We start from the raw sequence: 210707 nt of genomic DNA, 5'->3' as shown, positions 1-210707 counted from the left end.
TTTCCCCACCACAGTTTTATTCCTGGTAGTGTGAAGGAGGCCGAAACAGTCTGAGTAGTCCATATAGCCTGTAAAACATCGTCCCAGTCTGGATTGTCTTTATTACCTTCGCCAAGGATTACCTTTATTATGTTTTTGCCCGTGTCTGTTTGTTGTTGTTTTGTTGGTTTGTCAGCAAGATTAAACTAAAATTATTGAACTGATTTACACAAAACTTGAATAGGAGGATGGGTCTTAGCCCAGATTAGACCCCATTTACTTTTTGTGCGTATCCTTATGAAGGGACAGATCTAGGAATTTTCCCTCCCTTTTTTTAACATTGTGTGATAGTGTTTTTTTCAACATTTTTGTTAATTCAAGGCAGCTCTCAAATACACCCACAACCTCACAGCTTTCCATGCCAACTTGTGCTCCAATCTCTAAAAATACCACAGCAGTCCTTACATCCACTCAATACAGTGCCACTAAGAGCTCTAAAACTATTTCAGGCTTGACCAAAGATCGTCCCCCTATCGGTGCAGTCAGTGCATCGGATGACAAAAAAACCTGCTTTGGTGTTACTTTTCTAACTCTGGTGAATACTGGCTAATCATCTGGCAACAGCCTTTCGTAAATAATTATTGATAAATACTTCTACTTGTGTAACCTCATCATCATTTTGCTTTCTTATCTTCTCCAGTACTGATGGATCTATTTCAGGATTTGCTAACAGCCATGTTGTTATACCAAGCCAGCGCATCCTGAAGCTGTCTTTGTCTTGTTTTCTTCCTTTTTCTCTAGGGGAACATCAGGCTTATTTTGTACCTTTTGACACCTTATACAGATCCTTTATGTACCTTGATGTTATTGCAAAAACTCTTATCATGCTTACAGTCTGGTGAATAGCAGCACAGAATTCACATGTGGGTGTTTTACACTCTCGTATCTGTCCTCTTACAGCTTTTACTGTCTCCCCATTTAAACAGAAACTCTTAGGGAATTCAAACCATAAATATTAACTCTGAACCTTGCTTGTAAACATGTAAAACCCTCTATTCACTTTTCACTGGCCTGTATACAGTCATGGTTTAATAATGGAAAAACTGCATGTTTTACCTTGACATTGAACACTACATCAACTAGTCTCTAAAGCACCCCGTTGCTAAGGTAATTCATTCTGTCTGCTTCACACTGACCCATACAGTTTGTCCAGCAAAGAGTTTTCCTAATTTATCACACATCGGGTTCCCTTAATAATGTATTCCTCCTCCTCCGATCTGTAATATTTATCAACTGCCGTAGTTGTCTCTGTTTTACATGTGGTAATAGTCTTCTCATCTTCTAACACTTGTATTCTAGCAACTGTCTTTGACTAACCATGCTTTCACCACTGATGTTTCACACCCTCCAAAACTTAACATCTTATTCCATCATTATTGTACTTGATATTTTCTCACAGCTCTCTTTTGTATAACCACAAGCCTCATTCCTTCATATCATGGTGCTGCAATCTGTAAAATAGTTTATCCTCAAACGTATCAATAAATGTTTGAATTTCTTGCTGATTAGCAGAAAAAGCACACAGCATGCCTTCACTATTTTCTTGTCTTGAACTCATTTGCATCCTGACTGACATCCCAATTAGACCTCCCTTGACTCCTCCAGGAGCGTCTCTGCTGCTTCAACAAATGCTCCAGTCACCTCAGGTCTTTTACCGACTTGTTTGTTTTTTTTGCTCACAGGCAGCCACCACACATGCAGAGAAAAGGCAGTTTTTTTAATCAAATGTGAATAAATAAATAATACATTTCTACTTGAGTTGGTCTTGAGGATGGTATTTTCCTGCACGCTCGCAGACCCCTGCTGTCACCCTCACTTCCTTTAAAAAAGCTTCCTGCGTATGATCCATACCACATTTCCCACATCATCTTGCATCCCCGCAGACTTCAGAAACCTCCAACATTTGAAAGAGGACAAGGGTGGGTGTATAAATTCTTGATGTAACTCGTGAAGCGTAGCATTATTTCACGCAGAATACTGAAGTCATGACTGCAGTTGTTAGTTGGCATCAGTTGTTTGATTCATGCTTTGCAATCACCAGCTCATTCTCTAGCTGGTTGGCTGCCAGTCAGTTTATATAGGCCATGCTGGCCATTATAACCTTCTCACTATTGCTCTGCTGATAAGCTCATTCCAACACTGTCAGCTCCCTCCACCACCATAACTTCCTCATTATGTGCTTTATTTTTTGTATTATTCTTCACTAAAATCTAATGTTCGTATATGTGTCTATTAATGGGAGATTTGTTCTTCTATGAGAATCCCTTTAGAAGGTTCTCTGCCAAATCTGCCTGCATAATAGTCATGTCTTTGAGATTCCCTAAACTTGACACTTGTTGGATTGAATTTTTCTCCTTTGTACCCATGTTGGGGTCTTACAATGGTGCATAGATAGTCTTGTCTCATTGTAAAATCCAAATTCTATATCCAAGGGAGATTTTCTGTCAACACCATAAAACATATATTTTTTGCCTTTACTACAGTCTGGCATGTAGCTGTCAGCTATCTCTTCATTTAAGAAAGCAATAGTATTTTCATTGTTTTTGCATGTAAAACGTAAACAGAACCAAAGCTACAAATTGTCAGATGGTAAGACAATGTTAAGACCGAGGGTGTACTGTAATAGTGCGGGTCCCAGGGCTGTGGCTACCGTATTGACAGCTGTGTACATCTTAGGTTAAGGGGTATCCAGTTTTAAGGACTTTGAAATTGTCTCTCTGCTCTTTGCAGATGATGTGTTTCTGTTGGCTTCATCAGACTGTTGCCTTCAGCATCGATGGGGCCATTTGTAGTCGAACGTGAAGTGGATGCGAGTCAGCACCTCCAAGTCTGAGGCCATGGATCTCAGCTGGAAAATGTTGGATTGCTCTCTGAAATGAGGGAGAAGTGAAGCACGAGATGGTTGGGCGGATTGATGCAGTGTCAACAATAACTCAGCCATTGCACAGGACCATTGTAGGGAGGAGGGTTTTTCGATTTACCAGTCGATCCATGTTTGAACCCTCACATATGGACATGAGGATTGGGTAATGACCGAAAGAAGGAGACTTCGGACGCAAGAGCCCAAAATGAGTTCCCTCCTAGGGTGCTGGGCTCACCCTTTAGGTTTTTTTTGAGCATCTGATCACAATATTGTCTTTCCATGAAGGTTTTTGGGGGAAGTCCAACTGGGAATAGACTTGGATGTAGAACCAGAACACACTGGACAGGTTGTACATCTCATCTGGCCTTGGAAAGCTGGCGGAGAAGGCGGAGCTGTGAAACTTTGCTGCGGAGAGGGACATTTGGACTACATGTCTAGCTTGCTGCCACTGCGACTGTATAAGTGGCAGAAAATGGATGGATGGGACTAGCAATACCATAAAGCAGAGACTATACATAGTGTATATGTGCTGGTCTCATTATGATACTATTAAATGCTGTATTATTAGGCAGTGATATAGAGCATTGATGTTAAAATTCTCCATGCATTTCCCTCTGTGCACATTACCAACGACTGCACTCAAACAAGAATGGGAAAAGATACAGAGCCCTGGTCAGTGGCTAATAGCAGGTAATTTGTTGCATTGATTAGAGCTGTCTCGCTGCTGTTCTGAGGTCGAAACCACATTTGAGTATGCTATCGATACTCTTTACACTGAGAAAGTGAATTGAGTTACTGACCCACACCTCTTTACTCGAGAATGCTCTATGAAATGGAAGATTACACCTCTTTAAAGTGTTTTGAAAAGTGCCCACTGCCGGTGATTTAAATGTACCTGCAGAAGCCTGAAACCTGGGAATCACATATAAAGTCAGTCTATTTTCTCTAAAATATCAAAGGCCTGATGAGAAAAAGATCAAGTGGCAGATTGTGACTGGCTCTGAGAAATGAAATTATTTATTTATGTTTGTGTCTGCCTCATTGGAGATAGATCTTGTCAGAACTAGGGCCAACTTAACAATAAAAGAAATTTACCACTAGCTCAGAGAAACAGCTGATTTCCAGACGTTTTGGTCAAGCGTATGCAACCTGAGTCAGACTGGCACTAAACACAACCTTTAAAGAGATTGTCTGATGCTCATGGAGTGTTTGGCTCTATGAACTCAGCGGGTAACACTGAATCTTTGAATGAAAAGGAGTTAAAGCAAACACCAGTCTGAGCCTTGGGCACTGCTGTTTATAGAAACTAGAGCAGCTTGAAAGGCACTTGCTGATTCAAGTGCTATTCAACACAGATAGCTCTATCATTCATGAAAACATGATCAAAGCTAAGTTTCATTCCCAAGGTCAAGCACAAATGGCGTGGAAAGATACAGACTCCCCACTGTGACTTTGACACCCTGTACTGTTACTTGTAAGAAGTCTCATTTGACGTAATGCACAAACCCTGTCCACATGTGCCTGATGGCTTGTTTCTCTCAATTTGCATAAAGCCTATCGTCTGTGACAGTCATACTTACTATGATAGCTCATACTATTCAGTACTACTCTGTCGTTCACCACAGAGTTTGCTATATTGCTGTTGTACAGCAGAGTCATTTGGTCCAAGTTCCATGCAAGTCCCAAGTTATTTTTTCTTTGGCAAGCCAAGTAAGGTCGAGTACTTAGTTAAGGAACCCCCGCCCAAGATATTGCAGACTTAAATGGAAGTATCCAGTCTTTATAAAGAGAAAAGGCAACCCACTGAGCAATACACATCCAAAAGACGTCAAATCAGCATCTTTCAACATTCAACATCTGACAGCCGCATGTCAGCCTGGGGCAGACGCTCTGCCGGATGAGGATGTAAAACCTTTATTTTGGAAGGATGTCACTTGGACGTCAATTGTGAATATTAAAGAGACATCACAAAAACTTTCATTCTGGATCCTCAGTGGACGTGTTTTCAACATCTGACAAAAAGGGTTGATTTGATGTCTTTTGGATAAGTTTTGCTCAGTGGGAAGGTATTAGCACTTGTACTGTATACTGATGGTATTATTCGCATATCTATCGTGAGTCCTCATCTGCAATTTGCAATTGTGACCAAGTCTAAGTTTTCCCTAATTTACTGATGATTCAGCCACTGGTGGATTGATTGTATTGATGGAGCATTTACGGAGCTTCTGGGACTGAAAAGCAAAGCCGATGCATTCTTTCTAATGGCCAGCAGGAGGCGGCTTCCCTGGTTTCAAAATGAAGTCTGATTGTATGTAATCGTGCAACAAAATGACCCAACTTCTCACTTGATTCATTTCCTTATAAATATTTACTTCTCAGTCACTTGATATGGTATATGGTCACCACTGGCTCTGGAAAACCCAGATGGTGACGGCCGCAATGCCAAACTTGGTAGTCCACAAACCAATGGGTGACATTACGATGGGTTTACACTTGGATTCAGCTCACATTGATGGATAAAAGCTAGAAAGAAATATACTTTACTATTACACTTGAAACTGCAAAATGCCGAGATAAAGCCACAGTCTTTGTGCGAAAGCAATTAGCACAAAGGTTGTAACTACTACTGCACCGAGAGCTGGTGGGATTACTGCCTCTCCTGGGATTATGATAGTTGTAAAAAAGGTCACAATGATTTGCTGCCTAGAACCAACGGTGTTCTTTTTTTTTAAGACCAAAGATCCATAGATTTTGAACTTTGTACACCCCGTTCTCGAGGAAACCATGTGAAGTAATTAATAGATTCAAACCTCAGGGGCGCAGAGATTACGTGCTCATCTCCATCTGTTTGTTTTGCCAGTCTTTGACACAGATATTCCAAAACTACTGCCATGAAACTTACAGCACACATTCAAGCACCAGCAGGAAGAGGACTATTGATTTTAGTGACCCTGTGACCTTTCCTCCAGCGGTGTTTGTTAACTCAACTACACGTACTGCAGTTTCTTGAATCAGGATCAGGAGTGCCAATTACTGGCTCGACTATTGCTGGCCAGCCCGCAAGAACGAAATTTAAGTACTCTCCAATGGATGTCCATAAAACTAAATTTCTTGGCTGAAAAGGGTGATCTATTTGAAATAATTCCTCACCATTATTCAGAAAATTCACTTTAATCTATGGATAATTACTGAACCAATGACTTCTGTTTAGGAGGTAAATGTTGTAAATTTGAACTTTAACTACTTTAATGTCGTTAATTTCTTATTTACTTACTAATTTACTACACAGAATCCTGGTTGAATTTTATCTTTGCTTTGGATCATTGAATCTTTTCAATGCGTGTGTTTTAATCACTGTGTGGGTTTTAACATTGATTTCTGGGGTGATGCAGAATTGATTATTTACAATGGGGCACTGTGGTTCGTGGTCAAAAGCAAGAAAGGTCTAAAATATAACTTTTTTAAACTGTTAAAAAAAAGAATAACAACCGCAAAAACCCATAAAATGGCTCCATGCATCTCAGCTGGTGTAATCTAAATCTCCAGAAGCCCAGAAGACTTTATATTTCTGCTCGATACGAAGCCCGGTCGAGCTCATGCAACCATGGGGGTGGGTAGATAACGACTGAATTTTTTTATTTTTTAGTACTTGGTGAATTTAGCCTTTAATGTCAGTTCATCCCTTGCTTTGTTTTTCTTTACAGGGGGTTTGAAGTGCTCGCCCATTTTCCTTAAGGTTGACTTCTTTTATGTAAAGTTTTCATCACTACGCGGCTTATTGAAGGGAAGACGTCAGTTTGGGTGTTTCAGCACCATGGAGAGAGACATAGTGGGAAACAGCTTTAACTGAACTAACTCCTGTCACTTCTCTCTGCTTAATATACAGTCAATACAAAATGCCTATGAATTGCCTTCATTTTGCTTCATAGCTGTCAGGCGTAGTGTTGAACAGCAGTAATTTTCATGTCTGTTCGAGGGAAAGCATTATGTGATTCTTAGAAGTAGAAGTCGTGTAAATGCTATTGACAAAAAGTCAGTATTTCTTCTTGATTCTCATATTTTCATTGTCATATTTTTTTTGAAAGCAGCCATTGACGCAGAATTTTCTTTGTATAGATAAGGACTGAAGAAGATGAAGAGCAGAAAGACAAAGACAGCCTTAGTTCTGCAGATGTACTGCAGGTTGACGTTACCTTTCAATAGATGGCAGTGTGACCCACACTTTATATGGACAGCTTCTGTGTCTGCAAATGCGGATGAGCTAAAGATTACATTCTGCAACTTCTGTGATTCGAATTGTTTGACAGTTTACTTATTTATCTGTTTTCTCCTACGAGGTTGCTGTGCGTGCAATTTTCTGTGCAATCTTGTTCGACAAACACACCAGAGAGCAGCCTATACTGCAGGCACTAGTGATTCCTGTGAAGTAAATGTGTGATAAGAACATCACTTTCACTGTCGAACATCCTTCCTGATCATCTGGGGAACTGCAACTGCAATCTTGCAGACGTACAGCGGCTTTCCCCACTTCCCAGGACACAGACTCTGCTGTTATTCTGTAAATGTATCCTCTGATAGACAGTATTGATTTGCAACTCTAATGGGAACAATGCAATTTTATGTGACACAGTCAGTTTTACACTGGTTTTGTGCTTTCCAAAAACAAAGCGAGAATAAATTAAAAAATAAACAACTAGAAACGTATCTGCCATACAGTGATATCCCAAATTTGGGGATTTTAGCCTGATGTTTGACATTTGTGTGTAACTCTTGCCAGCGTGTGTTTTATTTTCGTGCTGATACGGCCTGGTTTAAATAATGGAGTATTAAATCCCCCAGGGACAGCTCAACGCCCTGCATGGCTGATTACATCCTGCTTTGATTTAAATGCACTCATCCCTCACAAACATCACCGGAGTCCCCCCTGTTCTGCCCGGAAATTAGTAGGCCAGTCAAAACGATTAATAAATGGCTGGTAAATAAATCTAATTGTATCACTGTCAGCCAACACTTCACACTAGGGGTTCCAATATCACCCTGCCTGTCCAAATTAGGGCAGAATTAAAAAAGATGGGTTTTTCTTTCAGTATTCACAGAAATCTCCAAAGAAACCCAGCCGGCTTTCTATTAGTCAGCTGTGAATTACAAAGGGATAAGAAAGAAAAGGGACTTATGTTACACAAAATGTGTCATTTTTTCCCTCAAAAGCATCAAGTGTCAGGTCATATTACATGTTTATGACCTGACTTTCATACCTGGAGGTGGAGAGGGCGGTGGTGGACTTAGAGGCGAGGAGGCTGCCAAGCAGAGCTAACTTGTAGCCACAGTAGGCAGCTGTTACAGGTTGCCTTCAGGAAACTCCAGGGTTGGGGAAAACCAGAGGACATCTTTTTCTATAAAACATGATCCAGTGTCACAAAATCAGTGATAGTTGGGGCTGTGTGTGATGAAGTGTCATAAAGCGCTATGCACTGTGATCCTATCCGCTCACCAAAGTTACATGGTGCAGAAATATGCAATAGGGGGCCGGACTGGCTGAGACAGGGGCACTATTCATTCTATGACAAATCACTAATATGAAAATTATTTTGAAGGTGTTATTTAAGGGTAAACATAATGTTGCTTTATGCCAAAACATGACTTTTTTTTTAACCCTAACCCTAAACAAGTGGTTTTAATGCCTAAACCTAACCACACCATTAGCACAACTTGTCGCAGCATACCTATTGTTTGAAGAAACGTGCATTGCCAACATCTATTCTGGCGATTGGGTCGAACAAAATCACTCTTCTGTTACATTGTTCACAACTCATGTCCACAATAAAGCCATAGCCTGTGGTGAAGGCTCACAAGCAGACTGTTTCATAAGGCAGTGTTGAACCAGTGTACAATTAGTCACGAGTCTAGCTTGTAATTCAAGATAAATTATAGATTACAGGCGAATATGACACATATCACCCCTTGAAAACAAATGAGAATGCTTGTATGCAAAATAGTCCTCTGATGTATTTTTCATTGCTTGTTGACATTTCAGTGCAGGACCTTTAAAACTGCTACCGACACACTGCTTGCTGCTTTGTCTGCTTATAAAAACCAATTGCCCTATCGCTGATCATTGTCTAGTAAAGTAATAGGCAGAGGGCCCCCTCAGGCTTATGACCAGGAATAGCTGTCCTGATTGTCCTCTCAGTTGGTGGCCGTGAATTAGAGGCTTCATGTTGTTCAATTTTCATCAATGTTCCTATTTATTCACTTATACGGATAAGCTATGGTACAGAGGAAACTGATTGATTAACAAGATTACAGGATGAAAACAAGATTGGCCTGGATAAAGGAACATCTAACAGAGATCACTCATGCACGCAAACGGGTTGGAGGAGAGGCAGAGTGTGCAGAATGAGTTTAATATTCCCCTGAAAGAGTATTACACTTTGAAATATTAATCTACTTTTGAGAAGTATGATTATGTGGTATCACATCTAGTTTTGAGGAGAAAAGCCCTTGAATCAGAGTGCACAAGTACCATCGATTTTAAATGGAAGACTTCTCTTTTACAATTTTGTCCTGCTTCAAGTGTTTTAGATCAAATCCCTGTTAATGGAGAAGATGAGATGAGATATTCCTACACTTGCAGCAGTTTTCAGTCGACATTTCTTTGATGGGTAACAACTGTTCCGAAGCATTTCACTCTTTATTTTTCTTTTCTTTAAAGCCAATTTTTGTATGTGCTTAAGAGTTATTTGCTCCAAACTAGGCTCACAAACAGATTCTTGAAATGTATTTACCATTGATGTTTTTAGAGTGCACACATGGGAAATTCTCACGTACTATGAGACTCGGGAGGCAGAAACGAGGTTACTGATAATCTCTGTCTGAGAAGCGGAATTTTGATGTATTACTCTGTAACATGACTTTAATGAACACAGGTGGTGCAGTCACAATAATAGTTGGGGTAATTGCGTTTTGTCCCACGCTTCAATATGTCTCAACGTGTTCTCGAGATTTGCTCAAATCAGATGAAACACAGACATTTTTTATATCCTATTTCAGAAAAGTATACGAAAAAATTCTATTTTCATTAAACACTTCTCCTGTTTTTGACACTTCACACATGCCTAATATCTCCCTGTAGCCTTTCATCAATCAATGTTGTCACTGAAATGGAGTAAAATTTGGAATGACCTACCACGTGCCCTCCGTATCTCACTCTTAAAACTCATCTCTGTGCTGTGATCACTTTTAAAAAGACATGTTGTTCAATGTGTTCTGTTCGCTTCTGTATTGTGTATTGTATATTTGTCTTATTGGTAATGTTACTCTTTTTGGTACGTTTTATACTGATGTTCATTACCGTGCTCTGTCCCAATCACATAAACAAATTTAAAAAAAGTTCACAAAGGTCGTTCACACATATTCAAAATATTTGCCTTTTTTTATGATATTGACCCAATCAGCGCATTTGGCTCTTTTAATGTGGTTACTCCCAAATCATGAACAGAGTGATTCACCAGCTTTAACTTTTCTTTTAGAGTAGTTCAGCCAATTTGATGAAAAAATACGATTAGATGAAAAAATTATACATTGAGTCACTTTTAGCACCTGAACACATCATGACTCCGAGTGTGTGCTTGCGAGAAAGCAAACAAGCAGAGAAGAGGAATCAGTTAAACAGCTACAAGTGTCAAATGGATCAAACTATTATAATGTACGATAAACAGTTGACATAAATGCCAGGAGGCACTGGATAAACAGCAGAAATATCAAGCTTACAGTATAGATACATGTCTGACAAAGCTAAACTAATTTAAACACATTGCTAAAAATGAATAAATAAGCATTTCAAGTAGTTAGCTTAAACAATTGGATGAGAAACAGCCAACCTCTGCCCCTCCAAGTAGTATTAGTATGAATGCTGGCAGTTCAATTGTATGAAAAAAAATGTGCTGCCATCTGCTATTATGTCCACTTATATATAATACATTATTAATGTTATGTCTGCTGGAGGATGAGAATCAATATTATATGGTAACCTCAACTCACTAACCTGTAGGTCACACTAAAAACAATCATAACATGTCAACTGGAAAGTCTCCAGTTTCCTTTAGATTTACTTGTAACTCCTGGTGATCAAGAACTTTGTGTGCTTTTTTCCCTGACATGAACCCTGTCACCCACATCAAGCGCGTACTCTACCTCACTTGTCAAAACTTTGCATCCTCAAGAGCAAGATGATCGCAGGCTCCCAATATATGATTTACATATTTAAATGTGGTGTAGGCGGCGTGGAAACATCCCAGAATAATCTCAAAAGGTGAGAAAAAGTAACTTCAGGCCAGTTTTAAGTATTTGGGCCTCACACTGGTGTGCTATTTATTCTTTTCCTTGTCTTAGAGTACCAGGCATACTCGCATGAAACTCGACATTAAGGTGTCCCAGACTTCTTTGTCCTCAATTCTGCCGGTTAAAGCACATATGGTCCTAATTACTATGGAGACGTTCTGGGACTGAAAAACGAAGAGAGCAGTGCTCCCGAAGGCTTTTGGCAATTTTGGGTGCTTGACTTTTTCGAAATTGAAAAGAAACATATGCAGCCGCCTCTAGACTATACATTTCTCCAGAGGTTTCAGCCAGTAAGATGGTGCTTTTAGTCACTTCATCCTCATCACACAAACGACCATATAGGTCGACTGGGAAAGAGGCCTACAATGACCCATATTTACATTTCTTGTTAGGCTGCAAACTCTACTGGTCCTAGTGATTATCATGGCAGCTAAGAAGGAAGTCAGGTGGGACGGTATAAAGAACGACAAGGAAGACGGGGTGGATGATTGGGTAAACACAGGAGGCTGCTGTGTGAAACCAAAAGTCAGCACTGGGCTATTTTAATTTACTTACGTGGTTAACTTATGTCACAAACGTACCCATCCCTGATAAATAATGTATCTATTTTAAACCACAGTGTTTTCCTAAACCTGACCAAGTAGATTAAAGTGCCTAAACCATACCGAGAACTTTTCTTGTCTAAACCTAACCACATTTTTTTTTGCCTCAACCTTACCAACCTTCAGCAGGACTCCAGCGGTAATGGCAGGCAAGTTGTGTCCATCCTGAAGAGCACGATTAGAATTAGAAACAGGCATCCAATCAGTAGATTTCTGATTGGCAGCCTGAGTTTGACGCTTCTCCCCACTTGTCATTAAGAGTTATCCAGTGTGAGCATCCGTCTTGGGGGATGATTGACGGGCAGCTGAAGTCTTATTTTACTTCAGCTGAATTGGGGCCTATCGATTGGGATAGTTAATATTCCTTGTATACTGCTAGTCCTTACCCAAAGCCATTTTTATTTTATTTTCTGACATGTTAAAGTCTGACTGCTGCTGTTTAAGGAAACTGGATGTGTGCTCATGATCAAAGACAGCCTCACTCGTCTGCCACAAGTGAAAAGAGCTCTGTTTTCACTGTGCCTACTTTGCATTACGTAGCTCTTTCCCTCAAGCCTTGTTTTGCTGTGGATTGAGGAGAGGACAAAATAAAGGCGACTGCTGCAATTTCATCCCTATTGGCCCCGTGGCAAATTGGCCCTTTATCAAACAAGGGCCTCATCTATCAAGCCAAAGACGGGTATTGAAATTGCCCCACTGGCCACAAATCAGACCAATGGATCGGCCTTTATCTCAGACAAGGCCGTCATCACTCTGTAGTGGCTGGAAGGGGAGGAACTGGGCCATTTAAGAGACTATCCTGCGCATCTTTGCTGATGGATGTGGCCTGCTTGACCTCTCCGTGACCAGGAGCTAGCTGGACGAGGGCCAAACCTGTGCTTAACCTGGATCATTATCTGGCTGCATGTATGTGTTTGATTCTCTTTCGCTGCAAGTCTCTGGCTTTGTCTTACCCTTTTGTTTTTTGGTTTTCCTTGACGCGCCGTTGCTATTGGTTTTTCCACCTCTATTACTGTTAGCTGTAGTTTTTCTAACCTCCTAATCTTGTCTGTCTTTGTCTCTTCCCACATCTCTTCTTCGATCCCTCACACACACTCTCTTTCTTTTTACCATTTTTTCTTCTAAATCTCCACTCTCGCGGCTCACATTCATTTTCTGCAGCCAATCAATGCAAATAGAGAAAGACCATAATGAAGGACAAGACAGATGGATGCCGTATTGTCAGCTGTGCCTCCCTGGTTTTAAACATTAGTCTGCCTGCTATGATTGATGGAATGCCGTATTCAGGTAATACCTCACTCTTGCCATATTCCCCACGAGCAGCTATCTGTAATGGTAAGATATCAAGACTGTCTGGCTGGCATAATCCTACTGCGTGTTTCTGTCGATGTGAGCAACATAAATTGTATTGTAAATATTGCTACTTCGAGATTAAAACTGATGTAAACCGATGGTTCCCCCCCTCCACTGCTGATTCACATTGACACAAAGATCCATTTACAAACAGGTCAAAGTTATGACAAATTTTCCAGTCAACAAGTTTTGATCTCAGAAGTGCCAATGACAGCGACGCAGAGCGATCAGTCTGACCTGTGATCTATCATTCACTGGCGCTCCTCCCTGGCAGCCGGCGTCTTTGCTCATCCTCCCTGATCAATTTTGTGACTTATGGGTTTAACTAAAAGCCCATCCACAATCTAATCCTCTTCTTAATTATGTTTTAACTGCTCTGCCTTTATTTGATTACATTCAATCACAGTGCAATGAACCCAATCACAGACAGGGATATTATCTGTACGTGTAGACTCATTAACATAAAGCTGCTTTGTGTCGTCGGGGCTGATTGGAAAGCATCAGGGACATTACGGGAACATGCATTTATGAGTTTCACAGGAGTGTTTGCGTTATTACAACTTGGGTCTAGTTTTTGGAGTTTTGGCCATAGTTTCTAGTGGTTGTGATAACATCATGCTCAAGTGATTTGTGAGGTCTGGGAATACGGATACATCACAACAGCCTGATGGGTTCAAGAACAGCCAAGACGCCGGGATAAAATGTTGACAGGTAATGTTTCTGCAAACCACTTTAAACTTGTCATAGGCCCATGTACCATAATGACAATTCTACATAACATGTCATATCACGTTAACATGACCTGTTAAGATCTGATCTGTCATATCAGAAGCTGGAGGAGATGGTGGTGGAGTTACAGTCAGTAAGGCTGTCAAGCCAGGGACAAGACTACATTTTAACATTTGTGAGATTCAAACCACTGAATATAATTGATGAAGGACCAAAGTGTTTCAGCATTTATAAACATGACACCACTGGATATTTTAAAGCAGGACGCGGGACAATTTTCAGACATGTTTGTGAAGACAGAAACAGGTATTTTGAGCCAATACATGATCTTTTCCTAACCCTAACCATGTGGTTATTGTGCCTAAACCTAACCAGAGCATAAACACAATGTTGACACAACATGAAATGTAAAGTATGCAAATATCCATGGTTTTCAGAAACGTACATTGCCAACATTTACCCTGGAGATTGTCTGGGGTAAGAAACATGAGAAGTAATCCAGTAATACTGTAATAGCGAGCACTATGCAAATGTTGGTATTAATAGTTCACTGCACAGGTAAACTCTATGCTTGCACAACAACAGCTAGTACAGTGTGTCAGATAGAACCAGAAATGAATGAACTGGACTTCTTTCTTTCACTGTTTTAGCATTCGAAGAATAGTGCTGACCCAAAGAATCATACTCTCATCATCATTGTGGTGTGAACTTAGCAGTAAACAGGTTGCAAAAGACTGCCTGAGATAGAAGAATCATTATTGTATTCACACGCACCATGAATTCAGGATAGAGCAAATATGGGCAGAGATAGGAAAAGAGATGGTTGCTTTATGTAATACAATGTAGATAAAAATTGTGTCAGGTACTTGGGAAAAAGCGTACTTCAAAAGCTACAGGCAATCCAGAAAAACTCCAGACTTGGAGCCCTGGTGAGGACCTAGAGGGTAGTACATGTTGGTGTTTTTAATTATTTAACTTTTAATGATTTAGCCACTACAATGAAGGCTTTTAATTATCTCCTTCCTCTCCTTTAGAACATTTTCTTATATTTGGAGTGCCTGGATTGCCTCTGGTTGTCTCTCATTTTTGACTCAGCACCTGCCCTTTTTAGCTTGGATGTGAGTGTACACTTCTATTTTTACAATGTTTTATAGCCATTGCAAAAGATGACCAAACTGCAAAATTGACACCCAAATTGTAATAATCTAGAATTTCAGAAAGTCAAGCAGCCTGATGCTCTTTGTATGGTCCAGTGTGGATAACACCACCTGGCTGGTGCCTCCAAGCAGTTTAAAATAAATGCAAAGTATTTTTTTGCGAACGCTATTTTTACGCACAACTGGCACATGTGAGGTAGACTGCATAATCCCACAGCTTGCCCTTGGTGCAGGGCGAGAAAATGGAGCACCATGAAATGCTAATCAAATTTAGGGGAAACCAATTCTGAATTCTGAATGCCTTATCCCAACCCATCCCCTTGACTCAGTATGTGCGAGGTGTTATCAGTCCCCCGGGGGAAGCAAGGGAACCTTGGCCTGCACAGTGTTAAGGAAGGGAACGGCGGAAGTCTTCAGGGGGAAGAACACCCACACACACAATGGATGACTGCAGAAAGTAAAACAGGTCAGGACTCCAGTGGTCTGATAAGGCAGAGCACTCATGAATTAAAGAGTGGTGGAGGAAATATGACATTTTTTCTTTCCATTCAGTCTATCGGGACTACTTGCTTGCCAGTGAAATTACCTGGAGAGAAGCCGGTCCGATAATGGACTGCCAGCGACCAGATTCACTCTAGTCATTTCTCTCTGCTCGTAAGGGTGGATTGGCATTGAAAATTCAAAACACTTTCGCTGCCTTTTGGGAAATTTGAGAGACAGGGGAGTTACATTATCATAATAGATCATTTGTATCAGCTTAAATACCTATTTTTCTACCGTGTAATGGAAGCCATTCTTCCGCAAATCATTCCCTATTGGATGAATATTGGATTTACAAGGCTCATTGCGCTTAATTAAAGCAGCCACTGGGAGCCGTCATCATTCCCAAAAGTTATGTATGTTCACTTACATTAAGGTTTCACAGTAGGGTATTATATCAGGGTTTTTTTCCCCGGCGCTTTTCAACTCCGCAGCTCCAACCAACTTACACATGCAGATTATTGAATTGTTGTTTCGGGGGTAAATGAGGACCTTTGTTCTTCTTTACTCCTTCTGTAGAGAAGCGGATGATTAATATGGAAGTGGTAATGGCGGAGGAGGGCAGGGTTGCAATGGGTCTTCTTTCTCTAATGATTGGTTTAAGTGAGTGCTGTAATGGGCTGGGGTGCCAGAGCCGGTGATTTACGGGACCTCCTCCTGTCGTCGTGCCGCTGAGGCAGCCTAGATGGGTGAATCAGAGAGTTCAGCCATTCCTTCCCAATAATACCTAAAAATAAATAAATGAATTAAAAAAAATGCATTCACTCAAGAAGATGTATATGTATGCATATTAGTCTTTTTCATTCCTGCAAAGCCACGTGTGGCTCTGAATATTTATCACCGAGGGGGAGAGAGAGGAGTGGCCTTGTTCCAAGCTAACCTTTAACTGAGAGTGTGGGTGATGTCATGGAGGTGTGCGCGAGCCAAATGATGAATGGTGCTTGCAGAGAGAAAAGCTGGACGCAATTTCTTCCCATAAGCCCCAAAGTTGAAGCTTTAAGAAGCTCCTCGCTGCAGCGGTACCTCGAAAACAAGAACTCCAGTCCAGTTTTGTCAGATGCCTCTGGAGCAATATACATGAAGCAGTTATTTCTCACTTTGAAAAAGGTTATAATGTCCTCCATGGGGTCTTTTGGTGGGCAAACAAAGTGAAGGGGAGCCTGAGGGGGGGAAAGGTGGGTAAATAGCTTCTCTAATGGAGTCCTAATCTGTGGAGGCAATCTGCAGAGAGCTGCCCCTGGCTGTGCCAGTCGGGATGATGAGACAGAGGTGACAGCGTGGCAGTTATTATTAGTGGTATCATTGATCAGACAGCCGCAGCAGCAGAGTTGGAGGAGGATGATGGATTCGGTGGCTCCAGCCCAGCTGAGACATGAAGGCTGTCAGGAGCGGGTCAGGGAGGGGCTCAATGTGTCCGTGTGGAAAAGAGAGCGAGGATGAGGAGTAGGTGGTGTTGTTCTGTACTCTCATGTAAATCAGGTGGGGTCTTGGCCATAGTTCAGAGATGGGTTGGCTCTGTTTGACAGAAGTCATCCATCTCAGGCAGTGTCATGTTCCAGATGAAAGAGTTTATGTTTTAAGTTGGAGTACAGACAACTTGTACCCTGTGAGGACACGGATAAAAACAGGACTGATCATCAGCTTTTCACTTACCTCTCTGAAGGTTTGCCTGCTTTGATACAAAGTTTTTTTTCCAGCCCCATCTTTCCCCTCTGTTACTGTTGGTCATGAACTGATCAGAATGAACTTTGTAAGTCTAACTTCTCCTCAGAGAATCTATCCCTTTTGGCTTCCGGAGGCCTAGAATTAAATGATTGTCTGTCAGTAGTTATTTTATAGTTTCAGTCCTCATCTCATCCACCCAGGATTACAGAGGGCAAAATGGTATGAAAGAGTCAAACAGGAAAACAAGACGGCGACAAGTGTCACTTGCAAGGGACTCTGCTAGGTTGTAGTTCAGCAGAAGTAAATGCTAAACACAAGTGATTTGAGAGATCGGGTGATCAGGTGATCCTGCAGGTAATCATGCAGGTCATCTTGCAAGGCTTCAAGCGCTTGTGAATGAACATGGGTTGAATAGATTAGCATCATATGAGTGAGAGCGTACAGGCGTGGTTTAGATGTGACCACCAACGAGTGACTGTTCGTTTGAAAAAAAAGACTGAAACATTGTTCAAAGCTCTGATGGTTGAAAGGCTTGAAAACAACAAGTTGTTCAAACAAGTGGTTGAAAAGATGAAGGAAGCTGGAATCCACTGAACTACTGACAAAATCAAGCCCGCTGAAAAAGTTTGAATGTAGCCTACTAACGTTATAAGGCTAAAAGTCAAAACGATCACAACATTAACTAATGTTAGCTCAACAAACATGAACATGAAAAGTGACAGAACGCGCAAATTAATGAATAAACTGAATGTTCTCAGTACAGTTGCAAAAAAAAAAAAAAAAGGACTATGACCTGATGGTGGCACTAGATAAAAAGTATGGAGATCAACACAGTCATTTGGATTCATCATCTGGGAACCATGAATTTCAGAGCAATCCATCCGAGATTTGTTGAGATATTTCAGTTTGGAGAGGACTTCAAACAAAAATAGGACAAATCTGTTAGAAAGCTTTCTCCAATCAGTCCAGGCAGAGAGGAGCTGTTTTCCAAATTACCTGTGCTACCTACCCGTGACACATTTTCTCTCTGATATCTTAAAGCATAATTCATGATGTTTTTATTGGTGTTTTTCTACCTGAAAGTCTTGTAATGCCCTCAGGTATGGCAGCAGGTGTTTCTCTTTGAAAGTCTCAATCACAAGCTTCCCCCACTGAGACTAAAGACACGGGACTAGACGTAAAACAGACAAGACTGAATTAATTGAAAGACAAGTATTCTTCCTTAAATGAGTGCTTTTCAAGGTCAAATTCAGCAGAGAATCATTTGCTCTAAAGGAACTTGATCTTGGTGAGAGGTTTAATGAGTTTCACCAGAGCATGGCGCTGGCAGTTGTTGAAGATCTGAAAGGGTTGATCTTTTCAATAGACACCATTTCCGTCCTATTCATCTTTTTTTTTTTTTTTTTTTTTTTACCTTTGTATTATAGTGAAGGACTTTACACATTGTTCCATAGCAGCACAATATCTTTTTATATTTAGCGTACAGTATGAAAGACACAATTTTCTGCTGACAGCTGTGGCATATATGAATAATGTAGCAAAAAGACCATCATATCCAAGTGCCTACGAGTCAGACCAGAGTGCCATGTTATCAACTCGACTTTCATAAACGTATAGCTTCATGAAGCCTCGTTATAGATTTACATCTCAAGTTTCTTTGAACACGTCCCCAAATCTGGTTTTCTTATATTTTTCTATGACTGATATTTCAGGATAATACTTGCTACCTGGGTGAGATCTAATGTCAGTGCTGTGTCAAGGAGCCAGCAGCATTTGTTAACCTATGTTGCGAAAAATTCAGTATAATCAAGGGTTTGATGAATCATATATCCTGTGTGAAGATAATCATGAGAAATGTATGTAAAAGGACAATATTAACAATCATATGTATGTTCCCTGGTTTAGAAATGTGCCATTAAAAACACATCTCAGAGGAGGGTTTTAAAGAAAATAGGTGGAATCTCCAACAATATAAAAACAAGGAGCCCTGAGAGCTCCAGTTCAGTCTGATCCCTGGATTGGCTCGAGTTTGTTGTCATTGCTGTCTGGGAGAACTCAATAAACTCTTTCGAACTGACTCTGCACGTCTCTAGCGGATTTCTTTGAGCACCTTTCCTGACTCGAACAGGCCGGACACACTGGATGCCTGTATGCTGCGTTGCTGAGCTGCTGCTGCTCACTCGCGTGTTTGTATTCACATAGGCAGCGTTGCTTCTGCGTGCCCTGTCTGTTTACATGGAGTTTGCCTTTGATAGTTATAAATAAATATGATGACGCGATTTTCCTTTAGCCGCGTTGGCAGAGCGAGAAAGTGGGAGGGGGAAAGAGAGGGATGTAGGGAGGGAGAGAAAGGAAAAGACAGCACACAAGAAAAAAACTACACTTCACCTGTTGTGTGTATTGTTTGTCTGTGTTCAGCAGATACAGTAAAATGCCGGTATGATGTCCACATGACTGTCTACAGGTTGTTTTCAGGTCTATTTTTGCTGAGAAGTGTTGCAAGTAGCACTGAAGCAAGTTTTGGTCAAGTGTTGGAGCAGAATCCAGACTCTTCTGGCCCATTCTCTGGACTCTTGTGACCTATAACCTTCTTGACAACTAACAGAATCCAATTTATTATTTATTATGTAATTTATCTTAACTGATTGCATTGTTCTTAATGAGGCTGCACTTGCTCTTGGATGTGTTTCATCTTCAACATTCTGCCTAAGGTCCGGCTGTTTAGCAGTCTGTCTCATCTCGCGCTCTCAGACACACAAACATTTACGATTGATCTTCAATCAAACCTTGAAGTTCTGAAGAAAACTATATTCATGATGTCAATATCCAAGTCCGTACACAACTTTTAATATCCTCATCTCAATCGACATAAACTGACCTGGTGAAGAAGAATTTGAGATTCAGGAAATAAACATTTTTTCTCTTTGTTTTTCTTTTGTAGTGGAGAGACAAAGGATCACTTACTTTGCCGGTGCCAATCCAACCCAGACTGTTACTGTGAGTAACACCTACTTTTCAAACATTTTTATTTTACTGTCAGTGCAAACTCATGCTGAGCAGTTGAACATTGTTCAAACGCAGAAAAACTTTATCCGAGTGAAAAACCTAAAAGTTTCCAAAGATACCAACTATGTCAGGCTGAATTTTGGGGAAATGTTTGAAATGATGCACAAAACGTTGAGAATATTTGGAACTTTGTGAAAACTAGTGTTGGGTTGGAATATTTCACTCAGTGTAAACTTTATATCAAACACTGTCCAACGGATAATTGCACTTCATTTTTTATTTCATTACAGCATTTTTCCAGGTAATATAAATCACTTCCAAAAGAAATAAAGTAACTCAAGTACTTAGGTACAGTTTTGAGGTTCTTATACTTGAGTATTTTCATTTTCTACTACTGTTTAATTAATTCCACTACAATTCAGAGGGCGAGTTGAGTGCTATTTTCTTCGGCATAGTTACTTATTTCCTATTTTTTTGTCCTGCCACGGAGCTGGTGGTCCTCCGTCCATTGTTCGCCCACACTGGCAGCTCCCATCAAACACAGCCAGACCGGGAAGGAACAACACAGCTTCCAAGAAGATGTCTGAAGACAGGGAATATAGTACAGAGGGTTTTTTTTCTTGCCGGGTTTGGCTTCTGGCAGTTTGGGGCTGAGTCAGCAAATAGGACCACTAACTAGCTAATGGCAGCTATAAGTCCATCACGAAACTCCATAATTGGCCTCGGAACTGGCCTACATTGTTCCCAGAGGCAGTTAAACATTATTTAGCACTTTAGTTTAGCAACATGTAAAGCTATCAGTCCAGAGGGTTATGAGTTAATATGAAGCATAAAATTAACAGAGCGTTTGTTGGATGCAGAATTAGTATTTGCCCCAAGTGCAGGATCAGTCATCCAAATGTTTAATGTTTTACAGGAAGTTGCAAACTTTAAAATACCATTACAAATACCTACAAAATGTTTTTTTTTTTATTTTTTATTTTGATGCTACAAAATTTGGATTTTTACTATCAACAGCTTTTCTACACTGTGGTAATGATAATGGTACTTCTTCCACCACCATCTACCTCCAGGCTTCACCAGCTAGAGGGCAGAGTTGCTCTGGAGCCAAGACTGGGCCTATGCCAACTCTGCAGAGCTCACCACTCAGTCATGGCCTATCAGCCTCTGCTCCATCCATTCTGCTGGCACAGGACCAAACACATCTGGGCCACTTTGATGTGCACACTGTAACATGTATTTTGTTGCCACGGATGGCAGAGGTGAAGAGAAATCGGCACCACGGATGGGTTAGATCATTGTTTTCTCTTTTCCTGCTGACCTGCCCAATAATGTTGACTGAACCCATCGATAAAAGCTGCTGAATCCGGCCTTGTTTACACACCGGACTACAGTCGTGACAGTGAGGTTTTTAAATTGTCTCTACTTCATGTTCAATCTTGCTGTTGCTGTCAAATCGTTTCCTATAATTCGATCACCTTTAATACCTCTAATATTTGCTGTTTTTGATGGTAAGCACCAGAGTTTTGAATAACTTGTCTGATCGTCTGTCCACGTGTCCCCTGCTCTGTTTGACTTTGATCGGGCAACGTCTGACAGTTAGCAAAATGTCACACACCAATCCTATATAGCAATGATGCACACGACTCCTGATTATATGACCCACGTTGTAAAAAAGAGAATGAATTTTTCTTTAACTTGCCAGGTGGCTTTGACGCCTCCGTGCCCTCAATTATCCCTTTGTACCTCTAACTGTCTCCCGCCTGATCTCCCGAAGCCGCTCCTTGTCACTTAAGCTTCACGCTGTCTTTTCTAAGACAGCTGGATTATTTTCTCCTCTATGTAGAGCTTTTACGTGACAGTTTTCTGCCAACAAGAGGTAGTGAAATAAAGATTCTCTTCATTATACTTAACTTAGCGTTTGGGAGAGGCTTAGGCTTGCATCCAATTTCTAGGTCCAATTTACATCCTGTGTTCGTTCAGTTTGTTGAATAACCTTTTGTCCAAGATCCTGCACATGATATAATTTCATCACACACACACTGCTGGGTGGAAGGTGCCACCCTCGCCATTGCCTTTTCCACTATGGTGCCCTAACGATTGCTGGAGGGGAAACTGTTCTGCCATGACGCCTATCTGCAGATGCTGCCCTTCTGTACTGGACTCTGCTATTATGATGCACATTTGAATACTCCTGCAATATGCTCTGCCTTTCCTTGTTTTACTGCAAAGTCCAAACCTCCCACAAGAACTCGTGATACTGAGCTGAAGGCGCTGGCATGTTCTGCAAGTGCACAATGTGGAGATCTCGTTCCTCCACTTTGGCTGATTGATTTTGAAGCCAAACCAAGAACCAAATTCTATACTGAAGTGCCTCTGCAATACAACACATCAGCTTATATTATCATCAAAATTCCCCCTGCTCTTCAATATGAGCTAAACCCAATAAACCACTTCCTTTATGATAAACTCACAGGCTTCCATAAATTTCTTTCTTTTTTTTTCTTTATCTACTTCACATAACTGGCACAGGCCTACAGGGATGATGGCTGATGGCACATTTTTCAACTTTTCTCCACTTGAATGGGTATAATGCAAGCTGCCTCCTCAAAGGCTGAACAATGAAGCCAATGCAGAAATATCAAAAACTGCAGTTGCATGAATGACCACTTTAGGCTGGCTTCAAAAGCGAATCAATCCCCATAAGAGCCCGTGTTAAAATGCCCAACTTTACAGCAGAAATAAACATGTTTACAGCCTGACAGCTAGCCTAGCCACCGCTAGGCTGCACTTCAGCTAATCCCAGTCACTGATGTTGACCTCTCGGCTGTGTTTATGGTGTTGGTGCCTTTTGGAGAAATTTTAATGCAAATATCAGATAAATAGTATAGCTTGCTGTGAGGTTAACTGTACTATCAGACCGGAGCAAAGGGTCAGACGTCAGCATTTTGGATGAACTTATCGAGCAACCCTGTTAGCGTTAACCTGCAGACAGCTGCTAGAGCTGGCGAGCTCTAGGGAAGACAAACCTGGAGCTTCTGCAGGAATAAACACCCACAGTTGAAGAGAGAGTCAGAGTGTATTTTTTAAAAACTTGTTTGTTGTTAAATGAAAATGAAATGAAATGCCAGTACCATCCACTTTGAGCGTCTGGCTCTTCATAAACGCATAGGTGACGTCATGGTGGCTCTGTCCACTATTTTTACAGTTGGTGGTACCATGTATTTGGTGACCTTCCATTAGTGGGATATTTGTAGGAGAGGCATCCTTTTGCACACACAATGTTGAGTCATAATTGAGTTTTGGTGCAATTTAATGGGGGGTAAATGAGCTTTGCAAACATATGTCAATAAAGCCTGAGTCTGTTAAACATCCATTCAACAGTGTTTTCTATTCTGTCTAAACATCTCTTTACCTGTAGTTTGCCTTGATGTCCTTGAGCCAAACTGTGGACAAGAATATGTATTGTTTGAATTTGCCTTGCAACAGATCACAGCAATTCAAAAATCCTGATGAAAAAAACATTGTGTTACGGTCCTGTAGTGTCCTAGAACTGAAGTATGCAGACATCAACATTTCCACATTGCAGTTTTTCTTCAAAAGCCAATTTCAAGCCCGTCACCCAAGGACAATGTACAAATCACAATTAAAGGTCGAAAATGTACACAAGCAGCAGAAAACAACGCAAAAGAAAAGAGAAACATGAAAAACAAGACAAGTGGATGTGTCAATGATGCATTTTATATATGCAGATTAAAAAGCTGGGGGAAAGGCTTATTTAAAAAGATGAGTTTGCAGTAATGGTTAGGACACTGAGAGCCTTGTCCCCCATAGAGGGGAGGCTGCATGGGGGGGATGAAGAACAAACAGGCGACAGAGGAGCAATGACAAGACGAGTAGAGACGGAGCAAAGTGAAGAGGAAAGCAAGTGCCAGTCCACAGATCAGCTGAGACAGATGGGAATGGCCTTGGCTTTGTAGGTATTTGGTCACATTGAAACGTTGACAATAGGTGGCGTGAGATCAAAAGGAGGAGGATCACCAAAGGAATTCAAATTAATTCTGAGGGAAATATGAATGTCTGTTATAAATCCCTTGGCAACGTATTCAATAAATATTTCACTTAATTCCAAAAATGTTGGTGTGGCATCTGGAACTCCAGAGATCTTGCACAAAGTCCATTCGTGCTTCTTGAGACCTTTTTGAGACCTCAATAGATATAATTTAAAACCCAAAGCATGTTGAAACAATTTCTTTGATAGAAAGGAGACCTTTTATGGAGTGCAAACGGATGTCATCATTTGACTTGAATGTGTGGTGCCTTATTTAGTGTGTGAAAAACCAACAGCACATCAGGCCTTTTCGGAGGAAGCTTTGTGGACAGTACAGTAAGTGCAAACATTGCAAGGATTAGCGTAGCCATTTGGTTCACCCCTAGCTTGTTAAGCCATGTCGAAAATGAAAAGATGACACAAAGCCAGACGCCTAACTTCTCTAGATAACATGAACCATGGACCATGAATGTCTGTACACAACTTCATGGCAATGCATCCATGTCAGTCTGCACCAAACTGCACCGGGAGAAAGGCCTGACCACATGTTTACGTGCATGTTTTTAAAGAATGTGAACAAGACAGTTTCTTGTAGGATGCAAAGCTCTGTCACATTCTATAATAACTTTTGTTTTGAAGACTACAGACGGTACATGGTGAATTATGTCAATGAAATCAAAAAGCATCTAATTACTATTGCACAACATATTACTATTTAAGAAGGAAGCCAGGGGTGGATAATGTAGTCTATTAATCATACTTATACAGCGATGTGCTGACTGCAGTTATATCTACAGAATAGTCTGCGTGGCCTGATCATAAAAATGATCATTGTGATTAATAGCGGTTGGGTTGCGGGTGAAATAATACATCTTTAATGAGAAAAATATTAATTACATTACCTGCAGCGGTCTCCCAGGAGCAGAAATGATGTGCATCCCCTGTGCGCAATTACGCAAGAGACACATAAAATAGCCATCCTTCTGATGAATTTGGAGCTCCACCAAAGTCTAAAAAATATTTGTTGTAGTTATAAACCTGACAAGACGGAGGAAACTCTTCGCACAGGAAATACAATCAAACTTTTAGCTTCTGAAATATTCAGTTTTGCTGCTTAAATGTGCCACGATATTTGCTGCAGTGACATTACTACAAGTATGGAAATGTTTAAAGTACTAAAAGCAACCTCTCTAATCATAAAAGTATATTGTTAAAGGAAACAGTCTGTATGAAAGGGATTACTTTGTGCCAGATCCTGCCTTCCTATTAAAGTTATTCTTTTCTGAAGTCGCTTACTCGCCTATTGTGGATGCATTCAAAAAGGATTTTATTGAAAAAGAGAAAGCCATCAAGTCACTTGGTGACGCCTGAAGTGTGTTTTGCGTGCATCACATGAGCTTTGCTGGTATGTGGTTTAATACTCTCTGGTGTCTTAGTATTTTGGCAAACCATTAACGCGTCTCCCCTTTTGATTTTGAATGGTTATTGTGAATGATCCAATTAATGAGCGTTCACAAAAATGTCTTTTTAAATCAAGTACGATTGTTGGTGAAATATTTGCCTTCCCTATAGCCTCACCCACTGCCTATGACGGAAGCTGAGAAATTGTGGTATCTTATATCAGATACAAGGCACCAAACTAACTACATTTAATGCGATTCGTACCGACATAATTGAATGTTTTATCAAGAATGTATAATCACGTTTTAGAAAATCAAATCAGGCTTGTGAGGAGATAAATCCTTAAGTTAGTACACACCCTGAAATAACAGAAAAGAGGCAGTGAAAAGCAAAGTGTTACCAGAGATGGTAATTGCACGGGATGCTGAATAAACTGTCTGATTAAATCTTGCTCTTGTGTTTGTGTCAGTCTAAAGCAGGAAACCTGTTTCATCTCGCTCCCCCAAGAGCCTCTGTTTGCTATTCAGCAGGATGCTCCATGTAATGAATGAGAGTCTTAATTGCCCCGAGTCCTCCAGGGCCAAATGAATCATAAAATACATCCATATGTGATTGTGTCACAGCCGTGCTGACTAAACAATAGGCTGGGTGGGCTGCTTTTATGTCAGGGTGACATGGTGAGTGGTTGCATAGTAACTTGTTAGCTAATGAGCTGGCAGTACCTTTCTTCTCAGCACAGCTCTCTTCGTCTGTTTTGGATATTTATCCAGGTTGAAGTAGATGCAGGACGTTTACGATGAGTATCAGATGATATTTAGGTTGCAAAAGCTTTCATCGGAGAGCTCATATGTACCGGGTGCTACTATCTTTTACTCTGAAAAAGCCGAGAAACATACCTGGTATTAACTTACATCCAATATGAGCCTTTATCGCTGACACTTAAAACACAACTGCATTACTTCCTATTCCAAACTGTGACGAAACTAGTCTCCGAAAGCAACAGCCATTGCATCTTTTTTGCAGATCAAGCATGACTGTATCAAAGTAATTTACATTTGTATCTGGCGAGATGAGAAACAAGTTCAAAATCTATTACCGCAACGTCAAATCCCCTTTCACCCTCTCTTTCTTCACGCCAGAAAAAGAAGAAAGATATATACTGTTTATGAAGGTAAACCGTGATGATTGTACATGGTCATTCGCTGAAGGATAGTGCACTCCTGGCGAATGTGATTAGCCCGGGGCTTTATTACCCTCTGTAAAGCATTCCAGACTTTAATGTGCAATAGAGCTCTTCTTACTTTATGCTGCTGCAGTGAGCCCTGTTCTCTTCTCATTACAAACATGCTGCTCCTGCAGTCGAACACCTCTCCAACCTCCACTTCAACGGCCCCACCTCCTCCTCGAGTTTAAGCACTTTCATATGTCACTATGACATATGCGGGGACTGGAGGGTAAACACTTTGGCAGGCCATTGCTTCCACGCTTAGACATTTCGACTGATGCTGTTTGATGTCGTGATTAGTGTGGCGGACGTCGGGCCTTTAATCAGCCTGTCTAGACAAACTGACAGAAACATGGCAACACTATTCTTCCCGATAATACCTCTTTTTAAGAGTTTTTGTGAGTTCGGACACATTTTGTATCTTAAAGGCGGATGCGACCGCTCTGTTGTTGCAGAACTTTGACACATTTTTAGACGTGGTTGTTCCCGTCTTCCGAAGCATCTGTTATGAGTGCTGAAACCATTACCATGCATCGTGGGTGACTGGATTGAAATCAGCATGTGACCACATAATAATAACAAAAGAACTGTTCGTATAAGGCACTGATTGTGATCTGGCTGCACGAACTAGCAGATGGTCAGGAACACACTGCGACAACATTGATCACATGTTTATGTTCAGCGGCAATATTAAACACTTCACTGACCTTCGCTGTTGTTGTCTTCAACAACACTTCAACTTGTGTCATTTGTCTACGAGAGCTTTCTAAAAGTAAGAAAAAAGTGGAATGCCCACTCAGAGACACATCCATGAAGAAAGAAAAGAATGTATAGGAGCAATTACAGTGTTTGTTTACAATAACTTCATGGTAGTAAACCCCTGAGTCGTGCACTAGCCTACTTTGTCCTTTCTCTTGATGTCATTTCAAAGTGTATACATGTCATTCATCTGAAATGCCGAACTCTAACCCTCATGAAAAACAACTTTCACTCACGTAAGGTTGGGAACCGTTGGTCAGGTTTAGTTTAGCCCAATAGTTGATCAGAGATATCGCTGTTGGATTGATAGGCAAAGCAACGCTGTAGCCTGCATGAAACAAGCACTGCAGAGACATGTGTCATGGTCATGTGTCGCAACAATGGTAGTTGTTTTTATGAGTGAAATTTATCAAAATTAACGAAGAAGAGGTAATTGTGGAAAGACAAACCAAGACTATTAAGGTGAGTTTCATTTCGTTTGTCGCATTTGATTGAATTGTGCCTTAGGATGAGTGAACAAGGTCATTAAACTCATCTTAGTTCGGTAAAAGACAGAACATTTAATTCAGAAGGTGTATGGTTTGGTGAGGAAAATAGATGAAAGAGTATTACCTTTTTCGTTTGTTCATTTAGCAAAATAAAAGCTAAGAGAGCTTCCTGACATTCTGTTGATAATGTTAGTTCACTTTTTTGAATGTTTTCAACTAAAATTCAGGCCATATCTCACAAATTGCTCCTTTAAGGGGGCTTAAATGACCACACGAGTCTGAGGCTTCACCATGATGAAGAAAAAGTGAAATCTTTTAACATTAAGTAGTTTTCAGAGAAAATTCTAATCTGATCTAATCGATCTAATTGTCCTCACACATTCATCTTTGATGTTATTGTTATAATTAATATTCATTCCCTCCATGGATGCATGCATTTTCATCATGCCGGGCTCAGGAATCAACGTGCCCCTTGTAATATCAGAGATAATGTTTACCAATTACCGCTGGAGCTGAAAAGTAATTGAAAAAGTAACTGATTCAATTTTGTACAAAGTGCATCCCTGATTTGCGCTGGAGGTTACAGGCAAAGTGTGATGCGCTTAGCCTTCTAAATAGCTGTGAGTGGATCACAGAGGCCTTCAGTACTGCAGGTAAATGGGCTGCAAGGCAATCTGTTGCTGTCTATCCCACTTAGCTGGGGACTGCAATGGGGAGCTGATGTTTGGCAGTGCTGCAAAGGGTGGGATTACAGAGACACTAAAGCGATTTTTGCCACCTGGGTGAAAACAGCGATATTCTCCATGTCACAAGGCTGAGAAAGGAAATCTCTCTGGCTCTGGGAAAAGTCTCTCACCAGGTTTCTTGTTGATCTATTACCTGATACTATGTCGGCTGTTTTTTTTCTCCCATTTTCACATGCTGTGTGATCAGAAAACAATCAGTTTTGCTTCCTGTGCAGGGACAAGCACTTCTTTGATACTGTCATGATGCACAAACATTATTAACATACATTCCAGGTAGCTGTCCAACTCTTGTAGTTGCAGTAACATTGTGAGTGTGTCTGATTCGCCTTGCATGCAAATCAAACACAGATGATTATCTCCCCCTGTCTGACGTTATAAAATGTTAAGTTCCTTTTATGACTCTGTAAATGACCTCATGACAATGATTCATCAAGCAATTTATAATTGAAGCCGACTGTTAGACTCCGTCTCAAGGTGTATGGAATCAGTCTGGAGACGTTATTTAATGGCTGGAAGATTATACATTAATTTAAAAGGTGATGGGTACTTTGTGCCTAAAAATGATACCCCTGCTAGTCTGGTTAATTAATGCAGTTTCCTTTAATTTCTTTGGACAAGGGTAGGTGAATCTCGGGTGACTATACATTAATTAAACTCCAATGCTGAGATTTGATTGTGGAGAAAGTTTTTATGTTGTTCCTTTTTATCACTTCACTGTAAACCAGAGTTCTGCATGAGTTTTCGGGAGCCTGTGGGAAAAACAGTGACAAGAAGTGTCGAAGGTCTATCTGATCTCGCTCACCGTTTTTATTCAAATATAACCATAGATTTCTAAAAGTAATCACTAAATGCTAGGCCTCCATCCTGAAGGCTGCTCCTTTATACTCACAATAATACTTCAATTCAGATATCAGCCCAGTCGGATAACATGCTGGCTGTAAGGGTTACTGATACAGCCCATCCTCAGACAATCCACTATATAGGTCCACTATGGAAGCCGCTTGTTACGAACAATATTTACTTTTATTGTCAGGTGGCCACCTCTAGTGGCTGTAGCAATTATTATAGTCGCATACGAGGAAGTGAGGATTAGCTAAAAGGTTGGGATAAAGAAGCTCAGGACTTCAGGAGGCCGTTGTTCATGTCCAGTGCGAAACTAGAAGTCAACAATGAGTTATTTTAACTTGCTAACATAGATATGTTTGTGATTGAAGTTACAGAAGTGACGTGGTGACCATGATGTTTTTCTAAACCTAACCAAGTAGTTTTCTTGCCTGGACCTATCCTAACTGAGAGTGCAGGTGAAGATCCGGTACGCCTGTTGCTCGTGCACTGCAACCGTCATGTCTTTTTGAGAGTTGCTGGCAATCGACCTATCAAGTCGTTTTGGTATGAGGTTACATTCACATTTGTACATCTCATAGGCTACATACCAGATTGACATTTCTACAAAACTTTAAATATCACGTTGACATTACATGTTCATGATTTGTCATGTCATGTGGAGGTGGATGGTGGTAGAGTTTGAGGTGAGAAGTCTGCCAAACCAGTGACCATTACCATTTACCATTTGATTTCTTTGTCTAAACCTGACCAGAGCACTAGTGCATTGTGAAAATCGAATATAAAGGAGCATCTAGATTCATTCGGGTTCAACCAGCAGCTACTTTCTATTTCTGTTGTGCTAATCAATGTGACAAAGAGAGAGTTGAACTGACCTTTTGATGCTCATTAACCAACAACAGAAATCACATGTCTGCACCTTCACTTCTAGTCTGTAAATACACACTCAGCCTCGTGAAAAACGGTTTCAACAACTGCAGTGCAAGCTTCACAGCATGCAGTCCAATTTGAAGATTGTTATATGTTGCATGATCACGTCGTGGACATTGGGATTCCATGTACGGAGTTGTAACATAATTGCTCTTTTCAATATGTATGGTCAATCAGAGGAGGGAGGGCTGTGTTTTCCCTGTGGTACATCGTATCTGATTGCTTAACAAGCAATGGCATGCCAGTGGGGCAGTCATTATACACTCATGCTATGCAGCCAAACAGTCTTTAAACCCACAGCACTTATCTAAAATCCTAGCTGAAATCCCAGATTTTCCAAAGATACCAAGTATGTCGGGCTGACTTCAGGGAGAGACGGCTGGATCTAGAATATTTCCATTTGATGGGATGGTGCAGCTATTAAAAAAACATGAAGTGTAGGTATTAATTTTTCATGCAATTTAAATATCATGACATACAAACAGTTATTCAATTAGGAGTTGGAATCAAACTGCATATGGTGCTGTCAGAGAGTGTGATTTAAGACGATTTAACCAACATTAAAGACCCTGAAAACCTAGTTAGACCGTTGAACTATTACTGAAAAATAAGTAGAAATTTGTCTTTGCTGTTTATTAAGTCTATAATAGTTTATGTTACAGAACAGTAGCCTACTTCAAAGGTGTAATTTGTAGAATATGCCCAGAATTGAAAGGTTGCTCAAAAACATTGGGGGCAGCATATTATCAGAGTACCTGAGAACTGCTGCTCTTTGCCAGCTATTCTTGACTGTAGTTAGCTACTGTTAGCTAATTGGCTCAGTTAGCAGTGGAGCCAGTGGCCCTTGAAATTGGCTGGACTGAGACCCTGAATCACAGTAGGAGCCTCCACTGGCAATGGGGCCCTCCTCAATTGGAGAGTGACAACAGGTGGACACCACACTGAAGATTGCCTCCGAGACCGCCAGGGGATACGATACAGAGGCGATTTACAGAATGCAGCAGAAAGGAGAGAAAGAGAGTTGGGCATTGAATCAGGTGAAAACAGCACGTGGAGGTAGGATATTTTCACATCTTCCCAATTATCCCAATTATTGGAACGAAGGCAAATTTGTACATTGTGTAATGCAACTTCAAATTGCACAACTCTTCTCATAGACTGTATGGTTCTTCTTTTCGAATCAAAACATCAAAACAAGAGGTTATAGCTGCCTACAACTCCCCAACAGGCAAAGTCCCATCAACTACACTGAAATGTGAGCATAAAAAAAGGTATTTACTCTTTATTTAGGTATGGTAATGATTACCCAATACTATTTTGCATGATATCATTACTTACTCTGGTGCACATTAGATCTAATGGCTGTATCACTGGTCATGAACTTTGCAAGTGGAGCCTGCCATATCAAATTGGCTGGTCACTGCGTATTACCATGCTCTACAGCGTATAATGACAGCTGATGACAGCTCGGCCTTGATCCGAGCTCTTTTCCTGACTGCCTGTTGTTGGTAATGGCTGAGAGAGCCGTGCGGTGGGCAAGTAAAGACCGTGGCAGGCTACACATCATTCTCCCCTCGTGGAGGAAAGGTCTCTCTTGGAGACTGATAAATGTTAATTACTCTGCCTTGACATCAGCAGGAGAACGCGGCGAGTGCTACAAGAAGAGGGTCTTGTGAAGGAGAAAGAGACTTTAATAACGAGTATCTTCTTGTTTTTGCACTTGTGACTTGTATACTGTCTAGTATGTATATTAATGTGTATGTTTGTGATTATAAGTATCTTATTTCTGTCAATTTTTTCCCCATTAATTTATCTCCCCTACTAATAAGTTTTTCGTATCCTTAATGTGTCTCTTGAAAGAACTGTTAATGAAACATCTGCAGCAGGAGTGTCTCTGCAAGGTGATATTCACCCGCAAACAACACAAAGCACTAATGAAGGAAATGTGAACAGGATGACAAAAGAAGTATTTATAAGGTGTAGCAGCATATCCTCCATACATTTGTCCTCATTAATCAATATAGATCAGCTAACAGTCTCGCTCCAAGTCTGCCCAATGGCAGCGGCAAAGGATGTAATACAGCTAATCAATACTTCAGTGATTTTGCCTGGAAGAGAACACATGCTCTGTGTGTGAACCAGCTGATGTATCCCCAAGAAATACTAATAAGAGGCAAGCTGGAATCACAAGAGAAGGAATCTTTTCTTCAGATGATCACACAATCTGATGTGTGCATCTGTTTGTGTGAGAGCGAGAAAGAGTGACAAAAACACAAGACATTATTTTAGACATTATGAGTTGATGTTAGTGAGATCCATTTTGGTAAAATGTGTTTACGGTGCAAATCAAGTTGTCACCAGCACATTGCAATGTCCTTATTTTCTGTAACAATACAAGCCATCCACAACAAAGTGGCCTAATATATGGAAATAATGGAAGCGGCGGAGATGAGAAACACAACAATGCAAAGTGAGACATTTACTCGAAGGACGAGCCCCTTGAGATGGACCTTCCTGGGATCCATATCACAGATAAATATAAAGTACATAAAACAAGCACAAATACAGAACACAGAATAAACCACTTCCAAACCCATATACTGTAGGTGGAAAATGAAAGCAACGTATTACGACCCATATTTACTTTTGTAAACTTAATAACATAGTGAAATATTTAATGTGTTACAAAAGTAGTTAGGATGGTTCAGTACGTGTGTCCCTGGTACGCTGCCACGGCCATTTTGTTTTGGATACAGTGATGTATGTTGTTTTACGAGATGCTGACACATATCTAACATATCACCTATTCACTTGTTCAGTTATGAGGAAGTGTTGCAATTAATTTGTTCGGAATACTATTATAAATATTAATTTTAATAAGCATTTTATAAGGACTTAGAAGGGTTTTACCTATTAGCTAACGCTTATTACAAAGACTTTAATATAAAGTATTACCTTGAAGGCCCTGTATTAATGAAAACCTGACAGCCAGTCAGAAATGAGCATTTCCCATGTTCAAGATTAAAGCAGGTTAAAACTTTGGCTTCCTTGCATCTCAGTTATCTCACCATCCATGCTGGCAAGAAGCTTATGACATCTGACAAACTGCTTGATTGCTTGACGCTTGATGTTTGCCAGTTTATCAGTGTGTTGCAGGATTGTTCCCTGCACAGTTTCACATATCTGTCTTATAAATAAATTGCATGTACTGTACTAATGGAAAACTTTGCGATGATATAAATCTGCATGCTTGACAACGTGTTTACTTCACCAACTGTTCTCGTTTCTCAGTGAATTTCTGTGACACACAGTCCCTGACCTCTTTGGTCCTTCATGGTGCTTTGAGGAATTTCTAAAAAGTGCCTCACATTGCGAAAGACGACGTGTTTCACAGCAGCATCTGATCTTTTATTCATAACATATCGCTGTCACTGCGCGTCTGCCTTCTTACTCTCATTCATCAGCACATTATGATATTGTTTTGTTTGTGCTGCTCCTGCTGCGAGGAGGGCATAAAACAATTTTCCTTAAGATTGCTATTCAGGTCAGCTCCTGGTAATGAAGCTTAATTAACATGTGTGTTTATGAGGGAGTCATGGGGAAGAAAAGAGAAGATTTAATAGTATAACTGGTGAATCTACTGACTCATTCCTCTGCTCTCTCTGTTACTCTTTACGGAGCTCAATATCTACTGCATTATGAGCAAAACACTTAAACTGTGAATCTTTTGTTGTAAAAACTTAACGGTGCAGCTGGGCCTCCAGCTAACCTGCTCAATTTAACGTTTATAGAGAAAGACCACTGTGATTAATACTTCACTCAGCATTTACACTCAGCCCGTTAAGATTCCTTCCACGTTACCACTTGTGCTGCTATTATATGATGTATGGGTCGCTGGTGGAGGAGATGCTTCTCCCACAGCTGCACAAGTGACCAAACAAGCTGCCAACACTACCCAAGGAAATCGGATCTCTGTGTACAGGCTCTTCAGTGGTGATGCTAGCAGTATAAGCAAAACAGATCCAAAACGGAGTCTTATCCAAGGCTGTCTGAGTGCTGTCAAACAGAGGGCTGCAACCAAGCGCTCATATTCTCACTGTGACTCGAGCTTTGTTCGTTTAACAATGTCCATGCCAGATGGAGGAGCTTGTTGGGAGCAGACGGAAGAGTCACACTTAACACTTAACCAGGCTTGACTTGCAAGCTCTTCAAAACAAAATCTAAAGCAGGGACAGGCATGCATTTTATTTTTCTACCATGTGATGAAACCTAGCTGCAGGTGATGGTGTTTAAAGGGTAACCCAATTACCTGATTAAATGTTGACATCGTTTGTTTCTGCAAACCACAGATGTGTGGAAACTTTACATTTCTTTATGCAACTTTACATTTCTTGAGATTAAATTTTCTATTTTATGTTGTGACAGCAATGTGCTCAAGATCTGGTTATGTTTAGGCTCATTAAACCACTTGGTTAGGTTTAGGAAAAGATCTTGTTTTGACTTAAAATTCCTGTTTTGGTTACCACAAACACGGCTGGAGATGTCCCAACTTCTTGTCAGACATATGCCACAAACATAACTGGAAATCGTCTCCTTAAAAATATCCAGTGGTGTCACGCCTACAAATGTTGAGACACAGTCTTGAACTCTTGTCACTGGCTTGGCAGCCTTCTTGCCTGTAACTCCACAACCATCCCCTCCTCCTCCAGATTTGACAGGTCAGGACACGTTTCGTAGAAATGTCATATATATATATGACATGCACAAATGTGAAGTTATCTGTGGACTGCAGAGATTGCATATTATTCTCGCGGGTGGGTTGCTACAGGGTCTGAACAGAATTGAGCAAAGATTTACACAAGTTTGACTGGTCAGTCTGTGCACACTGCAGATTAAAGCCAATTTTCTTTTGGTCGCAAACCTGTGTGAACATGCCAAATTTGATTTCATCTGCAGTTTCCTAATGAGGGAGCAGGGATCAACACTAGCCACATAGACCCCAGAGACTGTCTGTCCTTTGATGTCATGAGTCATGGTGGGTTTTTGGATCTTATCCACTGTAAACAGCTGCCAGCTGCAGCCAAAAACTACACTGAACCAAATCAGAAAAAATCCAGGCCAGAAAACCAAAAATTGACTTAAAATGCTACATAGAGCTGAGAAGAGCAGCAGAGTTTGGTAGTATTTCTCTGTGGGTTTGTCAGGATGTGGAAACCTCTTAAACACACAGTCATCTTGTGTTACAGCCACAACAAAGGACACACACTGAGCCTTGTTACTTTGAGAGTGAATGCCATGAAGATTAGCTACTAAAGCTAAATTATTTTAATTACAAATCATACCAGATCATATCATATAGCCAAAACCATGGAAACAAACAGATGGGGAAGGCCTGGGCCGCCATGCAATTACCCACCTAAACTATCAGAACAGTGCATAAACTAACAACCAAAGCTGGTGAAACTAGACTACCAGACCTCCATCCTCAACATAAACAAACATACTAAGAAGCAAAAGAAAAAAAGATTCCAAGACTTCATCCACATGTAACAACTTAAACCATTGTAGCTGCTTCATATCAAATACCTCTTTAACATTGGACAAAGAATCCACTCACACCCGCTAACATCTGGCTCTTGTCTTCAGTGGGAAAGGGTACAATCAGCATTCATTCGCGTGACAAATGACTCTGCAGTAGTCATGGTGAGTATCGGCTGGTAGTGAGGAAACATGTCACCTTGATGGACACGCTAATTTAGCCTATTTTCTAGTGCAATGCTATCATGTGCACTGACGTTCTGGACCTTCGCACCTAAACAGTTTTCCATCCGTCTTCCTTCAAGCAGTGTACGAACATTGTTCAGTCGCTGTTGAGTTTGAAAGAAAGACTCAAGCAAATATGCCACTGGCCTCCCTGCTGCTTTCTGCTGTTCACTGCACATTTATGACGTTGAACGGGAAACACCAGAAAAAAACACAGCAAGGAACTCATCTGCTGGCAATGGGAAAGGAGTCAGGTTCATAATTTTTATTTTGGGTTACTACTAGAATAGGTTTACATGCTTTAATGCTCAAAAAACACATCAGTTTTCTCATACTGTCCAGTGCTTCAGCACTTTCTTTCCCCCTCTGTCTGAAACGCTCTGTTTTAGCTCCTGTCTCTTTAAGGCCCCGCCCTCCTGAATATCAAGCCTACTCTGATTGGTCAGCTCACACACACCTGACCCAGCGCCGCTAACAACAACAGAGCAGCTGTGCTAAATCAATTCTTAATTGCCAAACTAGCCACTCTGCATAAATTATGTAAATGTTTGACAAAGTCACAGAATTAAAGGCGGGACTACTGACGAGGTGTTCCAGGAGCAGTGTTTTCTGTGGGAGAAAGGAGCTTTTGTTGGTGCGGACTTTGAACTTTTTAACTTTCAAGATCTTTTACATGCACAGGAACATATCTAAAACACTGATGAAAAATCATAATAGGTCTCCTTTAAATGACAAGACAGTGGATAAGAGAAGGGATCTGCACACGATGTAACAGCTTTGTCTCACTGCCACACTTCTGAGCTCCTACGTTAGTCATGACTTGACCCTCGTCTCCAACCGTGACTTTACTGTCGGACAGTCACTTATGGTATTCTGTGGGCAATTTAGCTGTCCGTGACAAAAGCTCAGGCCTCTTGCGTGACTCTGAACACAACCCAAAGGGCTGCACCTTATGTAATTTAGCAAAAGGAAGACTGAGTGATTTCTTTTATGTGAGAGAATTCTACAAAGTCAGCTCCATCTCTAAACTTCTCACTTTATTTTGCATGCCAAGCGGCTGCCAAGAAGCACACAGCTGAAACAACCTGTCCCAGAGCGAAAAAGCAGGCGCGATCAGAGCCAACGAGCGACATCCCATGAGACTGGGCTCACCAGGAGGCACACGCCACTTAAGATTTCACAGCCAGGATGTTTGCCTGCGCGGGGGTCGCACCGAGTCTTTCCACTCGTCTAACGCTGCCATCAGATAATCTGTTTTAAGTCTATTTTTTGCCTCTTTCATCAGTAGCTTATTAAACACTCACTGTGGGGACAATTAGGTGAAACAGGCCGGAGAATGACTTCAGCGTGGTGATATTATGCTCCATCACTGCTGCTCACGACAGACATTTAACATTTTGCATTTTCAGCACGCAGCTAATGTTCTCATCCCTGGAATTTATACTGACTGCAATAAACTTCAATTCTGAGATCACCAACATTACAAGGAGGCAGAGAGGATTGTAAAGGTCAGAGGCGCAGAGTCCTCGGAGTATTTCTGTGACTGTAAAATGAACAAGTAAGAGAAAAGCTTTGAGAAAGGAAATAGAAATAAAAGGGGAGAAAGTTTTTTTTAAATCTAATTAAAGTGGGCAGAGACAGAGGTCCTGAAGAGAGAAACCATTTAAAGGTGCACTTTGTAGTTTAAGGGACTAACTTTTAATCAGAAGAGGAAGATTTTTTTTATGCCTAAACAAACTAAATAAACAAACTCTCTTTGTTTTCAAACAAACTCTCTTTGTTTTCAAACAAACTCTCTTTGTTGACCTTGAAGGACAACACAATTTCGTACTGTTTTGTTTTGTTTATATGTGGCGGACCCTGCCACCTTTCTAGCTTCAAACAGTGTTCTGGGGACCTTATTTCCCACTGAGAACAGCTTGTTTATTCAGTTATTGAAAACACAAAAAAAATGTCTTGGTTGTATTTTTTACCTCATTAATATTGTAAATAGTAAAAGCCTGTGTTTGAATTTCTTCTCCAAAACTACATAGTGCCCCTTTAAAGAAATGTGTTTTTGAACTGGTGACACTGTTTTGATTGCTGCTGCTTTCACATGATTATTATTAAAGCATTCATTTAGCACGATTTAGACATCAACTTTTATGTAATTACACGTTCCACGACACAGCTTCTTTAAATATCATGCCGGAAATGTAATAATTATATGTTTGCATTTTCAGCTTAAGTGGAATGTGACAGGATGAGATCCAGAAAAGCAGCCGAGGTCAGAGCCGCAACAATTAAATGCGCAATCAATACTGTTTCGGACTGTCCATCTGAGGAGGACAGTCAGAAAAATTTGTTTCGACGGCAGGAAGAAGACAAGGTGGAGAAGGAGGGAGCTCCTCTCTTTCAAACCCTCAGGGTCCCTCAGCCTCGGTGCTGATGGCCTGTAATTGGTGTTTAGCACCGTTGCGGAGAGGCCTCAGCTGCAGGGTGGCTCCTCTGGCTGCCTTTCAACGTGTCACCGGTTTGTGTGACCCATTATGGCTTGTTCACTCTTCTCTTGAGGAATAGACAGCATGTAACGCCGGCAGCCTGGGTCTGTCACTCCTGCTCGGGGTGCAGAGGATGCAAAACCACCAACAGCTGTGTGCCATTGTTTTTTAAAGGGAAGGGGGGTGGATGGAGAGAATCAATTACAAACAGGAGGTTTATGGGTTGAAACTTCTGTCCAGGCCAAACTACACACTCACTCCATTCACAGCGGAGCATGTACACTGTAAGTGTTTAGCTGAATGATTTTTTTATGTTCACTGTTCATGCCTGTTCTCAGAGGTCTGACTCGACTCATATTTATCACCTTGAAGCTCCGGTGTCTCTGAGTAAATGGAGTACACAGGTCTTTATTTTGCAGATTATTCTAATGCGTATGCATCTTTTGCTTTCCTATATTTTAAGTTATATCAAACAGAATCAGCTCAGGGAAGGGAAACTTACTGATGGCGGCCCTGCGAGTATGTTTTTCTTTTTTTTAAACACCAACTACATCCCCTGCTTGTGATATCTGCAATTTTACAGCATGTAGGAGAGGCACTTTCCTCCCGGGCTTTTCTCCTTTTGATGCACTCCCTCTCAGCTCTAACTTTTCTCTTTCTCCTGTGCTGTCTTCGCAGAAGCACACTGTCAGGAGAGGCAAACCAGGCAACCCAAAGAAAGTTTAGAAAACGGGCCCCTGATGGCCATTCATATTGGAACATTTTGCAATGACAACTAGAAACCAACTTAAACCTCCCATAAAGGCATTGTACGGTGCACCGCTGCTGCATCAGAATCAGTGATTTATGTGTTGGTGATCACCGGCTAAAAGTTCTGCTTTACTTCACTTTGAAAAAGTCAGGAAATGGATTACCTCAGAGTTACCAAATACAGTAGAATATTAAATTTAAGTTGTGCAAGCTTAAAAGTCACTTTTTGAGATTTAACGGCTCTGCTTTTATTTATATTTGAAAATTATACTAATGTGAACATTGGAAATAACAAAAAAGCTATTCCATACATTTTCTGTTGGTGTCAGATCATTTATGAACACTGGCCTCGGTCCCAACAGACTCTGGAATCCCCGCCGCTTCTTCACCACACCGCTCACACTCTGCACCCTACTTGAAAGTTGTGTTGATGCGTTTGTGTGTGCGATGACAGACAGAGAACGTACCATCAGATTAAAAGCGAGTCTGACTTACACATTTCATTAAGCACAATCAGCTTGCCAGGCTCTTGATGGCAGGTCTGGGCCTGGCGGTGGGTATTTATGCTGCGTTCAACACTGGTCGGAATTTTCTTGTCGAATCTTCCAACTTCCGACCTCCGACCTGTATTCCAGGTGCATGACACCAAAGGTTAACTAAAAACTTGGCTGACCGTAACAAAATAATATTTCTTTGGCATGCACACACTCAACTGCACCCTCGGCAGTGTAGCCTCATGCATATAGATTATGCATTAACAAAATAGAAGAGGAAAAAATTACAAATGAGGTAACAGGCGCTGTTGTGCGTTTAGTTTCACAGCACTTTTACACGAATCTAAACATTTCATTCACTTATACAAATACTGTAGTCTACTGATACACGCTATCCCCTCCTCATGGGTACATCCATTGTTTTGTGACATCAGGGGGATGCAGCATTAGCAGGCAGGCAGGGTATGATCAAAGATGCTATTGAGTGGCATCATAGGATCTGCTGTTTTTGGCACTTGACCCACATAAGGGATAAAATTCAGGATATCTCTGCATCTGTTGCATCAATTTGGACCACCACTCATTTAATCTGTCTCCTGTAAGCCACCTAACTTTACTGAAGTGCAATACTCAATTATCCGAGCGCCCCTTTAATATTGCAATTCTGCCATTGCCTCACGTCGCGCCTGTTGAGATTTTCTCGACCTTTTGCTCGAGTTTCCTCTCGATTCCTGTGCACCTTTTGAACTATATAAAGAAGTGACAGAGATGATGTGACCTACTTTATTTTACTTCATATCTGAGATGTTGACTTTATGTCTCTACCCCTGCATATACAGTATCACACAGTCCCATGCAGTGACTGCTGTGGGCTTCAGCTGTGCGTCTTGGTGCCACTCAAGGAGCGACTGCTGCTTTGGTGCATATCACCGTGCTCAGCCCGCAGTTGTGCTGAGGAAAATATTTATGCAGCACCTCGTCATGTCTGAGTCATGAGTCATGAAGCTCGCTGAGGGCAGCAGCTCGCAGTCAGAGCGATGTGGCCCGTTAGGGGGCACTGTTGGTTCTCATGAGCGACCCGCGGCACAACAGGTTGCACCACTCCTCTCCTCTCTCCTCTCTCCTCCTCTCCTCTCCTCTCCTCTCCTCTCCTCACTGAATGGACACTAATGATCCACCCAGGTTATAGCAGTGGTAAAATAAAAGTATATTGCGTGCTGTTTTTGTGTCATTGTTAACCACTTGTTTGAGTTCGGAGCAGTTTAAACATGGAGATCTCAGTGGACTTCTGTATATGACAGGGATTGGCTTTTAAAATAGTGTTCAGAATATGCTGTATACGCGCCTGGAGATCTGCACAGTTCGTTTGCTCCTCTTTAAATTATCTCCCTGCAGAGTCCCCGCTCATTTTTTTTTTACCATCCAACCGCAAAGAAAATGTAATTAAACAAATTCCGTCGCGAGGTGCGGAGCCCCCCTTTCTAATTTACCGTCAACTTTCCTTTTTTCCCCCATCGGTTCGGGGACAAAAAGAAAAAAAGCCACATCCCCATGTGATATGAGCCGGGAATTGGATGGCACAGTACTTGCTGACGTGACGCCCGCAAACCCCTTTAATTTGCCAATCCAGCCCGGAGTGCGCTCCCACCCCACTCCACTCCACTCCCCCCCACCTCGGTTTGCGCACCAGCACTCCCCGGTCCACAGCCACAGGGTGCAGGCCGGCAACAGCTCAAAGGATCCAGTCCACCACCACCTGAATCTCTACACGCGTCTACATCGGAAAGTTGGAGGACTATTTGGCAAGGCATCGCTCGTCACTCGCCGCATCCAGGTGATCCGGAGCGCAGTGAAGGCAGCGCTCTATGAGAAAGAAGAGGAGGAAATAAAAAAAACAGCTGCGCGTGTCATGAGATTGTTGAGGACTTTTTTTCCCGCTCTTGTCGTGGATGAGAATATTTGCAAGGCTGTGAAGAAGATTCTCGGGTGCATTTTTTACGCCACATGTCAGCGGAGAGTGGATGAGACCGCGGCGCCCTATCCTGCGCATTAAGGGGAATGGTAAGAGGCAGAAAAAAAGAAAAAAGCAATCACTGCATCAGTTTCACACACTTGTTTCAGTTTAACGAGGTTGATGCTGCTTCTTTGTAGCCCGGCGGTTGTTTGCCAAGTGTTTCTTTTTCAAAGCACAGAGAGAGACAGAGAGGAATCAGAAAAATCATGCGCGCGTTTAGCGAAGATTTGTCTAATAGGAAACATCCTGTGTGCTGTGGGGTGTGATTGCTTTAACACCTGTTTATTCCTCCAAAATTAGCAGTTGATCTGCGTGAAGAATCAGCAACACGCAGCCGAGAGAGATTCATTCACACGTGCTTTATGAATTCGCCATTTTTACGCGTAAAATAAAATTTAAAAAAACCCAAAAACGACAAAAGTGGACGTCTCTCTCCGGATCAGAAGACAGCCTGTAACTGTTTGTGTGGGCTGACACTGACCGTGCATTCATGTCTGTGCTGGCAGGTGGTGTCGCACGGAATACAACTGTTCTGCTTCAAATGGAGAACCGCTCAGAGGGGATAAATTGCGTGCAAAGTTGCGCGGCTCTCTGCTGAGGGGACTTTATCCATCCAGCCGCCCCGAATGAACACGAGTCCACAGCGAGACATGGGGCCTCTCCGGTGCGTGGGACTCGCCGCGTTCCTCCTGCTGTGCACAGGTAAGACCCAAAACCCCTCGGCTGTGATGCCCAGTGTGCACTTTTTGTTCATCAGGAATTACAGGAACGAAAGGTCACATAATCGAAGGGGCCGTAAATGCATCCGCTGTTATACAGTAGAGTGATTTTATTTTATTCAGTGTGGAGCATTTAATGAAATGCTAATTATTTCCTTTCAGCCAAGGGGACATATATGATTTATGAGACGGATAATTAGCTGTAAGCTGCTGTGGCAGAATACAAAATGACTTGTGATATTAACATGAATGGAGTGTGACAGTTGCCTCCAGTGTGTGTGTGGTGTGTGTGTGTGTGTGTGAGAGAGAGAGAGAGAGAGAGAGAGGTTTTGCGTGATGTAGCAGCAACTTAAATGGGATGCAGTGTGTGAGCGTGGCACTGCAGAGAGAGGGCCAGGAATAACAACAGGCTGCAGACCACCTCTCCAAAAAAAAAAAAAAAAAGAAAGAAAACAGAGAAAAACATCTTTTCATGAAGTCTGAGCAGTTCACTTGGATCAACGTGTGTGTGTGTGTGAGTGGGTGAAGGGTGTGCGTTATGTTTTTGGCATATTTGCATGTGAGATTGTGGATTTTTTTTCTGGAGGGGGGGTGTTATGTGTCTGTGCAAGATGTGTGGGCTTGTGCTGACCTGTGATATGTGGTTACACTCAGTCATGTGTTTTCATTTCTGGCTGTTTACCTGCCAATCAAAGGCGTATGTAAAACACCTTCTCTCACTCGGCCGTGACCACTAGATGACAGAGACGGTGGAGAAATACATGGTGTGCCGTGTTATTACATATTTCATCCCTGTAGCTTCTTTCATTCTTCCAGTCGGTAACATTTCATTGCGGCACTTTGTCTAATGTGATTCCCAGTGCACCAATCAGGTACCAATGAAGAAGCCTAATGGAACAAAGAAGTAACAATCTAAAGAAAAGGAGATATGAATAATCCTTTAAGAATGACTGTAATGACCGCTCACTTTCAAAATTTGAGAGACATTCTGAGAAATGTACAGTTTTGATATACAACCAAAACTCTGTGAGTGTGTGTGTTTATTTACATGACAATGTCCTTGCCAACCCCGAAGGTAGGCAGTTTTTACAAAAATGAACATATAACAGTTAATAGAGTCTAATTTATTTCTCCCTCGCTCTAAAATGGTCAATTGTTTCTCCCTTGTTCCCCATAATCTTGTTTTCTCCCTCTGTAAGAACTTTTAAGCAGCAGTATAGGAACTGGTATCTCATTGTTACCTAATCTATAACAAAATTAACACTGTAAATTTACTAGCGTGCAGGATTTAGTGGCATCTACTGGTGAGGTTGCAACGAACAAATACCCTCCGTCTCACCCTGGCTGCTAAAAACCCTCCGTCAGTAGATCAAGTGTTTGGTCTGTCAGTTCAGGGCTGCTGTGAACATGGCGGTGCGACATGGCAGACAAAGTGGAAGAGGACCTACTTGTGGACACAAAAGGCTCAGTCTAAGTTAACGAAAACTAGTTTTAGGTTATCATACATTGATAAAAAAACGAATTATGAATATTATATTCAATTTCTTCCAAAAGATGGTTCCTAAATGTCCCTAAATTCTGCACAATGCACCTTTGAACCTGCTAATCACAGGCTGTGTCATCAAGGCTTAGCCAATTTCTTTCAAAAATCGCTTCACGTGTAATGTGGCAATTTTGCTAAACCTGAATCAATCAGCAAAAACATCGGTCGGATTAACAAACAGCCAGTTTAACAGCCATTATCTCAAGAACAGTTACTTTATGATAACCAGTCAACCAGCAGCGTACAAGATTCTTCACCATTAGCCTGACAACTTCACGGGGATGACAAGAGACAAGGAGATCACTGCACCCAGCCAAGAAATAGTCCCTCACACAACCCCCCGTAAAACGGTCGCTCAGATTCAGCAGAGCTTCTTCCTGGGTTGTCTTTGGCTTGCTACTTTCTAAAGTTGTGCGTGCAACACAGCTGACAGTTGTCATTTTGGGTAGATCCACCTTTGTTTTAACCTTCAAGTATCTGATTTTGGTGAATCAGGAAATTTGTCACAACCGACCAACCTAATTAACTCCACAGAGGAGGTTATGTTTTCACCCGTGTCCGTTTGTTTGTCGGTTGGTTGGTTGGTTGGTTTGTCAACAGGATTACACAAAAATTATTGAACGGATTTCCATGAAACTTGGATGAACGATGAGTCTCAGCCCAGAATAGACCTCAATAACTTTTGGTGTGGATCTGGATAAAGGGACGGAGCCAGGAATTTCTTCTCACTTTCAGTAACATTGAGGTGACATTTCTGTTAAATGTCCTCTTGATACAGAGCTATCAAGTTTAAAATGAGATTAGGCTTGATTGAATTAAAAGGGACCATTGGCAGAGGTATGCACTCTACTGAGTGCCATTCTAGTTGTCTGATTGCTCATCTTAGTTGCTGTAGTGGATATTGCGAGGGAATTTCAGCTATCAGGTTGATGAGAAAGTAAGGTCACTAAATATGACCAATTGCAGGAAAATCTGAGTGTTGCCTAGAATTTGTACCAACATGATTCAGACCAGTGACTCTTCACCGACCAAAAGCCACTCCACAAATAAAAAACTTGGCCAAAGATTGGTTCACATCTCTCTGGTCACGGCCAGACTCGTATAATCTTTGTGGGTGAAAGTGGCGAGGAGGAGAAAAGACAGATTCCATCCTGTCAGTCAGCCCTCCCCCCCGGTGTGCAGCATCTCAGAGGATATTATAACTCTCCAGCCACCTGATTGCTTTCACCAGGAGGCTCCAGGTTGTCTCCATGAGACACACGCTGACAGGCTCATACTGTACAGGATACCTACACACACGCTTACATGCCGTCAGACTGGCCATCAGGACATTTTGGAAATACTCCATATAGCCTGGCTTGCTATATGATGTGATGCAGGCAGCTTTTTGAGCAAGACAGATGGGAGGATTGTCATCTCTTAGTCAGATGGAAAAAGTTTCAGGGGTGAAAAAGTGCTGTTACCGCTTCACATTCAGACTAACTTATAAAGGTTGCACCACTTGTTGTCAACGACTTTATGACTTACCAAAAAGACCCACTGTACGTCTCTCTATGGAATCGTTTTAACAGCATATTGTATAGTTTTCATCACTTTTTTTTTTTTTTTAAAAAGTACTTCAATGCCTGGTATAAAGGCCACTGTGCTAAACAAGAGTGGGAGGACTCCCACTCGGAGTTTGCCTGCTCTTTTGTATGTGTGTGGGCCCGGCCAGAGTGGATTGGGATAGAAGGTTGAGAAGTTACAAAACCAAAAAATGCATTTAGCCTTAATTTAATAATAACTCTCTCTCTCTTTCTCTCTCACACTTAAACTCACACCCAAACATACACAGGACCCGATCTGAAGCCACAGCCGCCACAGGCATTCAGGCTATCTGACGGAGAATTTGAGAAGTGGTTGGTTCAGATGTCCTATCGCTGCTCACTGTTTATCGTACATCTATCTAAAGGGCAGACTACTTCCTGCATTACAACTACATGTGAGAACTAAATTGCGTGGTCTAGCGTGGACGTAATTCTTAGGATACTGGGCAGAAAGAAGGAAACAGGCAGAGGAGCTGGAACAGCGTCACACTCCTGAAGAGACAGACTTCAGCTATTTTACATAAAATAAGAAGAACATTTCCTACAATATGGTCATTTGGCTGCAGGTTTGTATCCTTGTGAGGCCACCTGTCTGGAAAGGGGTTCCTGGGCCAAACCTAAATGCTATTCACCAGTAATATAAACCCTGCAAAACTTATATGCGGTAGGTGATTTTTTGTAATTAAAAGGAGTTAATGAGCCCGATTAGCAAGTTCCACGAGAGCCCCCAGAGGGCCAATATCCTGCATACGGTAGCACAGTAAGCTTTGATGTTATTTCAACAATATCTTCCATCAGGAACTTTTATACCATTTTTATACCAGAATAAGTGCTTACCTGCAGGTTTTTTAAACGTGGGTAGACCTGCTTGATCTAAGTGAATGACTCCTTTCCCATTGACATTAGAAAAGTTTGCCTTTCTGTCTTTTTTTCTCGTGTATCACGTTCGTCAGAAAACAGGGAATCAGTAAAAAGCAGCATGCAGGCCAGCGATAATATAACGGTGGTTACTTTTTTAATACACCGACTGCAGAGGTGGGTAGTAACGAGTTACATTCACTCTGTTCACCTTCCCAACTTTTTCGGGTAAATTGTACGTTTTGGAGTAGTTTTGATGCAGTGTACTTTTACTCTTACTTGAGTAGATTTTTTTGAGAAAAGTCTTCTGGCCCTACTTTTTCATTTGTTATTTTATGCGTTCATGTACATTACGTTAGGAGGCAGATGGTCAACTGATCCCAGGTCTGCTGCCCTGTCATCCTACCACAGCCACGCCTCCACATGTCTCTGTTCAGAGCAGCAGGAGTATGGCTTTCAAATCGCACTGTCTGCTAATATACAGACTGGGAATATTGTCCTGATGTAAATGCAGCAGATTTTCTAAACAGAAGATGATGATTTGTTATTGTGTCACAAATAGATACAGGTGTCTGTTCAGATCCACAATAAATAAGACTTGGGGAAAAGACAAGAAGTGTGTCACCAGAGATGGAGCAGATAAATACCCTTGACTACTGCAGAGTCATTTGACTGGATATGTAGACGTTATTAACACCCTTTTTAAGTCAGAATCTTCACTGTAGTGTGCTAAAAGCACTAGCGTGAGGTAAACTGCAGGTCGAGCGTGTAAATAAAGTCTTCTGAAATCAGTTTGTGATCTTGATGGTTCTGGCACTGAATGGCTGTATGGAGCAATCACACAGGGTTTTTTGTTTGATAGTTTTTTTTACATTTTAAAACAAGACCCCAGCTACTTCAGTTGTTAAGGAGAATGATGCAACGCTGTTTTGCTGTGAAGCTCCAGAATTGTTTTGTGGACTAAGCTGTGCACTGTTGGTTATTCTGATGAATTTTCTGTCACCTGACGTGTAATGCTTTCACGATGCTCGCACCAAACTTGTAAAGGCATTTGTTCCCCTGCATCAGTTTGATTTTGTCTGTAGAAGGTTTTCGTCATTTTTTAAATTGACCTCTAATAGGCTCAAAATAAGTTGAACTAAAAAAACAAAAGTCAAACTGGGAACAAGTCGTCATTTTTATTACCAGTGCTGCTGCAACCGGCATCTGTACCCTTTTAGAGGCTGCAGTGGATTTCGCAGGCCTCCTTCTTTGGGCTGTTTTTCCCGTGAGTGTTTAACAATTCTACTGACAGAACAGGCGAAAAAAACCTTAGACTTAAAACACATTACCCCATGCCAATGTTAGGAGAGAGGGGGTGCCCGAAGTGACCCTGCACACACATTAAGGCTGTGAAATCCAAACTGGCGTCTGCCTCCTAGAGAGCAAAGTCTCATGGGATATTACTTGCTGGCTCTGAGCATCCTTCGGTTTTAATGCTGGGAGGAGGTTGGCAGGGCTGTGTGCTTCTGGGTAGCGGAGAAGCCTATAGAATAAGCTGACTTTGGAGAAAACCTCCCCACTTTCCTCCGATTTTTAATTCTTGTTTTCTCCCTAAATGGTTCAAAAGGCATTTCCATTGGCTGTAATGTTCATTAGCATAAAGCAAGCACCGGGCTACTTGTTACCGAAGGCACCGACCAAGAAGTTAAAATAAAACGTTGCAGAACAAAGTGCTTAACTTTCCAGAGGCAAAGTCAAAGTTTATCACAATGAAAAGAAACAACATTTAGTCTGTAAAGCAATAGCCCTCGAAGCAAACACGCATTTAACAACAATTTGCCAAATCCCGTGCAGAAATGTACTATCACTGAATTAAATGCTGTGCTATAATGTGATATATGGAGGCTGCCTCGCCCTGTGTGACACTGCAGTTTACACAAGGCTCCAGAGAGCAGCAGAAGTAAATGCTGCACTGGGGAGCCATATGTCACTTATTATAGGTCATAACACAGAGACACAAGTCAGGTTGTGAAAGGCCTGTGTTGAATAAAGTTTGATAGTATAAACCCCAGATTCTTGTATGCTTCCAAAAGCTGCTGTGTACTGTTGTGCTGATCGAATTAGATCGAATTAGATCTAATTAGATACTGAACTAAGCCACTGGTAGTTCTAACAGATGTATATGTCAACCTTGTTAACATAAAGCATGCTTGCACTGGCTGCTTTAATAATATAATTATAAGATATTGTTGTTTCTTTGATGTATTACCTTCTGAGTCAATCCATTAAACAGTTTGACAAATAACAGAGTTGAGGATCATGTAAAATGTCCCTCTGGGAACCCAATGAAGCTTAATATCATTACTGGTGAACCAAAGTAGTGTTATGACATGCTCTGCTTTATTTAAGATTGTCCCTGATTTAACATCGAAAGCCTTTCTTTCTTGAGAAACTCTACACACATTGCAACTCAGACTTGCAGTATATTAATCTTTTGGCTTTATAAGCTGTTAAAACAACATTGAGATATTATAAACATACAAAGTTGTCACAACTGTCAAACAGTTGCCTAATTACAGCAGAAACAGAGCAGAGATATGTGACTGAACGTAGTTATTTTAACACAATGTATGATATTTTCCTAAACCTAACCAAGCAGTTGTGTGCCTAAACCATACAGCAATGTTTTCACAACATTAACAACAGTCCAAAAGTCATAATATATGTCATGGTGCATGAACTTTTTGGTCGCTAGCTTTATTTTGGAAGTCTAAGCGGACATTACATATTACCCATTATTGATAACTTGACTTTGGAGCCATTCACGTCCATAAATGATGCTTGGAGGTAGGCCACTGACCAAGCTGCCGCATTTGACGAGTTGGGAGTGAGAACGTGTTATACAGACATTAACATTTTTTAGCTCAATTTTGGTCTCCACCACATTCTGAGATAAATATCTACATTTACAGTTGGCCATATGATCAACTTTTTTCACCAGCTAGTTGCTAACATTTTCTGTCTGCCATGTGTCATGTAGCTAATGGAATACAGATGGTTATATCTTTCTGAAAACACACACCTGCTACTACTGCACAATTTGAGATTGGATGATCATAGAAAGTCTGGACCAGAAAACCAAAACAATTAGATACAGAGGCTAAAAAGCTCCCTAGAACTGAGTTGGTACCGCACTTTGGGTGAATCACACCTTTATTATGACACGCAGTCATTTGATCCATTGTTGATATACAAAATATTGAGTGGTGCAGCTCTAAAATCGCTTGAAGTACTTTTAACAAGTCGCTGAACTACAATTTGGAAGAATGCTGAATTTTATGAAGGAACACAAAAATATATGAAGAGGAGAGAACTCTCAAGACACCCTTACTAATCAGCAGCTACTATAATTAAAGAACGCCATTTTCCACTGCGAGCTGTAAAACAGCTATTAACCCGCTGAACTGGTATCTATAGTCAGACAATGAGAGTGGATTTTTTTCTTATGAGTTCCACTAGTCTAGACTACTTTCGCTCTGGCTTGTTGTCCCTGCAGACTTTTTGGAGTCTCCACAACCCTAAACACTGCAAATTAGTGTGAGTATTGCTGAATAAAACATGCTGCAGCAGATGGATCCGATGGTGAGAGATGATTGGTTACAGTCATTCCCTCTTTGTTAAAATTTAGTTTTAGTGCATTTGTTCAGCAGCAACAGCTAAAGTAATTATCCGTGCTTCAATTGTTATTGGAAACTTATTTCGTATTTCACTTTTGTAGATTTTTTATTTTTATTTTGTCAGTTCCTGATCTGTATCAGAAACCTGATTTGTGCTATTAGTGGAACAATGGGGCCCTACGTTGTAAGTAGTTGAGGAGACAGGAGACATAAGGGTTAGGGTAACCCATCAGCCAGGCCTAGGGTCAGGGTCAGGGTCAGGGTCAGGGGAGTTGGGGTTACGTCTACACATGTGCCGAACAAATCGAGGCTATGGACTGTGTACTGACAGCAACAATTTTTTCCAGTACAGGTAGTGATGCATTTTACCACACAAGTCGTGGGGCCAATGTTCATACATACAAGTGCAGGACTTTGACTTTTGTTAAGCTCAGGGAAAAATTCTGTTTTGGGTTAAATGTTAAAGTAAATACTACTGTGTGACAGTTCAAGTTTCTGAACATTCAGACGCGTTAATTAAATATCGATTCAAAACATAATCCAGGCAGCTTTATTTTTTGTCAAGGCAATTTTACTTCAAATTACTAAATATCATTTTCAGGGAAAATGGTTCGGTTGAAATGTTCTCTCCCTTGTCAGCTGTGGGTTCATGTGAAAAGCTTACCATGGCAACTGTTGCAGCTGGTGAAGCAGAAAAACCTCAGTTGTTGATGTAAAATAAGCAATAACTTCAGTTCTTTTTGCATCATCCTTAAATGTTTATGTAAGGAAAAAAAGTGAAATATTAATAAGGTCAGTTCTAACTCAGGCATAAATTGTATTTCGGCAATGAACAATTTTTGAAAGAGTCAGTGCATGTGAGGCAGTTCCTGCCCCCTGCTGATACACCCTTTACATCCACCAGGCAAGCCGTATGTTTTTGGGAGAAACGCTCTGAGCATCCAAAGTTCAAATATGAGCAGAAACAGAGCTCATACCTCCAAGGCTGTTTCATTCCCATCTAATTTGAGACAAACACGAGTGGGCCTTTGTTGCCTTTGTCTGCGGTAAATAACAGAACTTTTTGTGAAATGTGGCTTTTTCATCAGCAGAGAATGTCATAAACAGCAGCAGGCCTGCACAGATGAAACTGAAATGGATGGTGTGTTTTTTTGTTTTTTTTTTCCCTTAGTCAGCTAATGGCATTAGCTAATGACATTAGCTGTGCAGGCTAAGTGATTGACGGGAACAGGCTTTGAATTTCCTGCACAGGGAAGAGCTGGGGGGCACCAGTGTGCAGAAAGTCGTTACATATTCATAGTGAAGAGAGGGCCCCCACTGGAGGGGCAACCTACAGTAGAGGGCACTTGTGCTTGTTTTTCCTAACATTATTACCGATGGGCACAATCATAGTGCAATATCAAACTGTAAGAATAAATGTGCGCCCTATTTTGTCCAGTGTGTTCCCTCCCACAGTGTGCTTCCCAATTCCTAATAACTAATAATAGCAATTGTTGATGACGTCTGAAAGAAGCGGCGCCGATCTCTGGCTGCTCAACTCAAATGAAAATCCTGGGGCATACATTGAGTTAAACCTGAGAATTCAGAAAGGCGTAGGCTTTAGACAGCATGACAAATGAGGGGATTTTACTCCTTTAACTATTTCTTCAGTCATAAGACATGGTCATTTGCTTTCCCCGAAATCCATAGGATATAATCCACCAGGGGAAAGAAACGCGAAAAGTGTCTTTCTTTTTTCCCCCCACAGGTTTTGCTTTACTAATAGGATCAAAGACAGAAAGGATGAAAAGAAGGATAATCAATATAGGACGGCATTAAGATGAAACATCGCCCTGCTTTCCTTCTTCGCAGCGAGTGTTTGGAGGATTGGGAATACAGCGTGCCTAACTGCGGCTGGCGCATGAAGATCCGTGCTGATGCACCCCGACACACATAATCACACACAAACCCACGTGCGCAGCATAACTAAAGCTTTTGTGACACATTGTAGCTCCGCACTGTAAACACACACACACGCACAGAGGCACACACACGGACTCATCTGCTTGGGCAAACAACTTCACAGCCACCCAACTGGGAAAGGATCACACTCCGCGGGAGGTCTGGAGACAATTAGCATAACTAACAGAACACTCAGCGCGCACACAGCGAATCAGAAAGCAATGAAAAAGAACCTGCAGCAGAAAAAGACTGTTAACAGCCTTTTTTTTGTCGCTTCCCGTGCGAGAGATTGACAGAGAGAGACCACATATTTCTCTCGCATCACAAGCTTCGGTCCCACAAGACAGCAGAGGTACGGTATGTGTTCCCCTCTATCGCTTCGGGCTTCAACACAGTGCTGAGGTGGCCTCGCGCTGCATCGCTTTACGGAAGAGTAGAGCTGAGAAGTTTTGCAACAAGAGAGAGAGCCAATAACAGTTTGCTTTTCTTGTGTTTCTGAAGGGAGTCGTATCATTTTGTGTCAGTTTTTGTGTGCGAGCGCTGCGGGTACCGGGGTAAAGATTATGACGGTGGTGATGGGAGAGTTATCTGGGATTGCCTGCTCAGGTCAGAGCAGGGCAGTATTGCCTCAGTTTTTCCGAACATGATTGATAACAGTGGAAATGTTCCCAATGGGGTGGCACCGTCCTGAAGTCTTTTGCTGTTTCTGTAGGTGTCCACGGCCACAACTTTTCTTCCCGTCTTTCTATATTTCTGTCTGTCTCGTTATCGCCAGGTTCTTCTGAGCGCCTGACCCCGGTTGAGAGCTGTTCCTCGTTGATTGATTCACCATCAAATGAGAGATGAGAAAATAGCCACTCGGAAAAGTTCTAGCCCAGCACAACAACAGGAAAAAAAAGAGCTCCACATACACAGACGGGCGAATTTTAATTTTGAACTTGATAGACACTTTTGGAATTGAAACCTGAGGGGAAACTATTCCACACCTTTAGGAATGTGGTTCCCAAACCAAGACTCAATTCCCATACCAATTTTCAGCAACACTGCCTCAAGAGAGGTAAATATTGCTGAGAGCTCCAGCCAATAAAAAAAATGTATTAGCAACAACAGGACTTCCATCTTCCGAAAAACCTATATCCATATAGGTGTTAATACTTTCATGCGGCGAGCCAAGTGGAGCTGGGAACTCTTCAACCATGGTGATAAATAGATTAGGATAGCTTCAGGGCTGCTTTCTTTTTTGAAGTAATTGTATAGTATGTTTTAGATTGTCAGAAATCTGCAGTTGTGCATGTAACCTCTGATGCCAACTGCCATGCCTGTACAGCTCTGACAGTTTGTATTCTATATGTTAATGTGCTAACTATGCCCACAGTTGCTTCAAGACATTTTTAACTTCGTGAAGGAAGAGGCTATAGGGCCGGACAGGCTCTGTGGATTGCTTTTCAGCAGCTGTATGTATGTATGGTTTTCTTAGCCAGGAGACACAGATATTGATCGATCCGCAGGCTTCAGGCCGGACCTGAGCCCAAAATTGCGAGCAGCCTTGATAAACTGTTATTGGTCAATTTCTAGTTAACATTAAATGTCCTGATGGCCAGTCGGTCGGCCCTATTAGGTCAGAAAATTGTAATCTGTGCAGCAGTGGAACAGATGTCATCACTGAATGAGACCGGAATGAGAAAAACCTGTTTTGGAGCATCAACTGATGATCTGTGTGGGGATTTGTGTGTGCATGTGTGCGTGTGTGTGTGTCTGTGTGTGTGTGTGTGTGTGTATGTGTGTGTGTGTGTGTGTATTAGCAGTGGTGATAAATTAAAAAAAAAAAGTCAGCTTCTCAATTTTGGAGTGACCTGCCAAAAATAAAGAGAAAAAAAAAGGATCAGATTCACAATAATCAGAAATGCGGATTCCAGACATATGGTCCATATTCTCCTCGTCTTTCCCCTGCTTCTTCCCCCTCCCCCCACCTACATCTCCCCCCTCACCTTCACATCTCCATCATCTCCCTTCGCCCCCACACATCTCCCGACAGTAAATGAAGAGGGAAGGAGTCCCCGTTTCATCTCTTTTTCCCACACGTTCCAGTTTCTCCCATCAAAGAGCAATGCTGACTACACCAATCGAAAAATATCATCAAATTTTAAGAGAAAGATTAACAGCGAAGATGTTGCTGGCAGTTTTTTTTTTTCTCTCGAAACGGAATAACATCAAGATATGCTTGAATTTTACAAGCAAAAATTGTTCACATCCTTCCAATAAGCATTACTTCAGACTGTAAAAAGGAGCAGGATGAATATGCCTATCCACTGTCTTACTGGAGTTGGATGAGATCAATACCACTCTCATGCCTTTACAATAAACACACAGCTACCATCTGCAGCAGTTGGCTTAGCTTAGCATCAGGGAAACAAGGGTAAGAGTTTTACAAGTCTGCCAGTGGTAACCAAACATGACTACCAGCACTTCGAACTGGTTTCAACCAAAGTGTAAAATTGTCACACTGGTTGTGTATTTATTTCAATCATGCCGCCGTTATTTGTGCAGTTGTTTTATTAGCGTAGCTTCCTCTGTATAGCTAGCCAGCTACCTTTGTTTGTAGCTGTACAATAAATTCTCTTCCTCCCTACAGTATTAGGTTATTCTAACAAAACTCAGCTGATTCCATTTGAATTCCTATAAATCCTTCAAAATAATAGTCCCCCGTTATTTTGTTATGTAAAAGCTGCTCTTTTATGAAGCAGCAAAATGATTAATTATTTGGTTTCCACGAGCTGCAACTTCACACAACTCCTAAGGCAGCTGAGGGGGAACATGATGAAACGGTAAAATAAATCAGATAAAAAAGTGAAAGTACAAACAGGGAAGCAGGAGACTCAGTTAGAGGCTGTTAGAGCAGGGGCGGACTCAGTTTGTTTTAGGGGCAGGGGCGAAAAAAATAAAAAGGGCACCGGCTGTATGCAGTGGGGCACCCTCGAGGGCACTTTATCATGTTGTATCTATCATAGATACATTCATTTTATTTCAAACTTTGTACATAATCATATGCCAGGCTAGCAGTTTCCCCCTTACTTCCAGTCTCTATGCAAAGCTAAGCTAAATGGCCGCTGGCTGCAGCTACATATTTAGCACATAGACATGAGAGTGGTATCTATCTTCTCATCCAACTTTCGGCAAGAAGTATTTCACAAACATTAATTCCCTTGAAGATATAGATAAGAAATTACGTTTACTCGTGCCCTTGTCTTTTAAATTCACTGCCCCCTGTTTTATGTGTTCTGTATTTTTATGGATTTGCTGAGTGACAAATAAATAATAAAACTTATATCAGTAGAAAATGCTCCAAGTTCAACACAATACTCTTCCAACCCCTGGTAACTCTTTTGAAATCTATCAGTTTAAATTAGATGTCAATGCTGCATCCATCAACAGCCCTCTGCCTCTGCCACCAGTGACCTAATGATTCATATTCTTTGCCCACCACTGTAATAATTTGTCCAAACCGTGCTGTGAATAGTTTCTCGCATTTTATCACCCTACATCGCATTTCACTTGACCTCTTCTGGCAGCATCTGCTGACCCCTATGTCATGGTGTATTTCTGTAATCCATGTGAAGATCTTTGATCCTCATTTCCAATTTGTCCATCGCGTCTACAGCTCTGTCTGCACTCTATAGTTTAGCCATCCATGGCTTCTGTTTAGAAATCAATTATCGCAGGTAACCGGACCGCACAGCATACATTCTGACTAGAATCAATCTAAATAGAGGAGCAATGCTCAATCCAAGGACTCAACAAGCAGAAAAAAGTTGAGAGAGCTCGTATTTTTTCATTTCCTTCCCAATGCGTCTCCATTGACAGGCTACCAAGATATATGTGAAGAGAGCAAGACATCTGCCTTAATTTTTTGAGGCTTTTGACTCTTTTGACTGGATGCTGTTCCAACATTTGTCAACACGCAGGAGATTTGAGGGCTTTGGCAAGCGGGTTGATCAGCTTACCCTAAATATCTGATCACTTATGGGTCATAATGTGTGTTTTCAGTGCTTTAATCTATGCTTATCACGCTCCTGCACCCCATCCAAAGCAATAGTGATTTTACGATGTCTCTTATTTAGTCGTCCTGTCCTCGTTTCCCACATGAGCAATATACTGTGCTGCTCTGAGCATGCCCAGGGCTCAGATCTGGGCCCAGTGCCTCAGTAATGGGGGATAAATCAGTTCTTAAAAGGTCCATATAGGGGGGAGCCGAAATGTATCCAAAGCTGAAGGATTTAAACAGAGACATGAAATCCCCTTTGTTTCGCTGTGGGCATGAAGCTGAGTGAGTGAGCCTTGTGTGGGCTCTCGGTACCGATCGGGGGCCTCATGGGTGCCAGCATTTTCCAGCAGGTAATTGGGCCTCTCTGAGCCACTGTGTGTGTGTGCGTGTGTGTAATCTCCATGGATACAGTAAGGATACAGGGCCCTCACTTACCAAAGCAGGCCTGGAAGGACACATGCCACTTTTAGTTAAGGTAACTGATGAGGTCGACAGCTGGACTGACGCGGTCCTCTCACGTCTTAACACTCACAGCCTGAGGTGCGCTTTCTATCAGCACTTTCTTTTTCTGTAGTTTCTCGTTCCTCTGCTTGACGGATTCCCAGGAGATGCAAAGGCCGCTGTTGATTTTTGCTTTAAATAATTTCACCTAACAATAGGTTGGGGATGTATCATCATCTAATCTCTGTGGAGCTCCCCCCATGTTTTATAGAGGAGAATAAAAAGTTAGTTTGACAACATGCCATCTCTCTAATTGCTCAGGGCGAGAGACTTTTTTTGCCTCAGGGGACTGGAGAAATCGAGAAATCCTGCAATATATTGACGTGCAGTTAACAAGAGCCGGCAGTACAGTATGCTGCATGTTTGTCCTTGTATTGCTTTACAATCTTTGTTCCACATCTCGCATGCAGGGTGCAGGATCAGATAGCTTTTCTCTATGCAGTGTCTGCCTGTCCTACACAGTTATCTGCAACTACAGATGCACTTTTGTTTAAACCACAGTCTGTTTGAAGAGACAGATATCGCTGGCTCCATGTCTGATACTACACATACAGAGCGGGGCACTTTGTTGAGGTTGTGAAAAGCGGAAGGATTGTCAAAGCATATTAAGTAGGGCGGCAGTGATTATTTTCGTAATTGATTTTTTTTTATTTTTTACTTAGCCTTTAAGATGTCAGATCACCACAGAGCCCAAGGTTTTGTCCGTCCAACAGACTAAATCCTAAAAGCATTTCATTCATAATGATGCCAAACATAAAATCAGCAAAACCTGAAATGAAATCATAAAATGTTTTGGCATTTTCCTTTGACTTGCAAATTATAGTCTGACAGCAGCATGGCTCTAGGGACAGCAAAGTCGATGTCTGTCTGTTGGTCTTTCATCCAGACTTAAATATTCCAACAACTATGTGATTGATCATTATGAAATTTTGTAGAGTCATGCCTGGTACCCAGAGCAGGAATCTTACTCACTTTGGTGATTTATTGACTTTATCTAAGTGCCAGCTGAAGGTTTTTTTTTTTTACATTTCTAGGAAAAATCTGGTAACACTTTATAACAGTCATTAATAAGGCTTTTTAAAAATGTATAACATAACATTTATAAGCCACTCTAATGGCTATTCAAGGGTTTTTACTGTAGATGAACTACATCTATAAACATTATTAACCATTTACAAACATCAAGGGCAACTTTGCAATAAACAGCTGCTAAATAATTGGTATATAAAGCGTTTCATTGTTTGTCAACAGTGAAATAAATATATAATATATAAATATAATAATAATAATATATATTAATAACTAAAGTTACAACACAACAATACATTTAATATGTATTATTGATGGTTATCTGAACATCTACCAAAGCATGGACAGGGAACACATATTAAACTTTGAAGCAACATTATGTAGAAATTGGCATTTGGTGCGATTTGGCGCCCCCCACAGTTTCTGAGAGCAACACCACTGGCGTAAATAAAAAATCCCAGGTCTGTAACAGTTTGTCAGATGTAATGTAGGTGCTAAAACTCATGCCATCAGAACCATGTTTTGTGTTGAAATCTTGATTTTGAAGCTGTTATTTTAAGGTAAAGACACTATATGTTGTTGCTTTAATCAAACTTGTAAAAGTCAACTGATGTTTATAAAGCATTTCATTGTTAACAGTGAAATAAATATAAACTGAAGTTACTTCACTACAAATTTACCATTTATTAATCGTAATTTGTATTCAGAGCTGCCCAAATAACCACCAAATTACTACTTATTTATAGAAATAAAGTAATTATTTGATATATTTGATTCATAATGACTTCAGTGATCCCCTTAATGGTGACATTAACATTTGCTCACACCACAGCTGCCTCACAGCCTCGCAGAGCTGCTAGACTCGTAGTCTACTTTCGCTGATTTTCTGACTTTTTGCTGATTGTGCCTGATGGAAAGTTCAAGCACTAGCATAAAGGGCATTTTAAAAAAGCTCTGCATGTGTATGAGAATTATAAATCACTGGTGAAGAGCGTTTAAATAACCCTGGAGAATAGCGAGGAGGCAAACATTTCCAAATACCTAAAAGATGAAGTCTGTATTGAGACTGATGAAGCCTGGCACTTGAAGCTCTTCTCTTGCGTAAAAAAAGTCTGAACCTTTTGGAGTATTGTTTGTATTAGGTAGGTTGGATTTCCTCATAAACCGGGATACACCTCCAATCTGTTAAACTAATTACTCCCACTTCCATCCCGATGTCGTACAGGGCAGGGGGTTCTTTCATATGTAGATCTGATTAAATTATGCCATGGTGAGCTCATTAGATTGGATTTACATTTAGAGATGTTTTTGTGCTCCGTCCCCCCTGAACCCTCTTAACGCGAGCACCGCAATCACAGGATTCTGATGACCTGACATTTCCTGGCCAGCTTTTCCACTGCCGCAGCACTGCTCGCTCCCACAGTCGTGTCTGCTCATCAAAGCTAGGAAATGGCACCATGCTGCTTTTAAAATACGGTTCACTTTGCTGTATTAAACACTCTCATGGTTCTGTAATGGGTCGGGCTGGTTAATTAAGTGGGCCAGGAAGTGGATCAAAGGCATCTGGTAGATCATTTTGGACCGTATTGGGCGTCACGGCACCAAATTTGTGTCAGTCCGTCAGGGAAGGGGCCGCTTCAATCATTATTGTTTTTAATCGATGATTAACCAGTTGATTAATCTGTGATTCCAACATGTCAACATTCACCAGAAATCTTGAGCAGTTGAACCAAATATTTGTTTATTTGTTGCTTAAGCCGGTCTGTCGATGAATAAATCTCCAGGATGACTGACTGTTTTAGGTTAGCTTGTTTGAAGCAAGCAGTGGATCTAATCGTGAGGAAAAAAAAATTAGAGAGGTAGCCATCAATCATAAACCCACGTTTTTCCTGCTGTCAAATTACCTCCGCGCCATCACACCCACCCCCGACTGCAATTTTATGGGGGAAAGAACACTTTATCTTTCCAGCTGTCAGAGGAATGATCGGCTAGTTGATTATGACGTTATAGCGTCGCGGCACGCCAGCTAAGTTCCACTGTTCAACATTTAGGGATGACTAAGTCGAGCTGCACGCCCTGCGCCGCATGCAGCATGCAGAACACTCGGGGTAAGGTATGTGTATGAATATTAACACCGTAAATTGTCGCCATATTTCCATTTGCTCGCAGCTCTTTCTTTCATAATGATTTTTTTCATTTTTTTTTTTACATTTCTTTTGCTGATGTGATATTACACAGGAGAATAATGGTGGTAGAATAAAAAGGGAGGATTGAAGGCTTATCTGGCTCTGCAGGTGTGGTATTACAGGCCTCTCAATGGGAATCAGACTTGTGGTGTGAAGTATAAGCTCCTGCACTGCGCAGAGTATTCTGTACATAATCCCAGTGCACTTTCCCATAACTGGGAGCTGGGACACAGTGAAGGGCGCACAGTCTGTTGGCAGCATGACACTGACAAGCGGCCACTGAGACGGGGGCACGAGTGCTTGTTGTGCTTTTTGTGCAGATGCGACGCTGCTCCGGCTCAGCGCTGCCAGGGAAGTTTTCCAGTCCGATGAAAAAGCCATTTCTTTCTTCCCTTTCGCACACACAGGAGAAACAGTCACAACTGATGGTTCGATAACGTTATCAGAGGAGAAAAGGCCTAAGAACACTCTTTTCACTGGACAGAAAAACAAGTTAAATGTGGCCGAAACCATTATCCCACTGAATACAACATTATCTCCAAACAGCCTCATTATATATTATTAGTGATGTAATACGTTTTGATGGAACGTCCTTCACAGCGGCGCAGGAAAATAAATCTATTTTCATTATTTATACTAATTTATTTTCGTCCCCCACAGTGTTCGGCTCAGCTAATCAAAAATCAGTCCCAAACTTGTGTTATGTACTCATCTATTTTCATTCCACATTATGGTAAAACGAGACAGTGGATCTGGACCACTGAATATTCAGCGAGTCTTTGTAGACTAATTATAATGTGTGTCTTCATAAACTTGGGGACTGCATGCCGTGACTGAATAAGGCAGAGCAGAAAATAAATTGATTTTTTTGCTTTGATGCAGCTGTGTGGTGCGAGCACGGGTGTCTGATGAGGATGAAATAAAGAAATCTTATTTCTTTTGTATGATAATTTAGGGCAGCTACAGTACGCCGCATTGTGCCGAATCCCTGCCTCAGCACAAGGATCGTGTGGAATCTATTCTGGGTTGTGATGAAGTTAATGAAACATTTTATTGGTGCAGGTCATGTTTGTGGTGTTGCGGCATTGTAATGAAGAAGAATGTTGAGGAATGTTGAGGAGGTGGAACATTAAAATGCCCGCGGCAGGTTCCCGCTCGCTGCTGAATGGGAAATAAGTCCATCATGGTGAAAGCTCGATCAAAACAAGTCATGATTAATGGGAGTTTGGATGTGTGTGCATGTGTGTTTGCTGATTGAGTATGTGCAGCATGTGAGCGCACACGTCAGGATATATGCATACAAATGCACTCATATGAGCATATGAACATATGCAAAGGGTTACGCTGTTACACAAGCATTCAGGCACATTTATGGAAACATGTAAAGAGATAAAGGCCAGCCACAATAACAGGCACCATGATGAATAAAAAAGGGTCTGTGCACAATTTGCTCTCGCCTTGAATTGGTTTGTTAAACACTTCACTTCTTTTAGTATATTTCTTCCTTTCACAGGCGAAAGTTTTAAATTGGAACTTGGAAGTTTATTTCTGCTCACCCTTGAGACAAAAAGAATGCCCTAATGGATAAAGAGACGGCAGGAACTGCTCATGTGTGTCCATCGACATCGGCGAGCGCAAATTAAAACTTTAAATAGAACTAAAAAACGTTCAAACGGCCGCGTTTAGCAATTTCACATCAGTAAAAAACATTGGCACATAATTAATTTTGAGACATCAGCGTAATTAATGCAAACAAATGAGACCATTAGATCTCAGCCACGATTCGCTTCTGTTTTGCATTTCACAAACATGTTAGTGAGATATTCAGAAGTGGCAAATAAAAACGTACTTACCTCAACATAAATCTCAATCTGGAAAGATCGGCGAGCTGGAAGGGAATCGATTGATTGGCCTCAGTAATTTGTTAACAAAAACAGTCAAATTCTCTTATTCCAGCCTCTTGAATGTAAATGAAAGACATTTCAGGATGTCATCTTGGGCTTTTGGAGTCACTGATCGACTTTTTCAACCATTTTTTTTATGACTTTATAGACCAAACAACCAATCGATGAATCGAGAAAATAATATGCAGATTAATTGACAACAAAAACAAGTGTTAGTTGCAGCCCTAATAGGATCATAGATAAGATGTTTAAAGGTGCACTACGTAGTTTTGGGGAAGGAATTTGAATCACTACATAAACAAACTCTTTGTTTTCATGACTGAATAAACAAACTGACCTTAAAGGACAGCACAGTTTCATACTGGTTTACTTTGTGTATATTTGGCGGACCCTGCCACCTCTCTAGTGCTCTGGGGACCTTATTTTCCTCTGAAAACAGCTTGTTTATTCAGTTATGGAAAAGATAAGAATTTAGCAGTATGTATTATCCCCTCATTAATATTGTAAATGTAAATATTGCAAAACTACATAGCGGCCCTTTTAACATCTCATGGAAATGTGATCCTGGAATAAAACACATGCAGGGCCACCAAAAAGCAAACAAAAAGCTATCAGTATCATGTTTGGCTTCACTGTAGCAAAACAGAGCTGGAAACCAGCGACACAGCCAGCTGCATTCAAGCAACTATTCCTGAGTGAGCCCTGACGCAGTTTTAGTCACAGTGCCTGCACAAAGTAACCACACTGGCTGTGTCGCTAACACATATTGCTCCAGAAATACTCTGTGATGAGGCTTCTGGGAAAACTGATGCAAAGTTGGAGCTACAGGACCACTCACACACAGCTGCTCCGCACATATGTGATGTGGCCCAGGATGTGTTGTTTTGACTCGTAAAGCTTCGATCGATCGCGTCTAGTTTTTATTTAGCTCCAGCATTCCACTACAGAGGGTATGCACACACACAGACATGGCTCTCTCTGCCGTTCTTTGATTCAGACAGTGTTTTTTTTTGTAATGAGTAACACACACTATTTGAATAGAGTAACTGACTACAGCACACACAGTGTATGGAGATATTGTTATTGCTAGCTGCAACAGCATCAGCTGGTAATGTTTTCCCCTTCTGAGTCTGTGTGTGCATCATTATGACAAAATCCAAATGTGGACCTGGAGACACCGAGCAGGAACTGTCACAGACGTTGTGACTTTAACAGGTATTTCTATGTCTGTTTGTTTGTCTGTCTGTCTGTCTTTGGACAGATTATGTCAACACATGCAACTGTGCAAGAAGCAGTCATTACTTTATTATTTGAAAATATAAAAATACATTCCATACAAACATTGTAGGCATTTAGTATCCTCTCAACCCCCTCTACATTGAAAAGATGAGCTCTGCTAGTTCACCACATTATAAATTTGAAGTGGCCAATCGTGCATACTGTGTAGCTCCTTAATCTTGAACGTTGAACCTTGAAATGAAACTGTATTTTCAGTTTTTGCACTGTGCATTCTGTAGTGTTTACTTTTCTGGCCAGTGGGGGTTAATTTAACTGCAAAGAAGCAAAACGTTACCCAAAAATGTAAAAAAAAAAAAAAAAATGACACATCATTCTTGTGCAATTCGAGGCACAATTGAAGAAGTGGAAACTTTAGCAAAGTTCTTCTGCAAACAACTGCTTTATCAAGATTTGGAAAAGAAGACTGTGTAAGAAAAGTTATCAGTTCATGAATAAATCAATTGAGTTCTCAAAATGAATTCTGCCTCATAAAAAACACAAAATACTCTTAAATGATAAGAGTTATGAGAGTACAGCTGATTGAAATACTGTCAATCTCTGTAAAAACATGAATCTTTAAAGGTGAACCTTGAAATGAAACCTTTTTTTTTTCTTTCAGTTTTTGCCCTGTGCTTTCCGCTGCATTGCTTTGTTTGTGAACTCCTGAGACAGAGGCTATGGTTCCGGCCAGAGTTAAAGTGAAGTCATAATCGATTTTAAATCCGGCCAGTGAAGTTTGCAGGCCTCCCCTGGATCTCTGCCCTACCCTTACTGCCCAGCTGAAGTGTATCGGCAAAAGAAAAAAGGCACAAAGAATACATGTCAAAGTGCCACATGTAGCACATTTAAGTCTATGAAGAGAAATGTACTTATTATCTCTAGAAACCATAACTTAGTTACATCACTATTTTAATTATTAATCTACCATCAGCTCTTGGGAATAAAGAGCAGTGACTTCTCTACAGGAGCTGGAGCCAGAGTGATGGGGCACACAGGGCTCAGTTGTTGCTGAGTCAGGTCAGTCTGGATCGCCAGAGGGCATCCAGTGAAAATATGGGGGATGTTCTTGTGTTAATGACGGGATTGTCCACAGCTTCTCGTTAGAGAACTTTCTCTCACTTTGTTGAGTTTGCATCGATGGCAACACGATCAAGCTATGACTCAGCACATTGCAACTACTGCAACTTCTGGAACAGTTGCTTTGTACAGCATTTTAGGGTAAAAGTGGATATCGGCTGTTAACCGAAGAATTTGCTTTTGACTTTCTTAGTTAGATGAGGATTTAGGTTCCTAAGGGTCACTTAAATGTACGATATGTAACGTCTGCTGCTAGGGGGCTCTCTATCAAAACAAAATAAAGGATTCTTGTCGAGTGTTGTGTGGAGGGCTGGACTGCTCAGCTGCTTAGAGCCAGCTGGAGAGTCTGGATTAGAGCCAGAACATTTGAGGAATAAACACCTGCATCGAATCCCGCTCTGATCCAGAACCTTTTGCCGTTTCGGAAAGTGCAGAAATATCTTTTAAACTTTTGGGAATAAAAAGTGGATTTATCTTTACTCCTGTTTATCAGCCTGACTGCAAAACCTCAGTTTCTGGGTGTTTATGTTCTGTAATGTTGACTTTCAACTGGAGCTGGAGGGGAAATGTAATAATGCCAGCTTACGTCTAGTTTATAGTGAAGTAAAAAGGTCGTCGTTTTCAGACATTTTAATGCAGAATTCCTACCTATTATATCTTCTAGATACAGCTGGCTGACAAATTAAAGGAACAACCTAAATAATGAAGTTTAGAAACACGTTCTGGTATAATTTGGGTCCACTTGTCCCCTTAAGATGGAGGGGTCACTGCAAATCAACACAAGTTCTTCTGAGTAATCCCCTTTATTGTGTGATGAAACATTTCTCCACTACCAGCATCAAAACACCACATGAGGGAATACCTTTTTGAAAAAAATGGTGTTCCATCCCTCCAGTAGAGCTCCAGAGACTTGTCTAATCAATGCCAAGGCACACTGAAGCTGTTCTGGCCTCGCTAAGACACTTTTTATGTTGTTTTTTTCCTTTAATTTGTCATCCATATGTGTGTCATTAGACTAGAGCACCTGCTTACCCGGGCGCAAGCCAAAAGGTTCTCATTCCCTGCAGAGCACTGACTGTCACAGAAGTGTGTTGTAGCCCATTTGGATGCTGCATGCACAGTTTTGTGCCATTGGATGAGCATGAACATATGTTGGTGGTCAGTGCTTTTAATACTGTCAGGAATAAAACAGGCAGTGGTTTGGGGACAAATGAATCTCAGCAAATGGTTGAGAGGTGGGAGTTAAGGAGCGCAATCCGCAGCTTGTTATGGACTGTTTAAGGGCACTGAGAGGAGGAACGATATCTTTTTTTTAATGCTGTTGGCGACAGTGAACTTTAGAGTGATGGTTTGAATTTTATAGGTGGTGTGAGTTACGCACACCTCTTTGATGCATGGACAGAAAATCTGAGGCCAAGATCACCTTCGGCTTGCCAGACAAAAACAAACGGCGGTAAACAAGGCCGTGGTGAGGAAAAGACATTTCAATCCACAATGCAGCATGAAAAAATCAAATTGAAACCATCCAAAACAGACGAGACGTCTTCTGTGTCCTTCCCAAAAAATGTATTCTTCTCTCAGACCTCACTCCAGGCTGTTGGGGAGATTGTCCCGGAGCCTATCTATTTCACATGCGGCTCTTCACGTAGTTACTGTATATGCTCTAGGCTAACGCTGCTGCTGCTAATCACTTTTATCACAGGTCACCGCTGTCACCAGCTGGGGAGTAAATAAGCATTTGGCTGCTAGTTTTACTCAATCAGTGCGAAAATGACTGTCCTAACCTTTAACGTAAGACAACGAAAACAAGAGCTGACCCTACCTGTTCACACACACACACACTAAAACTCATAATGGAGCATCCACTTGCTGACTGATCGTGGAGGTGGTGGTCCCAGCTGCTGATAATTGAGAGGATGCGTAAATACCATCTGTGTTGCAGGAGAGGAAACTTCACCTTTGCAGGAGTGTGTGTTGCAGGTAAAAAAGACCAGCATGCTGCTAACAGACAACAGACTAATGCCCAGGAGCTGCTCAGTGACCCATGAAAACATATAATAGTGTCATAACAGCCATCTGTGCTGCCTCTGTTGGCTCTATTAATAAATCTCCTGACTAAGCAGAGGAGAAGACGAGCGGGGCATGCAGAACAGTTACATGTCAAGAGCTTCTGTTTCGTACATCTTCCCCCTCTATCCCCCTTTTTCTCTGTCATACACACACACACACTTTCTCTTCCACCAGCTGTCATGTGTGTATTCTGAGGCGATGCAAAATTGTCCACAGAGGCTCTGATGACTCAGGGCCCCAAGCTGAGGGTGGCTCCCCAAAAATAAAATGCCGTCTGTGTTCCTCAAGTGTGTTCTCTTGAATATTTCAGACCTTTGTCTCACACCACTTTGATTTTGTGGTCTTGTTTAACTGCACAGAAGCAGAACTTTCCTGAAAATCTTGAAAATGACACATCACGGCTGTGTTATTTGAGGCACAGGGAAACAAGTAGAAACTTTAGCAAAGTTCTTGTGCAAACAAATACAAGATAGATTTGGGGAAAGGAGACTGTAAGGAAAGTTATCGTCGTGAATAAATCTGTAGAGTTGTTAAAAAGGAATTCAGCTACTTTTAAACCTTGGCACTATGTTCGCAAATTTTGCTGTGTAAATGATTCATACTTACCAAATGTTGGAGTCTGTCCAGTAGATTGCAGCAACACGGCTGCACTGTAATCCTTTGGCGCAACTCCAGCCATCAAAGTTACGTCCACCACAAGTGCTTGTTTTTGCCACTGACAGGCCGAGATAGCTCTTCTGACAACATTATAGACACGGTTCCTACAGCGATAGACATTTTGAGTTAAAACCTTTTTGTAATAAAAAAAAGAAGTCTTGCTCTGAAATCTCAGTGGTGGGAATGTGAGCCAGAGTTAGAGAGAGAAGTTTGGAGTTTACAAAAAAGGACTGCCGGCAAGAATTTATTTCCAAAGTCATGGCTTAATATTTAGCTTCTCCTTGAGCACTTGATGTGTTTCTGGTTACAAAGAGGATCTTACTCTTGGCAGTGGTAAACTTTTTGCTTTATCACTCTGAATACTGATTGCACAGTATGATGGCTGTGGAAAATGGCGAAAGGCCAAATTACGGCATAGCGCAGCTATAACAGGAAGAAACATTGTTTTCCCGGTCGCTATCCCCCCAGGTAACGGTGGAACAATTGGAATCACTGTGGAAACACTGCAAAAGTAAGAACCCGCTGATGGAGAAGGCAAAGAAGTGGAAGAGGGAGAGTGATAGAAACCGAGGTAAAACGAGTGAACAGATTGGCATTCACTCAATGGAGAGCGCTCCAATGTTGTGTCCAAGTCTCTTCCCCTGTTGAATTGTGTTGTCCATTAAAACCGACATTCTTTCTATTAGATCAGTCAGTAATACAAATCTGCCAACTTATTAACTGAGATTGGGGTTTTTAGTTCAAATTAGGATTCCTACGGTTGTTTTTCGCTTTGGACAGTAGCCGGGCCGCTAGTTGTAGCCATGATGCTAAATGCCGCTAACAGTTATACCACAGGGAATTACTGCACTGTTTCCCCTAGTCGTTATGCCCAGGTAACAGTGAAACAACTGGAACAACTGTGGAAACACTGCAAAAGAAAGAGAAATAAAACACAAGTTAGAGGATTGGCATTCACTCAATGGAGAACACTCCAAAAGCTGTGTGGAAGTCTCTTCCCCCATTGATATGATGATCTGCTTACTGATGGTCGGGGTTTCCAAGTCCGATTTGGATTCCTACGGTCGTTTTTTGCTTTGGTTAGTAGCCAGGCTGCTGGCTGCAGCCATGTTGGTAAGTCGCACTAACAGTAACACCACAGGGAAACACTAGAGGGGTAGGAAAGTTGAAAAGTTGTCTATTTCCGCTTTAACAAAACGGCCAATGGAATCGGACACTTAATAATATCAGCAAGTGGCAACTACAAGCCCTTATAGTGGAAATTACATTGGTGCTTAGAGTTTGCCCCAAAGGATTATGTTGCAGGCACTGTAGCCGTGTTGCTGCTGCCAGCTGTGGCGATCTTCTGGACCAATAACAAAACCTTTTGGTAACTATAAATCATGTACACACCAAAATGTATAAACATTAGGCCCAGGTGTAAATACTGTATACCAGAATTCCCCCTTGTGTTTTTGTTGAGGAGGAGAAAAAGGAGAAAATATTGTAGTCACCTCAGGAGAGTCAGTTAGAACAGGTCCTGTTCATGCTCTTTACTCAAACTAACACAAACAGGGGCTCAATAGTTTCATCATCTTCCTTACAGTAAAACTTTTATCTTCATGCATTTGCTCATATGCCCTGTCACCGGAGAATGATTTCAGGGAGAAAAACAGAAGGGGGTGAAAAGGATTGCAACAGGAACCAAAACAGAACTGTGTTTTTGGCACACCATAATTATATTTCAATCATGCAAATGAGCTTGGTTTTGGTAGTTAGAGGGCTGTTGAAGTGTGTAATTGAAAATGCAAAAGATTGTCTCGCATCAAAATGTCGAGGAATGCTCTGGCTGGCTGCTAATCAGAATGGCCCCCACGTGCGGCGCACATTGAATCGCTGCCTCGATCTCTCTAGAATTGAATCGTTTTATCTTAATTAACTGTGCAGAATCCATCCAGGTTTGTGAGAGTGCCAGTTTTCTCGCACCAGCCCCTCTCACTTTTTCCAGTGTGCACACAGCAAGGGAAAAAAAAAACCTCTTTTTCCCCCACACTAATAAATATTTCTGGGTCTGACTGTGATATCGACAAGGAGCAGTGATCGAAGGAAGGGATGCTGTCAGTTTACTGTAGCTGCACAGACTGCTTCTCACACAGATTGCCGGCTCGCTGCTGTCGGAGGAGCTGCAGTAATTTTGCTTGGGAGCATGTTGTGCCACACCTCCTCTCCCTTCATCATTCATTCACTATAGCGTATGTTTTTGTGAGTGTATTTTATGTTCTCCACAGGAAATACCCAATATTTAATGTGGAGTAGGGAAAGCATTAGTCGAGCTTAGAAGCAGAACAAACAAAAAAGAAAACTTTACCCAAATCACATACATGGGAAATAAACTACTACATGGACGCATCATTAGTTTTTTGGCTGTCCATTTTACGAGAACACTTTGTATCCTCTGTATTCTCTCTTGCTAGCAACAGCTTTTCATGAACATCGCCCCCATCAGTGTGATTTTAGAGCTGTGGGAGTGTGTGAGATTTGTGTTTTCATTAGCGTGGTCACATCCCTTTGCGAGCGCCGATCTCCCGCCGTGAACTCGACTTTTACAGCAAGGCAGGCAATTAGAATGAAATAATATGAGAGGAGATTTGAGGGAAAGAAGCATACGTTTAAAAAGCAAAAATATAGTTTGCTCTGTAGAGCTGATTCTTCCTTACCTCCACATCTTTACTGATTGATAACCCCCGAGACGCCGCAGACAATCTGCTCAATAACGAGCAATTAAATTAAATCATGTTTCCAGTCCGATCCCATTGCCCGGCACCGTTTGAACACGTCATTTCACAGCTTTGATTGCTCGCAGCAATTAAGTAGCCAGTGCTAATTGCTCCATTATGGACACATTGAACTTGGATAACGAGAACTTTCATTTAAATTCTGTTTTTGCCTCGCCCATAAGATAATTTCAGAGCGGTCATTCTGTTCCGACCAAATTGGTCCTAAAGGCGAGCCTCCCCCTCAAGCGTCTACGCAGCTCTTGCCTCAATTAGAGAAATCTGAATTTGAAATGTGTATGTAAAAACATTTGGGCTTTGGCTTGGATGAAAAGAGATAACAGAGATGGAGGGAAAATAGAGAAAAGAGACTGCAGCCCCTGCAATCTCAGCATGATTATTACACAGCAGAGCCCTCCCATTTGTGCTCAGATCCAAGGTCACACCAGACGATTTTAACAGTAATTCTACACCTGACTTGACCATCACCGGCATCCCGGGTAGATTATCCTGTTGTGTGAACGGGCTCAGGACTGCAGAGTGAGGCACTGCAGGCTGACAAGATGTTTTCAAACATGTCTGATTTTATCTGGTTCACGTAGTGTGAAGTGGTACAAGACTCACCGAGGCTGAAATCTGAGAGCGACATCAACAACAGATAATCAGAGTTTAGACACAGGCACACGAGATGAAAAAAAGAGAATGAAAGGGAGGTTCGGCAAAAACAACAACAACGCTCACTCAAGCAGACGATTTACATCGCCAAGACTGCCGCTCTGCGGTGCGTTCTACGCATGATAAGTTGCAACTTTATTGAAAAGAACATGAAAATGGTGGAGTGGCTCTCGCGGCCCACTCAGTAATGTTGTGCGCAGCAAATAAAGGCAAATTATGTGTCACAGAAGGTTCCCCATCAATGCAAGCCATAGTTTCTGTGTACAGTAAACAGCAGCGTCAGGTTTGGGGATCAGATTAGGACTGACATCTTTAAATTCATCGGGCTGATGTTTTTTTTCCGTCACAGAGACAGGAGACAGATATAAAACCACCAACCTTGCAATTAAAGGTCCCGTATTATGCAAATTTTCAATTTTATGATTTTATTTTGGCCGTCTATTACAAAACAATGTTCAAAATACACATTATTTTTCTCATAATCTCCGTTCTTGCATCACCTCTATTAAACTTCTGTCTGAAAGCTCCATTTTAGTGCTTCACTCTATGAAACCCCCGTCTGAAAAAGCCCAGTCTGCCCTGATTGGTCAGCGGCCACGTCAGCTCTGCCAGTGTTTTTGCAACCACAGCACTGCTCGGGGCAGTGACTGTATAGTTGTGACATCACCACGTTACAGAAGTCCTGACGTGCATTTCTCTGTAGAATGAGTGTTTTAATACTTTCACAGTATTTATTCAGGATCTAAACCTTTTTATTAAAAAAGAAACATGGAAAACTCACTGCCTACATTATAGGACCTATAATGGATTATCGATGATAACTCCTGAGCTACAGCTGACACAACATTGTTGTACGTTTTTAGATTAATCACCTCACTCCCGTGGCATTTCAGTTTAATCCAAAATCAATTTGCAGAGAATTGATGCCACAGGTGTCAATATTTTCATTTTCACAACACATCAAATGACTGATGTCATTTCCACAGAATTATTAGCCAACTATATGTGGTCCTGTTTTATCACCGGTATCAACCTGTATAAGTCTGATAAACCCTACTGTATGTAAGTTCTCTACCTGCCCAGCACCAAACAGAACATGATGTGCCTTTAGCAGCTAAACCGCCAGCTATTTCTAACAGGAATTGTTAAAAACGATGGACTTTATTAAATAATGCCAATATGTGCTGGATATGTAAATAGACCATTGTTGAGCCTTACCAACTATGATAATGATTACTGAACCTCTGGGGAGTTCTAATATGCTTTAGTAGAGCTTTAAAAATCTCGCTTGTCAGAGGTAAATCTTTTCTTTTCATTCAACATATAGGGTAATCATTAGGAAAGGTAATGGAATCTGATGTCCAGGACAAGAAAGTAGACTGTTAAAGAACTTTGACAAGCTATGCTGTCCATCCCCCATAACGCAAAAAAAAAAAGATAAACCAGTACATTGTGTCGAGGATCATTTAGATTTGAAAGCTTACTTATTGTAGCATTAAAACAGACAGTGAAACAGCAGGAAACAGCAGACTGGCAACCCATTTACCAACTTTTCTTCACAGCAGATATGGTAAAAAAAAACAAACAACAAAAACAAAAACAGTTTTCTTGTTTTTTGGCACAAGCCTCGACTGAGAGCGAAAATGAAGGATGCTGCCTGCTTTCCTTTGATGCCGTTCCCACACTTGAAGCTTGGCTAAATGAAAGACAAATGTCTCTAATTAGCCAGGCAGCAGGTGCAGTAAAATGGTTGGTTTTGGCGGCGGGGAGCGTCTCCTCTGGCGGCCTGTAAATATTGACTGTTGTAGATTGGATGAAGTGAACGGAGCGCAGCAGGAAAGGCAGTTGACCGTGACAGTAGCTGTGACAGCCGCTGTACACCTCTTCTCAGCCCACCATACGAAGACTGTGTCGCCTGTGTTTGGGGACGGATATGCTGTTCCTCGGCGTTTGTTTATGCCTGTGTGTTCGTTTGAATTCGATCTGTCTCTCTTTGTGGTTGTATGAGTTGTTTCATGATAAAGCCAGTGGTGTTTCGTTTGAAGTGCAGCTTTGTTTAAATGTTCTTGTTCGCTTTATGAATGTGTTTCCACGGTACATGCATGTACATGAATGAGACTACATGCATTTTTGTGTGTATACGTGTGTGTGTGTGATTGACAGGATGTCAGGTTGTACTATGAGGGTGTCGCTGCAGAGTCTGTGTGATGTGGTTGCGATGGGGACCTGAGGGAGTCGAGTTGCTGTGTCTCCAGGGTTTAGCCGCAGGCTGACGCACAGAGGGAGGAGGAGGAGGAGGAGAAGAAGAAGATGAAGAAGAAGTGGATAAATCAAATTCACAGGGAGGGAGGAGAAGAGACATAAAACAAAAAGGCTGTTTTGATCAAAAGTGCTAATATTTTCTCTGCATGAACTCCCCAAATGAACTTTACTTCAAGATGAATAAAAAAAATCACGCGCTTTTTAAAATGAATTGAAATGAATTTAATTATGTGTCAACTGTAAAACCGACAGAGTGCAAAGATTTATTCATTCGTTTAAAAGAGCAGTGCTTCTCAAGACCATGCCCAGCTGTAAATGCCATATCGCAGGCCTATCTGGATTTGTCTGCGAAATTGAATTTTTTTAATTATTTTTTTTAACAAAACACCCACATTAAGGTTGTCCGTGTTTTATTTATGTGTCAAAACTCCATTTGAATATTAGCTCTTTCAATTCAATGAAAGGCTGAGGAAAAAAAATTTGAGCGTGACTCACTGGCTGCCATTCGCTCTCAGCTGCCAGTGTGCTGCCATAGTCAATCACTGTAAAGACTTGAATAGGCTTAATCTGACCTCCTGTTATATCTCCATTAAGCCTTTGTATTTGATGTTGAATAGTGAAGGCTCTCTTCAAGCTCTCCTTGATGTCAGCAAACTCTGTGGTTTTAAAAAGTTTGCCATCTCACATCTAAAACAAGTTTATCCAACAATTATTTGAAAGAGACACACTGGTGTTAAAAGAATGTATTACTCAAACAGCCACATCAAAGCAGTCAGCATTTTGGTGATTAGATAATGATTTAAAGGCCACATTGATACATTTTTTTATTTTTAAAAATAATACAAATACAGAGCATGTAGAAAGGTGCAGAATCAAAGTAACTCTTTTCCTTAAAAACATTATTATGATTGTGAATTAATCATTTAAAAAATTTTGCCAGTTCCAAAACAATTTTTTCCGTGTCTCGTCAGCGATCAAAACCCTGGGTAGTTGCCAGTTTGTGGAAAAAAACAACGTAAAAATAAGTAAGTAAGTTAGCTAGTGTTAGCAACATTAACATTAGCTAGTGTTAGCAATGTCAAGGTTACCGAGTTGTAGCAACGTTAATGTTACCTATCTTATATTAGCAACATTAACATTTGCTGGTTTGAGTTAGTGATGTTAATGTTTGCTAGCTAGCATTAGCATTTTTAGCTAGTGCAACAAACTGGCAACCACTTGATGGGGAAGACGACTCTAACAACAGCAGTGTTGTAATGAATGCAATGGACGGGGGGAGATGGAAAGCCACATTTATTAGCTGAATGTTATTAATAAAGCCTTTAAATAGTTTTCAGTCGATTTTTTTTTTTTGTTGTTTTTTTTTAAATATAAAGCATAGAAAGTACAGTAGTGGTATGATTAAAATATATGCATATCTGTAATCTGATATTTCAATGACTAAGAATCCCTAATGCAGCACGACATCAACAACACAATAATGAGTGTCTGTGCTCGGGTTGGGCCGATTAAAACATTTTCAAACCAGTTTGATATGATGAATGACACTGAATTTCACCACTAGATGTGGCATGAGACTCAGCACCTCCCAAGAGGAACATAAAGAGAGCCCATAAATGAGAGTGTAGCAGCACTGCAGTCCATCGGGGAGACTGTAACTCATCGTGTTTTCCTTTCGCACAGCAATCCATCTTCACTTGTTTTAAAGTTTAACATCAAAATGGTAAATAAAATAAGACTTCTGCTGACAGAAACTGGAGAAAAGATGGCAGAACTGACGTTTCAAGTCCTCCCTGTGAACCTTGCAAGTCAATGAGTTTTCCACCACATTTTCATGAAAACATTTCACAATAAAAGCCTTGTTAAGTAATGAATAGCTTCTGTACACTGATACCCTGTTCCATGTCAGTGTTATTGTAAATGTTAAGGCATGTGGTCCATGCAATACAACATGCAATGTGCTGTAATGGTGTTAATATCCCTGAAACTATTCCTCCTCTCATCAGTCTCCTCCACCTTTCTATTAATTCTATTATGACATCAGTTGATCAAAGTTACCCCACACCTGCTCAGGGGGGATGAACGCTGAAGTTATAGCATAGCTCCTTTGTTCAAAAGCCTAAAAGACTCACGTTTGTTGCTGAGGGAAGTATGGTTGTCTCTCAGAAGCGAAGAAGAAAGTCGCTTGGTGTTACAGGGTTTGACATGTTCCCATACCCTTTCTTACTTTCAGCGCTGCTTCTTTTAATCATGTCCGTCTTCTTTCCCTAACCTTAACCGAGAGGAACGACTCTGATATCACACATCAAAGTCTGTTTACAGGTCTTCGGGGCTATGTGGAAAACGAATGTTGTTTAAAGTTTTTTGGCTCCAGAGGGCAGTGGCAGACTCGGGTTGTTTGAGGGGTAGGGGCGAAAAAAAAAAAAAAAGGCACCAGCTGTATCTGGTGAGGCACCAGTGCGCAGTCGTGATACATTTATAGTGAGGAGAGGGCAGTTCATCACATTTTGTCCACTGGAAGGGCACCCTATAGGCACTTTATCATGTTTTATCTCCCACTGGGCCATATAAGAGGCCACTTTCGCTGCGTTTTATTGTTAAATTGCCCCGTATGATTTTGTTTGAGGCTGAAAGCAACAAGTCTAAAAAACTACCTCAATGAAGTGAGTTTACCAGACCTCTTTGGACCACTCCTCATCTCTGCTTGAGGCTGGAGGTTGGAGGCTACGTTCACCGTCCTATAAGTAGGTATCTGAAACAATCTTATGCATTAGGGAAGGTACTCAGACAATTTGGAAGGCTCCAGATCAGGAAAAGCAAAACCAACCCAATACTGTACTGTTGAGTACATAAGGAAATGTTTAATAATTTAAGACATGATAATTAAATCAACGCTGCACCAGAAAAAGCTGGGGTCACAAGGGTTTCTTTTATTGTTTTTTGCACATGCACTAGCTGAAAAGTTCCTGAGCAGGAGGCAGTAAATGATGCATGAAAGGGATAGAGAGACAATTTGAAGTTGAACTGGAGATAAAGTGAATAATAGAGGAGTGGAGACAGTTCCGGGTATCTTTTGGGCTAGATCTTTGAATCGCCACGTGGAGGCTGCGTGTGAGTGAATGCGGAAACCCCAGAGATGTCCACTGTTAATTTTGTCTCGGCATTAAATCAAGAGAGACACTGCAGCCACTGGGACTGTGTGTGTGTGTGTGTGTGTGTGTGTGTGTGTGACCCCCCTTGAGCTGCCCATTTTCTTTTTCATATCCAAGCCACTGAACAGTATGTGCTGTCAGCTCAGCAGCACTATGTACTGGTAGGAACAGGCACTCCTCTACATGGCCCACTGATCGCTACAGGGGGCTGTGCACTGATCTGAAATACACACACGTGCGCGCGCGCGCACAAAATCTTACAAGCTGAAACATGTTCTGTTTTGTGGTATTCATCCATGCCCACATTTATACCAAACACTGCCAAAATGTTCTTACCTGTGTCTGCTCACACATACACAGGTAACCCCAAACACACACACACACACACACACACACACACACACACACACACACACACATACAATCTCCATTCCCAAGCCCAGCAGACCCATCATACAGAAAACAGCGTGACCTTTGAAGCCATCTCATCCCCGACTGCATGAGAAGCGTGACACATCCTGTGTGGCTGAGAAATGAGTTCACAGTGATGCCGCGTTGAGAATGAGAGCCCAGGAGGAGAGATTGCCCGGCTATGAACGGCATCCTTGTGGAGATATCGGGGGCCAGGAGTCCTGTAGCCACCGTCAACCTGTTATATGTTGTCATAGATGGGTGGTTCGGATGGTTTGAAGCCAAAATCTTTCTTGTGAAAAACCTTAAAAATCTTGTTTTGTTCCTTGTTTCTTCTTTCTATCTCTTCTTTGCATCTCGTTGATAACAAATTAGTTTGGTGAATTGATTGTTCATTTAGGTGATTGGCAGACCATGAACCAAACATAATTAATATAACAGATTTTCTAATTAATTTATCAAGCGCAAGGCCAAACATTTGCTGGTCTTTAGTACGCAAAGCTGTTTTGAACTGTTTTATTGTAAATTGAATGTTGAACAACAAAGGCAACTTAAAGGCATCACCTTGGTTTTGGGCAAATCACTTAATTGGAGAAAATAGATGATTAAAGAAATGAGATTTATGGATAATACGACTCAATTTTACAATGAAGGGTAGAGTGTAATCTTTTAAACCTTTTTATAATCTTTTAAACATTATTCTATTCCCTAGTCCCGTTGAGTCGAGCCATACAGTGGATTTGCGTCTTTATTGGTCAAAGAGCTGTAACAGTAAGCATGATTTAGTATGCGTGTGTAGAAACAGCATGCATATTTTATATGTTCTTGACAATGGTCATTCAAATTGTTTATGCATTGCAAATTTATCAGATCTCATTAAGAGACACAATAACAAGCCCAATCATCCCATTAACAGGCTGACACTTTATTCGCCTGAATCTGTGTCACTGAATTTGAGTTCTGCTCAGGGACCGGTGTTGTCTCCACTGCAAGATCAGTCCTCCTCGATGTTAAAATTTCATGACTGTTGTCTCTGTGTGACAAAGAGCAACTGTGCTTTTATCTTTGATGGCTCTTGCTGCTGAAGTGAGAATATAAAAACAACAAGAGCTTGCTGGTGGCCAAGGGGAGCAATGCCAAGCTGCCAAGAGTTGCGAGGCATGATGCCCAATATAATGCTCCTGAACCGCTCAGCTGGGTTGTTAAAAGACAACTAGCCATTGAATGTGAGCGTTAAGTAAAGACATTGCTAGTAAATCAGCTGCAGCTACTGATTAAAAAATAATACCTGCTTTGTTTTTTGTCCCTCAGAGGACCTGCTGTCTTGCTTGGCTGGCCATCTGCTCTGGTTTATATTCCATCCTGGGAGTCATGATCAAACTCGGGGAGAGTCTTTGTTTTAACAGGGCCTGTGTGAATACAATGAATATGTCCGGGGCCACACACTCTGTGTCAGATCGATGCAAACTAACATAAACAAGCGAGTTCTCTCGTGCTGGTATTTAGGAAAGGTCATTAACTTTGAATGGAGAATCATTGTGGGTTCCCAGTTTGGTGGGAGATGATAATAGGCGGCTTAGATATTGATCTGCTCTCATCAACGGAGTGCTTTTCTCTAAGAGCCTGCGCTGCTTTCTGGACACCCACATATGTGATATGAATACAAATGCATGTAAGCACAAATGCGCTCATGCACATGGTAATTGAGAAAATCAAGAGAGGATGTAAGTGCACTCATTAGAGTTCTTTCCGAGCCACACAGGAACCACAGGCCATTATACCTCTCTGATGCTCTTCTTACTGCGCACATTTCTGCTCATTTTCAGCCCAACAGTGTTCTTAACAGAAGAGCTAACCTCTCTGACCCCCCTGATAACTGTGTTAATGGTAATACTGAGAACTGAGGAGAGGGCAAGCCACTCCAGATTGTGAGCTTGATGTCATCTGGATGATCAATATGATGAAAACAAGCTGAAGGCAACACAAAAGGTAGTCTGTACTTGCTTTTGACTGATTCCCAAGGACAGCAATCGATGTAGAAGTGCCAGACTCTGACATAAATGTCATTGTGGCTACATGTTGCTATATGTCATGAAAGTGTGCATACAAGGGTGGATGTATGGCAGTAGAGCTCAAAGGAGAGTTGAAAGAAAAGAAACACAAAAACTTCCATTAGTTTTGTTAGCTTTACCTGAGAGTGTGCATGCCAGTTACTCAGAAAAATCAGCGTATTAGAGGTTGCTAGCCAGGTTTATCGCTCAAGCAACCAAACTAAAACCATTAAAGGTCCAGGGTATAGGTGACCAACTGAACACCCCTCGCCTCATCGTCTCCAACGGTGACCACTAAAACCATGAAAGTCCTTTTGTATAAACACAAACAAATTAATAATTTCTTTAATAGAGGCAAAACACACACAAACACATAATTAAATGATGACAGTTTAGCCTCACAAAAGACACAGAGTTGGACACGCTTTATAAAATTTTGTCGGCAGTAGATCATATGATTAAGTCTGCAATGGATCACATCTGCAGTCAAGTTGTAAACATGAGTGAAGATAAATCCATGTTTAATCAACTGCAGTTCACAATGGCAGTGTTTACATTCTCATGTTGACCATCTTCACAATCTCAGCATCACAAACCAAATTACAAACCTCACTGGAAAAAGTTTAACTTTGACCTGATGATGATGCTAAATGAAAAGTTCTTACAGTTCACTCTGAATGGGACACATGGGAAAAAATGCTGCGCCAATCCATGTAGCAGATGTAGAGGTAGTTCACTGGATGAGTCAAATCTTTGACCTGTTTTGGTGGCAGATGAAAATTCATCTACCAATTCATCAATCCTGCAGTCGTTGAGATATTTCAGTCTGGCTAGCAAAGGTGGACTGACATTTGGCATCCTTAGACTCGCATCGCTTCAGTGGGACAAAGAAGTTGGTATCTTTTGACCGGGACGGGAGATTCGAGATCAGCAGCCATTTGTTGGACTTCTGGCTGAAAGCACTTTCAAATTGGACTCAGCTTTCAGCCGTGATGGCTGTACTGACCTTTACAAAGCGGTCTTGTTGTTGCTGATGCCATCGTAGTGTAGTTCAAATGCTGGATATGCGCTTGGTTGCAATCTTATTGTGAGAGAAAAAGAAGTTATAAACTTTAACTATGTTTCACTTCTGTAAACACTGTCACAGCTTATAGCCCACATCCGTTAATAATGAGTCGATGAATGGAGACATCTTGGAAGATGACTCACAGACAGCAAGGGATGGGAAATGAAAAAAACCTTTGCTTTATGGCTTAATTTCGGGCATCCACAGGGATACTTAACCACTTTATATTGCTTTTTCCTGGTTACTGTTATGTGGCTTGTTAAATTAGTCTGCAGTTCTGATTTGTTGGCAAAGTGATTTCAAAGACAGTTACTTTTTTATTGAAAGAACTACCTGTGAAACATAAGTGAAGTATGAGTAAGTCCAAGTAATACGTTTTGTGAAAGACCTTTCCTTTCCTTATTGAATGACGCAAGATGAGGCTGACAAATAAAACTAGGTCTGTGCATTGAGTGAAAATGATAGACAGCCTTTCTCTTGGCATCTTTATTTCCATTTCCCGCTCATTCCCCTAACCACTGAGCATTCAAAACAATTTTTTATTTTAAGTTTGAGTGCATCTTGTCGATGCCATTACAATTCTGAATCAACACGTAAGCACCAGTTTTAGATCGAAGCAACCTCAATGACACAAAATCAGCCCCATTAGAGGAAAAAAGCAACCATCCAGTCGATACTTGTAAACTCCACAAGAACAAGACCACAAGAAACGACGCTGTAAAGCCTGCTATGTCGTTAGCACCTTATAAAGTATATGAACGTGTTATTTCTGGCTCTAAAAGCTTCAGTGGTCATATAAGATCTGCTTTAGTTTAGCGCTTTAATATCCTGAGGCTGTGATGTATGATCATGTGACCTTGCTTCATAGTAGCCTCTGCATGTGCAGCAGGCGATCAAAGCACGAGACAGTCGGATCAATTCGGCTTTGAAATCGTTAAAACGAGGCATTTTTCTCATGTAGTCTGGCAGGGGACCTCTCTCCATCCTTGAGGTCGGACATACAGTCGTGCACAATTATCCACTCACTTTTATTAGACGTTGAGTGAATGGTGTTAAAGGTTACCCCGCTGATGTAATCCATCCTGATAAGACTTGAAGAAATTCACCTGACAGTGGGCTCGCAGGTGTCTCGGAAGAAGAGTTTTTTAAAGTTGTTTCTGACTCAGCCAGGAGTCTTGCATTGAGTTTTTTTGCTCAAGTTATAGACTTAATGTTTGAAGTATTAGGATGGGATTTAAACTTCATCTGTCATTTGAATTCAGGTGTGATTTTCTTTCTTTTTTTTTTGGGACGCAAAGACCGAGAACAGAACTCCCTCACTCATTCATGCGTTCGTACATTTACTCATTCAGAGGACATGCTTGAATGTGCAGCCACTCATCTCCTCTGCACACTGCTGCAGAGTGCTCCACATTTCTATTTTCCTTATTCTTCAAGGTAATTTACTTTTGTCAGCCCCACTGTACCATCGGACCTTTCATCCCCCGCTCAAGGAAATCCAAACTCGGTTCAAGAGCGTGTCCCTACCTGAAGATTCTCCTGCCTCGGCAGCCTTTTCTCTCCTATTATTGCCACAACCTGTTATTACGGAGGGCCCATAGAGTTGTCCTTTTGCTCATGTGAAATGGGGACAAGGAGCAGCAAAAGATAACTCTCTTATACCCTGTAGAAGAAGATGGAATAAGAGATTGTCATTCCCTTTCATGAGTTATTCTAGATTTATTCTGCTTGCCTACAGCATGGGTAACCTTGGGCCTCTGTATTCCACATATTTCAACCATGAGTGATGTACCAAAGAGAGGCAGCTTTTCACAGTGATGTAAAGACACTTTATGATGCGCGGCGTCTTACTTTATGACCGGCTATAAAAAGCGGAGAAACTCTGAAAAGCTTTTTCTCAGCAAAAACCCAAGGCGATCGCAAGATAATTATCTGACTAAACCTTTCCCGTCTTCTGTTAGTCACAAAATCTGGCAAGAGAAAGATGAGGCTGACAAATAAAACTAGGTCTGTGCATTGAGTGAAAATGATAGACAGCCTTTCTCTTGGCATCTTTATTTCCATTTCCCGCTCATTCCCCTAACCACTGAGCTGCACTCAAAGACTCCAAATTCTCTGTGGCACTTTCGGGGGAGGATATGGATAAAGAAACGCATGCCATGAGCGTTGCTTGCTGCAGGGAGAGACCTCCGAGTTCATCTCATTTCAGAGTTTCTGAGCAGCAGCGAAATGACTGTCTGTTCTCTCCCTCTGCTCCTGCTGGAGCGTGCAGTGGACTTCCTCAGGGCCGTGGAGACCAGGCTCCTCTCTTCCAGGCTGTTTACCTCCTAGCTGCTGTCGGTGGGGCGCAACTTTTCCTCCAGTGCCCCCGTTCAACACAGTCCACTGTATGCTGTGCCAGAGGCGTTCCTCCGTGCTGGAAAGAATGCATTTGAGCTACACTTACAGATGTTACAGTTAGAGCTTTAGAGGTTGAACTTTTTCATCATCTGTAGTTTGACCAATGGGGTGCATGGTGGCTCAAAATCTAAATTTCTAATGATGGAGTCTGCCCGAGGCTGCCTGGCAGTCGTCTCGGAGGAGTTACGAGTGTGTTCGCGCTCAGACAGTCGTACACATGCATAAACGTGCACCCAGATACACATAAATACATAATAAAGAAGCAGAAATGCTGCCTTCAAGTACATTTGCAGCACAACTCTGCACATTGTGACAAAAAAATCACACGTGATCAACACACACATGCAACATGAGTAAAAATCAATCCTCTCTCCTGTGCTCTTCTTTGTGGATTTTGTACCCCCTACCACATAAACCTCAACACACATGCTGTCACACATACTGTACAGCAGAGCACATTATGCTGCACTGTTTAAATCCCCCCTCCACCAGCAGATACAGATCCCTGAGCTGTAAAAAATGACTTCTGCAGGAGCGTTGTGCAATTACAGCCGTCCTCAGACCGCATCGCTAACATCTCCGATGACTTTTACCACGACTGTGTTGTAAAATGTCGTTGTTTTACATTCCAGTTCCACTGTATTGCCTATATGTAGAGCCCAATACTCACTCTTACTGCCTGCATTACAGCCCATCAAACTTCTCAGCCTTACTCACAGACATTTAAACTCAAGAGTGTCTCTACCTGAAGGCGCATTCACTTACCTCTATGGCCCTTTTTTTATTCTGATTTATACAACCTGTTATTATGGAGAGCTCAATAGAGCTGTCCTTCTGTCCATGTGATGAAGGCGAGAAAAAAATGACGCTTCTAAAGAGAAAATTGAAATGACACACTTTCATTCTCTATGATTCTACCTGTCTAATGAATAAACTTGAGCCTCTGTGTCCTGCTATTATATTTATCTCTCACATTTGAGCACCTGTGTGTTTATTTTCCACTTTCAAAATAACATCTTTAAAGGGGCACCAATTTACACAAAGTGTGTTCACAGGTCTTGGGGAGCGCAAAGTAGTGTAAAGCCTTTTGTGGCTTCAAAGGAAGCTGCATGTAATCTGATAATTTGCCTCCAGTGATGTCACTCAGCGGCTTGCATCGTGAGTAATGTAGGCAGCGGGTTTTGAAAAGCAGTCCACTCATTGTAGAAAGCTCAAAAAGAAATTATTAAAATCGATACAGCAGAAGCAGAAATATCACCCTTTTTATTCCGTGCATTCTTCTTCCCGTTCAATACCTGGTACCTACATTAACCACAATGCAACTTAGCCACTGAGTGACATCACTGGAGGCAGTTTATCAGATTACATGCAGCTCCCTCTGGAGCCATAAAAAGGCCTTTATACTACTTTTTTTCACATATACAGTAGTACTCCCCAAGACCTGTAAACACGCTTTAATGTGTAAAAATGGTGGAGTTGCCCTTTAAATGGGTAAATGAATTCTGAATATTGATCTGTCACAGCTCACCTACAATCTAATTTCTAATCATCTTCTGTCCCTTATTTGATTGCTTCCTCAGTTATCGGTTGGAATCAATCATCCACAGCAGACTAATGACTGATGTCCTACAAAGATTGATCAGTTGTGGATTTTAGATGCTTGGCAATGAATGATTTCTTCTTCATAGATGAAGACATTAAACTGCTGCACTTCACACTGCATTATTATCGGCATCTATAATATGTTCAGATGCAATATCCTGGATGCTCTTCTGATTGATTTTAGCCTATTTAGTCATAAATTAATGAATTTCATTATCTCACTTGGTTATTTAAACAGTTTTACTGTTTGTTTTTATTTTCCAATTACTATCAGTGTTTAAATACAGAACAGGGACATTACATTACCTGACTGAAATCAAATAGAATAAAAATAAACAGGCAGACAAAACAACAAGAGGAGACACAATAAAGCTTGGGCAAGTGCATGAGTGTGAATGTGCGTGTGCCTGTATGTGTTTATGTGAGTGCATGGGTAACAGTGTGTGTGCGCATACAGCAAAAGGTGGAAAAGGACGAAACAGATGCCAAGAGGGTTGCTGGAATATTAAATGAGTAGAGGAAAAGAAAAAATGAATCAAAAAAAAGAAAAAAATAAGAAAGAAAGCAAAAAAACAAAAACAAAACAATGGTACAGAAGCCCCAATGAGCTGGTGAGGAAACTGGTCCTGCTGATCCATTTTGGATAATCTTTCCAAGTTCCATTTTCCAGTTTTTCATTTGTGAAAACATGTGAAAAAATCAAAATCAGGAGGATTTTTTTTTCATGTGTGAAACCTAGTGAATTGTTTTTCACTTGGTATCACACATCAATATGTTTTTTCTCCTGAAAATTTCTTTTCGCATGTTTTCACTGATGAAAAAGACAATTTAAGTCAGACTTAGAAAACGGACCACTAGAAGAAAAAGTGTCGCACTTGCCCCCTCAGGGCTTCCATAGAGCGGTGAGTAGAAGGTAAATATGGATATTAAAATAAGTAACCAAGGACAGAGAGGTAGGAAAAATGTGAGTAAATGAATAAATACATAAATCATTGTTCTAGTCTCGGGCACATCATTGGGATCGGGGTGTTGCTCTAGCAAGGTAGAGGTCGAGTAGGATGGGCCTGTTAGTCATACACAATCCATGCAACGACTGGAAAAGGAACCATTGCAATATAAATTGATAGAAATAATACTTGAAATACAAGTTAAAGCAGTAAATGACATGAATAAATTTTAAAAAATTAACAAGACAAGGCAAAGATAAAGGACAGTAATAAGAAATGTGTTGAATTTATTTATTTATCTATGTATTTATTGAATTTATTAGTTTTGCTGATAATAAAAAAGGTTATTTTCGTCAGACAATTGCATAAATTGCAGAACTATCATTATTATCTATAGGAACAGTAAGCGGTTACATTGCCTTCCTGCCCACTCCTTCTTCTGAGCATAATTAATATTGTACTTTGCATTTTTTGACTTCCTGGAGCAGCTGCAGTGCCTGATGTCTAAGGCCCATTGACTCTCTTACAATGTAACCTTGCTGGAAATGCCAGAACATTACTCACCCTGCTCCTTTTGGCCAACTCGCTGCATTATTCTTACCCACTTAACCGCATCTGATTTCATATATTTGCACAATAAAAAAAGAAAACTCCCCAGCGTATAATATACAGGATACCTGGAATGGATTCACTTGGATATGATTATCATGTGCCGAGAGTCGTTGTTATTTATGACAAAGGTCTCCCTCCGTCTGAGCGCGGCGCCGCATCATCTGTCACTGTCACTACTTTTATTTGACTCACTTTCAAAGTGCGCTAACTTCACTGAAAGGGAGAGAGAGAGAGCTGGTCACATTCATAATCTCACCGAGGCAATCTGTGGTCTTAAATGACAACAGCAGAGCCCACATACTTAAAGTTGAAGCCTTCGATTACCCCTGCGGGTGCCCTCGAAGGAAGGCTAACTGCTGCTCTGCTCCGCTCAGCACATTTGGCCCCGTTCCTTCAAGAGCTCTCGTCTCCTAGTTCATCTCGTCTAAACCACCACCGGCTCCTTAGCGGCTCCCTGCTCCGCCATTCACCTCCTCCCTCTTTGACACTGTACAATGCACAACACAGGGCCCACGGGCAATGGACAGAATTGAAGTGTCATAAAAAGCCCATTCACGTCCCAAATGTGTCTTCAAGGCAGAAAGCTTTGAGGTTGTTTTCCTCTTTGCACAACTGGCGAATTGCTGCTCATTGCTGTTGCTCACTACCCCCACCAGGGAGACGTGATGCTTTGCAGACCGAGCGGGGGGAAAAAAATGCTCTCTATGCAGACAAAGAAATGCTCGGAAGCTGCTGGAAGTTTTCCCGAGTCGCGCATAACTAATGCCCAAACGGGAGCTTTATCTTTTTTATTTCCATTAGTGTTTCTTTTAGATTCCTGTAACACCGAGATACATTATTTCCGAGCGAGCAGAGTCGGAGGATGGATTCTAAATGTCATTCCAAGCAGCAGTTACCTTTTGGATCTAATTGAGGCTGCCTGTGGTGCGACACGCTGGCTGTTTAAGAAGTGACAGCTTACAAACAACTCATTTTTGGCATTGTTTAGACCACGTATTATGTAATTACTCCCTGCGTCTCCATCTCGGCAGAGAGAAAGGAGGACATTTTCGCTTTCTTTTTGTTGCGTCCTTGAAGATGATGTCAAACTTTGTGAAATTCACTATATCACTTACACGTTACCTCCTCTATTCCACCTTATAGTTGAAGGAACGATCAAAGAATGAACTGTATTACCTAAAATTGTGAATTCCTTTTCAGGCTTGTCCATTTATTTGACTTAATTAGCTATTGGAGGACGGCAAAGAACGCTCATCATTTCAAATATATTCACATATTAAGAGGGATTTATCACAAAGGCTTCATTTTTCTTTGAGTCTTGGCAGTATTTAACACCACCCCTACAGAACCCACCATCACAGGACATGTTAAAACATCTATTTTTAATACGCAAATGAATAATTAAGCCTTTGTGATGAGATGAGGTGAGATGTAATCTGGTCATTGTTAAGCTGTACATTTTGCTTCCAGTTGTTCTGGCTGCCTATAGGGGAGTGAGGAATGTCTTTCTCTCTCAGACTAACGGTCTCAAAGGATTACGCCATGCGGCTCCACTAATATATCTGTATTGACGTGATATGTGTGTGCACTGCAGGTGAGATGAGAGGCAGGTGCTCAGGTTGAAAGAGAGCCGACGAGCGTGCTGAAAATTACTTACGCTCAGTCAACTCAGGGAATTTTATTGACAGAAATGACCCAAAGGCCATTCTGAATCTAAAGAGGCCATAAGATTTGTCAGAGATGAAAACAACTCAAGTTTTGAAGAAACACGTGGCTCAGACTGATTGCTGATATCTGAGCTATAAAGCGCTGCCCCATCCATCTTGGTTGGGTCACAATACTTCATTTTCCCTCATTTCTCTGAAAGGGGAAAATATGATTCCACCTATCGATTGCTGCATAAATGTGTTGCCTAGTGATGAAAGATGAGGTGTGCTTTGCTTTTATGTGATCTGATTAACCTCCAGCTGGGAGTGGGCTCTCTGCTTGGCCCCGGCTCTCCCGCAGTGTCAGAGTGCATGTGATGGGCACTTAGAGCGATTAGAGTTCCTGTGTGTTTTTGTTTGTGTTGAGATACCGACCAGGACGATTCACTAACCAGGGGATTATGTTGCTAGACACAGAAGACGGTTTTATATCTAGTAGCCGGCACTTAAGAAGACCCAAAGTGTGCTTTTGAGATGGTGAGTGGATGAGCCTGAAGGATAATAAATATTTGTGAATTAGATATTTCTCTTCATGGTTCTTAGGAATAAGGAGGTTTTTTTGTTTCGAGAAGCATTTTTACTACGATAGCTTTGGAAGGAACAGTTTGCTCTGAAATCACACATGGCTAGAGCGAGTCCTTGTGCAGAAAAAAAAGAAAAAGAAAAGAAAGGAATGACACAATTTTCTGCAGTTTGACATAAATATTCAAAGACTTTCGGGGGGATTGTTTTAGACTTCACTAAATCAGTCACCGTAGCTCTTTATATTAAGGTAATACTGCATATTTACTTAGAGAGCGCATATCAATTATTTATGCCGGTATCAAAATCACTTATTTAGTCACTTCCAGTGTTTGGAGTAATGCACTACAAAAGTAACGTGTTGCAATTATATATTACTTTACTAAGTCAGGTAACATTACCTACCTGATGGGTCGCTGGCAAGCGTTCAAACGTGTTCAGAGGCTCATAACGACGTCAATTTTTCAGCTTTTGTCAGTATAGACATGCTACACGTGGTTAGATTCTCCACCATTCAGTCGTTCTCTTCACCCCAGGACAGCCCCTGATGTACTGCAAGCGCTCCCAGTTTGGAGCATCAATCGGCCGTGGTCATACAGAACACAGTTTTTACAGTGAGAGGGGTCTTTTTCAGTTTTTTTTTCTAAACGCAGCTGAAACGTATTACTTTCAAATGATAGTAACCAGTAATATGAAATACAATACATTTTAAAAGTAATTTTCTCACTCAACACTGCCCAACTGGTTCCATCACATTCTGGAGAAGGCAGACATCTCTACAGTCGATATCTCCAAAACTCTGCAACTGCAACACCAAAACAATCTACATGTAAATGGAAAAATAAGTATATTTGATTTTTGAGTAAACTGTCCCTTTTAAGTAGCAGAGTATTATGTTAAGATAATGCTTGATTAAGTTTGCTAATACCCGGTCCAGTCCAGTCAATAGCCTTGCTAATTGTCGTGCTGCTCAGTGGTTTTGGGGACATTCAGCCTCCAGTCCGCTTTGTGTGCGCACAAGTCTTTATCAGAAACCGTCTTTGATAAGGTTTTTAAACTTCTTGACTTTGCCAATGGCATTTTCCCCATCTGAGCAGTGGCTGACATTTATATCCAGCTCTCCAAGAGCCCAAAATACTCTTTTCAATCCATTGTTCTGCGGCGGAAGATGAGAAACTTACCTCTCATACTGACCAACGGTAGTCCATTGATGGTGACTTCAAGGTCCCCTAAGCAGCCCCTCTGCGGAGCAGGCCTCCACACAGAGCAAATGTTTAACAAAAGAAAATGCCACATAAAGATCACGGCTTAATGTTTTACCTTGTGGACTAATGAAAATTTGGGGATTTCAAAAGCTTTTTAAATGTCAGTGTTGAAGACGCGAAGCCAGATGTGCTGTTCTCTTTACAACACAGAATCAGTAAGGTAAAAAGCTCTGGCACTTCCAGATACAAAAGTGGAAGCGCTGAGGAAGAAATAAAACGGCGTCAAACAGCTTGATAATGGCATGTTTTAGGTAGTTTAAACTAAGTCTTGGGTGATCCCCAAAAATAAGGACCCTCTTTTTTATTTCTCACAGTAAGTGTATAGCTGCTCAGGTCCATGTCCTTTCTTTTTGTAAGTCCTAAAGGCTGTTGAAAAGATGTTGAAAAGATGTCTAGACTGTTTTGTTTGAAAGTTGAAAAGACAAACTTTAGAAGACAGTGAAGGATTCTTTTAAGCGCAGACAGACAGCAGACAACTCTTCACAATGTCAACATTAAATTGTGTAAAGGTATCTCAGTTCTTTTTCACTTCATGGTGCTACTCTTTATTTTTATTACTGTTATCAAATGCAACAAAAAACACAACAGAGCCAAGTCCACTGATTCTAAAGCCTAAATCTTCAAAATATCTTGTTTAAACTCGTCGCAAGAGTCTAAAGTCATGCCAGCTGATATATAGAGCTGTACTTTGAGCTAGAAATGCAATGCTAGCGTGGCAAAATGACCAGTAAGACATGCTAATCAGCTAGTTTAATGTTTACCACATTCACCATCTTTAGCGTGTCTTAGTTTAGAATATGAGCATGCCAAAATTAGCTAATGTTTATTTAGTTCACCATTGTAGTTCAGTATTTTAACATGCCAAAATGTGTTAATGTTAATCTTGCTCGTAGTCTTAGTTTAGTTTGACGTGATGATTTGACAGAATGACAAACAAAATGAGTTGTTCTGTTCACTAACAACTCCAGATGTTATAGGCACAGTGTATACATGGTTAGGAAACTTAAAGATAAATGCATTTGTTGAGGACTATTTCCAGCTGTTCAGTTGCGCTTAGTGTGGCCTGCTGTGTAAATAAACTACAGTGCCCATGACACTGAGGTTACATGTCACCAGGTGCCACAGTGTGGCTTATTGGTGTGTTTCTGTTAGTTTTGGGATGAATGAGAGCACAGAGGAATAAGCTATACCAGGCTTCACTTGTTAACAGGAAAAAAAAAATAGCTGGTTCTGGTCTTTTCATGCGTTTTTCTTGACAATATATATCATATATAGTATTACCAGACGTTTCCTTTGAACCTGTCATGGACCTAAACAGAGCTCCTTGGGGTGAACAATGGATGGACAGATTTAGATTTCACATGCCAGCCCTGTCAGTGACCACTTGCGCTTCTTTTCCAGTGATCGAAGAAACAGCAAGAGTTGCATCAGCAGGTTGTAAAGTGGTGAACTCGTGTGCAGGTGTTTCTGAAGCAGTAATGTTCTGCTGTGTTCCTGATGGCTCTACAGGAAAAACAAGTCTAATTTTAAACTGAATGCTATAATGAAGGGGGTACGTGGGCTATGAACATCAGCGCTTGCTGCACTGTAATCTTTGACTCTTTCACTTACATGAAGACAATCCAGCATCACCACCACCTCCCACTTCCCTGCTCCGACTTGCTGTTCGTCTTCCCAGCTCTCACCTCCGTCACTTTTCTCTCTATAGATTTCTTATAAGAAAATCTGTTTGATTAATGAATTACTGAAGCCAGGCCAAGTTAATACGTTTGATCAGGGAGTGGTTGCAAGATGCACACATGGTGGAGGATAAAGATAGGATGAGAAGAGGAGGAGGGAGGCGAGATGAAGGGATTATGTTTCTTGGGTGAAGTTCTACTCGGGTCGCCAGGGATGAGAACAGGTGATTATAAGAAACGGTTTGATTCGAAGCCACACATGGCTGTCTCGGGGACATGAATGCTTTAATACCATTTTGAGAGTTAATTTTAGAAGTTGCTCGCCGCGCGTTGAAGGAATTCCACGGAAAACAGTTTAAATGCATTTTAATCAAGAGTCCCATGTTCCTGTGGGCCGCCTGGTTCATGCTACATGAATGTAACATCAAGACATTAAATCCTGATTCGAACATATGTCTAATGATGAGGCCAGTCCAGTTCAGCCGCATGTTTGATATGTGATCAGACTCCTCGGCCTCCGTGTCCTGAGGGGTTGGCAATGCCCAGAAATCCTCCACGAGAGTTTACAACCAGGATTTACCACAGGGGTTAAGTTATCTGCACAAATCATCCCCTTTTTCATTTGCAGAAACAGTCCCGAAGACATGATTTACAAGTACAGTAGCCGCAGACATGAAATCCAAGGGCAACTCGGGGCTACAAATCACGTCGGCTTTGCCTCTCTATTTACGACGGCCTATTGGTGTCATAGAATGGGACATATTCTAAATCTGAAGTTACAAATTACAATGTTTTCCGGCTGTAATGAGGTATTTAGTTTCATCTGTGTCATGGTGAGCGGTAACTGGGACAGTGTGTCACGTCACCCAGAGAAACAGAAAGACAGAAAAATCCTCTCGCAGTGCTGGAAGCCTGATCCAGCACAGACTAAGCAGCTGCTCCACTCTTGACATCGCTCTCTGTTTTGTCATTTTCAGGGTAAACATCTTCTCTCAGTCAAAACTGTGGCGCTCACGGTGATCTGTCTCAGTCGAGGTCTTTACTTCCTTTGGTATTTCTTTCCCATCAGGGATGCGGCAGTGTAAAAGAAATGCAGTTTAATTCTGGAGTCTGAGTAGTTGAAAGGTGTGCAACATGAATACAAAGAAAAAAATCAACTGCCCACAAAGTATTTATGATTCATTTGTAATATTTTCATGACTTTGTTGCCCGTATCACACTCAGACTTTTTGCTATTAATGCACATGATTATACAGAATAGAGGTCTGTAATTAGGTTCAGCAGCTCGGGCAGCCAACACAATTTTCATAGCTGTGGCAGAGAAAGCGGCCATATTTTGAACATTCTGTATTCATAAGGGAATAAAAATGGACTTATTAAAAACTGGATGTCATATAAATGATTTTTGATTTACTGCCACTGAAGTTTCAATCCACGTCCTAGCGTGATATAACAAAACAGACGTAGCTGCTCATGCAGACTTGGACTTAAAACTTCTTACAGATGAAGAAGGATTGGCTACTGACTCTGACTGATTCATTAGGCTCCCCATTAAGCTGGGTTACAGCTAACGACAGCGCCTTATGAGAAAAGACACTTCTCAAACGCATACAAAAGATGATGAAAACGTCATTTCAGCACCAGTAGCTGTCCTTAATCTGACCTGTTACTGTAGATAGTTTAATGCAGGGCATGATGACCCCTATGAGGTCATTTCCATCAGCACACATACTAATGAATGTACAGTAAACATACAAATGAAATGAGTCTTCTCTCAATCATCTTATTTAAGGACCAGTTTTTTAAATGTTTATCCTAATCATTAAGGTGAAACAAGGTTTTTGAGGAGGTGAGGTGAACCTTCACTGCATCCTCATGTGTCAGAGCTGGGATGGTCCTCTCTAAAGTGCCGTCTTGTGCCTGATGCTGCTCCTGTCCATCTGGCCAGCCGGTCGGTCATTGCTGCTGTGATTTTCACAAATCACTGCCACTGCCCCGTCTCCAACAGCACCGAGAGACCCGGACAGAAAATCAATGGGCTCTCATGGGCAACTCCATCAGTCTAAATATCTGGATCTTGATGGCGAGGAGAAACAGGGGGTGGGGAGATTTGCAGGATGGAGACAGGGATGGAGGGAAGCAGCTTCTAGGGCCAGGTTGGTGGGAAAGAGAGAGGCTGGGAGATTGGTGCCAGTGTGATATCTGAGTTCTGTTATAGATATCAGACAGATACATTTTTCAATACTTAAGCACGGAGTCACAGTGAGGCATGTCTCCGCAGGTGGGCGCGGGAGAGGTGAAGGGAGTGCGCCAAGCAGGAGATATGAGAAGATAGAATGTGAGGTACATTTGCAGTCTGCTACCTTGGCTAGTTGTTAGGAGGTCTCAAAGTGACACCAGGTGCATGTGATAGGGCACCAGCATGGAGAAAGGCCTCATGTATTCATGGTGAAGCAAATCCAGATCCTGGATAAAGTTAATGGACTCATTATGTGTCAAACATCTTCGTCCTTTCCAGAGTCACGACTGTCAAATCTGAACATGGCACATGTATGTTTAAGATGATGTGTGATTTACAGATTGTCAGGATATTATCATGTGTTAATACTATATGTCCATGGAGAACAAACATCCCTAAATCGGCTTCAAAAGAGGGAGCACTTTTTATAGTCCAGACCTTGCCTGAGAATCATCACGTTTTTAAGTTTTCGTCAGTATTAAAGTTATCCAGTAATAGCTGTTCCTACATGAGTGGGTACTTTGCAAACAGAAACTGCAATTATATAATTCGGCATAATTTTAATGGTGGCAATTTGCCAAAATGTATCCAACAAACATGGCTTAATAGCCCGCAGCTAATTCACTGACTACATGGCAATTATCTGGATGTTATATTGTTGTTTTTTTTTTTGTTGTTTTTTTTTTACTTACTTACTCATTTTTATTTATGTATTCTTTTTACCAGTTCCATACAGTATATGCTATGTTCTGATTGTCTTAGTTTAAAGCAGAAACATTTTGACATAAATCAAACTGCAGAGGTGAAATGCCACTGCTAATTTAACTCCAACAACAATAACCAAGATGTCATGATTGTTGTTCCTGTCTCACCATCCACAACTTGTTTCAATGTTTTACAGCTCCTCCTCTTTTCAACATACTGCATTATGGGACAATAATGCACATAAACACTACTCTCAAACATATGTGTAGTATATGTACACGCTGACTATTTTGAATATGTCATTTTTCAGTTTTCCACTGTGACTGCACCATATGCTCATAACCTGCTTAGAATTAAAAATGTAGCATGGGATTGGGACGGAGCTCAAGAATCTGATGCCAACTTTCCGTACTTTGCAGCGATGACGCATAAGAGGAGGAAGAGGAGGTTTTAATGACATGGGGGAAGGATGCAGGAAGGAGGCAGATGAAGACGTTGTAAAAGATTTAAAAGAAATAAGGCGAAACTGAAGCAAAGAGCAAAAAAGATCGAGTTAGTGGAGCAAACATGGGAAAGCCTGATAAGCAAGCGACTCAGAAAGACACAACAGTTTTAAATTGAGTCAAACAAATGATTTTAAATAAGAGCAGCGGCTCATGAAAGTGATATCATATGGAAATGTCTCCAACAAACCATTAAACATTCACCACTAGAAGCGACTCTAGATATGATTGCCTCAGGTTGGAGGATACGCATGCAAATGTAATGTGAAATGTTAAGCGCCGCCGCCCGCGTCCAGAGTTATTTCCTCCAATTTTTCTCATTCTGCTCTTTGTTTTCACACCAGGCTCACGTATAGACAATAACCTTGCTCACACAGCTACAAGTACCTTGATGCCCGGAGTTGTTTCGAATTATTCCAGATGTTTTTACCTCAGCTGCTGAAACAAAGGTTAACAGGTCCTTCTTTGTCTTTCTCTCTCTGTTTCAGTGGTGGACAGCAAGGTGATCCTGGAGGGCCTGCAGAGGTATGGCCCGACACCGATCTATCTGCCTGTCAGCTACCGGATCCTTAACGCTGAGTCGGCGTTCTTCCTCCAGGAGGCAAATCAGGACTTGATGAGGAACTCCAGCCTGCAGGCTCGCACCGAGTCCTTCTTCGTCCACCAGGCCCGGCAGATGCCCTTCGTCAATGCTAGCTACGGGCCGCTGTCTGTCCAGCAGTCCGTCCCTCTGGAGCTGCTGCAGACCCTGCCGGGGCCATTAAACACGCCCTCCTTCACTTCATCGTCAGCGCCGACATCAGCGTCGTCGCCGCCTCTCTTCACTTTCAACTGGAAGGTCCACACCTACATCATCAGCGAGAGGATTCACCCCAGCTGGCCAAAGGTTCAGGTGTTGTTCTACATCGCAGGGAGGGACTGGGATGATTACAGCGCCATCCACAAGTTGCCCTGCGTCAGGATGTTCGCCTTTCACGAGACTCAAGAGGTGCGTGGGACATGCCGGCTAAAAGGAGAGCTGGGGATATGCGTGGCCGAGCTAGAGCCTCTGGCCAGCTGGTTCAGCCCGCCTACTGTCAGGCCAGGCAGACAGAGGGTGTCTGAGCAGGCCCAGGGCACTCCTGTGGAGCTCTACTACATGGTTCAAACCACAGACAGCGGGGACTGCAGCGCAGAGGACTCAAGAAAGGGCAGCTCCGTCCACACCGACCAGCAGAGGCCGATGGGCTATTTTGCAGGGCATACGCCTATGCAGCGCATCGGCAGCGTCAGGCTGTTTCAGCCGCTGTCGGAGCTGAAGCTGGACAATAACTTTGTGGTGATGACGCCCTCCAAACCCATCCGGCAGAGAGAGACCCTCTCTACTTTTCTGGCTCTGTCCACGCTTTCTTCAGTGCAGATTTTCACACTCAGGTAAGTCTGTCTCAGTTTGATCTGCTGCTGATGAACTATAAACCAATTTAAACAGAACACGAGCAAAAGGAAGCGCTGGTGGAGTGAAAAGATAACCACAAATATGACAATACACAGCAACATTTACAGAGCACCCATCTGTCACTTCACGTCTCACTTTAGTCACCGGCTCAAATCGTGCTGCGGCATAAAACAGGAAGACATTCTCAAGTACTTCTTAGTCATTGTTTGTCTGAGTCATGTGCTGAGATGAATTATGCAGGGTATAAGTAATCCAGTACAATGCCTCTTTGTTTCTAAAATATTGAACTGTTGAAAGCTTGTATGTTATGCAAACACGTCATATCTGCCTTCTTGTTCAAGAGATGTGCAACACAGTCACAGTGCAATTGTGAATTTACAATACTGTGCTGCTGCGGCGAGGAAACCATAATATATCTTATAACAGCTCCTTTCATCAAAATGATCTGCAGCTGGAGCAACCAGGGATTCATCTGTGGAATTAGAGATAAAAATAATGACAGTGTGTCTGACAAGCTTTTAATTCGCCACACCATACATCGGACAACAGACAAGGTTGCCATGACACTGCCAGTCCACTGCCCAGCATCGGCCTGGTTATTTACTGTAGCGTGTTTATTTAGGTCATTTGCCTACTAATCAGAAAAACATAATATTGAAAATGAAAGGAAATGTAAGGAAGATGATGGTAACGATGAGCACACTCAAGTCCTCAGTAGCCTACTGTAGCTTCAAACAGACGACACTGTTAGATCATTTCCTACTTGTTTTTTGCAGAGCAAATACTAATTTCAGCTGGGAAATTGCATAATTTCAACTACAAACACAGAGCTTGCCACAAATCAAACTAACTCCAAACCTTTTTGTATTTGTTTAAAAGTTTGCTTCAAGTGGAGACAGAAGCTTCTTCAGTAGTGCTCGAATTAAAGTGGAAACAGCCCCAACCCCGAACCCCCAGTGTTTCCAAATGGCATTATTGTCGGTGCATCTGTTGCAAAGACAACCAGATCATTTTCGTTTTTCTCAGAGTGGAAAATACCAACGACACAGGAGAAACACTGCTTATTCTTTCACCCAGTCGATAATGGAGATGTGAAAAAAGATAGGAATGGTGCCAGGCTGCCAGTCTGACTCCATCACCAGGCAGCCTTCATTTTCCTGGGAGATTTTGTGCCCGGTGGCAAACAAATTAATGAAAGTGAGGGCTGTAGAGAGCTAATCTAAATGCTGATGGTGTCATTATTCTATAGCCATTACCTTGCACAACCAACATTTACTTAATGATGATACATAAAGTTAAAACTGTCCAGTTTAAGTAAAAAGCAGAAGACAAAGTTTGAAGATCTTTTCTTCTCACCAGTCAGGGGTCATGTTCAAGGTTTGGTGTGGTGGGTAATTAGTATTTATCTTACAATTTTGTGCCATCAATCTTGTTTGCTTAAAATGATAAACTTTTGACTGAATATAACCAATAACAAAGAGCTTAAGCACATTTAATAGACTCCTCTTTAGAAGAGATTTACCAGCTGCTTTAGATGATATATGTTTCTAGGTGCAGTGGATAAAGTATTTTTTACAGAGAAGTGTTTTTTTTTTGTGTTTATTGTAACCTTCCAAGTCATTTTGGAGAGAAATTAGACGGATATTGTAGCGCTTAAATCCTTCCAAACTGCATCTTTGACAGTCTGGAGGGGATTGTTTTGACTGGATAACACCTTAATTACGCCTTTGTGCTATTTATGAAGATTGTTTTCATGTACTCACCTTCAAAATTGCCTGTCTGAGGGAAATTTTTATCTGAGGTAATTTCACACAACAACAACAACAAAGTAGTTATTGATTCATTGAGCTTTGTCTTATACAAATTACCATTCAAAGTGACTGTAATTGCTCCGTGTTGTGTGATGCAAATGAAGGTGTGCGGAATATGCATTTCCACCAGGCGACTTTTATGCCCGAGATCTAAATCATAGCAGATGAAACAGTTAGCAGCCTTAAAGTGGAGCTGTGACAGAGAGCCTTGGCAATTTGTCAACCCTGGGTGAGCAGGAAATCTGCCAAAAAGCCTCATTGCTTTTTCTCTCGCTCCAGTGATGATGAACTCCCATGAAGTATTAGCGCTCGCAGTGTGTGTTTATCACATTTGTCAGCATGTGTGTAAATGGGAACTTTAAAGGCGGTATTTTTCCTTTAGTGCCTTTTTGCACCGCGATTGCACCCCTATCGTTCATCTTTTATGTTTTCCCTTGGGACAGCGCAGACTCAAAATTCAGCCAAAATACCTCATTAGCAACCAAAAGATTAAACCTCAAAGTGTTCGAAAATCACAGGCTACTTTACAGTACTTGACTGCCAGCTTACCAAACTCTGTAGACGAACATCCGGACGTTGATGATTAATCTTGATTCCGCTTTGTTGTGCATTGCTTTTATCTTACAGGGTTAAACCTGCGGAGCCGTTCAGGGAGTTTTTCTCTCGGTTGTTGGATTTCCTCATAATAGAAAACCTTACCTTAAAACACCCTTTCAGCACTTGAAACCCCTGAGACGATGGTGCAATTCAAGGTCTGATTACAAAAGTCTGTGTATACGTGTAGAACCTTGCTCACAAAGGGCATTTTGACTTAGTGTGTTGAGCACCGAGGCTCAGCTTCACTCTCTCTCTGTGTTTGCACTGGTGTGGGTGTGTTTATGGGCAGCGTACTGTACAAGTCGGTCTGGTGTGTGTCTCCCAGCGGCTAAGGCATCATTAACTATATATGTTCTCTGGAGTTACCCCCCTTCTCCTCCCCATTATCTGTTCTCCCCTCCCTATCCTTACCCTTCTCCCCCCTCGGCTCTCCTCTCCCCTCGTCCACCACAGTCTTCTGTAACTCGTGACAGAAGAAGCTCTCTTGTCAGCCTTTATTCCAACATCTGCTGCCGTCAGATGGAATCAGAAGATTTTTTACTTTAGATCTGACTCCTTTCTCTACTTTATTTGGAATAATAACATAGTTTATAATCCTCTTAATGTATTAATGCAAACTGATTCACTGACGTAGGTTTATCCTGGACAGAGCACCTTGAATATTTCAAGTTTTATCACACCCTTTTCTCCGATACTCTCAAAAAAAGCCCAAGTGTCCTGGCGTGCCTTAAAAACTCTGTCTGCGCTGCTGTTGTGTGACAACAGAGGAAGACAAAATAAATGATTTCCCTTGACTGATAATGTAAAGCAGGTTTTCAAGGGCTAATAATCTTCCCACTTCAAAATCAAGTACATCAGTGTATGTAATGTGCATTTAGTCTGCTTTGTCTGCTCGTCTGAGAGCACTTCATACATCGGAAGGCTTACATGCACCTGTATCATTAGATTCAGCTGGATTACCCATCCATCTTCTGGGTGACCGCGGTTAATAAAGAGTTAACAGTCTGGTATCTTAGTGTTTGACCCCTGTGCAGAGAGGTCAGAGATCTGAATGCAAAGCAGTCATTTTATACACAAAGCAGAACAAGGCTGATGCTGATGCATTCATTGTATTTTGGTTAAAGTAAGGCATCCTTTCGTCATGGTTTAGGTTATTGGTTCAGTTTTCACTTTCACTTGTGTCTTATTAGTGTTTCCGTGTTTCTGCATCAGCTCTTTGTGGGTTTTTTTGCGACCGCAGCCGTGCTTGGGGGACGTTGTGACATCACAACCTCACAGAATTCCTGATGGCTCATTTGAGCGCACAGATTGTGAATATGGGCTGTGTTTATTTCATTTCAGTTTTGACTGTTTGCTACTTTCGTATTTGTACAGCACCTAGATCTGCCGTATAATCAAACGAGTAATGGAAATCTCACTCCACTTCTACAATATGGGAACTTTAATGTTATGTTGGCTGATTTTCCAAGTAGAAATGAATGATGCGATCATATACTTTAAGTGTGTTTCCTCAGTCTGTTGACCATTAAACTTAATCTTGGCGTCCTACTAGCTAGACAATTGATATTATATTAAGTTTCGCCTTTGTTGACTCTTTAAAAACATCACATCTTCAGTCTTTTGAGTCACTCTGGACCTGAAATTTCATGAGCATACAAGATTATACCTGACATCAATTTACTTCCCACTCTGAGCTAAAAGTGTGGGCTATAATTTCAAGCAGGAATAATTTATGCACCTCATGTAGCTGAACATGAGTGATAAGTCGTGTTATCAGACACACCTGATGCCTTACCAGCTTCTCTCCTTGGTTGCACAGCAAATTCAACACACACACACACACACACACACACACACACACACACACACACACACACACACACACACACACACACAGACACACACACACTTAGCCTGGGGGTTACTTTATTGGCCATTTTTTCTCTCTGTCTCATTGTGTAATTGGCTGTATTTGATCTAATCTAAACTAATTTAATGTAATTATCTAGAATGTAATTGCAGACTTTTAATCCCAGCCACTGGAAAACACACGCACACGCACGCACACACAGTCATGAATATGCGCATTAACACTCTCATGACAGACATACGGGCAATCACACACATGCATGCGTGGACGTGCTCTGCGCCAACTGTTAAGTCATGGTGTGTTTGTCATGCTAAGGGCTCCCGGTGGAATCAGTAATTCCCTGCTCGCCGCCTCATTAGCCATGGAGAGAGTGGCGTAACAGGTTGGGAAAGGGTTCTCTAGCTACTCCTTATTCAGCATGCAAATGAAAACACCATTTTCTCCTGAAGAAATTAACGGGCTTTTCATAAGATAAATTGCCCCAGCTGTATTGTAATTTTGACTAAACAATCCGACATATTCCCACAGATCCCCCCCGGGGGCAGTGGTTGCTGATGAATGCAAATGAATTTCTAATACGTGAGCGTGTGAAGGTATAAGTGTGCGATTCTTCATGCTGTGCCAGCCCAAACAGTCAGCATGAGTTGTTTTGTTATCCGGAGTTTGAGCAGGTGGCAGAGGCAGGTTCAGAGTTTGGCTATGAATAAAAACGAAGTGGATTTAGCTCAGGCTGGTTTGAAGTTACTCAGGTGTTATCCAGACATGATTCAGTGCTTCGTGGCAGCTGATTCTGATCCTTAACGCGGTTCGGGTGTACAGGTCTGGCGCCTTGGCTGTTTGTTATTGGTCATTGTTTGCAGAAATATCAGCAGGAGAAAAGGTTGGAATAAAGATGTTCTCCTCAGTGTATTAGCCTTATCTCTACCGCGCTCCTCTGTGATTCAGTTCAGTAAAGGTCAGCCCAGATAGGTATGTCTGTTTTCCATTTCCATTTCTGTACTTATCTGTACTTTTTCTTGTATTTTATCTGCCGCTCTGTCTCGGTTTCTCTTCCCCACTCCTTGTGTTGTTTAACCTTTCTCGCTCTCGCCGTACTCACACTCTCCTTTTCTGTCATATTCTCGCTTTCCCTCGGCTCAACATGCTCCTCCTCTTTGAGCTGGAGCATTGGAGAAAAAAAAACACCTCCTCGGTTTTGATATTTAAACGAAGAAACCTCGGCTTAAATTAGAAGTCGATTCTGTCTCAATGTACAGTTCAAAGTCTCCTTACCCTGTTCTGCCCTTCTTTAACCATCTCCCTCTTGCTCTTTGCTTAGCACGCCTGCTCACCAGTGTTTACTTTGAAAGCGCAGACCTCCTCATCTACTCATTAATAAGTAATTAGTGATTTGCAGCCCAGGGAGACTGTTCACTATTCAGATCCTACTCTCTATTGGCCCCCGCCACCACAAAGCAATCACCACTTGCCTGCAGCGAGTAATTTGAATCCTTGTATTTTCTTCCATAATGATTTTCAGTCACTTTTCTCCTCTTGAATTTGTGTCAAAACTGATGAATTTATTGGACATGCAAAGCCCAGAATGTATTGCTCTGCCGCTTCTCTGCTGCCAGCCTTCATTTTTTTTCCTCTTTGCTCTCGCTCAGTCCATCCGCCTTTGGAAAGGCCGCAGATCCCCCGGGGATTTTGGTGATCCCGACGCTTGGCAGAGGGTCGTACGATACGCCGTACCATTCAGAGTGACACATGCTTTCAAGACTTTCGAGTATCGACAGGGTCAGAGGTTGCTTCGTTTTTTTCTCTGTGGGTGCTTTGAACTTGTGAAAGTCTTGAGGGCTTTTTATAAGGGCAGCAGAGAGAATGAAGGGAGCTGGAGTGGAGTCTTCCCAAGAGAGTGGTGCTCCATATCTGGTCCAGTGTTATGATTACAGTGGTATGTGCGGGAGGTACAGAAGTGTAGCTGTCCATCTCAGTTGTTACAGCTTGTATCCAGATACATGGACCACAATCTGATATGAAAACTATTCGGATAATTTGGTAACACATACTACTACTATTCACTCTTCCCCTGTGTGGAGAAGCAGCATGTAGCACCAGCAGGGGAGCAGAACACAGTACTGCTAAACAGTACAGATAGCAAGATGTTTTTTGGCCACCTAAAAGAAGACCCACCTAAAGAAATCTATGCAACCACTGAAAGTCCTACTCAAACAGCTGATCTGCGGCATTATACAGTGCGTGGCAGACACAGCTGGGCTTGTGCGTAGGTACACCGACGTTGTACGGATTAGGGAATGTAGTCCCTAAGGTAAGGACTGTCTTTAGGTGGCTAAAATATATCTTGCTGTCTGTCCCACATAGCAGTACAATGATCTGCTTCTCTGTCGGTGCTATGCGCTTGATAAAACAGACTTTTCTCTGATGTGAAGTGTCATGGCATGCCTTAAAAACTCATCAAGCGCTTCTCCACGCAGGGGGGAGCTGACGGTCATCGGCTGCAGGTAATACACTGACAAGGGATAACTACCTCGTACAACCCCACATCAAAAGACCCCAACTATCACTTTGAATGACTTGAATCGGGATCAGGGCCAACAGAACTTTATCAGGAAATTCCTACTTTAAATCTCATGTACTGACTTTTTTCAAAAGTCATGAAACGCATGCTGAGGCATATCTTTTAAAACTTAAAAAGGTAAAATCTTATAATGAACACTGTTGTATAATGATCACTGTTCAAAATTCAGGTGGCAAGCAACCGAACGATGTTCCACTTGGAGGTTAGGCTGGCTGTGTTTTAGGTCTCATTAATCTGCTGCATTTTGAATCAGCAGCAGATGAGGAAAAAGATGGAGTTTCTGAGATGCAAGAAGCAAAAACTCTTTTCACTTGCTTCATGTTATACATAGCCCAGAATAAATATTTCCCAAAGATGTTAAACCTCTTTCATATGCGTTGTGAGGTCCTCACAGTTTTCATGAAGTTTCTACAGAACTTTTGGAAACGCAGTCTCCATTAGATAATTGCACATGATGGTAAATGATGGGTGAAGTTTGAGTTCCTTGTCATTTAACCAACATAAAATAAGAATTATTTTGCTTCCTTAAACTACAGCCGGGGGTTTGGATCACACACGTATGGCTGCTGTTCTTGAATTCTAATTTATTGTCATCTTAAAAATAATGAGGTGCTCATATTTTACTGTCCATTACAATAGACGCCCATTTAACTTAAGATATGCACAGAGACGCAAAGGATCATACTTGAGCTCTACTGAAAGAGACAATTTAACAAATGGTCTATAGTTGGCGGCCCCTCGGCCACATCTGGCTCAGAAGCGGCATTCCAGTGGCCAAGCAAACATAAATCTTTTATATGAGAAAACATGTGTAAAATCCTCCATAAAATAACGTTGGCATGGCGCATCATTTTAAAAGATGGGATAACTTTTAGGATGTTTAGCATCTAAATTTGATATTAGACACTAACGTTAAAGTGTGCAAGCAAATATATGGGGTTAGATAACGTTCTAATTAACAACTAGCTACTAATTTGTTACAGTTTGCAAGTGTAGCCTCATTTTGTGCTTGTTATATTATACTATACTATATTATACATCTTCATCAGCCTATTAATAGAGCATTGCTATATTACTGTATGTTGTAGTTGACGGTTTCACTCACCACTGTTATTTTACAATAGCTGTAGATGAAGGTTGTGGGCTATAGATACCTTATCTTGGGACTTTGTCCTGTTTATTGTCCTTTATTACCTCAGAATTACCAAGTAAAGTACACTGTTAAATTTAAGTTGTACGAGGTAAAAAGTTTTAACCACTGACAAAATTATTAATCGCCTCGTCAGACTTTACAGTTGAGTTAAGGGAAGTTATTTTCAGCCATTAGCCTGTTCAAAGAGTACCAGGCACAAGAGACAACACAGTAATAAACACTGCATTAATAATAGTGCTTTTGACTGGTTAGCCAGAGGAAGTGAAACATTGTTTTCTGCAACAATAACATGGTCAGTTTGGACGTTACGCCAGAGTAATAAAGACAAACATTACCTCCCAGTGGTGCAGCCAACGAGGACACAGCTTTAGCATCAGACTGGCTAGTTTCAACATATCCTTAAGTGTGGACTACATTTGTCTGGTGCGAGGGGCCCTGTGTGTTGTGTTGTGTATTTAATTGTATTTTCATATCTATTGTGTATTGTAGTTTTATGATACTGACCACTGAAAACTGTCTATTAAAACTATCTATACAATCAGTTTCATACTTGCATCGTCCCTCAAACAAAGTAAAAACAAACTTTCAAAAATGTTTTTTAAATTGGATGCTGACAATGTCACATCTGCACAATCCCACAAGTGAATTTGCAATTGAATAACCCGGCTCTCTAACAAAGACAGTACACTGAAAACCAAACACAAGAGGAGACAGATGATAAGCTGCAAGTTTAGTGGTACTCCCTTTTGAATATTAATATTAATATCGCTTTTCTTTATGAACATTCACTGATGATTAATTGATGAATCGAGACACTGCTAATGTGTTTAACACTCAATTAAACAGCGCTCCCACATACTGAATGGTCACTCTTAAATTTGTTCCAAGGCCGCCACCACCATTACTAATTTAGGGTCCATGCTGTACACATTTTAAGGCCCTCTCGGACAAATGTGCTTTTTTAGCCAATAAAAATAAATTTTATTTATCATCTTTCCAATTTGCTGTGCAGTATGATCTAACATCATGCGGTGACCTCGACCCAAACAACTCAACCCGAAGTGACATTTGATCATAAATCTACTGGGGCACCAACGGGAGGAAATTGTCATGAGGGATGTTTTTTGACGTTTTTCTTTTTTTTTTTTTTTTTTTGCAGCTGCTGCAGTTCCTTTACTTTACTTACACGCTGTTGTTAACATCTTCAGGCAACACTTCCACTCCAACTTCTGCAACAGTGTTAACTCCAGTTCCTACATCTGAGTTGAAGATGATATATATAGGGCTAGAGGGGCTGACAAACAGGGTGGGATTAGGTGGTGAAGCAGTCCTGGCAGAATAAGCTCTGCTGGCTAACTGCGCGTTGGTGTCTCTCTCCATCTCTCTCTCCCAGACAATCACAAGCTTGGCCTTCTAATCACTTGTTTATCCTTGATGTTTCTCGTAAGGATTTACTTTGATTAGTTTGATCCCGCGGACTTGACAGCTGTAACACAAACTCAAAGTCATGCATATTTTAATGCGGACTCGAGGCAAAGAAATAAAGAGATAGGGAGAAATGATGAAATGCGTGCTTGTCATACATGGGGAGCCTGTTTTAGAAACTGACAGTCAGACACAGAAACACAAAATGCAGCAACTCAACCCGGCTGTATAAGAAATGCTTCGGCCACAGAGGGGTTGGAGAGATGCGCAAAACGAACAGTCAAATGAAAAAATAAGCAAAGAATGAGAGAAGATGTTGAAGACATAAACCAAGGGAAGCAACCAGCACTATTTAGCTCAAAGTAATTTTATTTTGCCCTACGGCGACACAATGTGTGTGGAAGTGATGACTTACCTCATGTGAACTTTGCTTTTGGTTTTATCCACAAAATATCAAATTTGAAACTTCATCTCTATAGAAGCCAAGGAGGGGAGCTGTTGAGTGACTCGTCATTTAAAGGCAAGCATCAGCCTAGACGACAACAAAAGCACTTGCGGTTTATACTACAGTTGTCTGTGCAGTTGGCCTGGTGTTATCTGTGCAAGCCTGTTACCTCTGGCCCTGCTTACTGAGGGATTTTTCCCCTGGTGCTCTTTTTCTGCCTTTTGTGCTCTCACAAACTAGTCAGGAAATGTATTTTAAAGAGGAATAACTTAAAACACAATTACCATACTAGTGCAAACTTACAGACCTAATGAAAAAGCAAGATTAAGTGTCTGCAGCCACGTTAGCAAATCTGTAGCCTGACTCACTTACTTGCTTATTTACTTACTTACGCTGGCGCCGGCAAGTTACTCCAACACTGACCTGTTTGCTTAAGGTATGAACGTAAACAAACACTATTTTAAATAACTTATGAAGTGTTTATGAAATATTTTGTTCATGTTACTACATTCATAATTGTTTTGGATATATATGTTTTGTGTTTATTTAGCACAATTTCAAAATGCACGTCGATTTTTTGTATTTCTTAAATTTATGACACAATTTAAATTCTTTTAACAATTATTATGTTTAAATTGACTTGCATAACCTTTGAGCTTACATTGTATGGATTGAAGTATATGAGGTGTTTAAGATATTTCAAGAAATTACATCACAATAAGAAAAAAATACTAATGTAGGTGTTGGTGAACCATTTCAGGTGCAGAGTTCAGAGGGTTAAGCAGCATTTTTACCTCACAAAAGATGAATTCAAATAGTGCTTTTCTAGTCTTACCAACCACTCAAAGTGCTTTTCAACACATGTCAGCATCCACACACACGTTCATACACTGGTGGCATGGGCTATCATGCAAAGCACGACTGCTCTTCACCTGCGGCTGAACAACTGCCCCAGTGAGTAAAGTATTCAACAAATTGGACAATATTGAAAACACAGATCAATCTTAATGGTGGCACTAGAGGAAAAGTCGATGGCTATCGCCTCCTCTTATACCAAATATAACAGAGAGAGAAATGTCTCCTTACTACATTCATCCTTTTCCAAAATCTTGTTTATGTGGCTGACATAAAGGAAAACCAACTTCACAAAGCGGTGTGATAGGGCAGTAAGGTCTCCACTGCATGCTGATGGAGAGAAGACTCAGCTTTAACGCGTGACAGAAATGATGAGAGAGAGGGAGGAGGAGGTGCACCTGTTGTTGAGAACCACTGATAAAAAACAGCAGATTAATCATGTTACAGGCTTTATTGACAGAAAATGAAGCGTGCCACACTAACCAGAGAGAAGCTACGCATGCATTTAAAATGACCAAAGACAGGATATTAGATTTTGATTTAATTGAATGTATTATTTATGGAGTATCATTGATTGAAGCATTTATTACAAAACCCCCTGAAATGTGACGTGAGGGATGCCAAACTCCCTGCAATTTTTCAGCATTTTTGCTGATTATCCCAAAAACACAGGGCCAATTTTTTCAGTGGCTATTGTCAATTACAGTCGTATAGCGGAGGCATCCTGTCAGCAGCACAGCAGGAGCAGCTGCAGTCCTCCATTCGGACACTATAATGCCGTTCACTGGCAGAATTCACAACCCAATAAAAAAATCAATGTAGTTAAGCACAGAAGTCAGAAGAACATAGACCAGAAGTATAAAACTACCCAAGTGAAGTTCAAGCCTTTATGTGGCGGGTGCCGACTCCTACTGATAAAAAGTAGATCAGAAGTCCATCTGCTGATAAAACACCATCTGAAAGACACTGTGGCCTGTTCGACCTGCACTCCCACCACCTATATGCTTTTAGAGCATTTGACATGTTTTACACTGAGCTTGAAAGTGTCTCAGAGGGCCATGGTGTGTGAATCCTTTACGCTGGTACTTAAATAAAATGGTTTCCAGGAACATTAAGTGCATAGAACAGAGGACGGAGCGTCTACATTTGAAAAGTGGAGCCAATACACGAGTGCCTTGAGCTTGCATTGTTTGTAATGGTCAACGGGGTCTGCAGAATTTCCAGCTGAATGTAATCTTATGAGAAAATGGACCTACTTCTCACTTGATTTATTGCAGCAGTAAAGAAACAGTTTCCAAAAGAGTTTATGGTCTCATTCGCTAGTCTCGCATCATCTTTAATACAAGTCCATTTTATAAATTATGGTCCTATTTAGAGTAAAATACATGTCATGAAATTTGCAGTATTTCACTTCTGCCGCTAGGGGGCTCTATCAAAACAAAACAAAAGATGTTTGCCTTGTGTTGTGTTAAGGGCCAGGCATGGCGAGAGGCAAGAGCCACTCCTCAGCTCCTTGAAACTGTCTGGATTAGAGCCAGACCCTCTGGGGAATAAACACCTGGAGTCACTTCCGCTCTGATCCGGAATGTTTATTGATGGGAGGTGAGCTCAGAGATTACTTTTAAACTTTTGGGATTAAAAATTGGATTTTTTCTTCACTCCTGTTTATTAAACCTGAGTGCAGCAGCGATCCAAGCGGCTGACCTCTGTTTCCCAGGTGTTTCAGTACTGTAATGTTGACTGCTGACTGGAGCTGGAGGGGAAATACTTCACTTCATGAACATAATGTTAAAGAGAGGGGAGAGGAAAAGAAAAAGGATCAGACAAAGACTACATGAGTTACCTCTTGCCTCCAGACTCACTTCACTGCTGATGTATACACCATTAAACAGCACTTCTGCTGAAGAAAATGGCGATAACTTTAGTTTTGTTTGCCGACTTCCCTATCCTAGTAGTAGAGGTAGGCAACCACATGAAACACACTGTTAAATTGAGTAAACTTGTGGATTTCCTTGGTTTCCAATATTGTTTGAAACATTTTGGACGATGTAAGAACAGAATTCGACAGAACATGTGACAAAACTTGCTACCACGGCGTGTCCTCTGGTTCTCAGTCAGATCCAATTAGGATATCCTCCCTAGCTATACCCTCTGGTCCAAATATTGTCACTTCAGGCTCCAGAAAAACCCAAAATGGCAACGACTGTAGTCCACAAGCCAATGGATGAAGTCATTTTTACCCGTGCTACTTGTATTTGCTGAATCCAGCAAGATTTTTTGACTGTTTATGTAGTTTGTTTGTTCAGTTGACTAAGAGCAATGCCTCTGGCTGAGGAGATTCAAGGCATTCAGAAGTCTGAGGGGAAACTCTGCAAAGTTTCTTACAGTGGCAGGATCATTTTGGGTTTCATCCTTTTCTTGGCTTTGGAAATGATAGTTATGTTACAGAATGTTAAAATGTACCTTCTGCTCCTCCAAAAATATTACTCTTTTATGCGTCTTGCCTTCGTTCCCGGAGCAGGTTGCGTTCCGTTCATCGACACAGGCAGGAATAGGCAGAAAGAGTTCGAGGCATTGACATAAAAGAAAAAAAGAGAAAAGTGACAAAGACCTAGAGAGAACGACAGAGGAAAAAAACAAGCTGACAGAGTCTGGGCTTCTGGGGAGAATCATTAGACTGATATAATATTCAGCATGCAGCTTGGAGCAGTGCCTTTGGCTGGGCTTTAAGCTGGTGTGGTCAGTCGGGCTGTAGCTGGTTGGGAGGTCAGCCATTGATCTGCAGATATAAGCTGGTGCTTGGATCCAAGCCTTCATCATCCTGCGGGGCTACCGCCACTGTGGGTGGATAAGCCTTGATCTGCTCAGGGGTTTGCATGCGTGTCAGTGTGCGTGTCAGAGAGTGTGCGCTGGATGAGAGAAAGATGCAAGGGACTTTTTTCGGTGTGTGTCCACATATGTCAACAGATGTGGCTGTGTTAGATGCATGTGATCTGTATGATTCTTTTTTGTCAGTCGAAGGCCTGCTGGGTCGAGTTGTGAGTGAGACCAAAAGGACTGGAGGGATGAAAAGAATGACAGGTCAATAAAAAGAGGGGATGTTGTTCAACTGACCATCAGCAGCCAGCACCCACTGGTTAGCACTCTGCATGTGTGTGTAAAAGTCAAAAGACTTCTGAAAACCGTACTGTAAGCTTCGAGAATGTTAAGCCCAATGACAGCTGGAGCAACATGAGCCTAAAACTTACAAGATAAAAAAAATTGGATCTTTTAATAAAATATTTGAACAGAGAGATGATGATTTATTGATGGGGTGTACTTAGGTTTACCACAGATCTGTTACTGATGGAGAACTGACAGTAAATAGTCTGAAATCTGACACATTTTGACTCCAATTTATGGTCTGTAATTTGAAGCAGTCGACATTTCTGTTCTCTTTCTGAGTGATGTTAATGTCTGGTGTCTTTGATAAAGTGATATCTAGTTTCTCCTGTTCTCTACCATTTAATTCAGTGACTCAGCGGTGTAGCTGCCTTTTCAAATGTGATTTAGCACTTTAAAATCATTTTGTTGAACACCTTTTCTGAGAAATACCTTTTCCTTCCTATTTCCATTGTTGTGACAGAGCAGACAGGGACACTGGCTGAAGTAGTCAATTATTTATTAACACGCTAACATATTAAAGGTAAGGGTGTTGTACCTGGTGGAATAAACGAAAAGTTATGTTTTTGTTCGAAAATGCATTTTGTATATCCTAAAAATCTCCCGCCCACTGGTTATCTCTAGCTATATCTAACAAACGCTAGCTCAGATAACCTGATGAAGGTCTGAGTACTGAAAATTGTCTTTAAACTTATTTGCAAGTGAAGTGGAGAGCGTGCAGGAGTTTTTTTCGTGAATTTGTCAGCCCTCGCTCTTCTCCTGCGTACCTGTTGTTCCTCAGATGTTCAAAAGCTGTACTCAGTATATCCTTGAGACCGAAGAAAAACCCTGTTGAATTCATTTCCATTATCCCACAAATTTTGAAAACCTATCTTTGAATACTTTTCAATAACTGTGTCTGGATTCGGGGGCCGCATTCTTTGAAGGACGCAGTCTACAAAGGTGTGGCCTCCATTTACCACTAAGACCAGACCGAGCATTGTGAAATTAGACAGTCTAGTCTGCAGGGAGTTTCCTACATGTGTCACCAGCTCTCCCTGACCTTACTCTTGCATCAAGACATTGCTCTATAGAGTCCCTAGTGGCCAAAAACTCCACTGCGTGCCTTTAAATGGGCAGTGCTAATGAAGTAAAATGTGTCCTGTGTCTAACAACTGAATCTGAGGAAAAAGATATGAAATGCATGAGACAAAATAATAAGAAACTTTCAGATGAGAATAAATGTTTTAAACTTTTAAAGGAACTTTAAATAAACTAAAGCACTGCTCTTGGTTAAAGCAAACAAGACAAGTTTTATTAGTCAGGACTCTGAAACAGAAAGCTTTTTTCCTCCCAATTTCCATCACAGCTTAGTTACAGACCATATTTTCTTCAAGACTGAAATTGGTGACTTGAAATACTCATTAACAATATGCAGAAGGTGATGCAACTACTCCTTGTGCTAAAAGATTAAAACTCTTACGTGAGATCGAATCGGGATCTAATTTAACAACTTTTGGATTTCTTCCAATCACTCTGGTTTCCTGTGAAATGGGAATAACCACCGCTCTGTATGCCGGTGGTTTGATAAATGAAGGATACGCCTCATTTGCTAGACAGGAACTGACCTCGTCGTGTTGTGCTGCTGAATTCCTCATTACTGTATCGATAATTTGGGGCCTTAACCTAACCAAACAACATGAACCACGTAACACGTGAAGGTACTGGCACTTGTGCTCTCCAAAGATTCATATATGGTCATGAAAGGATAACGCACGTCGTTGTGGGAGTCACCAGCAATCGACATCTTAATTTGTGCAGATATGAGGATGACAAGATATACATGTGAAGCTGAAGAGATGATTAAATATGGGAGGATAGACTACAAAGTGTTTAAAAGACACTTCTGTGCCAGTGTGACAGTGATTTATGCCTTTATTTAAATGATGGTAAAGTTTTGTAGCCTGTATAAATTATGGATGTCAACAATTTTTGGTCTTACATAACAGAAAACGGTGCCGTCACTCTGGAGTAACACTCCCTTCGGGTTTTGCACAGCAGTCTTTCAACAATCAGTGTCATTCTTGTCAACCCTGGAGGAAGCATCCGTCCAGAATGCAGATGTTCTATCTGCTGTTTTACTTTGTATGTGAAGGCTTGAGAAGTCCTGGATGACCATTTTGCCCCGATCGCTCTCTAGTCGACCGTTCTCTGGCCCACAACATTGGCGACTGGAAGAGATCTGGCAGCGTCGCTCCACTTCTCTCAGTGCAGACGAGCTGTGCTCCGGCCCAGAAGACTCACTCTGATTCTCTTTGTCTCGGTTTCCTGATATACAAAATGACACAAAACTGTACACTCACACAAACACATCAAATCTCAAATTCCCTGCTATTTCCAGTTACTTAGTGACTGCATAGTGTGCTCATGAAAAGCATGAAATGTGCTCCGGCCCATTTACAAGCCATCTCCCAGCGCAGGGTCACAAGTCCACACTGCCATGATCACTCATGTGGCTTGCCCTGATAGCTCTGTGAGAAACTCACTCACTGGAAACACAACAACAGTCTGTGTGTGTGTGTGTGTGTGTGTGTGTGTGTGTGTGTGTGTTGAGGCAGTGATGCCTCCGATTTGCGGAGTAGTTTACTAAGTAAACCACATTTTGCTGTAACTTGCTGGTAGTTCAGCTATATGTATATTTGAAATTAAAACATATAGTTGAATTTTTTGTGTTAACTAATGAAACTAGAAGCAATTGAGGGCCATTGAAAAGGGAGGTTTTTATAATTTTTTATTATTATTATTATTATTATTATCATTATTATAATTTTGTCTACTACAAGGTCTTATGTGACATCACATTGTCATATACCACATACTAAATATCTGGAGGAAGCTGAATGTTAGAAACTTAGCTCCTTTTGTTGCCCTTGCCGCTGTGATTACATCTCGGTGTGATCCTATCACACTGCAGTGTCTTTTTGGAGACTTTGTAAAATAAATCCTTGATAAAATCCCAACCACGGATGTGTTTGTGATTATTTATCCATTTTTCGTGTTGAAAACAGCTATTGTTGTTGTTAGCATGACTCTTAGCCATCCACTGGCAGTCCCATGATGCCTTGGACTGCGCTTATTAACCAATCAGAGGCTGTTCCTCTGACAGAGAATGCACTATTTAGCACGTTTATGCTCAACACCGTTTAGGACAGGTTCAGGTCTCAGGGGTATTCGAGGGCATTCTTCACCATTTTGTTATAATGTCGTGTCACATGCGATTTGTAAATTTGATCATTTCTTTCTGTAGCTTCGGTTAACTAGATTTATACCTTCAGCTTCTTCCAGTGTGAAGTAGTTGGTAGCTTGCAAAGCTATGCTGTCGAAGTGTCTTGCAAAACACTTTGGATATCACAACTGACGGGACAAAGTCAGATTGAGTTTTTGGCTGGCTTATTTGTTTCCGACAGTGAGGACACAACAAACACTCTGTGGTGTTAAGTGATTCTAATAATTTGCTCTCTCATCTAGTCGCTGCCCCATTGTTCTCACTAAGATTATTTCACGCATGTTTGATTTTCATGAGTGGAATCAGTAACCTTCGACATTATGAGAGAAATTGTAAAACAACAATAATTCCTGGCTTAAGAACAATAACACTGAAATTGTGCTGTGTGCCATAAATTGGTATTATTTTATAATGGGATTCATCAGTTTTTCACTCTGCTCACTCAGTTCACTCACCTTCAACAATTTCAGCAAAGTTTACATCCCTTGTTGCCCTCATCTCCTCACCCACCATCTCATCCAAATTCGCAGACTTTCCTCCGTGTTGTTTTGCTCGCAAACTGCAGCATAAATTAGCAAGAATCGAGTTGTTATGTTCTTAGGTGTTTTTACAGGTTTCAATAATGCTGAGATGCGTTTCCAGATTTAATGACTAAGTGACAGAAAAATCGAGGTCAAAGTGGCAGACTTGTTGGGCTGTATGTGGGTTCACGCCTACCTTCCGTGTCATAAAAGTATAACAAATGAAAGTATTTGTGAAAGTACATATTTGTTTGTGTGATGATGTATCTGTTTGTGCGAGTCTCTGGCTTCATGTGCCAAAGAATAAAATGACAGCCCTGTCTCTCAAGGCCTGAAAGAGATGCGGAATGAAATAAGAAACAGGAAGCAGAAAGAAATTAATCTTAGTGGCCAGCCGAGGTTTCAGTGTGCTGCTTGTGTGTCGCTCCTTTGATGGGTGACTAATGAAGAACTTCTTGGAGCATATTTTTTGCAAAAAATGTCAATGCTCTAAATTTGGCTGCAGTATATTTAATCCTCGGTGCAGAGCTAATTGCTACTGGGTGCTGCTCAGGAGTGTCAGTGAAAAATACTTCCCCCAAAATCTGACGAGATGTTGAGCATTGATTATTGATTTTCTGCTTGTGGAGCCAATAAAGACCCATGCTGTTCCAGGTCTGGTTTGGATTTCAAGGATTCAGGATTTGTGCTGCGTAGTTTTTTGCAAAAGTAATCTCTGGTACAAGAATACCAAAGGGTGTGATATTCAATTATGTTTTCTTAAGCTTCAGTTCAGTTGGTCTGGACCAAAGAAAAAAATGTGATGTATTGTTGCCTTTTAGTTCTGCTCCATTTTGCGTTCAAACTGCCCTGTAACTCATTCATTGGGCAGTTTTGTGACTGCATCATCATGGACTCAAGGGTGAAAACAAAACCTAGTTTATCACAGGGACTGTAAGAAAGTCATGCTGCACTGCACCTCCTTTTTTTTTAATCTTTTCTCCTTCTCTCCCAAACACTCACTTCCTCACTTCCCACCAAAAACGAGCTTGACTCCGTCATACAGGTTCTCCACAAGGTTCTCGAGTTACACGCAGGTTAAGAGCAACAAAATAACTCGCTGTGCTTTATGATGAAATCCAACATTAAGAATAACGATTGAGACTAATGAAGGCTTTGATAGGCTCAGCTCCTCCCTGCAAATCTCCCATATCTTACCACAGCTTCGATTGGCGGGGCATTGCACCCGAAGTGTTCATTTAACAACCTGCAGACCAGTTACATAACATCTAAATTGAAAAATGTCTATATCGAAAAATCGCTGTTATGTCCTTACTGCTCACATCAAGGTGGTTCAGGCCTGAATGACCACTTGTCCTTGTTCACTCTTTCACTGGGCCGTCCCCTGGCACGCAGTGTTTGACTGTGGTCTGAGGGAACAGACCCGGCATTGTCACTCCACGGGGCTCAATGCAGACAAGCTGTGTTGTGGCCCAAGGGAGTCGTGCACACATGCACACAAGTACACACAAACACAGACAGCAGCCCAAGGGAGTCCTCTATGAAGGGATCAGTGTAAACATCCAGTGGCAGTTGAGGTGTTGGTGGGCCTGTGAAGTGGAAGCAGTGCTCAGGGCATGGTGCTGGCTGATAAGGACTAGCAACATACAGGAGAGAAGTGAGCTGGTCATCCCTGTTAAAACACCGGCAGCCACCCATTTCCCCTGACGGCATATTACTACTGCAACACACAGGAGAGGCTTAGACTCCTGCAGGGGGAGTGAAAAGTGGGGGTGAATTTGCATGAGTGCGTGTTTTATGTGTCTATATGTAAGAGCATCAAGTCAATTCTACAGTATCAGGAACTGCTCTGTGGCTCAGGGGTGTCTGGGTGAAGTAAAATGGGTCTCTCTTCCCCAGTGGTTTGGTCAAACATTGAAACAGCTCTGTGATTGTGTTTTCTTGACAAGGGACCTCTTTAGGTGGGGCAAATAGTGACAAAAAGGCAAAAGTAGGGAGATGTTATAGTGCCAGTAAAAACAGTGTGGTGGGTGGATGTTAATCACACAAAATGTCTCACTTTGACTCACTTTGTTCACATCTCGTCTCCTACAAAGAGCGCACACTGTGTTTTTGGAGTATTTTATGGCTTTATTAGATAATTATAGCAGAAGACAGAACAGACATAACATGAAGAAGAGCATACAACAAAGGTCCTGACAGCATCATAACCCTTACGTCGATACTTGAGACCAACCTTAAGACCTCACAAAAGGGGAAGATTTTTAAACCAAAGCAGGGTTCTGGGGGTCCTACACCAAAAAATGTATGATTCATCTACCATACTTCCTATATTCTGTGCGACCCCCGTGGTTGACAGATTAATCGATTTTCCTCTAAAACTTACTAAACTTACTTAAGAAACAGGAATTATTCTCTCCAAGGCTGTCTGAAATTTGCTTAGATATTCTTTCTCCTCTTCATTTCTCTGTCCATCCGGCACTCACTGAGGACGAGTTGCAGCAGTACAGAAGACTACATGCAGTACAGTGCCAGAAAAAGGTTATGATAACTTGGAGAGGAAAAAGTGTGAAGAATTGTCAGAAATCGGGAGAATTGTGATCCCAGGAGGAAACCAGAAGAGGGAAATGAAAAATGGGAGTCTCCTGGTAAAATCTGGATCTTGGAAAGTATGCTTACAACAATGGGGTGTCCCAATTTCTCAAACCAGGGGACCAACCAACTACTTAATGTTACCACAGAGGTGGCAGATTGGGAAATGCTCGCATGTCTTTTCAGTAACACAAGCAATGGTCTCTTGATCACAGGAGCGTTGCATCAGGAAACAGTTACATTGGTTATTTCTAAGGGAAATGACAAATAACTTGTTTTGTTGTTTGTAGCCTGACTTTGCTTAACTCCTTGCTAATCCAAAAATGGGCAAAGACTTGGAGCGTGGCAAGCCGAATGAAGCCTGGTTAAAAATAGAGATAGAAAAAGAGACCAAAACTGTGTCATAGCAGCCTGTAAGCTTGTTTATTTCTGCTGTAAAGTTGGGCATTTTAACATAAGCTCTCCTGGGTATTGGCTTGCTTTTGATGCCAGCCTAAAGTGGCCATTGAGGAACTGCAGTGTTTGGCGCTTCTGCATTGGCTTCATTTTTCAAACCCGGAGGTTGCCGCTTGTTTAAACCAACAAGAAAACACTGACAACAAATAGCCTATTGGCAGTATTTGGTGACATCAACATCCTGCTTCATTATGGGTGGCTGTCACAGGGGGTGGAGTGGTTTTGTGGGTCCATGCATGGCGCGAGTTCTGTCCACGTGTCCAAGTCCATAAGCCTCAAATTGCTCCGGCTGGCCAGGTCAGTGCCTTGTATGGTGTGTACATGGTTGAGCGAAAGGCAAACTGTAAAGCTCTTTGTCCACAAAGGTAGAGAAGCACTATACAAGTGCAGCCCATTTACCATTCAGAGCAGAGTGAGTGAAAAGCCCACTTTCATTTATTTTCTATAGAAAGCAGTGTGAATTTCTTCTTCAGGCATTGTAGGGTAGCATGCAACAGAGGCTTGACCCATTGCATCAGCAAATGTCAAAAGTTGAAACTTTAGGGCAGATATTGCATGAAAGCACTACAGTGAATCCAGGAAATGCCTTGACCAGCAAAGGAAAAACAATCTCTTAAAGGACCAGTGTGTAGAATTTAGTAGCATCTGAGGTTGCAGACGGCAACCAACTGAATAGGCCTCGCCTAACCTCACAAATGTGCAAGGCACTCTTTGGTTTGTCTGTTCCAGGATCATGGCTGCACTGTCGGACTCCTCTAAGGTGACGAAAACACAAATTTTTTAGATGATTCTTAACTACTAACTGCTGCTAACTGTATCTGCTGTTAGCTAGTTAGCTCAGTTAATAGTGCAGCTAGCGGTCTGATCACAGATATGGTATATGTATATACTGTATAGACTGGGGGAGTGTTAGTGTTGTTAACACCACCAGCAAAGCAGCTTTGGACTGCTCTGGGGAATCATGTGCCTCTTTGAAATTATGTAAAAACTGTCATTTCTTTCTGTTGGTAGAATTTGCACATATTAGCACCTTTTAAATAGTTTTGTATCATTAAAAAATATGATTTTGTACAACTGTTGTTTTCAAAATGATTAAGGCAAACAAAGATGAGGTGCTGCTTGGCACGAAGTTCTTCATTTCTCTAAAATGCCAGAGGAAGTGGTGGGTTGTTTTATTTACAGACTGTAAGAATACTTGCTATGCTTGCAAATCATTATATGACAACAGCAACAAGTGACTAAGTGTCACATCATGAGCAAATTTTCTCTCTCCGGGCCTGAGATGAGATCCTAAAATGTTGAATAAAACTGTATCGTTTTTTGAAAATGTTATAATTATAAAAGAGAGAAACCATGTTTTCTCAGTTTACAACCTGATGGTGTGGGTTTTTCTCTGTGTATACCAGACTGCCCTTGGTCAGCTTGCATATAAGCATATAAGCGCTACAGCTCACCTTAATTTCACCCTGCCGTCTGCTTTGGTGATGTAAGTCGTGCACTTCCCAGACAGTGCAAAATAAGCCGCTGCAGTGAAATGCACCCCATGAATAGTGCATGATGAAACCATTTTGTAAGGATAAAGTTGTGTAGGTTGTTAACACAGTGAAAAGATGTTGTTGAGTTAACTCTCCAGCAGTTTACCATCAGCTATGCAGCGGGGTCAGATTGTTTCTCCACGCATTTTTTTTCTGTTCGGTCGAGTTAAAGTCTTACTTTGGCATTTTAAATGTTCTACACAATGCAAATCAATATTTGCAAGACTAGACCAATATTTCTGGTGAATGCCTCCTTTCATGCTGGTAATTTTTATATCAGCACCTCCACAGTATATTAGATTTAGAACTGAGGCATCGCTCTGACTCCAAGACTTCTGACTCGTTCCAGGCGGCATGCAAAACCTGTGTCGACACAAATATGTGCCGTGCAGTTTGACTTAGCTTTTCTCCCGAGGAAAAAAAAAAGCACATTATTTTGCTTTTACGCAGACACATAGAGAAGAGGAGGGTTTGTTTTGCTTTATAGATCTACAGAGTCTCAGATCTCTGATCAGGGGCCCTGAGAGGGAAACTGGAAGAAAAAATAACAAGTTAGGAAGGGATGAGCGGGGAGAGACAGCGTGAGAGAGGGAGAAACAAGATTTCTGCTAAGTGTATTGTTCTTGATGCTGCTGATAACAAAGCTCCATTTTGCAAAATACTCAAGTCAAGTCAAAAGAAAAAATATCTCTATATCTGTTAATCCCCAAATGATTTTCAGGATTCTTTTTTTTCTCTTTCGCTTGAGTGGTTGGGTAGAGTTTTACCCATAAACAAACACTCTTTTTTTCCACTTGTTTTGTTTTCCTTTTGTAACAAAAGAAAAAGCATAGCAGCCAGCCGAGATTATCTTTTGTTTTTCTGTCCGGAACCTTCATCAAAGTAAATTATTCAATCCCTAAATCATCTATCTTCTCTTTGATTACCTGTTTTTTTTCTCACCATCCCATCCTTCACAGTCCTAACACAAGCACGCACATTTCAAACCCTGCCAGATGACTATGTAGACTTGGGTCTTTTCCCCGTCTCTTGTCTGAAGCGGAGTCTGCTGATGGTGACTTTTCCGCAGTGCCCAGTGGTGCACGTAATGAAGTGCAAATGGGGCTAATGTACTGGTTGACATGCCAGGTTTCACAGATCAGCCCTCAATTGATTTACCTGCAATTGCAGCTCTCCATTTTACCAATAATCTTCACATGGCGGAGTGCGGAGGAGGGTGTGCAGATATTTCAGACAAATGCTTTATTTTGTCCCTGGAGGGCTGCTGAGACTGTATGTGAACATAACCTTGGGACTATCAGTGAATCCAAGATAGCATTTCATTTCTGGATTTTGTGTTTTCTCAGCAAGAGAGGAAAGTCTCTAACACTCTCACTTATTGTGACACAACGGTGACAGTTTTCAGTTGGACACTCTCTGTAATGTTGGGTTAACATGGTGGCTGTCATCTTTTTCTTGTCACGTTGACACTCCGGCGCGTACTGTACTGCCTCCGCACAAATGTCACAACATGGAAAAATACAACAACACATGACATTTAGACCAAGAATGTGTCTGCTGTTGCTAGCAGGAAAGCATTTAATCAATCATATCTGGGATATTGATATTGTAGTCCCCGACGTGAGGACAGCTGAATGACATACTGCAAACATTTGACCCCTGATCCTGATCACCCACATCACCTGACCACACATCTGCAGGCTCACACCCCTCAGCCAGTCAGTCAGTCAATAAATCACTCAAAGACGAAGTCGGAGAGGAATGGGCATTTAGTCCCCGCTCAGCAACCCCGGCTCCACAGTGCCATTAATGCTGCACACTTCATCAGTCCTAGCTGGCTTTTGTGTTTGTCCCCAGTGTGTCACATCCTTCAAAACCTCCCACAACAGTGTATTCATACAATTTATGATCTAATTAGAGGGCATAATGAATACTCAACCATTTGTAACGATCGTGATTAAAATGTTTTAGTGATTGCCAAAGATTAATTGTTTCAGTAATGGCATCAGATTGATGTAATTTGCATACATATGGCAATTATGAATTTTTTGTTCTTCCTCTCCTTGATGTGCAAGCTGCAAAAGCTGTTTTCTGACAGTGCAGAATATTTTCTGTCTTGTAAGTCATTTTCAAGTTGAACTTGTAGTAACAACTGCAGAATTAAGTTAATATGACTTCCTTTATTAGATATATATCATAAAATTGTAATGAAACGCTTATAGACCTGTATTGACATGCTAGCAGCTCTGCCAGGCTTTAATTAGCACATTCACCGTCACAGCTTAACATGTTAGCATCCATGCTACGTTGTCTTTGAACCACAAATGCCCAAAATGCAATAAATCCATCTGCTGAGATATTTCACTGAACAAGTGGAGGCTTTGACCTGCCGGTGTCACTAGAGGAAAATTGAGAGGATAACCAAGTTATTTTAACGTATCCTCCAGCAACATTGAATAACTGTAGCTAATTGCAGGGCAATCCAGTTGTCAAAATATTTGACTCGGAGCCACGGATGTCAAATGAAGCTCCAGCGAAAGTTCAGTCAGTGAATCTATTCTTTTGCATGTTTATGCCTATTTTATTTCTCATATGACCCTGACCATCATGCCTCACATCCACTGGAAGGGCACCCAAGAGGGCCCTTTGTGTCACTTTCAAACATGGGGGCTCCATTGGGGCATTTTTCTTGCTGCTGCTCAGGGCAGATGCCCCTCGATAACAAAAATCTCCCTGTAGAGTCTAAGTGCCAAGGACTTTCTGACAAGACTCAATGATGACATATCATCTGCTGTCATAAACGTCATCTCTACTTCATTCACTTCATTCACTGTCTCTCCTGATTGAACTACATGGTGGTGCTGCAAGTCAGGGTAACACTGAAGTCATTTAGATTTTTCCTCTGGGTAACATGAGGATGCTTTCATGGTAATCCATCCTGTAGTTGTGGTGAAGCTTAAATATAATGCAACATATGAAGATAGGTAGAGGTTGATTGGGGATAACAAAGTCACAGCTAAGCTTTTGATACATTTAGCTTTTCACGAGCTACAGTTTTGTTTTGTTTCTCATTCTCTTCTCATTTTTAAGTAAATGATATCGTAATTACACCTCACTTACCCTCTGTGATAGCTCATGTACGGGTTGCATCCTGGCATCCAAAACAGCAGCCATGCATTATGCAGAAACGTGCTCTACATTAGTGCTACCTCATCATATCATTATTATCATAGCACTCGTGTGGCTTTCGCTAGGGAAATTGTGTTTTAAGGATTCCATTAGCTTTATTTGTTTAATGTTAGTTTGTGACTGAGGTAAAATTAATTTGTTCCTTTTAATGAATCCTTTTAATCAACCAGCTGACTGATCCAATGACCATCACTGACATCCCTAGAGCCATGCTGCAAGCCATCATTGCTTGAAAGCAATTGTAAGTAGTCTAACGAGTTTAGCACAGAAAGTTTTTTTAATATTAGCCACTAAAATATTTGCCTGGTCACTCACACGTCGAATTAAAAGCATCTCCCTCAAACCGTCCCTTATCTGTTGGTCCTCCTGAGGTGTCGACCTTCTTTTTGGGAAGTGTTTTCTTATACAGAAGAAGTGTCTAAGGCAGAGGTTGCCAACAAGGAGGCCCACAGGCACCTGGTCGCTCACAATATGGTCCCCCAATATATACATGTTTTTAAATGTTATAACAGTGTTTCCCACACATATACTTTACTGGGATGGGCCCCAAGTATTTTTGGTGACCCATTATGTTACGTTGTTAAAAACAAGTTGCCCTCCATATTACTCTCCTCTCCTCCTTGAGGTAGCTTTGAGTCTCAAAAAGGTTGGTCTAAGGATACAGGGTGTCGTATCCGTAGATTGTAATTTGTGATTTTGGCCCAGTTTTTCCCTGTGAGTGGTACTCAGGTTGATGTAGTGATTTCTGGTGCAACCCCACCTACTTCCAAGGGGCACAGAGAAGGAGTCAACATTTCAGAAACAACTTAAATATAAATACACACTTTACAGTCAGACCAACATGTTTCAGCTTGTGGCGTTCAGAACCATCAGGATGACCCTTCGCTACTATACGGGCCCTGTCGCTGTTCCAACTGAGAGCATCACTGTTAATCTGTGTAACTCTTCCTACATCAGGTTTACCAACTTGCCATAATCTGTCCCACTACATCCTGAGATTACACTGCCTGGCCCCCATCCAAGTCCATCCAAATATTGGATCAGTCCTGGATCATCCGCCCAGGCCCAACAAATCTAACGCAAAGTCTAATTTTTATCCCTTGGATGCAACCTTATGTCAAATAGGTTTTACTGGACGCAGTGTCTGCTTGTGTATGGCCTATCCCCTATTTAACTGGCTAGGCTTCCATTGAAATGTGCAGCAACAGGGATCAAGCTTCTGTCTGCTACAACATGACCTCATTTCTTCAGCTAATCTACAGCAGCAGTAGTAGCGAGTTCCTGAAATCCAACATTAAAGCGAATGGAAAAAAAGTTGGAAGCTTGGAGTACACTGCTTGGCATCCATTCCTGCAGTTATGAAAAATGAAAATAAAAACCATCGTGACACATATTCCAAATATGTGTTAATCTGAAATCCCGTGATTGCTCTACAAATCCTGTGACGCAAATGAGGGGTCGAAATATCCCATATGTAGGGCACCAGATTTCGTAATGTTCTTGAATTTTACATTTGGAGTCTTGCGTCGTGAGGGGAGCCGGTTTACTCATTTACCGGAGGTGACTTGCTGTTGGCCACAGTTGGTGTTGCGCTGTCACACCCCTCAGTGTCATCATCCCTTTGGCTTGCTTTCAAGTACACAGTCGCAGCACACACACGCTGCTCTTTGTCATTTCAGTCAATACCCACCCACATCCAGCCTGTTTCTTTATTCAGAAGATCACTTATTCTTTTTTGGCTTTTTCTTTGACCGTTTCTTTCATCCAGTTTTGGAAATACGCTCAAATTTAATGCCACATATGGAGATAATGAGAGCTCGGGGCAGATTGAGGAAAACAAAGTCACTGCTTTCAGCTATAGGCTTTGATAACGTTAACTATTTATGGGCTACAATTTCGTTTGTTTTCTCACTCTCTTCCTGTTTAGGTAAATAGTGCTTTAATTAAACCTTACATGCCCTCTATGGTTACTGGTGTGTAAGTTGTATTTCGGCATCCAGAACAGAAGTCGTGCATTATGCAGAAACAGGCTCCAAATTAGTGCCATCTCATCATATTATTATCATAGCCCTCTTGAGGCCTTTGCTTACAAAATGTTATTGTTAAATGCTCGATTATATGTGACTGAGGTGAGATTCATTTGTTCTTTTGAATGTGAACCCCTTCATATAGCCTGACAATGCCCCGACAACCTCTGCTGAAGTGGTAATTTGTTTTCTCGCCATTACAACAATGAATGCTCTCCATTTTGTTCATTGTTCAGCTGATGCAGAAAAGCTCTCATTCAATGAGTGAAAACCAGAATCATCAGGCTGGTCATTGTGAGGCTGTTCACACTTGGCTTTAGGATCCGTCCTGAGTGATCCGATCACAAGTGGACAGCTTTAAGCGCGTTAATTCACACCTGGCATTAAATGCATCTTGACATGTGAGCTCTTGTGATCGGATCTCACTTCCTCGCTGGAAAAATCTGATATGTTTTCTACGAAAAGAAAGAAATGTCTTGCTGAATTAACAAGTGCATCCAAATAGTTAAGCATTTGTTGTAGATATCATTTCACACAGTTTTATAAAGTTTCTCTTGGTGCAACAAGTCTCAAAATTAAGCATTTTTTAAAGGGAGTCTGGGGACTTCCCCCACAGATGACAAAGAAGTAGTCTGTATTGCTTACCGTTTGTAAAATTTGACGTTTACTGTCAGTGTGGTATACTCTTTAATACATTTGATGAAAATGGTGAAATCGGTTGAAACAGGGTATTCATAAGCTGTAGGGATGTAAGACGCACTTCAGACGTGGAAGCAGACAAGACGCACTTCAGACATTAAAACAGACAGAAAAAAACCTCTTAATGTTTTCCATTTAATGACAAATATACATAAAGGCACCATTGATTTAAAATTTGCTGCAGCCATACATTACTGTAATTTTAATGACATGTCGGGCTCTGTTATCTGCCAATGTTAGCAGCAGATGTTTGTGAAGGCACAGTGTGGTTCAACTAACCATTGACCTAGTAACTAATATCCCCAGACTCCCTTACATATATCCTTTTTATTTATTGACAGCAAAATAATGATTTTCTCTCCTCACATGTATAAGAGAAGTACTGTATGTATGAAACCAAGCCCAGGTTTTATTTTTTATTTTTTTCAAATGAAATGTTCCTTTCGTCAGACGAGCCCAGGGGTTTCTCTGAATTTCTCAGTGCTCCTGCCCATATGATTGCTCTTGATCTGTCATGGATTCGTTCATGTCATGAGGCTATGGCCGGCACACATTTTAAACCTCTTCTCATTTGAAGTAAGCTGCACTCTTCTGACAGTTATTTCTTCTTCTTCTTCTTCTTCTTTTAAGGTGAGAGTTTGTTCCCCAGATCTCTGGAACTGGCTCCATATATATGTCAGTCATCTGGCTGCTTTTTCCTTTAATTAAAAAAATGGTGTGAGAGAGGTGATAGGTGATGCTCCCTGTGTTTTTTCAGGCATTCAGATATTAAAGAGGAGAAGTTGGCAGAAGGCAATCCACTCTTCTCCTCTCCCAGTCTTTTCTTGGACAGTACTGTTCCTGGTATAGCCGCCTGATCGTAAAGATGCTTAGTGACAGTCAGCATTTCCTCGGTTAAGTAGCAATCAATACAATCCACTCGAGGTTGAAATAACTAAGCAGCAGGTTAGGAAGTGCTCCCGTTGATCATCTAAGTCCCGTGATAGATTGGTAACCCTTTACAGCTGCGATATCCTCAAAGCACAGCCTGGTTTGGATCACGCGGATATCATCTGTAAAGAATGTTGAGATGAGGAGGCGTCAATGTCTCTAAGGAGATAAATTGACCTTTCACTGGGACAAAGTGATTGACTGCATGAGTCTTACGTCTCATGGCTTCAATTTTTCCAACAATGCTTTTGTAGCAACATCCAGAGAAAATTAGAGCTTGTGGATTAAATTCTGTTTGAATATATCATCATTTTCAACAATGTTCTCTGCTGAAGTAAAACATTTTTCAACACCGATTCATTTTTGAACAAGTTTAGCAAAGTAATACAGACAGTATCTACAGCTTAGAGACAAGGGATTTGTTGCAAGGTTATTGGATTGGAATCCACTGCAGCTGAAGGTGTTAATGGTTTGTCCACCCCTTGTATTTTCAGCTTGATCTCAAGGTTAAACTTTATAAAAAAAATAATAAAAAAAAGATTTGTTCATTGATTTATTTTTAAGACTCATTTTAGCAGGATTGAAAAGGGCAGGCAGAGCGAAAAAGGAGCTTTTGTAAAAAAAAGTATGACTAAGGCCCGATCTCAATGTCCTGTATAAGGCCTTCAACCCAGAACCCTGACGGACTTAGCTGACGTCAATTGGTTTTTGGTGTTTGAGCAAGAGAGGCTGCAAGGGTCCGAAATGGTGTGAATAGGACCAGGACAGCACTTTGTGGATATTTCACTTACCAAGCGTGCAGAAAGTTGTGATATCCTTAAGTAAAGACACTATTTGTCCACTGAAGGGGCACTGTAGAGGGGACTTTTGCAGACTTTTTTTTTTTTTTGGACATGGTGGCATCCTCCAGTGTCCTCAGGCAAAGTCTGATGATTTACTATGCTCATAAATCATAAAGCAGTTGACGATATGACAGTGAGACAGCCCAAAGGCTTAGTGGACTTGCCTGGAACATGCCTGGAAGTCCTTGAGTGTGGACATTGGACAGTCTGAATTGAACAAATTGTCAGTGTCAACCTGCTGACGGGCACTAAAGGAATGGACACTTAAGTCATTAGGCTTCATCATCTGGGGACTATGAATGTCTATTGTTGTGATACATGACACCAAAAAGTCTTCTCTTGTGTGTTGGGCCACAGAATAGAGAAGGATCTAGATATTCCTGCACACTGCTGGTCTGTAGACCTTCACATTACCTGGTGAAGGCTCACTGACTGCAATGATGCAATTAAATAAAGTGAGTCAGAGTCACCAACAGTGTGCAGGTTCCTTTAACAAATGAAAAATATTATAGCCCAAGGCAGGTGAAGAGGGGAGAGGAGGAGGCTTCCTGTTGAGGGGGAGGATGGGGAGCGATGTGAGAAAGTGTAAGGTGTGTAGATACAGTGAGGGAGGAGAGACAGACAGAGGGAGATCTGAAAGAGAGACATGAAAGTGAGACAAAAGGGTGAGACGGGGGAGAAGCGCGACAGCAGAACGCATGGGTGGAGATGAGCTTTGTCTGGCGAGCGCTCTTTATCTGATCGTGTTAATCTTGTCCTCCGTGCACGGCGTCGCCACGCACCAGCACTTTTAACTAGCTCTGATAATGGCAAGAACAGCATCAAACTCATTAATTGAATTAGCTCCCTCTTTATCTCCGCATCTGCCTGTGTCCGCTCAGCCCCTACAAACACTCCGCCGACAACTATTCCTCAGCTAATTGACTCGGAGCATCTCCAGCGCAGCCCTCTCTCACCTTCCTAATTTATTGAACCGGCTCCCAGCCTGGTTCACCTGTCATTGGCTGGTAATTTAATTTAATTTTGCCCCGAGGTGATGTAGATTATTTTGTTTCTGAGCAAGAGAGATACAGAGGGAGGGAGGGAAGATTAAGAAAGCCGGGGCTTTTTGGCCTAACAGCTTGTGTGTTTATTTCATAACTGGATTTAGCTGCAGGTGTTTGAGAATTAAGGGACACGGGCCAATTAAACGAGCTCAATGTGATTTGGCCAATTTTCACCTGCTGTCAGTAATTGAATTACGCTAAACTGCCTTTTTAAAATTCATTTGGAAAATAGGCTCAACAAGGAGTTATCATTCGCTTTGATGGAAGATTTGTCTAACTAACCACCAGACCAGATTTGTATCTTTGTCTTCCAGTGAGTTAATGATGCCTGAGAACGTGTTTGTGGCTGCAGCTCATCTGTATCACAGCTTTCCCTTTGCAGGAGCCTGTCTGTGATGTAAAACACTGAAGGTGGCTTCTTTTGTGGTGCGAAGCTGATATCAGAGCAATTGTTCTCACTTTCAGTTTATCTTCATGAAAGGTTAGCTTTGTCTGCCAGCCCACTCTCTGCCATTGTGTTAACATTATATCAGATATAGACACAGACCCAGGTGTGTGTGAGCGTGTATGTACGTGTGGGTGTGTGAATTTATTGCGTGTCTCCATCTTCGCCAGAGTAATGATCTGTTATCACCTGGGTGGCGTTACAGGAGACCATTTCCCTCCTGTTTCATCTCATTTTTATTATCGTTATTTTAACTTCAAGTTTAGTGGAGGGAATAACCTTGGGAATGGCCTCTCGAGGATGGCGTTGACATATAGCTCTCTTCTATTGTTGAAATATAAGACCAGAGCAGACAGAAAATGCCAGTACTGACTACAAGTTGTTATTCCAGCCTCTTAAGCAATAAAGCCCTCTCTTCAAGTCTTCTCCTCTCCTGAAAGTTTCCCACCACCCTCTGTCCTTTTTCATCCGCACTGAAACAACACCTGTCTATTCCAATACACCTGGCTGGTCTCTGTAAACTACCATCACCTCTTTCAGCTCAAACCTTTAACACCAAGCCATCCTTCCATCCCCGTGCTCACGACAAACGACCCGCCCACCAAACACACTCTTGATTTTTTTTTTCTCTTCTTCAGTCTTAATGTGAGCCTTTTCCCCTCTCGAAACTTCACTTATTGTCAAGGGAACCAAGAGAGCCCATTTAGACATCAAGTAAGAAACATGTTTATGATGACAGCGTGTAATCATTCCAGCAATTTTACCCTTTTCGTGGATGCTATCCAGTCATTATCATCTTAAAGTCTGCTGAAATTGGGTGCAGTTGCTTTCAAGGAAAGACACTCGGCTCTTCACTTAGTAACCTAAAAGCTGCTGTTTTTTAGTCACTGTCAAGTACAGCCGATGCATTGTGTGTACCCTGCTGCGGCTTAGATCTGGACATTATACTGATAACATATTGTTATCATGGTGTGAGACCACAGTGTATCTTGTGATATGGCTAAGTGGTATCTTTTCCTGGTTTTACAGGCGCAATTACAGTAAAATGATTTCATTTTCTGGACTTACGATGATTGTTCCACTTGTTCTTATACTTGACTTTTACCCAGTCATTATATCCACATTATTGATGATTATCAAAAATCTCATTGTTTGATATTTTGAGTATGAAAAAATGGATGTGCTTTTTGAGCATTAAAGCATGTAAACCTATTCTAGTAGTAACCCAGAATAAAATTATGAACCTGAAAATGAGCATAATATGTCTCCTTTAAGGTATTCAGCACACTATGTTGTAGAAACCTTGTTAGTTTTCTAAAATGCATTTTTTAAACTATAAGAGCTAAAATTATGTAGAATTTAGGCTTCATTTTATTGGTTTGTTTTGTCACTTTATTATTTTAATCTTGATACATTTGTACACAAGACTCCTGCTCTCACACAGTCTTTGACTTTTATTCAGAACAGTTTATGTACCATTTAATTTCCCGCTGTGCGAAACGCATTAATATTAATGCGCGATGGTATTTTTCATTCAGCAAGCGAGAGGCGTGTCAGAGTGCAAGGTGTGTTGACATGTTATTCCAGCAGTGGCCGTCCTGAGGTGTCACTCCTGGGCATCAAACTGGGAGAGCTGAAAACTGTCTTTTTTGACAGCCTCATCTCATCTGTAAATACTCATCCCACTGATGCAGGTGTTCATGGAATTAATGAGGCGGTTTCATGTGCTGATGCATGTGAAAGGGGGCCTTCCTTCAAATTGCTTTCCTTTAGTGCACCCCCTCCCCTTTCTCCCCTCACCAGAAATCATATTAGCCAAACCAATCTCATTTACAACGTGCCATTTGTTAATTTAGCCCCCTGAACTAATGCATGTGTTCGAGAAATAGAAGCGAGTATGTTGCAGCAGGAGGAGATAGGAAAGGAGAGAGAGGATGAGACCGCTGCGAAACTGGGAAATGTGATATTTAGGAAAGAAAGAAACAACGAAGGAAGGACGGGTTAGTCAGTGAGATGGACGGACGGACAGGTCAGTCAGTAAGACAGACGGACAGATGGACAGGTCAGTCAGTAAGACAGACAGACAAACAGGTTAGTCATTAAGACGGACGGACGGAAAGACAAGTTGGTCAGTAAGACAGACGGATGGACAGACAGGTAAGTCACTAAGACAGACGGACTGGTTAGTCTAGGACAGATGGACAGACAGTAGGACTGCAGTATCAGGACACACAGTAACTGTAGTTCAGGAGAACATCATTGTACATCAATATTGATCAATACATCAACCAGTGAGTTAACTAACCGATTAACTGATCAGTCAAAATGCCGAGCATAGTCACAAAACAGAAGAATTACATTTCAGACGAAACACATTTTCTCTTTTCTTAAGCAATTATTTATACTTGCAACACGAGAAGTTCCTCGTATTACATGTTAGCAAAAAAGCAGACAAAGACAAGGTGAAGAAGAAGACGGTGCTGCTGCATTTTTGTGGGATTTCTACCTCCAAATTGGAATTTCTCGATCAATACAACATTTACTATAATGCTGGAGGAGCTCATTCCATATTAGTTTATTATCGTTCCCCCCACGGTCCGCTGTCAGCGTCGAATCTGCTTGTGAGTTTGTAGTAATTACTGCGCCGTGGCCGAGGTGATGACTGGGAAGCAGGAGGGCAGACGGCAATCTGTCTTCCCCTCCTAGTTATTGTCTGTGTCTTCCACACTGGCTGCCTTTATCTTTGCGCGTCAGGAGCAGAGACCAACACAAGGCCAGTTATTACTGCCTCAGCGGCCTGGATAAGATCAAAGCAGACCGCTCCAACACTGAAGATGTAATGACTGTGCTCTTCTAAGGACTGCTACATGGTTTGTCATGTCATTATCCCCCAGTTAACGCTCAGTATTTTTCTTCATCCTTTACAAGTCTTTTTCACAGTTCCAGAACAAGGACGGTCTCCAATTATTTTGATGTGGGGGAAAAAATTACCCAGCGTTCATGTTTCCACTGAATAGAAATGTTTCTTCCTTCTCACCTTTTTGGTGCTGTTTCACTTCAGATCGGCCTTTTTTCCTACATAAAATATTCTGTCCCATTCATGCCAGTGGTTGGAACAAGAGCAATTTGTCACGTTGGGAAAAAGGAAGCGGTGAAAGCCACTCACGTACTTCATGGTAATTTCATGTGACAGAGGAGGAGGAGGAGGAGGAGGAGAACAACAGTGTGTCAGTACAGTGGAAGTGGGGGAGGTCATGGTTCTTCTGCACCTGTATAGCCTCCCACAGACTGTGACCGTGAGTAATGGAAGTGAAAGGCAGACAGAAAGGTGTGGCAGAGGCTGCAGATGTTGGTGTCAGGTGTGGCGGAAAATGGAAAAAAATGGCTGAAGTGAAGCCTGGCGCCTAGTTATTGCTCCAGGGAGAGTCCTGATATTGGGATGTCACGAGGGGTAAAACAGGACTTGTCAGACTACTCCATCATTCAATATGTACTCTGATGGCCGTTAAAAACACTTTCACAGAGGTTGATTTGAACCCCCTCACTCATGAGTCAGGCCAGTTCAGTTCAGCCTGTTGTCCTAGTGTGAGGTTTCATCACTGCTAATGGAATAATCTGGCGTGCACCAGCCAAATTTACACTCCTAAAGCAATATCAATCCCAAACAAAACAGGAAAACCATGTTCGAAAACTGACAGGAGACCACGGACCCACATTTCATAAGATAATATAATGTAAGTAAGTTAACATAAGTAAATGATTCCACAGATGTCACGTCAATTATGTGAGTGAAGTCACTACGTTACGTAACTTATGTAAGTAAGTTTACGAGATCGAATGTAGTTATTTTAACCCAGAGTATGGTCTTTGCCTAATCCTAACCGAGTAGTTTTGGTGCCTAACCCTAACAAGAAGTTTATGTAACTTACAAAAGTATCCTTACGAGACTGAATGCAGTTATTTTAACCTAAAGTATCTCTTCCTAACCTGAACCAAGTAGATTCTTTGTCTATACCTAACCAAACCGCAGCCGTTACTGCACCAATAACTGTCCAAAAGTCTTAATATGTGATGATGTTAAGTGTTTGTCAGCCTGAATATTGTGAAAATCTAACCACACGTTATATATTATGTATTAGTGCTAACTTCATGTGCAAAACTGACACTAGAGGGGTAAGTAGAGGGTCATAGTTTGACATAGCACTTGTGATGAAGAAAAGTCCTCATTGGAAACTAAAGTTTTTTCGTTCAAGTTTATAAAAAACTTGTTAAATAAATAGCCTGCAGCAACTTTTGACCAACCCAAATCAGGCTTGAATTAATAACTTCAGATTATAATAGATAGATAGATACATAGATCATTCTAAGCACAAATACAGATACAGACAATGGTTGGTTGAAAAGATACAGATGCAGAAAGTGTAATCACTCATCCCCAGTAGAAGGAAATCCTTTGTGAATCATTTTTGTAGTGTAGCAGAGGAGTTTTCTTCTCCAGTTAAGAGTGAAGCATGTTTTTGATTAGTCTTTCTATTGTTCAAAATCAAATTTTTTTCTTCCAATTAAAGGTCCTTCTTGCATGTTTGCGTGAGGGAGTGACAAGCATTTGTTTTGTGACCTCTGTGAGACGCAATTAAATCACCAGCTCATTTGATTTCTCTCTGACATGTTTGTGTGTGTGTGTGTGTGTGTATGTCAGGGACAGCAAGAGCAGAAGAGGCCGTGTGTGTTTCCAAAACTTAATTTGTGAGCTGTTCTTTTGACAGTTCCAGTATCATGTAATTGAATGTTTTTCCCTTTTTTTCTGTTGCAGAGTCAAGCTGAAGGACGGCGTGGCTTTCCTGGGAGCTAGAACCAGTAACCCTGTCGCGTGGACGGTGAGTCAGGACGTGAGAAGTGAAGGTCACAGAGTTGTCACTCTCCACTGTCGGAAGAAGGAGAACAGTTTCAATCAAAGGTACGTCCGACTCCCTCCTCCGACACAATTAATCAGTCTCTGAATGAAATATGAAGTGAGCACCCTGCTGAACAACCAGAAAGCAGCGGCGCGCTTGTTCATTTCTCGGACGGCTGTCAGTAGAGAGTGATCGCGAAGAGTGAGGATAAATGAGGACATGACTCAGCATCTGAACCATTCATTCCTTGGCGGTGCCACGAACGCAGATCCACAGACGGTTCTTAGCGCGTCCAATGAAATGTATTATTAAAGAAAGACAGTGTTGCCGCTTGCTGGCACTTAAAGGATAAGTCTGAAAATATTCTGTATTCTTCAAATTGTCAAGGAATAGAATGAAAAGACCAAAACCCATCAATGGATTGATTCTATTAACAAATATGACCTTTGTTGCTTAAGCCCCATATTCTTCAGGCAGCCATTGATGTCCAAAATACAATTAAAAACACATTATTGAGTCACACTGTCTTACTTTACATTTCCTTCATTACAGTAGAACATTGGCACTGCAGCTTATTATGAGTCAACCCCACATACTCTGTTTATTCAGTGGGTTAGCCCAGTACCATACGATACAATAGAAGAGGTTCAAGAAGTTTACACACAAATTAGACATACAGTTACACATTTGGCACACATTCATAAAAGCACATCAAACAGTTGAGACCATGACACATATAATATCCTCAGATCCAGATCTTATTTAGCAGCGCACTAATTTTGGTTGTTGCAGCAGGATAGACCGACGCATGAAGTAATTATTCAGCCTGTTTTGTTGGTGAAAATGGAGGGACTCTTCATGTTAATTGCCTTCTAGGGGGCAGAAGTTGGTATTCTCCATTTAAAACATGCAGGGAGTCAGTGGAGAGATTGTTTGCGAGTTACAGCATGCTCTTGCTGTGGGTTGCTCGAAGGGTGTGTGCCACAGGTTGACCAATTATTTTCGCACAAATTTGGATGTTTTAGTTGCATGTCACATTTCCACATTGAAGATCCAACTTGTAAGAAAGTTGAGTCACGTTCCCAACTCAATAAACATTAATGCTTTGGGATTGTAGGTCGGCCGTCATTGTCTGCCGCCATTGTAACATGTAAACTCTAAACTGTTTCTTTGTAAGATCCCACCACAAAGTTGCTCCAGGTCCACATTTTGCCATTATGACACACACACACGGTTGGTATAAATAAACTGATATGATGGATGTTGTGACAAGAATAGTGTTAATGTAGTTGTTTGCTGCATTGAAGAGGGTGCCGTTCAATAATTGACACTCGGAAACTCAAAATTGAGTCCTTGAAAGCTAAAAGGATTCTGAAGAGTCTATTGATGCAACTTTAACGTAGACGAAGAAATGTTTGCCATGAATGATAAATATCTTGAGCAAGTTGCGTTTTGTGCTGCACACAAATTGAATTGAGCACAACATGCTGCTTGAAAGGAAAGAAATCCATCTGAAGCTATTTAGTTTGTGGGGTAGATTATACCAAACCACTCATGTAATCCTTTAAGTATGAGTCTTATATGTGTAATGTCTGTAATTATTTGACACTTTTGGTTACATACATTTGAAAAGTTGAATGACCTGTTACAGAAGAACAGCGAGCGTGCGAAAAGATCTACTTTCTAATCCCAACTAACAAACTTGAAGAATGTGTGTGCGCTCACGTGTGAGAGATGCTGCTAACATGATTGTATTTCCATCAATAATAGGTACGTGTGTGTGTGTGTCTTTGTACAGTGTTTGACATTCAACTGCGCAGATTAAAGGTTTTAGGCAAAGACAAAGTAGCTGCACACACAGGAAGTGACACACCACGGCTGGGCTGTTATTTCCTCCTGGGTGTCAAGGTGACGACAGTGATGAATGACAAGCCATCTATCATTTGCGTGCGCTTCTTTCACAGCCCTGCTGAGAGCAGACAATCAAACCAAGGTCATACATGTTGAATCCGGTATGCTGCCCTGCAATCCTCCACTTGACAAAAGACTGCCTCGAAGTATTTAAATGATAATGCAACACCTGCTGCGACCCTGAGCTTTCAGATTCCTTCAGCTTACGTATCAAATGGAGTAGGTGCAAGTCATCGGTGAATGAAGGCATTATTCAAAGTCTTTGGAAAATGTGAAGATGATCAAAACACTTTTTGAGTTCATTTTTGAAATCTTCTTTGATGATGTTAAACGATCGCAGAAAGAGCAGCAGTCGTGGCCTTTTTCTGTTTCATTGAAATAGACCGTGACTGCCGAAATATGAAAACTGTCCCTCGGCAGTGTCAGATTCGTCTCCTGACCAGCAGTGGCAGCCTTTTGAAGCCAGCTTTATAATTGTGCTTTCCTTTTTGTGGTTAGGTAGCAACACGAACCCCGCGCACACTCGATCGGACAAACACACTGCTTGATGGGCTAACTGGAACAAAATGAGCTGTCCGGACTGTTATGAAATCGCTTTGAGAATTGCATTTTAGGAGCAAAGCAGGCCTTGCGGTTGCACACCAGCTTCATTTATGAGACCAAAACAAGGTTTCGGAGTTGAGGTGTCCAGTCATATCATCTATTAGAGCTCTCTGTTTGGTCGAACGTCAAGCTCGTGGGCTCTGTTGATACCCTGTAGATATTATTCCAGACTGCAGGAGAGAAAAAAACTCTTGGAAGATTTAGGCTGGCTTGAGGCTACACAGAGCAAGATTTGTCGAATTAAGTCTTGAAAGCCTTGAAAGTAATTTTCCAAATTAATTTAATTTATCTCCCCGGTACCTGCACGGTTTTCCTTTTTGACATACTTTCTCCCACTCTCCAGTAATAAGTCCATACTCAGGGAGTGATTTCATTCAGCTGCTGTGCTGAGCGTAGGAGATATGCCATCAGTCAGGTTAAGTGCAAAAAGATCTTCATTAGCCAGAATCTAGATGGGGGTAAAGGAAAAATGTGGAGATTGAGGCCAAGGAGCTCGAGAAGACAAGTGCCCTGAAACATTACATTTCTCCTAATGTCTATTGAAGCTCACTTTGCCGACCATTAAAACAGCATCACTGCCAGAAACGGGAAGATAAACAGCGGGAGCAAAATGTGTCTCTTTTGGCTCGTGGTAGAAAGTGGGACATCACAGCCAATCGTGTGAACGCCAGCTTCAGACGACTCAGCAGGGCGGGATTACTTAACTACCAACATCCAATCAGGAGAGGCGAGCGACAACAGTGGACAGACGATTGTATTTCAGCATAATTATGTATCATTTGATAATAATGTGCACGGACCAATTATAAACTCACAGTGACATCACTTATCGGTTTGTCGGCTACCATTTGAGGGCTGAATTTTGGCATTACGGCCGTTGCCATCTTGGTTTTTTGGAGCCAGAGCAAGACAGGAGTGCTGGGAAGGATATCCTGATTGGATCTGACTGAGAACCCGATGACACACTATTATATTGACATGTCAATCAGACCTGCTTGATTATCTATTTTACTTTATATACCTTAAAAGACCTAAAAGACCTTAATTTACAAAATGAGCTGCAAACTGTGTTGGAGAAGTCTTGAAACTAGGGATTGAGACCATAAACTCATTAGGAAACTGTTTACTGAGGTAATAAATCAAGTGGGAAGTAAGGTAGTTTTCTCATAAGATTACATACGATCCAAGTTGTTTTTGCAACCAAGTGGTCCCGTGATGGCCATTAGAAGAAATGCAGGTTTAAGGCACTTTCACTGAGGCTCCATTCTTTCAGACCTGGAAGTTCTGTCCATATTTTATACAGTCAATAGTAGAGACACCATCAACACTTAGGGGAGGAAACACACAAACATGCACACACAAACACACACACACATGTCTCAGAGGTGTGTGTCTGTAGCCATATGTTCACAGTACTGATCATCTGTGCAAAAGGAGGCAGCTTAGAGTCGAGGTGGGAGAAGAGAAATAAATGATGGAGAAGAGGTGAGACCAAGACCAAGGGTTTAGTTGCAGTATGTGGTCTTCACTACATGCTGGACAGAAAGAGCCATAACAATTTACATGAATCGTTCTTACTTCCTTTGAAAGAGGAAAATAACAAGAAACTATACACACCAGCAGATTGCTTTTTCTGAATGCTGACATGAGAAAACCTACATAACTATATGACTGTATTTAAGGTAGCCGATGAGAAAGAGAAATCCTCCTACACATTAACAGCTAAAATCCACCATTCCCTTTAAAACATATATAGAAAAAAATACACGGTTGTGTTTAAAGTGTGTATGATCGGTGTGTGAAACATTTTCTCTCCCTCTAGCAACTGCAGTTTCTCTGCAAACCCCACAAACCACATTCAATAGTTTGACAAATGCTGATTTAGCTGCTGTATGGAATGGATTACATCTTTTGCTGTTTCAATACCACGCTGTAAATGAACTGTCTGTTGTAAAAACGCTGCTGCCTGGTAGCGAGACTTGTATCCCCTTTGTAGATAAAGCGAGCCTCGGCGTGTCAATTTACGCCCGTCATGAGGTCTCAAAACGTTTTGGACCTGGTGTTTGCTCAAAGGAGCACTTTGGAAACCAATCCAGCAGTTTTTTTTAAATGCTGATCTGTGTCGCAGAATGCTGTGGTCAGCATTTTTTGTTTGAGGGCATCTGTCTGCAGGATTGCACAGTGGGTAGTGTGGGCGATAAGGAAACCCTGTAGTGAGCAGGACCTGATCACTGAAAATGTCTTATCAACATGGCTACCCGTTATAGTTACACAATTTTACCTTATATACATACAGTACATACGCAGTGTTCTTCATTTACCGAGCAGATAAACAAGATGACTCACGCTTATCTAAATAAAGGCATGGCAAGGCGTGTTTTGTGCTCCACGCTGTCATGTCACGTCGCCCCTCTCGAGATTTAACATCTCATGTGAACAATAAACTCAAAAAAAGACACAAAGCAATCCAGTGTGTGTGTGCCCCTCTTCACACGAGCGAGTCCATGTGGAGCAGATTTAGCCACAAATAGCCTGCTTCGTACATGATTGTGCAAGTCTCCAGGCTGTAATAAAGCTGACTGATGCAAGATCAAAGTGGCACAATGGTCGTCAGACAATGCCGCCTGCTCTGTTATGAAGATGTATTAGGACACTTAAATGTTAAGGGTTGTCCTTCAGCAGCCGGTCCTCTGCTTCTATGTCCTCGCTATTCTCTCTTACCATGACAATGAGCGACTGCGCCTCCTTACCATCAAGCTAATTCACATTATTATTTGCTCGCGAGTACATCCACATCAGACGTCGGGATAAATAAGTACAGGAATGCATACACACTTGGGGACTCTTTACATATTACATCTGTGTCTGCGCATATTGATGTAAGTCAAGTGGGTTAGGTTGAGAGCGTGTAAACAGAGCTGATGTTTCTATAGCAGAATCATGTTGCAACACTGAAAAGAGAGTCATCAGCCATGCATGTCAGGTACTCAGGCTGCTTCTGGATCCATTATTTCTTTTTAATGAAAGCTAACACAATTTGGGGTTCCTCTTTGATTGAGGGAAATAGTTCAGAATAGGAAACGAATGAGAGTTTTTTTTACCGCAGTTGCAGTTCTGTGGCCCAGTGCTGGCCGTGTCAATCAGTAGCTTTTCCCAGATAGGATGGGAGTTCGATTTGTAATTGCAGGAGGTGAGGCGTGGCATCTGAGAACTAATTAAAGTAAAGCGAATCTAATGGTTGACATGTCTCAGTCTGCTCACTCCCTCCGATTAACACACATGCAGAGGGACGCGCTCGCTTCAAGAGCAGTAGAGCTGTTGGCGAACATAAGCATTTTTTTTCAGACATTGCGCTGTTTCTTAAAGTGATATCTTTTGGGCTTTTGCTCTGTTTTAACATGACAGGACCATTATGGGGAGAGCTGCAATGCTAACACAATATCTGGCATCTGGCACAGAAAAGGGAGCACGGGCATAGCTAAGGAGGAGCGATGAGTGGAAGGCACAGGCTGCATGGTGACGAACTTCAAAACGTATTTTGTTAACCAAGTATGCTTATTTTTCAAGACTGATTAATCTGCTAATTATTTTTTAAGAGCTCCCAGTGGCATCTTGACATTTCTTATTCCTTTTTTCACTCTCTATTTATTTATCTGTGTGTTTAAACCATCTGTCTATTCAGTTTACTTTTGTATGTGACAAAACAAGCTGCAACTTGGGGATGTCCGCTGCGTTTCGTTTGACAAACGACTGATATGGTTTGTCAACTATTCCATTGCTACAGTTGAATTTTCAGTCAATTAGAGTAATCGATTAATTGACTAATGACCTTTGTGAGTGTGAGAGGATCCCCTACGTTTCTCATCAGTTTCATAATTTATTAGTTTGGCAACAGATCTCTTTAAGTTATACTATGAAAGCAGCCAAGCTGTAAAAAATCGACAATCCTACTTGCTCGCACGCTGAGCGAAAACTCAGCATGGGAGCAAGCAGGATTGTCGTCGGATAATCATAATATAAGCTGCTGGCATTAATGAAAGTTAAAGATTTAGTGAGAGGGATTAAATTTTTGATGATGGCCTCACAACAACACATTTTTTTTTAAAAATCAATGAAAATACATTTTATTGACTGATCTGATAAATCTCCTCAGCATTTTAAATGTGATCACTCACAGTAGCTCATGCTTTATTCAAATGATAAATGATTTTCTCAGTTGCTTTAACCCTGTGCTACTGTCATAATTCCTCTTCCTGAGATGCCATTCCTCTCAGCCTTCTACCGTTCTGTAACTGTAACAAAAATGTTTTTAGGTCCCGCTCACATCTCTGTGACTTTACAAAGAGGAGTAACCCTGCTACTTTACCTAATTTATATAAATGTTCTTAGATTTGACATTGGCTTAAGAAAGGATGCCGAGCATTAACAACCTTGGCTCCGGAGCTTTTAAGGATCCCATTTGTCACTTACACAACTGTGATCTAAAAAAACAACCAAAAGCACTCTAACCCATACAAGGGCGCAGGTTAAAGTTGCTTAAGAATTCAATACCAAAAGATGAATGGATGTGGTGGGTTCAAAAAAACTGACTCTAGGTCAGCTAATTCCTCACACCTTTAATTAACAGTCGCAGCTCAGTCTCACGTTAAAACAGTTTGCCTCACTGAGGTGTGAAAAGTACAGTGTGTGAAGGTGCAGCGCGGGTGATAATGATGGGAGCAGAGGAGTATAAAGAGCCACAAGCTCCACCTGATAAAGAGGTCGGGATGGGAGAGTGGGTCAGTCGTGGCACTTTCACCCAGGATGCCAGCATCTGAAACCAATGGTCAGTGTTGATTGTTTTGAGGAAGTAGTTATTTAAAGCCAAACCATAATCTTTTAATTAGCCTAACCAAGCATATTTATTACTGCTAACTTGACCACAGGAGGAGGCCGTGTTGTTTACAACAGAACGTGTTCATAATGTTGGAATGGAATACCTCTACAGAACCAGCAGGAAAATAACTTGAATTAAAATCATATCCACATCAAAGTCAGGTTTTATTTAATAACTACTTACATACTGCATGTAGCTTAAGTCATGCTATAGATCCCAACTGATCGTAAGGCTGTTTTATTAATGAGGCCACTGGGGGTTATTTTTCTTCCCTGGTATGTAAAACCAGCCAGCACGTTCATGTAATCCAGTGAAACACAAAGAAACAGGCTGCATACTGCGAAGTAGGTAATACTGTAAATATTAACTCTCAAGTCTCGTCTGTGCACACACACACACGCACACACACAGACATACGCAAACAAATAAACAAACAAACTAGGGGAACAAATAGAACCCTCCGGCATCTTTTCACCTTCAAAGTCTACAGGATCATGAAACATGCCACCACATTCAATTTGTCTGCTGTTGCTGGAGAGGACCCCCGCTGTGAGCGGGTGGGAGTGAGGCATACTCTAAAAGACTGACAAGACAACCGTACAACACCTACACAATGATGCAAGTGTGTAAACCAAAGTTCTCAGGGCTGCCATCTAAAAACAATGCCATGCCTTACATCTGAGTGACAACACGGCAGGATAAATGGAATTAATATTCCAGCCGACAATGTATGCTTTAAGCTGTGCATTTCATCAGGTTTGCAATCATTGCAGCTGTATTTAGAAGTATATTGTAGGGGTTGGGATTTAAAGACAAAATCTTGCAGGGAAGTTGCATGAAAAGTCTACGAGTTCAGCCGGGCCTTTGATGAGGAAAGTCTGCTCAGTGTGCGAGCTCCGGTGTGAAAATAGGTTAAAGATTCAAATTGTTTTCCAACAGTTGGTGAAATCATGTTTTAAGCATCAGTGAAATCGAGGCTTGTCATTCTGTGTTTGCCCCAGCCATCTGCTGAGGGAGGTGACATGAGCCTCTGAGGGTCTTTCTGTGAAACAGAGGAAGCAAGCATCAATGGGAGGGAATGGAAACCCCAAGCTTGTTTTAGACAGAGATGATTAGCATACTCTGCAGTGTGCCAGGGAGAGAAGAAAGACACAATTCCCATATACTCCATAAAGAATCTAGTTAGATGAGATTGCTTCAACTAAGCATTGTTATATCTTCATGGAAGAGTTCATACCAATGCACCACATATCCTTTTCCATTGTTTTGTGAGATTACATGCTGAGATGTACAGGTAGCTGTGCTCTGTAGGTGGGGTGATAAATCAACGGAAAGGCTGGAATACCACAAAACTGTGTAAAGAAATTCATGTTGTCTCAGGTCACCATCAGGTCAAAATAGATTTTTTTTTCCATTGTTTTTCTTTATGAAATACCACAAAAACTACTGACATGCCCATCACACATGCCCATCACACATGCCCATCACTGATATACTTTGTGTTGGTGCTAACGTTAATCCATTTCTAATGAGCACATGTTAGCAAGCATGCATACTACCTGCTAACGTAGCGTATCCTCTGGTTCTCAGTCAGAGCCAATCAGGATATCCCCCCCAGCCCCGCCCTCTCATTCAAGTAGGGTTACACTTCTGGCGCTGAAAACTCAAGATGGTGACGGCTGTAATGCCAAATTCGAGGCTTTAAAATGGTAGTCCACAAAACAATGGGTGACATCACGTGGGAATACACTAATCACCGGTCTAATCGTGGTCACTAATCCATACTGAATACTCATTCCAAGCAGATTTGAGTATGTAGCGTGAAAAAAAAAAGAAAGAAAAAGATAACATGCTTTTGATGGAAATTATGCTCCCACGATGCATTTCACAAAGGAGATGAAGGAGCTGTTAACAGCTGTAAAAATGTAAACTATCTGTGTATGGTGTATTCTCCCATTAATTACAACCTGACTTAGGTAAGCAGGTTTTTCCACAGAGTACACCATGGCAGGTATGATACATTTTGGGTTCAGACATAGCCTTAAATGGATATTCTTTGTGAGGGTTGAATAGTCACAGTGTTCTTCAGAACTGGGATGGCATTACACTGTGTTGCTACATGCACTGTTGAGCCTGTTCTCCTCGTTCTAGCTTCATTGAATACTTCAACGTATGGCATCTAGTCTCCTGAATCTCCTTTCTCATCTGGGTTGATCAGATGAACAAAAATGTATCAACAGTTTTGCAGAAATGTACAATGCCAACATTTATTCTGGCGACTGGACTATTTGTTAATATGATGACAATTACGACCATTTTGCCCGGCACTTGTAGGGCTAGACGGCAAACAGTGAAAGGAAAGCATCTTTATTATTAAGCCAGCTGAAGTGTGCAGCCAATCAGAACAAATACACGGATCAACCAGTACATGGAGAGGTGTCGGTATCTGTTTTGCATGACCTGTTTAATCACATAGTTTACCTGGTGCCCCCAGGAGTGCGAACAGCCCCCTCTCTGTGCCTCATATGGATGCTGGAAGCGGTGTCGTATCCGTGATCTCATTATCCACGTCTAAGTGGCGCTGAAACAGCATGTACACATTAACTCAATTTGACTGATTGTTCTCATGATATGGTAATAATAGCCTGAGGCCATGTATGAGGTGCAATCTTCCCCTGCTCTCATCACTTCTTCGCCCCATCTCGATGACAGGTTCTCTCACTTCCTCCAACCTTCATATGAAATTCAAGACGGTTATTATTTGGCTCTCCTTGTGGAAATCCTGTCATTAGAAAAAAGCAGAAATTCATCATTCACATATGCATTTGTTATCGTGGGCAATAATGTCATCCTTCGCTGGGTATGCTGATTATATTCCATACGTTGGCGGTGAGTGTAATTTGAGATTTTGGGTGTAAAATTAGCCTGCAGAGCTGCAGTTTAGGCATAAATACATACACAATAGCTGATTTGAATAAAGTATGTTTTGTTCATTTAGTGCTGACATTTAACTGCACCCCATGAGCTGTGAACCCATGCAAATGCACATTGCTGGGTTAGTGAATATGTGTCTATAAGTCAGCTTTACTCTATGCTGGAGAGTCGTTAGGAGCCAGAGTAATTGACAGAACAATGGTGAGCGAAGATTGAACGAGAAAGGAGCTCGATATTCAGTCCTCTCCAGTTCGTGCAGGGGCGAGGTCAGAGGGCCTCGTGCTGTTCCTTCTGATTGCGCCGAGCTTAACTCACACAGCGAATGAACACATACAATCAATGACCGGGCCAAGCAGGACCAGTGGGACTGCATTTACAACCTGAGTTAAATCAAAGGTCCCTTCAGCTGCAATCTGAATTCAATGGAAGAACTCTACATGCATCAGCGAGATGCGCGGACGTTAATGACCTGCCTGGCGAGCGTGTCCGTGTGTGCGCGCGTGCACCTGCAGTATTTATGCGTATTTGAGTAAGTGGGAAATTAAAGAAAAGGTTGGTTTAGGGCTTTGATGAGCGTGCCGGTTTTGATTAGTTCTGTGTTCTAATCTGTCTAATTAATACCGGGTCAAAACTAGAGTCTCTGAGTACAAATGGACAGAATTACTGTGTGTGTATGTGGGAGAGAGAGAGATGAAAAAATGCTGTGAGGAAGAGATAAGATGTATTTATGCGTGTGGGTGTGGGTGCGTGTGGCTGTGCATGTGTTTTCCTGCGTGTCCTTGAATGTGTGAATGGTCCTTTCAAAGTACACTGTTCCTGATGATGGATAGGGGAGGCGAAGCAATTACCCTCCCAGGTGGTCTAATTTGTATGTTTGTGAACTGCTGTTTTCTTCAATTGGCTTATCACAAGTACAGGTAGCATACAATTTGGGATGAAAAATATTTCAATGCGTTCCGTAATCCTTTTAAGTAATCATCCAGACATCTTATTTTCCTGCGTTTGCCAGCAGGGCCACTAATGCGTCGGCAAAATGCTCTCCTCTCGCTGCCTCCCTTATATGAAAAAGGATTTCTACAGCAGTCCAAGACGGGGAAGTATGTGATCGTTAGATGGATCTGCAATATTGATTGTATGTAATTTAATTTGCATGAGTGGCATATGAGTCCTGTGTGTTCCAGGACCGCCCCCCCGCTTCATGCAATCACAAGGGCTCTGTGTAGGAAACAACCTCCAGAGTCTGACAAAATAAAAACACAAGTCATATTTATTCCCTCGAACCTGTCATCATTAATGGAAATCAAAATGGACGCAATGCCACTAATGAGCCATAATTAATTTAATCTCGGGGGAATGATTTATACCACATCCTCCTACTCTGAGATACTGTACGCTCTGCATTCTCCTCCATCTAGCCCTCTCCCTTAACAACTCGAGACATTAATTAGATATTTACTGTGGATTCTATCATATCCTTGACCTGTATGTTATCAGTGAACTAGTATATCTGCCTGTGAAGTGAAACATCCTTGATTAGGCCCTCTGGGACAGGGACTGAATCTGGCCTTGGCTCTGCGGCTAATCGAGGTGAGGCTGCCACAGCCGTGGGTGCATGAAATCAGCTGGAAACCAACAGGAGGTTAACTTCTGTGGTTATCTACTATCTCAGTCTGTTGTGCTTTTTCCTGTGTATTCAGGGGGCCACGTTTATGAAATCACACTTAAAATTGAACTGGAGAATCAAGGTAAGGTATTTCAAATGAGCTTCTCTCGTTTATTTGGGTATATATTTATGAATCATGTATATAAATCATATTACATTAAAAGTAAAGCAAAGTCTCCTCCTAACAAAGCACTGCAGGTCCTCAATCTGACTTTTATCAGCGACCAAAGCCAGCGCTGATGGGGAGTTGCCCACAGACGAGTTGGAGATTGGCCATGGAGCCTGGTGGTGTTTGATAAGGCAGGCCTGTTGGCCTTGGGACCCTAGGCTCAGACCCTCTGATCCACTTCATCTTCTAATAAATCATCCGCTGAATCCTTGGCCCTCGTTAATGCGTCAGAGCTCTCTTTGAGGTGTACTTTATACTTGAGGTGCTGCAAGAACTTGTCAAGGGATTTCCAGCACACATACACTCACATCAACTTAAACACACTGTGTGGAGGGTAGAGCTATTTCACTTCACCATGTTAAGGGTTTTTGAGCACCTTTTAAATTGCTATACACATAAAAATGCATCATTATTATTAGTTTTTGGATAATATAATGAATTTTAATTGCACTATGTAGTTTTGGGGAAGAATTTTTTACCAGAAGAGAGAGATCTTCATTGACTGACTTTTTTTGCCACCTTTCTAGCTTCAGACAGTGTTTTGGGGGCCTTATTTTCCTCTGAGAACAGCTTGTTTATTAATGGTGCTGGGGGGGATACCCTAGTTGGATCTGACTTAGAACTGAGCCCTCAGGAACAGCGTCGGGCATTGAAACCAATTTCGCATAGTGTCCAAACCATTGAATTACAATGTGATGTGATGCACACCAGCCCAAAAGATGTTTTGCCGTACCCTCACAAAATGACTCGATTCACTACCAGAATTCAAGCCATTAAGTCTGATAACATTTGGAAAGTCTTGAAGAATTACAATATTATAATTGTTTCATTCTGATTCAAGTTACCAGAGGGCTGAGCCAGAAGTTAGACACTTGGCCGTCGGAAGTCTCTAGTGTGCATGTCCAACGGGTACAACGTGGAAGTAATGTGGAAGATCCGAGTAATTTCACACCCAGGAAGTCAAACTTTTTTGGCTTCATCCACCACTGAGCTAGAAGCAAGCGACAAGAATGAACGGGGCTCTGCCACCGATGTGGTATCAAGATTTCTGTTATTAGACCCATGCTAAGAACCCATGAAAACAACATGGTAGCGACTTGTCAGTAATGGAATTAATCATTAATTGTAGATTGAAGTAAATGTTAGAATTGGAAATAAGAAACAAAAATTATTACTTATAGCTTTATGGGCATTTTCTATGATAAAAATGAAATGCATTTTGGCTCTGAGATATTTTACATACATTATATATGCATAAAAATAGTGTTCAGAATACAGCGTTCTTGTCTTGTGGGGGTGTGTGAAGCATGTATGTGTAGATGAGACGTGGTGACAAATCACCAGACTAACGCCTGATGAAGTTGTTTGCTCAACAGTTGTGTTGAACACCAGATGGAGAGAAATTCAGGGGATAGCAAAATAAGGGCCTGTGTGCCTCTACCTCCCTCTCTCATCAAATCCCTCTCTTATCCAGTGGGTGATGGGGAGAGGCTTCTGTTTACTTGACAGATTAATGAGGCAAGGGAGCAGAAGCAAGGGTTCAGGCCAGCAAGGGGTCATGGCGGGGTCAGCGTTCTTATTAACCCTGTCCAGATACACCGGTCCAATAAACTGAATCCAGGAGCAGTTTGCTTGTTTGTTTAGGCCTGTGTTGGAGCGTGCACATCCACGCGGGTATCTTGGCTGTTTTTATATTAATTTCTACCTCCGAGTGTGCGAGAGAGAGAGAGACAGACAGAGAGGATGATTTGTTGGCCGGAAATCATGTCGGTGTCAGTGATGAAACAGGATTGGTTCAAGGTAACATACCTTTGCAAAGCCTGCATATAAAGGCGTGCATTGCATAGATGATGCATATAAAATCCTGAACAAATAAACAAGAGTCTGGCATATTTTAAAGAGACAACGATCCAAACCACAATGCCAAGTATGCAGCCCACTAGTTATTGAATTTTTATTTCAATCATACACAAAGGACGGAACTAACAAATCTTCCACTAAGGAAAATTGGTGGTACTGTCTTATTGATTTAGTCTGCCAGAAATGGTGAAACAAATGAAACAAAGCAAGAGACATAAAAGTCTAACACTGGTTATATCAGCATCATAAAATAACCCACAACAGAATAATATGATACCAAAAGAAATGGAGACCTCATTAGAACTTGAGAGAACTTGAGTGGTGAGGAGGGGCTGGAAACACAGGAGGGAGACAATTTGACTACAGCAAAGGCTCTTAGACACAACACTTTGAACATAACAATTAGACTTCTCAGTGTAATTTACTGAGCTCTTTTCAGCCATTACTCCATTGTGGTTGTTATGATGAAGTAATAATGTTATAATTGCAGTTTCAAGTATCCATGTTTCAAAGAGTTTTTAACAGTTTTAAGCTTCAGCCAACAACAGACACAATCTTTCGACCAATTACAGGCGTCCTCTTGGTCTCCTCTAGGACAACTGAGAATGTGCTTTTGGCAACAAAGGTTTAAAGGATAAATTCACCCAAAAACTGAAATTTCAGTCGTTATCTACTTACCCTCATGCCTTCATGCCTACAGAAAGCCGGGTTAAGTTTCTTGGTCCAGTTTCTGGAGCTTCACAGCAAAACATCATTGCAGCATGCTCCTACACCATGACTGTCAATTCATCATTCAATCGATAAATGCATAAATGCATTATTAATTTTTCAGCTTTACTTATCCAGGGTATATATATATATATTTTATCAGTATCATACACCAATATAAATACAATTCTTGCCATGTAAATGAACAAACATTCCTGTTTAACCTCACGCAAATTTACATCTAAATAGCAAGTCACACATGCAGCATGTTTAGCTAAAATATCGAACAGTATCTGTGTGCCGTCAAGCCTCAGAGCGAGTACACTGCCACTTTCAATAATGAAAATAAGAGTTTCTCAGAACACTACTCCCCACAGCCACTTCATTAACATGATCGCCAGAGGGCTTATTACATTACCATGTAACTAGCAGTGATTTATTAACACTGATCATTGTATTGTCAAGTATATTCATACTTGTGCATAAATTAATCCGGCATTGTGCACTCCAGTGTAGTGGACCTCTGATTTTTGAGTGTGTCGAACACGTGTCCACATAAGGACTGTAAAAAGACACGGATATGGTGCCTGTGAGATCGCCCGTGTGTTTCAGAAGGCACGTGCTGCAATCGCACCACTCACTGCAACTTGCAGAAGAAGACAGAAAATCTTAATGTGAGTTGCTACGCTCGGAGAGAGCTGAAAAAAAAAAAAAAACAAACGTGACAACACAATCGCCAGTATAAATGTTGGAAATGAATGTTTCTGCAACCCACAGATATGTTGCAACTTTAATTTGCTGTTTTTGTGACAATGCTGTGCTTATGATCTGATTAGGTGTAGACACCAAAACCACTTGGTTAAGGTTAACAAAGATCATGCTTGCCGCAAAAAAGGCTATAGGTGTCCCGAGGTCTGGTCAAAGATATCATTTTTTTGTCACTTCAAACACAGCTGGAAACTGTCCTGCGGTCTCCTTAAAAAATACCAAGGGGTGTCACGCTTACAACTGTTGACACGTCAGGTCATGAACATGTAATGTGGGATGACACGTGTTGTAGACACGTCAATATGGCACATAGGCTTGTGCCTGGTGACTAGGCTGAACATGAGAGACCTCTAAAATGCAATTTTATATAATTTCACGCAAAAAAATGTAAAATTGCTGCCAAGAATTCACAACAACTGCAGCACAGTCAAGGTCACGCTTAGACGCCCACAGCTGGAGGCCACCAGAGGATCTGCATCTCATTGGCGCCAACATCCAGTTCATGTTTGCTGCCACATGTCAGCTTATCTGATTTGGCCAGCTCCTCCCCAATCATCCTCAGTCAGTGTTTCACCATTACACCTCCCATAAGTTTTCTAGACTGTCAGAACAGAAGAGAAGGTTCATGACTCTCATGGGAATCAGTAGAACGCTTCATACCTCCTGTAGTGAGCTCTTAGTTGAGGTTGACCCGAGCTTCAAGGCAGTAATAGGAAGTTGAAAGTTGTTCAGTTTCTTAGGTTATCCCTAAAGGAGGTCAAGAAGTTGTTTGTCTATTCAGAACACAGGAAAAGATGTACACTTTATTGCCCTGCTAAAAGTCAAGAACGTCAGTATGAGCCAGAGTAAAAAATATGTTTTTCAGTCTTTTAAATGCTCTGTTTGCCTTCTTTCAAATGTATCTGCTGAAGTCCAACTGAGAGTAGAAGAGGAAAGACGAGCGCAATGGGGACGGCAGGGGGTGATTACATGGCAAATTTCCTCTGTTCCCACAACGTTGCAGCACATTGAGAGACAGATGCGAACAAAAAAAATAAAAAAATAAGAAGGGGAAATAAATGAAGCTGGGGAGTGGTAAGCCAAAAGCAAAAAAGAGAGATGAAAAGACACAAGTATGAAAAAAAAAAACACCAGCAAGCGCGATCAAAGAGATACCTCTCAGGCCGTAACATCAAAATCTAAATCATGAGCTCCAACAGGCAACTGAGAGGCAAATAATAAAAAAAGACAACTTAATCTAATTCCTTGTCATCTGTGTGTATATGTGCGAGTAACAAGGGAAAGAAGAAGTGTCATTTCTGGTGGAGAGTTTAATCTCCAAGGCGGAGATTAGCCAGTCACACTGAGTTGATCTTATTGTCCAGGATAAGAGGATGAGCACCACAGCCCTCTGGAGAATTTTACTAACACTCCCAAAGCTCACAGAAATCAATAAGGGGATAGAGGACGGTGCTTATACAATGACTGATTGTGTTGCATTGTTTCCGCTGGCTTAAGCATGGCTCGCAACCACCTGATGGTCATCGAGAGCAGCTTCGTGGCCGACGTTCGAAGAGGTGATGGTGGTGCTGGGTGGCTCTCGAGCTCAGATGCCTTTACTTTGGAGGAATTTGCTAATTTTCCAGAGAGAATGGAAGACAGGCGTTTCTGCAAATCCAATTTTTGCGAGGACATCACTCAACCCAATTCTTTTATTTCAGTGTAGGTATCGGACCTTAAAAACATTTTCTTTCTGATTCAAACTAGCTGTGGTGTTCTCTGTTTGCAGTTTCAAATGCAGACCTTAATTAACAGTGCATCAGTGTGCCAAAGCAGCACATTCAACCTATACATTACAAATGCATGTGAGAGGCAACAACGCATGGAAGATGTGTAGAGTGAACACAGAGAAGACAGAGTATAAAAGGAAGTTGATGCAGTTGGGGTTACGAGATGTGGCTGAATGGAAACCCTGGTTCAAGCCATGAAGGGAGATCATGAAGGGCCAGGCGGACCTTGAGTTCACACTCCTCAACATGAGGAATGCATCATTGTAACCACTGAAACTCTCAACATTTCATTAACGTTTCCTTGTTGAAAATTACAACTCCCGACTTCCAAGCGTTCCGGGTGCACGGCACTAAAAGTTAACAAAAACATTTGTTTGCCTTCTCCGTATACTTCTGAACCCTCAGCAGTGCAGTGTCCTTGCATGGATGAACGACACAAGGTTACAGACGCCAGGATTTATTTTAAGGCAAGGTTATTCTTTGACACATATCTCTATTCCATTTACTAGCATTATACAATTACCGTAGTCTACATATACATCCTAGTTGCTGCCAGTGTTGCAGACCACTTTAATTAAGTGGCGTTCCATCGTACGTTTTTCTAGTTGGAGGTTGGAAATTTTCAAGTTACGAGTTGACTGGAATTAGGCACAGCTTTGGAGTAAATGTTATGTCAGGATGCTAACATGCTCACAACAACAATGCAGATGTTAACCCTCTTTTGGGGTAACATGACTTGAAATTTTTATATACTTTTATTTATCTTAAAAAAAAACACTGCTATCATAAAATATCAACTCTAGACACGGACTTTTTGAGAAACCTATTGTTCAGAGGTGCGGAGATATTGTAAGAAACACAATAAATGTGTGTCCAAGACTTTTGACAACACGGGGAAGGACATGTTAACAGTGCTCCTCCTCATTCTGCTGCGCTGTCACTGCCCTCTGTGTTTGTGGAGTCAAATTGAGCAGGATGGTTTTGTCAAATGCAGCCCTCTCCACCTCAAAGAAGCCTGTGTTGTGAATGCGAGGCTCATGTCTGTGCGGGAGACCACAGAGAAAGATGTTTTTAAAAGTCTCTGTGTGTTCAGCTCGAGCTTCTATCTGAATCTCTTTAGTTTCTCTCCTGCGTCCCTGTTTGTACTTTCACTTTTTATCTGCTGTATTTTTCTGTTTCATCATGTTCTGCTGTTTCAAGAAGCCCCACATTTCCTGATATTGCTGCTTCACACTGTAGATAAAGCTTTTGAGTAACTGAAAATGGGGGACTTTTACTGTGAAGCACTTAAAGGAAATTAGCAGAGCTTTGTTACCTGCTATTTCTTTCTACGCCGGGCTGACGTGCACTGTCCCGTCATGAATTCTGTAGGTGTTTAGTCATTTTTAACCAAAGTATTGGACACATTCTGACCCGGTGATGACCTTATAGGGAAAGTTATTGGGCCTCCAAAGTTATCACAGTTCATCCTGAGGCAAACATGAATGGCTGTACCAAATGTTGTGCCAATCCATCCAGTGGAATTCAAGATGTTTCAAAGAATACATACAGGGGATCACCAAATATCTGTAGAAAATGTCACACTGGCCAACAGACAAATCTGCACTGCTCGTGTTAATCATCCCTGGGTTGCCAGCAGCAGACTGTAGGGAAAGCAAATTAAACGTGTTGACAGTGAACATCTTGCAGATACATTCAGCATTAACATCATACGCTGGCTGAGAACACATGCTGTACATTCAGTATAATCGCTGTTATGTTGTTAAAATATACAATGTGAAGCCTGTATGTTTCGTTGCATATAAACAGGGATATTTATGAGAATGTTTGTGAAATGCCTCAGCGTTTGATGGGGAGGCTTTTTTGCCATTTCTGTTTGAGGTTTACATTTTGACGAGACAGTTGAAACGCTCCCTTGATATGTTTTTTTTTTTTTTTTCTGAGATCAATTTACACACATTTTCAGGCACCCTGTTGCTATGTGATAAGCAGTGCGTTTTGAAAAACAGTATGTTCGAGGAAAAAGTGCATGCTTTTTCCCAGACACATGCTGCGGAGACTGAATTGAAATGAAGGAGTTTAAATACTACTACTTTAATTATTGATTTACAGTACATGCAATACATTAAACTTTAACTTCTGCTTTAACATCGTACTTCTGGTCACGATCTGAATGAGATTGAATTCTTAATAGGTGAGCTCACCAGAGAGTTTTTGCACCATGTTAACATCTCCAATTTTCTGTGTCTTCTCGGCTGCGTTTTGGCCTCCGATTGGCTTTTCCTGCGATATGGTGCAGAGTGGCGACGCCGCGTCGTGATTGGCTGATGCGTGGAGCCACATCTGTTTCATGCAGGAAGCCCGAATCCTCTCATTTCACACACCGTTTGAGAGGAATATAGGGAAAATGTGGCAGAGGGAAAGAAAGAAAATAAAACGGTTGGCAGTTGAGAGAGGCAGGATGCAGCTCAGCGACAGAAAAAAAAGGGGGGTTATTTTAGAAAAAATCGAAGAAGAGACAGAGCAAAAAGGCAATTTGGGAGAAGGACTGCAATGTTTTTCTTTCAGTTTTTACCCTCTGCCCCGACACCCCCTCTGCACTCCGCAGGCCTACTGTTAACGCATAGTAATCTGTACTGACAAGGACAAGGCTGACGTCGCGGGTCTGATAGATCCTGGGGGAAATCTCCAGCATACATAAATTGGTTATTTTACGTTTCATCTGCTTCTTGACATGGGTTCATTTTATGATCTCTTTCATTATCTGTCTGTCATGTGTCAATGTTTATTGCTCCATAAACACATCCATTCCACACAGATGAAACGGGCACCACTGGATGGAAAAGCTGCCAGTCTCGCAAACAGCACTAGGCGAGGATGACAGTGCAGATGTGCATTTATAGCTAATATCTGTGACGTGGCTCACTCAAATCAAATCAAATCAAATCAATTTTATTTATATAGCCCGAAATCACAATCACATTGCCTCAATGGGCTTTACAATCTGTACAGTGAACGACATCCTCTGTCCTCAGACCCTCAATTCAAGTGAGGAAAAACCTGCCTTTTCATGAAAAATCAATCACGATCTTTCACACAAATTTTTACAATTTTACAATTTTTTGTTATATTTTACTACCTTTTTTCCTGCCCCTGCCCATCAACGTCCTGAGTCCGCCACTGCTCCCAAGCCTCGCAGGGCCACCTAATGGCGCTGCTGTCTGAATAACTCGCCTGTAACTACTTTCTCCAAACTATCACGTTCAACCAATCTCAGGTCTGCTGTTCACTGGTGCGGTAGAAAAGGAGTGTCGGGGTGGGGGGGGGGGCAAGTTTGGCTTGTTTCAATAGGATCTCATTAGCATCGTCAGGAGGAAGAGACAGATATTAGACCTGAGATAGTGGAACTCATTAGAGAGGAGCCCTGACTCTCCAGGGGGACATGCACACACACAAAATATGGTTCCTGCTAAACCAGAGCCCAATTTATTAATCATGATATTCTAATGACCCCTAACTACACCCGGCTAAATGACCTCATTACACACACACTTGGGCTAGCTTCCACTGAACTTCAGCCGTCAGAGGTGGTCTCCACTATTAATGTGCACTGACCTTCATGAATACACTCTAGTCAGCAGCAGATGGAGCTCCTGTTGACACCAGGTTTCATTCATCGTGATACTATCCGATTTCCCCTCGAGGTCTTTGAACCAATTAGAATGAAAACATATTTCTGTTTGGAGAGACATCCGGACTCAGAGAACAGAAAACACTCACAGCCACACACAGCTGGAGAGTAAGTGAACTACGAATAATTAAAACAGCTGCAGGAGCAAATCATCCGTGTCACCACGTAGAGAACGGGGGAATCCGTCTGACCCTGCTGAATGAGAGCTCCTTTTAAAGGAACAGCTCAACACATTGCAGAGGTGTGCTTATTGAGTTTCATGCCAAGAGTATGGAGCTAAAACCAAGAGTCAATTAGCAGTGTTTACGTAAAGATTGGGAACAGCTATCTGAAGTTCAACAGTACAAGGGGGATCCAGAAAATTAGGACATTATCTACTCCCCCCATGCTGATGTAAAGTCAGGTGAAGTCTCGTAGCTCCAAAACATTTATGGAGCGTCACAGCTAAACAGCATAGCAGCATTCTCCTAAACAACTGAAGTAGATGGGGACTGTAAAAAATTACAGATATAGCAAAACAAATGAAAAATAAAATAGAATGACTCAATACAGCTTGTCCAGCATACATCAAGTCTCTGGAATCCTCGAGATCTTGACATGCTTGTGCACCCACTTTAGACGGGTTGCACGCTAACACTCTCAGTTTAGCAGCTACAATGAAGATTTGGTTTAAAAGGGGTGTAAATAACATCTTTTCAAGTCAATTTGGCATCTTGGTGCTTCCTGAAACTTGAATAACGCTGAACGAGCTGCATGGAGCCGTTTCATCCTCAAACATTTTTTAGTCCCCCATCTACTTTAGTCGTTCAAGAGAATGCTGCAACGCTGTTTTGCTGCGAAGCTCCAGAAATGTTTTGTAGACTACGAAACTCGGGTGAAGATTTGGCTACATTTTCATTTTGAAGTGAACTTAGCCTTTAAGGCCATTAACTAAACTAGATAAATAAATAATTTTGCTTATTGGTGCATTCATAACAACCTGACTTAAACACAGCAGACAGTACCTGAGTGTAAAAGTTCAAGCACCACCACTGAGTTGCTAGAAATGAGTGTCGAGTGGCGGGAGAGTCTGCGAGTCTTGTTCATTATCACGGCCTACACCAAGCACAATGAACCATATTTTTCTATCCTACAACTAATTGTTAAATGGTCAAATTAACGTCCAGATTATCCCTGTAAGATTGAGATGAGAACAGCTCCGAATACATCTTTATGAGCAACCTTGTAAACTGTCCGTTAACACTGATTAGCTTCGTTTTTTTCATTCCAAACATGAATAAATAACCAACAGAAAGAAGCGCTCACTTAAGATGATCACATTTCCAGACGGAGCTGTTGCACACTGCAAAGTCTTAACAAAAGGTGTGTAGTAAATTCCCTGGAGTCTAACCAGATGAAGCTCTGCCAACTGAAGCATTGTTCCAATCTAAAATGATTGACTGACACCGTGCAGGACTTCTGCTTCTTCCTCCGTGTTCAAACCCTCAAATAATTGCTAATTAAATTTTAACACGTTAGCACTAAGATTTGGCCGACACCGGAGAGATCAAAGCAGGAGATGGATCTTTATGTGAAGACAGATGGCCGGCAGGAGTTGCTCATCCCGCGCACTGTCACACCTACTTTGTTGAATTACTGCTGGTCTCACATGTCAGGATTCAATTATGGCGGAGGCAACTGTGCATACTGTTGTCCATACAGTTTCTCCATCTGTTTGTACTTTCACGGTGCCAGCAGGTCTGCACCGAAAGTAAACTTGTTAAAGGAAAAGAAGTAGTGGTGAAACAGAAAATTAAACAATTTTTGTTAATCAGTTAATCCCATTCACAGATCCAAGCCTTTTGAAGCCAGTTTGAAGATGTCACCATGGGTTCAAGGATACTGAAGATGATGAGGAAATAAAGAGTTTTAAAAATAGCTTTTTTACTCTTTTTAAAAAAGTCAGAAATTTGAGCTAAAAGTCAGAATTTTGAGAGAAAAAACTCAGAATTCTGAAAAAAAAGTCAAACTCAAGTTTTATTTTTATCTACAGCGACCTGAATCCTCTTAGGCTTTTTGAACTCCTGAATTCTGAGCTTAAAGTCAGAAAGTGGCCCTAATCCTCTTAATAATGAATTAATAATGACCAAAACCATCTTGCTGTGAAGTCATAACAAAAACAACCATTTCTGGCAGAAAATATCAAGATTGCCAGGCGCCGACCATAACAGCGGAGATTCCAGATGGAGAGCGAGTTATATACAATATAAACGAAAATGTCTTCAGCTACTGCAACTAGGCCAGGAATCACTGGTATGCGTCTCAACACATCTTTCTTGGAACGCACTCTCACGCAGATGTCCTCTCCTCTTGTTCGTCTGCAGCGCACACATGGAGCACTGTGAGTGCAGGGGGTCACAGGCATCCTCTCCACAGCACATCAAACAAACAAATTCTCATTGGCAGGAGAACCCCACCACAGAAATCTGACCACACAAAATATGCAGTCATGGCCAATCTTTCTCAGCCAGCGAGTTTATTTATACCATGTCCTCACACTGGCTGAGAAACGATTCGGACTTGTCGCCCGTGGAGCAAATCCTGTGGTCTTCTGGCTCCCGTAATGGACGGAATTATATCCACTTTTACCTGAAAGGAGCTTAATCTAAGTGCATATGAACACATACTGTACAAACACAGGCAAACTATCTCAGCCCCCCTGCATCTATTGTTGGACTCGCTGTCGATTCGCTGTGTTGAAATAGATTCAGGTCTTTGATGTATCATTGTTGTCAGTGCTAACCAAATCACTGCTGTGCATGAAAGGAACCCCCTCGAGTCTCCGAAAGAGACAGCAGACTTTTTCTTCCACTACCTCTTCTCAGAGCCACATATCCACAGCGTTAAGAGCGAAAAAGAAGAAAACATGGCTGCATGTTTAACGGGGCTTTTGTGCTCCTTAGCTCCACTTTTATTTTGCTGTTTTCGAACAAAAGGAATTTCTTTCTTGTCATTGTCTTTTTTTTTTTTACTTTCCTCCGCGTCTTTTACGCTCACAGCCCCTTTGTTACTACAACAGTGTGTTTGAAATGTATCTTACAGAATTGAAAGCGCTCACGTATTCCCGTCTGAGTGGCTTCTTTTGCCTTGTTCTGTTTGTGCTTTCACACACGACAATAGGGCTGACAAATGGTGATACCTCAAAAGCCTCCTCAAAATGACATGACCGATTTTCCACCTCATTTCACCGCAACAAACTGCAATACCGGGGCATTGTCGCCGCTCGCTCTTTGAGTGGCACACTCAGTTCTGTGATCCCAGTAGACATTTTGCTTTAACCCTGCTTCAGCTCTGTGCTTTGTCTCCCCTCCTGCTCTCATCCCCCATCGTCCACGAGCCAGAGCAGAAGTGATAGTAGCCAGTGAGTGTATTGAATTGTATGGTAATGCTGCTGAGAAAAGGGCACACGGTGCAGTTATGATTCTAATGAGACATGGAGGAAGCAGGGCTGACCTCTCCAACCAGTGGGCTGCAGACATTCATCATCCCAAACACACGCTGGTTGAAAGGAGGGGGTGAGGGTGAGGGAGAACGAACTGCCCTCTGTTGGGAGCGGCGCAACACTGCAGGAGAGTCGGAGGATTAAGTTAAAGAGGAGGGAGGAGAGGACATGAAGCAAACAGAGCAAAGACACAATAATAAAGACAACAGAGTAAGAGACAGCTTGAATAAGGGATGAAGCGGAGTCGTATTGTTGTGTTCAGCACAAAAACCCCGATTGTTTGCAGCTTCATTGCAAGGCACGACTGTCTGTTGCAGATAATTGATTTGGCTGTAATTGTACACCATAAGCGCAAAACCACATAATCACTGCAGTCACTACCCCTGAGCCCAGCATGTTGTCGGCGAGCGGAGGATGTCCCACTGCGGCTGTCTGAGGCAGAAACCTGGAAAAGAGGCTGATGGATGGACTCGAGCTGCAGCGAGAGACTGATGCTCACAGTCCACAGCCGCACATACGACTAAAAGTAGGGATTTCTAGCAAATCTGCTACAGAGCCACCACCTACAGTAAGGGATGTTCGCTCTCAGTAGTTGCTCGGTTTTGCTTTTGATGCGTAACTTTGATGAGATGGAAACAGATTTCAAAGAGCGAAAAACAAGCTTAGAAATTTCCGAGCGGCGCCTCACATTAAAGGATGGTTAAAGAAATGCAAGCACCGTGTTTCTAATTTTGCAGCCATGTCGGGTTGTTTTTTTTTTCTTGGTTATGTCATCACAACTCATTTTGCGGTATTATTATGAATGTTTTCATGAATCCCCTCGCAGTTATTTCCCAGCAATGCAAAGTAGGAAAGCATGATATATGTTGCAATATGGAAAAAATACGAGAATAGCTGTATTTGGAAGTAATTAATCAGTGTAGAATGATTGGGGTGAGTTGTAGGGGAGCGCATTTTATCAAACAACCAAAGTAGACCCTGCTTTGTTTGATTCATCAGTAAAGAATGCTTGTGATTGGTGCCTGCATGTTACTCACATCACCAGATTCCAATGTATGCAAGAGCCCTTAAACCTGAAATCAAATGAGATGGCATGCCTCTTCCTTTTGTGTCGTGCAGAAAGAAGTTGTAGCATGATGCGTTTGAGATCATTTGGCTTGCTTGACATTGCACATCCAGTGATGTGACTACTGAGCATGCACACATTGTGATTTTGATGCTGTAACAATGAATCATGCTGCGCTAATGTTAATATAGAACTGTTTATCATTTTGATTTTGATCAGCTGAATCATTTGGAGTACAGGCATCTTTGCAAAAGTTGTAGTCTGAATTGTTTCCCCCAACAGTCAGAAGCTCTGACTGTAGTTCTGTATTTTGATGTCATTGATGTATCTGAGTTTGAACACATTGTGTTTTTTTACGTTTTTCTGAATTTGTTAATGCAAAACTAAGCCTGCAGATGACCTGTGACTGCCCCTGTTAGCTGGAAAACACAGTGGATCCACATCATATAGTCTTATATGGTCCAAGTTCAAATGAATAGCAGTATCTCTGAAAATGAATGCTTAACACAAGTTAACCCAACACAAGAAAAATCCAGGCACTTGACAAATGCCATTTTGTGACGTCAAAATACCCCCTCCCGAGAGTAACAGGAGCAAAAACTCACTATAGGTCATTATTTGCTTATTTACACAAACTTTATGCACATAAAAACGTTAAAAACAAGTGCTTAGGTGGAAAATCGGCCAATACAACGAGCAAATTGCATAAAATGTAGCAAATTTGCATAATTTCCAAGCTCAAACATAAGTGCAAAGAAGAATTCTGAATACTGAATACTAAAGAACAGCTGCGTACTCTAGTTTTAACAAACATTATTCATACAGGAACATATATTGCATTTGTTGGTTACTAATTTTAGCTGTGGATTACTACGCAGTTGGCTCCTTTCTGAGCAATAAAGGCAGCAGGATGGTGTGGTCCATGCAGCATCATCTGAAAGAAGACTAGATTTGACAGATTTGTTAAAAATAATAACTTTTGACCTCATTAACTTCCACCATCCTAACCACCTATCCTTTAGTGTAAGTTGAAAAATACAAACAAATGTTTTCATTCGTCACACATACTGTAGGCACGCCTCCTCACACCCAAGCACCTTAAATGCTGTTTTGCTTATAACACAGTACACAAGTCTTACTATATTTATCTTTTGATAGTGTGTGTTGGGTCAATTCCAAACATGGTATTGAAAATTGATAGTTTTCAAGGTATTGTATCAAAGTTAGAAATTTCATTATCGCGACAACACCAGCAAGAAGTGTTATTCAAGTGGTGGATTTTCCACAATGTGAAAAGTATCACCACTGACCGTGCTGCGCTACACCTCAGTCTACCTGTATACTTCCTCTATGTTCACACAGAACTGTATTCCAACAGCTCCTCGCTGGTGTTTTGAAAAATATTAAGTATAGTTCAGAACACTACCATCAGCTTTTCCGCCTGAACCGGGATTGCTATTCAAGCTCTTTTCGTCCACACTTATTTTAGGCTCCCAAAACTGTTCTCCCTCAGACTTCTCTACCAGAGTGGATCCTTAAATCTGCACTTTGAAGTGAGGCGAGCGTCTGAAGTGCGAACACATGAGGGGGAGTTGGGGGAGTTTTAAATACAGGCTTGGCCAAAATATGTTCAAGGAAAACCTTGGATCTTACCCCACCCCACCACCAGCACCCCCCCTCCTCATGCTCAATTTGGGCTCTCTCCAGCCTCGTTTTAATTGTGTGACAAGCAAACAACAAACACACTGGGCAGGACCGACATACATTCAAAAAGAGCCTCAGACACATACATCTACTGCCTCCATGAATATGTTAATTCAGCTTTTTGTGGGACACTTTCTAGTTTCCTAAGTGTGAATTATATTCCTATAAGACGTGCTGTCTTATAGGAAGCACGTACAGTTTATCTGTGGGCTCTTACTGGAAAAGGTGTTGCATCAAGTTCTGACTGTGACGGAGAACACCTGGCGCAGAGGCAGCAGCTTGATCAAAGCTAGCACTCAGCAAATGAAATAAGTTTGGAGGATTTTGTTTCGCATTCATTGTTTTTTTTTTCTGCTTTGTTTGCATCTCCATCAGCTGAGAGGAAATTATTCGCCCGGCTCGGGCAATCTCTGCTCCAAGAGAAGCTCCGTATTGCAAGAATAAATTGCTTTTCTTTTTTTCTTGCCAACATTGTGTTTCTGTGCAGATGTGAGAATGAATTTCAATAGCGCCGCGATTAGTTTCATATGAGATTGTGAGATTAAGGATACCTTGCTTACATTTTGGGAAAAGATAGCGTATCCGTATGCATCATCTGCTTCCATGATGTTTGTGTTTTCTTTGCGCCTGATTAGAATGTGCAATTAATTCTCAATCGCTGTTTATCAGTCCCTCTAACACCAAACGCTCCTGTTAATGGATGATAAAGACCAATGTCTGCTCTGTATTAGCTCACATCCCAATCTTCTTCCCTGTCTCTGCTCCATTTTTTCCTCAACCCTTTCCACCCTCTCTTCATTTACAGTCTCACTGACTCTCGTGTTCGCATTATTCCCTGGTCTTGTTTGGCTTTTTCCTTCTTCCTTTACCTCATTTATTTCCCTGCTACTCCCTCATCCCTTTTGACTCCCACCTTATTTCCGTCTTGTTATCCTCTCCAATTGCCACCTATCTGTCTCTGCCTCTCCCCCCCCACCCCCGTTTCCTGCCCTCCTCTTTTATCTAAATCCACTCCTGACACACATCTTCTCTCCTTGCAGAGTGGAGGCAGCAGGCTACCAGCGAGTGCTGCAGGTGGACCTGGAGGTGAACGGGCTAATGGTGATTCAGGGAGGGAGGGAGGTGACATGGCAGGTGGAGTACCCGCTCACCAGAACCCTGACCAGCGAGGTGCCGACCATCATCCGCCTGGCGCCGCAGGACCTCGGGGGCATTGTACCTCTAGCTATGGTGAGGAGTGGGGGGAGGGGGGAGCTGTGGAAGTTGGATGCTTGTTTGTGTGCAGATATGTGGGCGTCTAAAAGTGTTGACATCACTCATTGTAGCACTTAAAAGTTTGTATTAATGCAGGATTACGCCATCAAGAATGTGGTTTTCAAGATACTGAGTACTGAATATTGCACCAGTGGTCCATCTGTTCGAATTCTAACTCAACAACATGCATTTTTACATAAACTTCAACCTTTTCGGGTCCGCCAGAGACCAATTAGAAAGGAACGAATGGGAAACTTTACCTGACAATTCAAGCATAAGTCATTTTGTTTTTCAAATAAAAAAGTACTAATACCAAACTAAAAAAGCACTCCATTAAAAGCCAGTGGTCATATTAATTAAGTAGAAGTATGGAAGTTTATAAGGTAAATGTATTAAAAGTATTAAAGGGAAAAATAGCTCCCCTGACTGACAAAGTGCTCATAGTCATCATTTATTCATCATTACCCGTGCATTAATGTGTAAGCAGCAATTTACTGTCGTATTTGGCTGAGATGCAACAAATTTTACAGTTTTTACAGCAATAGGACTGCAACTAATGAGTATTTTCATTTTGGATTAATCTCCTGATTATTCACTCAATTCACTGATTGATTGTTTGCAATTCATAGTGCTTTGTTTGTAAAAATAAAATGTTCCAAGCAGTGGAAAAAATGCATTTCAGCATGAAAATGGTTTAAACAATTATTCAAAGACTGACGAATTAATTCATTGATTCAGCTGTACTTGCATTTATCATCAGGTAGTTTAATCTGTAACAAAGCATCTTATTCTTTAAGATTTTCATATGTTTTAAATGTGTATCTTACTTTGTATTCACTAAAGCTGTCAAATAATGTAACAGAGTATAGTACAATATTCCCCTTTGAATTGTAGTGAGATATAAAGTGGAGAATGAGTTTCATTGGAGTGGAAAAAGAAACATTTAATTAAAGTACCTCAAATTCGTACGAATGTACAGTACTACAGTACTACAGTACACTAGTTGTGTACAGGACACAACTAACTCTGGTGTCGAAATCAAAAATAATTTAAGGAAATAAATAAATGGCTCAATGAATAAATAAATAAATACATTTGCCATTCAATACAACTGAAAATAAATGAAGGTATTAATTAATTTATAAAAATGTGACATAAATTGATTGACAGCCCCCTCGTTTGCATAATGAGGCAAAGACGCATAAAAAAGTAAAAAGAAGTACAAGAATCAATAAGTTTGTGGAGGAGAATGTAAAGGGAAAAATGTTAAAATGATTAAATTTAATGAGAAAGTAAATAAATAGTTGAATTAATACAAAGGCAAATAAATACAGTGGCAAATTAAAGCAGAAATATCGGTTTATATCACATTGAATAAATTAGTAAATGCCAACATTTAGTTACAATTTTATTTTTTGGTGCATTTAATGACACATTTATTTATTTATACAGGGATTTATATATTTATTTTTCCTATTTTTTACTTGTTTTTTTATTTTGGCAGTTTCAATCCTCCATACCAGGTTCTGAGAGGACCTTTTTAGTCAGTCCAGCCAGTAGAAGTATTTGCTGTCCTTCGTTCCTTTGGCTCCATTTAAGCACACCGGTTTAGAAATGTAAAATGACAGTGCTTAATTAAAGTTCCAGCTGAGTATTCGAGGTCCTTGTGGGGGGGAAATGTGTAGTGGCCATTTTAACACAAAGTGCACCAGGAAAATGATCCTAAAAGCATCTGAGGGTTTTTATGGCCAAACACTGGAATGCTCTTGACTGGCTGAGTTAGTCAGCTGTCCTAAATCCAACCGAGCGTGTTTTTCACTCGATGAAGACGAGACTGAGGGCTAAAAGCAAAAAACAAAGCATCACCAGAGAAGACACCAATGTCTTCTGATGTCTAGCAGTCACAGGCTTCACAACTCATTGATGTGAATGTAAAAACCCTCAAATTGAAGCAGAGACTCACTCGTTTCATGTCAAACCCAGTGTGTTACTGGAGTACTGAGCCGACACATTAAGAAATCTGTCCTGATACTTTCTAACTACAGAACTGTCAAAGCAATAGAAAGCAGTGGGGGAAATGAGTTAAACCACAGATTAAAATACGCCCACATTACGTCCTACAGTATATTGCCAAGAATGATAGTATGACTGTTACTATGCTGTTTTTTGTTTTTCCCCACCTGTAGGAGTGCAAACACTAAAAACATTAATCCAAGGAGTAAAAAAAGATGTTGAACAATCAGTGTTTTCCAGAAATGTCTACTGAAGTTAGCATGCTAACCAGCTAGTCCTGGCCCATCCTGGTCCAAAGCTCCTGAGCTAGCTAGTGGTGTAAACATTGGCTGCACGGCTAACTGAGCTAACTAGTTAAGGCACCTACTGTAAGCAGCAGTTAGCAGTTACTCTGATGATATGCTGCAGGAATTTGACAGGTGGCCAACTCTTACATATTGCACCTTAGAGCATATTATACTACATATTTGATACCGATCACATAAGACTTACAATGGAAAAGATTGTGACAAGGACGAGTGATTGATTGATTGATTGATAAATAAATAAATAAATACATGAATACATAATAGAATAAATTATCATTATCAATTTGTCCCTTACAGAAGCCAAACTCAAGTGTTTTTCACACAAAGCTTGTCCTTTTTAATTGCCAGTAATCTGGTTAATACAGCTCTCAGACTGTGTGGACTTAGAAGTTAATTGAGTTTGGGTTTAGAAAGTCCAAACATGGATGAATTGGCAAGTGGCTTCAGATTGCTAATTGTGTTATTATAATGACTGTGTAAATTGTTTTTTTCCAAAATGAAAGGAATTCGGTATGCTGCAAAGAGATAAGAATAGTTTTAATTTTCCTCGTTGATAATGGCCACGTAGAAAATCAAATGCCTTGGAGCACTCCATAAACTTTCATTAAGGCAATTTGGTGAGGCAGCAGTTCACTGTTGATTTATGGTTTCTGGCCAGCAGAGTAGCCTTGAGACTCTGACTATATATTTCTCAACTTTTAATGTCTTTTGTAAAAGTGAACAACTTCCTTTGTCAATGCTGGAATTGCTTTTTTACTTAATAATTAGAGAAACCAAGAATTGTGTGCCTCTCACCAGAGAGTGATAGTTCAAAGAGAAAAGTCTTGTCTGACTGTTGAGACCCATCATCTGGGGGTTTGTGTTGGTTAACATGCAGTTCAGTGCCATCTGAAATACATCGAAGTTTCATCTGAAATGAATTGGGAGCCCACGAAGGAGTACAGGAGTCTTTTGATGTGGGAAGATTCTGCATTGTGAAAAAATGAATTGCATTCATTCAATGATGGAGAATTTAAATTTAACTTTTGCCTTGAAGTTTGTCCAACTCTTCAGTTAACTTTCTCCAAGTAAGATTCATGAATTAATTTTTTTTAAACTTGATTTTTTTTCCTTTTATTCTTTGTGACTTTTGGCCAAGAAAAGTAACTTTGCTTTCTTCCTTGTGAAGTGAAAGTATCTTATAATCTTCGAAATGTATGCCAATTAGCATATTTCTAATTAGGTAATGCGTCATTTGCCTATTAAATACTAACATAAGTCCAAAGTCCCTGCCAGATGAAGCTCCTCTCTCCCACAGAAAACAGTGTTTCTAAAACGCCTCGTCAGTAGTCCTGCCTATAATTCAGTGACTTTGTGACATCACACTACATCACCATGTCACACATTTGCATAATGAATGCCTCGTGGCTAGTTAGCACAGCTGCTCTGTTGTTGTCAGTGGTGCTGGGTCAGGCATGTGTGAGCTGACCAATGAGAACAGCTTGGGTATTCAGAAGGGGGGCCTTAAAGGGGCAGGAGCAAAAACAGGGTCTCAGACAGAAGGCACACTGGACAGTATGAGAAAACTCTTTTGTTTTTTTTAAACATATTCTTGTAGTAACCAAACCAAAATTATTAACGTGGAAATTAGCATAATATGTCTCCCTTAGTAGCAGGTAAGCCAACAATTACTTTGATTAAACAGGACATTAGTAATTGGCATGAATCTCCACCTTTGCAGCAGAACCCGTAGGTAGACAGCGATCATTGCTGGCACTCAACAGCACTCGTCTGTGTACAGACTGCCAGACACCTCTGTTCAATAAAACTCTCATCCTGCTCTGATGGCTTTTGGCCTACACTCCTACAGAGAAGCACACACATGCACACTCTCATACAGTCTGCCAAACATGAAATACAGACTCCTCGCTGTCCAAATTTGACAGCTGCTGTAAACTGAAACTTTAAACTCTAGGATTGCTGACAAGTATCCTAATTGCACGAACGGAGAAACCTGAAGGTAAAAAACCAAATAGGGAAGAAGACAGTGTCCAAATGAACTGTTATCATAGTTATATCTCTTAAACTCAGTCATTCATCCTCCTGCAATCACTGCGTAAAAGCAGAAAAAGATCTGAGATATTAAAGCTGCAGCAATGGCTGAAACCTATCATTTCTTCCAGGCCATTTTCCAGGATAAAAGAACAGAGCAATTTGTATTGTTGTTCTATTGATTACTCACAATATTCTATCTTTTATGTCTAGACATTGTATTTTAAAATGCGAGATCAATCCCAAGAAGGCAGCACAAACGTTTGTCTGAACAAGTCAGTCTAACATTCAGTTTAAACTTTAATTGTTCTGAAAACTAGAGAACTCGACAATTCTGGTACTGCAGATTAGATAACAGCACTTGTTTCTCAAAGCAGTTTCCCCTGTTGAAGGAATATTTAATGCATCAATATCCTCAAACAGGAAACGATTGATTTTAAGAAGAATACATTTTTTAGGACGAGGAGATTTGATCGTACGCTTAGATCAATTCTTGCTGTGTATTTTTGTGAGACTCTGTTACCGCCAGTGGTTCTCTGGTACTCTTAAACAGCTCAAAAGATCTGCAAACTGCAAACGAGAAGCTAAGAGCAAGTTGTCTGTAGTTGCAGAGGCACACAGCCCCCCCTCTGAACTCGAGAGGTCTTGTACATTGCTGAGATATTATAAACTCACTGAACTCAAGTTGTGAATTCTCATTTTCACAAAGACAAATGCCTGCACATTGTTTGTACGTTCCCTAATGATCTACCGTCGGCCATTGTTGGGCCATAGTGTCTGTGGCTCTAGTCCAGGATTGCCCAAAGTGGGTCCTTACTCTTAAATTACTCTGCGAATAATCTATCCCTCTTTATTGCTTATTTTTTCATAATCAAGTCAGTCAGCTGAGGTAAAACCTTAAGTTTTAAGTTTCAGTTTTTTCGGTGTGGTGTGTCCCACAACATTGGCGCTGGACGGCGGTGCAGAATTGGCGGTGGCTTGTCTGTGAGAGAAATCACTCTGATTGGCTGTTTGGGTAAGCGGATCAGTGCACGAAAAGAGGAACAGAAAAAGATAGGGAAAGCCCCTTGAGTCTGTTGCAGTAGTATCCATTATGTCTCCTTATATTTCTCCTCTGCCTCTTCACCAGTACCATTTGCAACCTTATATCAAACATACAGTATTCTTGATTAGAAGCGGCTACATTAGCGAGAAATGCTGCTTTATCATAACAATCGTTTATATATCCACAGAGAGGTATTTCGTACGAGCTTGTTGCCTGCCGGCTGTAGTCTTAACGGTGTGTTCAAGTGTTGCTTGAGACGTGAGGCGACACAACAGTCGACCTTCGTCGCAGCTAGTTCTTTGACATCCGGGCCTTTTAGAGAGAGACGATTGTGCAACCCCAAACCAACAACGTAGACTGGATGAGAGACAATGAAAGCAGTTTCACGAACAAGCTTGAAAGGGAGCACATGCAGAGAACATGCCAACTGAGAGTAGCTGCTTTCACTGCGTCCTCCGATGAATTTTTGATCTTTTATCGTGCCTCGCTGTGCCTCTCTGTTCGCTCATTAGAGGAGACAGACAGTGTGGCCCCCATAGCTCTTTACAGTACATCCCAAATGCTATCATTAGCATTTTATTCATAGCCTCTGAAACTCACTCTGTTTCAAACGCAATAACATTAGCTTTGTTCTCACAGTCCCATAGTATTATAATCAGGGCCATTAGCAGGAAGCTCAACATTAGCTTGTTTTTTGGTCACGGGCGAGCGCCTTTGTCTAGAATAATTAGAGTTTGGCCAAATGCAGCTTTTCTCCATATTGACTTCATTCCAGCACTTGACAGATAGTGACAGGCGGAGGCAACAGCAGAATTAGCAAGACGTCGTGTCCTCTGCAGGGAAGGGGGAACAGATAAGTCAAAGAAGAAGCGCCCCTCATATCTGTAATTTACACACAGTGCTATCTCAACATCAGGACCAGCCAGCAGTATTCAAGCAGGCCGCCATCAGTCACACTGTCACGCTGTCAGGAACTGTATTTGGAAATGGCCTGGCAGAGCGCTAATAGGTTGTGCAGCGAGGCTATCCAGCGGCATTCTAAGTGTCCTCAAGGCAGCATTAGCCATCTGCATACAGCCATAATGCCCCTTATAGCTTAATTAAGTCCTCTTGTGTATATACGGGCCTCTAATTCACTGCACTATCTTTCTCCTGTGCATTTTGACAACATTAATTCTCCCTTTTGCTCTCACCCCTGGTGGATTCTGCCTTATGCGCCAGACTTGTTTTTCCGCCCAGGGGCAAGATATGTAAATGATGCTTACACTTCAAAAACACATGCATACTGTACACCTCGCGCCACACATAAACTGTTATTTGTTAAAGAAGATTGTATAGTGTGCGCAAAAATGTTTTCCCATGCATTTACTAGTTACCTGTTTAGAAATGTTGCAGGTAGCGTAATCTAAGTATCACAATATTGAAGTAATGTAAGTGGATTACCTCAAAACCAAACATGTGCAAAAAAAAAAAGACAAGTGAAAAGAAATATCTATAAGATTACTTTAATTTCATCTTAATATCAGTGATGGAATTCAACTAAGTAAATGTACTCAAGTACTATACTTAAGTACAAGGAACTTTACTTGAGTTTTTCAATTGTATGCTACTTTATACTTCCATTACACTACATATGGAGTCAAATGTTGTACTTTCTACTCTGCTACATTTATTTGATCACTTTATTTACTAGTTACAGTACTTTGCAGATTACATGCTGCATCAGAGCCAAAGTAGCACATTTTTGGAATTATTTTGTTTTATCCACAATTGGGTAAAAAACACTGATACATATTTTGATGTGAAAGTACATGTATTGGCAGAAAATTACTTTTAATACTTAAGTACATGTCATATCAGATACTTCAAGACTTTTGCTCAAATACTATTCGTATGAGTGACTTTTAATTTTACTACTTTTGGGTACCTTTAACAACACTGCTTAATATTGAGTGTGTCTTCTGTAAGAACACACACTTGTGTATTTGGTTTCACTCCAAACCAGAGTGATGTTGTGTGAGACTCATGAAGCGTAATTGTAACTGTAATCCTCTAAGTAATCAGCTTTACTGGATGTATCAGTGATCTAATAACATCTTTTTTTCTATAACTGCGCTGGAATATGGTTACCTTTTTTTTTGTATCTTAATTACGTAATCCCATTACATGTATCCCATTACTCCCCAAGCCTGGTGGTGTGAAAGTGTGAACCTCACACATACAGTTTTCTCTAGCTGCGGGTGCAATGAGGAAGTGTACATGAAATACAAGGTAGTAAAACATTGTTTTGGTTTTTTTTGCCAATTTCACAGATTGTGTTGTTCTTATCTTGCGGTCTAGTGTTTTATGTAAAATGTTTCTCAGAGGCGCATTTATCAACTAAACTTAAATTATTCATGAATGATGAGTAATGAACTTTGTTGTTCTTCTTATTTACATGCGAGCCATCATCTCCCTCTTTTCATTTGATCCTGAATCGTCGAGCACTCTGTAAAGTCTGCTTTGATATGAGCTCTATAGATTAGTCATCCATTAGCCTGCTTATGTATGACTGAGATATGACCTATGATGGTTTACAAGTACATGTGAGAAATTAGCAGTACAAGCACTATAGATAGCCACAGCCGTGCGTAATCACAGCAGCCCTGATGCTCTGATGCTGTTGGTTAAATTTCCCTTCTCTGTTCTCCTAACTGACTGGTCTAATGAGTGGTGGGGAGTGGCAATTATCGATATGCAGATGCTGAAGGGCATGTCTACATCCATTTATGGATAATTGTGGGAGTGGGAATGAGGTCCATTTCTACATTGATTCAGATTTATAAAACAAATAGAGGCGTACGTCCGACTTGATGAGAAGAATCCGCGTGTATTGTCTTCGTGCGTACACACAGTTTTAGTCTTGAGTGTACACAGAATAATGCATCCGGCCCCTCGTCTTGATTATATCATACTGCAAGTCTGCGAGAGAGACAGAAATAAAGGCAGACAGATAAACAGAGTGAGAGATCAAAACAAGGAAACTGTTTCTTTTAGGGTTATTTATTTTACTCTAGAAAGCTTTGGTTTTATTTTCCCTCTCAGTTATAACCATGGTGGCATTAGAGCCAGACTGTGACTGGAGTTTTTAAGGCTGATAACACCAATAGCTGTTCAGCATAAATAAATAAAGCAGGATTCCTCGGACAAACTTTTTAATGGTGACTCTGTTCCTGCCTCGAGTATTTATTTGGTATTTCTATACAGCTTTTCTGACTACTTCCTAATTAGTTATTGACCATCATTTCCACCTATATCGATCGGCTGTAACTGACGTCAGTTTCATTATTGATTAATCTGCTTATTATTTCCTCAATTGTTTGGCCTTTTAAATGTGAAAAATCCAATTTCCCAGAGTCAAGATGATATTGTCGCAGAAAGCAGCTTTACCCTACAGCGGAGAAGCTGTAACATCAAATGAATAATTATTCAATTGATTGTTCAATTATGAAAAATAGTCCCCTTAATCTTTATATTGATTTACATATCGATACATCAATAAAGTGGTTTCAGCTCCATATGTCAGTGTGTTTGTAATAAGCCAAAATCCTGTTAAAGATTCTCAAAGGCAGCAACTGTGGGAAAGTCAGTGTATTTAATGATTTTTTTGGCTTTGGGGCAAACAGAAACAATCCATAAACAAAACTCTAATATTTTAGTCACTTTTAAAAGCAACATTATGTAACTTGTTGACCATAAAATAACAACTTCAAAAAGATTTTGATGGTACAGTGTCTTGTAATAGGGTGAATGTTATCTCTGTCTCAGCCAGAGTAGGATCACAGCATTGCATTCATGCTTACTTCAACATACAAGTTTCAACTCATAACATTGTTATGACGTCATGAGTTTTGTTTGTAGTTGGCACCTACTTTACATCTGACAAATTGTTACAGACCTGGGATTTGTATTTACAACAGTGGTGTTGCACTCAGAAACTGTGGGGGGCGCAACATTTCACGTCAGTGTCATTTTCTACATAATGTTGCTTTAAGTTGATATGGCAAACAGATTACTCTTTAAGAGTAATCTGCATATCCAGCAAATACAGAGCAACATTGGTTGTATTATTGTTATATTCCTTTGAAGAGTGTCAAAGATGGCCATTATTCATATTTCTTTTAGCTCTATTTTTGGTCTCCACCAACTCCCGAGGAAAATCTCTTCAGCACCAACATGTTCAGGTGGTCACTAACACTGTCACATTTATCTAAAAGAAGTTATAGCTCCGTAGAGCTGATGGAAACTGTAGAGTCGAGTGATAGTTTTCACATTAAACACTTGATCATTTGATCAATTGTTATAAACAATATTAAATATAGCAGCTTTCATGTGTGCCTGAAGCCAGGAAATGTCTGCTCATCTATACTGCTTTGCATTGAGGTTACATTAATGCTTATTCTATCAGACCATGCCAAAGGAGCACCATCATATAAGGTATATCTAATCAAATAGAATGAGATAAGTAGATCATAAAGTAAGGAGCATGTCAGCATGCAGCTCCTGTGACGCCAGAGGAGATGTTTATTGTAACTATATGATATATATTATAATTGTGTAAAACCACAACCAAATGTATCTGTTGGACTCTGGCCTGCATACATTAGAAACAAGAAACTTGCCCCTCTTGCTCAAAGACCTCGCCAAGCTGCCTTTAAGATAACCCTCACTTGCTTCACAGCGGTTGCTCTGTGGACGCAGTAGGAGTCATGACATTGTTTTAGTGTGAATGTCTCTAACTGTGAGTATGAGGCCATGTTGCACAGAAAGACTAAAACTCCCTTGATGAATAACACCCATTGTCGTAGATACTCACACACGGACTTTAATTCACTCCTGTCACCCAACATCTCTCTCCTCCCTCTCTCAGGGAGCTTCTATGTGTGTCAGTCAGGCTTTACTTTGAAGCTAAGCCTGTCCATTCTGTAATTTGTTGTTGTGCGTTTGTTTACTTTTTGCTGGCTTGCCTCCCCTCACCCTTTCCCGACTCTGTCAGTCTGGCTTGAGAGTCTTTTATTTGGCCAGCTATGAGACCAGAGTCCAGCACTGCGCAGCTCTGTTGGCTTATTTTAATCAAATGGGCTCCAGAAGCAGGAGAGGGGTCCTCAGAATATGGAAAGGCATTAACCAAGAGCGGCCGTTTTACCACTGCTGACTTTGGCTTTTCCCCGCTTAATGTTAAAGAGTGAGAAAGTATGAGGAGCGGGAAAACAACGGAGGCTTAATATTTAATCTCGCTAAAAGTATTTAGTGCTCACAGTTCACAATAACCAAATCCAACAGATTGTCAGGCCAACAGGTTATGTTATAAATCAATATCTAATTAATGAGGAGAGTATAAATCACAGCAGGTCTTGAGTTAATAATCAATGGTGGTATTTCTTACTCCTGGTCATGGCAGAGTGCCCCCAAACTGCCCCCCAACTCTTTATTTGCTAATAGTGCAATTATAGCTGCTTTGCCGATTGTGTTAAATCAGTGCAGGCGGAGAAGTTGATTATTCAGCGAAAACACACTTCAGACTCAACTAACATTCTCTTTCTTTGTTAGTGTGCAGCGTAGTTGCAAGGAGACAGCATGATCTTAGTAAATGATCTGGTACAGAGTTAGTTCTGTCTTCTCTGACCTCTCTTGAGTGAACATTTTCTCAAACCTGGTAATTAAAAAGTTTCACCAGCTGCTCCTGAAACGACTCAAATCTTCCTCACTCACGGACAAAAAGTCATTTTCCATCTTCTCGCCCGCTATCGCCTCTCTCGTCATTTCGCTTATCAGCACCTCACTCTGGCGTCTCTTTGACTTCGACATCACGGTGAGGAATAACTGCTGCATTTTCTCTCCAAAGCTACAAAACATAATAAGATTTCATTATATGAACACTGCTCTCTCTGCTGTTGTATCACCATTTCCAAAAAGAACAAGTAATGTTAAAAAATTGTTGATACTTCCTGCATTTTGCTTTCATTCAATCTCCTGCTATGGGCTGTGAGATGCTCCAGTGTTTGCGAGTGGCGGGGAGATAGCCTACTGTGGAGGTGCTGGAGGGAATAGACCTTTTATTTATAATTGATATGAACTGAATAGCTGAGAGTGCTGCAGTGGCAATATAGATCGTACTCACAGGCGCTGTAGGCCAACACAGTACAGGACCTGTGAGCTTCCCCGTCAATCTCAGCCATTTAAAGAATATTTGAGCTCCGGTTCTCCATAAGTCAGAAGCATCTGTTCGTTCAATGAATAATAAATATCAGGCCAGTGTTAAGCAGTTTTGAGGGGCCTAAACATATCTCAGATGTCTCCTTCCCCTCTTCATCTTTTCCTTTTGAATAGATCATTTGTCATTAGTCTTTTCTCGGCTTACAGTACACCTTCTCTACTACAGTACAGCGTGTACTGTAGAAATACATGGCACACACATAAGGTAGTTATGTGATTCTGTTGTTTATTACTGTGCATTGCCTTTTTGTATATAGAAACAATTGTATTTTAGATGTGCTGTAGGTTTATTCAGGAAAAGACACCATTTCTCTTTTTGCTAACCTCTGCATGCAGCCAGAGAGAGTTTCTACACCATTGTTCACTAAAGGATTGCTGCATGGGGGTGCAGTGGCTGGCACTGCCACCTCAGCAAGAACATAATGGGTTTAAATCCACCAGCCAGCCAGGGCCTTCCTTTGTGAAGCTTGTATATATTCATGTACAGGTGCTTCATTTCCTCCCGCAGCCCAAGGTAAAGCAGTCCGTTTAACTGCCAACTTTTAGGCTGTTGTTTAACAGCAGCAACAAGATGGCAGCATCTAAAGTTCAACATCAGCTAAACTTCCACTTCGACTGCATTTGAGCACCAAGCATCAACGACGTGAACACAGAGTCCATGCTCATCCCGCTGTAGTCCTTGCGCTCTGTCGGCTCGGAACACGGTCTGCCCATCGATCGCAACAGCTTGATCCGAGATGTTGTGGTGAAGACATGTCTCTGTGAGGAAACATTGAGCAGGACATAACAAGCTCAACACACCTCACACACAACACACAGGTTTATCTACCTTCTCTGATTCATCGGAGAAAACCCCCACATTCACATGGTGACGCGGTTACATGTTAACGCGGTGGCATCATCCGTTGATCGCTTTCTTAGAAATATATGATCAGTAGATGGATTTGTTTTTGACTTCATGCTAAAATCCAGGTTTCAGACCATAAAAAACATCTACTTGGAGGTTGACAGAGACACACCCTTACAGATGGCCTTAGCGTCATCCTCAGATTTCGACTGACAGCTTTCGCACCAGCCCAAACAAACTGGATTTAATGGACAGAAGCGCCAGAGTTTGTTTAAACTGACCTAAACAGGTAAAAAATGGCACCAATGCATTTCCATACAACGATGGATGAATGTTAAATATATATATAATGTGAGAAGAAAAATGTCAAAAGCCATGATGAAGCGACACTTTCTGATATCAGGCAAACATAATTAACTGGAAGATGAAGTTGACTGACAGGAATATATGGACACTGAATCTGAATCAGTCTCGTCTAGTGTTCTGAGCTGTACTTGTAAACTGCTTGTCATCTTTAATTATTATTTTTTCCTGCATACGGTATTTTTTTGTTTTTTTTAAAATAGATGAATCCAGGCCAAACGATGCCTTCAACCCACTATGCTTGATCCCCATAGATTAGATTAGTGGATGTGTGATGCTATGAGGTGGCCACCCAATTGCAGGCTTTTAGAATCAAACTGGGAGACAAATTCAGAAGTGTTTTCAAACATTTTCCATGGCCACCTAGTCACCAAGGGCCTCATTACAGAGGCAATTCTTGACTGCTAGTCCTGTTTAAATGTAGGAAAAACCTATCTTACTATTAGCCGACATGAAGCTGTGTCCTATCCTGTTTAAGGCTTCCTATCTTATCCTAATTTAAGAAATCTTAAGTAGAATTGTAAACTCGCACTCACCCTGTCCCGCCAGCTGTCTCATTCTAAGTCTGACATGAAATGTTAGCTTCACCAACGAGCTAACATCGATGTAAGCTTTTCCAACAGGCCAACATCAGTGTCAGTAACCTGTCAATCACAAAATGTCGGTATTTTTGTTGTTCTCCATCTTCATTGTCACTGCCATATAGTCTTTACAAGTTGGTAGTTGTCTTGAATTTGGGACAGGGTCTATCCTAACTTGGTAGCTAAGCTAGCTAAATTCCTTTCCTTTTTGCTAAATGTACGTACATTGGAAACATGTTTCTGTAATACCGAAAATGTCATCCTAAACTGGGATAAGACAGGATTTCAGAAGTGTCTGTACTGAGGCCCCAGATCTTAGGAATAGACCCATTGCTGTGTCTTTGACTGGTGACTTTGATTCAGCAACACCAGCGTCCGTCCTTGAGCTTTCAGACGTTCGCGTACAGTAACTATCCTCTAAAGAGTGCTTCTGTAGGTTGTCTGCCACCTCGCACGCATCATTCATCCACAACCATATCAGCCCCCGCACACTCCACCCTTGTACCCCGGCTGCACAGAAGCGTAATGGCCTTTTATCGATTCTTCCTCCTCTCGTTGCCTTTCTTCTCTTTTCTTGCTCTCTCCTCTGCACCGCAATGAGAGGTTGTTAAGATAAGCTGAGGAGAGAGCCATGCCTCCCCTTTTATTATTTCTTTTTTGTCATTTTTGTTGAGCAGGACAGCAAGGTTGGGCTTGTGTGTGCCTGCGTATCAAAGTTAATATGTGTGTGTGTCTGTTATATAAGTAGCATGCATGCGGGCTAATAATGCAGCCATTTAGAGACATAAGTGTTTATTTGTTGTCAGGCCCCATGAAAAGGACTTGCAGTTCAGCCCCTCATAGCCCCCCCGGGTGGGCATTAGGCAGCCAGGCGGTGCTAAGTGAGAGGTAGGTGGATTTCATGGAAAAAAGATCCTGTCTTTGGTGCCTCGTGCGTCACTCCAGCTGTCTCGCTAAATTTCACTTAATTCCAGTCGAGAGATCATGCGCTTGTGATCTTGTGTATTATATCCGAGCTCACTTAATATTCAATTCTTTGTGGCACAAAAACAGTCTCCGTGATACACACTGAAGCTCATTAAAGCCTCTCTGTTCAGTGTCGTTCCTGTGTTAATGGCTCATTAGGTGAAAACAGACATCACACGTAGACGCACGTAAAACACTTTTTTTTATATTTGACACCAGAGACTGTACATTTGGTCTTATGATATAATCACGAACAAAGATGTTAATTGTTGAGATGAGTTGATGTGAAGGTCTCAGATGTTGAGTGTTGGCTTTACAGCATAAAATGTGCGCAAAAGTCATTTCTAATTTGTGAGGTTCACTCCCATATTCAAGTTTACAGGCAGAGAAATGGTATACTTTCTATGTTTTCCTTCATTTTCCTCAACTCCCAACATACATATTAACTTGAACACATCCAACATTTGCCCCCATGTCTATATGATATCATTGTAAACCTAAAATGCATTAGAAGCCTAATGATTTTGCATATCTGAACACTGTAATACCTCATTTATCCCCCGCCTCCTCCTGACTTCCAGGAACAGATTTTATATCCTCTGCTGCAGGCTAAACAAATTCACAGTTGCTGTGAGAGAGATTTGTGATAAACTGAGACAGTTATTCACACATTTAAAATATTTGAATATGGAAGAAAAGCTTTGGATCAAACTCACACATTTTTACAGTTGAGGTGTAAAAAGCAGAGGTTCAAGGTGCTGGAAACATTAGTAAATGGCTTAAGTTGAATATTCTTTGTTCATTTTAAAATACACTGAATAGATGGCAGGCAGCATTACCGTCACCCAACCACTCAAGTTTTTTTGAGTCATCTTTGTGAGATTGTGCTTCAGGGCTGTATGGTAACCCTCTTTTTTGTACTTTTTCTTTTTACACATTGCGCTGGTACAGCAGAGTTTGACAGTTCTGGAGCAGAGGCCACAATATTGTACAACAAATAAAACAACTGTTACAGTCTCTAAAAGCATCACTTAAGCAGGCATGTGAATGGCAAAGTTCGTGTTGCCTTCAGGACCCACAAAATCTGTCAAATGCTTTCTTTATTTGCCCAGAACAATAAACTGCAAGGGCATAACACCTCATGCTGTACAAGCATCCATAAAATATGTTTGGAACAAGCAGGACAAAAAAAATCTTACATAAAGTGGTAATGATAACACAATCTATAATAATCATATAAAGTACACATCTGTAAAGTCTATTTAAAGCTCATATTGATAACATTTGTATGTAGGCAAAGTTAGCATTAGGTAGCTAGTGTTGGCAAAGTTAGCTACAACAAACTGGAAACCACTTCAGGGGGCAGGTGATTCAAACAACAGCCATGTTGTGATGTGATCGTGCGACAGTAGGGGGGAGATGGAGTGCTACATTTAGTGACTAAAAGTTATCAATATCAACTTTAAATAAAGAAGCAGCTATGGCACCTGCCCGTATTTGTGCTCATCATTTAATTCATGGGAAAAGGGAGTTTAAACTTGTTTACTTTATTATATTAAGAGTTTTACTGTAACATCAACCTGTTGCAAAACCTTCAGTTCGGTCAGACAACTCAAGTTTGAAGTGATTATTATAACAGCAAAACATGAATAGAATTTAGCCTCTAAACTTCAATCTCATCACCGCCCACAGAAATACTTACACAGAGAAATAGGGGGATGATGAGCAAACATCTTGAGCCTAACCCTGGATGCTGGGGTGGTGGTGGGGCTGAAAGAACATGTAACAAAATACTGACGCAGGGCAGCAGTGACATTAACAGGCACAGAGAGAGTTGGGAAATTTTTGCAGTTTAAGCAGGCTGCCAGATTGGGAGGGTGTGTGTTCGGTAGATGACTGTGGAGAGTGACCCCACTGGACCGCCTCCTGGCGATGACGCCGGAGCTGATCCCGACCTTTCTAGACAATGCTCGAGGTTCCAGAGAATATGGGCCTCGTCTATTTTTGCTGGAAGCGGCACAGAGCAAATCGAGCCAGCTGGGAAGTCTGACACAGGAACGGTACGTGCATGAGGTCAATTTTTAAAATAGAACACCCTGTGCAGATTCAGGATCCACAGCTCATAAGCAGACAAAAAAAGGACACATTTAACTATGGAGCCTACTCACCAGTAGTAGAAGCATAAAAATCAAACAGTCTGAGAAAGTCAGCAGTATCAGACAGGCACGACGCTTCTGAAACGCACCCGGTGGGGTATGAAGCCGCAAAAGCACGTCACACATAGAGACGTGTCTGGCTGAATCAAGGCGTGAGGCATGTCACGTATGTATGTGAGCAGTGCAGCTCAAGTCGTCTGCCTGAACTAGCTCGCAGGCACCGCTTCATTAGAGAGAGAACTGGATAAATAAATTTTAAAAAAACCTCTCTATTTTGGCATTCCTCAAAGAGGATCTATTGCCAATCTAGTCAAAATAGCCTCCAAACAGATTTCAGAGTGATCTATCAGAAAACAGACAAATGTGATATGCGAGAGAGAAAGAAACAAGGCAGAGGAGACCTCTTTTTATTAGGTGTGGAGCTCCTTAAATCTACTATTGAGCTTTAAATGATTTCCTTCTCAAGAGGAGCACGAGGATGAAGATAAAACGCAAAACGGAGAGGCACCAGTTTTTATGAACAAAGAGCTGTCTTCAGCCGAGTTTTGCTTTGCCTTTCAAAGGTTTAGGCCTCGCAGTCGTCCTTTATTGAAACTAAGCTGTGATGAGCAGGATCCACTGTTACAGCATTATCCTCTGTTCAGCCAACACACTGAGAGCTGAAGGATTAGCAGACGTTGTCTTAATTGATCTCATTATCTGCTTCCTGCTTCTCTGTAAGGCCTTTCCATTCTCAAGTATATCAAGTGATATTTCTTGAATGCTTGCAACTTGACATAAAGTATTATTGTCTACCGGGTTTTGTTTTTTCCACTTGAGATGAGTTCCAGAGCAAAGCTGTGACAGACTCAAACAACAGCAGAGAGGTCCTACTTTGCTGTGAACCGTTCGTTAAAGACAAGTTTCACCATTTTACTCATCAAAGTCTTCATCTCTGCTTGAAGCTCGCAGCTCAGGCCACATTAGCTGCTACTAGCATAACACACCTGAATCTCCCACTCAACTGTAGCTAGTCGAGTTGCACTCTGGGTAATGTAGGCGCCAGGTTCTGACAAGAAAGAAGAATGTGTGGAGTAAAAGAAATGATGTTTCTGGTTCAGCTGCATTGATTTTTATCCTTTTTTTAATGTGAGTCTGAAAACACACCATCCTGTAAGCAGATGTAAGTGTTTATTCATGTATTTGTCAACACTATGACTCAGGTGACTAATGAAATAATGAAACATAAGTAAAAACACAGCTGTTGATTATAACGATTCTGTGCAATAATTGCAAATATTCAACATTAATAAAGACTAAAAATGTCCTCATTGCTGCAACTACATTATAGTGTCTTATAAACAATTCATTAAATGTTTATATGCTGCTTATAAAATGCTAAATAGGGAGGACTCAAAGTAAAGAGCTACTGCTAAAGGAGTGCAATCCGAAGATTTTAAGACATGTTATTGTATAAAATGAGAATATTTTGGACTGTTTGTCGGGCAAAAGGAGCGATCTGAAAACCAGTTCTCCAAAACTTTCGAAAGGCATTTTTCACAATTTCCATCTGTCTGATTAATACATAAAACAACTGAGGAATTAATATAAACATTACAGCGTCAGTTTGAGTCACATAACCTAGTTGCCATCTGCGGACTTTATATAACCCTGTTGCCATAACTGTTCGTGGCTGCTCACCATTATGTCCGGCTACTTAATCACGAAGGGTCACAGATGGCAACTAGCCAACAATTGCAGAAGCTGTGAACTTTCAAGTAAATGGGATTTGAATGCAGTTTGTGAGTATAGAGAACACACATCATATGCTGCTATACAGTAAACTGTGAACATACAGTATTTCCTTCTATATCTCTGATCTTAAGCTACATGTACTGGACCAACACTTCTCAGATCTGCCGACAAGCTCTGCTAAGTGTTCTTTCTTTCTAACCCAAAACAAAAGGGGGATCAAGCTTTTACTATTTTAGGTTCATCAACACTATGAAGCAGCCTCCCCCTCAGCTGAGTCAGTGCTGCTTTGAAAGGCTTCTAAAAGCCTGTGAACACGTTGGCTTTTCTAATTTGCTTCTCTGTCACCATAACATAACTGTCGATGTTGTCTTCTTGTATTTGCTGAACTTATAAAGTGATTAATTGAGGTCATTTGTAATGTGCGTGTTGTATTTCACCCCCGCTGTGTAGTATTTCTATTTTCCTGCTCTTGTTTCAGTGTATATATCAAGCACTCTGTAACTAATGTTTTGACAGGCGCAACGATAAATAAATGCATATCTTACCTGTTTACAGCAGAATGCACAAAAATAAGTGTCTTTCCAATCCATTTAATCTCAATCATCATTACACCTAATGTGTCTTTCTCAGTTAGAGGCACTTAGTATGTCAAGAAATAGACCCAAAGGTTGTACAATTAAATCTAGTGCAAATGAGCCTCTCTTCGAATGAGCTCTCAGTGATTGTGAGCATCAGCAGGGATTCTGCTGGAAGAACTTATCTGGGGGAACTAATCTCCCCTTAAAAAGATACACAATGATGTCTCAGTATGTACAGTTAGGAGGAGGTGAGTGGTGGAGGGAGCTGCAGCAGCAAATGACGTTGGCAAGTGAGCGTCAGCAGTGTAAATATCAGAAGTGTGATTAATGCTGCAGGCTACTGCCAAGCAGCTGATGATATCTGATACAAAATTATCTATTTAAATTAATCTGGAATAATGAACTACAGTAATTCAAAGTGAAAAATCACATGTATATTGACAGCAAACATAGCTCCATTAAAGGTGCCCATGTCCTACAGATGTCCAACTTACATGTTGTCAGCATGTATTTAAGACATGTAAAGTTTGAAAATGGACATTGTAAAGTTGGAGCTGTAGGAGAAATCTGAATGCACTGTCATGAAACTGATCTTAATCTTCTCATCATCTTTCCCAACAAGACAGCAAAGAAGCATGTTTCCCATAAAAGTGTTCCTTTGATTCAAACAATATATATAGTTTATACAGTATATCGTAGTAGCTTATTATTAGCTTTAAAACATAAGTATTAGCTTCTGACAAAACATATCATTGATGCTTTCATCTTTTCTACTTATCTGAATCAAACTGCCCCGGCACGATTTGATCCGCTAGCTCAAAATACAGCAGCTAGGCTCTTAACCAGGACCAGTCTGAGAGCTCACATTACACCTATTTTATCCTCACTGCACTGGTCGCCAGTCAGGTTCGGAATTGATTTTAAGATTATTTTACTTACTCACAAGGCATGACATGGCTTAGCTTCTGCATCGCTGACCGGCCTCTTAGGTCATCTAACCGGAACCTCTTGGCTATGTGAGACTTAAAACTAAAGGTGACTGCTCTTTGTGGTCCTCTATCACCCAGGCTCTGAAACAATCTCCCCTCTCCCATCAGATCAGCTCAGTCTGTCGATTCCTTCAAAAAACACTTGAAACCCACTTTTTCAGGCTTTCCTATGATTTTGAGACCTACTTTGTGTGGTTAAAGGTTTCTGTATTGTGTACTTGGTATTTGTCATTTCTCCTCAATAATAGGTCAACCACTAGGTAGATTGCAGTACAGACATGATAACGACATGTCTGCGATTTTTATTTGTGTAACTTAAAGGGTAACTTCACCAATCTGACACGTTAAAGTGTGTTTCCAGGTCTTGGGGAGTACTACTGCATATGTGAAAAAAGATTAAATACAGCATCCTTCTTGTTCCAGAGGGTGCTGTATGTAATCTGATAAATTACCTCCAGTGATGTCACTCAATGCATTGTGGGTAATGTAGACGCAAGGTTTTGAAAAAGTAGTCCACTGGCCTAGCTTTGTGCTCCTAAAACACTGTTGGACACATACTGGACCAGAAATATTTCTTTTTTTATTCTGTGCGTTCTTCTTCCTTTTCAAAACCTGGTGCCTGCATTACCCACGATGCAATTTGGCCACTGAGTTAAATCACTGGAGGCAATTCATCAGATTACATTAACCTGAAAAATGATCCCACCCTAAGTTGTGTTTGTTCTGAAGCTAACCAGACCTTCAGGATCGGGGGTGATATCAGAAAACACTTTGTGTCATACGACTTGTTGCTTCATTATATAGTCTGTCCACCAGAGAGCGCTGACCAGCTCAGTATATTATCTGGTCACTATTACTTAAGGCCCATATTTTAGGGATTCTTGTCAAAAGTGATTGTGTCTGTTATGTATGTGTCTTTCTCTTTCCCCTTCCAGGACTCCGAGATCCTCAACACGGCCATCCTCACCGGGCGAACAGTCGCCGTGCCGGTAAAGGTGGTCACCGTGGGAACAGACGGAGCCGTCTCCGATGTAACGGAGTCAGTGGAGTGCAAGTCAACAGACGAACAGGTTATCAAGGTTAGTGGGCATGTGTTCTGAGCGGCTGCCATTTTATTTGACCTTTTTTCAGTTTTGTCTTTGTTGTCGTCTGCTTCATGGTCAGCTTACTAGTGCGTACGTGGGTGGGCGAGCAGAATGAACAAAAGATAGTCGGGGTGTAGAAGTAGGTTGTGCTCATTAGTCCAGGAAGCAGGTGCTGAATTTCATCGAGCAGAACAGGACTCTGCTTATTTTCAGCAATCATTAGCAGCCATCCGTTAAAAACTGCCTGCACTGAAAATGCTGCTGGAATATTTGCATGAAGACACCAAAGTATCGATTTGAAAACAAAATAAAACAAAAAAAAAGAAGAAGTGGAAATCTTAAGCGTGAAGATATATTCTAGTCTAAATTAATTGTGTTTCTATTGTGAGGAGTGAAAGCCTGAAAATATGTTTCTAGACAGCGGGGGCAGAATAAAGAAAAGAGTAACTGCGAAGGAGATCCTTTTTAAAAAGACTCTGCCAGTCTGTGCTTATTTTTGATCTGTACTTCCTCATCTGATATGGAGGAGCCAAAATTCAAGAAGACAGCAGCTCAGATTCATATTAGAAAAAAAAAACGCTTTTTTCTTATTGCTGCAGATGCAACTGTAACTTCCATCTGCTCGTTTTACTGCCTCCAGATAATGTGAAAATAATGCTACTGCAGTGCACATATAGAAGGATACGTTATTAAAAGCGTGGTATTAAATTTGGTCATTTCCTGCATTAGAAAGCTTGTTGTGTGAAGGCTGACTGTACGCACTAACGAGGAGAGTTTTCTCAGGAGCCCCTGTTTGCAACTTCATTACCACTTGCCAATAACATAACTTTGACGAACCATAAAGGTGACAAAATGTTCACCGTGATTGATTTCCTATCTTAAGCAAGTTTCAGATCTCCGTAAGTTGATTTTCATCGGCTCTCTGAAAGCTCGGGTAATTAATCTTTACCTTATTGAATGCTTTTGGAAACGCTCCGCGGGATTTGTGGTTAATCTAAAAAATGCAAAACCACAAGTGCAATCCAGTAAAGGTGTTAAGCAGCGATTGAGCGTTTTACTGTGGCAACATTCGATTATATATTTGCCTTTTAACGTGTGCCCGTCCTATTATGCGAAAGGGAGAGAAGCGAGAGAGAGGGAAAAAAAGAAAGTGAGAGAAATGAGAAAAAATAAACTGTTTGTTCTTAATTGTCAGTATGTGTGAGAGAGGAAGCGTGTCTGTGTTATATCGAGGAGCTGATTTAGTGTGTTTCTGTGTACTGTACATGCATATCAGAGGGAAGAAAAGAAGCAGATCTCTCAGAGGGTTTAATTATCCACTGAAGTAGTACCACACATTGTGACGCTGACCTCGGTAGCGCACTCCCCTGCCCACCCATCTAGTTTGGGAACAGAAAGCGGCACCCCTCCCCTCTCCACCCGATTTTCAAAGGAAACTCAGAATAAAACTCTTTTTGATTGGGAAGTATCTCCTTCTTCTCTCAGTGGCTCACTGAAACTTTGAGGGTTAAGTCCTCCTCGATGCGTGGACCATGGTGAGCCTACTCTAAAATGACCTCCAAACTAAAATTGTGAATATGAATGAGTGTTTTCTTCATTTTTCCCCGCCACTACAAATGCGTTTAGATTTATGAAAAAGACATCAGTAAGGTCTGAATACTTGCTGCCATTGTTTGGGTCCACTTGTCCCCATAAAGGGAAGGGTCACTGCAAATACAATACAAAGATGTTCTTCATGCCCCCATCCAAAGAGCAGGATGGATCACTCTTTGGTTTAATGAGTATGAACATGGGTCTACAATACTCTTCACCACTATTAATAGCAACACCATCATTAACAGCACCAAATGGAGGAAATATCCTTGGGAAGAATGGGGTTCCCGAAAATGCAGAATCAATGCTGAGGCGCACTGACGCGGTTCTGACGGCTCCTTGTGTTGGTTTTCCTTGAATTCATCACCTGTCTGTATGTTGGCTGTAGAGCTGAAACGTTAAAAAAAACGTTTAAATGTACATCAAACTATTTTAATATTGATGTTATTATTTTGAGGTTTTCTTAGTCTTTACGATAGCAGATCAAATATCTTTGGGTTTCTGACTGTCGGCAAGACAAGCAATTCAAAGACAGATCTGGGCTCTGGGAAATCGTGATAGTCCCTTTTTTCTGACATTTTATAAAGGAAGGAAGGAAGGAAGGACGAAAGAAAGAAAGAAAGAAAGAAAGAAAGAAAGAGCACAGTGGTGCATTGGTTAGCACCGCTGCCTCACAGCAAGAAGGTCCTTTTTTTATTTCATTAGATCAAAGAGTACATCTCAGTTCATCTACGAAACCTGAATACAATACATTTTAAGAAAGAGGAAAAAGAAGAGAAGAAAACAAACAAACCAAGCATTTTGTTGTATTTAAAGCATTTTAACACGTGAAGGAGTGCATTAAAATTGTATTCACACATACAGGCACATATCTACACACACCTACATGTACCAACATAGATATATGGATATTTCCAACCGTAGTAGTATTCTGGCCCTGAGTTTGATTCCCGGCTGGGGCCTGTCTGTCTGCGTGGGTTCTCTCCAGGTACTCCGGCTTCCTCCCACAGCTCAGAGACAGGCAGGTTAGGTTAAGTGGTTACTCTGAATTGCCCGTGGCTATGAATGTGAGTGGGAGTGGTGGGGCCTGTCCGGAGTGTAACCTGCTGCCCTCCTGCCCACCCAATGTCAACTGCTGCATCCCCCCGGCCAACCTGCATAGAAAAGCGGTTACAGATAATGGATGGAAGAAAGAACGACACAAAAAAATAAGAAAGAATAATTATTAATTGCATTATCAAACCTAATTGACTGATCCAGCAAGGTGCTGCTTTCTTTCAAAACAATTCTGAGCTCGCAGGTTTTGAGTCCTATGGGTCCAGTCCAGTGTCCATCTTCAGGGAAAGACACTGCAGAAAGGAGGGATGATATGACACTTGACTTACTTTGAGGCATTTATCGGTTGTTACTCCTTTCAAAAGGCCAAGCTCTGTGGCGGCTGAAGCTGTGGTTGTCGATATGGTTAATGCTCAAACTACGGCAGGAGTTTTGTTTGTGTCTGTAGGGGTTGCCTCAAATACTGTATGGCCACAGTAGGTAAACTGTCGATAGCCACTCTTTACAGCACCTCTTCCCATTAGCCAAGAACGCGTCGTCAAGCCACCTGGGATTTGAACCTGCGGTGCATCCATCAAACATGACAGGTGTGTTTCCAATACACCACAGAAGATCAGGAATACAGCCGCTTCACTGCGACACTCAGTCAACACAATATACAGCTGTGCCGTCATCGAGAAGGAATACAAAACATATTATGAAGGAACAAAAAAATCAATTGCAAGGGAACACAAAACTTTTTGTGAGGGAATGCAAAAGTAGCTGAGAAAGAAATATATATATTTTTTATCAAAGTTACTTTATTGACTGTTATGAGCTCCTATATCACATAGTAGCAGTCAATAGCTATATTAGTGCGAAATCAACCACTTAAAATATGATTAGGATAACAATAATTTGATCATATCCCTCACTGAAAAGGTCAAGACAAGTTTAATAATACTTCCTGTTTGCAAATGCAGAACATTCCCTCATACAAGTCACAGCCAACCTCACATGATGCCCATTTTGTTGTGGATTTACCTGCCCACCCTCTCCTCTTTTTAATGCCCTCCTATAGACATGTTGGAGCGCAGTGGTGCAATAACCTACACACACCTGTGTATTCTGCTGATCCGCACCGATGAGCTTGGTTACGGCAGTTGGCTTTGGATGCCAGTCGCCTCCTCTGCCCGTTATCAGAAGGCATACAGTACTCTACAGTAACCTGCGAGGCCAGGAATTAACACGGCTCAGTGGGCCCTCGCTGCTTTTAATTGGCTGCCAAGTCCGTGCTTTGTGACTGGGCAAAACAAATGTTTGAATGTTTTTCTAATAGAATATGTAGAAAAGGTGGAAAAATGTAAAGCGGGGGAGGTTGCTCATGGTTATCAAATCCAAACACTACGTTGAAAGTGAGGGATTACAACATATCCTCCCCCAGGTCCTTACCTTTTAAAGGCAGATTAATTTTAATGTTAAAGAGGAGAATATTAATATGAAGCTCAATCGAAAAATCCAAATAGACCAATGTTTTGATCTGTTTTACTACATATCTCTCTTTTCATCACAATCAAATAGAGCCCTGAGGTGTACCAATAAATCACTGAACCTCACACTAGGATGTACTTTTATAGTTTAGTGAGTCTTTATAGTTTAGAATGATGGAAATTGCACATACCTGCTGCCCTAAGCTAGAATCATCTCATCTTCCATGCCCGGATTGCCAGTTAGGTAAGACACTTTACTTTTTTAGTGAATTAAAGAAATCTTAACATCCTTTAGAAATGAGAAACGTCCCTTTGCAGCACAATGTGAGTGTCATCCACGCGCACCACACTCTCAATCGATTCGGCGGTGTCCTTATCTGTGTCTGCGCGCGTCACTCTGGATACATTTCAAGTCTGCATGATTAGCAACACAATGGATAGTTTCCATGGAGAAGTGACATTGATTTGTGCGTCATTTCAGGACACATTAATGGTGATAACAGCAGCGAGGGCGATCAGTCAAGTGCTAAATTTTTCACGCGTCGCAGAAGGTGTCACCTTACAGAGATCTCAATTAAATCTTTATGGTGGTATCATCTCCCATACGTTTCATGTGGAGAGATAAAGACGGGTGTAGAATGTGGAGACAAAGTGGAGGTAAGACTGGAGATTGAACGGTGGAGATGGGTTGACATGAAGTGATTTCAGCATTTGGGGGAAAGAGACAGGCTGACAGAGAGAGAGACTCAATGAGGAGTGAAGTGGATTCTTTCAGCTCACTCTCTGGATGGTTGCCTTTAGAAACCCTGCACATTAGTGTGTGTGTGTGTGTGCGTGTCTGTGTGTCCCTGTGACTTTTCAATGTGCACACACCTCCAAAATAGACTAATTTACATACAATATATAGTCCATGATCATCAAGTCACATTAGCACAGCACCGACGAGGGCAGACGCCTCTCTCAACAATTTAGTTTTATGTTTTTCTCGCTCCTCTCTGTAAGCCTTTATCCGCTTTATAATACAAGTTGCATGTAAGGCTGCAACTGATGATTATTAGACGATAAAGATCCCCTCCAGACATGTTTTAATATGCATGTAATACACTGTGCTTTAACTAATAATGTGTTTCTGGCATGGGCTTTGCACAAAGAGTTCTTGTCGTGTTAAAGTCCTTATCATTACATAATAATTATGCAAATATTGTATTTATAATTCGGTCAACTACTTCACAGGAGACGTCTCCTACTTCGCTGTTAAGTCCATTTTCAGTGAATGTGCACTGGAGGCTTCAGGTTTGCACACCACTCTTGTGTTCACCTAATATTGGAACAGGATTAGTTTCCAAACTGTTTGTGATGTCACGAATTATGCTCATCGGCCTGCCTCTCAAATCCAATTTGTAATGAGCACAGGGAAACCTCGCACTTTCAGCGATGAATGTGAAAACAGCCCTCCGGTGTGAAACTCCACATCATTTTACACAGTGAAGCTCAGACACTCAACTGTGGGGAAAAAGAAGAAAAATACATTTTTGACTGCAGGGTGTCTAATCGATTATTCACTTATAAAGTGTCAGGAAATAGTGAAAAATATCCATGAGGATTACTCCAAGTTCAAGATGACACCTTTAAAAATGTCCTGATTGGTCAGGCCAACAGTCCAAAACCCAAACTTATTATATTTCACTTTCAAACAAGGTGTGGAATTAACTAATTACAGCTACTCAAATGACTGTAATTAAGTCATTTTGTACTTGTACTACTGAGTATTTTTTTCCAAGTATTCGTACTTAAGTATGCATTAGACCCTGTAATCTACTTATTTACTTTTGAAATCATTGAGTACTGAGTACAATTTGAATGAATATCTAAATCTTTAATCTGTAGCCATTAAGGCTAGAGAGCTAGAAAATCAACCAAAATCAAACCTGCTAGTTTGAGAAGCAGCAAAACAGTTCAAGTGTGTAGGATTTAGGGTAAATTCCGACCAACTGAACACCCCTCGCCTCACTCCCGCCTACAATGGCTGTTAATTATGGCACAAACACTAAAAGCCCTGTCGAGAGCCAGCGTTTGGTTTGTCTGTTCTGGGCTACTGTAGAAACATGGCAGTGCGACATGGCAGACGCAGTGAAAGATGACCTGCTCTCTATGTAGATATGAAAGGCTCATTCTACGGTAACGAACACACAGTGATTCGGATAATCACACACCAATGGATACATATCAAAACTGATATCTGACAACGGATCCCCCTAAATCTTCCACACTGGACCTATTCATCTAAATTGCAGAAGGATAATTACTGTATTGATTAATCTCAGCTCTAGTAACATGAAACATTTTCATTTTCACAGCTTGATAGAACTTGGATGTTTTGTCATCATGAGCAACACTTCACAGATGTGAATCTTCCCCGCCCTCCCTACTTTAATATCAACCTAAGACTCAGCCTTTCTGAAGCACAACCTGTTCTCATTACAGGAAGGCTGAGCATGTAGGAGGCGCAGTCGTACTATAGTAGACTGAGGGTGAGAGTGAAAGAGTGGGAGAGCAAGAGAAAGAGAAAGAGGAAACGAAAGGGATGAGGAGGAGAGAACTGACAGATACCAAGCTGTCAGTTTTGTTGCTCTGAGATAGGGGCTGGTCTGACATCATTCGAGAGTAAAGCTGCCAAGTTATATGCAAAGACGTGGAGACAGATGACAGTCTTCTTGTAGCTGGTTTGTTATAAGGAAGCAACTGTCAGTACTGAGGACTTCTGCTCAAATTACCACTTGTGCCAATCAAGCTTATGATGGTATTTCAGATTAGAATGAACTGAAACACAAGTGATTACAAACAACATTTACTGACGGACCGTTAAATAGATTTGCTCCTCAAAGGGAGGAAATGTTTGATGAGGAGATTGCGGTGATTTGAATTTAATGACAGACACTTGTGATGTTCTCGCTATGTAATTTCCCTATGTTGGAGATGCATCTGAGAAACTTCTTCGGAGTTGTGTTTTATCCAGCCAATCACAATGCGGTTTTGTTCTGTGGCTGGATGGAGCAGGTTGTGTGTCTTTCCTCGGCTCCATCTGTTACGTTGGACCAAAGTCACTTTACTTGCACACACATTATACTGCACACACAGGCATTAAAGATGCATCTGCAGACTTTAAACACACACACATACTGCACTAAATTACTGAGTTCACTTTTGGGGAAACTACATAGACTTACATTAGCTCTGACCCTGTAACCACTGACCTAAAACTCGGCTGTTTTCTGGCTTCTGTCCTCAGTTGCTTCCCCAATTAAGTGGTCTTGAAGCTGAAGAGTGTCTCTGAAAGTAGCCAAAATCATACCCACACACACTCTCTCTCTCACACACACAAACAGACAGAGGGAAGGAACTGAGCAGACCTGACACTCGACATTTCCTTGAAGCAATGCCAAATCCTTCCACCCTGCAGCCTGTCAGAAGAGGTTTTTTGACTGTAAAACTTCAACCGGACAGAAAGAACAAAAGACACTGTACCTCAAAGCAGTCCAAGTGACAGAATTTCCCTACTACATCCATGATGCACTTTAGAAAAATCACATTGGAATGAGCTCTTTGAAAGACTTTGAATAATTTGTCACACTTTGTCCAAGTCTCAAATTGACGCTTCCTCCTTTGTCTTTGTGTCAGTCTCTTAACCTCTTTCCCCTTTTTTCTCCAGGTGTCGGAGCGCTGTGACTACGTGTTCGTCAACGGGAAGGAGACGAGAGGAAAGAGCAGAGTGATGCTGAACTTCACCTACAGTTTCCTGAGTGCCCAGCTCGAGATGAGTGTGTGGATGCCCCGTCTGCCGCTGCTCATCGATGTGGCTGACACCGAGCTCAGCCAGATCAAAGGCTGGAGGGTTCCTGTTAGTGCAGGCAACAGAAGGTGAGGCCTGATTGTCTATTGCATCTATACTGTTGCATGTTGTTATTATTCTTAAAGGTGCAATACATAAGATGTGGCCACCTTGAATTCATACGACCAACAAGTAGGGGCAGCATATCACCAGGATAACTGCTGACTGTGTTTTTTTTATACATCTATATATGTAGCTACTGTTAGCTTGTTAGCCGTGCGGCTTTTGGCATTTTGTCGTTTACACCGCTAGCACAGGAGCTTTGCATCGCTAGTAGAAGGAGGACTTCAGGCCTGCATGCTAACTTGAGTAGACACCTCTTCAACACAATACACGTCTGTGACATAATGCCAAAACTCTTGTTTCTACACATTTATTCGATCATTTTAGTAAAAAAAAAAATATGATTTGAACTATAATTATTTTAAATTGCACCTTTAAATTTGCAATATGTGAGAGTTGGCCACCTGTCAAATCATTCTTAAAACAAACAGGGGTCAGCGTATCACCAGAGTAACCGCTAACGGCTTCTAACTGTTGCTGCCGTTAGCTAGTTAGCCCGATAAGCCGTGCATCTAGTGGTCCAGACCGGGAGCTTGGAGCACCAGGAGAGTGTTCAGAGTGTTAGAGATGGCTGAAACACAATACATAGAAGTCATAATGTCAAAACTGTTATTTCTTAACATTCTGTTGATAACTTTAGTGAAAAAAAATTTCAACTAAAATTCTTACATATTGCACCTTTAAATATATCCCTTTTTTGAACTGAACACTGCATCACTATATCAGCAGCTTTAAGGCAGCCATTTCCAGCACAACAAACGTCATCCTTGCTGACACTAGACTCCTGATCGAGCTAAACCATTGGTCCACACCTCAAGAGATTTTAACTTTACCTAGGGAATACCCATATATCACAGCACAAAATGCCAATTTAAAAAAGTCCCAGGACATGTATAAATGTCTTTACTTAGGTCATTAACTTAAGACGTTTTTAACAATCCCAGCACAAGAAGTCGAAAAGAAATTCTTCACTTAGTCAAATAAATGGAGGATACAACAGATTGGCTCGGCGGTGTCGGTGCAGACACATGAGGCATAAAATGCAGGTGTAGCAGCAGAGTTGGCATAATGACAGTCTAATAATCCAGTCTCCCAAAAGGGGCCGAATAAGAAATGAGTAATAATTTTGAGCATTACAGAGTGTGGACAAGATTCCTCAGGCTGACACGGTGTGCGGTGATCTGTGCGGCGCATCGTGAGCTGTACGAGGCGGCTATAATAAAAATATTTAAATTAGTGATATTTCTTCAAACAACTGAAATAGAAATAACCACGTTTAAATTAAAATAGACGATCACTGGAGCACACTAATTTACATTTAATAATAGCTATTATAATTACTTATTATGATTAGACTGTAACTATGGTGACGACATGAAACGCTGAAACAATAGAGTGATTGTAATGTAAAAAGGAATGATAGTGTTTCATGTGACACAGTGTTTGGCCTTTTCATCAGATCCAGGATATTACATTTATGTAAAATACATGCTGTGAAATGAAAACATAAATTAATTTGGTGTAGACATTCACATGTATGTCCCCTTTATTGTTGGCAATTTATTCAAATAAGTACGTCTACTCCCTGTTTGAAAAGCATATACTCTGAGTGGAACCACTGCTGATGTTGAAGTTTTAGGTTGTATCATTGGCACAATCAGATTTTGAGGAGCCCCAGTTAGCATTATAGCAGCATTAAAGGGACTCTATTTATTCATTTGCAGCAATTCACATGTTTTTTATTGGTCATATGTGAGCGGATTGTGACGTGACGTGAAAAATGAGACTTTCCCCATACAAGCCTGTGTGCAGTGATGGAATGTAACTAAGTACATTTACTTAAGTACAAATGTGAGGTACTTTAACTTTGCTTGAGTATTTCCATTTTCTGCTACTTTATACTTCCAGTTCACTACATTTTGGAGGCAAATATTGTACTTTTAACTCTTCTACATTTATTTGATAACTGTAGTTACTAGTTACTTTGCAGATTACATGCTTCATCATAGCCAACGGTGGGCAATGTTAAATTAAAACATGTAGAATTTACTTTAACTTGTACTTAACTATATTTATTGCCATCTATTACTTCTTCTAGCGACTTTTTCTTCTACCAAAGTAGTATTTTGACATGATACTGTATCTTAAGTATGACTTTTGGGTATTTTCCACTTTTCCACTACCTGTGGACAATTTGTTTAAGTTGTTTAAATGCTGCTGGACCGTGGATTTCTTTGTGAAGGACTTGGGTCGGATTTTCCGCGACCGCCCAAAGGATTTGTCTCGTCTCAGTGCCTCTCTCCACTCCGCTAACAGAGAGCAACCGTAGCTAATGTTCTCATGAACTAATGACTTCCAGCACAACACAGATGTTCCACAGAGCCCCTTTAACAGCGGATGTCTTAAATAGAGCTGCAACAATCAGTCTATTCAGAGAAAAAAAATCACAACTCTTTTGATGATGAGTCAACCTTTTCGGTGCCATTCTCAAGCAAAAATGTCAGAAAATGTCCCAGTTCCAGCTTCTTAAATGCAAGATTTTGCTGCTTTTCTTTGGTATATGACAGTAAATGAAGAGTCTTTGGGTTTTGGATTGTTGGTTGAACAAAATAAGCAACTTTTTAGATGTCGCCTTGAGCTCTGGGAAATTGTGCTGAACAATATTTTGGCATGTCAATCTAAACAATCAACCCATTCATTTAGAAAATAATCAGCAGATTAATTGATAATTAGTTGCAGCCCTAGTAACAGATATAACAACTGCAAATGCAATACAAATCTGTAGAGAAATTATAGAACATGGTTAAAAAGAACATTTCAGCCATAAAGTCACCAGTGTCACATTTCCCATTGGCTTTCAGCCCACAGGGTGGCACTCTAACACAAATACCCCCTGCGCCTGATCACACCAGTCATGTCCATCAAGTGCATCACTGCATGAAGAATGCATGATACGTCACGTTTACGTGCATATCTGTAAGAAGGAAAGGCAAAGGAGGGAAAGCAAATGTTTTTTCGGTGCAGGTTTACCACTGTGTGCGGGGCTCCAACTTTGTGTGCTCATTCGCATTCACATAAGCGTGCAAGTCACCTCATTACACCCCAGGACCTTAGCTGACCTGTCAGTCACTGTTACAAACATGACCTGACCCCATGTTTCTGTTGCCAGCCACAAATGTCACCTTGGTTTAGACTGCCGTCCCTGCACTGATGTGAAGTAAGGGAAGGGGAGGGGCTGGCGGAGAGAGGTTAGGAACTAAGCCAAGCCATTGGGCCACAGCATGTTAACCTGTCAGCCCGTTTTTCTGCCTGACCGGCTATGCCTCATTAAACCTAATGGAAACTGTCACTGTCACTCCCCCCCGGCCACCTGACTGTTAGAGAGAGAGATGCAGGCAGAGCTCAGAACAGTAAGAGAATAAAGGTGAGCGTGGAGAGAGAGAGTTGAAAAATAGATTATAGGAAAGTCAAGTAAGAAATGGATGTGAGAAATAGAGCGAGAGCCAGGTACACACCGTGAGAGATGACAATGAAAATGCACAGGACAACAAAATAGACGTATCGCCAGTGATAAAGAGTGATGGGAGATGAAGAGCAGGTGGATAAGAGTGATGTATATGCCTAATAGCCATAGTGATGTTTCTTTTCATTGTCAAACGTGGTTGACTCTGTGGAGCAGATCCGTGTCCCAAGGCCACATTTTACCCGTCACTGCAGCTCCCGCAGCTCAGCCCGGAGACCCAAAAATACAATATGTTGTTGTTTAATATGATGTATTATAGTAGCCGAGGGAGCAGTTTGTGTCTACAAGCAGTTTTAATGCATTTTTTGATAGAAATGGGACCAAGAACTTTTGGGAGGTGCAGTAAATTCCAGTTAATCATGAGGGGAGACAAACTGCTTCGAAAATGCAATGCAGTGGAGAAGAGTAGAATCAAATGAAAACAGATTGCATGATAAACTACAATAAAACTTGCATTAAACATCTGGGTTCCATATACATTTTGCCTTGTAATGGCTTTGAGACTATGATTTATCTTTTTAGAACCACTGTCTATTTGTTTCAATATCTTGTTAGGTCTACAGTGGCACCCATTTTCCTTCCTCCTAAAAGGGTAATTTTCCACCTCCTTCCTTCCTTCCTACCTTCCTTCCTTCCTTCCCTACCTCTCCAGTCCAAGGCTGGTCTTTTAATGTGAAAAACGGCCACATAAACTTAAACAGAAGAAAAAAGAATCGAACAAATGTGTCACAAAATTCCCCCACTGGGTTTGCATTTGCTCTAAAACATATCTTTCGAGATGGCTATATCTGCAAAGTGTTTGCCGTGGGCCAAATAAATGGCAGACATACAGCAAAATATCAGTTGCCCTTTGAAAGAAAATGAGAACGCAAGCAAGGCAGCAGTTTGTCTCTGCAAGCTGTTTTTAATGGATTCTTGAAAACACTGGCAGCGCTACGACTTTTCGGAGGTCGGGGAAACCTGCAGCACAACAGACAGTCGGGGTTTTGACTGCTGTAAATACATCAGAGTGTGCAGACTTTATGGGCATTAATGGTGATAAGAAAAGAAATGAATTGCAATGCATTTGTGATAGGAAAAAGGAGAATATTACTGGTGATAACCTTCAAAGTGTCTCCTGAGGACTTCTCCAGACACAAAGAGCTTTCAGTTCTTTTTACCCCACAAACAAGTATGTGTGTTATCTGCCTCTATAGCTCTCACTGCTATAAGCGACGATTGATCCATGCATCATTCCTCTTGTTTCCTGTCCCTGAAGGTACGAGAGGGTCACTGATGTCAAGAATGACGGCGATGCAGCTGACGAGAGGACGGAGAGCAGCTGTGTGGCGCAGTATCAGAGCACCACCCTGCGCGTCCTCACGCAGTTTGTGGCGGACAACGGAGAAGTCAGAGGAGCCTCGGAGGAGGACAGGATGGGCCAGCAGAACTTCCTGCTGGGTACTGACTGGCAGGTGGAGGTGACACAACTGGTCAAGGATTCTCTGAGGGTGGCGGACCCAAAGGTCGCACAACTGCTGGAGGGCCAAGTCGTAATAGGACAGAATGCTGGAACTACCAAACTACAGGTGTGTATTTTGTGTGTGTGTGTTCTGTTAACATCATAAGCAGCGGTCCCGTCGGCAGAATGAAATGTTGCCAGTTAAAGGTGCAATATGTAAGAATCGCCACTGTCAAATTCACACTCCAAACAAATAGGGGGCATAACTGGACTTACCGCTAAATGTAGCTGCAGTTAGCTAGTATCCTCAGTTAACCATGTAGCTAGCGTTCATATTAGCCTACTCTGCCCGAACTGGGTGCTTTCAACACATGATCTTCTTCTAAGTGTTTTTTAGTGCGTTCGCCTAACCATAACATAGGCACAGCATTGTCACAAGATAAAATTGAAAATCTGAACAGAAAGAAATGTAAAATTATAGCGAGTATAGAATATAGAATTGGCAAGTTTCAACATATGGTTTGCAGAAACGTACATTACAAATTATTCTGGCGATTGGGCCGTAAGCAGGCTGCCTTGTTGTTGTGTTTCACTTCATTATGTAGTCTAACATTATGCTCACGTTCATGTCTGTCATTTTCTGTTGGGGTTGGGGGGCTGCTTGCTCCAACTATTTAGTTCAATCAGAAGAGACTTTGTCCTGAATTGATAAATATTAACAATGTGCACATCAAATGAGAAAAAGAGTCTTTGGCGATTAGGCCCCATTATATTTTAAGAGGGAGGGTGAAGCCGTGAGTAATGTAGCATAGGAATCCTCCCTGATGGAGCCTAGACGCCGGTGGTGGCGATGGATGGAGATGATGGCTGAAGATCTGGATGAAATGGGGTGAACTCTGGTGAGCTCAACCTGAGCACTGGATATAATGAACTGGAGGTGAATGGGGTGGAGGAGGGCGGCAGCAGTTTTGCAGTGAAACAGCAGAGAGGAGAATTAAAGTAAACGCCCATAGTCAATTGATTAAGAACTGGTGATTAAGACAGAGAGTGAGTTGTGATTGAATGAACATTAAGACAGTCTTCCTGATTGAACTTGCGCTGAGATTCATTAGCGACACATCAGCGGTGTCGAAGTGATTTTCAGTCATCACTAAAGCTGCAGTAGGTGCGGTGGACTAAAAATTTGTCATAAAAGTTGCTATTTTTGTAAGTCAACAACCTGTGAAGCTACAACAGATCTCATCAGTTCTTGTTGTCATTTTTTGCAGCAATCTCTGTCATCAGTTTCCTCACTTTAACACAGGACGCTGATGTCCACATTTTTAATTGCACAATATGTAATTTCAAACAAAAAAGTGAAAACAAAAGACCTAGTTAGATGGTATGTAGCATGGGATCATGGGAGTTGTTGTCTTTATAATTAAACAACTACCATCGTTGTTGAAAATCTGATGTGACTCAGGCAGAAATGTTCACGGACGAGGTAATGTTTAAAATTTTATTCATGTTGCGTTGAATCACGTTTGCCAACTTCCTTCCTCACTCTCTGAAATATCATCTGATGTTTTCCCAGAAGTTGGAGCGACAGAGCTAAGATCTAGTCATTTTCAGACATTTGAATGTGGAAATGTTGCATATTTTATGCCAACAAATCTCCAACAGGCTCAGTTGTTTTTCCACCCAAGGAAACAGCCAACAGCAAGCACAGCATCGCACCTGTTTAAACTGTTGAACAAGTCTGATATGAGGGAGGCAATGCAGTGGTGCAAGACTTGGCTAGTGTTTTGGTAAAATCAGGGAGAAAATTCTAACAGAAGAAAATCTATCACAATGTATTGAATTTGATGCAGGGTGCACCTTTTCTTTCTGCTCACAACACGATAAATAAAAAAAGCGAGGAGGAGAAGCTCCACCAATGCATTAAGTTTATAAGTAATGTGAAAATGGTGGCTCGTAGTGAGGAAGCTGAGGAAGTTGGGAAATGAACGACCAAATCTGCATCTCTCTTTCGAGCTAACTGTTTTGGTTGCACAGATAAAAGAAACATGCTACTTTCATCAATGGTGATTACTGCAGCAACAAGCATCTGTTTGGAGCAGAAATGTCCTGATAAACCCCCATGTAGACGACCCACCGAGGACCAAACAGCACCACCTGTTGAGCACAGTGGAGCACCTAATGTAGGAGCTAAAACCCAGATATTTTTCTCAGGGGTTGATGGGGACAGAAAAGTGTTGAAAAGGATAGGTAAATATTGGATTTCCATTTTTCAGGTAGTCAGAAACATGACTGTGAATGAATGCTAATGTTGCCCTGTGTCTGCTGGGTGCATAAAATAGGCGATTCTTTGCAAACACAAAAGCCCATTATGTGAACACTTTGTGTTTCTTTCTTTCTCATTGAGTTCTTCTCCTTTCAAGGGACCAGAAAGAAGGACAAATGTAGCCTTTTCTAAGCTATTTGCTCATATTCATGGAAATTTATGTAAAATTATCTTAAACGCCTATCCCAGTCCAGCCTAAAGTAAATTCAAAGCTGTCAGAAGCTCCATAAGTGCTGCTGGCATCAATACGGGTTTGAACACACTGAATTATTTTTATTTTTTTTCTCACCTAAATTTTTTGCTATAAAAATAAGCCGTACGAATGAGCTGAAAGTGTCCCTATTACCTAGAAAACACAATGGGTCCACATCTTATAGTCTTACACGGTCCACGATCAAATTAGATAACAATATCGCTGAACACTTTTGTCTAAGGAAAAATCCAGGTGCCTGACAGAAAAATCACATTTAATGACCTCAAAATACCCCTGATTGAGAGTGACAGGGGTGGAAACTCATTATAGTTCTTTATTTCCTTACTTGCACTAACTTCATGCATATAAATACACCAAAATTGCTTAGTTGTGTTTACAAGCTTGGCAAACTAGCCAGATGGCCTTTGGTTGGGCCACTGAGTTTTAACAGGTTTTTTAGCAGTAAACCCAGAAAAAATAGATAGAGATTGGAAATAACCTACATATATGGAGAATATGGAGAAAGAAAGAAAAGGTTTTGCAGTGGAAAAAGAAGCCGAGTCAGGTTTTATTTACACAGCCCCAAACCACAGGGGTCTTTACAATTTGTACAGCATACACATAAATACACAGACCCTCTGTTGAAATCATACCCCACCTAAACAACCCTTTTAACAGGGAAAAAATGGAACGGAAGAGCCACAGAGGAGGGATCGCTTTGTACTGCAGACCGCCCAAGTAAAATATATGTGTGGGAAACACTGCCATAGCTCATAAAACATAAGTTGCGAGTTTAGACTTAATAAGTGAGAGTGTGGATCCAGGAGGACATTGAGCAGCTTTAGGTGTTCCCAGATAGGTAGAACCTGAGCCACATAACCTAATTTGATCAACCCCCCTCCATGTGTGTGGAGTTACAAAAATAACTGCATTGATTGCAGCATGGCACAAATACTTTAGCTAATCACGAGCTGACAGAGAACCATGCCTTCGATTGTGGCACGTTTAATAAAAGCTTAAAACTCCGCGGACTCTCTTTCTCTCACTCTTTCTCTCTCCACACACACACACTGGGAATCCTATTTATTTAATACTACAACCAGGTCCCTGCTCAGGACAGCACGTGCGCCTGCTCGCACCGTGAATCAACATCAATCTGGCATTTACAAGATAGCACAACACAAAGCAACACATTGTTGAAGCAGTGGCCTGGAATCATAATCTCCTCGTCTCTATATATCAATTGAAGAGCTGTGTGCACTGCAGGAGTGATTATGTGTGCGAAAGCGCTGTTTCATTGGCCTGAAAGGAAAAGACTGAAAAAATATGTGAGATCATCTTGTGTTAAGTTAGATGTTGATGAAATGGGAAAAAAGAGAAACTGGAAATGTGTGCCATTCGCTATCATTTGTTTTACTTCAAAGTTATCATCTGGTAGATTAACATCTCACTGATCCGTGCAGATGTTATATGGTGGTGTGAAGATTGAATGGCTGTAAATGACATTTAATAGACTGTATTATGAAAGCCTCAAATGCTAGATCCAGCCCTGCTTTTGACACAGCTCAGGCCACTTCACTAGTACGCTGCACTGTTTACATAATTACACTTGTGAACAGGGGGCTAATTGAATTAGAGGATGAATGACAATGTAATAGTGCAAAACAGCAGCGATATACTGTACACTACTGCTCAATAGTTTGGGGTCACCCAAAAAAAAAGTGTGAAAAATCACACTTTAATCCATCAAATGAGTTGCCAAATGAATATAAACAACAGTCAAGTACGTTGACAAGACTAGAAATACTGATTTCTAAGTCCTCAAAGCGTTCTCCATTTGCAGCAGTTACAGCCTTTCAGACATTTGGCATTCTAGCTGTCAATTTGTTTCGTTAATCTGGAGAAATGTCAATCCATGCTTACAGAAGAACTTCCCACAGGCTGGCCTTGCTACTCTGCCTAGAGGGCCAGCATCCTGGAGTCGCCCCTTTAATGTTGAAATCGAGACTGGTGTTTTCTGGGTACCATTTAACGAAGCTGCCAGCTGAGGACCAATGAGGCATCTGTCTCTCACACTAGAGGGACATCCCACTTCTCTTTCTATCCTGGTCAGAGCCAGTTTGCACTTTTCATTGAAGGGAGTAGTACACACCGTTGTATTAGATATTTAGTTTCTTGGCAGTTTCTCGCATGGAATAGCCTTCATTTCTCAGAACAGGAATAGACTGTGCTTGTGATCAATTTAAAGTTATTTGTAATGCTTCTAACGATCAATTGTCATAAAAAAAACTGTCAGAAAAGCTCAGATATAAAACTAAAAACATAATTCTAGGTAATTTTGAGGCTATAGTTTGTGGTGTTGTTTTACAGGTAGGTTTTGAAATACATTACCATATTGGTGGCACATTGGTATCTTTTTGAATGGCTGTGGCTATGGAGACTGATTTCTGCTGGGTGTCAGACGCTGCTTGGTTTGACATGGAAAAGACACTTAATAAAATAAATAAAAAAGTGTGTATACGATGCATATAAGTGGAAAATGTGCATAACCTTTTGTAACTCTTCCTCTCATTATAGAATATATTCCTGCACTTGCTCACTCCATCACTTCCTTGACATTCAACACAGTCAATCAAGTGGACTCAAGAGTATTGACAGTTGTGTTAAGGAGAATGTGACATTTGTTTAATTCAGATCAATTTTAGGTCCAACTTCAAACACAAGTGCTTTCCAATTGTTGACACTGAAATCCAAGTGTAATCACTGCAGTCACAAAGGGTTTACAAAGATGCTAGGGATTTTAACCGATAAGAGATATACCTCAATACCAAGGAAGGAATAATTTCAGAAATGCCTTTTATTCTTGTTCCCATTCCTGCTCAAGCTAGATCTGAAGAAAGTGAATTATAATTGCTACCTATAATAGGTGAGCGTATCTCTCCCTTGAAATGCAAATTAAATAACTGAACATAAAGGTTAACTGTACCACTGAGTGCAGACATGATTTAATAGGTAATGCTTCTAGTAATTAATCTACATTTTGTTCTTAAAGTGTTAGTTCTGTTTACAGTCTAGTCTGCAGTATGCTGCTGAGCTGATCTCTAAAAAGGTTAAATCACTCTGAATGAAAAACTGCTCATGATTTTTTTGCAACGCTTCCTGTTTTAAGAGAGGCCATATCAAACACGTATAGCAATAGATAAACAAAGCAAAGCATGAAGTCACAACAAGTAGGGTTACGGATGTACTTGAGCGGCTTTCTCATTATTTTATCTAAAAACAACACAACCTATTTCAGTATCATCATCTCCCGAGTATTTCATTCACAGCTAGGGTTGCATGTGGATGTTCCGGGATTTATGTGTATAACTATCAAATATGTATTTTTTTTGCATTTCCCAATATTTCGTCAGACACATTTTTTGCCCTTCTACAGTTTCTACTTCAGTTTCTACACTGAAGAAATGTGCCAGGAACAAAGATTTGATCTTTGATCTTCAAAACTGATTGAGTATCGTTTGTATTTGAAAGCCCATTAGGAAAACATTTTAAAGGTCGTAAAAGACCAAGCTGTTCTTTTTTAAGGCACAGATTATTAACATCTCCATCGCCCTACTGACACGGTACAAGTACCTGGGGACCTCTAGTAAATTGTAATGATTGCGGAGGACATCTGTGATCTTAATCCCTTGCGAATCTGCCGTATATTGTAAAGTAAAAATTCCACTGCGTATTATCTTCCTATATTTCACCAAACACGGTGATCATGTGATAACTTTAGTCGCGTTTGAATCAGCATGTCGTGATTTGGGGTTGTATGTCTGTTGAATGGCTAAGAAATAACAGCAGTTAACAGCTGTGCTGTGAGGTTGGCTATATTGGTGTTTAAAAGTGATGACAGAGAAGGTAAAGGCAACAAAAGGATGCCATATTCAAGTACAGCCACAAAGCATCTCTTACATAATATAAACCTGCTGAAGATGTGTATTTATGTTTTCATTCCATGCAGAAAGGGGGCAAATCATCTCTAAACTATACTAATAATATGGCTGCTGAAGAACAGATGCTTTGCTTTTGAAATTGGAAGTTACATGCAGGAGATAAAGTCAGTAATTATGAGTAAAATACATTTTCTAAAGCAATTGTTGAAAGTACTGTATTATCCTACCTCCCTATCAGTCAGTCATTTCAAGTCACTTAGGTTCATTCTACATAATAAACTACTGTGAATATACCTTTCTATCTTTTTCAGTTCAGTTGCAAGTGCGAAATTCAACAACATACTGCAGACTTATTCTGTTTTCTTGTGCTAGTAGAGGGCTCCAACATCTGAGATGTGAGTTGGCTGCCAAGCAGAACTGCCTTCATGATCTATGCTGTCAGAAAGTCAAACCCGGAAGACACAAAATAAGCAAATATGGACATTGTGAAAAAGATCATGTGAACTTGAGAACTCCTTCATTAAAATAATGGAAGCAGCCCTGCGTCAATCATCCAAGAAACACAGTGCTAATACATTTTCATATGCCCCAATTTCTTGAGGCTTTGAATACATAAAGCATTAGGAGTTTTATTTGGATCAAACTGTTCAGAATTACGATGAAGGACTTGGTTTTGACAATTAAATGACAGCTGTGGATTTTCAAAAGGCCACTGAGGTATTAGAAGATTCCATACTGGACACAGAATTGGTAATTTCATCATTAATATACTGGGCTGCAAGTTCAATGGTGTATCTAGAGAAATGGATAAATCTTTTTAAGCACCGTCTGTCTGACATGTTATGGATAGACTACTGGCATGCATAACACATTTTGCTATTAACCTTTGCAGAAGTGTCAGAATGATGAGTCAGAGAGACATTGGTCTGGGCAACACTGGACTGTATGTAATATTGTTGGTTGCACCAAAGTAGATCCAGGTGTAAATGGGATTTTGTGGGGTCAGGTAGTGAAAGCCCTCTGAGACTTGGACAGAAATCATACAAGACAAGACTCTGACAGCTTTGAATGGGAAGAGGGGAGCCTGGAAGGGGTCTTTAATTGCTCTCTTGGGTTGAAAAAAAGCAACCTGTAAACTCAGAATCTGGTGTGAGGAAAGGACTTGACGTGTCTGGTGGGAGATTCTCACGACTATGAATGTAGGCCAAAGGCCCAACCTGCAATCTCTCTAATGGGGTGGAGGAGAGACATGACATTTGTGAAAATTGGACAAAGGACCCTGAAAGGGTGGGGGGAGCGATCTGACGACTGCCAAAGAATCAAGAGAGGGAGTCTTGACATCTCTGAGAGGGGAGCAGAAGAAAGTCTGGACATTTGTGAGTGTGTAGTCCGGGGTTAGATGGAGAGGAATTTTGATCAGTTTTAGGGATGTAAAAATGCTCCTCACATCTTGTGGAGAGTTGTGTAGGGGGGTTATACTGTAGATTGCACATCATGGCAGAAGGCCTACATTTTTTTCATGGTTTGAAGTTGGGAAGCTTCTCCTGCAAAAGAAGGTGTCGCCTGACTTCTTGAAGTAAGGTGCACTCAGGTACCCACTTACACGCTTATATTAGAGTAACTTAAAGGTCCAATGTGTAGAATTTAGGGGGACATGTTGGCAGAAATAGAGTATAATATTCATTATTGTGTTTTCATTCAGAGTAAGCAGGTCCTCGCCCACAGTCTGTCACGTTGCACTGCCATGTTCCTACAGTAGCCCAGTGTAAACACTGGCACTAGCCTTTGGCCTCGCATTGAAATCAAATCCTGCTACATTCAAAAGATGCTAAATGCTTTACCAACCAGGAACTTTAAGGATAAGTTCACCCAAAAAAAATCAGTCATTATCTATCACCCCCATGCTGATGGAAAGTCAGGTGAAGTTCAAAGTCCACAAAACATTTCTGGAGCTTCACAGCAAAAAAGCATCGATGGGGACTTGTTTCAAAATGTAAAAACACAACTAAAGAGCGCATAAAATGGCTCCATACAGCTCACTCAGCGTAATCCACATTTCTGGAAGCCTTGAGAACCCAAATTGATTTGAAAAAGCAACATCTACACCCTGGATGAGTGGTCAAGCTTGTGTACTCACTTTAAAAGGAAAGCAAGCTAAAGCTTTCAGTTTAGCAACTACAGCGAAGATTTCAGCTGGAAAAAGGTGTAAACAATGTCTTGTCAAATAAATTTGACATCTGGATTTGAAGCCATTTTATGTTTTAAAGAAAGTCCCCATCTGCTTGAAATATTTAGGAGAATGCTGCAACACTGTTTTGCTGCAAAGCGAGTGTTTTGTGGATTATGAAACTTAACCTGACCTTCCATCGGTATGGGGGCGAGTTGTTATTGTCTGAATTTTCATTTTTGGGTGAAGGCCGGCAGAGCATTTAGCATCCTTTTGAATTGAGCAGGAGTTAAAATTTCATGTAAAACAAACAGCTATTACTCATCTACAGTGTTATGAATCTAAACATTGAAAGGTGGAGGCAGAGCAAGTATGAAGTGATGCTGGTTTTAAAATACTGCCAACTTTACATATGCAGCCAGACTCTTACATAATTCAGCTCAAAACTGTGTTTTTTTCCCCCCCATGAACCATTTCAGTTAAATGTTTTGTGTCATTTTTTCATTGGGCTTTCCTTTAATCTGTTCAAAGAATGAACAACCTTACAAAAATTGTCCGTGGAATAAATTCACTGGCAGTCTGCCTTTCTGCCCTTGCCCTCATCTCAGAGATAAGGTTAAACCATATTTCGTATATCTATATTTTTATTTGACTACACTGATTTGAGCTGTGTTTAACATTCGGTGATATCAATGACACCGTGTGGGATGCAGAAGGGAAAATGAAATGAGGAAAAACGAAAGGGAAGAAAACAGAGGAAAGGGTCTGTACAAATGAGGCAGTGATCAGTGGTGACAGTTCATTATGGCTGGTAAATGCGGCCATGCGGGGGTGGCTGGAGGAGAGACTGGAGCGCTAATTGGAGCGGATGGGAGGGATTCTCGTCTCATAGCAATATCACAACTATTTACATGCTCACAGCTCCGGCAGGGAGAATGTATTAGAAGGGTGGAGATTACATGTTTTCATGCGAGTTTATGTCCATTTTTTAGGTTAGTATGTGCATTTACATAATCACAGTGTTTCTTTATCCATGCAGGGCCCTCGTGCATGTGTTCTCCATTACTTAACAGTAATGACAACATTGTGCCGTTCAAGTTGGAGGACTTTCTGACACAGGTTTGAGTCAGTGTACTCTGAGAATATGTAGTTTTGTGTTCTCTTTAGTTAAGTTTTATAGTCCTGAACTACAAGGTGACATTCCATCAAAGCTGCAGGCAAATGTGCGTGTAAACATCTGTTTTGACACCGGTACCACTGGGACCCAGAGAGTATGACTAAAATTTCAAAGAAGGAACCACAAAGGCATTCCGTGACAAAACTCACTCCACGCTTCAGACATCAGTGACATCATTGTCAACAACAATGGCCGCCGGCAAAATTCACTCTTCCTCTCGATTCACAGTAACAGTGTCATCTTGGATCTTTATGGACTGTCATGAGTGGCAACTGTTGGCGTGTGTTGCAGGTACTGTCCCCTCTGACGTCCTCCGTCCTGGCAGAGAGGAGCATCAGGGTGCAGGATGACAAAGTGACAGTGACAGAGCTGGGCGTCCAGTTGGTATCCGGACTTTCTTTGTCCCTGCAGCTCAGCCCGGGGAGCAACAGGGCCATCGTCGCCACTGCAACCACACAAGAAGTCATTGAGTCGCTCAAACAGGTACGAAACCAAGACATGCAAATATGTTAAAGGTGTAATATTTAAGAATTGGTCAGCTGTCTTAAGTCATACTGCAAACAAAAAGGGAGCAGCATATCACCAGTGTAACCACTAACTTCACTGCCACTGGCTAGTGAGCTGGGTTAATCGGCATCTAGCATTCAGGACTAAGAGCTAGGAGCATCAGGGGAGTGTTGGTGTTTATGCTCCTTGCACAGGAGCTTTAGACAGGATAGGCTGGGGCTAGCGGATTAGCATGCTAACTTCAGTAGACATCTCTGCAACACAAAACATAGATGCCATGATGTCAAAATTGCTATTTATTCACATTATTTTCACCATTTTTGTTGATTTAACAAATGTTTTCAACTGAAACTGTTTTCAAATTGCACCTTCAAAGCATTTAACATTATTATCCATTTCTGAACCTACCACAAGAGATAGGAAAGTCTTTACTGTGTTAGCACTTGACTGTGCATTGTATTTTGCTTACAAGTTCAAGGCTGGATCCAGGTTATTATGGAGTCTATGATATGCATTGTAGTTTTCCCTTTATAATTAATTCACTCTTGATATAGTGGAGCCATCTCTTTGATTTGCATATCCAACCAGTGAACAGCTCTGTTATTCCTGTAATTATAATTTCAAATGGAATAAGGCTAATGTCTCTTCCCTTGGAGAGTAAAGAATATTTGGCTTTCAAGCGAATAGTTTCATATCCGACTCTATTGTTTCTTTCCCCTATAATTAAGGCTTGATTTGGCTTCCACCATGTTCCTCTCTTTAATTTCCAGTCATTCTTATGCATTAGCTGGAAATGTGCAGATTACTGTTTGTGGGTTTACTGTTATTTTCAGGGTTATTTGGGTACTGCTGTTATGCTGATACCAATTTCTGTTTCTGTTTTCTAAGGAGTCCCTCATCAGTGCGTGGCTCCAGTTCAGTGATGGCTCCATGACTCCTCTAGACAACTACAACCCTGCCCATTTTGACCTGGCAGCCACCTCTTTGAATGAACAGGTGGTGGTGGTGCAGCGCAGTGCAGCGTGGAAATGGCCCATTATCGTTGCCAAGGGCCAAGGTCAGGGTTTGCTTGTGCGTGTTGAAATGAGCCAGTCGGAGGTGTGCCAGAAGGGGAAACGACGTACTGTCTTAGCCACTGGAATGGCAAACATACAGGTGAGGTTTGGTCAGCCAGAGGAGCAATACAGACAACCTGGAGACCGGCGAACACGTCCCGACCCTCCATATTACGGCGGATCTATCTCTGACATGGAAACTGGGTTAATCAACCGTGGAGCCACTACCATCGGGGGCCATGTCCCAGTGAGACCTAACGGGGGCCGTCTATCGGCAGACAGCGGGGCGAGGGTCCCGAGCGAATTCTCTGAGTATCCAGACAAGGCAGACCTGCCTCGCAGCCGCAGCACTGACGACGACTTGTTACCATCCCGAAGAGGTCTGACAGACCTGGAGATTGGTATGTACGCCCTGCTGGGAGTCTTCTGCCTGGCCATCCTGGTCTTTCTCATTAACTGCATCTCTTATGCATATAAGTACCGGAACAAGCAGCTGTCCCTGGAGGCCCCGGAAGCAATGCCCCATGCTCACGACTGGGTGTGGCTGGGCCAAGAGGAGGGCCTTTGTTTGCAACAACAGCAGCAGGACGAAATATGCGGTACTCTCGAGGAAGGTAGTCAACTATTAAACGGAGGCGTCCAGCGTGGTAATAATGGCGTGGGAGGCTGCAGTTCTAGCGGGAGGGATCACAGGAATGAGTCGCTTAACTCACCCACCACCAAGAGAAAGAGGGTGAAGTTCACCACCTTTTCCAACGTCAAGGCCAGTAATGGATGTCCTGTACTCAGCCCATTAGCACTAGTGCAGACCAGTGAGATAAAATGGGTATGTCCGGACATCGAGCTCGGGGACACAAAGGATCTTAGGAACTACATGGAAAAGCTTAATGAGAATGCAATTAAGAACATTGCATAGGGGGTGTTTTCAATGAACTAAAGAGAAACTCACCTGAATGCCTTCAGAATGAGGAGGGAATGAGGGAAAGAGGAAGGATAGGAAAAGGGAAATGAATAAAAGGGTGCAGAAAACAGACTGTTAAACTGTACCTCACCATAACAACAGGATAGTGTGCTCAGCCTTCGTTGTTTCCATGACAGTGCTCAAGCAACGGACTACAAAGAGACATGATTTGCCACGTCAACAGAGCATAGTTATAAAAGGTGGGAAATGTGAACTTGATATTGTTGCTTAACTTAAATGTACGTTGTTTGTCTTTAATTGACGTTCCTTTTATATTCGCCATGTACCTCGTTTTACGTTTTCTTTTTTAAATCATCATGTTTTAATGTTGTATTTGTTGTACTTTTCTGCGCTTTGTTGCTTTTTTGTTTTTTAAGAGTTGCTGTATGCTCTGTACCACATGTCAGCAATTATAGATTCTAGGAGAGAAGAGTTAAAAAGCAAATTTTGTATTGTATATAAATGCAGAGTTTAATTCGAAGGTGATATATGTACAGTAAAATTTTGTAAAGTGCTGTTTTGGTTTTTGTTTTGTTTTGTAGTTTAGTTTTGTTTTGTCTCCAGACACCAGATCCATGCATGATGCTATGAAAGAGGAGGCACGTGTGTCTGGTCTGAAAGTGTGTAGATAACTAATGCCGATACGGCTGGAGACATGTCCGTTTAATATGATTGCATTCATTCCAAGCGGAGCTGAGTTTTGGGTTGGTTTCAGTATGTTGATATTGACTTTGTTAGCCTGTGCATTTTCCTCTTCTTATGATTATGTTATTATTTATGCCACCCCCTTTTATTCAGTTGTACACTTCAGATGAAGTCCTGATTCGGCCTGATATTCTGATAAGAAAAGGAATTAGTAACATTGAATATGAAAAAATGGTGAATCCATAGACAATCACATAAATTATGTATGGATTAATCGCTTCATTTATAATGTTCCATTAAAATCGGTCCAGTTTACAGCTTGAATGGCTTGAATTAAGTCAAGTTATCACATTGGATCCCAGAAAAAGAGTCATGACAGTGAATGAACAAATGGTCACAGACTGTAAAGTGAAAGCCCGAAGTCTGCCCTCATCTTCCTTTTGTCATATGTCAGTACTGGTCCATCGTTTTCTATCTCTGTTTTGAAATTGGCTGCTGGACTAATTAAAACTGAAGGTGACTCTTCTCCATCACGCTGCTGTGTGATTCATTTTTTCTGGCGTTCTCCCGGTCTGTCTTGTTTTTGCTCATCTGACTGGTTTATACGAGTACACAGACAGTGGCTTCATCAAATATCAAAATGAAGTGCCTGTTGTTGTTGTCAGTTGGTGCAGCTGCCAGCTGAAGCAGGAGAGATAAGTTATCTTGCACCTATCATCCCACCACTCGAAAACCGCAAATACATTCAAATATTCATGTATTTTCTCTACCCAGTGATTGTTTGGAGAAAATGGTCAGCTAAGAGGTATTCTTTACATTATTTGTTGTTTTTACAGCAATAATGTTTTAAAGGAGAACTATTATGCTTTTTTTTTTTTTTTCTTTTCTTCAGTGTTTTATATAGGTCTGTGTGTGTAAAAGGTCTTGAAAGTTAAATAGCCCAAAGTTCCGGCCAACAGGAGCTCATCTCTCCCACAGAAAACCCTGCTCCTGAAATGCCTCGTCAGTAGTCCTGCCTTTAATTCCATGACTTCATGACATCATACACCACGCCACACATTTGAGTAATTTATGCCTACATTCACTGTTGAGGTAAAGCTAACTGGAAGCTGAAAAAACGACAGAGCTGACTGCAGATACGATGAGTGGTGCTGGCTCAGGCGTGTGTGAGCTGACCAATTACAGCAGACTGAGTAAATGGGAGGAGTTCCTTAAAGAGACGGGAGCTAAAACAGAGGATCTCAGACAGAGTCAGGGATACAGTGCTCCTGCACTGGACAGGATGAGAACACTGATGTGTTTTCTTAGCATCAAAGCATGTAAACCTATTCTAGTAGCAACCCAGAATAAAATTATGAACCTGAAAATGAGCATAATATGTCTCCTTTTAAAATAATGACGGATTACCGTGATATCAATTAGATAAAAAGCAACAAAAAAGACAAAAGAATATAAACTTAATACAAAAACTCACCCAAGTTCGCAAAATAAATGCTTTTAGGTGCCAGTGCAATCAAAAGCACAAACCACCTTTAAGGTATCTTCTCGACCAACATCTAAGTAAAGGAAGTCAGAAAAATAATTCTGCATCCAATAGAGGCAGGAATGAAATTAAACATAATAAACATGTTTGTCATCTGCATTTCAAATCATGTAATAATACCTCTTAGTACCCTTTGTGTGTCATAGTAAGCTGTTAAAAAGGGTTTTAGGTCAAGTGCACCAGTGCCCTCGAGGCCTCTAAAACTCTCAGACAATTTTTTCCCCCATGAGATCACAGACAGTCTCCCCTTTCTAAAAGGGCAATCTAATTAGAGATTACTTAGTTCAGTACATTACATGTTAATGTGGCATTTCCTATGCAATTTGTCTTGCCCACTTACTGTACCTGTGAAATTACTCAGATATAATTTGCAACCTAATTAAAACAAATCTCAGGACCTGTGCATTGGAGATGTCCCCCGGTAACCAGGAAGGTCTTGCGTTGTAAATATTTTTATTTAAAAGAGGGAGCACTGCTGTGATAGTAATTTTCTTTTACAAACCTGCCTTTGGATAATCTTTTTATGTTTTTGGATTAAGTCAATAAATCTAAGTAGATGTATAAAATAAAAGCCTTTGCAACATGCAAATGAAAGCTGCACATCTCTACAAGGTCTTGATGATGACATGATGGTAAAACAATACCTTAAACATATCTCAAAGCTTTATCTATAATTAAAAACAGATACGGTACGCACTACTTCCTGCTTTACTGTAGTGCAGATACTTTTTTCACTTGCTGTCTGAGTTGTATTCATTTAGCTTTTTTAAGCTTGATAAAGTGGTTCCCTGTCACAACTAAATCATCTGGAAAATGTGTTTTTTGAGATGAACATTAATTGGATGGGTACATTTTTGACTGAAACTCTTGATCGCAATCATCTATTTCAGGTCCCGTACAGCAACTTACACTATGCTGGCCTACTGACACAAGTGCCATGCTTCTGTACTCATCCGAACTGATGCGCACAGACTGCCACAAATAACTTCAGAGGACTTTGAACGAGGATTGTTTTGGACAGACTATTTTAATCGACAGTTAACTCGAAATGACACCATAACTTTTCCCAGGAACTTCTTCCTGGATAAATCTGGGTGCAAAACCTACAGACAAGTGCAAGACTGGTTGACATTTATGGCTTCTGGCAGATGCCCGACGGCCTACATAAACGCAGACCACAGTCACCCCAAACACTAAAACTTGAAAACAGGTCTGAACCATCCTCAAGGGCCAGAAGTGGAGATGCTTGCTGATAAGAGTGGATAAGGTAGACTTGTGATTTGTTTTAGAAAAACGTATGAAAGGAAATAGAGCCAAGGGGGAAAAACCAACCGAGACAGATCAACCTGTATCTTTGGTTGTGGCAGATGCAGCTATCAGAGATATAAGTGGTTATACAATTCAAACATATGCCTACTGCTTCACACGTGGTATGATCTGTGACATAAAGAAAAAAAACATCTGTTAACTGGCATCCGCACCGCAAAATTGTGCTCAAGCAGGCTTTAATTGAACTGTAAGGCCCAGTTGATTAATAGTGGACCACTGCCAGCAGTCAACACAGGGATCAGTAGACTTCTATCATTGAATACATGGCTCAGCAAAGCCTGTGGCCGGAAAAGGGATCAACTACATTGATAACTTTAATCTGTTCACAGCACAGAGGTCGAGACATCTTTCTCAAGTATGTTGAGTACTGATCAGCTGGTTTTGATTCAGCCTGCAACACCCTTCAGCCAGACCTAAATGATGCACCCTGACACACGGGAGCCTCAAACGCCACAGCCTCAATGCCAGCCTGTTGCCAACCTGCTAACAGGGCCGCAGCCTCCACACGAGGAAAACAAAACACCACAACCTCTGTGTCAATATGCTAACAACCAGGTCATGGATCAGTCTCCCAATTCCTCCTCTCTTCACGCTGCCTGCTTTCCTGGCTCACCCCTTCAGGGAGGTACTGACAAAATAGGAGAGCTGGATTCAGTCTCCCCTCATCTTCCCTCTTGGGGATCTCTGTAACAAGCTGATCAGTGGTATGTGATGCTACAGGTTGCAACTAGGTTGCATTCAGAAGCATTGCACTGCCAGCCAAAACAACAGCAAACAAATCAGCCTGGCACTGGTGCAGACAAGAGAGAGGAT

The 210707-nt window shown here is 41.3% G+C and overlaps 1 protein-coding gene across 1 annotated transcript; it reads left to right on the top strand.

Moving 5' to 3' along the window:
* The first annotated feature begins 41903 nt into the window (after positions 1 to 41903).
* On the top strand, positions 41904 to 207555 carry LOC311275056 (transmembrane protein 132C). The gene is made up of 10 exons (XM_084383247.1): positions 41904 to 42285; positions 42745 to 42940; positions 94327 to 95251; positions 131530 to 131673; positions 159855 to 160044; positions 180870 to 181013; positions 188847 to 189055; positions 193871 to 194180; positions 204146 to 204337; positions 205250 to 207555. The coding sequence occupies exons 2-10, from the start codon at positions 42865 to 42867 to the stop codon at positions 206330 to 206332; spliced, it is 3273 nt and encodes a 1090-aa protein (XP_084239373.1). The 5' UTR covers positions 41904 to 42285; positions 42745 to 42864; the 3' UTR covers positions 206333 to 207555.
* The last annotated feature ends 3152 nt before the right edge of the window (positions 207556 to 210707 follow it).

The sequence above is a fragment of the Pagrus pagrus genome (genome assembly GCF_965226575.1).
Source record: "Pagrus pagrus genome assembly, chromosome: 19".
NCBI lineage: Eukaryota > Metazoa > Chordata > Actinopteri > Spariformes > Sparidae > Pagrus > Pagrus pagrus.
This window is presented reverse-complemented; position numbering and strand designations above follow the sequence as displayed.

Bases quoted from the DNA above. Each gene is read 5' to 3' on its own strand.
- LOC311275056 (XM_084383247.1), top strand. From the start codon at position 42,865: ATGAACACGAGTCCACAGCGAGACATGGGGCCTCTCCGGTGCGTGGGA. The intron at 42,941-94,326 runs GTAAGACCCAAA...TCTCTGTTTCAG, and splicing joins GTTCCTCCTGCTGTGCACAG to TGGTGGACAGCAAGGTGATC. The intron at 160,045-180,869 runs GTGAGGAGTGGG...TTCCCCTTCCAG, and splicing joins GCATTGTACCTCTAGCTATG to GACTCCGAGATCCTCAACAC.